This window comes from Chanos chanos, chromosome 3, assembly GCF_902362185.1.
Source record: "Chanos chanos chromosome 3, fChaCha1.1, whole genome shotgun sequence".
In the NCBI taxonomy this organism is placed as follows: domain Eukaryota; kingdom Metazoa; phylum Chordata; class Actinopteri; order Gonorynchiformes; family Chanidae; genus Chanos; species Chanos chanos.
The window spans coordinates 37,717,892-37,995,000 of record NC_044497.1 but is presented as its reverse complement, the minus strand read 5'-3'; the positions used below and the strand labels follow the sequence as shown (position 1 = coordinate 37,995,000).

Below are 277,109 nucleotides of genomic sequence, written 5' to 3'. Positions count from 1 at the left end.
TACCATTTATATCTAGTGAATTTTATACTTAGCTTTTAGGTATGGTTAGCTCTGACATTAGCTCTAATCCAATTTAAATTCACATCGTATGCATTTCTTCTATAAAACATATAGTCATTCACCCAACTTTTCATTCTCTCTTCCTCTTGTTACATCAATCTACTTTAGCAGTTGTTTGTGTGGTCTATTTTGTTCATCCTAATCAATTTCCCAGTCATTACAACAGTTACCTTGTAATTTGTTTGGGTTTGCCCTAACCTAAAAGACATGCATTTAAAATATGTCAGTCATGTGGAAATTGTCTGTTGTATCTCTTTGTTTGACCTCTCAAAGTTTATTTGACCTGTGCTATGCAATAATAATGAAGCAAAATGCCACTAGTGCATTCGGAAAAACAGATTGGAATGACAAAGCAATTATGAGTGTTTGTTACAAATGAGCTGCCAGATAACCACCATTATCCCTGTGCTTGGAAATGACATTGAGTTATAATTTTCCACTTGAGACTACAAGCCTCCCCAACAGCCTCAGTGATTAGTAATCCATACATATTCAGCTTTTGAGAAAATTAACTGTACCAACTGTCTACAAGTGGGATGTGCACAGCATAATCAACAGCCTTTCAGATAATGCCGGAAGTACGCTGTGGCCTTTATTCCACCACGACTTAACAATGAAATCAAATCATCAGGGATTACTCTGTTATCCTTCCCGCAGCGGAAGAACTCCCTCTATTTTCCTGCAAAGAAATCACTCTTAAAATGGTTCTGTTTTGTAAAGTAAAAGGAGTGAATGTGTTATGTCATTTTAACACCACCATACAGAGAAAGTGAAAGCATGTTTTTTGTTTATTTTTATCTTCTGTGTGCCAGGATAAGCCATGAAATTTTCTGACACTTTTGCCAAGCTCGGTACATGGAAGCATAACCAAAACCATGTAATTGTGACTTTAGCGAAGATGATGTCAATATCACGGTAACTGATTGGAATAAACACGTGTTACTATCAAGGCAAGAGGATTACTGTGCAAAGTATCATGTACAAATAGTCACCTTGTTTGCACAGACAATTAGATAAGCAATCGTACGTGTATGTGTGAGTAAATCTGCGCATATGAAATGTGAAGCAAATGAAGAGTAAGCACTTATTGTACTGTAGTGCACCCACAGCAGATCGCAGCGTCCAATGATGACTAGTAACATCTGTCCGTAATGAGAAAATATACGTGCATAGATCTGCAAAGCAGCAAGAACAAGATATTATGTAAGGTGTTAAAGTGGCAACATGAAACTCTGTAATGAGCAACTAAAACAAAAACAACAAATTATTTTAAAAGAATTACAAGTTGTGCTAAGGTGGTGTCATAGAACTGTTACCAAACTGTTACCAATGACACTTAGGTAAAGCCATCTCTGGCTCCTTGGTAGTAATGACAAACAAACAAACAAACAAACAAACAAAAACAGCTTTATATTTAGATTGATGACATCAGTGAAGATATCTTGATATCACATGACATGTGATAGCACATAACTATGGTTATTTGTAATATTTCTTGATACTGCCAGTCGCAGGTTAATACAAAAAGACATTAACAACATTGTTGCAGCAGACCAAACATGAAAATATAGCCACCTGATAAGAAATGATAATTGCCATAATGTATCAGCAATCTGTGTAAAATCCAACTGGAGCTACCTAAAAATCTCCTTACTAAAATTCTAAAGGAATGATTGTTAAAGATAGTGTCTTCTATGCTGGCTTTTATTGTGTGCTAGTATTTTGCTCCTGGCTAGATCTTTGTGTGTAGGTGAGATGTGTACAGAGGTTTTAACTCAAGCTTTAGCAAACATGTTATTAAATATAGCCTACAAATAATTTATCTGTCTGTTTATGAGGGCATTTGTTTTCCTGTCTTTTGTTACTGCCGCTTCCTGATGTTTCCTTTCTCTCAAACAGGTCATGTATGACCTGACCTCAAAACCAAGCACTCTACAGTCTCTCCTTTGCCTTTTACCACTGTGATAATGAGGATTAATGCTCAGGGGTCTGGAGAGCATTTCAAGTCATTCAGTCCCATGTCTTACTGTCTTTGTACTCTTTGCCCAGTACAGTACCAATACTGAAAACATGTCCTCACTGTCTCTTGCCCCTGTGGTAGAACTCAATAGCAACCAACAATGAGCTGTTGTAATATCTTTATTTACACGGATCCCTAACATTGACATTCAACACTCTGCTCAAGAACATTATTGTTATTGAATTCTAAGACTAATTTGTAATCTAATGCACACACAGGGAGGGCAGGTAAGTGGCTGACGTGACAGATATCTACAGTTCAGCTTTTTTTTATATGTCACTTTGCACTGTATGTACACTGTAACAAATTGCTGCAATTTCTACAGTAAAAATGTACAGTAACCTTGTTCTGTAATTTTACATAGTTTAACTGTATATCGCAATGCATCATGGGTCCAAAATAATTCCAATAGCTGACAGCATTTTTACACAGTAACAAATTGTAAAATTACAGGCAAGTTGTAGATGATGTGAATTACAGTTACTGTTGATATCGGACTGCATTGCACAAGGCAGTTTCAAAGAGGAGCTTGACATGAGAGCCTTTAATGATGGAAGCAGGGGAGCAACAGCGGTATCTATCCACCCATCCATAATATGTAAATTGAACGTAAATAGCCTACAAAATTAAAACGTGATTAATCATGTTAGTTAACATAACCTAAATTGACCATGTTTCGGCCTGATTTACACGCCTCCAAATATAGCCAGAGAATTTCCATAGAACATTTTGAATAAACAATCCCAGAAGCAGTTTAATGGCAAATAAGAGTAAAAGTACGGTGGATATAATGTTACAATGCGACTTGACATCGTAACCCATTTCAAATTTCCCTATGGTAACTGAGCGTAGAAGACTAATGTCTACGTATTGTAACGTCAGACATGAAGCAGACGCCAGACCACCTCAGTAAGGGGAGGTAAAAAAGGTGCGGCTCATTGGGTAGCGCTGTCCCCTCACAACAAGAAGCTCCTGGATTCGATTCCTGGCCGCCAAGGAGTTTGTGAAGTTTGTATGTTCTCCCCTTACTGGGAGCTCCGGTTTCCTCCCACAGTCCAAAGACAGATAAACTGGAGATACTAAACCGACCCTTGGTTTGAATGTGTGCGTGAATGTGTTTGTGTGTCTGCCCTGCAATCGACTGGCGATCTGTACAGGAGCACTGATATAGGCTCCAGCACCCTCCCGCGCCCCTATTTGGGATAAGCGGCTTAGAAAATGAATAAATGAATGAACCACGTGTCACACACTGTGCATCCCACAATAAGCGAGACTGACACATTAGGCCTAATGCAGGAACTGCTGCAAACAGCTTCGTCTGTGTGTCTGCCGTACGATGGACTGGCTACCTGTACAGAGTGTTTCCCCGCCTTTCGGCCAATGAGTGTTGGGATAGCCTCCAGTGCCGCCCGCGACCCTAATTAGGATGAGCGGCTTAGGAAATGCGTGAGATGAGCTAATGTAAAAAACAAAAATTAACTGTAAAAACATTCATCAACAACATGTTTTGTGAGGCATTAACAGCTATTTACTGGCAACACGAGTTGCCAGAGAACCTCTGTAATTCGAATAGAATAGAAGATAATGTTGTAGATTACAATTAATTGTTGTTTTTCTGTAAAAGAAAACAACAACAACAACAATAAATTGTTGTGATTTATATACAACAAAAACCTGTAAAAGGTATCCTGTAATATACTGTAATTCTTTTTACAGTAATTAACAGCAATTTTACAATACTTTATTGGCAACTTTTTTTGCCAGGTATTTACTGTACATTCTACAGTCAGTTCTTTACAGTGCAAACAAATTACTTCACACATTACACAGACATGGTAGTCTTTTACCATCTGTGAAAGTCTACCAGGCCTTGGGTTCATATTCAGTTTCCACTAGTGGTTTTCCATATAAATGAAAATCAAGTATTATTATCTATTAGTTTTTACCTCCTTTTGTAGAGGAGGCATTGCTAGACATCACAGATGAAGTTTATGATAGTAAAAAGAAAGCCTGGTTGTGTCAGCTTAAGTTGTTAGAATTTCTTTCTTCTTTCAGAGAAACAGTAAACAGAGACAAAAGTGTTGAAAAGTCTCACACATAAACTGCAAACTTCAAGATTGTTTCTTCTCCAATCTCTATAAACTGATAGCATTGATTTCCTCTTCCAAAAAAAGCACTTTGAAGATGTTAGCTTGGACCAATACATCACAGGGTTTGTGATAGTTGCAATATACTTTATAGAAGTGGGCTGGGGGGCCGGACAGCTGCAGATATAGAACAGATTGAAGGTCTACCACACTTGTAACACAGAATATAGTTTTTTGTCCTGTCAGTAAATGTTCTCAGCCCAAGGTTTGTTTCTTACTGTTCTCCCACAGTATAAATCAAAAAGTATATAATCATGTACTATTGTGTATGACTTACTGTTTTAAAGATCATTTATCACCTTGGCTGAAATGTATGTACTTTTGGGTTGTTTGGTAGCCTGATGTCTTTGGACCCACTTGAAACAGCATGTGAGCTTGTTCAGCATATGGTTTTCTACATTTTCACAGGGAAAGAAAAAAATTACCCTGTGCATTTGCGATTCCATGAAAACTTTGTATATAAGAGACATTTGTATAACTAATGCCGATGGACCATACTCCCAGAGAGCTGCTAGACCATATAGAAATTATTCTGGATTAATGAAGACAGAGGATAAGGCTAGTTCAGCAGATGTGTGAGGGCATTACTTAAGTCTATGACTCTGTTGGCTCCACCACGTTTGCTCTGAAATAGGTCTCAAGTCTCTCTCTCTCTCTCTCTCTCTCTCTCTCTCTCTCTCTCTGTCTCTCTTTCTCTGTGTGTGTATGTGTATGTGTATGGATACGTCCTATAATCTTTGGAACAACGCACAGCACCATACTCTACTGCTGGTTGTGGGGCTAAACATTTATCCTTCTGTTCCAATTAACCTGTGTGTGTGTGTGTGTGTGTGTGTGTGTGTGTGTGTGTGTGTGTGTTTGTGTGCTTGCTGCACGGAGAATATGGCTATGTGTGAAAGTGACATTATGCAGTCTGCACATGGAAAAATCTCCATAGCACTCAGTGGGAAGCAGCAGGCATGTCATAGGCAGACTTGCTCAGGGCAGGCTGGCCTGACCAGATAAGTCAGTACAGTCAACCACTCACAGTTCACTCTGTAACAAACATTGTAATGAGCTTTCCCAAGACCCCAGAGCTCACACAGCATCACAGCTGTACTGTTACACCAAGATATAATGCGGAACCGAGGGGATATACCCATTCAGTCATGTGGTCAGGAGAGCAAAGACCAGTATGGCAGGACCAGCGTATCGTGCATCAGAACCGTATGTTCATCAAAGTGTTGGGTTTCTAATTTCCCCAGGAAGCCCCACCTGTGCTCTGATCAAAGAAACGCCACAGAGGACAGCATGACGGATCGCACACTCTTTGACCCATTTAAAAGTGATCAACACATCCTTGTGATGTGATGACGGCATCCCTTTGGTCAGAAGTGAGGTAATAATAGAAGCAGACAGGGTCGTTTACAGAGTGACCATTCTATTATAACCCAGAGGATGTGTGAATGCAGAGTGAGTCATCCTGTCACAGAACTCCATTCCATAAATGTATCAGTCTCTGTCACGTATGACAAATTCTCCTGCCATGTGACTCTGTCAATCCATTTACCTAGCATCCCTGTAGAATAAGGTTAAGGCACGTTATTCAGATCATATGATGATGATGATGATGATGATGATGAGGACTATTCTTATTCTTATTATTCCTGTTGTTGTTGCTGTCACCACTAATGATTTGGTCATGTTCTGTTGAAGTCTCTGACTCTTGTTAATCCTCAGGATGTCTTTGTTGGTAAAGCAGTAGGGATCCTTCGAACGAAAAATGAATTTTGGCCTTCTTCACTGTGTAATTACAACTTCAAAGTGAATATTAACATGCTTTACTACTGGGATGGTTGTGCACTGCAAACACCCACTCACAGACACCAGTGCAAGGTCATTCAACAGGAATACGTAATACAAATTTAAATTATTCACAGAGAATTGGCAGGGTCAGACAAATCTCAGAGTGCCCTGGAAATGGTAATCATATAGTCTGCATGCTCAACTCAAGATAAACTGCTACCATAACTCAAAAACACCAATATTTGTTACATTCTGTTCATTTCTGACAGCTGACGGCACATCTGGGAAAACACACAGTGGTTTGCGAGATTTTTAAGATGTAGGTGCCAGATATTATATTTCATTTGTGATATTTCATTTCAGATCTTTTCCATATCGATAATACATCCCAGGTTGCTAATCAAACCAGGATTCATTGCATTCAAATTATTTGATGTTGGACCGAACTTCAGATAAGATTGGTATGCATACATTGACCATAGCTCCTTAATTCACCATTAAAGGGTTTTTGCTATACAGTGATATCTTTCTGAGCACTTTTTCACCCTCAGTAATATTGATACACAGTGAGTTGAACTGTGCTGAATCACTTTTGACCTTTTCTATGATATAAAATAGTTCCTACAGCTGTTTAATTAAATTACTTGTTCCTGTTACTATACTGTCAGAAAAAAAACGTGTTGTTTGTCTGCTTTTGCCTTCCCCACAGCAGTATTTTTCCATTTCTAGTTTTTACATCTCTCTGTGTTCCCTCTCCATTGACAAAGCCTCTTACAGTGAACATGTCAGTAAGAGCTGGCACGGCCAACTGTCCTGCTGGATCTCCAGCTCAGCTTAGTCGCTGAATTAGAAATGAATTAGGAGCTGTGTGTGAGTGGCTGCACCACCAGGCTCTGGGGCAGAACCAAGTGGAACAGAGCTGGATCCTCCACCTGCTCACCTGGGGTTCCACACAGCTGGGGTTTACCTGCTGCAGCTGCTTGGGGTGATGGAAGTTCATCTGACAGCTTTCTGACTGTAAGGTACAATACTACTGACAAATATGCAGTCTCTATTTACGTCTGTCTCCATTTCTGCTTGGTCTCCCTCCCTCTCTCTCTCTCTCTCTCTCTGCTCCTCCTCTCTCTGTCAAACACATATACACACACACATAAACACATGTGCACACACACACGCACGCACACACTGTTTCTGTTGCTCTCACTCTTTTGGTCTTCTGTCACTCTTTGTTTCAGAGTATTGACTGAGACCATATGAGGACTACAGTTAATTGGATTCTCATCTGTTTGAAAATTCATGCGGGAGCCCTCACATATGATGTTGCCATGTCAGTTTCATAATATTGTCACAACAACTGTCACTATCCGTAAAACCTGTATGGATAATTGCTGCAAAACACACCATAAGATCTGTATTAAAGCACCAGGTATTGCAGGACTCCTCAGTGCCACATGTAACAAATGTCTTCAGCTGAAGCAGATTTCACAGCCAGCATGCAGACCATAGCAGCTACTGTGGGAATTTGTTCTTGAACTGAAATCATTTGTGTGTCTTTGTCTAAGTATGTCTTGCAGATGGGTTTACTTACTATTTGATCTTTGACAATTTTAGCGTGTATGTATGTCAAAACAGCTTTTGGAAAGGTTTATTTATCAAAAACATTGATGATACGGCATTTAATCTCACAAGTAAGCACTTGCTTTATGTAATTTTGCTCTTCAAAAAGGGTAATACAATGTCAGTCTTACGTGTATCTGAGTTTTGTTTCAAAAGCAAACAAATATATATTTTTTATCCTGCCACTTCAAAAGGATTGGAAAGAGATTTACAGACTCACAGTCGATAATGGTAGAATAATTCTAATTTCCTTGTGATATTTTCCACGTTTCATTGATCTTAGGCTCCACTGAGCTGAGGAGCTGTGAGCTGATGTAGGAGAGAGGATTATGACATTAGCTTGTGACTGTGCCATTACCTTTTCACCAAGCAAGCTTTACACTTGCCAAGCAGCGTGGGACGGCGAAACCACAGTCTTGGACACATCTCATGCTAAAATTTACTTTGATTTACTTCCATCACATATTTTTCAGCAACAGTATTGAAAAGCTTTGATCAGCCTTGCAGTGTCTACTCTGAAAGTGAGTACATTCTATGTAATATCAAAATCAAAAAATAACAGAAAAGGAAAACAACAACAACAGCAAAAAAACTGTTACTCTTGTCACGCCTAATACATTTAATCAAAATCTAACAATGAAGCCATCAAATAATTTATACAAAGCAATGAGAGATAGGATATCTGCAGAAATGTAAATTACATAGAGTCATTTTAGATTAAATATGATGGTAAGGTCATAGAACTGGAATTAGTAGTTGTTGATATTTCACATTAATAGTAAAACATTCTATACTTAACAACATGGTGGCTCTGTGATCATTTGACCTTTGTTCATCGTCTGAGGTTTGATCTGCTTGATTGTAACTATGCAACAGCCAGAGAGCAGCACTTACTGAATTTCAAAAAGTACTGATGGCACACTTTATGCTTTCCTGTGCAACAGAGGCTTCAGGCTAAAGTTGGGCTGGCAGACAAAGCCAGTTTGTAGAAAATGCTGGACTGGGCAAACATTTAGCTGGTAGCAATAAAAAAAATGATACTTTAAATAAACAATTAAAGCAATTTTAAAAGCCAGTAGGTTGTTTGTACAAGAACATTTTACACTATAAATGACTCACTGAATATCATAATTTGTCATATCGTTCAGGGACAATCCTGAGATTCAAACATTCAACATCACAAACAAAATTTAAGTATCAATATAAAAGCAAATGAGTGGCTCTGAAAGGGCCCTGTCTAGATTTGATCATGCACTCTAACTGCATATCCAGTTGGGTTTAAAGGACCATGACGATGTTTTGACCAGAGTCTCCTTCATTCTGTTTTTCCTCAAAGTATGTTGGTTGTTGGTATGTTGGTTGCAACAATGACCATGTCTCAAGCTTGTTTAGAGCCATTAAGCATAAGAGACAACATGGGCCAACAACAGATGTTGTACCCAAAAGGTATTATCCATTACAAGTCATTGTATGTGCAAACGTAACCCCCTCTGGATTTGTGGAATTCATATTATCAGCCTGTTATTGAGGGCTGTATGGAAATAACTGCTTTCAAAGAGTAGAGATGTGTTAAAGCATAAAGAAATTTATTTGAGCAAAACAGACACAGTCATAAAATAAAACACCAAGATCCTCTGCAAAATTTCATCGTAAATAATATATGATGTAGTTACCTGCTAGGTCCACTGTGTGGTGTTGAAACATCAGCAATTTTACCCAAGGAAATTCACGCTCTTACAATATTCTTATCATCATTAAAGACAGAAGTTAAATGAGAAACAGGGTCTCAATCAGATGATTTTAAAAATGTACTTGAACAAATATATTCTCTTCAAGATAACCTTCCTTTCCCATTCCAGCTCTGTAGAACAGTTCACAGACTGCCTTTTCAATATTATAAATACAAGTAAACGTGGTAGTTTTGGTAGAGCCAACAACAAAATCCATTGAAATTGGATTTGTGAATATTGTCAAATAACCTTATGCTCAATAAAATGTTGTCTGCTGGGGTAAACCCTAAGAACTCTGTATTAAGTTTAGTGGGTTTAGGTTGCTAATAACAAAGGGAAAATCTCATGCTTTTGAGAAAAAAATAAGAAAACAAACTGCCTTTACCTTGATCATTAAACATTCTAAATCGACAAATAACATTAGCCTACAAGGACTAGAAGGAATTAGAAGTCATTTAATGTGGTCTGAACATATATAAGTCAAACATATATTATGGACAAATTAGGTTTCCTTTTATATTCACATTTAAAAGAATAACTGTAGTGACATATTGGTTGTCTTCTTCCGGAAGCGTATTGCTCAGGACAGATTCTCTCACTGCTCCTCCACAGAGGCCATGAGGGCTCCATCTCTGCAAATACAGATGGTTTATAGTTGACACAAAATGGCAGTGATTAAAAGTGAACAGGGATTCTGGGTTGTTCTAATCTCTTTAGAGATGATAAGGGGAGTTGTATTGCTGGTCTGGGCCAGAAGTCAGCAGTTCCGTTTTTCATTGTGCCAGAAAGCACTAAGGAGAGACTGGTGTTAATGGTTGTGTAATGAGGGTGATGATATACAGCGTACAGTGGAGGTATGCCCCTCACTGGAGCCCAGTACAACCTGTGTTTATTGACAGCCCACCCAGCCATGTCTAACTGTTGCAGTTAAATCCTTCTTTGCCATTGATAATATGGCAAAGTAGATAGTAAATAAAAGTTAACATGTAACCAAGGGTAAACTGTACAAATCAAAGCCTGTTGACGTTGTTTATTCAGTGCACTTTCCCATATCGTTTAATTCCTCAAAATACCATCAGATTTCAGTTTCTTTAAGACTTTAATTTTTCACGTTCTATATTCACACGCTTGTCTTTTTTTTTGCCATTAGACTCTGAAAGCTGAAATTTATGTCCTAGGTAGGAGACAGCTTCAGTGTATCAGTGTTCCTAGACCTTCATCCCCCTCTGTCCATACAGAGTGACAAACACAACAGGAATCCGTAAGAGCTTCAGCAGCAGATCAGACCATGAACATAAGCATGAACACTAGCACATCGCTACTACATTAATTAAATGGGCATTACCTTGCTGTTTAATTCATTTTTTACATTCCATTGTATTCTCAAATACTCTCTTTGTCATGTTCATACCTTCTGTAATTACCTAGTTGGGAGTTTTTTTTTCTTTTTCTTTTTTTTGCCATTAAGCTCTGAAAGCTGAAATTTACATTAGTCAGCAAACACTTAGTCTGATTGCTTTTCAGTAAAAACCATGCAGAATTTGAAGATAAGTAACACAGAGCTGTAGAATCTAGATTATCCCATTGTGAAGCTATAAGCTTTAATGCAGAGATTACTTTTGGTCTTGTAAGTAACCATGTAGTTGTATAATCATTCTAAATGATTACCAGCATTAAACTGGGGGTGATAAATCTATGTCTAAACATTTGTGACCTAAAGAGCCCCATACACAGCAGAAATACACATTTTCTTGACTACATTTTGTATATCTTGATAATACAATTGCTGTGCATGCCTAGATTTAAAATTTCACTCTCAAAGCATAGTGGTATCTCATTAATCTTAGAGTCTAATCCAACTTGCCAGAATGATATTAGAGCTCTCTCATAAGGTCATCTTTCTCCTTGGTCTCAAACCCCAGTGAGTAGTGATAGAACCTCAGCTCCGAGTAAATTCTACATATTTCTTACTCGTCCTCATAAATCTTCCAGATTCTCAAGACTGCTTCCTTTACAACAGCTTTTTACAATCCTTTCGCATTTCACTGAGCTTCTGATGGGAGCACTGTAATCGCATTCTGTGTCTGTGGGCGATTTCTGATCCATTTCCTCTCATGTCTCCCTGTGCTGCTGATCTTAATGTGCTCATAGCAGGAGAGAGAAGATGGGCAAAAGTCCATTAAGAGATTTTACCTTCAGAAATAAACATTCACAAATAACACAAGGACATACGCAGATAATGTTGAGGGGAACTGACGTCCAATACATAGCAAATTACATAACCCCAAAAGAAAATTTAACCAATAGTTGATGTAATGCATGGTACATTGAGAGCTGACATTTCTATTACCTCAGTAGCATGTACTCAGACTTGAAGTCAGCCACAGTTCTGTTGCCAAAACACACTCAGAAAAGCAGTTTTACTCTGATTACATTCATTTAAATTTTGACTTGATATTCGTTTTTGCTTATTTTTGCAGTTTGTGCCTACCACTTGGCAACAAAATAAGTTTTTGAGTTTGGTTTTAGTCTGAGTTCTTACTCAGTGTGCTGATGCTCTCATCCACGGTAACTTACAGCGTTTACCATGTCAGAAGCTGTATATACTCAGGACATCCAAATTTTATTTTAATTTGACTTCGTTAAGTATACACGTCTTGCGTCAAAGATAATTGTTTAGGATTCGCTTCTGTCAGATGTGTTTGGAGAAAAAAGAAGGAGCCGAGTAAGTGTAAAGCCATTCTGATAAATGACAAAAGGCGTCATGCAAGAACGTTAGAGTATTATTGACTCTCCTGAGCGTGTACATGTTTGTTAAGTCATGATCATCAAACGCCAAGAGTTTCCAAAAACTGTCGTAAAAGACTCGCGTAAACATGATGAATGCCGCCTCTTTGTAAATAAGTGCGCTCACATGAAAATTGTAAATTACCATAGTTTACGCCCCAAAAGGCCATATAAGGCTTGGTGTACCGGCGCATTTGTCCGGGGGTGTCATTGATTAAAAAAAAAGCATCCAAGAGTACAAAGAACTCTATGAGATCGAAGTCCCACTATCAGAGATCAGTAAACGAAAAAAATGATATTTTTAACAGCGTCAGTAGTGGAGTTAAGGGACCTGTTAAAGCCAAAGAATGGGGAAAACGCCAGTTGTGGTATCACTTGAGGTCCATTCTGTTAAAGGAAAAATAGTTTGAATTTTAAAAACTCCAAAATTAAAAAAAAAAAAAAAAATTATACGGCAACGGAATGATATCGCGCTGTCATTTTGTGATGTTGATACTGACACTGCAAGATTATACAATAACTTCAGTAGTCAGTTTAGTGATAATAATATTATAATATTAATATATTTGAAATTATAATTCGAACACGGAATTAAAGGGTCAGATCCCCCTGCCAAGAAGGATAATTCTGCCATAGCCTAATTATACATTACGAACAAGATAAGCAATCGGTTAGTCGCGTTGGACGACAGCATACTGATGGTACATAACTCGTATGACGAGTCTGGACCACTTGTTGATTTCGTTCGTGCCTAAGAGAAGATTCGAAGTCCTTTTAACTCGCTCATCTAAGCCACTTAGGTACGAAGCTGTTTGCAGCAGCAGTTCATGCATGAGGCCTAATGTCTCAGTCTCGCATATTTTGGGATGCACAGTGTGTGACGCGTGGTTCATTCATTCATTCATTTCCTAAGCCGCTTATCCCAATAGAGAATATGCAAACTCCACACGGGGATCAAACCCAGTACGTTTTTGCTGTGAGGTGACAGTGCTATCAAGGCAGGTTAAACCCCACACAGGTTTAAACCATAGATTATTAAGAATTTAAGGACACTTGGAGCACCTACATCTTAATTCCATCTTCAAAACTGGTGACAATACATAAATGTTCAAGTAACTGCATTATCTATTGTATATTTTCATATCTCTAAACATTAATAAATTCTGCTCGTTTGTGGATATCTAAATTCAGCTTCCATGCAAAACATTTGTTTGGTACTCTTGTGTCACCAAGTGTAATAGAATTGCTGTGTTTGTAAGATGAATACTGTATTTACCTGTATGTCAATTTTGTACCCTGATCCTGAGCAACACAAATCTGCAGCATATCAGTGTTTTGAGACCTCCTACCTCCCCCTTCCATACAGAGTTATAAACAATATAGGCATCAACAAGACATTCATCAGCAGACCAGTAAAATACATTCTGATTTATGTCCATGCTAATACATAGGCCTAGATGCTGGGTCCTGGCAGCCAGGTTAATTAAATGGGCATTAACTTGCTTTAATTTGTTTTTTGTTTTTTTTCATTTCATTGTATTCTAGAACAATCTTTCACCAACACATGCATGCACCTCATTTATTGTTCACGTGCAACCATAACTGGGAAAAGGCTTATTTAAAAAAAAAAAAAAAAAAAAAAAAGTAATAGACAGTGAAAATGTTATGGATAAATATTATTATGCTAAAAAAGGATCCATTCTCTAGCTGATCATGACAGGGAAGACTGTGTGAAGTATATGAGTGACAGTATTGTTTCTGAACTGAGCCCTGCTCTCCCTTAAATGCATATTGAGTTACTGCGGTCCTTTCTGTGTGGAGTTTACATGTTCTCCCTGTGTATGTGTGGGTTTCCTCTGGGTGCTCCAGTTTCCTCTCACCACGAAGACATGCATGCTAGGATTAGTACTCCTGTCAGTGACCTTGACCGAGGCACTGGCAAAAAGATCTGGAGTTGGTCCCTCGGCACTCGCAGCAGCGCCTGCCCATTGCTCCTAGCTCGTAGTGTGTGTGTGTTCACTGCTCTACTGTGTGTGTTCTCACTGGTGTTAGAATGGGTTAAATGCAGAGGCTGCATTACACTGCTCACTTCTCAATGTGTGTGTGACAAATAAAGTACTTGTTCCTCCCCTTCTTTTTCTTCTTCTTCTGAAGTACAGGACAAAATACAACACATTTAGAAAAAAAAAAAACTTTTCTAGAAAAAAAAAAATCTTAATGAGATGAAAATCAATGATGTAATGATGAAAATCAATATATTTGCCAAGTCATTACAATGATCTCAGGTCTCAGTGGTACATAGTTGTCTTATGGTGAAGTGAAAACTAAACTTTAGCCTGACAAAAGAGGTCTTTCAGCAAAAATTATGCATGAATACAGTTAAAACTCACTGTGAAAATATCAGTTTAATGAATACCAAATGACTTATTGGTGAAATGATTGTCAGACAGATTATGTAAAAAGTGTGAGTTTGTGTCAAGGTTTCTACTTTCTACATCCTTTGTCAATTATTTTTCTCTGCTTATGTCATCCTGTGCTAGTGAATGATACTTTCAAGGCTGGTAATGTGTAAAGTTGTTTTGTGACTTTGTTTCTATGCTGAAAATTGCTGCACAGATGTTGCCGATCTCGATTAAAACGCTTCACTGGATTTGTGAACTACTCTCTGCAGTTAAGGTGTGGGTCATGCTCTGTGGGAAAAAAGTGTACTAAAGTGCAAATTGGAGATATGCACTTTTTCTTAAAAAATGTACTATTAATACCCACATTTTAATTGCACTTCAGTGTGTACTAATTGTACTATTTTGGAACAACTTATTTAAGCTTAAGTATATTAAAGTTATATTTGATTTCAATTTTAATGCAAAATAAATACACTAAATGCTACTTTAAAATGTTATTTTGGGACACTTAAGTTGCACTAAAAACAATTAAGTATGTATTTCAGGAATATTAAATAAGTGTAGTTTTAGTACTCTTTCAAAATACTTTTTGGAAGTGTAAAAAAAATGAATATATACTGAACTATAACTTAATTGTGCCTATATCACATTTAAAAGTCACTGAAAGACTTCTAACACTGAAGTTATGTATCACTTAAGTAGGACAGAAGTATAATATTGTTCTTATTAAGTATATTTCCAAGAAATGTGTCTTTACACAGCAAATAGTCTTTACACAGCAGATATGTGTGTACTACTATGGTAAACCATATTAACTTTTAAAATTATGCTGCAGGTTTAGTAGCATAACACTGCTTGGTAAAATAGCTGTTGTTTGGCAACAATATCATTCAGGTCATTATGCACTTAACTCCTTGATCAGGCAGGAGGGGAAGTACATCATTCAGGAGGACAGTTACATTCACGATACACAGATAACATTCAACTATCACACAAATTAATCAACATAACACAAAGACTAGATGATGAATGATACACATACACCTCTACTAGACACAAATGGAAACACAAGCTGAACAATAAAGAACTGGGGTTAAGCAACACTCCATCATCCCAAGGTATTCTGGGAAGCTCCGCCCATCTATCCCCAACATGTTACAGTGCTCCCCTTTGAGTACTTTAGTGCACTTAAAGACATTAATAGTATGTTAATATATAGCCATCGTACACTGAAATACTGCTCAAATCCATTGCCTTTTGGTATTAAAATTAGGAACAATATAATGGCAATTAAGTACAATTTTGTGTAAAGACCACCTTTTTCCCCTGCCTTGCTTCAAATAAAATGCAGTACAAATGCATTCAGTTGTAGAGTTTGCGTGTATGTATGACATGAAGTGAGTAAAAAGTGAATGAAAAAATGCATTTAACCAAAACTTTCCATAAAAAACACTTTATGTAAAAGAATGCAAAAATATGACCTAAACCTGTTTGGACACTGGCTTTAAAGTTGCCCAGCCAAACAAATAACCAAAACAGCCGTCAAAAGATTTAGTAAGTGGCCTATATATCCCCAAGCTAAAAATTAAATTGAAAATAGTTTCTTTTAATGTATGTTTTAGCAGTACACTAAATTTGATCATTTATATTTGTTTAAACAAGTTTTAACATATTAGTAAATTATCTCATCAAAGTGCAGTTCAGCAATGTTACCATTATAACAAAGTTCTTTTTTTAAAAAAAAAAAAAAAATCACCTCAGTGTGTCAAAAATACAGTCATTGAAATGCATTCCAGAACACTGTGCTAAAGTAATACTTGAAATGTATTACTTTAAAACATACCTTTTGAAAACACATTAAAGTATACTTAAAGTGCATGTAATTAAAATGCATTACATTAAAAACATACTTTTATTACTCTTTGGATATTTCAAATATACAACTAACATATTTAAGTATACTTCTTTTTCACAAGGGATTCCTCCACAACCTTCTTAATGTTTTGATGAATCACATCTATGCAAGCTTCGACATTTCAGTTCACATACTGAAAAGCAGAGAAAGAACATAAGTGAAAGGTCACTCTTACACGTATTTATTATCGTGGTGCGTGACATCCTTTGCTGCCTTAAAGAGATTTAGCATCAAAGGCTAAATCAAATGGCTTTTTCTGCCACAGAGGTCACACTGAAAATTTATCCTGACTTTTCCACTTAGGCCAGTACTAGCTTTCACATCACCAGTTTATCGCGATCTATAGGAGTTTTGTCTGTAGGAATGAAAGACTGGGACAGCCTCAGAGATCTATGGTACCCTTAGATATAATAGAATGTGTCAGTGGAGCTGAACTTGGTTAGCTACAATCATCGATTTTATTTTTGCTCTCACAGTTCTCTTGGTTGGAACTGAAATACCATGACCTTTAACCACATGTTCATTTGTATGTTGATGAGAGAAAGGCCGTCTGTATCCAAAGAGAATATCTAAGTGGTGGCACAGTAATGAAACCCCTGTAAGAGACAGACTAGGTTTTACATTAGCAGGACTGCATGAACTCCGACAGCCTAGCCTTGACACTCAGGGAGTTCGACTCAAATATCTCACAACGTGGAGTGACAGTGTAGCACTCTCAGGCACAAAGCTCAAATTTGTCAGATGTATTGGACAAATCTCTCTCTCTCTCTCTCTCTCTCTCTCTCTCTCTCTCTCTCTCTTCCTCTCTCCCTCTCTCTCTCTCTTTCACTTTATCCCTCCCTACCCCACACATTCATGCATTCATTATTAAATCTCTCTCCTAATGATACAAGCTGGGGAAAAAAAAGCCTTCAGACAAAGGGCATAGCTCTCCATCACTCTGGATGTTGATGGAAATAGAAAACTTCCACTTTCCTGCTAGGTGAGCAACACTCACTGTTTTTATGAATAATAAAATCAGATACTAGGTTCACTAGTGAGCAACGAATAAAAACTAAAAACAATCCTAAATTCAATGTCAAATGAACAGAGCACATGTGGAGAAATATGGACTTACATTTGGTGGAGTCCCAAACTGTCTCTTAAATAATGTTCCATTACCTGGGTTTGACAGGTGATTCTTATTAATGACTACATACTCTGCTAGTACAGTACATATTACACATTAATTATAAAGATCATTTCACAGCAGAAAGTGAATTACCAGCTGAACACATTTAGTTAAGTTTCATACACTTATGTTTCTTCAATTTATAGTTCGAGGTAAATTAAATGTAATTTAATGTATCCTCTGTCAGATATAGTAGATACTGTATTATGGACAGAAGCCCCTTTGGTCTCACCACTGCTGTGGTTTTGCTCTCAGTGACTTTTTACACATTACCCTTTCACATCCAGTCCACACATCCAACCTCCATTCACACCAACTCTTTATTCACAGAGCTGAATAAAAATGAGACACTCACCAGGCTACCTACTGGTATTTGCTTACACCATTGGTTAAAACACATTCACACACACAGACACAGACACACATACACACACACATGCGCGCACATACTATTAATAAAAACATTTCTCTCATTTCAGTTTGTTATTGTAATAGAGATATAAAATGTGTATTACCTTTGTTTTGTTTTTTTTTGTTGTTGTTTTTTTAAATGTGGCTTTCTGTTTTCCACAGAACTGAACTAGCTGTAGGGATTAGCTGTGAAGAGAGTAAAAGCACATTTGATTCACCACCTGTCCCAAAAGGTTCCCCAGCAGGCCAAATGAAGACAGATTTTCTCATTCAGGAAAACATGTGCCCTACTGCCCAGGAGACTCTGTGCTGTAAAGCTTGTCAGAGCAAGGAGAGAGCGATGTTCTAACACTCACTCTGACGAAACAGCCAATGGCAGCCGGGATGTTATTGCTGCAGAAGTCGGTGTGGCTGGTACGTGAATGTGGGAAGTGTTTCTTGGGAAGACACACATTGTTGTAGTGGTAGTGTCAGTGCACAATAGAACATGGCAGAAACAGAGAACCATCACCAAGGATACAGTGTCTAGAAATGGAACCAGTGTCTTCAGAGTATAGCGATTTGAAATAAACTATGGGATTAGAGCTGATTCAGAGCCACTGTGTCTGGGCTATGCATGCTACTCTTATTTTATTTGTTATTTTGAATTGCATGTATATAGTACTTTTTTTTAAATCACTTTAGTGATGGAGTTTCAGGCAGTGGCTGTTTGAGTGGTCGGTAAATCACAGCATGTGAAGTGACTGTTCAGTTGGAAGTAGCAGGTGAACTGGTTCAAACCGACTTTCTGATGGGAGTTTGAAAGGAACTGGTGGAGGGTCCAGTGAAACTTGGAGTGCAGTCTCATTTTATCTTCATTTAGAGTCTATTCCAAACGTCGCTGGTGATCAATACCAGAGTTTCCTCTCTTGAACAGCTTAATACAATAGTGTTGTTTTAAACTGCCATTCCATGAAGTTATCAAAGCTAAGAAAGCCATCGATCCATTCCAAACGTCTCACCACACAGAATGAAGAGTGTTAACATCTGCGTTGAGAATTAACACTCACAGCTGTGAAGTACTGCTGTACACTTCTGCTCACACTGCAGGTGACATAACATTGTCAAATACTACTGGAAAAAAACCCTGCACACCGAAATCACAAACATTTTGTTTGACTATTTTATTTATAGCATGCTGAATATCTCACTGACAGCTTTGTCAGCCTGTCTGGAGTTGTTGGAGCATCGAGATAAATATCAATTTCATCATATGTATTTAGTTATATTTATTTCACATGATACTCCAATGCCATCTGGCAGCTCTGGACCGTCAATGCTTGTGAAGTAAAGCACATTGTGTCAGATGAAAACAGAACAAAAATTAACATAAAATGTACTGTAACTGTAAGCGTGGAGATGCCACACGGTAATTTAGATTTGTAAGTTGGATGGAATGACAGAGGCATATGGAATATGGAGGGAGAGATCATGAAAAAAAGACTTGAAATTTGTGTTCCAGGTATGATGGTAGTGGGGTTGACTGACTGTGCACTTGCAACACCCTCACTCCCCACTGTTGTGTTTTAGGTTGCAGTTGAACAGTTACAATGCAAATGACCATGCCATTGTTTGTCGTTATCTTACTGCTGTCCTCATCATAAGTAAAAAAGGGTTTTTTGTTTTACTCAATGCTGTTTGTTGTGCACTCTTAGTATGATTAATGTCTGGTTCTTCTTCATGTGTGGTTCTGTTCCTGTACTTTACCTGAAATTTGGGTATAATTAAAGAAAAGAATTGTCACAGGTCAAGGATGTTCTAAACTACCATTCTCCTGTGCACTTCCTCCAACTTCAAATTAGTGAGCATTCATCATGTGAATAAGTATGCTTTGAAATCACTTTGAGCTTTGATGGTATTCGAAAGGAAAAAATGAAGAAATAATTTGTGTTCCAAATCTTGAAAGGACGTTACATATTCAGACAACAGAGTTTGCACTAATTTTCTCCTTGTATTATGACATTTTCACGCATGAACACACTTTATAATGACAACATGTCAACATTTTATCCACATATGAATCAAAAACAGTTTTGGGTGATGTCAACTGCTGAAGCGATGAAATTAGCAATTTCTCATATTCAATCATAGAAGAGATAGAGAGAGTGTTCTCATTTAATTAATATCGTGTAATTTTAAACCATAGACGTTCCAGTCAGTATGGCGTGATTCTGATGGGCCCTATTCACGGAGAGTAGGACAAATTATGTTTAAACTCGTGACATTTTTACTGGTAATAACATGGCTCTTGCAGGTGTTTGTAGTTGAGTTGGGGAAATTCTGTTAGACAGCTGAGTAACGATGACAAATGGAGGCTGCTGTTCTAGTGCCAGATTGATGACAGTGTGATGAATTCTGCTGAAAAAAAAATCTAATTTTATGACCAATATCTGCTCTAAATTTTCCTACCAAAGGAAAATACATTCCAAGCAATTCTCCGTATTTACTAATAGAAAACAACTCCACTAAAGTATTCTCACACATATTGTCAGTTTTTAACCCGGTCCTGACTGGTGGTCTGTATCGCACTGAACAGGTGTCACTGTCACAGGAATCTGTCTTAATTTGCTAGGAGAGTAGGGAGGATGAGTATGGGCACCCAAGCACAGGTTGTTGGGCAAGGAGTAAATTGATCCCGGAATTGAGTTGACCTCATGGATAATTGGGTCATGACCCACTAGGTTCTCTGGGTTCAAAGGTTGTCTCTGACCAAGTACCAGTAGCAATGGGGTTACTGCCATTACCTTCAGCCTCAGTAGAGAGAAATGAAAAATGTATGTGTGTGTGTGCGAGTGTGTGTGTGTATGTGTGTTTAAAACATTCTCTGGTAATGGTTTGCTGATGCAGAGGTAAAACGGCATGATCATAATCCACAGAGAGACAGACTGGGTTAAAACCATTAAAACCATTATGACTGGAGAGGCTATACACTGAGATTTATAATGACTTTTGCAAATATGGCCACACTGGGACAAATTTGTATAGCCATCAACTTAATGCCGGTGGACTTAACCTATAGTGGTAAAAAAATGAAAATGTACTCTTGAGAACTGTGTCTTTTGAATTTCTAGTGGTTTTAATGAAGCTCAATGCCAAAGGGTTATGTTTTTGCTCACTCATCAGAAAACCACCATTACCAACTCCTTGCCATAATGTCATAGTGTCATTACACATAATTATACAAAATATGGCCGGTTCTAAAATAAGAACCAATTTCACCATTTCATCTACATAATCAAGATACCTCAAAAGAAGTATTAAATTCACAGGTGAATGAGAATGAATGACTACGAAAAATAAACCTACTCTTAAAAAATTTATTCATATTTAGTTATTTACTTCCTCTGACAAACTATTTGATCTGTAGCTTGAATATTCACTCCAAGGTTACTGGGTTTGTAGTGAAGCAGAAAACCATTGGCAAGTCACAGCAATACTGAAGTGCTGACCCCTGCAAAACAGTGTTCTGCCTCAGGCAATGGGCATTTAGCCTCACAGCTTAGCCTCACAAGAAAGGATTCTGGCAGTTGGGATCATCACTGGAGGAAAAGAGGGAGGAGGATTTCCATTTCTTTGCTCGTTCCCAAATGTTTAATTTTGGTGTTGAAGCCTTAGTACGACATGTGAGCTTATAGAGCAAAACCCAATGACTGTTCAAGCAGAGGTGTGCAATGAAACATGAATCAAAGTGGGTCATCTAAGTTGTCCCGCCATGTCCATACTCATGCCCAGTTTTGATAGATCTTTGTTTTCTAGACTGTGACAAAACACCATATATTGTGCTAAGAGGAAAACATTCATGTCTTAGATAGATATAGAGGCTATGAAAAAAAATCACCCCCTCATGGACACATTTTATCATGTTACAGCGCAGAATAATGATGTATTTAATGGGTATATATATACCACTGATCAACATAAATGTGAACAACAACAAAAATACAAGCTAAATGCATGTCAATAACATATTGTAACATAATCAAATTTGCAAAAAAGGTTCAAGCTACGGAATATCAGTATATAGCACATTCACTGGTGCTATTGGTGACATTGTATGTACAAGCATATGTGGATATACACTCCCAGTGTTAATTTAACAATGGGAGATAAATGTATTGTGTGTAGACATCGCTGTCGTATTGGAGCTACATTTTCATTATAGGCAGAATGGATTCACTTACCTGACATGGCACTCAGTTTTCTGAACCTTAGAATTTTAGTTCAACATTACTTTCCCATCCAAATAATTCTACACTACATGATTCATAATCAGTAACCCCCCCCCCCCCCCAAAAAAAACAGACAGTGCTTTGATCACTTTCAATCCCAGCTCCCTGGACCTCCTCTTGCTAAGAGCATAATGACAGTCATTAAAGACTGTTGAGGGTTTTTACACTCATTTTCCACCAAGGAATAATACAGATACGCACCACAGCAAAACTGGCTTTTTACCTCAAACACAGCTGCACAATACAATTGTCAATTGTAGCAGCACTGCTAAGAGACTGACTGTCAAATGATCAAACATATCTGTCCCTAGCACTACATCTGCAATACACCAATGCAATCATTATTTACTGGCAGTAGAGAGCAGAAAGCAGTTATCAGGAGTAAATACTGAAAAACCAATGACACACTTAACAGCATGTACACAGGCTGTAAAAAGCATGTAAACAGCATGGAGTCATGTGGTGATGTGGTGTTAGGATCATCTGTCACTTCTGTCTGTAATACATTCACAACATATTGCAACAAACAACACTAGTAAATAAAAAGACCAAGATAAATGATGCAAGGTACCTTCAAATTATGTAGACATCCAGAAACTGATGGTATTTTCAAAGTGTTTGGCTGGCATGTTAAACATTTTTGGCCACTGCAGTAGAACAGAACAAAATTATACCTCACTAACTCAACCGATTTCTTTAGACTGAAGTTGCGATGTGGTTTTTGTGTGGATAATTTGTTATTATGTAAAAGGTCAAGATAAGAGTAACTCAAATGATTAGCTGCTAAATTAACAAATAACTTTAATTATTCAGGTTTGGTCATGTCCAGGCAATTTTACCACGAATGGACCTACAGCATGTGTAGACCCCTGTATCCACAGCAGCAGGGGCAGACAGGTGCAGCTAGATCTCTTGTGAAAAGCAGAAAGCTGGGAGGTCCCTCATTAATATAAATGGGGTTTTTGTTGGAATGTCTGTTTGGATAAATTATTCACAGAGTTCTGGGAAACATATGGGTAGTTCCCTCCGGTAGCACACAGAAGTGAAAGTGTAAATACTTCAGTAAGGTAGAGAGAGAGAAAGAGTGAGAGAGAGAGAGAGAGAGAGCGATGACAAGCTGTATATCACCCAGGTTATGGTGTTCCTCATTTCAGGTGCAGGAAATGAATGACTGTTTGGCATACTGATTCATCATCCTATAGAGTCACAACAACCACCAGTCCAGCTCAGACACACAGTTTCTCAAATACTCCCCTTAAATAACCTCAGACCTACAACAAGCAAGATACAAACAGGTGTAATTACTGTTGGTAGTTATGCTTTCACACATTGACAGCTATTGTCACATTATATGGTAAATTCCATGCTGGAGAGCATTACAGCTTGAAGAAAAAAAAGCCACTATATGCATGTGAACCAGTTTGTTACTTACTCCCTGGACAGCATCATAATGTCACAGAACGGGGGTGGCGCAGTGGGTAACGCTGTGGCCTCACAGCAAGAAGGGTCCAGGTTTGCACCCTTTGTCTGCATGGGTTTCCTTCGGGAGCTCCGGTTTCCTCCCACAGTCCAAAGACATGCAGGTTAGGCAAATTAGAGACACTAAATTGCCCCTAGGTATGAATGTGTGTGTGAGTGTATTTGTCTGTGTGTCTGCCTTGTGATGGACTGGCGACCTGTCCAGGGTGTTTCCCTGCCTTTTGCCCAATGAGTGCTGGGATAGGCTCCAGCACCCCCCACGACCCTAATTAGAATAAGCGGCTTTGAAAGTGAGTGAGTGTCACAGAATGTGTGGAATAGAGAAGAAAACAAAACAAAAGAAGATTAATTATGCCATGCAGAAGACTAAACCACTCATCCACATGGACCTCGAATATCAAGAAGTTCAACTCCTCTTTTGAACAAGTCACTGTGCCTGGTTTTGAAGGGAGGATCAGGAGAACCTATCATCCTGATCTGGGAACAGAAGATTAAAATGATTGAATGGGGGGGACCGCATGAAGAGGACAATGTTTCAGATGAGAGAGAGAGAGGGAGAGGGAGAGAGAGGGAGAGAGAGATGGAAAGAGAGTGAGCGAGAAATGCTGGGACTCTTGGCAGGTTGCTGTGGCGCATATCTGAGTATAAAGAGACTGTGACAGAGGCTTGTGTGATAGATCACTCAAATCATCTATACAGCCTCATTATGGTGCCTTGTGATTGGCTAAAAAAGGCTGCTATGACCCATAACGAATTTTAGTTTTAATGGTTTAAATTGCTCGCTATTCATGTGTGCCGACATGAATTAGAATCACTGAGCATCTATTCATGCATCATACATATATTTGCGTGTGTGTGTGTTTTGGTGAACTGCCTTGAGCACAATAAGACATCATCAAAGTTAAAGAGCAGAGAGAGTATATGCATAGGATCAGACTGATTTTGTACCATCTATATAGTCTGTCTGTTGAAATAAAAATCCTTTTTAGAAGACTGTGCTGGTTCCTTGCAGGGTTTGAGCAGTTGGATAAACAGGTTAATGATTTAAGGGCTAAATGTGTTAATTGCAGTCTGTGCACAACAATTGGTAAGACTGTATTTTAGAAGACACTGGATGTCACACAAAACTGCACAGTCCATCATTTATGTGTGGAGAGCATAAAAATGGAAGTACTTTCATTATCTATGACCTGCTTTTTGTCAATTTAGTCATTCTCTACTGCCATCAAAGTCTGCTTGTCATGTAGCTTCACATCCCTTTCTCTCACATTTCTTATTTGAGTTATTTATAGAGACTCTTTCAAAAGCCCGTCCATCAGCTGTAATACGTGACATGACTCAAGTTGAGTCATGTCCGTTTTATAGTTTCCTACGGAATTTTGTTGTCTATTCTCTGTCAGGAAGCATAAAAAATGTGACATAACGATTTGTCTGTAGACTCATATGCATCTCTTTATTTGAACCATTTTGATACACAACAAGGTAAACTAAGCTGTTTTTCATCACTGGAGCATATTTGCTGGCTCCAGGTGTATGACATTTGGTATCCGTAATTCAGTACCCTTACTGCTCTTTCCAAGTTCTAGCCTCGACTGAACTACTGTTGAGATATCCCTGATAAAAATACTAAGTCCCTTAATATACTAAAGTGTATCTCATTCTCCCTAAAGTTCTACATCATTTGTCCAAGGTTTTTCTGTATTCTTAATCCATATAATCACTAACCGTCATTGACTCAACTCGCATTGAGATGGAAAGAGATTCAGCAAAATGGTGTTCTTCTTTGCCACTGTCACCATGAGCTTGTTAAGTGACTGAATCATACTTAGCTGCTTATGAAATTGTCCATCATAAAATACACTACACACATTAAATTGTATATCCTATGTACATTACATGGCATTATATCAATATTCTCACAGATAATTATACGTATAGTTGTTGTTAAATATGGTTTAATTACATATTAACAATTAACAGTTATATTATTTGTAATTTAATATTATTTTATAATTTAATAATATATTTTATGACACATTTAGTTGTTATACTTATTCTGTTAAAAGAAAATAATCAAAGTAAGGATTCCCTCAATATCTCTATGTCAATATTTCTTTCTTTTTTTTCCTTACTAACTTAAACACCCTCTGAAAACAGTTATCATGCTTTTGATGGTGATTAACAATTTACTGGTAGTATATGCAACCTCTATACATAGTTAAGGAGGAATACCATTTGTTTTTGAGTGAACTGGATTGTTATCTTGGGATTCCTCTCCTGAGATATAACCCGATCCCTGTTGAAATGTGGCAAATCCGTGTTGCTATGGTAACAACAGAGAAAAGCAGATGACCCTGAAGTCTTGAACTTTGTTTGTTATCAGAAGGTAAGTGTGTTCCTTGTTCCAGGTTGTGATATAACAGTAAAAAATTACACTGAAAATTGTATAAACACAATCAATCTCTTGACACCTCGAGCTGGAGGAGAAAGTCCTGATCTAAGGCAAATAGAACCTTAGAACAAAATGAAGGGCATTAACAGTTGGTCCACAGTTTTGTTCACACACACACACACACACACACACACACACACACACACACACACACACACACACACACACACACACACACACACAATATACATTCACAAATACACATACTGGGGTGCAGACAGGAAAAGAATGAGTCTTCTTCTAACATTAGCATCACTATTAATATCAAGACATAAAGCGCAGAGATCCAGACCCAGATTAAATCATTTTCAGGCTTTGACAGGTTTGAAAAAGCTTATCTCATTCAAATGCAGTGTATGTGCTGGCCTTTCATGTGATGATAAGTAAGTACTGCAAAAGTGCAGGCCACTCCTCCTCCAATAGTCATTATGGGACGTTTCAGGCCATATTACACTCATCAGTAACCAGCTAAGCCCTGACTTCCTTTGGCTGAAAATGTCCTGAAAGTGGTAGTCAGAGCTATAGCTGAGCTGTAGTGCTTTCTCTAGTTTAGGTGAGTGAGGCTAACAAACATTTCCTCTGTAAAGCATTTCAAATTAGAATTGCACAGTATGGTTACTCTGCACTCCGCATGCTCTTTAGCATGATCGCCCTGTGCTTAGATATAAAATGTTAATACAGTCATGTAAACAATGTAAACAATGATTAGCAAGTCACATTTTACATGCTCAAATTAATACAACAGCACGATATATACTACTTGAACTGAGAGTTCAGGTATTGCATATTGCATTGCCCCTGACTTAATTTAGTTCAGTTCAACATTAAACTTTCTTTGTTTGTTTGTTCATTACAGTAGATATTGTTACAAAGCAGCACTACAGAATGTAATCTATACTGAGGCTCTCCATGGCCATCATAGGAAGAAAATTTGAGAAAAGTTCGAAAGCAGGAACGATCCTCCTCTGGCTAGCACTGGATTGTTAGATTGTAAGGTTAAAATGCTATAAAATACACAATACACAATACAATACAGTACAATACCAGTCTATTCTACAGAACAAGGGGAATCCTTGCCCACGGTCATTGAGTGAAGCACAATAGTTCACAACAATTGGTCACAGTGAAAATTATGATGTTTACACATATATACCATAATGTATACCATAATGAAAAAGCACACCGCTTGAGACAGGCAGACACAACACAGTTACGGTAATAACATCCAACAGATGTCCAGTTGCTGCTCTGAAGCTACGATCCATTTGTACTGAACAGATCACGGTTTGAAAAAATAGACGTTACATGTGCGCAGAGCCTGTTCCTGCACAGTGCTGGGGAAGTGTAAACACGTACTGATGTTTCCAGGGTTTTAAAAGCTCAGTAAGACTGAGTCCAGGTGAATCCTGCTGAATCTCCCAGGTGTGACACTTGCTGAACTTAAACATGTTCATACATACCTGACAGAGGATTGTGCACCTCCTGAGACCTTGTGGAAGTTCTGACATTTTTTAAGACCCAGTCCTGTCGTAAGGGCTTCATTAGGCTTTCAAAGTTAAGACACCAGGTTTATGTTCACGTCAACTGCCCTGGGTTACAGATCAACCATTAAACAAAGTAGTAAAAAGTGCTCCTCACGAAGGACATAAACAGTAAAATCCATGCTTTTGATTCAGCAGCTAAGCATATTTCTTTTTTTTTACTGTGGAAATCTTCACCTCACAGTCATTATTTCAAGCAAATAAATTAAGGATGACTTTTACTGATGAGCATTTAACATTTAATGAAATTTTATGACTTTTTTTGTAGTGGGTGGAGTGAGTGAATCTGATGGAAATCAGTTAATTAGTTCATCCGCACTGTGGATTCAAAGAAATAGCTTGAAAATTTGTGTGCTTAGATGCGTTATGGATTTGGATAAATTTAAAGCTGAAAATGGCAGCCAATGATTGTGTGTGTGTGTGTGTGTGTGTGTGTGTGGGTCAGAGTATCCTTAGACAGCAGACAGCTCTAATGGCTCACAAGGATAAATATCTGTTTACAAACTCTGTCAACTTTCATTTTACTATCAGCAAGCCAGTGGAACATGCAAGGTCTACTCAGTCATTCCTACAGGACATAGTCTCACACATGAAAGACCCTCTCACCTGGAGTAAATCCACCCATTTAAAAAGAACATACAGTACATCTTACAGCCAGGGAATGGATTGAAACCCAGGCAACATACTTTGATTTCAAGAAACAAATGACTTGGTGGATTTTTATTTTTTTTTATGGGTGGTCAATAGAGGGTTGGGCAAGCTCAGTTCTCGCAACGAAGCAGTTTGTGTCTCACTGCTGAGGTGACTCCGTTACAAGGGCAACAGAGAGCTTAGTTTGCTTCAAATGCAGGGGTCTATTCGTTTCTGCCCCAACTCCCACATTACAGGCCTGCATGCTGGCTGAGCCGCCTGCTTACACACAGAGGCCACATACGCCGCACAGAGGGAGATGTGCTAGTGCAGAGATAAGGAGAAAATGGATGGGAGACACAGAGGAGGGGAGATAAGGGGCTAGCTAACCAAATTAACCCAGCAGTGTGAAAACCGTCCCACGCTCCCAATGCCGAATCTCCCGCCAACAGAGTACTCCACAAACACACAGCAACTCACCAGAAATACTGAGACTCATCTAAATGTGTGGCCATCACCTGGTGAAATCTTTCTGGTGTGCAGTGTAAAATAGCATGGATAAGGCAAAGGACAAGGAGGGACATTAATGAGGGATTGGTTTTAAGATACCAAAGAGAATAATTAGCTTTGACCACAGTGCCGGTGTGGGATATTAATCTGACACAAAACCAAAAACATTCTGCATTTCTGAACAAAGTCTCACTCTATGTCCATGTCTGTCCATGTCTCCCTCTTACAAACACATAAACCTAATAAACAATAATAGACAGCAATCGATACCTTATGAAGTGAAGATTACAGACTGAAATGATCCTAGCACCGATTCACATTACCACTACAGAGTATATTTTGTTTACTGATAGATCAGAAATTACTTTGAGACTTCCCAAAAACTTGTTTGTTCTGACTGTATGTTTGTGAGACTTCCTACATTTTCTCAGGAGTCACAGGGTGAAATCTCATTTCATATATCCTGTAAGACTGTGATATTGATTTCCAACTCTCAGACTGTGAGTGTTATTTTCTGCCCCTGTCTTTCCCTTGTGTATCTCAATCCTCTCTTTCACCCACAGGCTGGGAGGGTTTGTCTGATTTTTCTCTGAAATGCTTCACATTATATGAACATCTCTGTCCGTCTTGTGACCTCCAACAACATCTACTGTCCTGCTGTCCATGAATAATAAGTGCTTTCTGTCCCCCATGACTGTTTTGCAGTTCATGAAGACATGGAGATAAATGATACATGATCAACTGTAGTAGTACTACTATCATAGCACAAAAGAAAAAAAGGTTAAAGGCTGATTTTAAAATGACACTTGAACTAACATCACTGAAACAATGGAATCTTTGAAATTTTAGACACAAAATCGAAACTTTTTTTTTTTTTTTCACTTAGACATATTGTGATTGTTCTGTGCTTGGGGAGGTTTTTTTTGTCAACATGAAGTTTATAATTCAGTTACACTGTAATTCACATTAAAATGTCGCTATCATTCCAGCCGTTAATTTCTCCCCAGGGGATAGCAGAGGGAGAAATGTTGTCTCGAAATGGGAGACACTTTCCCGATTAACAGCGCGGAAAACACATCACAACGTTATCAAGTCTGTTCGTGTGACAGGGATGCAATTAAAAGATGGCTAGTAATCCTATAGGCCGAGTTTTAATTGGTTGTGTGTTCTATGGTTTCCTTCCCCTGTGTTAGAGCTTTGAGTGGATGTTGACCACAGTCGGAGATGTTTGTGTTCCTAGAGGCTGGGAATTGGTACTCCTGGAACTCAGCCACAGAATGTCTTCCATTTCAAGACCTCCATTCTCTGTCAAACAAAGGAGGCTACATATGAAGTGTTCCACCTGACTCCACAAGGTCACTTATCTACACACTACATTCTCTCTGTCTTGCTGTCTTTTCTTGTTTTCCACTTCCACTGTATTTGCTTTCCCAAAAGTGTCTCTAGATATTTGAGAAGGTGTTGTATGTTGTACCTATGCAGTAAGGATAGCCAATTACAGGATCTATTTGTCATCTTTTATGTTATTCTGTGAAGGCTTTGCGAAATCCTTGCAGTTTCCAAACAATAACTAAATATACTCCAAAGATTAATGAGGTGCTATCATCATCAGCAGAACCAAAAGGGCAAAAGCAGAGGATGAACAATGAGCTAAAACCAGAGATGTCAGTGAGAAAAAAAAAAAAAAAAAAAAAAAGAAACCCATGAAAAAAGCTACATTCTGAGGTTTGCTCTGTTTCTGTGTTTATAATGACATATTCTTTTCAAATCCCACAACTATAGTGAAGTCAAAGCTAAAAGTAAAATGGTACAATTCTGTGAGAAAGGTCCTTCATAACTAAAAAAAAAAAATAGAAAAATTCTCCATCGTTCAACAACTGACCCCCTCATCCTCCGTCCATCCCCCTTGTGACAACATAAAATTAGCAACAAAACGCAGAAGGACAATGCTGTGCTAACAGCAGATTTACAGTGGTTACAGTGTTACAGTAGTTTTTACATTCGTTCATGCTGATCTGCTTCTGGCTGGTTTTATTAGAGAATTGAATTTAATGATGTTGCAAGCCTTTGCCTCCTAATCATTTTATATTATTCATAACGATCATTTTCATGAGAGACTAAGGTAAAAAGAATCAGTTAATCAGCCAGCAAACATGTCGTCACTCACTGTATCCACTAATGACTTTTTCAAATGCTAAAACTTTTAGTGAACCATTGCTCTTACCTTAACCTTCACAACAACACCCTTCTAAAAATGTGGGGTCTCTATTTGCCACAGTGATAAAGAATGAACAGAATTACTTGCAAAAGTATTTTATTAGAAATATCTCGTATAAAAATGAACATGCTTTACACATTTTCATATTTATTCTATAGATAATTCATAAATATCCAGGCACTATTATTTATTTCTCTTTTTTCTTTCCTTTTTGATCTTGTAGATACATAAAGCAGACATGTTCAATCCATTTTAATTAACATACATCAACTTATCATTTAGCTCAGTTGCTGCTGACAGACTTTTTTTTTTTCCTTTTTTCTCTCTTTTTTTTTTTTTTTTTTTTTTTTTTGCTACACAGAAAAAGTGTTGGAAACAGATTTCAGAGATAAGAGGGAAGGCTAGAAGCAGAAACTCTTCATGTACACAGTTACAAACAAACCCACAAATACTTCAAAACCAAAATTGGAAAAATAACAACTTTTTGTTGCAACACCAGTGTTCTTTTAGTCATCTCATTGAAACAAACAGCTGAAACTCACAAAGGAAAGAAAGATTTTCACTCCCCTGGCAAACACTTTGTTAGCAGTTATTTACGATTAGTCATTAATTTTCCTTCTAGGGCTTAACAAACCATAGAATCTCAGGTTTCATGCCCAGACAGTTTCATAAAATCCTGCCATACATGTTTACAGCTGTTATTTTTAGAGGTAACTCTCACTGTAGCTAATCACCATTCATGTCAATGATGTTAGACCACAGCATAATTAAACTAGTGCCATTTCACACCAAGTTAAAACACAACACAAGATTAAATTCACCTGCTTTAAAATAACAACACCACCTATGTGTTTTACAGAGGCAGTCAAGACAAACAAAAGAAATGGGTGGTGCTTCCACTTGCTGCTTTAACTCTAGATGTTGAGTGAGTCTGCCAGCATGAGATAGTTTTGGTCATATTTCATATACAGATTAGAGGATGTGCTGCAGATCAGAGCAGAATCGAGTAGATATTCTTATATCAGGGCTGGACCAAACTTGGGCTTGAAGGCAGCTTCTTTTTGAGAGTTGATTCGTTCCCACGGATAGTGAACACATCATAAATATATCTGAGACAATTAGTATGCGAGTTGGGGTGGGATTGGAGTCGACAACTGCATGACTGCAGTGTTTGCTTTGAGGCAACTTAGATTACAAAACCACGTCAGTACGAGGTGACTCAGTATCTCAGACACAGAGCTAACGCAATTTATTCACCATATAATGACAACAAGTCACTGGTGTTTTTGGTGCTGCTCATGTATTGATCATAGTATCTCAATGAGCATGGTTTGGCACTAAACCGTGATGTGGAGTCCCTGGGCATTGTGGGCACTCCAGGGGTGACACCATTTAAACAGTGAACTAAAGTCTTTAAACATTTTGCATTCCAAAGACTTTTACAACAAAGCACACACATGCTTTACATCTGCAGAGAAAGGGACTGTTCAATGCTGCCAGTTTTTTCATCATATCAGTATCACTGGAAAGTGAGAAAAAATCTGATCTGCCATTCTGTGAATGTTCAAAGATCTCTTGGTTCTAAAGCAAAAAAGAAATGTCTTCAAATCAAATAATTCATTTGACTGGTTAGTCAGTAGAGGTTATCAGTGAATGTGATTTAAAGATCGGCTAGTGGTGTTGAAGCAGCTTAAGAAAAACAGAAGTGGTACTCAGACGATGTCATCACAGCCCTTCACATTCACCGTAGAATATTCTGGATTGTGATTAATATTACTGCACAGCACACACACAGATACACACACAGCCACAGACACAGCCACAGACACAGCCACACACACACACACACACACACACACACACACACACATAAAATGTACTCTCTCTCATGCACACACAAATGCAAATTCTCAATTTCAAATACAAACTCACACACATCATATTTTCATCAAATACGATCTGCTAAAAATGTGTTTTGGAGAAGATAACTTCAGAGAGTGATAGCTGTAAGGAGAGAGAAAGAGAGGGATAGAGACAGAGATAGACAAAGACAGAGAAGAGAGAGGTATGATTTGAACTCCAGAGGAAAAACCAGGCTTCACGTCATTCTGTCTGTTGTTATTGTGGAAAAATATGACGTGGAGTAGGTAGAACACCATTGTCCAGTCTGGTACAAAACCCCATGGGATCTTTCCCAGAGGCTCTCAGTGCCTTGTGTGGGCCTTCTAAAACAGCCATACATCCACGTCGCTCTGTGCTTCATCCTTACTGCTTGCAGTGATGGTCTAATGTCCGTTTTCCACATTTGTAGCGTCTGATTTCTGGTTTAGTGTTTTGCGATGAAAGGCCCCGAGGCCAGATGAGAGTACGCCTCCTCTGACCCTTAAATAGCATGGTTACTGTAGCTAATATATGTTTGCTTCGAGGCCAATGCTGTGGAGAGACAGAGACACAGAGTAACATGTGAGAAAAACCACCACACCACAACAGTGGTTCATGTATTAGAATGTTGGCTCTTGTGTCAGAACAACAGGTTTAGCACTAGAGCATGGCTCCTAGCTTTAATTAGTGTAATGTCTGACTGAGTTGAGAAAAGGAGAGTAAACTGAAAATGATAACAAAATAATTAATATGAATAGTGTGAACTGAGAAAAACAATCCATCTCTGTGCTTTACATGATTACATATTACTTTTACTCAACCACATCAAATGCTCTGGACTGCTCTGATATTCTGACCTAGAGACAAATAAACTCATTTAACCAGAACTGCCTTTACTTAAGTGAAAACATGCTTAAATTTGTCTAGAAATCTGCATGTATTCACACTATCATAGATAGTTCAATGAAAAGCCATAATGAAACATTGAGAGTAATGAAACAGTAGGATGCGACCATACTTTGCAAACTCAGAGATTTAGACTTTCAACGTTTCAGTCCTGCTGAAGTTATTTGACGTGTGTGTATTCAAACCCAGGGGGAAAATGTTTGATTCAGTCACCTTAACAGAGAATATCCCCAGTGTTTGATTAAATGCTTTAATAGTTGTGTATGTTGCATATTGTGTTGCTGCACCACCTGCCCATCTGCAAAACTTTGTATATATCTTCATATACAAGCATGCCTCCATCTCACATTCAGTGCACTGAGCAAAGCATGCAGCACTGTCTCCACAGAAACCTTGCAGAAATCATTGCGTGCATTGATTCCACAGTGTGTCTTTCAACATGCTGACAGGTGATTGGATCGTACTGGTTGCCCAAAGATAAAAGGGAATATTGACTGAGAAAATGTTGTGTATTGTGATGGCTAAGTTAGAAGGGCTTTCTCAAACAAGTTTTTCAAGTTTAACTTATTGACTTCTGCCTGTCACATCACATCATATTGTTTTTTTTTTTTTTTTGATGGCATTTGATAATATTCCTGGGGACTGCAAACATGTCTGTATGTCTGTCTATCTTGTCTGCCTGTCCATCTGTCTGCTTATCTGTCTGTATATCACTTTTCAGGCTGAGAGTGGGAATGAAGCACTGTGGGCTGAGGAAGGAGAGGCTGAATGGAAGATACAGTCGGCCCTCCGTATCCGCGCCGGATTGGTTCCAGGACTTCCCGCGGACACCAAAATCCGCAGATGCTCAAGTCCCTTATATAAAATAGCTTAGTATCTGCATATAACCGATGCGCATCCTCCCGTATACTTTAAATCATCTATAGATTACTTATAATACCTAATACAACATAAATGCTATGCAAATAGTTGTTATACTGTATTGTTTTGGGAATAATGACAAAAAAGAAAAAAACAAAAAAGTACAGACGCAGTCATCCTAGGCCTAACTATACAATACATGTCAGCAACCACGTAACCTTTTCTTTCTTTCTACACTTACAGATTGCTTTCATTTAATGACCTGAAAGAGAAATACATAGAAAAAAACACAGAATATTTAAAATACAAGTATATATATAAAATACAGTTATAAATAGAGAAAACATAAATGTTTTAAAACTCAAGTAGCGAACGAACGAGACACGAGGCGAACAATGCTCAGTGCTGGAGCGAGACTGAGGGTCTGTGAAATTGCGGGAGGTTACAGCAGAGTATGTCGACACATCACTTCATTCGTGCGGATTCAGCGTAGTCCTTGCCGCGTGGTAAATTCAAGTTTTGCTTTGTGGAACTTTCGATCCGCGGTTGGGCAAATTCGCGGATGCAGAACCCGCGGATACGGAGGGCTGACTGTAGCGTACTATGATCACACTGAGACAAACTGCAGCAAAACACATCGGTATTTCCCAGAGCACCTCAGAGTACAGACCTACAGAGGGCCAGCAGTTGAAAGGTTTTTTTAGGTGATACAGTTGAAATGGTGTAAAATTCAATGGTACATAGTCACCATATTGTTTATTCCACTTACAGAAATATAATCCTGTTATGTAACTGGTTGTAAAGCTCCGGAAAGAACAGGCTAAATTCACTGAGTTCATTGTATATAACATGAAAAACTTGATCGATCTGAGATAAAGTGAGCTATGGTCTATCTGAGATGTAGAATTAGGGCAATGTTAAGAATTGGAGATCTGGATTAGTTACACAGAATACGCTTATTCTGTGTGTGTGCACGCCTGTTCTGTATGTGTACATCTGTGTGTGTGTGTGTGTCTGTGTGTGTGTGTATAAGTGGGGTTGGGGGGGGGTGTCTATGCCATTGTATATGCATGTTTATGCATGTCGTCTGTAAATAAATGTACAATCTGCCTGACCACCCAGCTAGATGACCACTCCGATCAGCTGCCTAGCATGGAGAACAGTGCTCTTATTGGCTGGCTCTGAGAGCTAACATTGTAGCGGGTGTTTATCTGACAGATCTCTAACACAAGAAGACGAAGGAGCGACAATCCGACCATTTTAATGCCCCCCTCCTACCACCGCCAAACTCTGATAAATGAATCTTATTTAATATTTATGTGCGGGTAGGCTGAGACAAAAAAAAAAAAAATAGATGGTCCTAAGAAAATTGGAGCTGGCAGTTCCATCTGTCCTCTGGCTGCTACTGCTTATTGCTGTTGTTTGTCCCATTACAGCACACTCCACAGTTTGTCAACACAGCAAACAAATTACAGCCCAAACCTGGCTATCACTATCCAATGATGGCCATTCAGAGGGATCAGCAAATAAGTTTCAGACGGAGGAGGATGGGGAGGGAAATCACACTGAGATTAAGGTAGGGTAGATGGACGGGTTTAGGAATAGGATGGGGATTTGAGTGGAATATTCGGAATGGTTTGGGACAAACAGAAAGGGGGGTTTCGGTGGAATAAGTGGAGGGTTTGTGCAGGGTCGTAGCGTGAGTGTGAAGTTTAATTAAAACTTGACCAAATCATTTGTGTATTACAGAAATAATCAGTTTTGCCAACAAGTTGCTCATACTTGAATGGGCACAAACTGTAGGTGTATCCACACATAGCACACATGCTAAGAGTGGCTATTAACCGCATTGTGCATGGTAGAGTAAGCAGGATAGGGGAGCTTCAAGTGCCAGGCTTAAACTAGGGGAGGTTTCAGTGATGGCTTTGCTGGGAAACTGCTGGTGGCCCAGGCAGGCACAGACTGTGCAAAGTAAAGTGGGCAGGCATGGAATCATTACCTGGGTGTCTACAGCCCCTCACAGATGTCCCCTCCCTCGCTACCATCTGGCACACACACACACAGAGCAGGAGTTAGAGCTAGACAAGTGGGGCCCACAAAAGGCCCTCACTATGAACAAAAAACGCAAGGATTGCCAAAGGATGGGGCTCTCCCTCTCCCATCTCACCTCTCTCTCTCTCTCTCTCTCTCTCTAATCAATCTCACCTCGTTCGTAGCTTCATTAAAGATTTAAAGTAAACAAGGTCTTGATCAAAGAGGATACATTGTGTCTGTGTAGATTAATGAATTGCTTTGTTGATTAATTGTTGGATGTTTAATTAATAGCCTACTTTGTTGACCTTCAAGGCTTTCCTTGAGGCAATGAGACTATAGTTAAAATGTCACTCTTGTCTTTTCTTGCAGTTTACCATCATTTTTTTCTCTCTACAAATGTGTGCTACAGTTCCTGGACATTCATGTGCTGCAACGGCTTTACAGACAAAGGATTCAACTGAAAGAGAGTCAGAGAAGAATCTCCACAGTGACATTAGACTTTAGGGAGATTAGACTTCCACTTAGTATGAGTCACAGTTCTTGGATATCAGGCATATGACCACAGATTTAGAGATGTCTTCTTCAATTGGAAATCATCACCAGTTCTAGTGAAAAAGGAGTATCTCAATATTGCTGATTTCCAGATGTGACTGCAGTTGCTACCAGTATTTAGTACAGCAGCAGGAAGACTGTCATCGTCTCAGTTCGAGCCTTTCACTTTGGCTCGAAAACAAAAGTGTAGCCAACCGAACATGAAAGTGATCTTAATTCTCCTGGACCATAGTCCTGCTGGATTATTCTTCGCATGGACTCTTTTTCTCCGTTTTCTTGTTCTGCACTATCTTGTCTAGTCCTGGAGTGATGCTTACTACTACATGACAGAACGGGGGAAAAAATGAATCATGTTCAGAATTGGGTAATTACCAAGGGCTGCTGAGCTGTTAAATGACAGAGATATGTATTACATTTTTACATTAAAAGTAACGTGTGTTTATGCATACACTGTCCTCTTTTCCATAAAAATGAAAGATGACTTTGAGACTCCAAAGAACAGATCAGTAGAGCCCTAATAACTGCCTGCCCTAGGCTGCCATATTTATTTGAATCCCTTTGCTTCTGCCTGTTTCATTTTGATCTTTCTCACTCCTACCTCCTCTGTTCCCTCTCATCAGAGCTCACCTTGTGTCTCCAGACTCTCACATAATTCTGATTTGGCCTCCCCATTTGGTCGCAGGCCACCTTTCGGGGTGAATTTGTTGGACATGGTGGCAGCGGTGACCACTGCCTTCAGGCTTCGGTTACGTTTGGGAACATTTTGCTCTGGATGGAACAGAACCACGTAGACTTTAGGCATGTAGAGCATTCCTAGAGACACAGAGGCACTCAGGCTCACAGAGATGGTCAGTGTCGTTGTCTGGATGTACATCTGCACAGAGGAAGGGAGAGAGAAAGAGAGAGAGAGAGCGAGAGAGAGATGATTAAGTCATTAACTATCATTATATTTGAAGAGCAGGAAGCTATCCAATCAAACACAAAGGTAGACCTAATACCTCACTGAAAATTGCTCTGTTTTTAATCTGTTAAATGTACTGTAAGTATTTATTTTCTGCAGCTGACATCTCTAACGTCTGCCTCTAAGCAATAGATGAAGTTTATTGAACCAAATTGAGTTCATCTTTTATTTTTTTTTCTTTAGCGTTCTGTACTGAGTAAATAAAGTCTCTCTATTTTTTGCCTGTTGCTAACATTGTTTATGTGTTGTGTATTTATGCCTTGTGTAACCCATTCCAGCTTTTCTTAGTATGTGATATTTTTCCCTCTGTAAGAGCTGGGATCTTATTTGCTGTCACTGCACTTCTATTTGTTTATGTTTCTTTTTTGTGTTTATTGGAGACTAGCATGTTGTATGACTATAGCATATGAGGAAAGCCCTCAGGGTTTGAGTTCTATGGGACTTGTGAGGAGTGTAGGAGGAGGGACTCACTCAGCTGAGACACACCTCTGTGAACACCATGTGGACCCAGGCTAAATTACAACATGTAAAAATAAACCCTCAGAAAAATGAAACAGCCAAAAGACATTAAATAATTAGTTACAACAAATCCACACTCAAACCCTACAGTTAAAAAGATATATGAACACCAATACAGTGATGCACACATGCATATGTCATTCCTGGGAAGATATATCTAGACTGAAGTATGTACAACAGGGTATTTTTTGGTAAATGTGTAATTAATAATTTTATCACACCTAAGCCCATTTGACAACTCGAAAGCTTCTTTGAACAGCATGCCTGATACTGCACACAATATTCACGCCCTGTCTAAAACTTCAGAAAACAGGACTGAGTTTATACACCGTGGATCCGATACCATGGAACAATTTACCAGGGAACATTTTCTGCATAGCAGTATCTGTCGTTCAAACGGAGTTTACCTAAATGCCATCTCTAATTATCCATTTTTACAGTGGCTGAGCACATCACAGATTGTCAAGACAAAAACAACAGCAGGGAACATCTACAAGACCAACTAATAAATACAGACAACATCAACCCTCAGAAGAAGTGACAAGCACGGCCCCTCTCATTGTTACTTTACTGGTCTCCCAGAAGGAATTCACTTGTCAGTCATCTGAAGGCCCGCCTCTCTGCATGCTGTCTCAGTTCTGAGTGGCAGGCTCTGGAATCCTGATGTCAGACGTCATCACATTTATGTCATCACATTTAATGAAGCCCCTCTTTCTTAACGATTGCCAAGCTAACACAATTTCACACTTGTCACTCAGAATCACTCAGGTTCTGCCAGTCTAATGACAATGCCACACACCCAAAAAGCCAGATAAAATATTTCATGTAAATACCCACAAACCTGTCACCTTTCACAACAAACACTCATCTGCTAAAATAGTGAGGCACCAATTTGATTAGTTTCTCTTATGTGTGATAATATTCAATGGTTAGGGGATGTTTTCATTTTACTTTTACATAATATATTTCCAAAACAATACCATGAAATACAACTTTAAAATCAAAATTGTGACCAGATAACCACTTAAGTTTTGAGTTACTAATTAAGTCATGTCTAATTTTGACTGTAACCTGTGATGGTGGACTTTATGTTGTTAAGGTTTACAGAGCTCTATATCTCTAGACTTTGAGGCAATTGTTCTTGAGAAAAATCTGTTCAGTGAATTAGATTCTATGTGGAAACAAATTATTTAATTTCCTAAGATAAAGCTCTCACACCAAATTCCCTTTCAGATATGCAAAAGCTTGTATGCAATCACAATACATTCTGCTCCTGAAATTAATTAATATATGATCAAGGTTTCTGTCAGTTTCCCTTGACAAAATTAATCAACTAATTGATAAGTGAGCTTTTATCTTCCATTTTCACTGGCACCTGTTCATTTACCAAGCTCTGCCAAGAAGAGAGATTAAATTGGGAAATTAATGAAAGCAACTGCGGACTGTACTCGTCTTAATTTGAATTTTTCTTTTTTTTAAATTATTGAACATTTGGAATGATAATTTCTGAGAAGTTTAAGCACCACTTCAATGGAAAAAAAAAAAAAAAAGTTTTCAAACCTCCCCCACCCAAACATCTTTGTCGGATGTTTAGTGTTGGTTGAGAAGATAAAGAAAGCAGAATTCCACCCTCTCTGTGTGTTTGTGTCAGATAGGCGTCCGGGTTGAGGCTGGCTCCATGCATGGTTAACTCTCACCCAATGCCACTGCCAATCACCGCACTCGTCTTTTTTATCAACCACACAGACAGCAACGTGTTTCTCTGCACTTGCCATTAGAGGAGCAACAATGACACAATTAACACACCCTTATCACCTCCTGTCAGACTCCTATCATACACCTGCTACCATGTTCACCTCTTTTCTTTTCTCTCTCTCTCTCTCTTTCTCACTCTGTATCTCCCTGTATTCACCCACCACACCTCTGTATTCTTCAGTACAATACAAACTAAACACCCTGAGAGAATCAGATCTGGTGGATTGTTTTTGTAATCATGTTTTTTTTTTCATGACACACATGAATGGTATAAGCTTTGAATTGTTCATTCACTATTTGCATGTCTGCACACATGTGTGTTTGTATAACATATTGCTGCCAAATGAGCTTTTCTTATGACAGAAATACTACAATAAGGCAAACTGAATGTGCATTTGTTTTGCTCCTGACAATAGCTGCAGGCTACACAGTACTTAAGACTGTGTGATGAAAATGTATGGGCCCAGTAATCTGATAGGAAAGGAGATTATAGTTGTTGAAAACCTTCTTATAGTGTCTCCATGCTACAATCACTGCATGCTTTAGTCACTAAATTCTGGAGTCACTAAACAAAATTCTCACACTCAAAATCACTACAACCCACAATCACTATAGAATATACTTACTTTGATTCACAGCCTACAGTAACCATAGACTACAACCACTATGACTCACAGACCCTACAACCTACAGTGGCTGCAGACTATCATCTACAACTGACAGTCAACACACCCTTCACCCATTACACACCCTTCACCCATTACATAGTTCCTACCTCTACCAGACACCACAGACTAGAACGGACAGTGCCTGCTTCATATAGTCATTCCAACTCACAGTCACTATACCCTATAGTGCCTCCAGACTACAACACTGTTACGCAAAGTCTGAACCAATTTTTATCTTATGAAACAAAACCCCACAATGTTTTACATTTTACTGTATATTTATATACTGACATCTTAAATTGCAGGTAAGCCTACGCTGTTTTTAAGTAGCACACACATTTAACACAGACCTCAAAGAGCATTTCAGCCCAGTTGATGAATCAGACATCTGTAATTGTTTCAGATAGGCTACTGCCTCCGTCTGTAAACCACTGACAGGTGACAGTTCAGTTAGCCCTGCAGTCGATAACATAAATAGCGAAAACCAACAATTAAGTACAAAATGGCTCATAAAACTCATACCAGTACTGGTCCACCATGTTTGATTTGGTTTGATTTAGTTTTGGTTCTCAAGGTCACCAATATCAGATGCCACTACAAAATCAAACATCCTAACTTCTATTGAGTTTCCCCGCTGTGTAGGACAGCCAGAAAAGAAAGGAGTGTTGTTTTGTCATATTCATACAAAGCCTCCATAACCATTGTAACAGCTTCAGCAACTTCTCAGGAAAGAGCGCAGCTGCTTCATTTTGAGTGACCTGGGTGGTAGCTAGAAAATGTTATTGATGGACAATAAAGCAGGCAAAAAGAAAAATAATTTACTACTACTGCCCTGCAATTACAACTACTGCTCCTGGACCTAATATTATTCTCCAAAAATGTCCCTTGGGCTCAAGGCTTTGAGTATCCGTGGACTACAAACAGTACCACCCTACAGACTTTACAGACTATGGTTTTTAGTGAAAATTATCAGTATATTTTACCAACAGAAATAGGGAAAGGTTTTGTATATTTCAGTAATTTCTTATAAACGTAGTAATTATATAAATCACCTGTTCAGTTAGACTGTCCTATTTCGTAACATTAATGTAACTCTATTTTTGCATGACATCATCTCTCAATGAAGGAAAAAGTCAATATATGTATCAAGTAGAGTCAAGAAAATGAACCAAACAAACACGATGAGATTTGTTTCATTCATAGAAGCAAACTAACAAATTCCTGCAATCCTTCTATAAGAGCCGAAACAGCCCTTTCACAATGATAGATGGAAGAGGCATACACCAGCACCAATGAATTATGTTAAACAAGAGCTCTTTATGCAGGTCATTTTCATCTCAGTAGGCTGCATTCACTTGGAACAAACTGTCAGTGGGTTGGCAGTGTTTAATTGGGCTGTTTGTTTCTCTTATGCACCAGCATTTGCAAGAATTTGAGTGATGACTAGCATCATTCAAACATGAGGATAATCTACCATATAAAAGTTTTCTGGAATGATTTTTCCAGTCTGGATTTTGTATGTAACCGGTTTGTAAGGTCTCCTGCAGTCCTTTAACTAATTAGCTCATTACATTCATTATCTTCTCATAAATGAAAAGCTTTTGGTAAGAACAAGTTTGTTATTAAGGCATTATCTAACCTTCTCAGTGGACTGGGAGGTGCCAAAGAAGATAGGGATGAAGGCTAGCCAGATAATGCAGGTTGTGTACATGGTGAAGCCAATAGGTTTGGCCTCATTGAAGGTCTCAGGGACTCCACGGGTCTTAATGGCATAAACGGTGCAGGTTACCATGAGCAGCATGCTGTAGCCCAGCAGACAGATCAGAGACAGGTCAGAGATGTCGCATTTTAACACACCGCGCGCTAGCTTTGGATTAGCTGTGCGTTGATCCTCATAATCAATGATAGCTTGTGAAGGATCCATAACAAACCAGACACAAACTCCCAGCAGCTGCACCGAGATCAGGCTGAAAGTGATAACCAGCTGGGAAGCTGGGCTGATGAACCGCGGTGCGCTAACAGATTTTTTGCCCTGTTCAAAGATTCGGTAGATGCGGTTTGTTTTGGTAAGAAGCGCAGCATAGCTTATGCTCATTCCCAGGCCCAGAAAGATCCGGCGGAGAGAGCAGATGCCCACATCAGGTGCTGAGATCATAAGGAAAGTGGTGGCGTAACAAAGGAAGATTCCTGTTAGTAAGACGTAGCTCAGCTCTCTTCCAGAGGCTTTAACGATGGGCGTGTCATTATAACGAACAAAGGTTACAACCACAAACAGCGTGGCCATGATGCCCAGGATGGCAATGAAGACAGGCACCACTGCCCAGGGTGAGCTCCACTCCAGTTTAACGATAGGTATGGGCTGGCACGCTGTGTGGTTCTCGTTGGGCCGCAGATCAAAACGGCACATCTTGCAGGTGTAGGTGTCAGCCTGGTACTGGTATCCATCACAGCGTTCACAGAGCCAGCAGCACGGAATACCCTTCACTGTTTTCTTACGCTCTCCTGGGCGGCACGGCTGGCTGCATATGGAGGTGGGCACCTGGCGAGATCCACCTGGCCACTGAATGTTCTTATCCTGGAAACACAGGTGCACAGGTGAAAAACTATCCTCATTATGCAATTAGGACGATGTTAGCTCTGCACAAATCAGTACACTGAATACAGCTAGGTACTGAGATAAGATTTATTTAAGTTTAAATCACGATTTATCAAATCATGAGTTACCCTTTCAGTCATATCAATGTGACAAGATTCATGTCATAATGCATCAAGTGAAAGTAATTGTATTTCAAAAAGCATTTGAATTTTCATTTTAAAGCTGTCTTTCACTTGACAAAATGGAATTACATTTTGATAGGTTACCCTCTCCAATCAGTTAGTTGCCCTGCACCCATAAGCCACAAAGCCTGAATTTTCAGGATATTTGTTAAACAAATATGGTAACATTTTTGTTGTTCTGAGCTAGGGAGGTTCAGATGAAGAATACTGGTTAGTGTCATAGCCACTGAAAGTCAAATTCATAAATAAATATTGGTATAATCATGGTGCTTTTGGTATGGTTATGTCTTAAAAATATCTCTCAGAAAGGTATCAGTCTGCATGTCCTCCATGAAGTAGCATCTTGTAGCAAACTACCCCCTCATTCTATACAGTTACTGACCCTGAGCTTTCAATGGACAGTTTTCAAGGCCCCACATTACTGTCTTGGCTCTATCTAAATTAAACACTCTAAGTTATAGATGTCAATATCCAGCTGCTTATTCATAGTGGATAAAAAAACACCCTTAAAAAAAAAAAATATATATATATATATATATATATATATATATATATATATATATATTGGCAATATTAGTTCTGGTGCTATCACTGGTAAATTTAATCTGTGTTTGAGCTAAGCTAACTGAAACATCAGCAATATTTTAAAGACCTGGCTTGGTTGATGATTTCCTAAAGAAGGCATGACCTCCTGAATTTGGAGCAAATCCAAGGTTTGTCTACATATTGTCTGCAGAGCACTTGCTTTTGTGAAGAAAACATCAAACATGACCCTCAGTGGGCTATCACTTGTAAGGATGTTTTCTCTGTGCTGTTTTCAGCAAAGTTGGAGTTTGCACAACATGGATGTCTGAGTGACTGAAACACACCGATATTAATCCAGTATATTATTTTATATTACTTTCACTTGATGCATTATGATCTGGGTTTAAGTAAATGCTGTTTTCACCCTCCATAGAATGTACACACACAGCATAATAAAATCAAAGATGAAAAAGCTGTTTTCATCATATGCATATATATATATATATATATGCTCAACCTCAAAAACTTGACATGCGATCTCATGAAACCTGTCCACATACACAAATTAGATTATGACCAAAATTTTACTTTCAAGTTTTTCCCTATTAGGCGTTCAGATACTTAATAATGCCTCTATTTATTAACAGAACCTGTGGAAAGCCTGTATGTATTAAGCATAAATAGACTGACTTTCACAAACACTCTTTTGAAAGTCTGGAGCTGGTTCCAAATTTTAATTATTCGCAGAAATAGTGGATGTGTCTTTAGTGGTGTAACTTCAATAGGCATTGTCTAATTAGAATTAGGATTAAAATGTAATTTGAAAGTTTATCTCCTCTATGTGGTAAATGAGTAAAACAGAAAAACAGGGTCATTTAGACTGTCTGGCAATAATTATTTTGTTTGTGTAGGGGCAATTTGAAAAAAAAAAAAGTTTTGCATGTGAGAGAACAATTCAATTAACTTTTGGTGGATTAACATCATTTCAAAGGACTTTCAAAGTCATGAAATGGGAAACTAAAATGAAAGTGTTTCTGACAGTTTATGCCATTTAAAAAGATCAAAATATATATCTCAACTAAAGCATGTTTCTCTTTGAAAATAGCTATCTTACAATACAGAATAGTATTACAACTTATGTTCTATTTATCATCTTTCTCATATGAAAATTAAAAATTATTCTGATATGACAGATTGAAATAAAGGGAAATATGCTAACTTATTCTTACTCATAGGTCAGAACGTATAAGACCAGAGATAAATGATTCCATTGATTCACAAACTCCTACTCATGCATTATTATAAAAGTTTCCTAAAAGACTTCAATTTATGGTTATAGTATTTATGTGTAAGACTGAATGCAGATTATGTCTACTTAAATTACATGTGTGGAAATATACTGTATGTTAGTGTACACTGTATACTTGTATATTGTATACATATAGATTGCTGAACCACACAGTGTGAAAATTGCAGAACCAAAAGTGAATCCTACATATAGCTGGAGCTGATCGGTCCAGTGGCCAATGATCTTGTACTCAGCTGTGTTGTTATTTATCTGGTACTGGTAGATCTCATATCGGCCAGGAGCGTCCCCGTTCACATTGAAGACCACAGGATTACCAGCAATACCTGGGGAGTGAAAAAAATCACAACAGAATCAGCAAACAACCTCAAAAGAACCTCAGATAACACTAAGTCACTGCCTTGAAACATGTGGATTTATATAAGATCTAAATGATTGTATCTGTCTAAGCTCCATTTTATTTAATTCAGTTCTGTGTTTTACGTATGACTAAAGAGAAGGTAAGGCCTGAAGGGTGAGTTAGAGAGTAGACAGAGACAGATTTTTGCTCCCTCATGACAGTGGAGGAGGAGGAGGAAGAGGAGGAGGAAGGAAGAGGAGGAGGAACTTTTAACTTCTTCCTCGTCTTATCTCTCTGCATTTATGCCTCCCTCCCTCCCTAGGCTTCACTGAAAATCTGCCTTTCCTTTTTAAACATGTCTTTCCCTCTTGCCTGCAGGTTTGTGCTCTCTCTCTCTCTCTCTCTCTTTTTTTTCTCCTTCTTTGTCTCTTGGCAGAATAAAACTAAAAAAAGAAAAAAAAAGAATTAGAACTAACGAAAAAAAAAAAAAAACATAGACTGAATCAGATCTTTATGATGTTTGTGATGATCCTCTTTATTTTCACAAGTACTATAGACTCTCTCTCTCCTCTCTCTCTCTCTCTCTCTCTCTCTCTCTCCTCCTGTACTACTTGACCTATCTAGAGGTTTTAAAAAGCACAATGACCACAGGGTGAATAGAATCACAGATAATTTGAGGTACTTAAAATCTTTGGATGATTTAACTTTTTAAATCTATGACAAACTCAGGTTTATAATGTTACCCATAATCATAAGCTTTATATTTAACAGTTTTTTCCAACCAAAGGAAATATACAGATGAACTTGAAGTGCGAAGATCCCCATCTTCTGCAGTCTGAGATCTCTTTATCTGTTGTAACAGACACTCTTGTGTAGTGGCAGTTAATGGCTATAATAGTAGTGGATTGGAGTGTCAAGAGAGCTAACAGAAGATCAAAGATGAGTCTAAGGCAATCAATACTCTGTGGTTGCAAATGCGTGTTATTATCTGCACTAAGATATGTGGATGCCTTACAGGCCTCTCTGTCAATCCTGCTGTAATATGAAATGGAGCCAACAAAATTTATATAAGAGGCTTTTCGATTCTGGTTCTGATAAAGCCTTGACTGAGTAATTGAAAAGACACAAGTTTGAGTGCAGAAAGTTTTTCACACTGGAACATAAATGGCAACCTTTAGCAATAATTCATTACACAGACACAATCGACAAACAAACGGCATGTCTGCATGCGCTGTCACAGCCTTTGAGCAGGCAGGGTGATGTATCACCCTTTGTAAATCCACCCTCTTCATCATTTTGGTCTCTGGGAATAATATGTTTTTGCATGCATACTACTGCATGTGGATGGAAGATGGAAGCAACCAGAATCTCACAGGTCATTGCTGTGCCATTAGCAAAGACAAAGCTCATTTAACGTGTGGGAAAAAAAGCCTTTTGATGTGCAGTAAAAGTCCTAAGTCTTTGCATCAAGCCAGGGTGGAGTTACTTATACAGGATGAATATAAGTTAGATTCATAATTCAAGCCACCAAGGATTCCCCATTTGCCTTGTTCAACATGCAGTACATTGAAACTGTTCTCAAAAGGACATATTCCACTAGTGAATACTAAATTGAAAATTCACCATATACATCTTAGTCTACATGTTTCCTTTGATGCTATTTTTTTTTGTTATGGAGACATTTGCATGTTCACAAGCCCAGGAAACTTGTAAGCCCATAACCTCAGGTCTCACGGCGCGGACATGATATTTGTTTAGTCACCTGAAAGCTAAATTCATGATGGAAATCATAAAATAGGTCCTGCAAACACATGATTCATTTGCACGTTCACAAGCCCAGGAAACTTGTAAGCCCATAACCTCAAGTCTTGTGTTACAAACTTTTTTTTAAAAAGAAAAAAATTCACTACCTCAAGAAAAAGGAACAAGACTCTTTAACAGCCAAACGATACTGCCTGAATTGCAATATTACAATGAAAATATACCTTTGTACATGGATGGGTTGGAACCAGGTATTAGAACTGGTACCAAGTCTTGTGTCCAAATGAGTGAATCTTAGGTGATGTTACACTGATGTAGGTGATGTTGCACTGATGTAGGTGATGTTACACTGATGTAGGTGATGTTACACTGATGTAGGTGATGTTGCACTGATGTAGGTGATGTTGCCCTGATGCAGGTGATGTTACACTGATGTAGGCGATGTTACACTGATGTAGGTGATGTTACAGTGATGTAGGTGATGTTGCCCTGATGCAGGTGATGTTACACTGATGTAGGCGATGTTACACTGATGTAGGTGATGTTGCACTGATGTAGGTGATGTTACACTGATGTAGGCGATGTTACACTGATGTAGGCGATGTTACACTGATGTAGGCGATGTTACACTGATGTAGGCGATGTTACACTGATGTAGGCGATGTTACACTGATGTAGGCGATGTTACACTGATGTAGGTGATGTTACACTGATGTAGGTGATGTTACACTGATGTTAGACATCAGGGCTTTATACATCTTGGAATTCCGCAATACTGAAGCTGACCTTTGTGTCTGCTTCCTTGTCATGAGAACAGAATTACCAAGACCTGTCTCAAACTCAGTGGGAACAACCATTGTTAACCAGCTTTCTCTATGACATTTGTTTTGGTAGTTAGGTTAGCTACTGATGATCATGCTCATACTGTATGGACTGTTAAGAGATTCTTTTCACTTCACCCTTTCCTTTAATAGCTTTGGAATTTCTAGTACCTTGTATTTTGCTGTACTAAAACAAAACAACGCAAACAAACAACAACAACAACAACAACAACAACAACAAAACAGGTCATACCATTTTAGTGCACCTTCGTTTATTATGTTTGTCTTTGTTATTTACCCATTCACAGTGTCATTTTCTTTCTTTGGTCATTATTATCAAATACCATTACATTTTATCTGTATCTGCAGGTGTTTCTTCACACACTTGAACTCTACTAACTTCAGGGAGTACAGAAATTTCCTCATACTTTAATCATTATTGAAATTTGCTTGTCTAAATGGACTAGTGTCCTGAATTATTTATAGTAATATAGTGATCATTTACATTCTAATAGGTAACAGCACAATTCTTAACAAAGTATTTGCAATGTTTGCAAATGCTTAGAAATTGGCAATCAGCAATTGGCAATTCTACTGATGAATTACTAATGAATAATGACTATTAATGAGTTACAGATGGTTTACAGATGATTCTTCAACAGTTGTGCACCCTGCCACGAGAGAAACATGCCAGATGTCACTGACATTCAATTTTGGCTTTTATATTCTTTCATTATTTTTTATTATCACCTTCCCCCTAGCTTTGCTCACATAAGTTTAAAGATATCTCTGCTCTCTCACTGATGGTTTCTTGAAAAAAAACTTGGAGGCACTTACTGCCTCACTACAGCAAAAGTAAGTTAAAAAGATTTTAATGTTTCTTTTATTATCCATGCAAATTAATGGTTGGTAGATCACTGAAGATGGCATCATATGCTGGCCATTACTGAAGAATTTTTCATTTTAATTCTTTAATTTGGCCCAATGTTTCGCCTTTTAATGGCAGTTTCTGCGTTCTACCTTGAAGATGGCCCTTTACATATTGTGAAGTAATAGTTCAGCAAAGAACAGTACCGGCAATTTTTATGTGTTACATCATAAAAATGTTGTAGCATCTTTATGTTACATCATCTTTTAATGTAATGAGCGTTTACCTCATTAGAAATCAACAATGTAATAATTGGAGCAACAAAGGTGAAATGACTTTTTTTGGGTTGTAGCCATCACTGAACTGTATAGGGACTTAACTGAACTTACTCTGTTCTGCCTTTGTATGGTTTAGTACTACTGGGCTACTGCTATGCTGTCACTAACCATCTGTCTCACAGCTCACAATCAATAGTCAGTTAGATTTATTTTTTAACATATGCTAACAAGCTGATTCTAGTTTCATCCCACAGTCCAAAGACATGCAGGTTAGTCGATTTTGAAACACTACATTGCCCCTAGGTATGAATGTGTGTGTGAGTGTTTGTCTGTGTGTCTGCCCTGCAATGGACTGGTGACTTGTCCAGGGTGTTTCCCCGCCTTTGCCCTATGAGCGCTGAGATAGGGTCCAGCACCCCCCGCGACCCTAATCAGAATCCTGAGATGATAATTTGTGATTCTAGTTATTAAATAATAATTTTGAGATAGAAGATATTTCATGTTTTTTTTCTGCTGATTATGCTTTGTCTTATCAGGGCATGCGAGGGAGCGAATTCGCTGAGAGGTGCTGAGATGCTTCAGCCATTAACTGTTAGTAGTAGCAATAATAATATTAATAATAATAATAATAATAATAATAATAATAATAATAATAATTCAATCATCATCATCAACATCAGTGTAATTGAACTCAGTTGTTACTTAAGCTCTTGCAGCTTCCAGAGGTGAGCTGCTTGACTCTGTGGTGTCATAAAAAAGGTGCTGTGATGAAAGCACATCCCGGATGTAAGCGTGATTTAGGCATGCTGTGATGTAATCATGTTTTGTGATGTAAACATGATGTAGGCATGCTGTGATGAAAGCACGTCCTGTAATGTAAGCGTGATTTAGGCATGCTGTGATGTAATCATGTTTTGTGATGTAAACATGATGTAGGCATGCTGTGATGAAAGCATGTTTTGTGATGTAAGCGTGATGCAGGCATGCTGTGATGAAAACATATTTTGTGATGTAGGCATGCTGTGATGAAAGCATGTTTTGTGATGTAAATGTGATGTAGTTATGCCGTGATGAAAGCATATTTTGTGATGTAAACGTGATGTAATCATGTTTTGTGATGTAAGCGTGATGTAATCATGTTTTGTGATGTACGTGTGATGTAGGCATGCTGTGATGAAAGCATGTTTTGTGATGTAAGCATGATGTAGGCATGCTGTGATGAAAGCATGTTTTGTGATTTAAGCGTGATGTAGGCATGCTGTGATGAAAGCATGTTTTGTGATGTAAATGTGATGTAGTTATGCTGTGATGAAAGCATATTTTGTGATGTAAGCGTGATGTAGGCATGCTGTGATGAAAGCATGTTTTGTGATGTAAGCGTGATGTAATCATGTTTTGTGATGTATGCGTAATGTAATCATGTTTTGTGATGTAAGCGTGATGTAGGCATGCTGTGATGAAAGCATGTTTTGTGATGTAAACATGAAGTAGTTATGCTGTGATGAAAGCATGTTTTGTGATGTAAGCATGATGTAGGCATGCTGTGATATTTCATGTGAGCTCACTGTTATTTCTGCACTGAAATTTAGCTTTGATGGATGTCCAGGTCTAATGAGTAAGGAACCAAAATGCTTGACTATAACACTTTGACACACAGCATGATCACTCACGTTCCCTTAACAACAAACACACACACAGCCTCCAGTTAGTCAGTCAGTCAGTCAGCCAGAGAGTGAATACACACACTTACACACATTTATCATGAAGAGTGAGACACATGCACACCAAATGGCCATTTATCCAGCCAAGGCTGCCAACCATGCACCTCATCAATCAACCTTAGACACACAAAGCCACAACCTCCAACAACATTACACAGCACAGATTACATAAACTGTGCACACATTACTACTCTAATCCCTGTCATCAAAATAAATTCTCTTGTAAATGGATAATGGATGTGAAGTTCCCGCAACTACTAATGAGAAACAGATTTTTTTTTTTGTTGTTTTTTTTTTTTTTTTGAATTTAACATCAGACTCAAGCTCAGTGTCATGCTCTGCACTCACTCACACACACACACACACACACACACACACCAGTGACGTGCTGTGAGGTCAGTGGCTGGGTAGGCAGTGGGCATTCACAAATCTAAACTACATCCTTTTGTACTCTCTAATGTTTTATAGAAATCTGATCCTTCTTAACTCTTCTAGACAGAATTCTAGAATACTGTGCCCCTCTGGCTGAACTACATTTCCAATCAAAACCTAAATAAAAATATTGTCAAAGTGTAAATGAAGTACTTTTTTCTTGTTTTATATGGTTTTTGATGACTGTGAAATGACTAAGGAACACCATTGCCTCCCAAACCACTGTGAATTTCATTACAGTCACTACAAACAGCAGTTATGAGATACTCTTTGTAAATATTGTTGAAACATTAACTAAAAAGAGGAACACAAGGAATTTTTGCTGGTAATCCAGTTTATTAAAACTCTGAAGACGTACGATGGTTGACATTAATGATTTCGCGCTGAAGTGTAGCTAAGCTTCTCACATTCAAATGAGCTAGCTTGCTTTATTGAGAGCACAAATATCTCTGACATTGTAGCAATTTAGCACCTAGATGGTTATGACTGGCTCGCACTCCCACCATAAGCAGTGCTTTTCCTCGTCTGTTGATTTTGCCTTAAGCTACGCAATACGTATGCGCAAATTCCAAAATTCACAACGTTAAAGGCAGTCCTAAAGAAAGCAGACCCTCCCCATTGAACAAGTAGGCGAGTTTGTGCGCTATACGGCATTTCGCTCTTAGAAGTTTAAGGACTTAAAAAGGACAAGGACATAAAAATATCATTAAAAATATGTTATAACAACATGCTTGTAACTAGAGTGAGATTTTGATATGTTGTTATGAATTTGTTGCATGATTAAATTATCACAGGGTAGGCACCGCCTACCCTGACCGCACATGCCTGTCAAACACACACACACACACGCATACACACACGCAGTAACCAAAACCTTTACAAGCATCCTACATCCTACCACTGCTCCTGTCTGAAAATCACACACACCCTAACACATTTACCGATTAAATGTAGTCATGCAATACTCCACATTGCGCTGAAACTCAAACTGGGATTTTGCAATTACAGACTTCAGGACTGACACACTGTAATTTACTATCTGAATAATAAGCCTAAACTGCTTATTACTCATCACATTCATCCAAACATTGGGGCAACGTTAGTTTAATGCTAGTTCAGCATGGGGTTGATTGTTCTGTCCTCCTCTCCTGTGACACAAAGCCGAGAATGAACACTCCATAGTGTGTTCCAGCCCATGCTCTCTATGTTTGTCGCTCCGTGTATAGTTATTTTCTTGGTTGCTAGGCAGAGAGGTGAAAGTGAAGAATCTGTATTCCTGTCACTCTGTAATTAAACTTTCAGTTAAGTAGCTTTACGAATTGCCAAGCCTTGACGCAACCCCATTCAAATCCATCCCTGTGCTGAGGGATTATATTAGGGTTAATGTGTAGTTAGAGACAACACAGATTTACTTGTGTGAACTCCTCTATAGTTGCTCACAATCTGTCGAAGTAATTACATTCACTAGTGTCTGAATTTAGTTTTACCTATAACAACAGCCATAGTTCAACAAAGTTTCTAGAATAATAATATAGAAACTCATTTTACTTGGACAGTTACATGAAAGTGTTCTTTGTTGTTGCTCTTTTACATGAAAGTGTTCTTTGTTGTTGTTCTTTTTATATGAATATTCGGAAAGAAGAAGACAGAAAACCTTTTAAATCACTGATTCCAAAGACGGGGTCCAGCACAGAAAGACACTCAGAACCCTGTATTAATATGACGTTGTTGTAGATTGACTTTCCACATCATCCCATGCAATAATGGCAATAATTTCCTGAGTGGCTGCCCACTATTGGCTGACATTACACTGATATTGTCATGCCCTTTGGCTTGAGTCTGAGAAACCCCTGGCAATAAAGGCTTATCCTGCTCATGCATCCAGTTTTTCTGTCTGTTCCTGACAAATATGATGACTTCATCACATCTGATCTTTTTAGGATAGTGGGACCACCTGGGTAGGGGATTATGTAAAGAAACCTCACAGTCAAAATTTACTATTAATAATGAGACAAAATAAATGTATTGACCCCAGGGTAAAGTTGAATTGATTTTAGATCTGGTCTTTTTAAATGTCTTCTTTTTCATTTTAAATAAATTAATCAAGTTGTTGTTAGACTTTATGTTCAAACCAAGGTGACAATAAATGTATAATGCATGGATATGAACATGCAAAATAAGGGATATGAAAATGCCAAATAAGCCCTTAATTATATTATAATTGAGTTCATTCAGGTATATTATAAATGTATGAAATCCACAGGATCACACACACACAAACGCACACACACACACACACACACACACACATTTTTAAATCATTTTTAAGTTCCCAACACCAGACGTCCCTATGTGGCAAAAAAGTTTAATTGAGACTCTTCACCCTCACCAAGAGTCGTCTTGATAACCTGTAAGTCAGCAGAGTAATATGTGAAGCTGTTGCTGTTGCTCTAAATGTGTTCCAGCCAATCAGCATTCAGAGCCAGATGTATCTGTCTTATATGTGCAAACAGACAGCTGGCAGGCACTGTGTTGTGAAGAGAATGAAGTTTCTGTTTCTAGCTCATTTTTCACCACCTGCACATCACATTCAGAAAGATTGTAAAGGCAGTTTGTTTTCTGTGATCCAACTAATATTGTTTGGCAAAATTTAAAAACAACCAAGTTCAATTTTTGAATAATGTTTTTAATATATAATAAATAATTTTGGAATATCATTGAGCTGTTAGTATACACACTACTACCTATGATAATTACAGCTTAATGCAGTAAGTCATAAATGGGGGCCGTGTGTTTAGCTTATCAAAGTTACACAGTTGTAAGATGCTGAACATATTTAATAAGTCAATCTTAAGCTCTATTACTCTTTCCCTGATATTTGGAGAATCACTACAGAGGATATGTGTTGGGTTGAGTGTTTGGAATGAATGAATGAATGAACAAATGAATGAATGAATGAATGAATGAACAAATGAATGAATGAATGAATGAATGAATGAAGATTTCTCATTTTCAAACTTATGCACTCTGATTCTTTTTTTAGATGCTATCATACCTCCTGCTGCTGCACCTGTGTCAGCAACGCCACGCTCCACCTCACCAGAATTTTAATCACCTGTTCCTGATTATCAATGTTCCTGCTAAGCCGCATAAATAGACTATTACTTTCATGTCTCTTTTGCGAAGCCTAATGGTTAGCTTTAGCAAGTCTTCTATGTATTCTAAAATATTCCCAGTTCCCTGTAATTCTATAGTTCATCATTTGTGTATATGGTTTTTAGTTGATGTTTCTCGTTGTATTGTTCTCTGGGCATGTGATCTGCTATTAAACTCCTTACTTACTTGCAGCCAACATAACCAGATTCTCCAAGTCATTTAAGACATTACATTTTGCCACCATCATGGATGCAACAGAGTGGTTTGATATCCAACAAGTACTCATCCGACAATCTCAACTTCTGACTTGAGAACAAAAGCAAATGCAAAGACAATGAGAGCAGATGCAACAGCAGCAGATACAGGTGGCATTCATTACTTCTCCCCTCAGTGGGCGGGCATGGGAGTGGCCAACAGTAATATGGGAGCAACAAGGACAGGAGATCTGGTCAGTAATATTCTTATACTGTTTTCCATGAACGGGATCTACTATTAAACTCCTCACACACTTGCACCCAACTTCACCAGATTCAAGTTATTAATGACTTATGCTTCATGCTGTTATTTTCTACTGTGTCCAAGAATACTTTGAGGAGTCCTTTAAGGTTCAGCTTTCATTGTGGTTTTCCATATACGTGGTGCATTTTGAAATTATAATTTACACAACTTATTTCTGTATATGCTCTCTTTGAAATTAAATATCATCATATCATTATCCAAGCAATATCTGCCATGCACTTCAGAGCTAAATACAATTTAATTAACATACTGTTCATTTTCTAGAAATAACCTCAGTGATATGCAGCAGAGAGAAAATGCTTATAGCCACTTGACTTGGACATCCCTTACTCACACAGAAACTCAAACATAAACACACCAAAAATGGGAAAGGAAGCTCTGCATTGTCCAAGAGATGCCCCTCTCCAAATGATTCTAGACATTGTGCATTTGTAGGGGCCATATTAATCTGAAAAAAAGGTAGTCAGTATTCTGTTATTAAGTCTGTACATATTCACTCATACACTCAGCCAGAGTACATGGGAAGCTGTCATTAGCACTTAATTAGCCAGAGGAGCACAGAGATATAGTCATAACTCAGACTACAGAGATGATTTCTGCTCAGTCTGGCTGAACTCTCTGACAAAGCGAATATAAAACAAATTTTCAGATGTGGGTCTCACACTGTTCAGTCTTCGTGACTCACAATACTATTTATTTATTTATTTATCCAAACACAATATCAATTTGGAAAAAAAAGTTTCAAAAGTTGAAATTTTTCTGAGTCTATATTAATTTTAAAAGGCAGTGATCAAACAGTGATCAAGTCTGAAATGTATAACATGATCAATCTTTGACTAAAGTAAAACAGGTGAACAAGAAAAGCAGAAACATTGAGAGAAACAAAGTAATAAATATGAATAATGGGCCGAATGGCTAGTTTCTTACATGTCTTACAGTAGGTCAGTCAGCTCAGATCTGGAGTTTATCCGGGCCATCTCGCACTTTTCTTCATTCCCTCACTGTTTATAGAGCCTTCTTTTTCATTACTCAAGACTGAAATGGCAATTCTGTCCAAAGTATCTATATTATGTGTTAATATAATCTTTTGTAATTGGTCTGCATTACTGGAACCAACTAAAAGAGAGGTTTGGAAAACACACCTCATTTGCAAGATGTACATTTTCTCTTAAAACTACATTTAAGATTTTAGTGATTCTCTAAAAAGCAGTGCTTTGTGTCAGTTTCAAAGCTGTCGCTGCTTTCATATTTTTCTTCAGTCGCACTGGTAATGAGCAAAAGCCCATGATATGAGCTCTGGGGACCCTAACCTGCTCTCTGCACTCAACATTTGAAAAGGGCAGAATGGATCGTCATGAGAGATTGGTATAAAGTGGACAGTAAGGTTTGAAATGTGCAGCGTTCCTGTTCGGCAGAGTGGCAGGTGAGATTGACAGGTTAAAAACACCAATGTTTCTAAGTGACAGGATGTGAGAGCAGGAGAATAACACTGACAGTGTAGAAGATGGAAACAGTGATAGGTCTCATGGAGGTTTGTATTTCACCTCAGAAAGAGAGAGAGAGAGAGAGAAACAGTTGACTATAACCCCACAGAGATCAAACACAATGGACATGATGTGTGGGTGCACAGGTGTGTGTGTGTGTGTGTGTGTGTGTGTCTGTGTTTGGGGCTGGAGCAATTAATTATAGGTCAGTGAATAGCAGCAGAACAGCAGTGGTTACACTCCTCTCAGAAATGTGGTCGATTTTAAGGGATGATCGATGTACTTGGGTCACTGTAGTACGCCCTCTCCCGGCCCACACTCATCACATTAACATGAACCCTTTTGTTTTCTTATTTCAGACTGAGTCCCGGACCTGCCATGAACAGAACACTGCAAAAGAAACCAAGTCTATATTTTTTTTGAGCAAAAGGTCTTGATATGGTATGTGTATGATAAGACTTTTAACACAAAACAGGGGGGAAAATAACATGTTTTGGTTCTTTCTTTCTTTCTTTCTTTCTTTCTTTCTTTCTTTCAACAGAAGGTCTTGGTATGGGCATTTATAAAAAGACTTTTAACACAAAAAAGAGGAAAACAACCTCCCTTGGAGATGACTTTGGGTAAAGACTTCAGGTGATTGCTTTGGTTGCAGGCTTGTGCATTACTAAATGAGTCTGGGAATGACTGTATGTATTATTTTAAACCAATCCAGCAGTTATGTCTCCCTCCATCTCAACCCTCAGCAACTGGCCCATATCTAATACTGAATTATCAAAGTGAAAACATATTGATATCTGAGAACAGTTCATCCAAAACATCGAATCACCCTATTGATCAACACATATTAGCACAACAAAAGAAAAAAAAATACTGGCCAAACTTGAAGGCTTTAAAGGGCTTGAATCTCTGTAATCAATGATCTGCTGATTTTTCTGGGAAGACATGGTCCTTGCCATTGTGTGGACTAGACATAGCCAGCTACAGTCACATAGTATTATCAGTGGAATGAATAAAGGTCCTGCTTCAGAGAGCATAAGGCAAGAATGAATGGAAACAGCATCACTTCTACCTAAAAACCTCTACATATGCCACATCACATACATACATGCAAAGCAAGAAGCCTCAGATAGAAATCATAGCCAGAAAACTAATTCATCTTGGTTCCATTGGTCCTAAAGCATATGGTGATTCAAGTAGAATGGCTGCCACCACCAGTCCAGAAAAAGGTGTATTCTATTAAATCAGGTTTACGGAGTGTGTGTGTGTGTGTGTGTGCGTGCACGCACGTCTTATTTCAACTGCAGAGTAGTGTGATTTCAAATGTTCCCTTGGCAACATGAAGCCCTATTCAAATGCAGATGAGTTTCTCTGGCCTTAGAGATGCTGTTCTGGGGCTATGTGTTTGTTTGTGAGCACTGCTGTCTTTTACTTTCATGCTCTTTCAGGGATTTGTGAAGGCTTTTGTCTGGGCCACTCTGTAAAGCCAACAGATTTTTAACTTCACTGCTCAAACCTTCTTGTTTCTCTCATTGTGGCTTGTTTTAACATAATTACACTCTTCAGAGGCAGGGAAATGTGGCATGAAGAGTAAGGCAGATGTTTCAGTGTGTTTCACTGATAAAACAGAAGTCTGGTTAGAAAAGGCATTGTTTTGGCTTACAAGAGCAGGACGACATTGTCATTTCTTTCTTTTTATGTGTGTGTGTGTGCGTGTGTGTGTGTGTGTGTGTGTGTGTGTGTGTTTGTAACAAACTGGATGAAATAATAAGATTTTGTATCTTATATCTGAAATACCTTGGCTAAAATTTTATCTCTATTCTACATTTACACCATCCATCCATCCATCCATTCATCTGTCCATTCATCCACTCATCCATCCCACAGTTAATCTATCTAGCCCTCTTCAGTATAGTAGCATTGGATTACTCACCAGTGAAATTGACGTTGCGGATGTATTTGAGGAGCTGGGTGCCATTGATGGTTTCCATTTTGGAGCAGAGTCCGATCCTACCTGGACACAGGTCTTTATGCATGTTGTGCAGTGCGTGGGCCATGGCATAAACTGCGTCTATCACAAACTGTACCTTCCCCTCCTGTTCATATGATGAGTCCTTCCCAATCCTCTCATGGTCTAAAGCACAAAAAAATAACAACAACAAAAAACCAGTGTGTTATTCTGAACTCAGGTGATACGCTTCAGATAAGAACAGACAGTCCACATGTGCTTTCTCTACTGTTTGGCATGAAGAATAACCTTTATTCAGCTCTGAGAATTTGTACAGGACAGCCACAGACCTCATAACAACTTTTACAACTCTGTGAAAACCTGTTCTTTATATTTTCACTCAGTTTGCTAGAAGAAGTGTGTGTGTGTGTGTGTGTGTGTGTGTATGTGTATGTGTGTGTGTGTGTGTGTGTGCTATTTGCAATGAAGTTATACAGTTATTTGGCTGTACACCCTGATCCCTGTTATAAAGATGAAATGGAAGCCTCAGCCACAGGTCTTTGAGGATGCTGACTGATTGCATGACAGAAAATCAAGCAAATGATAGCCTTGGAGAGCACCCTGATTACTGTATTGTCAGGATTCCTATCCTCCCTGTATTCCATTCATTTCAAGTTTGGCATTGATGAATATTGCCAATAACTGGGTATTTATGATAAGAACCATTCAGGAGAACCATTGTGTAGAACATAAACTGAGATTCAAGAGAGACCCTGTGTTGGTCTCATTAAAACCCCTGCTTAGGCTCTGATTGCTGAAATTGGAAGGGTCATTCAGATGAGCAGGTCTTTATAGAACAAATCTGTTTCTCTTCAAACTTCCTTTTGAGATTTCACTCTCTGTTAGTTTTGGGTAAATTGAAAAAACAGGATGTCTCAAGACCTATTTCTTTTCTATCCATCAAGTCAAAAGTTTTCTTTTTATGGCAAATGCAGGTGTAGATGGATAGAGAGATGTCTTCTCCTCCCTACAGTACTGTGAGATAGATCACAGGAGTATTACTCAGAGGGGGCATGAGTGATGGAGAGGTTGAGGTGAAAGAAAAGACAGAAGTAGACAGCTGTAATCATTCTTCAGTATTAATGTAATTAGTTATGACAGAGCTAGATTCATCACGCCAAAGGTTGGCCCAATGCTTTGAAAATGTGTTAATTAGCAAGCAAGGTTTCAATTAACATCACGCTCCGGCAATTAGCCACAGACCTGTCATCCAGCCTGAGCAGAGTGACAGTCGCTGGTTGCTGTAGCCTTCTGAGAGAAGAGGAGAAGAGGGTCTCTTTTCTTTTTGTGCACTTATGTGTGAACAAGCAACAGAGGTGGGTGTATGGGAATGTTTGAATTGTAATGGTGGAACATTTGTGGTGAGCTATAGGTTGCAGTATCAGGGTGCCAGAGTGGAGGAAAAGGCCACAAGGAACAAAATAAGAAAGATTTAAAATTAGCCCATTCCTCAACCAAAGTAAAGATGCCATTTGAGGCTGGCCGTGTTGACTTAGTAAATGAGGACGGTGCGCTGAAAGCCCTCCCGTCAGCATTAGAAAAGAAGAAATGATATAATTAAAGCAGGATATGACTTGATTTCTACAGAGTGGGATGATGGGATATTTATGAGTTTACAGCTTGTAATGGATATATAGTCTCAATGAGAAAAGGTACATTAGGTAAAAAGGTACATTAGGTTGTAGCACTTTTCTCTGCTGTGCATCCAGCATTGAAAATCTCCACAAATAGTGAGCATGATACCTTAATGAAAAGGCTGCATGATCATCATCATCATCGTCGTCATCATCATGATCATGATCATCATCATCATCGTCATCACACACACACACACACACACACACACACACACACACACACACACGCAGATGCATGCAGACACACACAAACACAAACACATTAGAGAACTAATGAACAGAAAACACTATTAATGTTTTGTAGATTCCACGCTGGCCGCACAAAATCAGTAATCAAAAAGCAGACCAGAGGACACAGAGGACTACAATGAACTGTTTGGCCAAAAAAAGGTGTTGTTTATTTTAGTACAAATTTTGTTATTTTTCTTGTTAGTCAAAATAGTGTGTTTGTCTCTGTATGGATATCCACTCTGAATTACCTACTCAGTAGACCATCGAGAAATGTTTCCCTTTGATCAGAGCTGCTGTCTCCCTAACAGCAGTTCAGTTTAGGCAAAAAATACTTGCAATATTAAACAATATTAATACCTGCTTTATTGTTTTTAAGTTAATATGTGGATCTGAGCTTATAGGATTTGTATTCTGTAAATTAAGTGTATTACAAGCTTAATCTAAACTCATTAAACTTCGATGAGAACACATTCAGTGCAGTGGAAAATGCCCAGTTGTAATAAATAAATAGATAAAAAATGATCAATTCCAATATGTTCTTATCGCTCAGAGGCTACACGTGCCGATAAGCGTTTGTGGAGTAGACAGGCTGTTTGAGAGGAGGGTGGCCTTTCACACACTGTCAGTATATGTTTATTTCTCTACAGGTGATGCCTTCCATTGCAGCTCTGAATGTGTCTGATTTTATTCTGATTGTCTGGCACTACACGAAAGTCAAATCTCTCCACTACCACCCCCCCCACCCACACACACACACACCCCTTCCCTGGAGCACACTCAGCCCAGACCACAACTACAACTACAACTACAACTACGAACTTCTGTCATGTTCTCCATGACTTAATTAACACTTTTTTTTGATGAAAATGTAATAATGAATGGAAGAATGAGTGGAGGAGAGAGTGATAAAGTAAGAGAGAGCAAGAGAGAGAGAGAGGGGAGAATCCTATATGTATCAAATATTCATTGCAAGTATTTGATACTAGTTGAACTATAATGCTTTGGTGACATATTCCAGATTGTTAATCAGTGTTTTGCCTTACATCCATTGGTTGATAATGATCTGTGAGGGTTTGGACAGGTCTCACAGAGCATTTGATTTTTGATCATCAAAAAGACAATGTAAAAACACTATATATATAAAGAGGGAGAGAGAGGGAGAGAGGGAGAGAGAGAGAGAGAGGATACATGCACATATGTCAGTACCTTTCTGCAGAAATGAAATTGGTTTTCAGAGGTGTTACTTTTCAATAAAACACAATGAAAACGTAAAATCATTCATATTCATTATGTGGCAATTTGGATGAGAAAGATTGACACTCCAGGTTGGTGTAACAAGAAGAAAGTTCTTGTCGTACTTTGAAAATACAAAATCCCTCACAAAACCTTTCACCAGGAAAAAAGAAACATGGAGTTTACAGGTGAATATGTAACATTCATTCCTTCCTAAACACACTTATCTTATACCATAACTTATACGTACACATTTATAGTATTAACAACAACATTAACAAAAACTATGATAAATATAACCGGAAAACACAGCTTCTATCATATGAGGGTATAGATGGAAAGAAAAAAACAAATTTGAATGCCTCTTGAAATCATTTGCCTTTCAATGATCATTCTCATCAAGCAGCCAGATAAGATGCAATGGAACCCAGAGTGGCCTGATTTGACATCTCAGATTCACATTAACTGTGACACAGGTGTCTCAGGCCAAGAAACAATTTTTATTTTCTACAAGTATTGGCTCCTGACTCCACAATTAGGTTTCACAGCTCATGGAGAGTATGTGAGAAAGCTATTTCTGCACAATTCCTTAGTGGTCTTTCACACTGCCCTCCCTCTAAATCTCACTCTGAACTTTGTGTGTTTGTGACAGTCTGAAAGAATGTCTTCTCTCACTAAAACTCGTCCAGCTCTCCACCATCAAATGGGGTTTTTTGTTTTTTTTGTTGTCTCACTGACCTTGAACACTTTCTATGTGTGTTTTGTTTCCCTGAAAACCTTTTTATCTTCTTTTTTCTTACCTTAACTTATGAGCTGTGCATCTGAAAAGTTCAATTAAAATAAAGATGATAATTCTCGTCTCAATTCTCTTTGGCTGTTTAGATTTTGATGTCTCATAGACTTCAATAACTGTAGACATGAGGAGTGCAAGGGCTGTGCATATGCGGTGAATGTCAAAGCACCCCCTCAGTGACAGAATTCTGATGTGTCAGTCTTGTATTTTGCAACTTTCTCAGTTAATTATGGGGACAAAAGCTTTGAGAGTTACTAACACCAGTGTGGAACTCAGTTATACCACAGAGAATAACAGTCTGATTAACTTGATCAGCAAATTGATTGGTTCCTGGTAGCCACACTATGCAAGATCCTCTATGGCACAACTGTGTTCAATAAATCTGAGATGACCCATAGTCTAACATCCTGAAAAATACTCCTGAGCTGTTGGTCATTTGATGAGCTCATGACAGACTGAGATATTGTGTCCATAGAGTGTTGATATATAAGCAGTATAAAATATTAAGCCTCCACGTCTTGTGTTTGTGACACAGAGTCTTGCTGAGTGAGCCATCCCACAGGGGAGCAGGGACAAGCTCACTGATAAAGACCAAAGCGTTCAACCCACATCGATCTGAAGGTCAGTGTACAGGCAGACCTTCAGCCTTCCAATCGAAGGATGAATCAGAGGATCTGGATTCCTCAGAGTGGAGGCCATCTCAGTGTGCTGGATAATTGTTCCGACATGTACCATTCTATTCTCCCTCTGTGAGAACTGACTCACACTGATGTCCTTGCAAATAATACAGAGATGAAATCATTATTATTTGTTATTGTGGTATGCTGTAAAATACATTCTATAAGATACATTTCCACTGTGTTTTAGAAAAAAAAACATTTCTCTTTGTCTGTTTTCTTTGTCCTGTGAGTGCACACTAATGTAAGAAAATGTTATGATTTATTCTCAGTGATTTAGGAGTCATTCTCTGGTCTTTGCAGTTAAGCCAGATCAGCTCAATAGTTCAAAACCATTGTGTGTCTAACGCAGTCATCTCTCCATTTCGAATAACCTTGTACTGCAGTCACTCTTCACTGGCATTGATCCCAGCTCTTTCTAAATTGTTTAGGCTTATGAGACCTCTCTTATTGTGGAATACTGTCGAACAACGAGTAAGAACTTGACAGAACTAAAAAGACTGACAGGTCTGTCACAATGGATCTCCTGTAAGCTCCTCTGAACGTAACAGCCTATTCCACCCAAGACCAAATAGTGTGGCAAGAGAGCAAAAACTACACTATTGGATCTACGCTTAACTGCAAACACAACTATACAATTACATAAATGTTACTTCTAAGAGAGAGAGAGAGAGAGAGAGTTGGGTTACCTCCTTTTACAAAACAGTACATTGCACGATTGATATGTGAGTCTGAAATATGAATTTTACTATGTAAAAATACTAAAATGTACCTCTATACTCTAGACAATCACTCCTTAATTAAAAATAAAAGTTGTCATGGATATACTGCTTAATTACACAGAATAAAGACATTGTACAGGAAATGCTACCATTGTTTTATGCAACACCCAGTAGTAACAGCTTTGAGGCTAAATGTGAAAAGGTTCCAGTCAACATGTAAATAATTTCAATAGTCACCAGTAAACCAATATTAACACTGTATACTCTACTGTACACATCAGATTTTAGGTGGCCTTTATAATGGGAGGCAGCAGTGATATGTTTCATGAACAGATATTTCTGCTCCTTGGCACTGGAGTAGAATGAGGTCCCGGCTTTCTGGGCAACAAAGGTAAAAGTAGCGGGTGGGTGAGCCCAAAGAGTGAATTTCAGTTGGAAGCTTTGATCTAGGAGATGTGTGTGTCCTGTCCCAAAGCTAATTATACTTCCCTCTCATCCCACATACAGAAAATACAACCTGACCACCTACCACCTCCCACTCCCCTGCCCCTGAACAAACATATTCTCAGATTGATCAGTATCAGTTAGGCTAACGTTCCTTAACCCCAGCAAAGTAAAGTAGCTTCTGACCCTGCCAAGAAACTCTCACTGCAATCATCAACACTCACACAAGTAAACTACCTTCTGACAGAGAGAGGCCAAAGAAGGGCCATTATCATTCTTCTTGAGAGCTTTGTCTTCAACTTCTGAGTTACTCCTCCACCCTCTCTCTCTCTTTCCTGCCCTCTGCCATCTGTTTCAGTTTCATATTTCCTTCACTGCTTTTTTTATGTTCATTTGCTTCTCTGGGATGTGCTGTCCAGTGACATTAGTGAAGCATTGTACAGCTTATTTCCAAAATATGAGGTGACTACAAGTACTTTAGCCGAGTGGAAATGCACATGGTCTTTGGTCTGTTTAACTCACGTTCTCAGGCTCTCTGGGAATAAACAATCCTCTGAAGAAAAAAAAAAGTGCAATGCTTTATAGTCAGCATAACTAAGGCCTAACTTTGAATCGACTCAAACACATCATTCCAATGTTCTGGAATCCTTCAGTCAGTGAGCTAGTGACAGAGGAGACTATAGCCCCTTTCAGACATGCACTGCAACCCTTAAATAATCTAGACTCTAACCAGAGGAGCTGTATGTGAGAACACAAATGTCCAAATCAGTCGGATCAGACCCTAAACAGACTTTACCAGCTCCCTAGTAGAAAGTCCATTGAATGATCGATTGAGTCCACGTCTAAACAGAGCAGATTACAGACCGGAGAATGCACAGCGGGCAAGTGGGTGTGTTGATGCCGTTTCTAACATGTGACTGGCGCAAAACCAGAAGAATACAAACATCCAAAGGTGAAGAAGAAGGTTCATTTACACGAAGACGTCAACAAAAATGTCTGGAGAGACAATGAGATACGGGAACTTCTGTTGGTAAGGACCGACGCATCATGTCCTGCCTCCTGCATGCCTTACACAGGAGCCACCCCTCACCTAAAGCAAATGGAGTATTTAGAGTAGGTGAGAACGCGTCTGACACAGACAGTTGTGTGCTACATGTGTGAAAGGGCAACTCTGGACAAAATTCGAACCTGATTCCGCAGACATAGTCTGCAGCTCATATGTGAAAATGGCTTATCACTAAATAGTCAACAAGGTCACAAAATCAGCAGCTAAATGAATTTATTAGATTTGTTTTAGCCTGATCTGTTGAAAGGTCAAGACTGACATGTTTCGGCTAATGTTTATCAAAGGGGGTAAAAAGATGCATGAACACAGAGAGATACTACAAAACTCCTGAGAATTTTACCCCAGACCAAATTGAGAAAATGAGAATTTCTCAATTTACAAATGCTGTAAAATGTTTTGAGGTAAAAAAAAAAAAAAAAAGAGGATAAAAAGAAAAAAGCTCAGAATAACAGACAGAGTTTGTGCTGTCTAGTGACAGACTGCCCCCTCTTCATTTTCCTCTATGTAAAGTCAAACAGGATTTTTTCAGATACACAAACCTTGACTTCAGTTCTTTGGAAAATGAACAAACTCGTGAAAAAAACCCCCAAAAAACTCACATCTCTTGACAAAACAGTCCTTCAGTCTGTGACATCTACTACCCACAGCAAAGCTCTGCTCATCATGCGCAATTAATCTGAGTGATGCTTCACACTATACTGCTAACATTTCTGCCCTGGTTTATGGATGTTACTGATGCAGTTTATCCACTTTTGCCCACTGAATGGATCAGTCCAGCTGAGCAGATAGGTTGGTTTGGTAATCTGTGCATGGCTGCTTTATGGTGCACTTTCCTCTGGGCAGTGGATGGAACGGAATAGTATTAACTGGGGGCATCTAACTCAGGAGCTCAGTGTTTATTAGAATGTTTATTAGAATGAAAACGTTGGCTGATTTGTGGAGGTAAGAGAATTTAAAGCAACATAAAGCAAAATGTGAATCCAGTTCTGTTAAGAGACCATTTAAACTTCACTTCACTTATTTAGATTTCCATGAAATATTTGGCTGTTACTTATGGTCTAAAATAACCTCTGTAGAGGGAATGTTTAGTGGAGCTGTGGGCACTCTCTTCCTACATCAAAAGATGGTTTCATTACTGTGTATCAGTGTGATCCTGGTCATTCTTATTCCTTCATCTTCTGGGAATGTTGCATGCCTCTGACGTAGAGTGACGGAAAATAAAAGGGTTCCCGTGAAAGCTCATTTACCGTAAATATCATGTCTGAATGTATTTCCTTGTCTGGATTTGTTTTGCAGCTCATTACATGATTTATGATTTTTTGGTAGAATCAGAGGCATCTGACCAATAAAGTCGGTGCACCATCGCATAAAACTGATGTGGGGAGAGATGAAATTGAATCTTCAGATGACCTCCAGGTCACTGGTCGATCACTGACACTTCTTTTGATTACAATGTAGATCCCTGCTTTCCGTCTATTGAAACATGGGTATTTGATTCTCATCTGCTGAACTGATCTCCAATGGCATTATGTTTTTTATTGATGTTCAGAAGGGTATAAAGAAAGACATTTTGCACAGTTAATTTAAAACCAACTTTCCAACATACTACATGTTTACTTTCCATGTATTGTATCGTTGCCTCAACTCACTATGAATTTAGCCTATGTAGTTGTCAAACATTTAGTAGGCTGTGGTATCCTTGCTCCCTAAATTAACTGTAATGGTAATTTACACTAGATCCCTGCTTCAGCTGGCGCTTGACTGCTCAGAAGAATAGATATCTGGAGAGCTGTAGGACTATGATTCAGTGCAGCTGTGTAGTGGATCAGCAGGTGTCTGGCCTGGGCAAAACTGCTTTCCCACTGGTACTCTGTTAAACCTTACATCATAGCTTACTACAACAGTCAATTTTTATTCATGCTACACATCTGGAATCTTTGCAATGGTAAGTGAAATTTTTACATTTGGAATCAAATAGAATTAACATGGATATTGGTCCGAGTAGGCAAAAGTGGGGACATTCATAAAAACCCTATCAGTGAAGAAGATAACGACTGTAGCACATTTCTGTTTAATCTAATTAATCAGAGGGGACTTGGTGCTGTCTCACAGACTCCTCTCTGGGTGGCTAGTGATGCCTGATGTCCTGAGCAGGGCTGAAATCTAATTGGCTGTGATTTTTTTTTAATCAACTTAAAGCTCTTCAGACACACAGATGGGTATAAATAGTTATATTGTGTACTGTCAGTGTTAACTATGAAGCTAAAATGTGAATTTAAACTAAATGATGGTTTAGCACAAACCTGATCCATGAACACAGAAAACTTTGCATTTTAGCACTCAGAATAATGTCTAATGTAATGATGCCTGCTGATTTAGCAGATATTTAAATAGTTTAATAGCTCTCGAAATACTACGTTTAAAGCTCATCAAAGCAATAGCTCATTTCCTCAGATTAACTGGTCACAGCGCATTGTGTTTAAAAATTATATTTACACAATTATTTCAGGGTGCAGTCATGAGATTCTTCCTTTCCTGTGATTAAAAACAAACGAACAAACAAAAAACACTTTGCAATATCAGAAAATAAGTGTTTGTCAGTATTAACTAGGTCAAGACATTGATTACATCCTCCTCAAGTGGAGATGAATGTTTTCGTCCCATTAACTTTTGTGTACAGAAATTACTTAAAATCACATCCATGAATCTCCCTTAAGAGGGTCTGATTACAGATTTTCTGGCAACTGGAAGAGTAATTTGTCAACGAGGACCATTCTGCTTTTGCCCACACTCATTACATTGTATTGAAACAGGTGTTGTACATGGGTCTTGCATTTCAATTACCTTCCTTTGCAATTTCTTTTGACATCAAACCGAGAGTATACATTTCCTGTTCATCAGTGTTAAATATTTGTACAGCAGCAGTTGGCCAATATCATGGCAGGGGGTTTAATGAAAGAAAAACTCAGCAGCAGAAACCACAGGAGACAACTCAGTTTCTGCTGCTATTTCTGTCAAACTGCTAAATGTGAAAGCTTTCATTTATGGTCTTTATTTAAAGCTTGTTGGCAATAAAACCTATCAATCATTTTTTGCCAAACTTTTCCACTCAAAAAAGTCAGTGACTTATGGTAGGTATGTTTTATCTGCTTGAGAAGATGGAGAAAAGCCACTTTTACTTTCCTATCAAAACTACGATGCTCTAAAGGCCCCTCTGAGAGATGGATAACTAAAGAGACTACAACTACAATTTGACACAATGTTAGGTGATGAATGCAGTATTGTCTTTCTTTCAGAGTGAAGTCTTAATTTACTGCATGGCTATTCAACTCAAGGTCCTCTAGGGCTAGATATCACACATTTTCCACCTTTCATTTTCTACACTATAGAAAATTAATAAAATAGATTCAATTCAATTCAATAAAACAGAATTGAATTTGGATTTGAATGCCTGAGGCGAGTATCCCTTCCTAAATACTTTTTGTTGAATAGATAACTCAGATCTTACATACACACTCGTCAGATACAGTAGCTATTTCTGGACTAAAGTATTACTGAAGTATGTCTTAAAGCATTCTTCACTGAATTTCTGAGTCTTACTACAAACCCTTTATCAACCCTTGGTCTTCTGCCTTTTGTGCAGGGTTGGGTCAGATTACTTTGAAATGTGCTCAGTTACTGAATATAAATTACATGACAATTTTTGTAATTAGTAGCGTAATCCATTGGATTACAAAAGAATGTAATCTAATCTGAATACTTTTGGATTACTTCAATATCAATCACTGAACATATTGTACCTTATACTAAAAAATATTGGATGCAGCCACAAAAGTTCCACAAATATTCCTTTTTCTCTTTAAAGATCTAAAACATTTTCAATGCAAATAAAATGCATTTTGCATATTCAGCATTTACAGTTGGACGAATCAAATTACCCTTACAAAAACATGCTGGCATAAATGTCTACAGGAGTACTGTAAGTTTCATAATTTTAAAATTGCCATATTTTAAAAAGGTAATCAAAAATGTAATCAAGTAGTCCTTGACAATGTAACTATAATCTAATTGCACATTTTTTCAAATGTAATCTGGGCTGATCATAGTTACTTATTTTTTGTAATCTGATAACGTAATCCCGATTACATATAATCCGTTACTACCAGGCCCTGCGTTTGTGTTTTGTGTTGTTTTGGTCTTGAGTGCTGGGTTCATATTTATGTATATGATGAAATATTTGTATTGAAGGAAATAAAATAAAATAAAAAAATTTTGAATCAAGGACTATCCATCCCTTCCAAGGTAGCCTGTGAAAAGCCAGACAGTTCTTCAGATATTTGTTTTGTGTATCCCAGATAGAAACACGAGGCACATCTTGTAAACAGGGAAATGAGGAACTGAACACTCTCTCTTGAATTTATCATTCTTTCATCTTCACAGATCTCAAGAAACTATGTTCAAACTGAAAATACAAATCATTTCAGCAAATTTTACATCACATTTTTCAACATACCAGGGAAGATGAAAGCTCTTCTTCCATTTAACAATATTAAATCAGGAAGGGAGAACTTGAGAATGCATTAAGGACAAGACTTAAAAGCTTTCTGATTTACCCTCAGTCAATGCAGCTGCTGGTCGTAACTGTGAGTTTTTTTCACTGAAGGATATGACTAGATAAAATGGAACAATTTGATGCCAGATATCCACTCACTGTGGGATTATCGTACATAAAGATTACAAATACATCTCTACATCTGTCCTCAGTATGGCTAGCTCTCTTCTCAGTCTTCTGTCCATAACTGAGACCACTGTATTTCACAAGTAGATTTTGAGTTTGTCACTAAATTCTTTGTTAACTATGTGACAACAAATGTGAAAATCTAGTTTTTGTGATCACATTTATTTAGGAGTGTCAGGTCTCTGCTGTGTTTATCCCTCAATCCCTCATCTCAGAGAGTACGGGGTTTACCTCATATCTATCTATCTCTCTCTCTCCCTCTCTCTCTCTCTCTATATTAAAAATTTTATATATATATATATATATAGTCACTCATTTCTTCATCTATCCACAATATTGTCTTTATTATCACAGGACAGCGTTGGCTTTCCAGGATATGTTTAATTTGCTGGTGGTGTTCAGTTTGCATCTTTGTGTTAATCATCTACGTCAATGTTGTGCGCAAGAGAAAAGTGTTCATGATCCCGGTCATGAGAGTTTTGCCTTTGGAGGTTAGGTTCTGTTTAAGATTAGGACCTGTATTAATATCAAAATGCTATTTACATGTGTGGGAAACAGAGCTCTGGGTTATGACAGGTTTGCCTATGGTAGCCTTCAGTCCCTCTGAAAGCTCTTAGTGGTGGTTCAGCTTTTTCTTAGAGTCGCTGACGCCAGCACTGAGTCATTGTACACAGCCTTACTCATCTCCTCCCAATGAAAGAGTGAAAAGTCTTTTAGAGAAACTAATGACATATTTTTTAAATAAATGCTGAGGAGTGGATGAGTGCTTTGTCATTAAACTCTGTTCTACTCCTCTCTCAAGAACACAGAAGACTTAAGACTGTGAGAAAGATTGTTTGTGGATGAGTGTGTGTTTGTGTGTATGTGTATGTGTGTGTGTGTGTGTGTATGTTGTGTGTGAGCACGTGCGCGTGTGTGTGTGTGTGTGTGTGTTGTGAGTGTATGTATAAGAGATATTTGAGTGTGACGGTCTTCTTTTGGACTCAAAACAGGAGCATGCCCTGCCCCCTCTGTTTATAGCCCTATATACAGGGTTTAAGGGCTCTGACAGGACTGAAGAGAGATATGGCTTTTGTTCAGATATCTGGCACCTGTCCCAATCCCTGCTGTTTTCTCTCTCTCTCTCTCTCTCTCCCTCTCTCTCTCTCTGTGTGTGTGTGTGTGTGTGTGTGTGTGTGTGTAATTGCCTTTAGGTCTTGAATTTGAGACGTGTTGATAGGATTCTGCAGCACTAGATCTATTTGCAGGGCTGAAGCGTCACAGCTGGAGATAGACAGCTTCTCTCTTTCATCAGAACACTTTAAATAGTCTGCACAAGCACTTTGATAAGATGTCTTTTCAAAGACTGGAGCTCTGCTTTCTCTGCACTTTTACAGACCCTTGTGTTATAGAACTTTATCCAGCCACAAATAAGACAAATTTACTTGCTAAGACAAGTAATGCCTGCTTTTAAAAATGATCCATCTAGTCAACTTATATCTTAGAGGACAGTCATATATTTTTCCTTGGCATACAAAGCTTGAAGGCTATGCCTTATTTCAGCAACAACATTTAGAATTCAAGTAATCTCAGTATGATATGGAATAATATCCAATGCATAATCAAGGCCAGTGCGTGACCAAGGCCTAATCTCAGACTGCGTTCTTATGCAGTGCTTTTTCAAGGTCAGTAAAAGGTCATGGTTTCATCTGGAGGTCTCCATATCTTCTTTGTGATATTAACTATAGAGAATACAGCTTTTATGGATAAATGCTTAGGGGTGAGACACTGCCTGCTAACACTGTTGAAGATACACAATTGCCCTGATGTTTCTTTTATGACATAATTTCTGAGGATGAATATGAATGTCTTCTCTGTTCGTCCATTTCATATGAGAACTGACTTAGCCACTTGTTCACTTGTTTAGTCCCTTTTGCACATCTGTAATAGACTCTGCTAAACGGCGTCTCCGGAGTGGCTGATTTCTTCCTGTTTACATCACCAGCTTCTCCCTATTGCACAGTATAACTTTTTTTTTGGAAGAATAAATTCCCTCTTTTATCAGGATTGACATTAATGTAAAATATTAGTCATCCGTCTGTGTTTAAATGAAAAAGACAGAGCTTAAGAGTGTCTGCTGATTTTAATGAGTGGGCTTGAGTCTTCTGATTGGATTTCCCGTTGATTACACATCCTACAGGTGGAATCTATCACTGATTACAAGAATACTGAGACAGACAATGCAATAGAGAGAGAAGTAAAATGCATGAATGCACACCCACACACACATTTGCATTCATAAACATGTGCAGATAGACATACACATGCGCATACACCCAGACACACAGAAAGAGATGCATGCACACACACACACACACACACACACACACACACACACACACACACACTATATATATACACACACACACTCACATGCACACACCACCCATGACCCAGCAGAAAAATACAGATCTAGGTTTATAACTAATGCCCTGTTCTCCCAAATCACAATGTTCTCTGAATTTCATTAGGCTTAATGAATATTCAAAGCTTTCATATTGGGTTTTCTTATCTTTATTCAGTTGTCCTGGTTTTATTGATGTATCCTCTCCGCTTTAAGAATTTTCATCTCAGTGGAACAGCCGGGTGAAGTAACGGCCAAACAAGTAAACACAACAAAGTAATGAGAGAAAAGACCGACAGTATGAAATAGATTCTCATGGTACGTACTTGTGCATTTCTTGACTCCTGATCCTTTCCTGAGTGCATGACGACTGAGTTTGCATTGGAAATTGTCCTCCCAGAACTCTGCAAACCAGATATTTCTCCTGTTGTTGTCAAGCGTTCGGCTGATGAAGTAGCGATCGAACCCTGAGGAGATCAATAGCAGGAACGATGTGGGAATGTGCTGCCTGCTACTAGACCTCAGTGATGTTCAATTTCTCAGGCTCTGTTTTCTGCCGTTGTCGTAGCATCCATATTGTAATATATCTACTCTGCTTTCTAACTCAGTTGCTCCTTGGAAAGAATACTCTTCATTTTTTTTTTAAATTAGAGTAAAAGGACACACTGCCATCAAATAAAACTTATATACAGACTACTTAAATGGAGCTCTTTTCTTGACTACACAACTTAAGTAATTAAGACACGGCACAAGGTAAAGTCAAAAGTCTTTTAGAAACAAACTGTTTTGAAATGTGGAAAAACATTTATTGCAACTCAGAGACCTAACTTCACACTATGTTCTTATGCAGTGCTTATTTACAGGTCAGGTTAAGATCATGGGTACTTTCTGAAAATCTCCATTATGCTTTTGACATTAACCACAGAGTATGATGCTCTCGCGAATGAATGTTAAAAAGTCGATATCACCTAGTTCCTGTGCTAAAGGCATTGGTACTGCAGTGTGAATAGTACCTTTAATAGACTGCCGTTTGGGCAGGATAGTGACTGCTCCCTCCGCCATGTCCTCCTGGTTCAGCACTGGAGATATTTTAGATCCCCAGCTGTCTGAGCCCACCCACAGGAAGTGGCCTGTCTGGTTCACCTTTTTAGCAGCTTCCAGGAGTCGCCTAGAAAATAGAGAGATAACCAGAGAGAGAGAAAGAGAGAGAGAGGGGGGGGGGGGAGAGAAATCATTCTGTTGGTACTCATTGTGCCCTCCAAGTTCAGGCCCATTTGTTGTGGAGAAGATGGTCAAGGATAGAACACTGTTTCATAACCCTTAAAAAAAAAAAAAGAAAAAAAAAAAAAAAGGGCCATTCACTGCACAGAAGGTCAAATCAGCTTTGTAGAATTTTGTTCCAGTTCTGAAGGCTGCGCCTAATAAACAAGATTTTTCATTTTTGTGGGCGAAGTCTCTGGTGAGAGAGAAAAGGGTCTTGAGGGGTGCTGTGAAGATTCAGGACAGATTTTGGTAAGTGCTGTCTGATCAGTTCTAATTGTTGGTCTAGACCGCTGGTCACCCAGCCCAACTCCTGAGACCTTCTTAATCTGCAGCACTGACAGTTATGGTTGAAAGCAGGGCAATGACAAAGCTGCGGTCAAGACCACAGAGACTGCCTGTCTCCTTATCTAACTCACAATGAGAGAGAGAGAGAGAACAGCAGTAAACATTTACACATACCTGGCCCCATAAGGACTCTGTCTGGCATTCAGGCATAACACATTTACCAAACACTCAGTGTGGGCCATTATTAAATATCTGTCCTTTATTTCTGTGGAGCACCATTTTTCTATTCAAGATCTATCCTGCTTTCTGCACTGCATCTCTGTTCGTACAATTCTGCGTCCACAGATGTGAAAGAGGCCCTATTTTAGAATATAATAAATTAACACTAATCTCTGGCACCTGCCTGATTAACATGTTGCTGAATGTTACTTTCTCTCTCTAAAGAAAAAAAAAACAGATTTGGTGACAGTCACTTGCAGTTTCTTTCACAGTCATTTACAGAGTCATTTAAACACGGGTTTCCCAAAGTGTGGCGCGCGGACCGCCCCTAGGGGGTGTGCAAGATAAAAAAAAACTGTAATGGCGGAAATTAAAAATAATATTTAAAAAAATGAAACTAAGATAATGGGATAAAAATAAAATAGCAATTTCCTCTTTCCCTTAAAATGACATATCTGTTTCTGTATGGCCCAAGTTTCCTCGCTACCCTCATACATTGTCTTTGTTCCACGGCTCATGCCGTACATTGCTTTGTTGTAATTTGTTGAAACATTGCTGCAGTGCTAAATGTCAGTCAAGCGCATTTTGTTGATTTCTATCTAAATCGTATTTGTTTGCCTTCGAGTGTTCTAATGATTATAAATAACGATAAATTATTTGTATGTATTATTAAACTCGATGCAAATATTTGCTGTCGCGGTAAATTCATCGCTGTGTAGAGCACACCCTCAAAACTCTTTGCTCTGCGGCTCGTGCCGTGCATTATTTTTTTGCTACTTTTAAAAACACTGTTGAGCGTGATGCTACTCAATGCAAATATTTTAATGTCGCTGTAAATATTCACATGTATTTCAGCCTTTTGATAATAATGTCTCAGAGCCTGCTCGTTCCTCCTCATTCACTCTTTGAATGCTCCGACTGGTCCGTAACTTTGTTGCGATCTGTAAGTGCATTTGAATCTTGATCTATTTATACTATATTGTTGATCTCCTCAACATTTTTATGGCCGTTCCAATTATTACCTCAGCTAAGGAGGTTATGTTTTCGGTGCGGTTTGTTGGTTGGTTAGTTGGTTTGTATGTTTGTCATGAGAATTACGGAAAAACTACAAGGTCGCCTTTCATGAAATTTCGTGGAAGGGTGTAGCGTGGGCCAAGGAAGAACTCATTACATTTTGGAGCGGACCCGAGTTATTATTTTCCACTTTCGTTAACATTGCGAGACAGGGCAAAAATGAACTGAATTTGTCGCGCATGCACGAACCGGTCGTAATTGCAGCGAATGGTGTGCCGCAACCTGACACAACAAAACAAAACGTAACAGCCACCTCAGACATCACGGTAGAAACAAATACAGCAGGTATGTAAGAAATAAGCAACGTCTAAATTATCCTTACTGTTTCCAAGTCGATATGACCAAAATAAGCCTGTTTAAAGGTTATTGGGGGCTTGCATAACACGCGCATAATCGTTTTGTGCAATAAATTAGCTTTCACAAAAGATGGTAAAAGATTTTAGCTGACTTTGGGACATGAAGCGTGTCTGACTGAACGACTACCACCTCAGTTAAATTGTTCCATAGTCTATTTGGCGAGCTCCATCGGGGTGAAGTAAGTCTGTGGATACCAGGACTCAAAGGTCAAAAAACTGTTCAATGAGCCCCTAATGAATACAATTTAAATAATGTATAGTGCAAAAAATAGCAAGTACATTTTCCCATTTCAGCCAAAATAAAAACAATCACCGTAGAGCTAATTCTGATACAGATATGGCTATGTGGTGAGGAAATTAGTCTTAATTAATAGCTATAACCATACACAACAGCAAAACTATTTGTGATTTTCATTGGTTTGGCACTATTTACACATTAAAAGAACAATTAAGAGGTTAGCCAAACAAATCTTTTTGTTGGTGTGCAGTTAAAAATATGAAGTCTAGTGTGGGGATATTGTAACTTTTGGTAGATTATTGGACAGTTTAACATCTTCAGCATTTTCCACTGCTCAGGGAACAGACAGAGTTCAGTCATCCATGCTCTGGTGGTCAAAAGGTTTATGCTGAGCATTTTAATATAACTTTTATTTTCTTCTTGGTGCCATATTTTTTTTTTCTTGTCAGCCAAAGTCAGCAAAGAGGAGTTCTATGTAACTTCACTGTTTCCAGTTAAAAACATGAACTGTTGGTGGGTTAGAACACAATAAAAGAAAAGAAAAGAAAAGAAAGATGTATTGACTGCAGCTGGTTGAAAATCTGTGCTAGAAGAAGAAGCTGCCAGTTAGCGTGAGGGAAAGGACAGAGGTCAGGTGACACAAAACTTTCAGTAAAGTAGGTGAGGTCAGGTGACACAAAACTTTCAGTAAAGTAGGTGAGGCCTGGGCTTCAACAGCAAATAAAGGAAGATGCTGTTGATTGCAGTGTTACACTGGCAAGTCTATTGCTACTGTGGGAGCAAAAAATAAACAAAACAAAACTAAATAAAAGCATGTCCTTTCCAAACAATGTTCCCCGGAGAGAGGGAGAAACAAACAGCAGAACAGCTGAATGTGTTGGACCCTCTCACACGGCTTATCCCTGTGAGTTTTATTAGATGATTCTACATACAGGACTGGGGATAAGCAAAGGGAGCTGTTCTCTTTAACTGCATCTAAATCCCATAGCCGTTTTTAGTATATCTGATATTGTATACTGTTAAATCTGACAAGAGGAAATAAAGAGTGGATATCACTGAATATCTACATTTTCCTTCAGTGTTGTGATAGAAAATGTATATATAAATCAAAATGTGTGGTTATTATAGACTAATTATCGCTTAAAACTGCAATATTGTTTGTTGTTTGTTTTTCTGACCAAAGGCTAGAGTGAGATTTGACTTGCCTGATGTCATCCTCGTTGGCGAATAGAATAACAACTCGAGCATTTGGGTTATCCCGCAGTCGGCGAATGATTTTATCGAATTCTCCAGGTTTGGGTTCTCGAGGAATCTTCACAGACTGAGCAATGCACACACTTCCTGAAGAGAAAGAGAGAAAATCATCGAGTTGGCAAAAGTAAAGTTCAGATACCAGTGCTATATATGCCGCAACCATGGCTTTTGTGTTAAAATGTCACATTTAGAGAGGTTTAAATGAATTAAAATGGACCAGATAAACCCACTGTGTCATGCCCACACATAGCTCAGTCACCAGACCTCCGTCTGACTCAGCCTCAGACTGGATGTGTGTGTCTGTGTGGTGGGCGAGTTCTCTTACAGCACTGCTAATCCTATCATTTCTCCACCACTCTTTAATACAGGCATGGGTACTGCATTAAAGTTACAAAGGTGTACAGTTTCAGTGAATGAAGAATGTATATCATTAAAATCCTTTCTGAGACTGCATAGAGCATATTTGAGATGTGTGTACACCCATAAATACTCTTTATAGGACTGTCAATAAGACAGGCAGCGGTAGAGTAATATGAGGTGAACTGTAGAAGCAGCATTTGATGAAAAAAGTTTACTTCTCAACAGGTTTGCTTCTTTCACAACTACATATTCTATAAATTGTTCTGTCTTTGGTTGAAATTCTCAGAATATTTTTGGGATATGTAATTATTAGCTGAGGAAAAATGGGGGTATCAGAATTAACAGAAATGTTCTGGAAAATTTTACAAGTAAGTCAATTCATTTTCTACCTGGTTAGAAGAAGACTGCACCAGTAAGCATGTAACATTGTCATTCAACTACTGAATAACAAAGCCTGTTCTACTTTGGACTTCATCTAAGTCGCTTATACAGTGAAAGAAAGCTCAGAGGCTAGACACAAGTAACTGTTTGATTGCTTGAGGATCAAAAAGGTGTGCAAAGAGGCCCCCAAGGAAAAGGTGAATTTAAGATATCTTATACAAGGCAGTGCTCTTGAGGCATGCTCTTCAGCTGATGTTATTGCAGCAATATGCTACCCTGTAAGGGTCGGAGCAAGCTCTGTGGTCACCGTGAGGTTTTTAACAAATCTTAGAAAGGCTGGGTCAGTCTTCTGAGCCTTTTATGAGACAGCTTTATGAAGTGGAAGCTCACTGGGGCTCTACATTCTTCAGTCCAAGTGGCTGCGCCCTTATCTTCAGAGGTTAGAGGATAGTCCTTTACATCAAGCGCTGTACTTAAATCTTTGACCCATGAGGCACATGACTAAGTGTTACTGGTAAAAAAACAAGTGCCCTCCTGTCTAAATGTTTAAAGGTTTCTGTTTTCTGACACATCAACAAAGCAGGGACAGTGTAAGTATTAAGATATAAAACTTGAGTTAAAGGAAAGATACAGCCACAGAAGAAGGACTCATTTAAAAACGACATGAGTCATTCTGAAAGTATCAGGCTTTCAATGCTGGCTACTCAAAGTATAAAAAATTTTTTTGGAAAGAAGTGTGTCTCCTGTGTCTCCCTTTCACTTTCTCTCTTCCTCTTTATCTTTCACTATGTCTCTATCTCTGACTAATCAGTCCTATAAAAATGTCCTCAAGTTCAATCCAGTGCAAAGTGTCAGCAGAGCCCAGAGAGGAATAGTGTGAGAAATTGGCCAGAAAATAAAGAAACTAAGCATATTGTGAGGCCAGAGATGAGTGTGTGTGTGTGTGGTGTGTGTGTGTGTGTGTGTGTGTACATGTGAAAAGAGAGTGAGAGAAAGAAAGTGTGAACTGTGGCCACCAAAGGCTACAAATAGCCATATATATATATATATATATATATATATATATATATATATATATATATATATATATGTGTGTGTGTGTGTGTGTGTGTGTGTGTGTGTGCATATATATATATATATATATATATATATATATATATATATATATATATATAAAAAAAAAATAGATATATTTTTTCTTCAAATGGACCAATATGAAGCTGTATATTTCTCATGGCCAGGAGAACAACCTTTGTTGTGGTAAATTTCTGAAAACAGCCAACCACCAAGCTATCTACAGGAACACAGCTGAATGCACTTTAACAAAGACAGAGACCCTCCTCCAGACGGTCATTGATCGAACTCTGTCCCACTGAACATTTCTGCTGCTCTCCACTCTTAGGCTTCCATCTCTCATAAAAAAAGTCAATGCTTCTCAGAAAAAATCATTCATGTGCAACGTATGTTTAACAGATGTTATTTGTTGTTCCCTTAGCTCGGAGTGAACGTTTGTAGTAAAGTTTGCATCAGTCCCCTTTTTCTCTCTGAGCAAGGTACACCCTAAGATCATGTGAGAGTGCTGAAGTAGAAGCGAGACATGGGGCCATGTGTAGTGCCACATGTAATCACAGTCAAAGAAAAGATGTGTGAGAGTTCTGAAGAGGCAGCTGCCCTATGCTTTTATCTCCCAGGGGAAAGAGTTCTTTTGTCTCAAAAACATGCATTCGAGCCTCTCTGTCCAGTAATGTACTGTTCCTTTTTTTGGGTTCAGAGATTCACTTTGAGGATATTTCTGTCTCTGTAGGAACTGTCCACAGTCTCTGACAAAATTCACAGAAACTCCCTCTCTGACTGAAGCGCATGCTGAGCGGAGGTGAAGCTGTACACTGGTTCACAATAATTCATTTGAATGGGCTCAGTACTCTTTTAAATACTGTTTTAGTAGTAGTAGTAGTAGTAGTCATAGTAGAAGTAGTAGTAGTAGTAGTATTAGTATTTGAAACAAGAACTTTAAGGTTCTCATTGTGCTTAGAATGCAGCTCCTTAACCCCTCTTGCTCCTTCTTCTTCCCTGTTCACCTACATAATTGACACACTCAAACATCATCATACGCTATGTAGACGTAACCTCTGAAATCTCCTGCTGTAGTTTTGTCTCTTTTTTTGAGCTCAAGTAACTTGCCAATCCTCCATTTCACTCATTATAGGTGTCTGACCACAACTGTGTCCATTACCCCTCCACCATACAGGCAATAGTGCAACCAGTCACTACACAGTCTGGTCTAGTGAGTCAGTTTATTATATCTTCACAGTGTTGTCTGTTCTCAGCTCAGTATATCATTTATGCTAGCTAACGTTCAATTAATATCGTAAAAATTAATCATCCACATAGCATTCTTTGAGTTATTATTGCGCATCGAAAATGGATGTCCAGACATTCAGTGTAATTCCACCTTTTTGTCTTTTTAAATGTTGGCCTTGCCATTCCTAAACTTTTACCATGTCAGAGGAAGGTCTCAGCTTAAACCAAGAAAAGCCTTGATCCTGAGTGCTTGATAGATGTACTCTCACCACCCATGAAAAGACAGAAAGACAGGAACAGACAAGGATAAATGTCTCATCTTTCAAAAAGTGGCATCTCAGAGATGCCTCAATGGGCATGTTGCAGTAAACCACATCCATCTTACAGGGTGTAGTCCCAATTCCTCTGTCCCTCAGCACATGCTCATCTCACACCGTTACTCTTCATATCAGTGCCACTGCTGTTTGCATTTGCTCAGGACACACAGGGCTCGGGGCTAAGGCCTTCATGCCAAGGCTAACCGAGAGAAATTATTACTCTGTCACAAATATAGTGACACAGGCAGACAGACACATACACACACACACACACACACAGACTTTTCTCATTTAACTACAACTGGGGTCTCTAGGCTTGCACATCATACCACACCATATGTCACATCACTATATCTGCATCATAGTTGTGTTTTTCACCCCCACAATTCCTTTCTGTCTCTGGTGATGTGAAGTTACATGTTTTGAGTCATTTGGAAATGGAAATGGGCATGTTTTTTGATTTGGTTTCGCACATTTCAACAAACATCATTTTGCCATCATATGAATCCTCTGAAGTACCATATTGACACATATCCGCCATAAAGACTGCCCTGTGTATTTTCTCTAAAAATATGTTACAAGTTCAGATTTAGTTGCAGTAAAGGTTTTAAACAGGCAGAAATGTTCAATAAGAAATCCTCAGTCCAATCTCCCAGTAGGCCACAAAAGACTAATTTCCTTCATATTTACAGGATAACTAAAAGTCTTTCTGTATGAAAACAGCAAGACAAACACCCCTCACTGCTTCAAGTCATGAGGAAGAAAAGGAGTCTATATTTAAACAAATATTGATTAGTTACAAAGAGAGTGCATCTCTGATTCCTGTGCTGTTTCTACATAAAGATAAATATACTGTTAATTATGGCATGTTCAACTCAGGGTGCAAACGTCCAGCTCTCAGTAGGAGTTTGACAGCTGATCTAAACTTGTCTGAGGTGAGCATTGACAAGCTACCGATAAATTAACTCCTGTAGGTTTTCTTCTTTCAGAAAAGTTCAGGTAAACTACAGTAGACTTCCATATGCTACTCTACATTTCCAAGTAATGTGACACTGACAAAAAGGGTGTCGGGCGGCAACTAGAGGAGGGATTTTTTTTTACTTTGCAATATGTGGGCTAATAAATGTTTCACTGATTCTGAGGTTAAACACTGCACAGAATGATTCTGAGGTTAAACACTGCACAGACTCTCCCCTGTTCTCTCTCTCTCTCTCTTTCTGATCCTCTCCATCTCAGTTCACCCTACCCTGATCTTTTTATCACTTGTCACCATTCCTTGACCCTCTCTATCTCTTTTCACCCTTCCTTGACCTTTTTTATCCCTCTGCAAATTCCAAGGAATGTCTCCTCCCTTCAGACAGAGACACCCCCAAAAGGATAGCAGCACCCCCCATCTGCAAATCAGACAAAACCAGACCTCCTGCTATCCTTCAGTTTAGCTTTCAGCTAAGGTGCAGTTCAGCCTCAGCTCCAGATGAGCTCCGCTTGTCCCAACCGTAATGTAGTCTGTCCGTTCTGACCTGCTCATCTCTGCAAAGAATTAGCCCAGCCTCACCACTCCGGAAGATCCGCAATGCTGAAAGACTCTCCCGGCACCGACATGAAGTCTTGCTCACGGTCTTCTATTGCCAACCTCAGTAACTCTGGTCCCTCCTACCTGAACATGGCTGGGCCTGCTCTTCTTCTTCTTCTTCCCCCTTTTTCTCTCCTTCCCTCACTACCCTTTTGTGTGTAAGTAACTCCACTAGAATGTCACTCATATAGTTCTTTTGGTTAAGTGTGCTTCTTCGTGAGTAAAGCCTCATACTCACAAAGTTGTTCATTCATACATACTTTAAGTAACGAGGATATAGTTATTGACTACCATTAGTTGTCTGTCTTCTTGTGTGTAGTTTAGATGCTGTTGTATTTGTGTGTATAGCAGATTGCCTTAATTTCACCAGAATCAATATTAGATTAATTCTGTACCATGTACGTTCGTATTCCTACTCTCTGAGTACGTGATAAATTATTACCAAGTTAATGAATGTGGTGATCCTGGAACTTAGTTAGCTATAGAAGTATTGAATTCAAAGAGTATTATTGTACTTGCTACTTTAATGCTATTATTTTATGTATGTTAAGGCTGGTGAAGAGTTATTCTGAATAATTTCTAGGTTCCGTGGTTAGAGCGCTGAGCTATTAATAGAGGTTTGCAGAATAACTGTAATTTCACTGGGTTCAGGTTCTGAAATAAGGTTATGGTTACAGCAAAGTGATATTAGAATTAAGTCTAATATTCACAGTAAACCATTAACCAGAATTTCCCTATACCATTAGCACGACAAGGGATATAATAAAAAAAAAAAAAGGGAAAAGGGGAGAGAAGAGAGAAAGTAAGAGCACACACACACACACACACACACACACACACACACACACAAGCAAAACTCTCTCTTTTATCATTATCCTATGCTGTATAGGGAGAAATCTGTATTCATCACATTTACTCTGCAGAGAGGCTGGTGAACATTCGGCATGGTGATTAGGGACTTGCAAGGAAAATTTGAGTACTGTAAAATTAAATAGAACCCACATTACACCAGTTTATTGATATCTTTACAGACATGCAATAATGTTACATACAGTGCAGTACAATAGAGCAGATTGACATCCCCAGTTTAATTTGGTGAAGAACTCGATAATGGTAGATGCTCCCTGCGTTCTCTGCTCTGTTGTAGAGTAGGGGAAATGTGGATATGGTCCTTGAATAAAACATGTAACAAATATCAGAGTTTTAAATTGCAGTCACACTCTGCAGGTGTCTGAAGTGCAGGAGGTATGGAAAGATGGATGGGACAACATGCAATTTATAGAGCATGTCACAGCTTACACTACCTCGTTTATTACCATTGAGTTTCACTGAAAATGAGAAAACTAAACAGCCTGGGTTTGTATGTGTGGTGTGTGCTTGTGTGTCTGAATGAGGCTTGTAAGAGAGAGAGAGAGAGAGAGAGAGAGAGAGAGAGAGAGAGTGTCCAGTGTCTATTCTGGCTACATGTTTATAGCACCATGTCAATGAGCACAAATACACACACACACACACACACACACACACACACACATACACATATACACTGCAGGCATGAGATGTGGTCTGACAGGAGAGTGGCAGTGAGAAGGATTTGTTCCACAGCTTTCCCTCAGAGAGAATACACTCAGGATGCAGACATCTCAGTTATGACATTAGAGAAAGACTACAGTTGTATTTACATTTCAACTACATGCAGTGGCTGGTATTCAGTAATCATCCGTGCAACAGTTTCACAAAATTCAAGACAAAGATTCAAGACGTGGGTAGACTAATCAGATGGATCTAATTTTAAAACTACGTTCTAGATGGGTTAAACCTGGTTTAAAGGTTGATTTAAGTCTGTAAGAACATTTTTTTTTTTCAAAAAAATGAGAATTTTTTGGATTAGGCTGCTTATGAGGAGGATAGTGGAGGGTGAATCTATTTGTAATGTAAAACAATGTAAAATAAAACTGAAGTCCCTGATGCCTATGTTTAAGTGAGTCACTGACAACAACAATTTATGTTGATCATATAAATGTTAAATTTATGTTAAAAAGAAGATATCATGTTATATGAGTTCAAACAGTGCTCTAAACACAAGAGAAAGTCTAGTTAATCATCAGTACAGAAACCATCCTTGCTGCTCTAACGTGTGTGTGTGTGTGTGTGTGTGTGTGTGTGTGTGTGTGTATGGTGACAGATTTTGGGTGTGAACCCCAAAATGTTAATATGAACACATCCTAATTGCCCTTGGTCTCTACCTAGACCTTCTTTAGATGGACCCAGCTTCATGGGTAGCAATGTCTGTATGTTCTATGCTGTCCCACATTCAGTCTAAATGAATATCCTTAAACGAGCAGAGAGAAAGAGAGATGAATTACAGAGCTTCACCAGTCTTGATGCATGAAATATATATACAAAGGAACCATTTCAGTTTCACTGAAATGTTTTTCAAAATGTGACAAAATCTACATTCACTGGAGATTTGGATTATGGAGACTTGAATCTCATTTAAAGGGTTTCACTTCTGATATTTGACATAATTAAAATGAAATTAGACTGATGACAGTCTGGCTATGTACAATGAAAAATGTACTTATAGAGATCCTGAACTAAATGCAAAATGGGAGTTCAAAGAAGTCTCATGCATTTGATAATTTATTATGGGATCCGTGACCAGTTCTGGTTCAACAAGACCATAAATAGAACATGAGTTTTGTTTCAAACACAAAATGAAGTTGAAATGTTGGCGGATGATGTGAGACTCTGGGAATAAACAGTGCTCTATTTGGACCAAAGTCATTCCTTTCATGTCATGTAGTAATTTGGTACCAGAACAAAACAGTGATGTGTCGCCTCTCGCTCTGAACGGCACATTGTTAATCTGTATGAGTCTTGGACTGCTGTTCACAGAGGGATAATCTGTCATAGAGAAATGGCTCCCCTGTCCATTGTTTGGGCTTGTTAACCTGCTCTATGGCTTTTTATTGGATATGAACTATACAGACATCCTGAATGGAGCAACGCAAACAGACCTCACTCATGTCTGATGCCTGGGGAAGTTAAATTATAAATGGGTTAAATGCTGTTTCTGACCCTTTGACCTCTAAAACTTTCCAGACAGAGTTGAAGGTGTAAAGTGTGGTGTCGGAGTGGCAGTGGAGCACACACTGACTGGCACTTGGCTGGACAATTAGAATACAGTCCAACTATACACAGGAGAAACATTGTGAACTTTGTTAATCATGAATACAGGAGATGCAGGAGTGGTGCTGGTACAATGGGCTAAGTGGGCTAATGAGTGAACACTTTATTTCAATTTTTTTCATGTTAAGACCATTTTGTAAGTCTTGCCAGCTAATAGCTCCGCTCTCTCATTTTATTACCTCACAGCAGTTTGCAGATAAGAAAACATAAATGACTGCCAAACATACTGCTGTCCTACGGAGGTAGTCAGACACTGGTTCCTCTAATGCTTTTGGAAATTAATGAGACCGGTTCTCTTTTTAATAACTTCTGGTAACACTTTTCTTCACTATTTCACTATGCTATTTTCAGGTACGATTCAAAACCCCTTAGAAAATTCTAATGACAGATGTTCTATTTCCTTTAAACAGCTTCATGCCAGCAGTGCAGAGGATCACTTAGCAACCACATCACCTCTTCTGCCTGGCCACCAATTCATTGATTTCCTGGCTGTGAATGGTATTCTTCTGAGTCCAGAGAGATGAAAAAGGGAACGAGCTGGTCTCCAATATTCCCTGTTTCAGGCAGCAATTGAACTCCACATATAAAGCCAATAAAGATGGGATCAATGGTTCAAACCCTTTGGCATTTTGGCACTGACGATGCTTGTGTGTCTACTAAACTGAACAGTGTTGTTCTTGCTCTTGTTGTGTTCGCATTTCAGCTTTCAGTCTCTACTCTGAATGCCCTACTGACAACTCTCTCTTCTTATGGCAGGGTCCACTGACACCTGCTTTCCTGCTTTAGAAACAGATTCTTGAACAAGCCTCTGTACCAGGGACCTCCTCCTCCTCCACAAACAATGCCCTGTTTTACTTTAGCATTAGCTCATCTTTCCCAAGTTTTTGGAAGGTCATTCTTTTCTGCCACAGTCACCACAGTTTTGCGGAAACTCAACATACAAGGTCTACAAGTTAAAGATATGAATATGACCTCTGTCCCCTTGCCTTTCCTAAATGTGACTCTTGCGTGAAGCATTGTTTCTATTTTTCTTAAGTGTTCTGCCCCATATGTACAATACAATTTCACCTTAAATGACTTTGTTTCGGATTTTGGGGTTTATAGGGACACGCTATGCTTTGAGTATTCAGAGCGCAGACAAGAATTTGCTTGTTACTTAGCCATGATTTGCAAATTTAGTCTCAGATACTGAAGTACATTTTCCTGTAAAATGTTTGTTAGTGTCATTTATGTGCAGTAAATGTTTAACAGTTTTAATAGATAGTTCCATCTGAGATTATTATGCCTTTAGTGATTCAGATCCCAGCTCTTAAAAAGAAAGTTTCATTACAGGAAACTTTGAGAGGCCATCGCTCAACACCAATTCATATCACATCCTTATCCAAGACGGTCATCCTGTTCTCTAAAACTATATTCGTGGATTATCTCCTCAGCACGTCGTCAAAAGGCTATCAGGTCAGGGTCCTATTCCTATCTTTCATTTCCTGATGCCGTTCATAATTTTCAGCGCACTGGTAATGAGCCCAATAGTCCATCTACCTTCCTCAAGAGAGAGGTGAATAAAAGTGATCTAATCAGCCATTTCAATTTTCCGCCTTCTTTGTTTCACATGAATCCCAAAGGAATAAATCTTAGAAAATATTCAGATGAGAGAAGACCTGTATTTGATCTGTATGCTCCCACTTCTCCTTCCCTTGAAGGTTTTCTCTTTGCGTTACACTACAGTGCATCATGCCATCTGTAGGATCTAACAGGTTTTGGAGACCACTTGACCAAGGCTGATTAATGTTAAATTAATGTCTCTTTACCCATGAACCTGGCCAATATTAGGCATTACACAATAATCTGTGAGGTTTTGACAGACCAAGACCCAATCGCAGACCCACTGGGTAAAATAAGATTTATTCAAAATCAAAAATCAGAAGCCAATCTCAAAAAGTGTCCAGCCCAAGGTCTAATCTAGAAATCCAGAGAGCAAACAAATCCAAATCGTTAGGCAAGAGATTGGCAAAAAAAACAGGGCACTAACAAGATCAAAGCCAGAGATCCACAGGGCAACCAAATCCAAAACAATAAGCAAAAACAGGACCAGGTAAACACGGTCAAACATACAAAATCACAGAGGGCAAACTTTCACAGGCAGGCACAGACAGAAAACAGTCACAATCTGACAAAGAACAGACGCCAGAACAGGACTTAAATACACAGAACAATTGTCTTGAAGGACAGGTGATTGGTGGAAACAAATGAGGCAATAATAGAGATCAGGTGAGGGGCAGGGACAGGCGAACACAGGAACAAACAGAAGCACATGGCAATACTAGACACAAACAAAGGCACATGCCAACACAATACCCAGAATGGCCAGCAGGGTGGCCAAAAGACAAAGTCCTGACAGGAGTACTGACAATAATCCAAGTTCCATTTAACCATGAGTGGCCATTTAGGGTGAAGAGGCAGGTCACTTTTTTCAGTTCACTATTTGAAGCTCTTTTCTGGATACAGCCAAACATTTCCAGATTACATTTTGTGTTACACTAGCTCAGGGATGTTCTGACAATTTACCCTCACCTAACCACAACACATTCACAGCCTCAGATGAAATTTGAAATGTTTAATCTAAAAAAGACAAGTCTCTCCTGGAAAATAAAATTTGAGGTCCCTACCTCTCTCAAATTTTGTTTGCATTACTGTTAATAGTGTTAGATGCAGGCATCTTTGCCAACAAATTGGAGTCCCCTTGAAGTACAGCTGAATTGTTTTGCTTTTCTCCAGTGTAAATAACCATGAGCTGCTTTCACTTCTGGGCCATTTGAATTTCACCGTGTGAATAAACCCCTCCTCCAACCCAGCAATAACATAATTATAAATGAAGGAGGCAGATCTACTCTGTGTTACTGGACTCCTTTTCTACTGCATAATGACTCACTTAAAATGCGTTTTAAGCTTTCTCTGGCTTTTTACATCTGTGCCATTCCCTCTGTACATTTTAGTGGATTTTCTCAGAGTCACAGGTTAACTGACAAATGGCCCAATGATTTGAATGCTTTGTTCATAATTTACCTTCCTCAGACCTCTTTGAGATGTTTTCTATCATGGTAGTCACTGTACTCTATTGATGTCTATGGTTCCACAAATACATATCTGTGTTTTGTGACAAGCAGTGTATCCTTTTAACATGCATGTTGTGTATGAGCATTGTAATGCCATAGCAGACATTCTCTTGTTCATTTTCTCTCTTCCATGCCCATCTTACATGCACTCCTATGACAGAATGATTACTAGTCTGAATTTCTCATTAACTTTTTTTTTTTTAAGATTTTTTTTCTTACACCTGCACCTTAATTGACTTTTTTCTGAACGTGAGACAATACATCCAAGCAAAGGGAGGTTTTCAGTTTTATGCACAGTATTTCAGTCTGGACTTCCCATATGTGTTCACATTTGTATGTTTACTTGTCAAAGATAAGAATGTATCTCTGTGATGTACCACCATCAAGTGCCCTCCCATCACACAAAACATTCTTCACCAACCTTTCTATTCTCCAGTGCGGGTCCTTTTTCCGTTCTCAAGTTTGGATGATATCAGCACTCCTCTGGAAACTATTTTCTCTGCTTTATATGGCTTTCGCACTAAATCAAATTTCCCCACAACTTCTATGCCTTTTATTTCCCCAAAACAAACAATGTCTGTTTGTGTGACATTTCATTCCCTCCTTCCTTTTTGGTTTGACTCTTAAACAATCTAAAACTGACACATTGAGTTCAGACTGTACATTCATGGTTTCACACTTAAATTCTTCTTCCTGTCCCTACATACAACCACGGACTCTTCTGAGGCTTTGTTTTTTCCATTGAAAAACCCACATAGCATGACAATAAACCATTGTTTTTGATTCCTGATGGGAGCCCATTGATAAAAACAGTGGTTTCCTCCCATCACATCATGTCTGGAGACGATGCAGCTTATCTCCCTGGTATTCTGGTCATTCTGTTAACACTGGCACAGCTACAACAACTACTCACAGAGGCCTGTCAGTTTTGATACTCTGGCACCTCAGCAGACAGTCATCATCTGTGTTTGTATCCCATATGAGACCCCATCATCAGCTGGTCATTGATGCTTAAAAAAATCCTGACAAATGCTACCTAAGAACAACACACCCGTAGTTTGTCCTATAGTGTCCTGTCAGGATCTTTATTCTGTCATTTTCGCTATGTCTTTAATGATCAGACGCCTCCTGCTCTCCTTAGGAGCTCCTGGATCCTAATATTTTAGAGATGATTTGATCTCTCTTGCACTAATCTCTATTCCCTGAGTTTGTTTTTACTTTTCTCTGTTGTCTTCTTCTATTTACTGCTTGAGATTCTTCACTGTAACTGGTTGATGATGCTCTAATAATTTTAATCTTCCTCATTGCATTCTCTTTTGGAGTACTCTCTTATGAGGAGAATACAGTCTGATGCACTTCCTCTCTTGTACCTGATTTTCATTGAACTCTTCAATCAACATTTTAGTCCCCCTGCGTATCCTTTCACCAGGAAGAGATATCTGTAAATCTGTCTCAGTGCTGAAGCAGGAAATTTAGTAAATATACCTGAAGAGCCAGTGCAAGTTGTTAAAAAATGATTTGCACAATGACATTTAGTAGAGAAAAACTGGCTTGGGCAAACAGATAGAAAACAAGGATATGGTGAATAATAGAGCTTTCATAAAACAGTGCTGTTGTTATGTTTTAGTCACAAAATGATTATGTGAATCATACTGAGGAGTTTATTTACATATTTCTCACCTGGGAGTTCTCAAACCCAGCACTGAGAGAAGAGTGGGCGGGGACTATTCAGCAAGGACTGAATTTTTCATTTTCTTAACATAATATCACACAGAAAGTAACAGATAATTATAAAATCACAGTACACATCTTAATATTTTAAACTCTATATCTCAATCTCATCTTATTTCTCATTCCAGTGAAATAGATGCATCACTGATGAAATCACTGTCTTGTTTTTTTTTTTTTTTTCAAGTTTTGTTTATCTCACATAGATCATTTTGTTGTTTTTTGAAATGACATAATGAGTCCTGAGAAAGCCATAGCTGAGTTGTTTGTTTGTTTTGTGTTTTGAGGGATCCTCATTGAGAGAATAGGAGCAGCTGTTTCTCAGTATGGATCATGTGAGCGGGAATCTTCCCCTGTGACTGTATTTGAAGTGGAAATGAATTACCTACAGACAGTGGCATTCTGAGGGGGAGGGGGAGGGGAAGGTGTAAAATGGAATAAGTGGAGGGCATGAGAGAAACACTCAAATAAAACTCTAGTGTGAAAGCACACACACACGCACGCGCGCAGTGTCCATTTCTATCTCAAAATCAGTGTGAAAAATGACCCCACAGAGTGGCCAGCCGTCACTTCTTTTGACTTGTACCATTACCTGATCGAATCACCAGGTAGGCTAAGCTAGTCAAAATTGTCATCTAGATAGCGAACATTAGCTATCATTCTGATCAAAATGCTAAAGTCTATAGCCTACTATTAGGCTACATATTATTAGCACATCTATTACCAGCATCTTCCTTGTTCTGTATCAATTTGAATCAAAGACATATCAACTTATCATCTTGTCATCTAAGATCAAAATGCTCAAGTATAGCTGTACTATTACATATTATTAGCACTAATATTACCATTACCCACGTTGTTCTGTATCAATGTGAATCAGTGTCATATGAACTTGCCATATTGTCATGTAAGATCAAATGCTCAAGCCTAGTGTTACATATTACTGGCACTACTATTACCGTTATTGTCATTGTCATGACATGCTATCTGGGTAGTTGGAGCATTACGGTAGCAACATTGAATGTTTGTTAGGGATCTACATACCTATGATGAATACACATAGCAGACAGAGACGTGAATAGTATTGGGATCCCATAAGGTCCCCATGGCTAGGGAGCCCTCCTGTCTTTTAATAGCTTTAAGCCAACTATGACGTCTTTTTGGCTCTGTTTTTCATCTTGGAATTCTGTAAAAGCTTAAATCTGGGTTAGTTATCTTATTTGCTGTGCAACCCACCACACAACAGCTTTTTGGCATGGTTGTGATTCTAGTTTTAAGACAATAAAGAGAACTGTGCAATGCAAATCAATGGAAAGTGCAGCATTTTTTTCCACCGTGGCGTGGGCGTGGCCTAAATGCGCTCTGTCTCTGTGCTGCCTTCAAGCGCTTGTCGTAAGATCCTACTTCCAAGTTGGGAAATCGTATACAATTTGTCATGCATTCAAGTGTGTGGCCAGAAATCTAGCAAAAATAAGGAAGCAACTTAAAAAAAATGGATGACCCGTCAAAAACATTGTTTATGGCTGTTGTTTTCTCAAAAAAAAAAAAAAAAAGAACAAAGAGGTCTTGGGTGACAGAGACAGATTGAAGAGGAGAGGATACAGATAAGGTGTAGCATTTAGGCTTTAGGATAAAATTATGTTAATTTAATTCAAGAAAATAGCTGCGAACAGAGATTCAGAAATCACGCTCACCTCAACCTAGCTTTCTGTTTCTGTAGAGTTGAGTAGAGTACAGAAAATAATGTGTGTGTGGAAGGGGCAGTGTGTGAGAGAGTCATTCACAAGCCTGATTGCCTGTGGATAGAAACTGTTTGTCAATCTTGTTGTCCTGGACTTCACACTTCTGTAGCGTTTGCCTGATGATAGAAGTGTGAAAAGGCTGTGTTGGGGGCGTGTACTGTCCCTGATGGTGTTGTGGGCCCTCCTGATGACTCTGGTGTGGTAAATGTCCTGCAGTAAGGGGAAAGCTGCTCCTGAAATGGACTGTGTAGTTTTAATTACATGCCGGAGAGCCCTCCTGTCCTGAGAAGTGCAGTGTCCATACCAGACTGTGGCCACCAGATCCTCCACCTCCCTCCTGTACGCCGTCTCATCCCCACCAGTGATCAGTCCAATGACTGTTGTTATAATCAGCGAACTTGATGATGCTGGTGTTGTTCTGGGAGTCCACACAGTCGTGTGTGAAGAGTGTGTACAGCAGGGGGTCAGCACACAGCCCTGGGGGGTCCCTCTGCTTACAGTTCTTGTGCTGGATGTGCGGCTGCCCACTCTGACTGACTGGGGTCTGTTTGTTAGAAAGTTCAGCACCCAGTTACAAAGGGTGGGTGTCAATCTGAAGGCGAAGAGCTCTTCAGAAAATTTGTGTGGGACGACCGTGTTGAATGCCGAGCTATAGTCGATATGCAGCATTCTAACATGTGTGTCCTTTCCCTCTAGGTGTGTGAGGGCTGTGTGAATGGCAGTGCTGACTGTGTCATCAGTGTTCAGAATAGTCTCCTGGATGTGAGTCATGACTATCCTTACGAAACTCTTCATCACAACTGGAGTGAGTGCAATGGAACGATAGTCATTTAGGCAGGTCACGGTGCTTTTCTTTGGGAGGGGGACAATGGTAGTGGACTTGAAACAGGAAGGCACAGAAGCTTGTGCAAGGGACAGATTGAATATGTCTGCAAACACATCAGCCAGCTCTGATGAGCAAACCCAGAGTGCATGCCCGGGGATGTTGTCTGGGCCAGCTGCCTTCTGTGAGTTTATTCTCCTCAGAGCCTTATGCACATCTGCCTTTGACACAGTGAGCAATGTGTTCTGTGTGCTCTCCGTGGCCATAAACCCTCTCTCTCAGTCGATGCTGAGAGCCTCAAAGTGAGCATAGAACTCATTTTGCTCATGTGGCAGTGTAGCATGGCTGGTTGTGACCCCCTGCTCCTCTCCAAGTAGTCTGTGATGTGTTGCAGGCCTTGCCACGTGCACCAGGAGTCCGCAATGGTGTAGTATCCCTTCAGCTTCAGTCTGTACTATCTCTTGGCCTCTTTGATAGACCTATGCAGGTCATATCTGGCCCTTTTGTAGTCTTCAGTGTTGCCTGAGACAAATGCAGTGGAGCGAGCATATAGCGTGGACTGAACTTCACAGTTTATCCAGGGTTTTTGGTTGGGATATTTCCTGCAGCTATTTGTGGGAACAGTGATTTCAATGCGGGTGGTAATGTGACCAGTTACCCTAGAAGCACAGTCCTCGAAGTCAACTGTAGAGTCCTGTCTCAAAGCAGCAGTTCTAAACACATCCAAGTTTGTGATCTCAAAGCAGTCCTCAAGCGTCAGATCAGTTCCTTCATTCCACACTTTAACAGTTTTACTTACTGGGGGAGCTTGCTTGAGGAGTTGTCTGTACAATGGGTACAGAACCACAGAGATGTGGTCGGACTGTCCAAAGTGTGGCTGGGGCACAGCCTTATAGGCCAGCGTTTCTCAATCCTGTTCCTGGGGGACCCCTGCTCTGCATACTTCTATCTATCCTTGCTCCAAACACACCTGATTAGTGTGATTAACATGCTCTTGATTAAATCAGGTGTGCTCAGCCAATCAAAAGTGCCACTGATCAGTTCAGCCAGGTAGGTAGAGTAGGGAAAGATGGAAAAAATGTAGAGCAGAGGTCCCCAAGGGGCAGGATTGAGAAACACTGTCATAGGCACCCCTCATGTGGCTGTATACTTGGTCAAGGATGTTTTTCTCTCTTTTTGGAAAGCTCACATGCTGAGGGTACTTGGGGAGGACAGTCCTAAAGTTGCCGTGAAATCGCCAGCTACGATGAACACGGCATCCAGGTGTGCAGTTTCTTATTAGCTGATCATGCTGTGCAGCACCCCCAGTGCCATGGCAGAATTCGCACATGGTGGTACGTAAAAAGCCAGTATGAACGTTGCACTGAACTCCCTCAGCAGATAGAAGGGTCTACACTTCACCATCAGCAGTTCTATATCAGCTGAACAGTGTTTTTCAACATCCTGTATGTCTGAACACCACCTATTTTACACGTAGACACAGATGCCACCGCCTCTGCTCTTTCCTGATGCCGATGTGCGGTCCTCGTGGTGGACGGAGTGTGTTTGTAGCCGTCCGAGAGCCAGTTTTCTGTCAGCATGAGAGCACAGCATTCTCTGATCTCATGCTGGGTTGTATTTCTAGTTGTCAGCTCATCCAGCTTGTTTTCAAGGCAGCAAATATTAGCTAGAAGCAGGCTAGGTAGTGGTGGTCATGTAGTCCTAACTTTTAGCCAAGCATGTAGCCCACCTCTCTTGCCATGCTTCCGCCTTGGCCGCTCTGTCTGTCAGCTGTGTCGCTCACCTGAGGCTGATGTTGCTGGGCCTTACCAGTTGGAGTCAGTGAAGTCCGAACGTAGAAGAAAGTTGAACTCAGAAAGACTAAAGGTAAGTTCATGGTGAACTTTACCAGTATCCAGGAGTGCCTCCCTACTGTATCTTACTGTAGCATAGGTGATCTGTACATTTAAGATAAATACTAAAGATAAAATAAACAATAAACAGTGCTGGTGGCAGGAACAAGACACAAAGACATCTGTCTCAGTGGGCACCATCTTAGAAATAGAAACAGGCTACTACAATACAATAAATGCTATAAATACTTTGCACTGTCGAAATTGAGAAGTGATGGTTTATTTTGTGAAATGAAATGAAAATTTTGGTTACTGTAGAAAAAAATTACCTACAACAATAACGAGTGTAATGAGGTACCGCAAAAAGTACTGTTTTGGTACTGGCACCGAATTCCAGGTACCGGTATTGGCACTGATACCGAAAAATTTTAAACAATACCCAGCCCTACACACACACACACACACACACACACACACACACACACACATATGCACATACACAAGCAGCAGGGGAGCGGTTCACAGGATGGTTTATGTCACAGCACTGAGTAGTGGCAGAATGGCAGAAGCTGCCGGAAATGTGTGTGTGTGTGTGTGTGTGTGTGTGTGTGTGTGTGCATTTGTGCATATGCATATGTCCAATATGAAGTGATAGTGTTGGCAGTTGGTTGAAGATATGGGGACCTGCAATATTCAGCAGAGCTAAAGTGAAATCAGTGTGTTAGAACAGCAAAACTGTAAAATTGTAAGATGACAGAATCTTGCTAAAAGAATTCATGAACACATTGTCCAAAATGGTCCATTACGTAAGTGAAAAAGATGTAATATGACTGTCCAGAGAGCAGTGTATTTAACTTCTGCTGAAGTGCATGCGGGTAAATTCGAATATGTGTGTGATTTGCTAGCATTTCTGCACATTACACACATGGCACAAATACAGGGACAACAATTTCTGTAACATGGCTCTGTCTGTTCTGTCAGACCTATCATAAGGGTTCTATGATCTGGGAAAGGGGTGGGGGTACTATTAAAATGTTGATCTCTGTCTCAAGAATGACCTTCAACTCTGCCACTTTCTCAACTGAGGGGCCATTCCCCAGCCAGCACTGGATCAAAGCACACGCAGATGAAAGACCAGCACAGCTAGCACTGTAATGTCACACATAGGTTACATAACCTCACCTGAGGCACAAGGGTCCAGCTTTTCAAAGAGCCATTTCTTTCATACAAGAATTAAGACCCCTTTAATCACAGTAATTTTAGCGCCTCTCTGTTAGTAATTATGCTTTTCTCTGTCGTTGCTGGTTTGTATATAACAGATAATGTTGTTATAGCTAAAGTTGAGATGAAGTACGATTCTCACAAAATTTCAAATGGCATACAAATTAAAGCGAGTTGTTCCTGTCAAAACTCAACCACTTTTAGAGAGGTCCTGTTGGGGTCCTGAGCAGCTTATATGGGGTTACTGAGTGAATATGCATCTGGAGTTGATGTTTTACATTGCAAAATCTCTTAAAATAATAAACAAAATTAGCTGTTCTCACAGACTGACATAGTCTTCCATGAAAACTGTATTCTCTGTGGGTCCAGTTTGTGCTTGAAATGAACCTCCATCAGACACACACGACTGGCTTTGTTACTTTACCGTTCTGAAACAAATCACTGTTAGTTGTAAACCGAGGACTCATCGGCTCTGAGGTCATTATTGAGTTTTGTATGTGAAGCTGCAGGACTCTGGGAAAACACAAGTGGTATGTACATGGACATGCATTAACAGAATAAGACATGTGGAAAAACAGTACCTAGTAAAACAGTCACGTAATGTTGTGTTCCTCCACCTGCTGGCATTTTCTTGGCCCAGATTACCATAATTACAAGATTACTCAGATATGGACATAGCATTTACTCTCAGAGGGAGGCCACACTTTCACCAGGCAGAAGAGTTTAAATGAGCAATCATACAATTGTTTTGTATTCTCCTGATATATTTCTGAGTGGGGAGACATGTCAGCAACCTACAGTGAAAAATGAACATCACATTATCAAAATGTAGTACCATCAGCACACCCTGGAAAGAGAAATTAGACCGTAGAAGCCCCTTGGATAGAAGCCCCTGAGTCAAATAACTCAGCTCTACTGTGATTATCCTAGTTGCTCCTTCAGATAGCGCATATATTCCATTCAGGATGTGACAGGTTTAATTTAATAGGTTATTACATTAGTTATTGGCATCTAGTTTTTCCCAACCAACTATCTGCACATATTTCACCTTAATGTGAATTGTAATCGCCCATGTGTTGATGCAGTCTTTCCATTATCAATGATTTAAGCAATCACCAAAATGACTTCATTAAATACTGTTATGGTATGATTTAATAAAAGATTATTGGTGTTTTAGTGCATGCAAAATCAGGCCATTAGTGGCTCATTGAGGTGTCTGTAATTGTGCCCACACACTTAAAACAGTGAAAAACTAACAATGCCTAAGATTTCACACGTGTCCTCATTATCTCTGGCTCTGAGCCGATACAGAAAATGTAATAGTGTCTGTGCCTATTTTTTGTGCTAAATATGGGAATGGATTAATCAACTTTAAAGACTGTTGAGGTGCAAGAGGATAGATTGTTCGAGAAGCTGACTGGAAAAAGCTTTGTGTACATCTGGAAATCGACATACAGAATTATAAGCAGGTTGCAAAGCACTAGGTAGCCTGGTTATCATGCTCTTCTGATCATGTAGGTCTAAGCAGTCTATGCAGAACCTCACAAATAATGATTTGAAATGCATAATAAATGAGGCCAGATGAATCATGGAGATCAGCACACAGATGACCTTAAACGAAATGTCTCACCGATTACATAAGTCATCTCCCAGTCTTACAACTGTATAATTTCTTTTTACTGTGAAAATGTGAAGGTAGTTTATATTTGATTGTTGAATCTGATGATACTGTTTTGGGATTTATGGTCAGATCATTGGGAGTATATGTCCACTTGGTCATAAACAAATGAGACTACCTGTGGTTTCCATTAAAAGTGCGACAGTGCTTCAACGAGGAACAACTGTAATAAAGAGCAACTGGTAATAACCACAGTATCGACTCTCTTAGTTCTCTGGGACTCACATGTAACGTTAGACTGAAGTGTGTTTGGTTGTTAAATAAATCAGCCCACACTGTGATGGATCAAACATGTGTGTATGTTGACATGCTGAGTTTTTTTTTTTTTTCCTCACTCCCTGAACCCCTCACTACCCACCACTTTCACTCACGTACCCCCTCCGTCAGCAACCCTTCAGGCAATCTGCGTGTAAGCAGTCCTTAATTCCCTGAGGAAACCACAGCCAGTCTCATTTTTCCTGCCCTGCCCAGAGCAGGCAGCTAAAGAGCAAAGAGTGACAGAGTATGTCATTTGCTAGCATTAATCTCTCCAGTTTCCTTCTAAAAGCTCACATTAGCTCCACAGTGCGGGCATAACCTGTTTCACAACCATGAACACGCCGCAGTACATGAGAATGAGGATCACCTCACGGCGACTAACTGAATGTGGCAACCATGGAGAGGGTGAACACAGTGTGGCATTTAAACTGGTTTCAGGAGGCCATTCACAAACCAAGGGAAATGACAGGAATTTTCCCATCAAGACATTGCTACATATGAAAATGAAATATAAAAATTGAATCTTATCGTGTTTCAGCGGTTGGAAGAGAAAAACAGGACACACAGAATAAGATTGAACACAACAAAAATATGCTCATCTGTTCCCACAAATACTGCTAGAAAAATAAGTCCAAAGACCGTAATTCATTGTAGACATCCATGTAGAACGAACTACACCATTTCTGATTAAATCAATCATGGTGTGTTGTAAATGCTCTCTTTACAGGGCTTATCTTTTACACGTTGTCATTTACAGTAATGTGATACTGAGAGGCGCCTGTTGACATAACTCTTCTGTGCTGAGGGGCCACGCCATTTTATAAGGCAGGAGATTAACAATGTCAGATTGAGAACAATAGAATGTGCCAATACTATGATGACAGAACAGTATAACTACTAATGCTTTGGCTCTTCTGAAGAAATTACTAACTGTGTTACACACTGTCTCTGCTAAAATGGTGACTATGTAAACATTAGCTGCTAAAATTAGGCTACCACTGTGATTACAGTAACATTACACCTATCCTTCATGCTATGATTATGCTGATACTGGGACTTCCCTCACACTCCTTCTCTTGGACCAAACCCCAGCTTCTGTGCCATCTGTTTATTAAATTTATTACAGCATTTGGCAAAAGGCTGAGTATTACAGCACTGCACAGTACATCTTGGCACAAAGTCTCTTAAGATTAAATTCAAAGGGTATGTATAAGTAAACAAAGTTGTTAAATGCCAAATAAGATTTAATATAGCTACTCAGCACTCCCTTTATACCGTATTCAAACCCATCAGATCCTACTAGCTCACTCCACAGTCCTCCTCCAGAGCACATTTCCACAGATCAGAAAGACTGTTGTAAATTGATGAAGGCATGGGGGAGAGAAAGTGATGTTTGTGGTATCCCAACTGCTATTTTTAACCCTTTTTTATCCGTACAATCTTCTTCAGGTCTTTGTTGAGTTTGTCTCCATGCTTAGGAATGTCAGGACTCAACTTCCATAAGTAAGTGACAGTTACATGGCATGTGCAAATGGAACAACCATTTCATTAGCTCAGATAAGACTAGATGCCACTCCTTTCTCTTTTTTAAAAATCATTTCCACTAAATGATTTATCAGCAGGAGAATTACTGGCCTCTCAGAAAAGGAGAATGAATTCCCCTAATACAGAATGATCTTTTATATCTCTGACATCTGTATTCTGGACTTTACTTTGAGTGGGAAAAAAACAAACAAAAGAAAACAAACAAATAAAAAAAACCCCAAAGATGCGGAACAGTGGCTCCGAGTTGCTCATTCTAGCTTAGGCAAATGTTAAATACTGGGCAAAGGGCAATACTTTGATAGACAACTGTATACATGTGGGATAGATGTTTTCGCTCACAACTGATAAAAATGGTTTGAATGAAGTGATGTCAGTGTCCCCACAAATACCTTATAGACACAAGTTGTCATTCTTTGCCCCTCGTTATAGGAGTGCTTGTGACAAATACATTACCTCTGATGACATCATTGTGAGAGAACAGTAATGACTGAGAGGACTCAAAGCCTTCAGCTTCTAAGACTGCAGCCTCTCTTGAATAATTATACCAATTTTGATAAAATGAATATATGTACCCTCCAGATGAAGAGCATACAAGCACAGGGAACAAAGAGCAAGCTACTCTTGAATTTCATATGTTCACTCCTTTGAAAAATTTGAAACATGCAAGAAAAATTTGTTTTCATTGTTTATAAAGGATGAGAAAAAAATGTGGATATATAAATAGAAATATAAAGACGGGCAAAAGGAAATAGTCAATAACATGGTTAAAATTAGAAATTTTGAGTAAAATGTCTAAATATTACCTATTAAAGTGGATCAACTGAGGTTTTTCAGAACCCGTAGAATAAGACTAAAATGAGCAGCTGTAATTATTTACAGTGGAGGAGAGATGTCTACTGCAGTCGGAATCCAGCATTTCTTTTCAAATTGGCTAGTGTGTTCTGTGCTTATGCAGCAGTCTGGAGACTGACTTCAGATTAAAGTCATTTAGAAAAAGATGATAGACAACTGATTGGTTATATTGATTATACTAAAATGGTAAACACCTCGTAGGCTATAGATATAAAACAATAAGCTGATCTGAGGGGCTAGTCTTAAGTACTATTGTCCCAAAGAAGGAGACTATAATGTTGGCTCAGAAAAGCCCTTAAATGAACATGCACTCTGAACTGAGCTGTTGGATTATTCCCTTCAGACGGTTGTTGGACAATTTCTTCTGGGATATCTGACTTATCAAAGGTATATCACAGAACCCCTCAACAGACTCAGTAAATTGGTGGTCTTTCCCACCATGTCATCCTTCCCACATCTGGTTAATGTCTCCAGAAGAGTCCTGCAGAGAGACTTGCCTGTAAAGGCACTCCAGTTCACATCTTTTTTCCTTTAGTTGTCATGTGCTTATTTATTTATTTATTTATTTATTTATTATTATTATTATTTGGTTCAAGTTAGTGCATGACTGCTTCTTTGTAAAAAATGGTAAACTCAGTTTAAAAGCCAAAAAGCCAAAATTATTGTTCTACCATGTTCTACAGTGAGAGTCAACTGTCTGTCATGAAACTAAAGAATATGACAGGTTACATTTTGGCATGTCAACTTTCCTTTCACTACCTCCTCTGTGTTTGACTCATAATGAATCTTGTTGATCCATGAAGGAGTAATTTTTGTGGCATTCTTCTGATTACAAAAGGATGTGTAATGACAAACTCCCACACTCCTATCATTTTTGTGCATTAATCAATAGATGAATACAAAAATCATTGCCTAAGAGGACAAAGTGTGAAATTCTGACTATGAAATGGATAGACGTGGGCCAGTATGTAACAGGCATTGGCGAGAAAGAGTGTAGATTGGGGATTAGCTCCCCCTGGTCCATATCATTGTTTTTTATATTAACCAAATACATTTTATCTTCTGTGGAATGGCTGTTTTGAACAATACTTCGTTCATTTTCTCTTAGCAACAGTATTTGAATTTTTTGGGCGAAGTTACTTTTACCATTCCATAAAACTTTGTAACTTTCCTCTCATTAACACACTAGTGCATTTTACAATCATCCAAATGAAATCTGCTGATCTGTTCCAAAGTTGAAGTTATCTCATTGCTGGTTTCACAGTGTACCTAGCAACTATATCATATTGTGCCAACAGTCACAATAATGCACCTTCTAATGTATTATTGCTTCACATGGGATCCAGTGGATCTCTCCTTTAGATTATTCTTTCATTTACTGATGATTTGATTTTGCAACTATCCAAGGGATCTTTCTTTCATTGCTTCCGACTGGCAGATGATTCACACCTGCTGTAAAGAGCCTGTGACGCACAACAAAACCTTCTCTGACCCTTTGACTCTTTACAAAAAAAAACCAAAAAAAAAACCACAAAGCTCAGAGATCAGACGGTATAGAGGCTGCAGTAGCTGTGTGGCTCCTCAACAGAAAAAAAAAAATCCTTCAGATTCTCTGAATTTAAAAAGATTGTCTTTCTGAAGATGAAACAGTCTCACAGTTTGTAGAGCAGCGCAATATTACTGCATCTGTATGCTTCACTGGGCTTTTAATCTGTGTTTTCAGGAAATGTGCTGTCATAAAGTACAGTTATAGAGCCAGTTTCCTGAAATGATTTCTTAGGAATGGCAGTTTGCACTTGATTGTTTCAAAGAATTAACAGTCTGGGAAACAGTGCAGTTCCTGTGCCATTAGCAAAAGATGCATTTTTAAATAGGAACTCCCTGAGGTTATACTGTGTAACAAGGAGCTAACCAAATATCTCTGTGCCTGTAAAAAATGATAGCATAAATAAGCGCAACCCTCACTCTGTTGAGCAGTCCAGCTCTCAACTAAGACTTTCATCATCAGTCAGGGAAATGAGAGAAAAAAGATGCAACCATTGGACTAATATATACTCAACGTCCTGATCAGGTCTCTGGAAAAATTGAACCTCTAAACGGGTGGTAAAACCGCTACACAACGAATAAGGAGCTGGTTTTGTGACCTTGTATCTGAATACCTAAATGTGCTAAATGTGCATTAACCTTGTATGCAAAATCACAGTTCAAACTGATTCGTAACAAACAGGTGTTACGCAAATTCATAACAAGCAGGTGTTACATGTAGATACACAGAACTTCACATGAAATGCTGCTTTTATGGGGGATTAGTATACAGAGCAGCATGCCAGCAATGGAAAAGTTTAATCCATACAAATTTTAACTTTTTTATGTATTGACAACAATGTCCATGTATACAGCTCTGTCCCTTAACTTTAACGTGTTCCGTATTTTGGAAAGCAAATGAAATCACTGTCTTAAAGCCAGTCAAACCACCATCATAAAGCCAAACAAGGTACTGAACTATTTCCATTCACATCTGCGATCAGATTCACAGCTGCCCTAGGAGAATTCCCCAGAATGCTGTGCTATACCTGCAGCCTAGCAGCAGTTGTGGTCCTGAGTATATTTATCTAAGATTTGTCTTAAGCTCAAAAATACAGTCATCCCTTTCAGGCATCCCATAATCCTCTGTTTGTAAGGCCATTTGTTCCTGAAAACTGGTTGAACCGTGGAAGTAAGCAATACACATCTGGTGTTACCTGTGAACAGTCACTGCATGTTCTAATGTATCTCTGTCTCCTAGTGTTTGTCTACCATTAGCTGGCTATTCCCACTCCCTGCTTCCAGGACACAACACATCCTGCTCTTACAGTAATAGATGTCAGCACATTGGGGTTTAGGGGTAAGATGTATTTAATGAATGAAAAATGTCAACACACTGGAGATCAGTGTCATTTTAATAGTCTCAGTGCGAGGAGTACAAGAGTCCCAGTGGTAAAGCAATATGATAGGTTTTTATAAGGTTTTAGAAACCTGGGAGCTACATCAACCTGCTGGCACAAAAGGCGGCTCCAGGATCGTATCTCCTTCCTGAGGTCCTCAGATGTGTTAATTAACTATACATGCAAATTTCCATTTGGTCGGTAAGTTCTTTGCTCTGGGTGGGTATTTAAGCGAGAGAGTCAAATTTGTATATTGAGCTTTTTCTGTATACAAAACTCCCACACATATCCTTGTGTGTAGTCACTCTTGCCAGGTATGATAAATCTTTAAGTTTTGGTTTTACTTTGTATTATTGTTACTTGCATTACATCTTTATGCTTTTATTTCTAATTTGGTCAAGTATTTTTTTGGTTTGAATATTTCACTGGATTTATACAGTAATTTGCTTATTCTTGGCATTATAATAAATTGTCACTTGGTAATCCGTGGTATTGCCTCTTTTGAAGTTACTAATTTCAGTCGTTACAAGGAGTTTGAGTATCAGGCAACAGGTAAGCAGGATTAATTCTAGATCACAGCAGAGTTGGGTGATAGTCTAAAACACACCAGCTACTGACCATGCTAGACTAATCACATTAGTTATACTGACAAGGTTATTTCCTTAGTCACAAGACTAAACTAAGTGGTCATCCTCCAGTCCCAGAACTAAAGTAATATAGATATACTGAACAGGTTATTCCCTCAGTCCCTAGACTAAACTGAGTGGTCGTCCTTCAGTCCATGAACTAAACTAGTATAGTTATACTGAACAGGTTATTCCCTCAGTCCATGATTTAAACTGATTGGTCATCCTTCAGTCCCTGAACTAAACAGATTGCTGACAGATTGCATAAACGCAGATAAGTCCTTGGCGAGTAAGTAGTAAATTCACAAAGAGGCATAATATTATTAATATGACCTTGATCAGTTTTAGCCTATAAATAATAATAAATGGAGTCAGATTAGTTAAGAGGTTTTCAACCATATAAACATTTTCATCAGGATGCCAGATAAGACAATCATGCATTAAACCTTTGGCTGTTAGATTGGTTACCAACTTCGGGCCAGCAGCAGCTTCCGTATGCTCTTGTATTTCTTTCATTCAACGCGAGATGAGATTTAATCATTAGCCCTGCTATGGGACCCAAAGTTTCAGAAAAGCATGTCACAGACTTATCACTGCTGCTGACTGGGTTGTGAGATCTTTGTACCTCATGCGGGAACATGCTGAAAGCCCCATTGGAGCTCCAGCCTCTTTTAGCATTACTTTTTATAGTCCACCACTGAAGAGTCAAATGTGACATCCATGCAAAGTTACATGAGAAGAGCTTAACCAGTAGGAGAGTGCATGCATGACACTCCATTCTATTGACTTAAATGTGAATGGTTAAATTTAATGTAAATGATTCATTTAAATGTGAATGGCCACATAAATCTGACTGATTTCATCTTATGTTGAAAAGTATTTGAACCCTTATCACTGTGAGTGAGACCTCAAAGCAGACAGCAAAACATACACAGAAATACTCTTTCATTATGTGGATATGTATTTGTCCTGGAGACCTCTTTTAAGGCACAACACATGCAATTACCTATTGCTCTGTGGCCAACTGAATATAAGAAGTAAAGTAATCAAGGAACATAGGGTACTTCTTAAACACCTTATAGATTCAGTTCAACTTCTGCCTCATTAAAAGGACAAATAACAGCAATAATGCAATGAAAATTGTTAGATGTTAAATTGTTGTTGAATTGTGTGGGTATCACAGCAAGCAGATGTGTTTAGTCCTGTGAGAGTTCACGAAAAGGTTCTATTTCTCTCTCTCTCTCAAACTCTCTCTCTAATTCTCTCTCTCTCTTTAAATATATACACATATATCTGTATGTTGGTCATGCCTGCAGGTTAACCTCTCTATTCTCAATATTTACATAATAAATCCTCATCTGCCCGACAGCCAATAAGGAAGCGACTCCAACTGAACTCTGCCACTAAATTAGCTGTGTCCCTGCGGGGAAGGACTACCTCATAATGTGGTATATTAGACAATTACAGTGAGACATTCAGCACCAATGGCCCAAGGTAATCCAAATGAACCCTGAAATATTGATGTGGATCAATCTCAAGAATGAAAGTGTGCGCTTGTAATGCATTTCAGGCCAGGACGAGAGTGTGAGTTTTAATATCCCTGGAAAGAATACTACAGAGCTGACACAGATATAGATACAGAAAAAGGGTGAAATGGGACAGAAGAATTTGGAGTCGGTGTTGAGACATTTGACAATTTATCATTTTCCACAATATGGAAAAACACTAAAGCAGATACAATGATAGGAGTGGAGGTCATATGTAAACATGCTCCCTCTACCACCGATGCAGCCATTCCATCTGATATCATTTAGTCTAAATACCTCACTCACTGTGTATGGATGGTTTGCTTCACTCACATGCAACCATTGCTACACAGAGATATGACGTGAGTACATAAATAGTGCACTTTGGCGAAGGATGGGCAGTTTTGAATGAGGCTGTAAAGAATGAGCCCTCAGTTTATCACAGAATGGTAGCTCTAGTCGGTCCTGTACACCCATTGTTGACTTCACAGTCACTCCCAGTGATTCTCAGATTCAACCCTGATCCTCTACTCTCACTACGCTTGTGTCTGTCTTTACATCAGCCCCATATACTGTACCTCAGTGCCCTGTGTCTCTTTGTATGTCTATAGAACAGTAGAAATTGGTCAAGTGAGCAGAGAATACTGAGTACCCATATGTGGTACATCATGGAATAATAATAGAATGATTGTAAGTGAGTTAATGAGGTAATCAGGGGTCAGCTCCCACAGCAGTGGTAGGCATAGAGAATGGTTATACCAATATACCTATACAGACTGAAAAAGAATTTTCCCATACAGAGCTGACAAGGATGCATTTGGGTAAGTTCACTATGCTTGAGAGACTCAAAATGTTTCACTACATGCTGCACCCACAAACTGAAGAAGATTATTTGTCTGTGTTCCTGTGGAAACAGACCAAATCACTCATCTTAGCTCAAAATATATAGGCATATATAGGTGGTGTTCATCTGTTCTGCTTGCTGACAGCATCCCAGCTTTGGCCATCTGAGGAGGCAGAGATAAGAGAAGCTATAATTCCAGGGGTTTCAGTATGGACTCAAGGTCAAATAGGCAAACACAGTGGAGGACTCTGTCTGGCTTCCCAACTACCCTTAAGCTTACTCAGTGTCTTATTCCAATCAAACGTTCCAGTGATTCCTTGTAGCAGTCATGCAGGTGCAAGCCTTGAAGCTCTGAGGAAATTCTGGATATTGTCAATAATCATTCCGGCCAGTAAGCTGAGTGTCTCAAAGGTAGCAGCCATCACGATGGGTGGCTAATACACCCAGATAAATTTAGAACTTAGTTGCCTAAAAAAGAAATCAGAAACTGTGCCGGGAGTGCCATTTCATCTGTGTGAAAGATGAGGGGAGCAGCAGAGAGGGCAGCTCAAAGTGGCATTTATCATATGAGTAGAATTTAATGTGATTACAGAGGCACTGAATGAGGTCCAGGACTCCAAAACACGAACACACAGACACACTCACGCACACACAAAAACAACACACACAATGTCTAAATCACCCACTTTTGTCACACAGGTGTGCAGGACAACAGAGAGATCTCATCATACCATTGTCCACTTTAACCATGAAATGGACAGAACAGAGAAAGATTATTGATTATCTCTGAATCATTTCATGGTTTGTGTGTACAAAGTAGTAGGTGTGTCTGAGCATAGAGCACAATACTAACCTCCTGCTTGTGAAAATTGTTTTCTAAAAAGATCTGTGGGTGAATGTCTAACTCATAGCTCAAGCTCAGAACTTAGAACCCGAATCCAGAACTCATACCCACTGCTCAAACCTGGAACTCAAAATCCATCCCAGTACCCTACTCCAGACCTCACATCCAAAAGAGCCTCAGACCTGGGGACCCCCTCCTTAAACAAACAGCAAAATCTGTTACATACCTTGGAATCCAAGTTTCTCCAAATTTAAACAAATTATTCCAACTCAACTATACCCCCCGACTACAAGAAATAAAAGACAATCTGGAAAGATGGAATAAATGACCACTATCTTTAATTGGACAAATTTCAAGTATTTAAATGAACATCTTCACAAAAATAAATTACCTCTTTGCCATGACCCCAGTCACCCCACCCTCGGGCTGGTTCTGCTCTCTTAATAGTGCAGTCACTAGATTCTACTGGAAAAAACACAAAACGCAAATTAAACTATCTACCCTCCAAAAGCTCAAACAACACGGAGGACTCGGGGCCCCAAATTTCTTCCACTATTTCCTCTCACACCAATTACTGTACATCCGCCACTGGACAAATAACATCAATCCACCTTGGCTAGAAATCGAAAATAGTTTAGTTCAAGAATTGAGCATCAAAAATTTCCCATTTATAGATAAATCCATAAGAATTCACACCCGTTACAAAAACAACAACACTATCAGCACCATTCTAACCGTTTGGTGGAAGTCAAATGAAATTCTCCATTGCAGCCTCTCATCATCTATCCGTGCTCCATTATGGCATTAACCCATGTTTTTAATCAATAACAAACCCCTTCTTTCTTAACCTGGAATGAAAGAGGAGTAACCAGCCTGGGACAGTTACTCAGTGATGGCTTGCTCATGACCTTCGACCACATCCAAAAGAAATATGACATACCGGACCACTGCTACTTCCAGTATATCCAGTTAAAAGAAGTCATAAAGAAAAAAAAATCGAGACTAGAAATTTTAATAATCACAGCCGCCCCCATTTAAAGTTGCTGTCACTTAAACCTCAAAAAATGTTATCCCAAATATACAAACTCCTTGCATCTGAAGACAGCACAATGTCAATCCCTACAGACAAAAAGACCACAGACATAAATAACCCACCAACAGATATTAATGGGCAAAGCATATGCAATAACACATTTCTATGATACGCAATTCCAAAACCCCCAAAAAAACAGTCCTGCATGGAACCCAGATTAGTACACACAAACTTTACTGCATGGGCTTTAGCCAAACTAATACATGTTCATATTGCTCAACCTCAACAGATGATTACTTCCATGCCCTCTGGCTCTGCCCACACGTCCAAAACTTTTGGTCGGAGGTCATGAGCAGGGTATCTGAGATCCTTAGCCTAAGCATTCCCTTAAGCCCCAACATTGCATTACTTGGCGATGTCTCTACATTACAAACACCCAAACATCTCAAACCATTCTTTCACTAACCATTGCCAAAAAGACCAGATTACTGAACTGGAAAGACAGAACCAAGGTGTCCATAGCCTGTTGGCTCAATCTACTAACAGACCATTCAAATCTAGAAAAACTTACCGCATCCTTGAAAAACAACATTAAATCCCTACAATACCTTCAATGCTGATTCCTCTTTCCACAAATGCCCCCTAACTTAACTGTAATTAAATAATTAAGTATTACTATCCTTTTCAACTTTTATTTTTACTTATTTTTTAAACTTTTTTTTCCCTCTTTTTTGTTTTGTTCTAACAAACCTACAAAAAATAAATAAATAAATAAAAAACACAATGTGTATTTTGTCCCATCAGCCCGGTTTGTCTGGTCTTGTCTGTCTTGTCCTATCATGTCTTGTCTGTCTTGTTTCTCATCCTATATATTTGTAGAATTCGTAAATACATATATACAAAGAATGATGTTTTGTTTTTTTACTGTGATGCGTTGCTGTACTATACTTCATATTGTGTAATTCTGTATTCAAAAAAACAAAACAAAGCGAAGCAAAAAACAAAAAACAAAACAAAACAAAACGAACAAACAAAAACAAAAAGAAAAGCCTTTAGACCATCATATACTTTCTGACTTTCTGAAGTACTGTGTCATGTTTGTCACAGCAGAGCAGTTGCTTGGTCTTCATTTCCTTTAGGCCGCCGCTGAAATGTATTCCAGTGCAAATGCATATGCTCCCAGCGAAGAGCAAAGACATTAATGACAGATGGCTCATATTTGGGTAAACTAGGCCAAAGTGACAATATATTTTACCAAAAATTAAGAAATATGATACAGCTAAATGTACATGTACCACACCATTCTGCATGCTGTAATCAATAAATAACAGTCTTCTTCCTCTCCGTGCGTCTCTGCCTGGTTCTCTGGTGAGGTTTTCAGAGAAGTCATAAACATGGTTCCTGAGTTACCACTGCTTTAGTCACAGAAATGGAAAAATTACTTAATTTGTCAAGAGGAACAGCATTTAACATCATTGCAACATGCAACAAGAAATAGTTGCATCAGGAAAGAGGATCAGTGACTGCAAATAGAACAGGGATATGCAGACACTTCACAAGGCAGTTGCTAAAAACACAGAACAGCCTAAAAATGGCTTGAGTCTACATCTCTGTAACCTAGTTTAACAAAAACTACATAAATAAACCACATACTGAGTACTGTATACTCCCATTCAGCTATACAAAAGGAATTTACCTTGGTTAATGGGCTCCCGGTTCTTAATAAAAAATGAGTCCAAAAACTGGATCTCTGACAAATGAAAGATAGTAATATGGTCTGTGTAAAAGATGAGTCATTCTTGAATCTTTTTTCTCTATCTAGATGGATTTATATTTAGAGAAAGTTGAAGGATACCTCAAGCACATGCGCTGCCTAATAACAGTTAAACGTGGTGATGGGTCTGCTGTGATACAGGGATCTATTTTACGTGAGTCACTGGTTCCAGTGTCATTATTTTGAATGATGAAATTAGGACCAAAGAACCCAGAGCCATTTTATGTAATGAGTTACATTCTATGATCCATATTGTTTGCTATAGATTTTCCCATATTCCTAGAAAATAGCACCCTAAAACACACAACCAAAAGGATTCAAGAATGGCTTTACCAACACAAGGACAAAGTCAAACCACTTCCATGGGTTTGACAGTTACCAAAATACAACTGACCATTTGTCAGAAATTGTGAGCTGTAGATTATGGAGTAGATTTCTACTATCTACATCTGTTAAAGGACTGGGGCATTTAGTACTTGAAGAATGGTCCAGTGTTACACTAGAAATAGACTATCATTTGAAAACCACTATACTAAGAAAGACTGTAACAACTCTGAATGCAATGACTGGCAAAATTAATTATTTGCGGACCAATGTTTATACAGGGTGGCACGTTGGTGCAGTGGGTAGCACTGTTGCCTCACAGCAAAAAGGTCTTGGGTTCGATTCCTGGGCAGCCGCAGTCCTTTCTGTATTTGTGTGGGTTTCTTCCGGGAGCTCTGGTTTCCTCCCACAGCCCAAAGACATGCAGGTTAGGTGAATTGGAGACACTAAATTGCCCCTAGGTGTAAATGTGTATATTTGTCTTTGTGTCTGCCCTGCGATGGACTGGCGACCTGTCCAGGGTGTTTCTCTGCCTTTTGCCCTATGAGCGCTGGGATAGGCTCCAGCACCCGCCGCGACCCTGATTAGGATAAGCAGCTTAGAGAGAGAGAGAGTGAGTGAGTGAGTTCTGAATGCAATGACTGGCAAAATTAATTATTTACAAACCAGTGTTTATACAGGGTGGCACGTTGGTGCAGTGGGTAGCGCTGTCACCTTGCAGCAAGATGCTCTTGGGTTCGATTCCCAGGCGGCCATGGTCCTTTCTGTGTTTGTGTGGGTTTCCTCTGGGAGCTCTGTTTCCTCCCACAGTCCAAAGACATGCAGATTAGACAAATTAGAGAAAATAAATTGCCCCTAGGAGTGAGTGTGTCTGTCCTGCAATGGACTGGCGACCTGTCCAGGGTGTTACCCTGCCTTTTGTCCTATGAGCACTGGGACAGGCTCCAGCACCTCCCGCGACGCTAATTAGGATATGTGGTTCAGATAGTGAGTCATATTTATACACTTTTTGGTGTTTCTATTAATTTGTATACACAGATTTCCATACAGAGACAGAGATAATGGTGCTGTACAGTTTTCTATGTCTACTGAACACATGAAAATATGTAATTATGCACCACCTCTAATCCCAACTCATGACTGAGTCAGAGTATTTGGATATAATCACAATAAAATACTATCATCTGTCCACAATGACATTAATATTATTTTCCGTATTAATGTTTTGTTTACAAATGTGTGAAATCTTTCCTTTATCCTGAATATGGACTGTGCATATGCAAATTCTGTAGCACCATGTGAATAAATGTGATCATGCATTGCTGCAACATGTGCTGATTGAATCATAATTTATTAATCCCATGTACCATGGTGAGATTAATAACATGCTGGATTTGCATGCTCACTGGTTTGGCCAATCACTGCAAGTTTAAGCAGAGAATCAGAAATAATAAGATCATTATTACTGCCCCTGCTCAAATTCAACCTGCATTTTCTTTCAGAGTCTCTATCTGCCCAAAACAGATGAGCAGATGAGTTCACAGCTTGGTAGAGTGAATGAAAACATAAAGAAACACATAAATATTTTTGAGAAATAGCTTATGAGGCAGAAACCTGTGCATACAACAGCTGCTCAGTTTGAAACATAAGCCCTTTTACTGGTTCACCACTGAATCCCTGTCTGGCTTTAAAGCTTTAAATAAATAAATAAATAAACACTCTGGGAAAACTCTCATCCTCACGGTCTGAAGAGCAGAAAACGTTATTAAGGTTGACATGGCTAAATCCAAAACTTCCTGACCATTCCAAACAGCTCAGAGAAAACATGCTCTAGCTGCAGTGGGCCTATCAAATGTACCTTCCATATGTAAAACTCACATAGAGGAATAAGAAAAGAGATGCCAAACAGAAGCTAAATCACATCTTTGACATGTTCATTTAGGGGTGCTCTAAAGGGGTGGCGGTGTAGTCGGGGGGGTGGGGTTGGTTAAACCATGTCTATACCAATTCTACTTTGTTTTTGAGACTACGTGTATATTTCTATCCCTGGAACCTGTTCCCGAACTAGATATATGCTGTAGAGGTGTAGACACAATAGCAATAAACTATGGGAAAATACAAATATCAATACAACAAACGGCAAAGACATCACAGTACACTACCATCATATGATAAATTACTCTCATTCAATTTTCAGCCTCATTCACTCTGTCCAACCTCTCAGTGGAGTCCCACTGTGAGCCAGTCTCCAGTCTGAATTTGCATATCTTCATAAATCTGAAAGTGCGAGCAGTGTGTATTTTTTAATTTGTTTTTTAACAATGGTCTAGTTCATAGAGACCAAGTGGCATTCTTTAAAGTGAGAATGTAACAGTGGACTTGCACAGACATACTCAAACTATGTGGGTTTCTTCAAAATGAGGCAGGTCTTTCAAGTTAGCTAGAAAATAACCTGCTGTAGCTGCCATCCGGCAACCCTCTGTAGACACACACATGCGCACGTGCGTGTGCACACGCACACACACACACACAAACACAAACACGTACACACACACACACACACACACACACACACATACACACACACACACACTCACAGAAAAATATCATCCTGAGCCTCTTGGGAGAGAGTGTAATTGTGAACAGAGATGGAAAAAACAAAGCTGTATGTGATTGTAGTGGAGATGTTGACCATACTACTGTTCTGAGGATAATCACGTCACACACACACACACACACACACCCAAACAAAGAGAGAGAGAGAGAGAGAGAGAGGTGTAATTACAGAAGGTGTTCTGTTCAAAAGAAAAAAAAAACAGAAATATTGAGTCATTTTACTCATTTTCCTTTATGATAAGATACACTGAATTACATTAAAGCAAGTGGCAGTGTTTCGGTTATGAAGCAGATCAAAGCAGAGTGTCACACTCTGAGATCCTGCCGCTGACAAAGACTGTAATTGTGCTGAAATGAGTATACCAAAATTATGAAACAGTCCTCTGTAGTGATTACATAGCTTATAAAGATCAACATACATATAGCCCAGAATCAGCTCATTTTCCCCCATCATGACAAAGGAATGTTTTCGAGCTGAATATCAAATATCAAATTATGCACTATATCCTCTCTATTAGCCTTTGAAGTTTACATTAGGATGGGTGCTGCTGAAACTGGTTTCAAGTTTAGTCAGAAGAACTGTAGGGTTAAGATTGGATAAAATTGTGTGCTATTAGTAGCAGAAAATGGTGCTGTTATAGCACTGCTTGTCTCTGGGATATCACAGAGCTCTTTGTGGCTTTGGGGTGTTACAGCTCCTGTCAGAATTGGTAAGGGAGGGATCACAGACTTTTTGGTTTTCACAGATTATGTGAAGAGCTCCGACCCTGCAAATGTACAGCCTTGAAAACCTGACAAGATGTCGGGTATCAAGTTCACTGCAACATCACACAAAAGAAATACCCAGAATTAAACACAAAAACATGCATTTATTGAGAACAGCTGCAGGGTAATGTGTGTGTTTGGGGTCATCGCTGTTATGGTTAACATCAGCAATATGCTCCAAACCATTACCAACACAGAGAGCTGCCATTAGCCACTCATCACACAGATTGAGAAAACAGTCATCAGTAGCTAGACTGCTTGCCACAACTCTGTTTGCTAATTAAATAAGTCAATACAATCATGATGTAATCTAAAACCAAACAGATAAAAGTCATGTGTGTACTACTGGGAGTAATGAAATTGAATAAAACGCTTGATTCAGAATGTTTAGAGTGTGTGTAACTGTGTCTAATTAAAGTGCTAAACGCTAAGAAGGAAAAGCTCAGATCAGACATGAGACACAACATGGTCTGGCCAAAACAACCCAAGAATGTCCTGAGATCTGTGCTCAGAAATCCTTTGTAAAATGATCTACAATACTGTCTGTATTCTTAAGTCCATCAAAAACAAGGTGGACTGGATGGTATAGTCCCAGTAGTTCACTCATACTGCCCAGAGAACATATGCATGGTTATGCATGGCTAAGAAGACAAGAGAATGAAAATGAACTCTTGACAGTTGTTACACATAAAGGTCCCATGCCATTCAGTTGTTGAAATTTTTGCATCCTCTGTAATTCAAAGGATTTTTAGCTCATGTATACCTCAGACCTTATCCAAAAAGTCCAGGCGTTTTAGGTTGCAAACTACAGAGACGTGGCATGAATTCAAAGTACTATAGAGATGCTAGGGACATCCAATGGAACAAACAAAGTTAAATTAATTATGCATTTGGAATCACCATAACCACAAGGTCATAGTTGACAACCTTTTCAAGACTGGGAGATTTGAAAAATTTTAAATATATCAGTAACTTCTAATGTCAGGTCCAAGGAAATCCACATGTCTACATGGATTTTAGATCTGTGAAGGTAACCAGATATGCATAGTCATGCATAATATTATGCCTTTTTGCATGCAATATTACCTTTACCTTTACCTTTTCTTATCGTTTGTTAGCTGGAAAATACTGGGTACTAGTTCACTTGCAAAAAGTACCAAAATCACCTCCATAAGCTGAAACCTGGTATTTGTCTTCTTCAGAAATACATTTACCAAAAATTGAACATAGGTAATATAAGAAAGTAAAACTTCATAAAAATATACACAATATTCTATACTTCTAAAAACAGGGTATTGCACCCAACAAAAATGTACAACACATAGTAACAACCACAGCTGACCTCAAAAGATACTATTTTATCGTTAATACTACAATTAACAATTACAGTATGTGAGAAATATATACAGCTAAACTAAAGATAGTTCATCTTTCTTTCATACATTTTTTGCATTGTTATTAATATTTCAAATTCAGCTAATATTACAGGTGATGACTTTCATACAGTCATTCACCTTGCACAAAACAGATAAGATACTTCTGTAGCTCAAGAAACTGGCACTCTACCAAGATAATCAAACAGCGTGTGACAGATTGAGGTCTTGGCAATAGCTGGAGATTACAAAACCTTTCTGTAAAAGAATACAGAAATGATACCCCTTTTATAATCATTACCCAAACATATCAAAGGAAATCAATAACAAGAGCACTAACGGGGAGGGGGGGGGGGGGTATAAAAATCTATCAGAAATCACCACTTTGTTAATTACTTAACAAAATGAAATAAATATCTATGTAGGTTATTAGATTTACAACTAATAGCAAAATAATTTGAAAAGTATTGGACAAAATGTCCAATCATAAAGGGTTCTGATGGCGTCTGGTCAGTTCTGTACACAATTTCTATCTATAATTTCCCCATTATATGTAAGAACATCTGCTTAAAAAATCTTATTTATTCTATCACCTATAATGCTGCCCTAATTTCACTTTAACCTTTAAAATATTTCAACCCTTTGCAAGCTGTTTCCTTCTCTTTTTATGTTACTACCACTCAAAATCATTAGCAAAATACTAGTAGTCCAAGCAGAAAACATTACTCCATTTATCATTCATGTAGACCAAACAGATTCAATCAAAAGAGGTTAATAGTCTTGTTACCTGTCCAATCTGCTGAATGTATCAAAACAATATTACCATGATATCTGTATCGAATATTCTCCCCTAATGAGTTTGATGTCAGTATGAACTCCCCTCAAAAAGGAAAAACTAAAAAATTGCAGTCAGTACTCATGTGCAATCATACATGATAATCACAGCTTGTTAGCCTTTAACTAACTTCTTTAACTTTTTAATGGAAAATAACTTTGAATGCAAGCAAACACTTGCATTTATAATCACCTTAACTTGCACTCGGTCCAGCATGATAATTTAACTTATGACAAATGATTGTCAATTACTCCAGACTTTCCATAGCCATAGCATCTGTGTCAGACTCTGTGGAAATGTCAGTTTCAGTCTTCGGACATGTCACTATAGTGGTCAAACAAACTTGTCAAACTGTTGTGTTCATACCACCCACTACCAAAACATATTTTTAAGCTAAAAATTCATAGGAAAAGAAGAGCTCACTTCTGTAACAACAGGTCTTCAATAAATCACCAAAGGAATTAACTAACAATTTAGTGCCACCTAAAAAACAAACAAACAAACAAAAAAAACAAAAAGCATATTGATTTGGAGCCTCCATGTGAGTTCAGAATGCAACAGCAAAAGCCATGACATCCTCTGCTCCATTGTGGGCTTGGATCTTTCCTGCAGGTTACTGCAGCGCAGTTTTAATTCATTATCCCTTAATGCATTATTTCCAAGGGCCCTTACTCCTCCCACGGACCAGGGGAAATTTCTATGCTGTTACATGAACACCTCATCTGTCTTAAATCGGGACTGAGAATCAACTAGAGGTAAAAGCACTTAACATTTTTCTTGAGGAGGATTTTGGTAGAACAGCACTTTACACCATTTTACATCCATGTGTATGAGCTCAACATAAATTATAAATTGAGAAACATAAAAAGCATACAGCGCGCATATTGTGGATGCTGTATGATCTGTAAGAACTCATTTCTTGTAGAAATATAAGTACGTGATATTATGTTATTAATATTTCATAGTCTATGATAGGATCTAACTGTTGTTTTGAGTCAGTGTGGCAGGAGGAATAACAACAGATAATAATATACCAGCGTCAGTTTCTTCTGTGGTGTTTCCCACCACAATGAAAGCCTGTATGGTTTAGATGATTTTAAAGACCAAATGTTACTTGAACGTTGTCAGAGAGAGAGAGAGAGAGAGAGAGAGAGAGAGAGATGAGGTCTGTATTTGTCTCTGTGTGTTGGAGATGTGGTGATCTGAATCTTCACGTGGATGCACATTGAAGAGCTACATGGTGGGAATTAGCCAAACATTTGGTGTGCAGCTTCACTTATTAAGTTATTTCTTCTTTTTTCTACTGCCTTGTTTTCTTAACACACCTGTTATTCAGTGTAGTGCACATTTGCCATCTGTGTGGCTACAGCCCAGATTTTAACACTCTTTCTAGATTTTTTAATTACAGAATAAAATAAATATAATAAAGGCTGTAGTCGGGCAGAGCTGGAGAGTGTTCAGGGAGGTGTGAATGTGTCAGTGCAGAGTAAGAAAAAGAGAGGGAATCAGTGAGACAATGAGAAAGAAAAAAGAATGGAAAATTACATACAAATCTATGAATACAACTCCCTAGGCATGTTGTAAGAAGAAAAACAGTGACAAATTGGTTGCAGTCTCTGTAGGAGACAAATTCATTTTTTCACATTTGCTGCATTCAAATTGTGTAAGAGTGTATGTCACTCTCTCATATATTTAGTAGTATATTTAGTGGAATACATTTTTATTTTATTTCTGGTTTGTTAATGACAAGGAGGAAGTGCATCTTGTTTGTATTGTAGAAGACTTTGTACTGAGGAAGTATGCAGGGATCTTTTAGCAGTCAGAGCAATGGAGGCAGCAATGTCATTTACTTCTGTCTGCTCTGTCATACTTGATATACTTTTCATATACTTCATATACTTTTTTTTGGAAAGAGGGCTGATAAACACCCCTAATTTATATAAACTAAAGAAGCAATAGAAAATGAGGTCACATGTTCACCAAGTGCAAGAAAATTTCAAAAGTAACAAAAAAAAAGAGAGATAATGAACCAACAAATGAGTATTTGTTTAGAGAATAAATAAAAATAAAACAGGTGTTACAGATATGTTTATGTTTCTTAGGCATATTGTAGCAGTCAACAGAAAAAGGTCCAGCAGAGTTATTATTTTTCCCAGTAATAATGAATTTCAGAATTTCACTACCCAAAATACCTGTTGGGTCCATGATTATATTTGTCCCTTAAGAAAGAAATGTTGAATAGCTGAACGTAAATGAATGGCATGTTTAATGGTGTAATTAAAGAAACAAGATGTGAGAGCTGTAAAATATTCTTGAGAAAGTAATAAAAGCAGTTAGCAGTTTATTCCTTGAATACAGATATCCTGTTTGTGAAATTTTAATCTGTTTATTACTCATGACATAGCACAGACACTGTCTTACTGAGAGTAATTAAGAACCTCCTTTTAAATTGAAATGAGAGTGCCTGCTCTGTATTGGTTCTTTCAGATCCTAAAGCTGTTTATAAACTAAACATCTTTGCATTTTGGGTGAGAGAAACTGGTTTGTTATGAGGAGCAATGCTCTTAATTGATTTTGATCCAATCTCAGAGGCACACAATTCTCACACTCAGTTGGTAAGTTTGCTTTTTGCTCTACCCCTATTCTATGCAGTGTCCTTCAGGGGTGTAGTCTGAGCCCAGTTTTGTTTTTCATTTTTATGCCACCTTGTGACCATATCATACACAAATACAATACTTCATTTAGTGTGATGCCATAAGGTTTGACTTGTCAGCTAAACCAAGCGATTGGGTCAGGCTAGTGTCAACCCTCTTTTCAAAACCTTTGGGTCATTCATGATTAAAACCTTATTTGTAAGCCTCATTGTCTCCAGAGATCTTGTGTCCTCACTGTTAGTTAATATCTTTATGTCTTTACACTGAAATTTGTGTAACTCAGTTATATTTGTACAGTTGAGCAGTCTTACCCTGCTTGGCCTGTAGCTAGCTCAAAATATATTTGTAAGAATCTTAACCAGGAGTGGAAAAAACAGATACCCCATCCTTGCATAATCTCACTAGCCTCCAATTTTTGTAATACTGATTTTTAAAATGTAATGATTTATCTTAAAGCTTTGAATGATCTTTCCCCAAAATATGTCTTGGTGTTGCTAGCATCTATGACATTAATCCTGGTGGTTTAGCTGGGCTTCCAATCTTAGTTTTCTCTGTGCCTGTCTCCACATTGTATCTGGCCAACTTACACAGTTCATCATTATGAGCAGTGAGTGTATGCACCGAAACAACAGAACTAGAACTAGTCTGAACCGCTCTCATTATGAGTGATGTGTCTAAATGGCCCAAATGAGAGAGAGCTAACAGCAATGTTTCTCAAGCTTAGCTTTGAGTACTCTTGCAAAAATCCACAACTGCTACTGATGAGAACTCTAAGGCCAAGGGCAAAAACTGAACTGACAGAAATTCTAAGTTTTGACTACATAATGTTGAAATAACTTTTATAGTTATGCATCTGGAGCCGTTGATAAGGAAACAATTCTAGTCCCCTTAGATTCCATCATACAATCCAACTGTGTGGGGAAAATGTGCTCAGCTGTACTGCAGTATGGGATCAGTATGCACCATGGAATCAAATCAAGTTTCTGGTGAACAAATAATAAAACAGTCTCTGAAGTTTTCTTGGTATTAGATGCATGTGGCATGTGGGGCATATGTTTCGTAATTCATTCAATAAATAAGCAAAATTAGTACATAAGCAGCTGAATTTGGTAGTGCTACAGCAAAGAACAATGAGTGTAGGATGCTATTTTTAGAGGTCACAATTAATGGCATGAGAGCTCATATATGATGACAGTAACTTTTTTTCATATACTTAAAAAGATGATTGGAGAAATTGCAGAAGACTAACTGGATTGCTTAGTGATAGATTAGCTATAGCTGAAGTATACCTTGTTTTTACAGAAGTCATTTGCGTACGTCATACTCTAGGATAGACTGTTCTGTTGTTTCTGGGGACATGGTTGTGTCAGTGGGTGATCGTAAGATTGGGGTGAGCCTCATCTGATCATGCCCTGGCAGACCTAATTTGGTTATTCAAGTCAAGTGAAGTTAGAATGAATAGGTGGAAACTAAATACTTCTTGTTTCAGGACCTTGCATTTAATACATTAACTGAAACTGACCCTGAAGAATTTTTTGAGCATTTTCTGATTTACAGGACATTGTACAAATGAATATAGCCCCAGTGCTCCAAAATTATATGACTAGCTTTGCCAAATGGAAAATGTTGAATCTCTCTCTACAAAATTAATAAAATCAAACCAAGTGACAGTAAGATTAACTATATTCCAATGATCGTTCCTTCAGATATTTGTTTTACTATTCAAACTGTATAATCAGCTGGTTAGGAATTGCATGTGAAATGGGAAGAAATCAAGAATGAGTCTTAAATAAAACAAAAAAAGAAAACTGTTTACCACAAGAATGAGAGGAGGGCTAGATGAATTGTACAACATTGCATCTGAAATTGTCAAATTATGCAAACAGTGGTCAGTAGAAAGTGGTGCTCATCTGGTTTGGATGGAGATAAAGAAATCTCTCACCTCTCCTTTTCGATTTATAGATGTTCAATATTTCAGCACTCATGGGAGATTTTGAGAAAAGTGCATCAGATAACTGTCTCAGTATAAACATGTCATTATGAAGAGATCCTTCACTTATAGAATGTGAAAAACAGTATGTTGGAATTCATGGTATATGAAAAACTTTCACCACAACAGGTAGCCTATGTGAAGATGAAGCACTCCATTCATAGCAGGGACTGAACGAATGTTAGCCTATATTTAACAGAATGAAGGCATTTCTGGAAATACCTCCAATTAAGGAGTAGCATACATTCCATTTGGTATAATCCACGATGGGATGAAAGCGAAAGATTTTTTTTGAAGCTTCCAGATATTGAACAATTAGGAGGAAGTCTCCGTTATGGAGAAGGATGGGAGAACCTGTGCTATAACAGACGATGTTGCACGGTCACTTTTAAATGTTGGTTTAATACAATTATTATTCAACTGTATTATGCAATTGTTTCAATAGCCAATTTAATGTCAATAATGGCATTATGTTAGTCAATTTTGAATTACATTTTGAATTCCAGTGTAACAGCCAAATACCACAGTCAAACAAGATCTTCTCAACATGATCATGCATTCTGAAATATATCTATGTATTCAAACTCTAAACTCCATCAAGGTAAAAAAAAATATATATATATATGATCCATTAGTGTAAAACAAAGTGTTGTACCTATGGACAAAGACATATTAATTGCACATGACTCATAGGACAGATCTGAATCACTCATAAATTTCATTCCTGCGTAAGAGAGAATTCTAAACACAAGAAGACTGGTGAATGTGGCAAGTTCTCTGAAATTGCTTGCACAAGCCATTTAAAAATGAATCTGTTCGTGCATAAGGTTTCTGTAAGAGGCCTATTGTCTCTAATGTTGGGTGGCTTGACAATCGTGATGTTAACTTCATCATCTATGTGCACAGCACGAAACAGAGTACTTCAAACATAAGTGAACTTGTCAACACCTGAAAGCTTTTGGTCGTTCACAAAGATGGTGGGGTCAGTGTAGGGTTTCCCAGGAGCAGGTTGGCTTCAGTCTTCTTTGTGCTGATTGTTAGGTCAAAGTTGTTGAAAGCTGAGGAGAAGTGGTCCATACTGACCTGTAGTTCTTCACTTGAGCCAGTGGCCAGAGCACAGTCATCAGCAAACAAAAGTTCTCAAATAGTGACTTCTTCCACTTTGATTTTAGCTTGCATCCTTTGCAGATTGAATAGCCCACCATCATAACGGTAGATGAAGCTAATCCCAGTGTTGTTGTTCTGGAATGAATCTTGCTGAAAATACCATGCTGAAGAGTGCTGGCACTAGGACGCAGCCTTGTTGCACTCTATTTGTGATTGGAGAGTTCTTGCTGGTCTCTGACGCTGGCCATCATGCCATTGTGGAGTTTGCATACTATGCCGACGAACTTGTCTGGACACCTGTACTTGGCCATAATCTTTCATAGGCCATCCCAGCTGATAGTGTCAGATGCTTTTATTAAATCAATGAATGCCATATATTGATCAGCATTTTGTTCTTGGCATTTCTGCTTTAGCTACCAGGCAGTAAATACCATGTCAATGCTTCTGAGGTCTTCCTTGAAACCACACTGACTCTCAGTCAGCAGACCCTGGTCTAGGTGGACAATGAGACGGTTCAAAAGGATTCTTGCCAAGATTTTGCCAGCAGCTGATAATAGGGAGATGCCTCTGTGGTTGTCACAGGCTTACCGATTGCCTTTGCTCTTGTAAAGATTGATTACAGAGGCATCCTTAAACTCCTGGGGAACAGCTTCTAATTTCCACAGAGACTAGAAGAGGTGGGTCAGTTTCTCGACCAAGCAAGGTCCTCCAGCCTTGTAGATTTCTGCTGGGATGGCATCAGACCCTTAGCCTTGCCTGGTGAGAGGAGGCTTATAGCTTTCCTGGTTTCCTCAGTGGAAGGTGGAACAGCAAGGGATTGGTTTATTTCAGCTTGGGGCAGTCTCACCATTGCCTCCTCATTTATGCACGATGGCTGGTTGAGGACTACGCTGAAGTGTTCAGCCCACCTTGAAAGTATTTTGTCCTTCTCTGTGAGGAGTGTTGTTCCATCTGCATTCAGGAGAGGTGAAGTTCCTGAGTGTTTCGGACCATAGACTTGCTTGAGTATATCATAGAAGCACTTGGTGTTATTACTGTCAGCGTAGGACTGAATCTCCTCCGCTTTTGCACACAGCCAGATGTCTTTCATGACTCTAAGTCTCTGCTGGACAACCCTGCAAATGTTGAGGGAGGCAGTTCTTTAAGTTTGAGCTGCTGTCATTCAGGTACACCTTACGCAGGTGATGTTTTTCATCAAGGAGTGCTTGGATTTCTGCATTGTTCTTATCAAATCAATCTTAATGTATACATCTGGGGACACCAAGTGATTCAAGGGCTGTAGAATGCAGCAGGGTCTTGAGGGCAGTCCAGTCTGCCTCAGCATCTGTATGCTCAAAGCTTAGAGGCTTTAAACGATGTTCTAGAGCCGAAACAAAGGCCAGTCTCGTGTGTTCCTGTTGTAGGCGAATGATGTTAAGACGCTTGACACATCTTTTTCCTTGGGGGTGTCTGGGAGACTTGATCTGGAGGTTAAGTTTGGAAATGATGAGACGGTGGTCAGTCCAACATTCAGCACTGCACATAGCCTTGGTCACCTTGACATTGTGCCGGTCCCTTCTCCTCACAATGATGTAGTCGATCAAGTGCCAGTGGAGTGAATGTGGATATCATGTTGGTGATGAGCAGGTCGAACTCGGAGCATGTTTTCAGCGGCAGAAGACCGTTGCTGTTACATTTTCTAATGCCATGTGCACCTATGACTCCATTCCATGACTGATGGTCTTTTCCAACTCTGGCTTTGAAGTCACCAAATATCAGGAGCTTGTCAGATTGCCCATCACCACAGGACTTGCACAAAGAACTTTGAATTACAGTGAGGGAGAGTTGCACAGCGTCAACCTCACTCTCTTGACCAGCCCCATATGTACCCAGCGGCAAGATATAGTCAAGATGACTGGAGATGGGCCTGGTAGCAGTGGATGGTCCAGAGACCCCTAGGGGTTCAACATACCTCGACTCAGACAAGCTGAGTTTTCGCCACCAGGGTTCGGCATTGGCAGCAGCTGACTGTACCGACTCACCAGGGATGTCGAGCCTGGTGTGTGCCTACAGTAGCAGCTAGAGGGTCAGCACAGATGGAACAAGCCAGAAACAAGCCAGAAGCACAGCTAGCTGGTCAGACACAAAGAATGCAACCGCACCAGGTTAAAAGGATGTTGTATAATGAGTTTTACAGCTTTGTATAAACTAATGTTAGCTAAGTTGCAAGAGTCTGTTTCTAAATTTAGTCAAAGTTAGGGTAGTTTTCTAGATAGCCTGGTAGCAAGATAAACATTTGTCATGAGGGTCATTGTGTATTGTATAGGTATTGAGGAGAGTGCTGCAGTCTATCATGTTGTGCTGATTTTACATGTGGTATGCCTCTGTTTTGGCTTATTTTATAGTTTTGCACAATTTTGAAGTTGCGTGTGTTGTACTGTATTTATGACAGTCATTATGTTTGTACTTGTACTTTTCAATAAATAAATAAATAAACTATGAACCCCCCCCCCCAAAAAAAAAAGAGAGAAAGAAAGAAAAAAATAGATGTTATTGTATCAAATAGGATACAGAATATCATTTACACAAAAAGAGACATCAGCAGCTAACAGCATGAATTTACTTTCACTATGTGAAGCAGTGGAAAGTGCTAGCATACTGCTATGAATTCAAGGTTGTTTTTTTTTCAAGTGTGGAGCTGGGCACAGAGGATGTACAGCCTCTGTTTCATGCAGAGGCTCACTGACTCTTAAAAGGCAAAACCCTGTCATAAATGTACGAGCTGAAAAGTGAACTGCCAGCGTTTCGCAAGAAGAAAAAAATGCTGATTTTGCTGAGCATTTTGATGATGCTGTAATAACTGTGTGTACCTCACCTGGTCAATATTTTCAAACATCTGAAAACACTGAATGTCTCTCTGCAACGGGAAGTGCCATAACTGGTTTGAGTAAAAAGACTAAATTAGTTCCCTGAAGAAATAGCTAGTGTGGATAAGGCAGGTGTCTTGTGGCAGGCGAGGTATGTAATCTGAAGTCCATTCATAGGTGAGAAATAGTAACGTATAATAACAACAACAATAATAAAAGTAATAGCAATTGGCAAGCATTCTAGGAAACTGCAAGTGACAAGGCAAAGTAGTGATTTTGAGATTCAGAGCCAAGGTGAAGCAGTGATCTTCATTTTGAGGAAGAAACACAACTGGTTATCATGCATTTGGAACCTTCAGAGGAAATTTTCTGACACCAGTTTCCCCAGCCTTGTTTGAAACAAATACCTTGATCTTGATAATTGTGTCATCATTTCTGTCCTTGAGTGCAACATATCTTTATGAAGACGGCTCTTTATTCCTAACCCAACTGAAGAACAAAAGCAGGAACAAACTGAAACCTTGGCATGACTTTAAGATTGCTCTGAGTTATCTACACTTTGACAAATTTATTAAAAGGAAACAAGTCCATGCTTCTCACAAGACACAGAATATAAGTAGAGCTAATGCTTCAAAAGTGAGAGTGTTTCAGTGCACAGTGTCAGTTCTTCTCTATTAAAATTACCAATAGCATTGGTCACCACTCAGCATACATACACAAAAAAGGGTTCTCACACCAAACAGGTTGAAATTCACTTGCCCTTTTGGAAAGGGTTAGGTTTGGTCATGACGGGGCACCTTTGACCCGGAGAGAGTTTTGCAGAGAGTTCTCCTTATAATCTCTGTAAAATATGGGGATGCAGTGCCGGTTACTGATGTTCTGCAGACTGCAGTTTTTAGATAGCACTTTAATGATAGCTCTCCAACAGGTTAATGGCAGAAACCGTGCAGCCAGACTGGCATTTAAGGCTGCTTACAGGTCCTCCCCGGCATATGCGCCAACTCCAGGAAAACTCTACAGGAAGGTCATCAGTGTTTAAAGCTCTTCTATTCTTCGTGCTCTGCATAGCTGTGTGGCACTCCTGCAATGACGACGCCTTCTCAATCTGCTTGTGAGACATTGCAGACACCTTTGGCAGATGGTAGGAAAAAGCATCAGCCACCTCATCCACCTCTCTATGTCTCCTCCTCTCTGTATTCTCTTCTTTACAGCTCAGAGTACAACTGCACCATGAGCATATGGAGAGCAGACATAGGGAACTAGACATAGGGAGTTGATAAATTCTCAGTGATTAGAAAGAGAGAGAGAGAGAGAGAGAGAGAGAGAGAGAGAGACAGAGAGACAGAGAGAGAGAGACAGAGAGAGAGAGAGAGGTCGAAAGAGCTCTTTCCACCATTTCCAACATTATTGATTCGGTTATGTTGTTTTGGAGAGTTCCAGGATAATCTCTCTCTCTCTCTCTCTCTGTCTCTCTCTCACACACAAACACGCGCGCGCACGCACATGCATAAACAAACAGAAGTACCTGAAAGCTTATTATCTTTGATGTTTCTCAGGGGATTATTACATCATCAATGCATTGGTAAATAAGGATGATTATTTGTGTAGTTTATAGTGGCCTGTCTTTCTGTTTGTCCTTATAACTTATGTTTGTCTTGAAAAATGAGCAAACAGATACAAAGAGGTATCCTTTGGACCACTTTGCAAAAAAAAGTCTTTACTCCTTGGTAAATGCTAAGTAACAGTATGAATAAATTTAAGTCTGTCTTCTGTGCAGATATTCCCAGAATATTAAAAGGTGTACATGGTGTTTATAAATGTGCTTTGCTCTTGTCATGTTAATACAGCAGTACCAGTGAGATTAAAAACCATATGGAACTCAGATTTATGGTTGAACTTTCATTCTTGTTCTTGATGATTACACTTTTGTGTATTGGTGAAGGGTAGTGTTCAGTGCATCCTGTCTGATTCAGTGAGGCTGTTGTTCCAAATGGCCTGCAGCATGTTGGGTTGATAGAGGGGGAGAGAGAGTGGGTGAGAGAAGCGGCTGCCTGCAGTATCATTAAAGTTCTGTGGGAGGTTCAGCTCTATTACTGCACAAGGACCTTTAGAGAAACACTACACAAATGTAAAAGTCAGCAGAGTGGGGTCGTGACACTGGAAGCTAATTGGACATGTCAGGGTTTACTGGGCACTCACGGGGTGTTGGATTGGCTCCAACGCAGTGTTCAACAGAATGCAGGGTTTTAGATGGTGTTATAGGTGGTGTGATGGAGAGATGGAGTTTGTGATAGGAAGTTATGGAGTTTTGTGATAGAGAGAGGGCAAAAGAGGAGGCTTTGGTCTTGTAACAGAGGCAAGGTTGGTGATTGAGGTGGAGGATTTGTGTTAGCGTACAGGCTTTGTTACAGAAGGGTCTTAGTAATGAGAGCAGCTGTAGATAGCTGAACTGCTGTGTGTGGTAATGTTAATGAAAGACATCCTTACCCACCAGACACGCAAAAAAATGAAAACAAAGGTTAATGCTTGCGTGCAATAGCAAACTATCTAGCAATAAGGTCATATTTATGAAAATAGAAGATGTATTATTTATTATTTATTTAATATTTATGAAAAATTAAAGAGGAAAGTATTTCTGGATCATTTCTATAACAGAATTTAATTGAAGTTCAGCTATAAGCTTTCCGTCACACACCGATCAAATCTGTCACGGTGTGAGTCAATCAGTGTCAGCTATATCACTGAGCAGACAGAGCAGTGTCTTCTCTGGTATTAAGTCAGGTGTATAATAACTAAAGGAAAAGGCAGTCTGTTTTTATCAGGGAAGAATGTAAGCCTGCTTCACTGGGACCCAAGGTTTCCCTTGATCTCAGTGAAGCTGAACGCATGATTGGATCCTGAGTAAGGTTCTGCAGGTTACGTCACTGTCCTCTACTTCATTTGGTTCTGCCCAGTAATCTGTACACTCCTCATCTCTGTTTGACCCTGAGCAAACCCAGGACAAGGTAGGCTAACTCCTCTTGGGGTAAAAAGATGTGTGTGTGTGCGCGTGCGCATGTGTGTGCGTGTGTGCAGGTATGCGTGTGTGCATGCGTGTGTGTGTGGGGGGGGGGGGGGCCTGTGAGTGGTTGTGTGTGTGTGATGCTGCAGTGAGCTGTGAGGAGATTCTGGACAGTCTTGTATGAGAGACAGATGGCAGCTGCAGGCACACACACACACACAGGCAAAGGTGGCACGTCACTGATCATTACATTCATCCTCCACAAAGGTGAAAGGTTAGGGCCCAGAGTGTGCATGTTCTCATCGCTGCTGAGTATCCACACACTCATTCAGCCGATGGCACTCATTTTCACTCATGCCATCCTACTATCTCTTAGTCTCTCTTTGCTCACCCCTGCTCTGCATTTTCCTCCTCTCCAATAACTCTCCCTCTCTTTCTCTATATCTTTTTCTCTCCGCTGACTTTTCTCATTTATAGTCTGCTATCATAATTCTAAAATTCTCTTAACCATTTCTGGATCATTTCTAAAACAGAATTTGATTGACAATTTCAGCTTCAAGTTGTATGTATTTACCCTAAATTGGACAACTGTCGAGTACAACTGTCAGAACAGAGGACTGTCTTTCATTTTCTTTTGTTTATGTTATCATTCTGTCAATCTTTCCACTAAATACAGTGCAGACCGGTGACCTATAAATTCAAAGGGTGCTTATTTAACCCACACTCATCCTAGTAAGAGTGATTATAACAGGACTTGTAGGTGATAATGGAATGTAAAAAAAAAATCTAAGATAATTTTCATTATAAAAAAATTTACACAAATTTGTTGTAGTTTTTGTGCTGTCTCCCATTGTCTCCTGCAGACAGAGCTCTTCACTGCCCGTTGTCTGTTTTACTCAGTGGGTCACAGCCTGAGCAGCTGTTTGTCTGGACTCAAAGCTCTGGGGGTTGGGACACAGACGGGCTGGATGTCAGACTACTTACCCATGAGTGGGTAACATTCATGTGGAGATATAAGCACCACTGGAAATGACCTCACTGACTTTAACACACACACAAACACACACACACACTTCCTCACCTGGATTTTCTGTACATCCAATAATTAGTTTCCGACAGGTGTAATATTCCTGAGTCCTGAACACATATGTTGGTACAGAGGCTTTCACAGTATGACTGAGACAGAGTCATAGAGCAGTGAGAAGTTTAAATGTACCTACTACACATGAAAGAGTGGGGTGTGTAACAGAGAGTGTGAGGGTCATGTGAGTAACATCAAAGCTCTCACTATTGTTGCGCATAAACAGTTGATTTTATTACCAAGATGTTGAGAGGTTTAGAGAGGTATTATCTCCACATGATGGCTTTAAGTGGTCAGACAGACAAAAAGACTCCAGCTGTATTACTGGGACTGGACTTTTAACCTTGAGTGACTGCAGTATCAGTACAGACAACAAACAAATGTGCTCTGCATTAGGGGTCGACTGATTATCGGCCTGGCCGATTATCAGATCCGATATTCAGCATTTTTACGATTATCAGAATTGTTCTTTTATTTCTTTTTCTTTCTTTTTTTTTAAATCCGATTGCGAAAAAAATAAATGAATTTAAAAATGGTCTACTTTGGCTCTGATGCAACCATGTCTCTCTGTCTGTACTTCAGCACTCTCGGATTGGTTACATGTCACTTGTAGTAGCCTATCAACACTGAAGGCTACTGTGCCACAGACGGACACAGGGGAACGCATTTGCAGACTGGAGCAGCTCTGGTGAGCGAGAGGAACTGTGTTTTGAAGGTACGGCAGCAGATATTGCCAAAGTTGCAATAAACATCATAATCCTTTATGCTGAAGTTGCAAAAACACAACAATTTTGTGATCTATTTCTATGATGACAAGCATGCTAAGTTTTCCAGTTACACCAAAAATGCCCGAATAATGCACTTTGCTGCAGTGATGTACAGTTAACTGTAATGAGACAATAGAGTTTATTTATGTAGCGATAGCTATATCTTTGAGTAACGTTGGTGCCAGTGCAACTTGAACTTATTTTAGCAACCACATTGCGAATGTAACATTACTCGCTTGTATTAGTTGGTGTTTTTTAAATGTTATAAGTAGCTGATGGTCATAATAACGTAAGCTAATGTTGAGTCTCGTAGAGCTAACTTGAATATAATAGCAAATGTCAGCAAGTTCATTTGCTGATCCATGATTTAGCCAGCTGACTAGCAAAAAATTGATAGGCTATAACTAGAGCCAATCTACGGAGAGCCTGTCCACTTCCTATTAATGCCATTGTACCGAAATTGGCTGCAATTCACCTAGAGGGTGCTTGCGAGATCCTCAATGAATGGGAGAGATTTGAGCTAAACAGCTAAAATGAATATTTACACTTGCTTCTAGTGAAAAGTCCAATTTTTATTTTAGTTTTTGCAAATATAGTAATGATTATATATCAGAATTGAAATGAAAAAAAAAAAAGTACTAATGTCCTAGCATAAAATGCTAGCATTCTGCTAATGCATGCTGTTAAGGTTTTATGACTGATTGCGAAAGGACACCCTCCCTCAATGGCACCCGGAGTCTTTGGAAGTTTTTGAAATGAAGTTGATCAAAAGGAGGACTAGGAGGATCTTCATGTTTGACAGCTAAATGTAGATCTGGCTAATGTAATAGTATTCTAACAAGTCATGGTGGCAAATGTTGTAAAGTGTCAAAATGGCAAATGCTGTAAAGTGGCTTGTGGTGCGTGATGTCACAAATACTTACAGAAAGGTATTTTACTACAACTGAAAGACCATTTTAAAAATTTAAAAAGGGAACTATATCTATTGTCGCGACCCCTTATATCGAAAACATAATGAAAATTGGGAGAAAAAAAAAAAATAGTCCATGAACACTACATTTTTGGGGCTACCTATCCATAGGCCCCCATTCATTCTGGACTATCTCGTGAGCGCCCCCCATGAAACGGGAAGTTCAGAGAGTGGAGGTTCTCTCCTATTTAGAAATTCTCTGCTATAACCAGTGTTGGAAGTAACTGTAATTCCACTACTTTTGGCTGTAATGAGTAATGTAACTAATTACTTTTCAAATTAAACAATGCAGTTACAGTTACTGAGATTTGGGCACGATGCACAATTTAAGGACAAACGCATATTCCCCCAATTTCCTGTTTACGATCTAACGTCACCCGACCTTAGGTGGCACAATGAATGAGTGAATGAATCGATCAGCATTAGCCCACACAATAGCCAACAATTCGGGCAATGTGAGGTCGCTGTCCTGGAAATATGGACATTATTTTTCCCTCCTTGAGATCAAGGACAAAAATATCCTGGTGAGTGTAGTCTATGCGCAGGCATGAGAACTGTATCCACATCAAAGAATAGTAATTCTAATCCTCTGAAGCACCTGGTAAAACAACACACTTCTACAAAGCTAATCACGAAAGACCCCAGTGCTAGCGCTGCTGACTAAGTAGTCACTCCATCCAAACAGCCAAGGTTTGATTTGCTTGGCTATAGTAATAATTAGTAATGAAGTAGCCTAGTTTTGAATGACATGTTCCCTGATATCACATGTTGTGAATATATAACATTTAAATAATTGTAACCAATTAAAGACTTTCCAAAGCTGTTTGGGACTACTAATGAGACTCAAATTTCAGTACAAATTTAAGTTTTACTAGTTTTATTTATTTTTACTTTATTTTCTTTATAAAACTTTGGGGAGCAATTTTGTTTATCTATCTATCTATTTATTTATTTATTAAAATTTTCAGTGAACTTTATAAGAAATGCTGCTGGGAGCTCCCTGCACTTTTTGTTTTAAGATAATGTTGAAAAGTTCTCTTTTAATTAAACATATGCTTAAAGGCATTTTAACGAAGTTTTGTGTTGGAGTTTGTGCTATTCCAAATTTTGACACCAAGATTTTTATTTTCACTACAAATGTATATTGGTTCCAAATATCGGTTATCAGTCTCCTTCATTACGAATAATCGCTATTGGTATCGGCCCTGAAAAAAATATATTGGTCAACCGCTACTCTGCATTCAACAGAATTATTATAAAATAAGTTTTCGCCAAGAAGATATCTCTCTCTCTCTCTCTCTCTCTCCCTCACAAACACACACACACACAAACACTCCTGTTCCAAGTGAAGTCATTAATCCATATGTGGCTGTAATTTATTCACAGCTGACCCATTTCATTCACCCATGTTTTCCCTTTTTAAAGGTTTCACATTAAGCTCCAGTGTTTATTTGTTTTTGATGGTGCATAGCTGAGGCTCTGCAGACAGAGACTAATGCTTCAAGGTCTCAGCCAACAAACACTACGCAAACAAATCAATCATTTCCCACAATGCTTCACTCCATTACAATGCTATGGGAGAACATTTCAGACAACAGTAAGCACAGCCTTTCAGTACTGATACATGACAACCAGTGTCTGATCCCCCTCAAAGACTCTCTCTCTCTCTCTCTCTCTCTCTCTCTCTCTCATGGACTGCGAAGGTTATTGACTTTGATATAGTGCTGTTGTCTAATGAGCTTTATTACGTTCAGATGCCTCCCCATCTTTAGTGGTCATTGTTTGTATATAACATCATTCACTCAAACAACTGTGGCTTTTGACACCTTTACTCTCAAAAGTTCATTTGTATTTGTATAGTGTGAATACTGTGGGTCTCCAGTCAAGCCACCCTTGGATTGGTCCTATTAAGGCTGACACTTTAGCATTACCACATGTAGTGGCCAGGAGTGTTATTGAGTATGAGTGCTTCTTATTCCCCTCAGACCCGCTCTCTACAGGCCTGTAGCCACATATCCCTGTTCCCATGTGCTTACCAAGTGTCATTTACTGAATTAATAAGGATATAATTACACAGATTCAGTATATTGGCAGTGTACCCTAATGTGTGTGTGTGTGTGTGTGTGTGTGTGTGTGTGATTTACTTATTAGATTGGCAGACCATCTGTTGTAATGTTAAAATGAGCACTTCTGAGGAGGAAAGAGCATATTCAACAGCATGTTCACAGGGAAACAAACTCAACAATAAACTCAACACTAACACATTATCAGTAAAACATTTGCTCCCTTTAAAAGAAATACTTGAAAGCACATCTCTTATCTGAGGGTGGGAATATTGAACACCCTCTAAGGTTGAAAAGAATATCCATTGTAGAGCTTCTAATATCCAAAAGGAATGTAGAGCGCACACACTCAGCCTCTTAGTCAGCCTAGCCACTGGAGAATAGCATCAGGGAGGATATTCAGTGTGTGTGCAGACAGTCATGAAATAACAGTACTGCATAAGCACATGGATGAGCAGAGAAATGAGAGAACAACATTTCTGTCATTTATAACATCACAAAAAAGGAGTGTGCTTTTATCAGTGCTGCATCATGTTTCGGGCAGAACAGCTGACTCACCGTCTTCGCGGGATTTCTGGATGAAGGCGTCCACTCCGCTCTCACCGTAGTTTCCCTCAGATGCCACGGTGGACACGTAGTTCCAGTGCATGGCTTTGACAATGTCCAGCATGGCCTGAGCCTGGTAAGTGTCAGGAGGAACCACGCGGGAAAAGAAATCATATCGGGTGTTGTCGCTCAGCTCTGGGGCTGTAGAGGCATAGCTCACCTGAGGTATCTAAGAGACAAAGAAAGAAAGAAAGAAAGAAAAACAAAAGAAGTGAACATATGGAACAGATCATGTATCAGAGTCAGGAATTTAGATAACTGTACAAAAAAGATCTTATCAGTGAAGTATTCAGGAAGCTTATGCAATCTTCTGCATACAGATTTTTGTCATGTTTGGAATGAAACAATTTGCATTAGTTTAATGGAAAGTTTACAGTTCTCCTGAACAGGCTCAATGTGGGCTACAAAATTGAGCAGTTATAGAACATACCCAGAAATAAACACCACTCCAGCATTTATAACCACTGTATTTAGCATTCAAGCCTCATTCTGTACTCTTTGTACTGTGAAGTAGCTGAAAGAAAACTCTTACATGGGTAAAAATCCTTTTAAAGAAGTCAAGAGTAGAGTTCTTCAGGAACATGCATTTTCTATAAACAAACAAGTAGAGGCAGTCGTATGGAACAAACTTAAGGTAAAGTTGTAAAGAAAAGATGTTAAAATAATTGAAACGGAGTACAAAAACTGACCAACCTTAAATCCTACTGTTATATACATTAATTTAAAGTCTCATTTAAATAATGCTCTCACTCTGTTTGCTGAAATACTGCCTTCTCTGTCTTTGATCTCTTAATTACAGTTTTTATTCCAGATTCTCCTGAATCTTACTGTAGAAAATGGTTTTAATTCAACGGTCTCTTAGGAAATGATGGTCTTTGTAACAACAGTAACATAAAAGATGTAATAAATTTCTAAGAATAATAAATGTCTCCAGGGCAGCCTTAAGTGCACAGCTGCATTAGGGAACCTGGCTGCATTCTCTGGTTTTCATCTGCATTTTGGTTATTTGTTTTTGTTTTATGTAACTTCATTCATTCAGTCAGTCAGTCAGTCAGTCAGTCAGTCATTCATTCATTCATTTTTTTTTATTTCTGTATTTGTTCAATACATAAATACAAACCAAGTAATCTCTATTGCATTTGAAGGGGATTTTTTTTTCTTTTCACATTGCAGAAGAATGCATGGGTCTTAATCTCTATGATTGAACTGGCATCTTAAGAATGGATGGACAGAGGGATGGAGGGAGCAGGAAAAGACTAAACTAAGCCTCTATTTTATTACATATTTCTTCAGAGCAAATGAATCAGAAATGGAGTGACCATACATAAAAGTGACCCTGGATTCCAACTGGATTTCCATTCTACAGGCATTACTCTAGAGTCAAAATGTGTTCACAGAGTTATGTGTTTCTTAGAGACGGAGAGACTAACTCACTTACAGCAGTGGGACAGGACCACCATCTGTGTCCCTGACAAAGTGTGTATAATTACAACAGAAAGGGACTGCAAGAACAAAAATGAAACTTTAGCTCTCAGGAAAATAAAAAAACTTCCGTGAAAAAAAAAGATCAAATAAAAGATCTAGATAATTCACACACCCACAATCACATATCCAGTATCATTAACTTTGGCAGAGAAACAGAAGTTTCAGAAGCGTAACAAAAGGTCAAAAATGATGATGTAATTTCTCTTGGATTCGCTGATCTTGAAGCATACCGCAGTATGAGGATAGTGCTTGTTTGAGTTTCTGTGTGTGTGTGTGTGTGTGTGTGTGTGTGCGTGTGTCTTCATAAAAACCATGCACATCCCAGAAGGAAAAGCTATAGGTTCTCTACTTATCCCCAGCAAGAAATCAGAGCATAAATATCTATGTGTAGACTGATTACTCTAGTGAAGTGAAATTCACTTCGCGCTGGAGACTCTCTGCCCTGATAACTCATCGCATTTTCTGCTCGCTCAACTTTTCTGCCAGATTGATGGTGCATGAGTGTTGCCATGAGTTCTCATGTCCTGCACTAAGCATTTAAGTGAGAGGTTTTATGGAGTGCAATAATGTGTTTCATGACATAAAATAAAAAGCAAAGACCCTTTTCTTATGTTGCTCCATATTTTATCAGATTAGTCAGACAAACAGACAGAAAGAGAGACGGGCAGCTAGTTAACAGACAGTCAGTCAGATAGTCAGACAGTCACTCAGATAGACAGACACATAGATAGATAGATAGATAGATAGATAGATAGATAGATAGATAGATAGATAGATATGGCTGATTGTTCCATTGTGACATTACTGCCATCTCCATCAACTGGTTCTGCTAACTGTGTCCTTTAGATGTGAAATGGATCAAGGATGAATGTAATCATTCGGAGGGTGTTTCATGAATATCTCCCTAGTTTCTCAGACAGGCTGTTGTACCTTATGGGCATGTGTAACGTTTTTGGTTCATACTATTTCTATTGCCAGATAATATCCCCTTCACAAGCTTGTGTAATCTTGAAGGAAACTGAAGATTGACATGTAGCATAGAGAGTGGTGTTCCTTCAGAATTGGTAGATGGCGTTTCATGCTGCGAAAATAACCCTGATGTGACTTAGTACATGTTAGGCAATGGTTAAGTAATAGCACAATGCAGATTTTTAACACGATCGGGAAAGCATAACCATAAACCCACTGCACTATACTAAACTACCCTGTCCAATAAATACATCCAGTCTTATAGTTCAAGTACTTCAGACCCCTTTGTAGTACCATATTTCTTCATCAAATCAAATCATACTGTACCACCGAGTCAAATGTTTATGCATTTGGAAATTATCTCCCACATCACTCTCATCTGACCAGGATTTTTATTATGGAATTCCCACTAAATTATATTATCTTGCCTTCTCAAGTGAGCATAGTTGCTTGATCTGATGAGTGTTAATTAGCTTACTGGAATTATAGAAGCATGGCAAAGCGAGACAGAGAGAGAGAGAGACCGACAGACAGGCAGAGAGAGGGAGAGAGAAGCTTTGGACTTCATCCAGCAGACTTTGGCAAGACCTCACAATGGGAAATATTGCTATTTTTAGACGCTGCACCTGCATATACGTTTGGGACTATCAACTCAAGGAAGTTACAGATTCTCCATCAGAGATGTTTACTAGAGGAAGTATTCAGGGTCATTCACACAGTATTTGGGGACTGACAAAAAGTTCTAGTGTGAGTGTCAACCACTGCCCCCCTGCCTAAGAATGTGATAATTGAATCATCTCCAATGAATAACCTCAGTTTCTCAAAGTTCCACTGAAACTTTCATGCGAAAATGTGATGAAGGAGAGGACAGCAATATCACAGAGGAAGCAACAGAATATTGTATTGTATACAGGTTCTCTGAAATTAACTCCAGCTCTGGTTCCCAGTGAAGCAGTCCCCTCCATGAGAAAGCATTCTCCATCCTCTGAGATGCTCCTGGTCTCTATATATTTCCTTATGCTCTCTATCAGTCCTTAGGTGTTGTCCTGCAGGTTTAATGGTATATACGTCGAAATGCAGAAAAAGTAAACTGGACAGGCAGTTGTCACAGAGATTATCTTTCTCTCATATCTGCACTTTCAAATTCTTTTTCTTTTCTTTTCTTTTTTCTATGAGAAATAGCTTACTAAAAGCATGTTTAACTGAATGAGTGAATTTGATAGAAATGATGGATTGAAATTGGGGCATCATTATAATGACCATCTTTATGTATTTTAACAAACAAATAGTTTTTTATTATTGAATTCATCCTTCCATTACTTATTTAATTGCACATGTGTTGCATTGTCATTACAACTCTGTTTGAGAGAACAATGCACTACTATGGCTTCTCTAGGAGTTTAATGAGAATTGTTGTTTCACTTGAATGGAAATTGGATGGCAGATTTAATTGGAATCAGTTGCCCAGCAGTATAATGAAGATTCTAATAAATCAAGTGAAAATTAAATTAAAAGACCTTTTCAGTTTAAGTGTGATCAAAACTGAGGGCTAGGGGAATGAAGGACTGTGTAAAATAGAGAAGTTAATGTTTTCCATGTAAACATTTAAACAAAATGGCAATGCTAAATATTTAAGGAAGATGAAAGTTCAATAAAAATATATGTTACAGGAGCAGTATCGGAGAATTTTCTGCCCTAAAGTCTACAGTGCAGGTATATATTTAATTTACTCTCAAATGGGTAGCTTTTGTGGTGAAGCGTAACCAAATTACAAGCAGTAACCCTTACCCCTAATCCTTGTAGTTGCTGTTGTTTTCATATGAGCCTATTTTGTAGCCTTCTTGGAAATACGACTTCCATGTTATTGTGTTGAAAAGGAAAATGAAAACGATGTCAAAGTTGACGCTGTTTCTTAAAAATATTATTATTAAATAATGAATAATATTATTAGTCTTACTGGTTTCCCACATAAGTATAACAAATTCGTTTGTGCAAACAGTCAGTCTTTATCAAGGCTTTGGCTTCCTCCCAGACTCTATTGAGGTTAACCCAGCTCTGCAGATATCAAGTTTTGAGATTTCTGACAAAATTTCACTATATTAGCCAAGAAGGCTAACATGTCTCTCCTACTCTCCTCTTTACCACTCTCAGATGTCTTCAACAATCCCCCAGAATCTGCAGCACAATCCAAAAATCTCTCTCCTTTGAATATCTTCCTCCCTGCAGCACAAACCACCTGCAAATCCCCCCCACCCAATTTACTGCCCTTCTTTATACTCCTCTGTGTTGGCATAATTATGCACATCTCCCGCAGAAGGACCTCTAATTTTACACAGCAGCCTCCATGTGAAGGTCTCAGTTAGTAAACTGATGCAGCTTGGTCAAAGAGAAGGTCATAAAATTCCTTAGTGATTCTCCAGGAGCAACACACAAACAAATTACTCTTTTAGGATCACAAGAATTCAACCTCCAAAAACAGGCATATAGTACTGCTCTGCATTGGTCATAGAGTACATGAACATGACCATCATACTAAGGTGTGTTTTCGAAAATGACTATTCCAATTGTTTTGTCATTGCAAATCATACATTTCTAATTTTAGAGTAGATTATTAGACTAGTAAAATGAGGTTTGAAACCAGATATAAGACCAGAACTTGTCAAGACTCTCTAGGGACCCCCCACCATCAGGACCGAGATCTGATCTAACACGTTAGGGTTTGACATTCACATTCTCCTCAGCACGTTCATTAGCTGCTCCAGGTGAGTTCATGGCACAGAATCTTGCAAAATTGGTGTCTCTGGGGAAAGGGTTGCACAACCAGTCTGTCAGTTTTAGATGATATACATGAGCCCTTTTCAATTCATATATACATTTTCACTGATAATTTAACCTTGGCAAATTTACAGTATCTTCAGCTAGTAAGTTCAGTTAGGAATTTTAAACAGAGTTCATCAGGTTAAATTTGAAATACAACAAAGAGAATGTTAGGGAAATACAAGATGTGCTTGGAGAGGGTAAAAACACCAATCAGAAGTAATGAGGAAAAGATCAATCAGCCATTGTGTAATGTGTGACAAAAACTTGCCTTACAATTTTAAAGCAAGAAATCCAGACAGGTTTTTGGGTGACAGGTTGTTGCACAACCCTAAAAACAGCAGACTCTTCCAAGGAATCACTGCAACGTGCACAAGGGCAAAGAGACTAGTGAAAGAATCACTAGTCTTATCACTAAAACAGCTGTATCTGACTCTGACCGATGGAGATTCCAGAGCTTCTTCATACAGGACCAATTTTCTGTTCCCCTTTAATCTGAGTCTGAGTGCTACACTTTAAGAAAAACTGGAGGTGTGTTGCTGCCTCTCATGTTCTCTGCTTTGATGTTATGTGACCTCAACCTCCTCACTGCTGATAATTAAAAGGGTGTTTTATGTCATCAAAGATCACTTTGTTCACAGTGTCTCATTTAAGATTTTCCCGAATGGAATTTATGTATTTGCCTTTTTCGGTTCAGAAAACCTGACATCCACTCGTTCATCTTTGATATTCACACGTGAGTCTCACAGATGACAGAATATTCAATCAATTTTTGCTCCGGTTAAATTCATATTTAGGTTTTTTTTTTTAATCTGTTCTCTAGTATGCTTTAATAGATGCAAACAGTGACATTTCATTTAGATATGTATTTAAAATGTTAAAATGCACTGATTTATGACAAGAACTGGTCTCGGCCCTCACATTTTAGAAAGGTGATTTCTATCTCTGACACAGACACTTGCTCTCTTTAGTCAATTAATTCTAAGCCTGTACTGAGGTTAGTGGCTAGAGGACACTAAACCCAGCTTTTGAGGTGTTCAATGTGGTGTTATGTTTGTTATTGCTAAAATCACAGGTATGCATTTATTTGAATAAAAATCTATCTGTCTATCTATCTATCTATCTATCTATCTATCTATCTACCTGCATATTAATACTGAAACACAATTGCACAGCTGTCATAATTCGTGTGCTCTGTGCGTTAGTGTGTGTGTGTGTGTGTGTGTGTGTGTGTGTGTGTGTGTGTGCGCGCGTGTACGCGTGTGTGTGTAGTGTATGATCAGTCAGACTCCTTTTCCCGAGGGAGGCTTGTCTAAACATAGCTATCACATCTCTCTGACTCCCCGCTGACATCACGCCTGGTTGTACCTGCTCACTGGAGCTCCAGAGCTGCTCTTCCGAGCACTGAAAGATGTTTGATTCTGAAAATGACTGCACTCCTCTACTGAGAACGATGGGAACCACCCCCCCCCCCCCCCCCCCCCCCCCCCCCCGCCGAAACCCCACATCGTGTGAACGAGTGGAGAGGGGGATCTGCAGGAGGAAAACATGGGGTAATACAGCCCGACTTGATCAAACACACTGCATGGCAGGTTTGAGTATTGCCTCGGGGATATGGAAATGTAAATTAGTTCAGCCCCGTGCCATGAGCATTAATGTTGGATGACACTGTAAGATAGGGAAGAGACAGTCTGGGTACGGATTACACAAGCAGAACTGAAAATTTATTTCATTTCCGCAATACTCGTGAGAAAAAAATTGAGATATACGGAGCGTGGAATCTATTCATGTGGTAACTGTTACAAAGGTAAGATAAGCTTTAATCTAATGTCTTCTCACCACGTAATACTGTCAGTGCACTGACTATAAGCCCTACTGATCTCTCTGGGATAGGCTGCAGTTCCATGAGAAAAAAAGTTAAAGAAAAAAAAAAAAGAAAGAAAAATGACAGTTTGAAGGCCCCAATGACACAAAAACATGTTTCTCTCCCTTTCTCTCTCTCTCTCTCTCTCTCTCCCTCTCAGTCTCACTCTCAGAAACTCTTTTTCTTTCTTTTTCTTGTCTGTCATTTTACCTTCATATTTGCCGCCTGTGGAGCGGCAGGGCAGGCGGCCCTATCTAATATTTCTGCTTGTATGATATCTCCTCACAGGACATATGATAGTGCTGAATAGTAATAGAACACACAGCCTCTCTGATACAGTCCTGAAGAAAGTATCATAGACCTGCAGTGAAGTCTCTAGTGCAGACAAGAGAAAGGCTAAGTCCATTGTTCAGTAGTGTGTCTGGCAAATGTAACAGTGTAAAAATGGAGGTGACAGATATAGACTCTTGTACCAAACAGTGCACAAATACTGTATATATAACATGGCCTCTGCACTAGCCAACAGCAACAGATCTGGAAAAACTTTCTGCTCTTTCAAAATAAAATATCAGCTGGTAAAGAATTAGTATAACATCAGTCGTTAAACAATAGATAGGACCAACACCTTACACCTGAGACTATCACATAATGTGACACCGCAGAACAAAACTCAAAACAGTAAAGTTACAGTATGGTACTCTGTGATGTAAAATATTGCCCAATGGTATTAAACTATATCAGGGGTTCATCTGTGGTATTGCATTATGTGAATTGTCCTCTTTGAGATGTATATGAGAAGAAGCCACATGAGCCGACGATGAAGCCTCATCCTCCCCAACCCCAGAGGTTTTTCCCCGACCACTTGCCCCTCCCCTCCAAAGAGGCTGATATCAAATGGATTTGAGAGATATGCTTAATTACTGCTATGGAGTGTGGACTGCTTCTGATGCAGTTTTAATGTTCAAATCACCAGCTTTAAATAACTGTAGCTTTTTGAAAATTCAACAAGTTCAATTGGCACAACATCAATGCAGAATTAACGACGCTCATTAAAAGCGCACAGAAATACAATACGTCTCATGGCGTGTCACAGCTGGTGTAGAAAGCACGTTTTGGGTTACTAAATATTTCAGCCCGTTTTCTCATTCTATATCTTGGCAGGAATGAGAAGAGAGGATTATTTATCTGACACAAACCCCAGGTTTTCTGTTTGGAATGAAAAAGGGGATCTGTGAACATCAATACTATAGCCTGACAGTCCCTCTGATAGAGTTGGCTGCTTTGCTTCTTTTCGAGCACTCTTAAAGGCTTGGATCATAAGCCCACTCCATGAGGGCTTAAAATCATAACTTTTGCTGTGGGCACTTGGACATTGGAAGCTGCTTGAAAACAGGAAGGCATGTGTTGGCATGACCGTGGTTTCAACTCTTCTCCCGGTCTGTCTGACACACTGCAGGGCCTCTTGCTGCCTTAGCAACAGCAGTGTATCCATTTTACACAATGATATGATCTGTGAGATTGAACTTGTGACCGTCGCTGTCGCGGCGATTGCTCTGCTGCAGTCACTGGGGAGGTCTGAAGGCTGGGATTCAGAAGGATGGTGACCCCAGTACTTCTGCAGTATGTACCCCAGAGAAAATCTGGGAACTTCAGGGCATTTCGGTATAAAGAGAACAACTTGAGAAAAAAAAAAAAAAAAAAAACCTTTCACATATATTGGGTTTAGTTCAGTCTGAAATAGAGAGCAACAAGAGCCTGTCTCAGATCTTCCTGTCTTATACTTTATCTGGTATGGGCATTATAGGGGGCTTGACTTACATGCGCCATATGCAGGGCAGTACACATAGAGGGAGAGTTTTGTTTTTGTTTTTTTGGTTTTTTGTACACAAGAGTCAGACATTTCTTTTCTTCCATCTGGAGTAAAAGGGGAATTCTGTGGCAGGATGACCCGCTCTGTCCCCTCTATTTGTTCTAGTCTGAAGAATGGTCACATTGTAAATGACCCTATGTACATGTCTGTGATGCCATTTTCTCTCAAAGCAGAATGATGAGTTCATGAAGCTTATTATTTGGTATTGTTTATTCATGCTTTTCTCTCATCCTGCTGTAAACATTTTTTGTTGTTTCTTTCAGTTTGGTTATTGATGTCCTGATGAGGTACTTTGAAGCTTGAGTATAAAAAAAATGGAAATGAATTTGAGGAGTGTTACTGGGTACACTTCCTCTGGTCATTGTCTGATATAACCCACATTATTCCCCTCATGGTCTCTCTGTTAATGTAGCCTATATTTTGTAATGTACTTTGTATCTGACTTGATCTTTAATAAATCTCTTTTGATTAGTTAATATATGTCTTTCTCTTTGTTTAGTCGTTATAATTCAGCAACTTGACAGACTTTCATTTATTTTACATACACCCTGGATGAGTAAGTGCAGTGTCCAACCTAAATATCTGTTTAGAAAAAAACATGTGAGGTATGTGGGGTTTGCAGTAGTTCTTAAATAGCTACTGCATGTATAATGTAATTTCAATTTCAAAGGTAGGGGTAGTTTAGTGCGAACGGTCAAATGTTACATTTTATAATCATTTATTCATTGCTCAGAAAGCTTTTTATATAAACTGGAGTCAGTGTCAACCACTTTGTTTCAGAATCTAGGGTTTGCAATACCTCTGCAACTCCTCTGTTTAGTCTCTTTGTTCAAAGTGTGGGTGCGAGACCACTTTGCAAAATTAAAAATCCTAGTTTTTGTCTATGTTCAGCTGATTCCAACCATAAAACCAGAATGAAGTGAAAATTCAGGTGATTGAGTAAATGAATCTTATAAGATTTACATGGAAACCTGCAGTCATAAAACACAGTTAAGAGCAACAAATACACAAGTTGATGTTTATGAAGCTCATCACTGTTCATGAATTGTTGGCTGTTTTAATGAAGTAATCGCTGGTCATTCCATTAGCTAAGTATGAGACCTTTTAGACTCGTAAACACAGCCTGAATCTGCCACTGATGGCTCAAAACACTTCTCGCTCTAAAATCATTCAGCGATTCACAATAGAATGCTTTTTATTTGTGTGTGTGAGAAACTAAAGCCATTAAAGCATTAAAACAGGCTTTATTATTTATGCAAGCAGTGGCAAAGTGGCAGTCAGATTTGTAAATGAAGTTGAACTCTGACTTGTTTGTTTGACACTCTAATGAGGCATGAAGGGCAGGAGGCTGGACTTAGCTACCAGCAGAAGTGTCGATCTAATGTTAATTCAGGATCTGTGTGTGCGTGTGTGTGTGTGTGTGTGCGTGTGTGTGTGTGTGTGTGTGTGTGTGTGTGCGCGCGTGTGTGTGTGTGTGTGGGCACCTATCTGTGTGCGCGCGCGTGTGTGTGTGTGTGTGTGTGTGTGTGAGACAGGGAATGTGTGCGTATGGGGTGTGGAAGTGTGGGGGGAGAAGAGATGGAAGGAGATTTGTTCCCATGAATTTGAAACAGCAATAGGTATCATAGGTTCACCGCACAACCATTTTTATATGAGTCAAATGGGCATACTTGCTCACCCCATATTAAATGTAGTAATTTTGCTGAACTATGCTGAAGCAGAATGAAGAAGCTGATATTTCATCTGCTGCAGTGTTGAAGCAGATTCAGTTGAGAACAATAGGGCTACACAGCCAAAAGGGCTGAAGCCTGAGCCAGAGCAGTCTCTCCACTTCTCATTTAAAAGACATTATTAATGAGGTTGCTACCTGCACAGCCATGGAAAACTCTTCAAACTGACTACATTACCACTGAACTCACAGCTAGAGGTATAAATACTGTTAAAACCGTTTCCCTGCGTTAGCATTTTGTTAATAGTCAGTAATGGAATTTGAGTTTTCTACACTGTGTTTAAACATTGTGCAATGTTATAAGTACCAGCTGAGGTGTTACCATTAAAACAATATCAAACTCTTTATCTCTCTCTCTCTCTCTCTCTCTCTCTCTCTCTCTGTCTTTCTTACTGGTATCACACACTGAAACATAAACATAACTGAAACATAAAACATAACTGAAACATGTTCCTAATACTGAATAAGCCTCACTTGAGTAAAGTAAAACACTTATTCAATTGACTATGTTGTATCTCCACTGGTGTCTAAGGCAGATTTTAATGAGAATGTGTTTCTGTGAGCTGATGTATTTGTAGACTTGTGTATTTGAAGCTGAAAAGTGTTTGATGTGTGTGAATGATGCCCCTGCGCTATGATTGGGCAAAAATAAATCCCAACAGTACTTCAGTTATAGATGAGAGCACTTGAGCAATGTGAATACGTCTCTGAACAAGCCAACGGATGAATAAAGCAAACTGACAGACTGCGTTTGGCTCGTAAAAGTGTGTGTTGTATTGCACATTTGGAGCAGAATGTATGTGTCGGTCCGTGGCAGAGCTAAATGAAGGTGGACTGAGAGCCAAGCTGTATAATTACTCTGACATGGGTAAGAGCCAAAAATACTACACCGTGTCACGCCTCCCGTGTCACAGTGCTGTTCTTGACACCTCTTCTTGCACCCAGCCCACACACACACACACACACTCACACACACACACACAGACACACAAACACAGATGCTGTAGCATATGTTACAAAGACTGTCTAATCAAGACCTCAGTTCTGTGGCATGGATTCCCAGAGTATGAGAGTAGATAGTCCTTGAATAATTGAGTGTGCTTTTTTGTGTAAACTTTTAGATATTTTTAATAGATACATTTTAATTGAATTGACCCCTAAATTTTAGCTCAAATAATGTGATTGTTGTATGCGTTAAACAAACAGCGCAGTCAGATTAAGTTTGCAAAAATCTTAATATTCTCCCTTAAATGGACTAGTGTGGATTAGGGTGAACGTCTTTGGTTAACATTCATGATCTTTGTCATTATAAATGATACACTGTTAAACTGCAAGTTTCTTATCAAAGAAAGTATAGTGTTTCTACTGAATGTCTGCAGCAGAAAGAGGTTTTTACGACTGTTAAGCTTAAGAGTGAGAACTGATGCTGTGATTCACAGTTGGTTTTCATTCAGTAGTAATTTTTAGAGTTTGGCACTTTCCATTTGTTGGCAAAGCACTGGAATGTGATGGTTATGATGAATCTATGATATGAGACAGCACTGATACCAGCCTATCTGTATTCATTATGTTTTTTCCCCTCAGTGAAACAGCTCCTCCTCGCTGATCAGACATGAATGCTCTTCATTGGTTAAAGAATGGTAATCATTAATTTGGCTACCATCAACCATGATTAATTATCTCATTACAGATTGAATAATTACATTCGATACACATGCAAATTATCACTCAATAAAGCCTGGGATGTTCCCAGATTTCAGACGTGTCATTCATGATTAATGGGTCACTTGTAAAACAATAATAAACTTGTTTACAGCGGAAATAAATAAATAAATAAATATATGGAAATCATGTAAAAGTTGAGTGAGTGCCGAGAGAAGATCTCGTGGCTGGTGCCTCAGAGCCATGCTAAATTAGACTAAATGAGACTTTAATTAAATTATGATTACAACCTTTAACTTCAGATAATGCCTCTACACAATAGTCCTGCTGTTTAGATTACATTCCCGTTCTAATTAAGAGAGCCGGGAATCTGATTAAGGAAAGAGCAGTTGAATATCGTCCATGTCTTTGGTCTGTAATCTTGACCTGAGAGTCCTCCATGTACAAAAATGATTTTACATTGTGTGCCTCCCACTTATGGGAGGGCTGGAAGCTGATTTTGAACAGTGAAATTAAAATGGGAGCTCTTTTGTGCAGTCTTTGACTTGGCTGTGGCATGATGAATACGGAGCTCTCTTGGACGTTGCCTTTCCTGTTTGTCTCTCCCTGCTCTGATGCTGCTGTGAACCAGCACAGTAGCTATTTTCCACAGCAGTAGTTCAAAAAATTGCTGTTGAGGGAATAAGCACTATTCACAGGCGTGCATTGAAAGGTTAATGAACCTCACCACTCTAAGAGAGAACAAAAGCTTTCTTTCAGCCCTCATATTTCTTTCTTTCTTTCTTTCTTTCTTTCTTTCTTTCTTTCTTTCTTTCTTTCTTTCTTTTTTCTTTCTTTCTTTCTTTCTTTCTTTCTTTCTTTCTTTCTTTCTGTCTGTCTGTCTGCCTTTCTTTCTTTCTTTCTTTCGTTCTTTCTCCATGTCTCTTCCTCTCTCATCCTCCTGTCTTATTGGTATCTCAGTGATTTAAACACAGTGGTTTAAACACAGAAGTACAGGACTACCAGTCAAATGAATTGGCATAAATACACTAACATTAGCCCAATAATACACAGTTCACTCTTTCTCTCCACTGTCACTTCAAAACTACTAATGCCTCAAGTACACAGGGTGCCGACGCTGGACCTTGTCAGGGACCCTCACACCCCTTTGTGCATTTCAATTAGATAGGCAGTTCACTGAGAGATCACAAAGTGCTTTTTCTCCGCCCTGGGGCAGCCTTTCACTGATCACTCTGAGAATACTGATCACATTGAATATTTGAAGTTATCCTCATTAAACTGTTTGTCCATACACTGCCTATTTCAAAGTATAATGTATGTGAGACAGAATCTGTGATCTGTATGATTCAACAAGGGGTTTTGTCAATGAAAAACATAATAGGACATATTACCAGGTACTTTCTATGCGGTACTATTTTTGAGCATATTCAGTACATTCCGGGGGGGGGCCTAATATGTAATATGTCCTATATTACTATTTTAACGTAACATATGCAATGCTGTAATTTAAACTGAATTATACTCCATAATTTGCTGAAATGATTTAAAATGGGAAAAACGGTACCTCACATTGAAGAAATGACAAAGAGGCCCTGAAAAGGCCTGACACTCAGAGCTAAGTTAACTATGTGTTTGTTTGTGTTGTGTGGATTTACTGTCATACAACATTAATCTTCCTACATGTTTTACTCACACTGTAAGTGCACCAAAGAACAAATCTCAGTACCAAAGATCTTTCTTTCTTTCTTTCTTTCTTTCTTTCTTTCTTTCTTTCTTTTTCTTTATGAAGACCACCAAATGATTTTACCCCTAAATTAAACCTGATCACATGATTTAAGCCGTGTCAGCACAGAGAAGCCCCTCAGTGTTAATGTGTCTGATTAACAAAAGTAACAAAAATCTTCATGCAAAGTTAAAAAGAAAGAAGTCAAAAGAGTTAGACAGGAAATCATCCATAGTAAAATAACATTTAGGGTAGCGTTGCCCGAAGGCTCAACTGTGGTCTGTCACACATCTGCAATACCGTCATTTTCAACATATATAATTACCCATGTTCCTTCACACATCTCCTCCTCAGAGAGCAGGCACCTCTGCTCGGGTGGGTGAGATAAGCAGCTGGGTGTTAACAACATAGGTAACAATATTTTGAATCACCATAAGGTCAAAGAAAATGCCATTAACTTGAAAATGCTGAAGCAAACAGTACTTAGGTGTCATAATAGAATGATTAGTTATGGCACTAACATTTATGAGGCATAAAGTGAAATATTTTGAGAAATATCTGAATGATCGCTGACCACGGCCATGTGATCTAATAATGTGTTTTCAGGCTGAAAATCTACCAGTCACTGCTCTTCCTTGTGTGTGGGTGTTATGTGTACATAATTCATAGCGTAATATTCGCATGTTTCAAATGGAAAACCAAATTATTTTTACAGAGTCTGATCTAATGATGAGAGCATTCAGTAATGCATCTATAGACAGTGCTGGGGAAACACAAAGGATGAACTGATAAATAGGCAAGAAGAACCAGCATGGCAGGTCCTTCAGTCACAATCACGTCATTATTATAACGACCTTTATGCCCAAATCACCATTTCATTTAGCCTATACCTACTGCAGTTCGAGGGTGTGTAAGCGTGTGTGTGTGTGTGTGTGTGTGTCGGTGTGGGTGTATGGGTGGGTGGATGGGTGAGATTGGTGTGAGAAGAGACCCGTCACTGCTGAATTGTCAATTCATCTCTCCTGATTACTGTCAGCTGCCATCAGCAATCATCCCAGGATATTCACCTTCCCAAAATAATCTCAGTGTGTTGTACATGGTCCCAGTCTACAAAAGCAACTGAAACTAGCGGATGAATGCTGTTGGTATGACAAAATTCGTCCAATTTCACATCGGTGGGGAATCCTGTCCTGATTGTGTTAAAATATATCAGAGGGAGACTTGGGTGGAGTGATATAGGGTAGAGTGGAATCAGAGGAATGTTAGGGTTGGATGATACTGGAGAAACGGTTGAAAGTGCGCTCATATGCCTGCACTATAGCAATGCGTGATGACATTGTGAATGTACATTGTGTGAAAAACAGTTGGCCAAAGTTAGAGATGACATTAAGGAATAGGGGAGTATTCAGATTATGATCATCTCTGCTGATTAATTATTCCTGAAGTCCACAGTTTATCGCCACTGAACAAATCATAAATCTAAATAATATAAATTAATCATTTAAATAGAAATTAGACTATGATTGTTCTGTCGCCTCTGTTTAAACTCAAAGGTATCACTTAAAAGCTGTTGAAACTTCTTTAACTGTGAAAAATACATTACCACGTCGAAGCATTTTTAAATTTAATCAATGTATTTGTAATAGCGACAATGTTTCACTCTTGGTGGTGTCTTTTTGGTTGGCTCTTTAATTGTAGTGTGTCAAACTCTTTTTGAAAGGAATAAAAAGTATGTAATCAGTGGTATTCATTCAAAGAGAAAGTACTTAAAGACCAAAATTACACTGAATGTACATTGTGGCTACACTGTAAATCAGCAGCCGAAAAGTTAAATTTCCATGTATCCATTGAGTGCAATTGCAAACGTTTCTGCCACGTTTCTCTGGCATATTGTTTAAGTTAAGGCTTCAACTTTTAACAAATGTAATCGGTTATGTGTGCTGATCTTTATGCTGTTATTCAATCACTTCACAGCTTTCAACGTACTTTCATTCTGCTATCCAAAGTCCCCCACTCCCATGCCTGGCTAACATTTTTTCATTGTTCTGCTCAGTGTTTATGAATACAAGCATTCAGTGGAGCCCAACTTACAGTGCATAGACTGAAAATCTGTTGCTAGGGCTGCTTTGAATTAGGCCATAACAAAATATCTGTCGTAACCTATCACATCATTAAAATACATTAAACATCAAACAACACAACTCAAAACGAGCTTATATTCAGATTTCATATTTAGAGATTACACTCAGGTGCAGTGGTATTGATACAGGGTTTATATGTGCATAAACACACACACAGGACTCTGTACTGAACTGTGAACTGAAATATCAGTGAGCTCTCCTTCACATCCACTGATTCCCTTATCCCAGTCAAAATACCACAGCTTAGGAAGAGAACACGGCAGAGAGGATGAGAGAATATTAAAATGAGGGGAGGGGAAGAGGTCGCCTCATTACCCGCTGTCTGCCATGACCTTCATCCACCTCACCCACCCAAATCGAAAATATAATTTCACCAGGGTCAAAGAGCAACGCAGTGGGGTCCTCTGATAAACTCTGAAACAAGTGAACTGGAATAATACAACACAGTATACATCACCAATGACAGCTACCTCAGAAAACAAGAGAGTTTGTGTTTGTAGTATACGGTCAGCTCCACTGCAGTACAGTATAGTAGATTCCCCTTACTGCAGTCAGAATGCATAGGGCAGTTGAGGAAAAATCTAAAAAACACTATCAAACACTGGACCTCCACCTCTGAGAATGATTTTTATTGGGCACGTCTCTGACCACCAAACAAATTGAGCCCCCTTGCGAGAGAGAGAAAAGCACCCAAGGACAAAAGAAAGACTGTGAATGAAATTTCAATGTGTCTTATGATTCTTTCACACTGTTCTGATGAACATCTCTGAATCTTCTCCAACATGCTGTGGAGCTTCAGAATCCGTTCTAACACTCACGATGACATTCCTCTCATAAAACATTGCTTTGACTTTTTTTGTGGTTTTGAAAGGCAGTTGCCATTTCAGCATGTAGGTTCTTTAAGGATATTTTCATTTCTCATTTTATTTTTTTTCTCTTTTACACACCATATAAAATTTTACACACAGACAGACCATTTTTGGTTAAATAAATTAATTCCCCTTCAAAAAAAAATTTTATTTGTACATTAAAAATGTGTTTACGGAATGTGTATGTATTTTTTATTTCTGCTTGCCAGAACTATCAAGCTAACATCTCCTTTTGTGAGAGAGGTGACCGGAATCAGTCTGTATCCACAGCTGGGGCTTCTCCACAAACACAGCTAATGTCAAAATGAACTGGATGTTGACGCATGGCCCTAAATGTCTTGCACAATCTATTTTCAGTGCCTGGTGTTAATGCCTTATAATATTGCTCAAATGACAGCTTTATCTATTAGCATGAGTAGGGCCATTCATTTTAGCAGAGACTAGCACATTTAGTTCCCATCAGCCATCTGGCTATGGGCGGAAATTAATGATCTTCTCTAGAGAAGGACAAACTCCAGGTAGCCGTCAGACACCAGCAGCCATTTTCTCCCTTGCAAAAAAATCGAGGTAGTTCTGTGAAGCAGCCTGAATCTGAATGCTGTCAAATTCTGCTCCTGAGTCTCATCTCAATAAAACCCACTCAACACGCTCTCCTGGGGAAGAAACTGACTGATCAATAAATGACTGGTGGTGGGGGGCGGGGCAGGGGGGGGGTTGAAGATGCAGTGTTCTTTCTAAAGGAGAAAGAAAAAAATTTTTTGTCAAAAAAATGACTAATGGGAGCCTGAGAAGAGATATTTTTTCATTTTTTTCCATTCTCTTTCAAGCGCACATCTACATAAACATTTCTCTTGTTTTTGACTCGAACTCTGTAAGTGAAAATTTGAATAATATCCACACTGAATATTAGAACAGTCACTTATGGAGGTTGAGACAAATTTGGAGTTTTAGAGTATTTGTGTCACAACATAACCATTAGAGTTTATCAATATATCACACAAATGATAATATATACTAATTGTCCTTTTACTTATCTATTTCTGTGGTTCCTGTGTCTATATGAGTATTGAAATACATGCTTGTGTACAGTTAGTTTTGCAGTGCCTCATAACACATAACACATATGAGTTACATTTCATTGAAAAAAAGCTATTTGTACTGCAAGTTCAAATACACTCAATGAACAGATTTGATTCATGTCATCAGTACATGGCAGCCATGGCCACAGAGTGAGTGCAGTGGATTGGCTTAACAACCTCCATGGTGAGCTAGAAAACGAGATGTTAATGCCTCTTTTGTGAGTTTGTCACAACCTGCATCTGCACAAGCCCAAAATAATCGTCTCTTCCAGAAGACTTGTTAATATCATGAAAAGCTTTGACTATAACGATGTAATCTTTTGGCTCTGGTTTTGTCTTCTGGAGATGATGATCAGAAAAAGACAGTAATCTTACTCCCAATCCTCATCCTAAACAAAGCTGTTTTTTCTATACTCAACATACTCAACTTTCCAGCCAGCCATTTCTCTCACTCCTGACCACACAAGAGACTAAACCACATCCACGGTCCATTTAATGTATCACAGTCAAACGGCCTGTGGAAACTCATACAAACCAATGGCACCCTTGTCCTGACATTCCTCATCTTATTTTCACAACACACCAGCCGTAGTCGTCTAACAGGGTGCGAGAGAGACCCTGTTTTTGCATTAGTTATCATTTGCTTTCTTTCAGGCTATTTAAAGTTCTAATGAGATATTTGAAGGGATTATATGCTTGATTATTGCAAGGCTTTAGTTGGCCCTCTGTAATTGCGTTGAGAGTGAGCGATCTATTGTGTGTAAAGGTTGTGATTTTTTCTTTTTTTTTTCCTTTGCTGCAGAAGAGGAAAAAGAGTGAGACCTTTAATGAGAGCTGTTTCTGATGTTGAGCCCTAGTGCAGCAGTTGGTTATGGCTCATGATGACACTGTCATTACTTCCTTTCTCACCTCCTCAGTCCCTCCTATTTGTTCTGCTGCCTGTCATGAAAGAGCAGTATTACAGGTACATAATGGTATTTTCTTTTTATCCTAATAGTAGACACAGAGGCGTGAGGAAGTCACACATGACTCATTTACAGTATTCACTCTGGAGTCATAGGGACCCAAACCTTACACCATGCATTTGATCCCCGCATTGATTTCTGTCCGTCCCAGAAGTAAAGGAGGTTTTGAGCATTAGAAGACATAACTGTCATCACTCCCATATCACACATGAAAAATTTTCATCTTGCTCTAGAACCGTCCCTGATTCCTAGTGAGCGTGGTAGCCACAGAGTACTTGTAAGTGATTAAAGCTGACCTTTGCTTAAAATGAAGATCAATCTGCTCAAAGTCACTGCTCGGCTCCGTCGAAAGGGCAGCGGACCAGATGACCCCTCAATAAGGGGCTTCGGCGAGGTTTTCTGTATGTGAGCTTCTAAACAATGAGACACAATTGATGTGAGCAAATCAGACCTGAACAGATTGAGAGAGAGTGATGTTTAGACAAAGGAGTGATGAAGTAGGAATCTAACTGAGTCCCTTTTAGTGTCTTAGAAATGCTGTAAAAAGGATTCCCTCGGGAACCAGGCATGTGTCAATGACAATGCACAATCCAGCTGCTTTCTTCCCCAGCAGGGAAGCAAGAATTGTCTCATCAGACAAATCTGAGCCAAGTAATCTGTTTGAAGTATCTAAGGGGATTTTTAAACATACATTGCAAAGCACTAAACTCCACGGATTCTCCATTTGCACGTGTTTTATTCTTTTTTATTCCTTTACACATTATAACTTTACAGGTTTTCCTATGGATGCATCTAACAGTTATGATACACATTTGGGAAGTTTCAGTCAAAGCCAATTTTGTAAATTCAACTTAAGTTTTGACACACAGGGTTTGCTGCTTAGTCTCTAATGTGTTTAATTTTTCAGGTCCTCTCTGCCTTGTTGTGCTGTAAAAGATGACTCGTAGATGGTTTTGATGCTTCATGGCTGTGTGACAATCTGGCTGCCTGTGTGAGTGGTCGTGCATAGCCAGCCAAGCTGTCTTTGCCATTTAGATATCCATCAGGGCCTTGATCAGCTCAGTTAGGTGTGTATGTAACTGGAGCAAAAACCAGCGTAAGCTGTGCTGAGGATGGCTTCAATTAACTGGATGGCTTTAATTAACTGCATGGCTTCAATTAACTGGATCCCTGTTTGAGCACAAGAGGGCAGCACTTCCGTCCTTCTCATCTGTTATAGTCATTCAACCAGTCATTAAAGGGAGAAGGAGAGAGGCTGGCATTTAGTCCTCTTGAACCTATGTAAGCATATGATGTTTAACGTAATAGAAACCATCTTATGGTCGTGTTTATGGTGCCGAGGGCTCCGCTAGTGACACTGAGCTGTTAGACCTAACAAGAAACAGCAGATTGTAGAACTAAACACCTACTAGAGACAAAAGCAGTGTGAACGTGACTGTAGTGGGCTATTCAGCTCCTCTGCATGTTCCACTGGCTTCCTGTGACTGTATGCATCTGGTTCAACAACCCTGGTCTTTCAATACAATGCAGCACCACTGGCCAATCTAAAGAATATGATCTGTCCCTATTGCCTTGGTAAGAACACTCTGCTTAGCTTCATTTGGATACCTGATGTTCCATCATTACATGTTCCCACATCTTGTTCCTCTAGGACCTGATGAGTTATCCTTTCTTGCACCAATTATCCAGTGGATGTGAGAACTGCTGAGTCCATCCCTAATTTTTCACTAGTGACTGAAGACTCATCTTTTCTGATTGTTCCTCACTGATAGTACTCTATATAAAGACATAGCTAATAATATGGTGCATTTGTAATGTGGTGACTTTAAGAAATAGCTGAGGGTAGACGAATGTGTGTGTTACGAGATGTTGTCAGTGAGTGGCCTGTCCATGTGAAGCTGTTTTCAAGAAGAACAAAGCTTTGCACTGCCTCTCAGAAAATCACTGTTTCAGAATTATGAGGGAACCCAGTAAGGGCTTTTCTCTCTACCACAGAAATCATAAACAAATTAGGTCTTTTTTGTTTGTTTGTTTGTTTGTTTGTTTGTTTGTTTTTTGAAGGCTGGGGAGGTGGGGGCAGCCTGGAAGTCTGAATGGAGGCTTACACACAAAAGGATAAGGTAAAATGTGTGTGTGTGTGTATGTGTGTGTGTGTGTGTGTGTGTGTGTGTGTGTGTTTCAGCTCTCAATGAATGCAGGCTTTCTCTTGAAACTTGCTCAGAACCTACATGCGTGGGCTGAGCAAATGACTGGCAAAGTCTGACTGAGAGAAAGAACCAAATGTAAACAAAGAGATATTATCTTTGGATCTTAGAACAGCTAAGTCAGACAATGACTACTGAATCTGGGTTAATCATGTCGAGATGGAAGGTGAGACAGATAAAAGATGCACAGCATGACTGAGTCTCAGACTTTGAAGAAGTTACAAAGATACAGGCTTGAATAACCCTCTCCATGGCATGCTCTGCCAACGAGGCTCCATTAAATGGTACGTGTGTGTGGTTGTGTGTGGTTGTGTGTGTGTGTGTGTGTATCTGTTAATTTGTTAATTGCGTCAAAAGTGCATATATATCGATGATGAGCCATAATCCATTCTTTCACAGCACTCTCTTCATGTCTCCTGTTAGTTTTGTCTCTTACTTTCCTTTTTTTGTGTGTGTGTGTAGAAATTTTAACACAATAAAGAAAGTTAAGGCAAGATCTGACAAAAATCATTCAAATCTACTTTAGTTCCTCTTTTTTTTTTTTCTCCAGAATTCACGTTTCCTTTACATTAATTACGCACTGGAGAGCTTATCCAAAAGGATAGGGAAATTGTCCATCACGTTTTGTAAAACACTATCAGTTTTGAGATATTTGTAAATAGGTAACTTAAGAGACTCTGGACATGAGTGAACATCTGTGCATATGAACATTTAGATTCTGAGTGAATGCGGACAATTACAGAGTGTGTGAATATGTTTAGGCTTTGTGAACATAAACATTTAAAGATTCTCTGAATACAAATAATTAGAGAGTCTATAAGTATAAATGTCTGGAGTCTCTGACAAACATTTAGACACTTTCAGTGAGAACATATAGAGACTGCACCTGAAATACACTGGTTTTCATTCTTTCATTCTCACCTTTTCGTAATTGTGACACAGTGGGGTATAAAACATTAACATCACTGTGTTACAGGGTTTTTTTGTGTCGATTTGACAGACTATCAGACAGATTCAAGACTAGACTGAATTAAGGTTGTGAAAGTGCCATAAAGATATCAGCAGGGCAGCATTCTGACATTTTATTACCTAACAGCTCAGGAGATGATTTAAAACCATACTTAAAAGGTGATTCTCACAAACGGTCAACGCAGACTCTTATTATATCTAAAATGCAGCCGAGCAGAACTGGGTTTTTTTTTGTTTTGCAAACGCACAGGTCAGACCCAGTGCCTGCCCTCCGATTGGTGGAGAAATGATTATTTATGAGAGTTAGACTGATCCTCAGCTCTCATACTACTTTAAACAACTTTGTCAAGTTTTATAAAAAAGAGAGAGAGAGAGAGAGAGAGAGAAAGAAAAGAGAAATTCAGTCTGTGACAATCAGCTGGTCTTTCTTTGGCTCTTGTCCCACCCTGTTGTGTCCACACATGAGTCCTGTCCCTCTGATCATTAACACACCCCAGCCCAGAGGCCCTCTCTGCTGCCAATCAAGACACACATGAACCGTTTGATTCCCCCACCGTGCCTCAGCTGCAGAGTGCCAGGGAGACTGAGGTACACAAAGACCAATCTGCCTCACACACACACCTCCTACCTCTGCCTTATCACACCCAACACACACCCCCCCACTTCTGCCCTATCACACCCCAGTGGACGGTCAGAACTAGGGCCAGTATCACTGATTGGACCAGGCAGGAAGAGGGGGATGAGTAGGGCTACAGGGGCACGGACATAATTGGGTGACTGAGTGAAAAGTGTAAATCTAGGATCTTTTAACAAGCACAGACAGAAAGAGAGGCCGGAGTTTCCAGTCATTCAGTCCACATCTCTTCAGCATGTTCATATAGCACTGAGAGAGGCGACTCAAAACCTGATGTTTTCAGGCGAAATGTGATTACGTGTGTGCGATTAAGGATCACACACAGACAATCATTACATTGTTGAACAGGATATAGATGATGACCCTGGGTAACATTTCACTGAACATATTGATCGCTGTTTAGCCCCCTTTGCTGACTTGCGATTTTGCTTTGTTTTCTTTGTGCAGGCGGAATCAATATAGCATATAAATGACTCAAGTGGTTATGTGTGTCAATCTCTACACAAACATCATTTTCATTAATTTAATAAATAAAAACTTGTCAAAGCTGTCAGATACATACCCTACAACACAGTCATTAAAAAAAATGTATTTTTTGCAATTTCAATTAATCTGTGAATTTGTACTGTATGAGTTGTGTGTAACATAAAAAAGTGATGTTCTACCAGGGCCATACATTATTCAAATGGAGTCCCACAGGTTCACAAGCTACTGACACTGGCTGTTTCCCATTCTGAAAAGGTTTTCTAATGGTGAGATCAGTCGGATTTAGCATATTGCTTTTTCATGTACTCTGCTCTAAGCCTCAATTAAGACCTATTAACAGGACAGAGGCAACTGAAATGGAGGTGCACAAGAGTGAAATTGAACCAGGACAACTCACAGTTCAATCATTCTCATGAATTAATGAAGCCCTTTGCCATTTGACTGAGCTGCTCTCTGCTGGGTTGAATGAATGAGCCCGTCTGTTGATTTGTCCAGCAATGTAGAGAATGAGCTTTCCAGTCTCTCTCTCTCTCTCTCTCTCTCTCTCTCTCTCTCTCTCTCTCTGTCTGTCTTTCATATCACACAAAATACATTAATGTCTCTTCTGCTACAGTCTGGTTTCCAGTACATTCCTTCTTTATGAATCTATATATCTGATTCAGCATGCTGACAACAGACAAATCTGCCCTAAAACGCTGATGCTGTCTAAAAGGCAATTCTCAGGTAACTTCATATGTAACACTGTCAGGGATGATAATATTTCAGCAGACATGTTTGTGCATGGTTGTGTCATCAGTATGCTATTCAAGATGTCAGTGTATTTTATGTGCTGTAAGAGCTTGATGAAAAAAAAAAAAAAAAAGAATAAATAAATAAATAAAAATTTGCTTCTCTAGTCAGTTTGATCATGTTGTTCAGTGAGATGGAGAGAGGTATTCTTCTCCTCCCTCTCTTTCCTGAGAGGAGTTAAGTCTGGTTGACCCTCAGTGTATCTGATAGCTTCAGCATGAATAAAGAGTAGTACATAGTTTAGAGGGCCACAGCGTGATTTTAGTCTCCTCTCCTCTCTCTGACCCTGACTGCACATTTTTAACGTTCTCTGAGTTGGCTTATTGCAGACAGGGGTTCAAACAAACAACAGAGGAGGAAGAAGGTCTTGCTTTTTTCTTCACATTTTCTTCAGATCTGCTCCATGGACCACATATCTCAGCAAGCAGAGAGACCAGCGATGTGTTTGATTACATTTCTGTCTGATAGAGTTTAGTGCTCCCAACAGATACGCCGAAGCAAATGAGATTTTCCCTCCCCAAATTCATCCAAGCCCAGAGGCCATCCATCAGATCTCCAATATGCAGTTCAGACCTCCACCTCAAAGAGATTTTCCCCTGTCCTTTTTTTTTTCTCCTTCTTTTTCTTCTTTCGTATTCATATTCACTGACAGCTGCAATCCACCCATCATTCTAAACTCTTTCTAATTGTACAGACAGAAATATTCTTTGGACGGTTTCTTCAACCAGCACACCTGGCTGCAAAGACACATTTGTGACTGCCCCCCCCATTCAGATGTTATTGTTGAAAAGCCACACAGAAAATCTATACCAAAACCAGTAGGGTATGTTGAGTATTTCACAATAAGATGTCGATTTCCCAGTGTTCCTTTGGAGAGCCTGAAAGCTGGCCTATGGCACATTAGTTTTGTTATTTAGTGCATTGGCAGGTTTTGACAATGCGCCTCAGTTGAAATATACAGACGTCCACATAACAAATGGCAGCAAATGCCGCTTGCCACTCATTTGCCGGTCAGCTGCCGCGGTACACAGTGATGAAAATGAAAATTGAGAAAAAAATAGAGAAAAATGCTCAAATTTCCATCATTGTGTATATGTGGTTATGTGAACAGAACATGACTGGGGTGCTGTTTTATAGACACAAATACTCTTTGCCTTTGATTGCATCAGCATGTTTGGCATGTGTAATCTAAATCTGTCAATCTCTCCCCCTCACTCCTCCTCGGTAAAAAAAAAAAAATCCCTATCTCTGTCCCCCGTAGCCCCAGATCTGGGTTTATGGGGCCCAGAAAAGATGAGGCACGCCTAATTCTAAATCAGTGTGACAATAAATGACCCAGCCCAGTGGGCTGTCAGAGACACTGTGATATCTACTCAAAGGCACATTCATAACTCTCTCTCTCTCTCTCTCTCTCTCTCTCTCTCTCTCTCTATCATCCTGCAAACGTTCCTTCTCGTTTCCTGCACTCATTCCACAAAGCAGGGAACTCAAAGCTAGACTGACATTTCACACACACAAGGTCATCACACACACACACACACACACATATATATAAGTGTGTGTGTGCGTGTATATATACATATACACACACATATAGTTATTATTATTATTACCAGTAGTAGTATATATTGTATATACAAATTATACAAGCTGCCTATCATTGCAGTAGGAACACGCATTAATGTTCATGTCAAATAGCAAATAAGCTTACTGCCTGTTCCTGTCCTGACACCATAAGACTAGACATGGTGCTCTATAAGAATGTTATTGACAGAAAAAAAACAGTTAATACACCACTACACACTAGACACACAAGAGCATTTGCTTTAAGAACCCTTCTTGATCTTAGCAGCTGTGAAAACATCAACTGACACAGCAATCCCACTGAAAATACAATTGCCTGTCCATGCTCAATAAATAAATAAATAGATTAATAAACAACTGTATGACAACACAAATAAAGGAAGGAAGGAATGAATGATGAAAGAACAAACTGATGATTACGTGCATATTTTTTATACTGTAGGGATCTGATGCATAAGGAAAGAATTAATTAAAACAGAAATAAAACATGTTCTACCCACCCACTCAGTGTTCAAAACCAGCCTGATTTTGTCTATGGTAATAATGAAAGCGTCAATGTTTAAGTCTTATTTGGTTGCACAAAAAAAGTAGCCTCTTTTCCCCTTGTGAATCAGTCTGCTGCTATTACATGGGGGAGTTCAGCAATTGTACTGCAGATAAAAAAAATCCATCAGTGTTGAGGTACAGGTGAGTCCTGACTTTGCCTGAGGCTTTAGGTGACACTTTAGCACCTTTGATCATGTCTCAGCAGAACCCCTCAGACTCTGAGCTTCAGGATGTTCAGTTCTGGCAACCCGTCAGGAAAAACCACTGGATTAAATCTGCTCTCCACTTGACAAGTTCCAAACCCAGCTACAAGGAACCGCAGTTACATCAAACACTGGAGACATGAACTGTCATTAAGTAGTTAACCATCTCTTTCTGAGAGTTAACCCTCATCTGTGCACAAATCTTCACTGTTAGAGGACAAAACATTGTCTTTGTAGACTGTCTTCAACATCTGCAACCAAATCAGCATGTTAATGTCAAGGATAGTTCTCAGGAATTTGGCTGATCAGGGATTTGGTATCAAGGCCTGAAGAATGTTTACCATAACTTGTCACTTTGACCATCTCTGTTTCAGACAGTAGAGAAAAGCTTGTTTTAAATTGTCAAAAACTTAGCCTTTGGGATCTTCTGCAATGAGAAAGAGTTAGATTTAGTGTCTTCGAGGTTTAGATGTTGCTTGCTCTGATTTTGGAATGATTTAGGTATAGAGTGTTTTTACCATCACCTCTCCCCTGCTTAATGCCATATTTATCCCTGAAACAACAGAAATGACTGAGTTGTTTCCTCCTGTAATTTTTTTTGGTGACTAATGTCCTGTCTGCCTACCGCATGTGTGTCAGGAACATAATGTAGAGCCCAGACTAACAAATGATATATGAAACAGACATTAATCTCTACACACTGACCTGCTCAGATCAAATGACAGTCATTATTCAAGCTATGATTACAGAAACCTTTTATATGACAGTATTCAGACTATCAGATGGTATCAGCACATACATTCATTACACTGTATCACTGTAATTGGAAAGACTAAAGCCTTTGTGGAAACAAATCCTGGCTTGAGGGATCACTGGAGAAGGACTCTACACGAAACTTACACCTACATTTTGAGTCATGATTTTTACAAGCTGATCATTAATGGAAGATATTAAAAGGGGCCATATTTTCATGGTAGGATTCAGAGTGTATAATAACAACATCACAGTATTAGAAAGCATTGTAGACACTGTAAAATAATTTCAGTAAATTCATTTGGGATACATATATTTATTTGTTCGTTTGTTTGTTTTTTTGTTTAAAGGCTAGCTGAGAGTGTAATGAGGACTAATGACTGGTGTTGCAAACTGTAGTTTATCTCAGTTCAGATGAATAAAGAGTGTGAGGATGCATTTTCATATCAAGTTAGATATCGATCGCTCACAGATACCAGCACATCTGTATTGGCTTTTGCACTTCATCTTGGCCTGGGCAAGAATGTATCAAGATAAGTCAGACTCAGCGGTATACCCACTGCATGAATGCATCTCTGACATTGTGTAGCAGCAGAGGAGTAACAGTGGCTGAAGAACTGTAGAGATTAATACTTTAGTCTCCTTCTCTCCCCAGTACAGAAACCGGTACAACCATGACAAAAAATATAACTAGTCCATCACAGAGAACTCACGATAGGAGATCAAACCGAAGGACGGCTAATGAATTGGTGAATTTGCACAAAGAACAGCTATGCATACACAAACCGTGGATGCTGAGTAGAGGGGAGAAAGAAAGTCAATTATATGCTGTAAAACATCTTTAAATTGCTCACAAATGTTACATATTTCTACTCTCTTAAGTTAATAAATTCATCTTAGGCATCTATTCAAAACCAGTAAATGTTGTATTCCTGAAATGTGTACAATGTCAGCATAGGAGCAGAAATTATTTATGAAGGATGCTTCGGTTTCTGTTGTTTCATCAAACCCTCCTTAAGCATATGGGTTCTGTCAGATAAATGAGTTTCAAAATATACAATATCATTATCCTTAGGAATTATGGGTACGCAGAGTTTGGCTGACTTTGTGAAAATTTAAACCAAATCCATCAGTCCAGTAGCATCTGATATAATTGAATCAGACTAAACTAAATGACACCCATGAAATTGTTAGAGGAGTTACTCACAGGCCTCATTCACTCACTCATTCACTCTCTCACTCATTCACTCACTCACTCATTCACTCTCTCTCTCACTCACTCACTCACTCACTCAATCACTCTCTTACTCACGTTGCTTTCTGGCATCATGTGCCTCCTTATTGCAAAACCTTACACTTAATTATCACTTCACACCAGTCAGCTCATATCTGAGATCAGAGACTCTAATAAAACCAAAGGAGTGACTGAGAAATCTCACAGCAAATTTCTGAGACGTTACTTTTTCTGAGCACCTACATTCACCTTCTCAATTCTGACTGGTTTAACTGTCTCTGTCGTCAAAGACTGGACCAATAATGCACACATTACATATATACTAAAATCAGCTTTTTAAGTGGAATGCACTTAAACAGGGTCATAGAGTTTTTCTCCGCCCATTCTACCGCCACGTTTTCTCTCCGTACCACGTTTTCTCTCAGGAAGCAGTACAGATTTGTGGGACTTATCAGGGTATACGCCTGCCATGTTTGACAAGAATCTGAAATCTAACAAACCTGATGCAGAGGACTATTGGTGTTGAATAATAGAATAAATGTACAAGATATATGTATGCATAATCCGCAAACTGAGAGGGTAAATCAAGATAATTTCTTAAGAAATGCCTTCCGTTTAACCATTCACCCCTGAGAGAGAGAGAAAGTGAGAGAGAGACAGACAGACAGACAGAGGGTGCTCTGGAAAGCTGCAGGGCAGTAGAACAGCAGTCTGCCCTAACAGCAGTCATGGATGAGAGAAGTGAGTCCCACAGTGCTAGCCAGCTTCCCAAGGTGGGACTTTGTATCAGATAGTGGGGCCACTGGGAGGGAGAGAATCCACAGCGGAACAGACAGGGCTAATGGGACCTCACACACATGCATGCACTCTCTTTCTCACACACACACATGCACACACACACACACACACACGCACACACACACACATGCACTCATGCATGCATAAGGATGCATTCACGCATTTGGCTGTTGGGCTGTAAGAAGCTGGTTTTTCTGTTGCGATTTAAATTCTGTCTGTGCACTGGCTGGAGGGACAGCTCAGTGGAAGTCTCTGTTATCTGAAACACCATAATCCCCACTGACTCGAGCATATCGTCTCATTTTCCCCTCTAAATATCACAAATGTGCATTTCAGCACTGAAATACCCCTGTCAGAGTAAGAAACAGAGATAAGACTGTGTTTTCCCTCTGATACTATATCAATATCCCCATCAGAACACAACAGCAATGTACAGCAAATCAAAAAGCCTTTATACACAGGCAGTGGAGCATGGGAAGAATTAATGTGTTATGACTACCACTATATTAGCTAGTCCTTTAGTCCTTCTAGATACTGACTGAGGGCAAAAAACATTGGAGAAGACTTAAAGATTACTGTTCTGATCGTTCAGAAACAATCATATCCTGACAATTCATTATTTCCATTTCCATATGGTTGTTAAATTGTCATATTTCCTGTAATAACCTCTGAAGTCATAACTTCTGACACTCTCTATAGCAAATAGACCTGTATACTCCACATTAGTCTGCATTAGCACACAAGTGGCAATTGGCCATCCAACACACTGTTTACGCATTACACCAGAAAAACAAGTATGAGTCATACCAGCCCACACATAAGATACCAGATCCCATTAAAAGACGTTTTTATGACACCTATCCATGACATATTGTTACCACTAACCACGAACTAAACGTACAAATGATAATAAAGTGTCTTTCAAAAAAATACATCATCTGTAATGAGATCTGAGTACGTGGGTACTCTTTGACCCAATGCAATTTTAATAGTAAGATGTTTTGATTTGATTGAGGTTGATTTCTGCATTATATGAAAACAAGGTACACGGCCTCCAGCACAGTTACCAAAAGACATGTCACAGTCTCAAGAAACTCCAAGTGAACTTCACGAAAAGGGCACCTCAAGAAAAGAGCACTTATTCTGCTATGTAAAAAGAGGTTAATGAACAGAATTTAGTAAAGTACAGTGTAGGCCAATATTTCTCCCTTTCTCTCCACCCCCCCTCTCTCTGTCTCTCTCTCTCTCTCTGTATTTATTTCATGTCATTTATTTTATTCTATTATTCTCAAGGGCATACAGAGTAAATATGAAGAAATGCATGGGTTTTTTGTTCACTAAGCTTTTAGCTTCCAGAGGTTTCTCCTTATCAGTATAAAGAGCAATATATTGGCTAATAACTTCTATTCGTGTGCTTGTTAAAGTTCCTCCTGGGCAGAAGTATTGTTTAGCTGATGTGGGTTCACTTTAGCCTCAGGTGTGTACATGTTTCTGACTACTCCCTTACACTAACCACATGTCATCTCTTTCTACCTCAGGAGTGCCTATGTATTTTCCCATCAACAAAAACCACAGCTGATGTATTCATCATTGAGAGATTGCTCTCACCTCCTACAGAATTTTAGGGGAAAAGTGCGGGAAAAATTCGCTGAGGTGATATTTGCGGTATATAGCGCAGCTGTAATCTAGCACAGCTCTCGCGGTTGCATTAACAGATGTAAAGGGAAACAACAGCCAGAGGAAATATGCTGATGATCAGTGATGCTGAATGTTATTAATGTACTGTACCTTTAGAGACTTTAGCTGTAGAATAACTCAGTTCACCTGACAGCACAGGCATTCACACTCCTATATAAATTCATAATCTATACCCCCTCCATACTCATATGAACTCAGTTTGTAAAAGTAAAATTCATAGCTCCAGTCTACTTGCTGAACTCTTTCAAAATATCTTATACTTTTCTTATACTCACAGTAAAGGTGTAGGTAAATGTGATGACTCAATCAAGGCCATGGTAAAGATACTACACTGGCATCTTTTCATATCCAATGTCTGTAATGTATGGGTGTTTACATTATTCCAGTTTGATGAAATGGAATATAAATTGTGTATGAGCACATAATTCATTCATCTCCATTCATGCAGCACTCCAACCTTATGATCCATACAGACATTATGAGATGTTTCAGGGCCATTCCATACAGTGTTCGCATTTCTATATAAAGCACACATCCCAGATTCACTATTTTATTTTGGTTTCTATTTGTTCTCTAAGAATGGGCAAAAGATGGCGAAGAAGATCCGAGAGACAGAGTGACTCATTCTCCAAAACATGTCCATCAGTGCTGCCAGCCCAATTAAAGGTCCTTTTGGTCCATATGGCCGGTGGACACCTCAGCACCTGTCTGTAAAATACTCCCAGCTGAAAAGAACATTATCATCTGTCTATTACCACGTAAGAGCCTCTCCTGTCTGCTACACTTCCTTCCTGTCAGCTGCAATTAGCTGTAATCACCTTCAAGAGGAGTAGAGATGGTAATGCATGCAGGATTACGGCAGGCAGACAGGCTGATCTCATCTATACATCCCATATAGACTACTACTGCCTATAGTCTCTCTCTCTCACCTAAGACAGTCAGCAGCTCGCTTATTCTAGAGCAGAGTGCACCCCCCCCCCCTCCTCCCCTTGCCCAAGACCTCTGGACCTCCATCAGTCCTGGCTAAGTCAGGAGAGAGATGAGAGAGGAGAGGAAAGGAGTGCAGAGGAGAGAAGTAGAATGAGGGTAAATAGTAGATGCTTGCTATGTACAAACACTCTGACAGACAGAGCACAGACAGAGCACCTGCTTTTTCTTGCAGTCCCAGTACAATCCATCAGCTCATCAAATATATTTCTATAACGCTGCTGTTGTTTTGAATGGTTCTTACTGATGAATCTTAGCTCCTACTGTCTGAATGTAAAACACCATCACAGACGACTGGTCAAAGCAGTTTACAACGAACAGTCGAACACCCACGTCTGTTGGTAAAATGACTGTTATACCAAAATATACCAATCGCCATAGAATATCGCCCAGAGGTTGTGAATGGTGATATCAGGACCTCTGTGTGAACTGAGACCATTTCAGGCACAACAATGAAATAAAAAGTTTCTCTGAAGAGAAAAGGAGAAAGAGAGATTCTCAGTTGTTTTGTTTGTTTTTTCCTTCTCTCCTGCTGTCTTGGTCTGGCTCTACCCCAAATTACAGAGTGAAAGCATTGTGATTTGGCCCTAGAGAGCAGATACTGGAGCAGTTCTCTGTACTTTCTTCACCCTGTGTCCTCAATTCAGATAGTATTTTGTGAAGGCAGCAAAACATGAGGTTGGAAATATTTTGCTTCCCCTGTGTATATAGTGGGATTTTGCACTTCAAAAGCCGCATTTCTGTACAGTAAGCAGCACTAAGCTTTGAATGCATTAACATCAGCTGTTGACAAAGCCCTCTAGAAAACTCTCTACTGTTCAGGTAGTTTAGAGTATGCTTCATTTTGATTGTCTGAAGTCTTCATTGACAGTGTGCAGACCAGAATGGGGCCTTTTCCTTTCTAATTTCACCCTGCCTTTTGCTATTGACAATCATCAAGGACTGTGCGATAAAATGAATCGATGCCAATGTGGTGGAGGAGCACAGTTTTACGGTCTGTATCATTTATTTGTATTTTTGTGTGTGTGATGTGGCCAGCCTGTGCGTAATCTGCGTTAACTCTGTAAGGAACATGTTGATAATAACTGGGTGAAAACCTGTTATTTGCACTTCCACATGCAACTTGAGCATTAATCATATTCTCCGTTGGACACCTGTATTTAAAAGATAAACATTCAGGTAAACAATATTAGATTTGAACTGGAGTGGAAATGATCCATTGGAGAGAAATGAGTATACCAGTTTAAGACAAATCCCGTGGAATACTACTCCATATGACTCAAACAGAAAATAGATGCAGGGGGACCATGGATAATAATAGAGAGCAGTGTACAACTGTCATTTCTGACGCAATTTTTAAGAGTCTGTCAGGAATGCTTGGTGAGACTGGATACATGTGCTGAGCAAGGTTCAGGCTCTAAGTGTCTTTAAAAGAACCTCTAGCCAACCATGCCACTGACTGGAGCAGAACGGCCATCAGAGCAGAGAGTGATTTGCATTTCACTTCAGGTATGATTTGCATGTTTCACATTTATTTGTGATTGGGATGTGATTTGTTTGCAATCTGAATGCAGTTTTTTTGATTTACCTCTACAGAGTAAGACAGAGAGCTCTGTGGAGCCCCTTCTCACTGTGGGAAGCATAAAACTGAATACAGATCAGTTTTTACTAGGAACAGAGCTCCTTGATGCCCCTGTATTTTTCTGGCTTCAGTCCAAAATTCCTCCTTATAATCAGTGCTACACATTTTACTTTCACCCCTGCTTGCCCTGTCAGGGTGATTCCTCTGGGAACTCTACTCAAATTGCAGATTAAAAAAAAATTAATTACACAAGCCTTGGACATCTCTCCCTGATAATTCCAGTCAGTATCCATTAACATTTATACACTTATTGATCAGAAACCCTCCAGTGGTATGCAGCAGTAAATCAAATGCATGGACAGTTTTCCACATGTATGAGACAAGTCATGTCTCCTCTGTAAGAGCACAGGGGAAACTCCAGGATGTACATAAGCATTCCATTGTTTAAATGGACCCATTGGGGAGCTTTGTTTATGTCACGACAGCCGAGTCAAGCTCTCACATTCTACTCATGCATTAGTAATGCAGGCCAGACTTTTTAAAGATTGTTTTTAAACATGATAGAGAATGCTGTCTATTATTTCAGATGATATGTCAATTTTTCAGACCTCATATTTACATATATCTGAGCTGAAAGTGTTAATTGACCATATGTTTTGAAATAGATGTTTGGAGTGCCAGGTAAGATCAAGACATTTTTCAGTAATGCATCTATACAGGGCTCTGCATTACTGATGCTCGGAGCGGTCTGAGTTTCACAGCAGTGCCATGTCTGATCAAGATGTAGGGCATTTAACTTCTCTACGTGTGATGAGACTGATTCATCCTGCAAGGAAGCATTATAACTTCACTTGACACTCATGCACACTGTGGGAAAGAGCATTTCAAAGAAAGAGAGGGAGAACACAACTGACCCATTCTCTCTCTCTCTCTCTCTCTCTCTCACTCTCTCTCTCTCTCTCTCACTTTCCTGACCACCTCACGCTCTCTCCTCCCCCTTCCTCCGCAAAGAGTTTTCCCATTTAGACTTATGAATATTCATGAGGAGGGGGATTTCTCCTTTGTATCTCTCAGCAAGCCTCCCAACACGCAATTCAGCAGAGACTCTGGCAGGGAGCTCTCCACCCCAGCTCACATGTTTAAACTCACTGAACTGCACCCATCTTCTTCTTCTGACTTAACGCTGGCCAGAAGTGTTATTGACCATGATTGCCTTAAGATCACTGCTATGTTGTACTAAAATACCACCCACACTTAACTTTATTCACAGATCATGCACACTCCACTACCTCCAAACCACCACTCAGATGTTCAAACCCTCATGATCACTCTGACTTGCTGTCTCAGAGCACATATGTCCATATGTGCAATAAATAAATGCATACAATGTATTCCCCTATGTGTATACCATAAACTTCCTTCTCAGCGCTTATTACAATATGATCATTCAGCGGCTCCAAAATAGCTTTTTGCACTATTTGTATTTGTAGCACTGAATTGTCATTGTTTGTAATTTTTTCATGCATTAAACTCAGGTTTCAATCCCAGTTTCACTTAAATTTAGATTAGATTTGATTAGATTAGATTAGATTAGATTAGATTAGATTAGATTAGATTAGATTAGATGAGATGAGATTAGATTAGCATCCAACATAAATGCAGAAACAACAACACATATCTGACATATTACACATAGATCACGTAATAGACACAAATACTTCAAGTGCATGATTGGCAGATATGGGGAAAACTAATGTTCAAAGTCCTTACAGCAATGGGATAAGAACTCATTTTAAATTGTGTTGTTTTGAAGGAAAATGATCTCCTCTGAGGGTGAGAGATGGAGGAAGTGAAGAGCAGGGTGAGACAGGTCAGAAATGAGTTTCTTTGCTCATTATACAGTTTTCTGGTTTGCTGAATGTAGACAGAATTACAGTATCTGATGGGAGGAGTGTGCCAGCAATCTTGGATGCCCTGTGAAAAACTGAAGCTTTTGATGTGTCCATCCGCCTGAGATGCCATACCAGACAGAGTGCTCTCAATGATGGCAGTGTAGAACCAAATACATGCCGCTGCTTGAGGGATTGTTCCTTGATCCAGGTAACACTGAGGTGTATAAATTTAGATCTCTTTGTCCAAACCTTCAGTGTCAGCAGGTAAGAAAGGAAGCAAATGGTGACGCCACAGCAGAGCAGTGTTGTTACACACCTAAATATACAAACCCTGGAGTCCCCCTGCGCACTGCTTCATCTCCAGATATGATGGATTGAATGTAATGACCATCCTCTCTGAGTCAGAGATCTGCCCCACAGCTAACCTGCTACACAGGAGCACAACTGAGGACTGAGACTATCCATCACACAGAGGACAGGATCAAAAATACAGCCATATCAAATACAGTTACATCAATACCAAACAGACAACCGTATCAAACACAAAGCCTTATGAAAACATAATCTACCTGCACATTGCACACTTAGCATTTTTTTTATTTGCGTTCCAGCAAGTGGAATTAAATAAAGCACCTAAATGTAGAGCTCATATGTTCCCCTGAATGTAAAGCTCAAACATTTAAGCATTTCATGGTTCGAGATAAGACAAACGTTATTCCGATGAACAGCTAGCAGAGGCTCCCAATCAATCGTTTACCCATTAACAGTTACTGGCGCATGTGTGTGTGTGAGTGTGTGAGTGTGTGAGTGTGTGTGTGCGTGTGTGCGCATTACTCACTCTATCAATCACTGACAATTACCTATCCTCAGTCACCCAGCCTCTTTTCCCAACGGAGGTCTCTGATTGGGTGCTTTTAGCACCTGATCCTTTTCAACACACTAAACTCATTGGATATGTGAAAAATAGAACACCAGGACTGGTCAGTAGTTACTATGGCACCCTACAGTTACATTAGCCTCAGCTCATAACTGAGACATTCACAATTTAAAAAAATCACAAATTATGTTTTGATTAGTTCTGCTATACTAGTGATCACAGACAGAGGAAAAATAATAAGCTCCCTCCAGCTCAGTCCACTGTATCTCTCACACTGGATAGGTGGATGGATGAATAGAGAGATAGATGAATGGATGGATGGATGGATGGATGGACGGATGGGTGAGTGAGTGAGTGAGTGACTGATCTTTTCCTGTTTTTCAATTCATCTACACTGATGAATTAAAAACAGCCCTGTACCTGACCTTTTCATCTGTTTGGCATTTTAAGCAAACGAAAATGAAAGAAAATCTAGAAAAGCGAGTCTAACGAATAACAAAAAAACGGATGCCGCTGAAAATTGACTACAAATGGAAAACATCTTTTCTATTTGTAGTGAATATTGTAAATTTCAAGCCCCCCCTAAAAACTCTTGAAATGCCGCGGAGAGCCTATTCACAGCAATAAAGCCCAGCGACCTCACTACCTCTGCACTTACTAGAGGTCAGAAGCAGTATAAGGCACGCAGGACGTCCATCAGAGGCCGTGGTGACCCAGGACGGCCTCAGGGACAGAGATAAGAGCATGGGTGAAATCCCACAGCTCCCCCTGCTCTGATTCAGCAGCTTCAGTGTGTACAGAGCTCAGCACTCGACAGGACCTGCAACCAGCTGATAAACCCACAGAGAGAGAAAAGGCCAGCACTCAACGAACGCTCCCGCTTTAACTCTGCCTCGCCTTTATTCTTTCCAGCTTACACGGACATGAGTGCTCAAACGCCCTGCTTTAATCAGTGAGAGGGTCCTTGCTAGCTTTAGATTCAGTGTGATGAGGACCACAGGGGCTCAACAGATGGCCTTTTTAAACTTTGCCACGGAATAGCGGGGAGCTAATTCCTGCGCGATCCCACGTAAAGCTCTTCCTTGCCATACAGGGTAGCTCTTCACACAGTCCACTTACTGTCCCTAATGCTCACTCACTACTTGTAGAGTTATACTGTTAAAAAAGTAATCTATCTCAACATATTAATTAAAGTCAGTATGCTGCAATAGCATTTTTAGGCTCAGTTCATACATATAGTTTAGTTTAGTTTAAATAGATACTTACAGACAGCTGACTTCAAATTTTGTTTAGCTGAATGAATTACGATGCAAGCCTGTCCCATTTTTAACTCAAACTCTTAGGCACCGCCTGTCAGGTTTCTTATTTGAGCTAAGGTTTTCCATTTGTTACTGAACAAAGATGATGAGTATGTCACATTGGAGACAGAAAATGAAGAATAGGGGCAAGAATTTCTGCCTTAAAAAAGGTGAGCTAAATGAAGGTGGGAGAAAGTGTGTCGTGTGAGTGGTTGTGACAGGCACAGACGGTAAAAACAAATTAAATTCCATATCCTTTGCACCCTGGTTAGGACATTTTCAGTGACTATTCCAGCATTTACGTCCTTTAAGCAGATGAGAGCAGATGCCAGTGATCATGCTGACACCAGGAGATGTGATATAATGTTATCTTGCACACAGCTCCATTTGTAATATGGCAACATTCCTCTGCGATCCATGAATGTGTGAAGGCTGCCTTTATCTATCCCTGAGGGACACATACACACACGCACACACTCACACACACACACCAATAGGAGTGTGAGGTCACTGACCAAAGAGATAGAGAAAAACAAAATAGGAAAGAAAAGGTGTGTGAAACTTTGTGTTAGTTTCTTGATGTTTTATAACAACTCTTCACAGATTAATAAAGAGATTGTTTTTCCTACCAAAAATATTAAAGTTCTAAGCTGCGAGTATTTCAGTGAGTAAAAAGTGTTGTCAAGAACTGAAATTATTCAAGATACAGTATGAATGAGAGACCTGAGAGGCCTGAGTTATTCTCAGGCCAAGGATCATCACTGCACTAGTTACATAGTCTGATCTAACTGAACAGACCGTGTGCGTGTGCTTGTGCGTGTGCGTGTGCATGTGCGTGTGCGTGCGTGTGTACATGTGCGTATGTGTGCGTGCGTGCGTGTGTGTGTGTGTGTGTGTGCTCTTCTCCTAGCTGCTCATGATGCACTCTGGGCAGTTTGACCAGTGTAAAGGAGACTGACAAACACACAACTACATTAAATTATTTACCACACACTCCTGGCTGTTCAGCAGGCTAGCTTTAAAAGCCTCTGACAGCTATATTGATCGGTATGCTTTAAGCAGACCCAGACAGGATGTGCCTAGAATCCTTTGGAAAAGTTGACCATTTCTGAATAGAGGAGTCAGTGTGCCATCATTGTTTTGGTAATTCTAGTCCCTGCAACATGTCTCTGAGGCTTTATTCTTCACAGCTTGGCTGGTGCTTTGGGTCCGCTCCAAATGTTAAATCATAATGGCTGATGTTAGGATGAAACTGAAAACATTTGCCTAGATCTGCCTATACTTTCACTTTGAGAAATAAACAGTCTTTCTCCTGAGAGAAGACAATATCTAATGTGTGTGAGTTTATCCTCAGTAATGTTAAACAGCTGTAAAGAAGTCTTAATAGTCACATCATATGGAAGTCACTGTTGGCCCAGTCATATAAATCTAATAGTTCCACATACTTAATCTTTTATACTCCCTTGTTTCATTTCTTATCTTATTAATTTTTGAATGCTTTTTTATGACTCACAATTTGATGAAGAGGTATTATCTCTCTTACTTTAGTGCCTCTCAAAAACCAATTAAGACCATTTTTCTCCCTGGAACCACTCTCTACCTGACAGCTCTTATACCTGGTACATCCAAATGAGAATTTAAGAAGTTGAGAATAATGTCAAACTGATATCGACCTCAGAAATCATCGGCAGTGAATTACCCATAGTAGAACACATCCAGCAGTTAAGAACAAAACAAAGGTAAGAATAAAAAATAAGTCAGATAACATCAGTATTCCATTTAATGCATTTGAAAGTCTGCCTCCCTGGTTGTATTACAGAATATACAGTATCAGCTAAACTCAACACTTTCATCTACCTTAATCACTCTTCCCTAGTGTTTACAGACATGGCCCAAACACGCCAAGAATGAACATCTCTCTCAAGTCCTCTGTCCCTAAAAGAATTCACATCTGTCAACAAAGCATTCAAAATTACATCACCACTTAAAAAGCATACTTAAATTAATAGAATCAAAATATTTATACTGTCAAGAGAATTACAATGATCAAAGCTGTGATCTGGTCAGTGTCTATGTTGTGGGCCATTTCGTTTTGTGATGTAACTTTTACCGAGTGGAGACAGGAATATTGCTCTGTCACTTATGGGTTTTGCTCCCTCCAGTTCTAGAAAAAATGTGAAAGTGAATAAATATATGACAACAGAGTCAAATCAGTAAAGTTAGAGGAGATGATCTCCAGTTGTGCTTGGGCAACAAATAATGATGAAGGAACTCCAGTTAAATGCATTTGGAATGTGGTTCCTAACTGGCAAAGCAAAAGGATAATGAGCTGTGACGTTGTCATGGAGATCTGAAATCTCTGCCTGTTGAACAAAAATGTCAACACATCAGATAACGAGATCAGCACACAAGCCATGTCAAATATTTACAGTGATAATGATCATTCATCTCCCTCACAGGGCCCATCAGCCCTGTGGAGAAACAAAGTCTGTGGTCACACAGATCATCTGCTAATTACTTATCACCCAAGCTGACAGAGCTGAAATTAGAAAAGGACAGATTTTCTGTTTATCTGCATTCAGTTCAGTCCCCTTTTCCACACTGTTAATTTTTGTTTCCGATTGGACAGGTTCCTAAAATGACTAACTCAAAACTCAAATGATGAGATCATTACTTTGCCTCACATTCTCAAAGAGATGTGCCCATCTTACAGGCAATTCCATTTTATGCCCACTATCAGAACACCTATGAAAATCCATTTCAGGTGATCATCAGATCTGGAGGTTTTTCCTCCATCAGAAACCACTGACTCATATTGCACATAAAGCCAACAGACACATTCAGCTCATCTCAGTCAACTAAGGTCCTTGGACATTAGTGACCATTAGAACTGTCTGAAAACTGATCGTTAACTCTCTTAACAGACCACATTCACAAAGCTGCCGATAATAAGCAAGATAAATGTCCCCATACATATGACAGACTCAGATATGTGCATTCTCATCCACACACAGGCAGACAACTTCCAAGGAAACCAGCATGTCTCCTTAAATTCCCCAGCAACCAGTTTAAATATTTCAGTATCCCTTTCAGCTTAACTTGCAGAAAAGTCAAATCTGAAGCTGGGGGAGTGGGGTTGTGTGTGTGTGTGTGTCTGTGGGTGGGGGGTAAATCTGAGACCATTATACTGGGATGCAGTCTAAGACCATTCTGTTTCACAGAGATGCAGATAATTGGGTTATATTCTCTTCCACACATCTCTCCTCCTTTCCTCTTCTCCTCTCCTCCTCTCCTCTCCACCCCTCTGTCTGAGTGATCCCAGAAAACTCTCTTATCACACTATCCCTTTTCATCTGCCCTCATCTCTCAGCTCTTTTTAATAGATTGCTTCAAACATGAGTCGGAATTTCACGGTCACCGGATTTCCCCTCATGTTGATCTCCTGTCAAAATTCTCCAAAATAGTCCTCATCATCACTGACATAATCCTGGCTAAATGTGCTGTTTTTTAGTCTTTTAACATTGAGTGAAACAGAGCCCCGGTTTGACTAATACAGTCATCAGAATGCTGGCTTGCAGGAACACGTGTTCAACCTTAAGGGCAGAAACAGTCAGAGAAAAAGTTGTGTCAGAGAAAATCTAACACCCAGAGTCTGGGGTTAAAAAAAAAAAAAGAAGAAGAAAGGGAAAAAATTATATAGAAATGTTTCAAGGCACTGAACGGATAATTAGACTCTGAAAATGAATATACTGAGTAAGCGCACTGCTGGAGAGACTTATTTAAATATTTTATTGGAAATGAAAGATAGAGCGAGCTCCCTCTCCACACGTGCACATGCCATAAAATGCCATCTCTACTACTACGCCAAGACAGGAAGTGACAAATGTCATACACCATGTCTATTGTGACCAAAGATGGAACAGGAAGTTGATTCATGTTGACAGACCACCATTTCTACATCCTTTTGAATAAACGTCTCTGGATGCTGGACTTTGGGTGGAATGTTCCATGCACTGTGAAGAGTTTTCAGGTCTAGATGTCTTGATGATATTTCCTCTCTTGGCCAGCTTATTGTGGTGGCTGGGTATCTGTTTCCTGGTAAGGAATGTGTACTGATGGCTTTGATCTTGTTCTTCCCAGTTAGCTGACTCCTCAGGACCTATGTTTCTCTGTGGACACGTTGCTGTCTTTCTAGGTTCCACCACATTGTAACTGGAGGATCCTCAGGTATTTGTAGCGTCTCTGTACGTTTGTTATGTGGTCACGTGGCAGTTTAACCCCCTCTGTCCAGATCACTTTGATTGTCTGACCACAATTCTCCAGAACGACTTCCCGATGTCCTTGCTGTAGATCGTGGTCAGGTCAATCAGTCATCTAATGTCTCTTCCAGTCTTAGCATATCACTTGATGTAATCCATGCTTGGAAAGGTGGCTAATGGTACCTCCACTCTTGAACCTGTCTCTGTAGCCACTCTTTGTGATGATCTTACTAAGGGGGTTCAGGCCTACAGATAACAGAAGCATCCTTTTAGTATATACCACACTTGATAGCCACCTCACTTAGTTCTTGATGATGGTTCTTAGTTTTAATGATCTTGTATAGTGCTTAGTATATAAGTATCCATTTTGTAGCACTGAGTCGCATGCTTTCTCCAAAGTGATCCAGACAATGCTCAAATTGCTCTGTCTGGTCTTGGAGTCTTGGTGGATGGCTCTGTCAAATAGTAGTTGCTGCTTGAAGCCTCTGGTGTTGTTTCCACTCCCCTTCTGGGCAGTGTGTATTCAACATGGTGGCTATGATGCCTGACAGGAGCTTTCACATTGTGTATAGGCAAGCTGTTGGTGGGAAGTTGGATGGCGCTGGTCCCATGTTGAGGTCTTTGATGACCAGTTGTGTCCTACCTTGGGTTAGCCAGCTGGTTTATTTGGGCTGCTAGGCAGGGATGAAGAACTTAAGCCAACTGGCGTGGATCTCAGGCCCTGGCACTGCCCAGTCTTTAACGTTTGTTAGCCATTGTTGGGAGTCTGTTGTTGTGATGATGACTGGTTCCTGTGCTGGGAGAATACTACATTTTCAAGTCTCTTAGCCACTGAGCACTGGTTTTATGTCATTTCTTTCTCCATTCTGCTCTTCCAGTACTGTTTAGTTTTGGCTCTTGGTGGACCTACGGTTAGTGCTTTATTGCCTTGCAGCTTGGAGTGTACTTTGGATGTAGTTCTTTGGAGAAGAGGGCATTTATTCTTTCGTGTATGTCTGCAGCCTGGCTGCCAGTGTGGTTAGCCTTTGTTTAGCGGACTCCAGGGCCTCAGTTATGGATGTGTGTAACCCCTATGTAGTGTTACCATAGGTACAAACTGGGCCATGGAAAAGACTCTAGGTATCAAGAAAGGCAGTACACAGAGAAGCGCACATCTCTAAGATTATTTATTTATAGAAAAACAAGGTAAATTGAAATCTTAACAAATTAGTTACCAGAATCTGAAACAATAAAAGACATCACCTCTTTGGATATTGAAGAAAATAAAAATCAGACTTTACTTTGGTTAGATGTGGCTTTCACTAAGTTCGTTTGACCTATCAGTTCTAATTTTATTCACTAATTAAAACTTCAATTAGGTTATCTCTAACCTTTTATTGATCCCTATTTAGTTGTTATTTCAAAATGTTATTTTGGAATCTTTTGTCTAATTTTGTTTAATTATATTGTTTAATACTTATGTTTCTTCCCTCTACTTTTAGGTATTTTAGTTCACCGCAGTTTTGATTCCCGGTAAGTAAAACCAATTTTAGAACCAAAAGACACAGTTGAAACTTACAATTTCGTCAACACATCACAATTTCAACACATCACATTCATAACAAACTGCAAGTCAATCAACTGATTTTGAAAGTTTGTGCACAACGTTCAATCCTTCAGTTTTTTTCAGAGTCGAGTCCTTCAAATAAGAAGAAAAATCATACATCCGACCGTGTTAAATCCTCCATGTTGCAAAGCTGTCCGCTCTCGCATTCGTCCTTTCTCTTGGGTAGGCTCGCCATCTTACTTTGTTGTCACTTCGGTGCTATGATGGTTCCTCCGTAGAAAGTCGATTCGAATGATGCATACAAAAAAAAAAACCTGACCAAATCCCTTTGTGTAAATCACAAAACTAATTTACGTTGATTCAAGTATCTTCGACAAAACTTGTAATCCGTTGTTTCTTTTTCTTCTCTTCTAGGAGTCTAACCTGGTTGACCACGGTAAGTATAAACACAAAAAAAATTTACTTTTAGCGTATTGGGTTTCTTGGATTTCTTTATTTCTTTCCGTTCGTGTCGAATGTCTTCTCTTCAACTAGATCTCTCTCTAGCAAGTTCTTCTGTTAATTTATCTAGTTCCGTTCTCATACCTCCGGTAGGCGGAGCTAAACCGTTAATTGGTCATTTCTTGAATCTGACATTTGCAGTGCTATTTATTATTACCTAATTGGTTATAACTTGTCTGCATCACTTTTATTGTTTATTCCTATATTATTTAAATATATGTCATTCTTATTAATTTTTTAACTTCTCCTTTCTTGTAGGCTACTACATTTTAAGCCCTGGTTACATATGCCACTGTACTTTTTCAGTGAACAGATCCTGTTCTTGATCATTATACCCTTCTGTAGCTTAATCAGCTTTCTGACTTCCTTCCATGTTGTCCTTACCTTGATTTACGGTCTTAGTTTCCAAGGAGGATACAGATACGTTTTATGGTTTGCATCTTGGGTTTCGTTGCCTAGCACCTCTAGAATCACAGTTGCCGAGGCATCTATCATCTATTGTGCATACTGCTGAAATCATATCTGTAAGTATACTGTCTGGGGTAGCATGACACCAAGTCTAGGAAGCCTAGAGAAGTGGTTGCCAGTAGTTAGCTTAGCCATGATCTTCTTTCCTGTGTCAGCAGCTGGACAATGTATGGTGTTAGGCATATGCTCTGGCACACAGTCCCTCATGGGTTCTTGTGCTTTCATGAGTATCTTTTGTGGCTGTGTGGGATTTGAGCCTTGTCATCTGCATTGCATCTTGTAAATTTTAAGTTGTGCCCGAAGGCTTCTTTTTTCCGATGATGTTTGAGTGCTGGGTGACTAGCTGTTTCTCTGGAAGTGTGGATGATGGTTTTTTCCTTATCTATAGTTACAGTACAGTTGTGGTGCTCCCCTGCTGTCAATCACACACTAAACATCCCACTTTTTTTTAATATTGCTGAAGGATACTGAGCTGTGGTCCAGTCCATCTGTCAGTTGGCGAAGCCTTTGGTCCAGATAGTCTGGTCAATTAAAGATAACCTGAGCTTGGTCTGTCTACTCAGTTAAATGTGACCTTGGCCCAGTTCTGCTGAATGTTCATATTCTGTGGTTGTGGAGCCCTGGAATTGGAAGGTGAAATTTGTTTGCTGTGTGTATGTGAAATATAAATCGATAACAGCGCTAATGTGAGAGTGTTGTGTGTGTGTGTGTGTGTGTGTGTGAGAGACAGAGAGAGAGAGAGAGAGAGAAAGACAGAGAGTCTGTACGTTTTGCCTCAGGCTGTTAACTATATTCACACTATCTGTGTGAGGATCTCATGCTCCTGTTTAGGGTCAGTCATTGATTAAGGGTGAGAACAGTACAAGAGTGTGTAATGTATTCAACCAGTCAATAGAGAGGTCCCTGTTCACCAGCCAACACTGATTGTAATTGTTTTTAAAGGCAAGTCAGACTGCAGTATCCCTGATAGGAGCAGTGATGCTGTTCACTTCTGTCCAATTTAGTGATGTGCCGAGCTTTGTAGAGCTGGACACAATTTGAATGGGCATAAGGAAAGCACTGTTCACTAGAAACGTCCTGGAAGCCATCAACATTAAATAGTTGTTGTAATTTCGAGTTTGATCACTGTGGCTTTGCTACATTGTGTTTGAACATATGTCAGAGTATGGTTTTGTGTTGTGAAAACTGAGCTCAGAAACACTGCAGGCAGTCCAACCATAGAAAATCATTATCCCAGAACAGGACAGACAGAAATTGGATCTGTCTGTCGTAGTATAACTGAATGAGCTGGGATCAGAAATGAAGCTTTGGTTTGAGTTTGTTTTCACAACACAGTTTCATGAATATCACAGTGTATGTGGCATCCGTGTGTGGGTGTGTGGGCGTGTGTGAGCTGGAGTGATATCTCATCCTGCTCGCCCTGAAATCAATTGATTTCATACCGGTTCTCTCCCCAGGCCACAATATGGCTGTATTACTCTCAGCGCTCATACCACACAGAGACAGAGAAAGTCAGCTCAAACTAGGACCAACCAACACTCTCTATGCTCTATACACACTCCACTGCTAGAGAGCAAAGGGTTGGACACAGACGTAGAGAAACAAAATGAAAAGAAAGCGTGTTCTGAATCACTGCATTAACGATTCAGGATTTATGTGATGAATATTCATCCTTAATGGGGACACAGTATTTGGTGTGAGTGATTTTTTAATAGTCTGACCTCAATAACAGTACCAACAACACCGAACAGCAGCTTACCAAATCCTCACACATTTACAAATATGTTTCATGCATAATTCAGTTTGCTTCTTGAAAAATCTTTCCAAGTTTTATTAGATCTTGTTTTATCTTGTTTTTTCCTTACTTGCCTAACATACAGTTACTGAGAATTCCAGACAGATTATAGCCTTATGTCACCCTTCTCCCTGCAATGTGATGTTTCAAAAACTCGATTGGAAAAGTGATCAAAAGTGGTTCATTTGATTGATGTTCCCTATTGTGAGAGCCATTCAATCTGATTTTCATTGTTAACCTGTGAGCTACAAGATGAATACAGATCCCCTGGATTGCCTCTTGACCTGAACTAGGATGCTGTACAGGTAAATGCCAAAATAAAGGAAACACTGACATGAAATGTTTTAATGGGGTTTTGGACCATTGCAAATCAAGAGAAAAGCCTCAGTGACCACTGGCATAATTTTAAGCTGTGTCTACAGCTCTGCTGGTATGGTACATCAATATTGCTCCACTAGAAATGTAATTATTTGGTGCTTTGTGATAGTGATGGAAAACACTCTAAGGTACCACTCCACAATATCCTCATGAGCGTTCTATCGGTTTGAGATCTGGTGAGTACTACTGCCATTGTGCATTGTCTACATGATTTCCAAGCATATAAGACAGTGACTGTCATTCAGTGACTATTTGTGCTCTATGGTTGGGGTCACTGGCATCATGGAAGAGACCACTCCCATCAGGATAGAACTGAGGATAGATGCTCAAAATGGCTTTGTACTTTTTGACATTTATTTTGCTCTCTAAGTGGCTGAGTGACCAAAACCATGCCAGGAAAATGTTCCGCCCAACATAACAGAGCCACAAGTACCATTCACTGTGAAAACAACAATCAGGCCTAAAGGTTTCCTTTTCTTTCTTGATGGCACAAGCATATTCCAGGACGACAATGCCAAGATTCATTGAGCTCAAATTGTGAAAGAGTTGTTCAGGGAGCATGAGGCATCATTTTCACACATGAATTGGCCACCATAGAGTCCTGACCTTAAGCCCATTGAAAGCCTACTGGGATGTACTGGAGAAGACTTTATGGAGTGGTTTGACACTCCAGTCATCAACAAGATATCGGACGGAAATAAATGTTGTGACATCGCATAAGGTTGTCGAAACAATGCCACTACAAATGCATGCCATACTCAAAGCTAGAGGCAGTCCAACAAAATACTGGAGAGCGTGACTCCTTTTTTTTTTTTTTTTTTTTTGCCAGACAGTGTATGTATACCATGTGTGGCATGCACTGCAACCTCACCATACAGTGTCTCTTTGTGAAGATGTCAACGTATTGTTCTTGACACAAGTAATATTTGTAGTCAGCTGACTTAGATGTTCATCTGTTTTGTTCTGTAACTCAAACCAATGCAAGAACATTGTGGACGAACACAGGTGTCCCTAGATGATGAAAGTCTTCTTTAATCATTTAATCATCTCCATAATCATTTCATCTTCTGTTGCTCATGAAACATCAACAAATTGAACAAACTGTCTTTATTGACACCTCTGCTAAATGTGATAAATTGTGCCTGAACAATCATCCCACTTTTAATGTTGCTGAGACCTCCCTCTATAGTTATAATGACAAAAACAGTGAGCAACTGGGTCTACTCAGCATTTTTATACATGACACTAAACATGATGGAATGGTAATTGCTTAGTTACTTCGGGAACCACACCTGTGTTGAAGCCCCTGCCCATTATCTTTTGTATCCCTCATTTACTTGAGTGTTTCTTTTATTTCGGCAGTTAACTACATGCCCCTGTCTCTCTGTATTGTCAGCAGTTTCAGGGCACCAGCTCTCACTCTCCCACAGAGCCACAGAATGCAGGCAGCACATCCAGTACTCTGACAGCTCTCATTAAATAAACATGTCTCACACACACACACAGACACCAGACACACACACACAAACACACATATACACAAGACACACATACACATATACACACAGACACACATACACACACACACACACACACACACACACACACACGCATGCACAAACACACACACACACACACACACACACAAACATGCACACACAAACTCCAGCTGTTCTCATACAGCAGAGATCATCTCAAAATCTTTGTTTGACAAATTTTAGGTGATTCTTTGATTATTTCATCACAGCACCCCTTATTCCTCTTCTCTGGAGTTTGAGGAAGGATTTATTGTACTGTATACTAATGAATCAAAAAATACAGAATTAATCTATCAAAGAAACTTTGGACACTGCAGTAAGAATTTGAAGTGACATTTCTATAGCTCAACACAAAATACATCGTGCAAATTAAATAAAAAGGAAAAGTCATCCATCTACTGATGATTATTCCATATCTATACTATTCCAATCATATCTTCATGTTTTTGTTGAGCGCTAATCAGTGCTGTGTGTGTGTGTGTGGGTGTGTGTGGGTGTGTATGTGTAAGGCTGTAAAGGTTGAGTGAGACTGATTATTCTAATCTTCCCCTCAAAGAGTCAGATAATGAATGATATGATCAGGATTGGAGGATTTTCTGTCCTTCACAGAGCTGCTCTAAGAACTTGTCTCATTTGAGTGACTGCGGCAGAACTAATGCTTTTTCTTAGCAGTACGCCTGAAAAAAAAAAAAAAAAGATATTTGTGCCAAATGGTAGCAGACATGAGAAGTTTGGTTAAAATAGCTATCCTATACAAAAAGTTGAAAATTTATGTATAGAATATATTTCCAGTCTAGTGTGAGCTACAGATTTTTGTACAGAGATACCCACACAGATATAGGCCGTGTTTCAGAAACAGTGAATTTAGGTATGCTCACTCTTTATTCTGCCAAAATACAAGAGAGAGAGAGAGAGAGAGAGAGAGAAAGTAGGTGAGAAAGAGACAGACAGACAGACAGGTAGACCGATTTAGTTTGATGGAGAGAGGCTTGTCAACACCACACCTATAACTGCACCACCCCTGAGCTCCACTGTGTGGATAACCCTAAAGACACACGACTAACTCTTTCATCCACTTACCTAAACTGCACACGCATTTTCCTAATAATAGCATAAAGAACAAGAGGAACCAGGGATTTTTGATTAAAAAAGAAAAAGAGCAAGAAAGTTACAAAGTAAGCAAAATCAATTGCCTTAGAGGTAGAGGGTCTAAAGTTTGTTCACTCTTCAGGGAAAAAGATTATGAACTGCTCTTTGGTTATGGCATGATGGACTTGCAGTTAACGGCTGAGTGGAGCTGTTCTCTACCACAGTGCACTCTGCCACAGACCAGCCTGGGAGTGACGAATATTATGATTGGCTAGTCACCTTCACTTCCGCAGGGTAAGTCCGAATGCTGTCCACAAGATCACTTATGTGTGTGAGACTGATAAAACACTAGAGGCATACACACACACACACACACACACACATACACACATACACACACACACACACACATACACACACACAGAGTCAGAAAAACATCTGTGGGGCATACTTCACTTTGATTTTGAATGGTTGCAGAAGACGATCTTCCCATATGAGAAAGTAACAGATGACCTGCCAATGACCTGGAATATGGACACTGCCAATCGTTTTGCCTATATTCACTCGACTGGGAGTTACAAGAGAACAGTAGTGACATTAAAGACTCTGTGTCTAAAGAATGAGTTCCCTTTCATGTTTGAACTAAACCATTTCAGTGTCTTTTAAAGGTCCACATTCATCCTTATTCAATCCTCATCCACACACTGGATCACTTTGTAAAACGGTTCCCCTGTTTGCTCTTTGCACCACCGAATTTCCGGCAAAGGTTTTCAAATCAGTCATACAGGTCTTTTCTTGATTTGACTTGTCATACTTCTCTACCGATGAAGAAAAAAAAAATCAATACCATCATGGACCACAATTCTCTCTCTCACTCTCTTTCTCAAACACCATCTTTTGCCCTTTAACCACAGAAAAGAAAAAAAACAGATTCTGTCACTGGCTGTACTCTCTCTGTGCATCTACAGATGTCTGAGCATGTAACTAAGCAGGAATCTTGTCAGAAGCATTTTGACTGATAACACATACTGATAGTTTAATAACTGCAGGGGAACAGAATGACCTAAAGATGCACTTCTGAATCTTGACATGCTGGACATTTCTGTAATAATTACTTTTGAGATCTTTTTCTGATTAAAATAAAAGAATGTAGTTAGTCCTTTGTAATGCACTGGTCTTGTTGTCCTCGTGTTCTGTGGAAGTTTGTGTGTGTGTGTGTGTGTATTCACTGTCAGTGTATTGAGTTAGTGTGAGTGTTCATTGGTAAGTATGTGTTTTCATCTCAGAAATGCATAGCTGAATTTTTAAATAGTAAATGAGCTCATAAGCTACTTAGCTGCTAACATGGTGTCAAAATCCTAATTAGACCACATGCACTGACAGCAAGTAACAGTCAATTTTCTATTCTATCATTGATGAATACATACAAATTCTAAGAAATTCCAACTGTAAAGTGTGAGGAAGATTTAATGCATTATTTAGTGTTTGAGCTAGAGTATATGAACACTACCATATTCTGATATTGATCACTGTATATATTCTTTTACCACTGCAAAAACAAACATCCACCCTGCTCTCTGACTTCATCCGACAAGACCACATTCAGTAAAGTACAAACCCTATTATTACACGCAGTATACTCCAGCCATGACTACACCACACGTCTCTACACAGCACCTATACTTCTAATCTAACAGAACATGCCACGCCAACCCCTTCATTCATACATATATGTCATCCACACTCATTCTGTATGTACTACTAACATATACCTCACCACAGATTCCTCACCTGTACACTTACACCTCTGATTAAACACCATCCATCTACATCACACATAAATCTCTAATGAAACACCAGACTTTCACACCTCAATTCTGACTCTACATCGATACTTCTTCTTAAACACCACACACCCAACCCCATCATCTACACGTCACATATACCCAACCTGCATCTCTAATCCAACACTATTTCTGTATCGAACCTTTAATTCAACACCACACATCTACCTGCTCTACCTAAACCACAGTCAGTCCTGGGGGAAGTCATCCCCTGGTGAGGCTTTTAGTCAGGAGTGTGAGTGAGTCCCCACAGGGGCCTATGACAGGGTCGGTGTGAGTGTTCCATGTCGCACGACGACAAAAAAAAGAAAAAAAAAAGTAAAAAAAAAAAAAAAAAAACTGCTCACACGCAGAGCGGGAAGTTAGTGCTGAACTCCTGCTTGGATCTGAGGACAAATCCTGAGCTAAAAGGCAAACAGAGCTTTGTCAGTAACCATATCATGACAAAGCAAGGATTAACGAGCGTCTGTGAGGCAGGTTTTTCTCAGTCAGTCAGAAAATAATAAACCTAATCATAAATTATAAACCTTTAAAGAAGGCCATTGTGGTTCGGAAGAAATGTGTGTGTCTTCTAATTTACGACCAAGGAATAACATTCAGGTTTTATACAATCGGGCTTTTCAGTAGACATTTTATTGATATTAGCACATCAGTACATCAACACAAAGTGATGTATTGTGTTGTACTGACTGCATGTATCTCTTTCATATGGTGCAATTGCTTAATTTATGACTAAGTACTTGCTTAGAAATGACAAAATGTGGGATAATCAAATTATGAACAGATGTGAATGACATGTCACAATGAATTTTAACCTTCACCCATTTTAACCCTACAGAGCACGCAGTTCTTCCTCCATTTTGGAAAAAGGGGAGATTCAGAGTTTACTTTGCATCAGTTAGAGAGAGATTTGAAAATTCACATATGTCCTTATACAATAACATTATTAAGCAATGATAATACGACTTTCAGAGAGACAGACTGTCAGTCTGATAGGAACAAAGAGTCAGGCAGAGAATTTCAGAATCAATGCAGTTCATTCAATCATCTGCCTATCTATCCATTCATAAATCCACTTTATCTAACTATCTGACCACAGGGGAACGACTCTGTAAAGTACTTACTGCAATTTTATGACTCCATCCTCTGTTCCAAAAACTAGTCAAACCCCTCCCTGAACATAACTGTTTCTCCACCAGGCTCATAATAATCTCCCTCAGAAATACTCCGTCACACCACATAACCATCTTCATCAGAGACACCCTGTTTCATCACATTATCATCTTCCTCACAAACCTCCATTCTCATTTTGTTACTGATGTGTTACCACAACCATCTACCTCAGAAACATCCTTTCTCATTCTGTTGCTGATGTATTACCACAGCCATCTTTCTCGGAATCTCTGTGCCCTAACTGATTAATAATGTGTTACCACAATCATCTTGCTAAAATACCTCCTGTCCCACCCTGTTACTGATGTGTTACCACAATTATTTCCACACCTCTACTCTGGTGGGCTGGTAATGGATATGAGCCCAGAAGGGTTCTGGGTCTCATACCTTAGCATGAAGTGTGTTTCAGAAGTGTGCAACTTCTGAAAGATTAAAAAATTCTAAGTGGCTCTGGATAAGGCCATCATCTTTATGAATGAACATAAATATGTAAATAAACACAGCAAAAAAAAAAAAAAAAAATTATGTATGTGTATCTGACAAGCAATTCTGCTCCTGGGCCTTAAGCGTATGTGGTATATGAGGTGTAATTTAACATCTCTGATGCAGAGTATTGAGAGATTGCCTGGCTGCTATTAAAATGCCAAGCTCTCCTACCACCCTCAGATTACATTAAGGATGACAGCAAGGACAAGAACAGAGGAAACTTGTGAGAAAGAGGATTTACATGGGCTTTAGAGATCACTGGAGACAAGTGGATCATTGAAGACTGTCTCTAGTTCTGTCATTCATCAAAGTTAATGAAGAGTTCAGTGTTTCTAATGATACGTGCAATTAGACATTCTAACAGTAACATGTTCTGTAATCTCATATTAACAATCCCATGATTTCACACCGGCATATCACGCACAGAGAGCCACTTCATCCAGAGATCATCACTTCAGGCACTGTAGACGCCTATTTGTAGTTTCATTCCACCGTTGAGGTAACTTCAAAGTACTCGACTTGTTTCAGTTTGAAATTCCAATGGTATTTTGTGTGGAGTTTTGAAATGGGCTGTTATCTCCGCTCACTGGTCTCAGAGCTGCTGTTCTGTTTCTCCACGCTGGGGCACTGAGCTTTCATGGTGGCCCTCTTCCAGCTGAATAACACCATAAACAAAGACTCTTTGTGCTGTGGAAGATTACAGTGCCACCACAGAGGTTGCTCACAATGTAAAGACTAAAAGATCACATCCGATTTCAAGCCAACAGCCAGAATTTATACAACAGACATACACCATCTTAACGTACCGGGAGAGACCAACCAATCGCTCCTGTCAAAAGTATTACTGAAACAGTGGGGAATAGCAAGGATGAATGTTAAATTAGCTAAATTAAATATGATTACACATTTCAGCAATTATTTAAAATGATGTTAGCAGACTTTGGAGGCTTAAGCATAGTAATTAAATGCAAAAATTATAGTTAAAGTCCTTCAAAATGTTTTCAGTTCGTATGTAAAAGTTGTAAACTGTAATTATGGAGTAAGTGAAATAACTTTCTTTCATAACTAACACACACCCATAGCACATTTACCGTCATTCCAGCGGGGTTACACACATGAGCAACTGTATTTAATTACCTGTGGCTGGGCTAAGGGCTTCTTCCTAATGAATTTCATTAGTGTTGCTATGTTCACCTCCAGGAACAAGGAAAATACAATAGAAAATATCTCCTCATTTCAGACCAGAATTAATCTAGAACATGTTTGTGAATCCATCTACAGGGGCGTAGTTTCCAAAGATTCATTATACATTCACACTTATTCATTTTGTTGATGCTCTGATCTGGAGCTACACTCCATGTCAACATCAGAGGTGTCATGGCTGTGAATCAGACTTGAGGTTCTAGTGTAAACTGGAAGACAGTCATCATGTTCAAGTATCATACACATATACACACAACCCTTTGTTTTTGTGGCTGGTTTCCCTTTATCACTACAGTACTAATACCACTAAAGCAAGACATTTCAGAACATGATTCCACCAGTATAAAGGTGGAATCTTCCATACTGCAAAATGGATGTCAGCATTACACCACATCCACAGTACTGACAAACCATGTAATTTTAGTCCACACTGGCAAAGCTCACTTTGTAATGCACTGATTTAATAGACACATCCACTGACTGGCAGCTCTCAGGCTCCTCCAAACTCTGCCTCCCAAGGAAGACACTGCAAACACATCCTGACTAATCTCTGTATGACTCAATGAGTGACTCATCTGTCTACAAGATCTGACATGTTTTCACATACGCACACACACACACACACACACACACAAACGCGCATGCACACACATGCTCTCTCTCTCTCTTTCTCTCTCTCTCACTCTCTCTCTCTCCTTCTCTCTCTCTCTCTCCTGTCTCCTTTGTCATCCAGTCTTACATCTGAAAGGGAAAAATGCTAAATATGACTTTGGAGACAGACTTCAGTTTTCAATGCAGTTCCAACACTAACCATCAGCTCTCTACATCATAGCCCTGACAGACAAAGGAAGTATACTCAGTATACAATCAGTATATCCCTTATCAAGCAGCTATTGTGATAACTGATAAAAGGGACAGAGACCTAAACAAGCTCAGTACAGCAGATCATAGAGGAAAAACACAGTTTTAACATCTTGCGATTCTCTCACCATTATTTTCAAATAACATCCTTATTCACCAAAAATCACTGACAAAAGTCACTAATTGTCAATCTCAAATTAAACGAAAACTCAATACCACACTTTTTATCTCATCTTTATCTCATTTATCAGTGTAGATCTCATATACACTGACATCTGACATCATATGCTAGAATTCCAGCTAAGTTCAGAGGTGTGTATGAAAAGCAGAGGTAGAGATCCGTCATACCTTAAAGAGTCGCAGGATATTGGCCACCATAATGGAGACGGAGGAGGCTGACGCTCCAATAACGCCCACAACCCGCTCTGGTTTAGTGATGATGGGTGGCCCCCCGCTGAGGCATTTCACGTCCGAACTGTCCTTCTCAATCAAAGCTTGCACAAACGTCAGCGACTGCTCTAACGCATGTGTATCCCGCGAGCAGGTGTCCAGGATCCGTGCGCCGAGCGTGATGTTGGGCAAAAGTTCATTGTCATTGTTGATTCTATCCAGAGCAAAGAGCATGGCCTCCAAACGATGGATACCCTTCTCTTTTTTCAACTCTCCACAGGCTTTGCCGTCATTCCCACGTGCATGCACTGGGAACAGTCCACCCAGAGTGATGTCTCCATCAATACGGATGGAGTTCAGGTGTGTGTGTCCAGGTGCCCGAGGTTTGGCTGAATAGGCCACCAACACACACCCAGTGAAAATCAGAAACCAACACGAGCCGTGACAAACAGCCCAGTCCCGCAAATTACCTCCAGTCCGTGTCATGCTTGGACGCTACAAACCCCTATTCAAATAACAATCTGAAGAACAAGGGATGAGAAGGCTTAAATGTCCAGAGGGTTCACAGCAATATTCCCTCAGAACAGAAAAATAATCTTCAGAAGCCCCCTCTTATAGACTGCAGTTCTGATTGCATCACAGAAGTGCTAATCAATTTCCTCCCTCTCCTCCCCCCTCCTCTTCCTCTCCTGGGGTTATACTTATTGGTATGTTCTGTGCTTGCTGTGTTAGAGTGATGGAAGCGGTGGGAAAGAACTAAACAGGACAAGCTATGAGGTTTGACAGTCTGTGGATGGTTTTATCAGGAGACAGAAAAAAAAACCCCAACAAAGGCTTCTCTCCTCTGCTCTCCTCACTTCTCCTGTCCTCTCCACAATTCTCGTCTTCTCTGTTCTCCTGTAGGATCACAGTTCTGTCTTCCACTGACTCCACTGTCCCCAAGGCCCAAGATGTACTGGCATGGCTTCTCTAGACACCTGAAATCCTGTGCCTGAAAGAGAATGAAAAGCATGAGTCAGAGAAAGAGATTTTAGGAAAACCAAACTATGTTTTGCTGTAAATTTGAAAGACTTTTATCTCCTCCAGCTTCATGGACAGTTCTGCCAGTTTCAGAGATTAAATGTGCAGTTCTTTGTTTCACATACCCACAAACATCAGCTTCTCTGAAAATACAATCAAAGAGCAAATACGAAACAAGCAATTTTTGACACAGAAATTGTCAAAAACTGTTCTGGTTTACTTTGAGAAAGAAGATGATGATGTTTTTTCCATGTAACTTTGAGTGGACATTTATCCAGCATGCTCTTCTACCTACTCACAATATCTGCTCCATACAATTGTAATCAACACTATTCTATAAACACACACACGCACACATATACTGACTCATGACATCCACTCCACCCTACCTTATAAACACACAAATACACTCAACACTATCCACAACACAGACACACACATTTATGCATATTGACATATCTGACTGACCAATCCATTTAGGATCTAAAATTCTATCCCACACAGAGAATCATCACAGTGTCACAGTGTTGGGGTGTAGGCCCAGCCCTCACTGATCAACCCCAACACTTGCATATACATCCCAATACTCTCTATCAAAAAACCCCCCACACATATCTAACCTTAACACTGCTACATCTACTCCGATGTTCTATACCTCCACCAGTATTCACATATTCAACTCAACAAATAATAGTGACTGAGCTGTCTTATGCAAGAGGTCAAGAGTCTACAGGCAAAATAAGTCTAAAGGTAACCTTAATCTGACATTTCATCATCTAATGGACTAATAAACAACACAGCTTACCTCTCACACATTTTTTAAATTATGTACAACGTGCAACATTTTCTTTCGCCCTTCAGCCTGAGTCCAACTGACAAATAATTGAGCATCTGAACTCAAAATAGTCGAATTCTTCAGACATCCGATCATTAGAGGAAAGCTGACCTTAGCCTTGAAATTCTGACTCTTTCAGTGAACTCATTAATTTTCCTGGAACCAAAATGCATCGATAGATAACTGATGAAAAGCTGGGCTGCTTTGACATGTCAAGAGTATGAGAGAACCAACATCTAAAAAGAAATGTGACGCTTGTAGGGAGGGTGTAGATTTTCTTCTTCTCTCACGACCCAGGAGGGGAACTCTGCTTCCTGAATTATAGACAGCACTGCCAGCAGATGTGCATTCTGCTTTCTCTTCTTTTGGTTTGGTCATCAAATGAAATAATAAATAAGCGTGCGCTAAACTTGTGAGGTTTACCTGGTTCTTTAACACTTGATTGGACCTAAAACCTAGCAGAAAAAAAATGCATCTCATACTTATGATATCTACCAGAATCCTCAACATTCATTAAAAACACGAAAATCGTCATTAACTTTTGATGGATGCTTCTGTAAGCTGACTGAGGGAAGTTTGTGTGGGTTCCCTCAGCTATGCTGGGACACACAGGATAAAAAAAGATATTTATATCAGCCTGCTCAAATCATGGCCCGAAAAAAGAGCATCAATAATGGATGGAGTCTCTGAGCGGAAACACAGCACACACGCACGTTAGGTGGAGGTCTGGGTCTCTCTCTGAGTGGATGGAGGCTCACAGGGTGGCCGGAGGAGTGGGTCAACTAGGGGAAGAGGAAGGCGTAACAGGGAGGACCTTATTGACTTGATATTGGACTCTGCAGTGGAAGTAGAAGCAGCACAGCACAGCAGCACAAATCTTCATTGTTTGGCTCACTTGACAACCTCATGGACCTTAAGCCTGTACTTGAAGTACAGAGAGGTATTATTAGAAGGAGAAAACATTGTGAGATTCATATGAAAGAATCACGAAAATTCTACTGCGCCTCATGTATGATTCAGTAGTGTCTTTGTCTTTTTTTTCTGAAAGGGAGCCAAAGCGTGATCTACTAATAACATTTTCACTTTGAATATCTTCTTTTTTTATCTCTGCTGGAAACTCCACACTGTATACGGAGCTTTCTCTGTGACTTTTAACTGTCTTCTCTATCGTTTTATAACCCACCCTTTTGAGCATCCACAATAGAGGAACCCCATAAACATGTGCAAGCCCTTTCGCTTCCTCATCGCCTTTCCCAGTGTATTTCCCCAGTGAATTTCCTGTCTGCTTTTTCCCTTGAATTTCCTCACTGCATTTCCACAGTGCATTTCTCATTGAGTTACCTCATATTGTTTCCTTAGTCCATTTTTCACTGCTTTTTATCAGTGCGTTTTTCAACGAGTTACCTCACTTCGTTTCCTCAGCACATTTTTCACTGCATTTCCTTAGTGGTTACGAGAACACTCCAGTTGATCTTAATATAGAATATTAATATTAGGAGGCCAGACTATGTCAGTCAGATTACTGGCTCCCCGGATTTGGCTTTATGAGATTATTATCTGTGAGCTGTGATATCTGGAGGATGGCAGTAATATCTACATGACATAGAAAATGTATCTCCCTCAGAGTTTGTACTAACACAAAGCTAATAAAGCAGCAACACTGGCAATTACTGTTTGCTGTCTACCAGGCAAATACCTAGATCCTGAATTGGACAATTCTCAGGCGAAATGATAAATATCGTTATAACACTTACAGACAGAGACATGAAAACACCCTAAATTTCCTGTATCATTACTGAGCTGTGAGAATGCATGGTTCTTGTTTAAATCTGTACACACACGCGCACGCGCGCGCATTCACTCTACAGACCCCTCGGCTAGTGTCAGTAAGTTTGCACTTCAGCAAAATTTGCAGCGGCAGGACACAGCAATGCCACACGCAACACATCACATCGCAACAAATGCAGCCAGAAGAGGAGAAGAAGACTCTGGCTTACACCGAGCTGTAGCTGACTCGACAGTTTTTACTTTTAGCATCGCTGGAATCACAGGTAAAAACATCTTAACAAACTCAAAAGAATTCTCTTGTAAAATGTCACTCCCTAACTCCTTGGCCTCATATAATTGTAGGTGCACTGAGGAAGACTCTTTCTATTATTCAGTCCCAGACAATACAGTTGTGTTCTCAGACACATTCACAGTCTTAACCACAGCAAATTGGCTGATAGTGTTTCTCCATTACAGCACTCTTTACACAGAGCTAGAGAGGGAGGTAAGGCAACAAACAAAGATAAATAGCCCAGAAGCAGCAGCAGTGAACAACCATTCTAGACACAAATTCTATAGACAATCTTGGAATATTACGCTGAAAAAAAAAAATGAAATTCACTTAGACAGTAAATAAGGTGAAAGTGATATCATATAATGGGATTTCTAGCACTTTACATAGCAGCTAACATACAGTTCAGTCTCTCTAGGGTTTATATGTGTGAAGTTTCATCAGTGGAAGCTCTGATTTTCAGTGCAGTAGATCTCTCCTTTAAGCTCAAAGAATGTCCCCACTCAGTCAAAATGCTCCTAGAATGGTACACTTGGATGTTAAAGTGGGATTCCCAAACACCTATAGCACTCGACAGAAATTACAGAAACCTATTGCAAATCAGTCCAATCAGCTGGGTGTACAGTGCATGCTCTGTCATCCTCCTAAAATACCACATTTTTTCCCTCTAAATCCAAAATAACCTTTCTTTTACATATTTAGTGCATAACTTAAACGCTCAAGAGACAGTCTTGCTCTGCTTAATCAGTTGCTAACGCACCTCCATGCAGCTGTTGATGACATGGTGGACATTCAGACTAATCACAAGGTAGCACCTGTTGCGATGATTTTGCGATATGAGTTTTCAGATATCAGCACAACAAGCTAAGTCAAACCTCTAGTTGGGTTTCCCACTAAAAAAAACATGTTCTGGCTCTACCATTACTCGTGTCCTTTTACATATTCACTGGGCATCTGTATTATGACCCTCATACACTTTTTGATTCATACACTCACCCAGAATATGCTGAACGTTGCCCTGCTTGCTGTACAACACAAACTCTGTCTGGGTCTCCTGAATGATGTATATGCACTGCCTTGACTCAAAGACCCCAGTGCTGGCTAAGCTATGCTAGTACCACTGAAATACATCTACATCTACTGCTAGAAATGCATCTACATTACCAGATATGTGTGAATGAACATTACAGCCAGTATAAATGAATTTGTGATTATGTAATATAAAATAAGAAATATTAGTCTGTGTTTACATGTTTATATTACCATGAGTTACAGGTTAGATTTTAGAGAAGCAGAATATTCAACTGGCTTCAAAGATCCATCATATGTGTTCTGGCATTACACTCTTATACATTATATTATACATTATACTTGCTTCAGTTTTGTAGAAAACAAAATGTTCTCTGTTTTTTAGCAGGAGCACCAACTCTAAAGTGGCTGTAATGCTGTTCACCTCAGAGTTTGTCTGACAGTGGTACTCCAATTTTAACAGTACGTCACCGAGACCTCAGTCACTCTCGAAAAAAAAGTTCATTTCCTCAAACAGCAATGAGGGACAGGGAGTCTAAACTCTAATGATGGATCATTTTTGAAACATATTGTACGTTCTGAGAAATTCCCTTTTACTGCCTAACCTTTATCACTGTCTTTTATTCACTTTTATGTAGTACAAAACAGAGTAGCCCAATTAATGATTGACAACATGGCTTGTCCAGTGATAGCATTCATTCACCTCTCATACTACTATTCCAATCAGCAATAATGATCAGCCCAGTCACCATGGAAACATGGAGGTGTGGAGAGGAGCAGTACAGCATGCGAGTCACAGATGTTACTGTACCTGTTCCCTATTGGCACTGATTTGGTTTAGTGACAGAATGTTTCAGACTTAACTCTCAACTAGTTTCCCATGCAATCTGATTCCCGCAGTGTTGTCAGTGGTGCGGATAAGATGAAAACTGTCTGTAAAAGTGGGGTACAAATTTTCATTCCATTAGGTATTTATTTGGAGAGGTCTGTTTAATGAGTATCACCAGATTCAGCTGCCTCTTCTCATTTCACTATGTTCTGACACAACCAGTCAGTGCAACATTAAAACCATATCCATTATAAATGAAGTAGCAGGAGCTGCAAGCATAAAAAAAAAAAAAAATTACTCTCACTATGTTTTTACAAACATAAACAGGAACAAATGAAGGAAACATTTACAGGCATATGGAGAGAGTGAGAGAGAAAGGGAAAGACAAAGACAGAGAGAGTTAGGAGAGGGGGAGGAAGAGACAAAAAGAGGGGGAGATTTTTTATCTGTAAGGTAAGTCATAGGCCTGGAAGGCTTAGTGTCAAAATGACTGCCCTTTATTACTTGGAGCGCCTCATTCAATTTAAGTCTCATCTTTTCAGCACACCCATTCAAAAGAAGTTCTGTCCTCCTACACACACGCACACACACACACACACACACAGCAACAGCCGCAGCAGCAGAAGCAGGATACACAAACAGACCTGTTCAAAGATGACTGTTTCACATACACAACCAACATGTATTACCATGTATCCTGATTCTGTGTCCAGGTCATATATTTATTTGAAAAGACAAATTGGCTCTCTTCCTGGGCTCACCGGCACAATGGGTTAAAGATACATCTAAAATGTGTGTGTGTGTGTGTGTGTGTGTGTGATATTTTGAGGTGAGATGCACAAGTGAGAAATGTCAAGTGTTCAGGTGAGAAAGAGAGGGAGTGTGAGATATGGTGTGGCGTATGGTGCTGGACCTCCTTACACAGGGAAGGGATCCTAGGTCTTGGAATATGAATGTGTGAGAGAGGAAGGGGAATATTGTTATAGGTAATACCGTGGAGAGACACTGCTGTGACTTAAAGACGGACAGAAGGCTCAGCTGAGCTCAGCACACCCTCTACATGATACCTAGGAGACCCAATCCCCAGCAGTGTTTTCATACCCTCTGTACAAGTCAGGAGGAGCCAGTACACTCTCTGTACCAATCAAGCAACCGCGTGAAGCACCGTAACTGTGTTTTCTTTGGTGTTTCTCTCCACCAGACAGACAGATGCAACAACCAGATACACAACTACAAGGCGAGTTGAGGCAACCTGTAATAATGGTGTGTGTGTGTGTGTGTGTGTGTGTGTGTGTGTGTGCGTGTGCGGTGGAGGGGTGTCATGGGACCTGGAGGAACTTATGAAGCTCACAGCAGATCTCTCTGAGCTTAGCAGCATTTTATTTATAGGGCTGAAAACAGAGGCCATGAATATTACATCCCTCCGCTTCTCTCTTTCGCTGCTGGAGCAAGAGAAAAAAAGAGAGAGGAGGAGAGAGAGAATGAAGAAAAAGAGAGGACAGAGAAAAGAGAGAGGGAAAAGGATACAGAGGGAGGAGACTCTGAGATGAACGCTGACGGGCTGCAGGCTCAGTTCTCTCTGTAGAGGCTATTTTATTGGGTCGGCTGCTGTTGAATTGCTGTGAAGACGCCATGAGTCAAAAAGATAATTCTCCTGTTTCAGACAACGGTCACAGTGTTAAGGGGTGTGCACAGTCCAAAACTGTGAGTTTCATCACGTTCAGTTTGTGTGTACTGTTATGTATCTGTGTGTGTGTGTGTGTGTGTGTGTGTGAGAGAGAGAGAGAGAGAGAGAGAGAGACAGTGTGTCTGAGTCTGGGTCTGTGTTTGCATGTGTGAGTGCGTGCAAGTGTGGATGGATATACAGTCATTATAAAGACTACTCATGGATGTCAACACTACACTCTCCACACATATCACCCCTACACATATCACTGAATAACAGCCCTTCAGTTTCTCTGTGGACTGTGTTGTTGTGAATGGTTGCGACTGAATTTATTACAGTTTGCCATAAGGGGTACAATGTCTGACCTCATGCTGTTTCATCTGCTCTTCATGCTAATCTGACTCCCTGACAACTCTCTCCATCTTTCAGCAAGAGAGATGAGAGAATGATTGTTCCTACAACATAAACTGAGGGCTAAACACCCTGAGCTCAATCACTCCATAAATCTCTCTCTCTCTCTCTCTCTCTCTCTCTCTGTATTTAGCACTGTGTTCATAATTGGTTTGACATAATACAACATAATTTTTCACATAATTTTGATCTCTTTATATGCCTCCTGTTTACATCTTTCTCTCAGTTTCACCCCTCTTTACCCTTTGTTTTCTGCCTCCCTCTCTCTCTGGCTCTACATAGTCTATCAGGTTGAAGTGGAACAGAGGAGTGGCTAATTGAGGTTCTTTAATATGTCTGGTTTGAATCTGGGAACAGACAAAGTGTGAAAGGATCACAGTCACAAACACACACACACACACACACATACACTCAGAAAGAGATGTGTTGGCACTTGCCAAATATGGGCGACTGGGCTTGAGTCAATATTGCTGTTTAAATAATCTGCTACTCAGGGAATATGAGCATATGCTAGTAGAGCATCTTCTTTTGTACAGAGAAGAACAAGAAGAACAAGAGAGCGAGAGAGAGAGAGAGCGAGAGAATAAACCTCCACTATCATTTTGAGTGATAGTATATTAAGGTAAGAAAATCATTGTGTAATTGGAGGACTGTGGTCACTCAATGACAACAGGGAAAAGGTCGGGTTTTCTAAAGCACAAACATCTTTCTGCTTTTATATGCTTTCATACATCAGAAAATTCAATCATGCATTGATAACAACACACACACACACGGCATGAAAGGGACAGACACAAGTGTCTATAGCGCCTCTAATCTTCCTACTCCCATTTGAAGTGTTTATGTGATAACAATGATCTACTGAGACTCATCTACTGATAAGTCTCTAAAAACCCACACTCAATAACAGTGATGGTGAGCTCTTATACATATACACACACAATTGTGTAGTTGTCTTTTCTAGACCCATGTATTCAGAAACCTCACCATGCAACTCTCATAGCCTGTTCTTGAACCTGTCCTAAAAATGTGTGTGTGTGTGTGTGTGTGTGTGTGTGTGTGTGTGTGTGTGTGTGTGTGTGTGTGTGTGTGTGTGTGTGAGTATGCAAGCACACAAGTGTATTTGCATATGTGGCTCTAACCTTCAACCTTCTCTTATCCTATGTGAATAACGCTCAATATTCAACGCCAAAGGGAGAGACAAAGAGAAGAGGGGATGTGAGAGAGTAGAGAAGACCGGAGAACAGAAAGAAAGACAGACAGATGGGAAGGGGAGGGGAGAGAGGATGAAGAGAGGAGAGTGGGGAGAGTTGAGTGGTCACTGCATAATGAACCAGGAGATTTTCACCCTGAGAGTCATATTCCACCTAAGGGGTGACGTCGCAACTTACACAGACACCCTGTTTGTGGTGCTGATGGTAAGACTGTGTGTGTGTGTGTGTGTGTGTGTGTGTGTGTGTGTGTGTGTGTGTGTGTGCGCGCCGTGTGTGTGTTCAGGGGTCATAAATGTCAGCCCCATGGAGCCCAGTGAGTCTCTGCTGGTGGTGGGTGTCTACACTGGGAGCTTAAAAGGGCTGCTGCATTGATCTCTGCTCAGGGGGCAAAGAGACAGAGAAAGTGAGGGCAAGAGATGGAGAGACAGCGAGAGACAGAAAAGGAGGGGGTTAGGCAGGAAGAAGAGAGGGAGTAAACAGATAGAGAAGGAAACTAAAAGAGCAAATGATTCCTGACAGTGCAGAGTTTACAAAGATAGGATTCATTAACATGTTCACACACAAATCTGGTTTTACACACATTACATGGCACACTACATATAAACACGCACACACACACACACACACACACACACACAGGGGTGCTGCACGTTTCACTTTCCTATTACAATCTATACTGGAAAAACGAATTAAGATCACTTGTTATTTTCATTCAAAACCTTATTCATTTTTTATATCCAATTTCCTCTAAGGACACACAGTGAGCAGATGTACAATAGAACAATACATTTCGTTGATTTAAATCAGATACAGACTCAGTATAATCACACTGTCAGTGATCATTACTGTATTCAGCACATCAAAATGTCAAAAAAAAAAAAAAGTAGAAAAGAAAACTCATTAAATGATTCCACAGAAATGTCACCATGTAATCCAATTTAAACTCATCTACCCAAAACCCCTTACCATTTTGCATGAAGGTAAATGAGATTTTTTTAGACCAAATTTCAAGAGTTGAGAAAAATAACATGGATTTTCTCACTGCACTGAACATCATCTAAAAACCTTCTGCACAGTTGGTCAAAATGATTCTCTCATTCACCTTCCCTGTTCTTCCCTCCCTTTTTTCTGTCAATTTATTTGGTTCCTTTTTGTGGAGGACTGCAGCGAATGAGGCTGTGGACCCATGGGCTAGGCTTATGTGGTGCTGAGCCTGTGGCCTGAACCTCTGGTGCTTAATGGTGTTGTAAACAGATGAAGAGTTTGGCAGAGTGAGTGTGCCTCATATACACACACAGGCAGGTCAGACATAATGAAGCAAAGCTGCCCACTTCTCTGCTGAGCAACTCTGAGCTCTAAGTCTCAGGGGTAGAACAAAGTTTTCTGTCTGGAATTTGACCAAGGCTGTTTGCAGATAACCACAGCTTTTGTTCTGTTTTGGTTTTTCAGGTAATGACCATAGTGTGTGTGTGTGTGTGTGTGTGTGTGGGGGGGGGGGGGGGTCTGTAAACAGAATGATGTTTTTAACATGTTCGCTCATGGTTCTTGATTCCTGTGCTATGATGCTTTTGGGAAAGCCCAGACCTTATGAGGAAAAGCCTCGAAAGTTGGTTGAGAGAGTCAACCAGATGGCTGTTCTTGTCCCATTAAAATACCAGTTTAATTGGGTCTCCTGACGAGTCATTCCTCTGCAATCTCACCTCCCTATGGACTGCCCATACTCAGGAGGCACTTTGGCAGCTCTGATAAAACATGTGTTTAAACAGTATGGACCTGTGTAAATTTCTATTTTTGTATGAGTGTATTTAACTGTGTTCACATACATCTGCGTAACAGTGTGGAGGGAGAAAAAATTGGACATTTATATTCAGTCCAATTCGGGGTGACTCAACACAACAACATAGCAGCCTGGTTGACGTCTAGCGACTCACTGTCTGTGCAGAGACTGCAGTAGAGATGTTTACAGGAATCACAGTGATTGACCAATTAAGCAACACATTGATCTCAGCTGGGAGCAGAATATCTCACTACCTGTGTGGATAGGATTGTGGCTTTACTCTTTGTCAAACATCAGTCCTGTCAAGGCAAGGATCTATCACTGAGTCAATGTCTGCTGCTTCAGATACTGAGGTATTTCTGTATGTGTCTCCTTGTCTTTCTTTTCAACACTGAAATGAACTAAAGCCATATTCAGTGGCAGCTTCACATTTGTGCTGAGGCATGAGAACCTAATATACAGAGGGAAACTAAACCAAAAACTAATTCAGAATTGATGAGAATTGAATTTATACATCAGAAATATTGCTCTGTTTATGTACTATAATTTTATGCAACATGATTGATGAGATATTTTTAGTAACAGTCATTATAGAGGTATAATCTATAATTTCGTGTTCTGTCATGCCCTCCCTGCTTTTACACCCAGTTTAAAAATAGCTTAGTTAATTCTTTCAGAACCCTAATTTGTTTCAGAAAACTGCTTATAGTTCAAGAAGTTGCACATTTCCTAGACACTCATATGAAACATTCCTGTGATATCTAAAGCAAGCCAAGGGTTCTGTATACCCATATGAAGCGACTGCAAGCAAATCAATAAAAGTTGGACTTTCCAAAAGCACATGACTCAGAGAGTCTCTGGGTGATAAAGTATGAAACAATAGTTTATTTAACCAACAGCAATTATCTTTTCAAACTTCCCTTAACTCAACAATGCCAATTTCCACCTAATCAACTGAGTGAGCAGTAGTTTTAATGGAGTGAACTAGAGCTACTCTTCGTCTCACATCAGATCTGATTCTGAGAATTCATGTATAATTTCCAAGGACAAAACCACAGTAAAACAGCTACATTTGTAACTTACCATTCATTCTAGTTACAGTGTGAGTTATGCTCAAATTCCCATGAGTTATGCTCACTGACTTTATCACCAATTTGTCTTTGTGTCCTGAGCTACATTTCTCAATGACTGAAGATTCTTAATTCATTAAAATCCAATTCATTTTTGCCTAATGAGCATGAGATTAAACAGATATCAAAGTCAAGGTTCTCCAAGGCCTAGAATGTTCTCCCTTGATTTGAATGCTCTGTGCACATTTTTACAAACGCTAATTAAATATTTTTTATTACATTTGATTGTATTTGAGGTTGCAGTTTTTGACAGTTTGGCTGCAGTATTTCTTTCTGGAGAGAAGGATCGATGACCATTTCAGTGCGTATGTAGAGAGGGCTTTTGGCTAAATGAGCTTGTCTGAGGGAGGGCAGTGAGTGACAGATACAAGTCCTCTGTCCTCTAATCTATGGATTTCCTCATCACTTCCTCCCTTCTTTCATCAGAGGTCCCGTTCTTTCCATCCATCCATCACTAATTAAAAATATACCCACAGACTCCAACACGTCCATCACCTCAGGGAATCCTTAGTTTAAAGTTGATTAAATCCATTTTAATTGGCTGATGAAACACATCCACGTTATTAATGTTCAGCCCTGGCTTCACCAGCTGTCCTTGCCAAATTAAGGACAGAACAATAGAAGAAAATCAAGACAGAAATATAAAGCTGTAATATAAACGATGAAAGAGGCACTTGAAGGTGTGTTGAAAGGATGTGAATTTCAGAGCAATTTTATAAGTGGTAATTCCAGGGTGACAGGTTAGACAATGTGAATAATTACAGTGATGACCCTTCAGTAGATCTCCTGTCTCTCACTGTGGACTCACTGGCTAAGACCTGTGAAAAACTAGAAAATGAGAGTTATGTAATGAGAAAAACAATGAAAGACATATTATATGTGTTACATTTGATCTGCTCAGCTCATTGCTTAGTCTTCTCCAAAGTAATTACTGTGCTCGAAGGGAACCGCTCTTTCAAAGATTTTGCACTATTGCTAAGCTGACACCAGTTTAGTGCGTTAAACTAAATTGTAAGACCATCACTAATATAAAACCAGACCCAAGTGGAGACCACTGGCCTGTACTACAAAGGAAGTTCAACATACCCAGGTTATGTTTTCGTTAGCTGGCTTGACAAAGCCTAACAACCGCAGTCTCAGATAAGCGATGTCATGACAGCGGTTATGAAGCCGTTAAGTCAACCCAGGTTTTATCAATCTAGCTTTCAGCATGTTCACATAAAAGGGGTGGTGTTGGAACCAAATGACCAGTCGCAAACATGGAGATTTCTAGAGCCACGTATTTCGCTCAAGATACAACAGTACACGTCATATGGTCTAGATTATTTATAGATTTATATTCATTATTTATTAGATTTATAGATTTTTTATAGTTTAACACAAGGGGGGAATAAGAATCTATATAAGTAAGGGATAATGTATAGTCCGCTAGTCATTATCGAAAAATAAATCCCGTTAGGACAAACAGGACTCCGACATGCAGTGGAAGGGTTTTGTTTCGTGCTGAAGGGATTTATTTTTCGATAATGACCAGCGGACTATACATTATCCCTTACATATTGGACTTCTGAACGTTTGGATGGCCCATTCAATTCAATGGAACTTACTGCAGCATTCTGAGGAACCGTGTAATATATTTTTTTAATGTAGTACAAGCTGTTAACCGTTTTAGTTGCTTTTTGTTTTGGAGAGTGTTTAATTGAATAAATGTATTATTTGAACTTGCGAAATGCAGTAAAGCATGGTTTCTTAGCTGTAAATTTACATTAATGGATATGAAATTTGGCCATTGTAATGATAAAGATTAATCATGTAATCCGCGCACCAAGGTCCACGGGTTCTTCCAGGAATGGTGATGCCATTTTCGAAGAGAATTGATTGGTCAGTATGCGGTGCTTTTATATGTTTTGATCTCTTATCTCGAACATAACCTGCTCCAAAGCAGGTTAGGTGTGCAGCATAAGTTACCATAGCAATGTACCCCAATAAAAAGTGATCCACCTTCATGACACTGAAAACCCTGGGTTAAACCTGAAGTTACCTCGCTAACCCACAAATCCTGCTTCGTAGTACAGGCCCCAGGTCCATCAGAAACATTATCTGGTTTTTAAAAGCACACAAGCTGACAGTCAGATCCTTTGCAAATACAAGAGCAAAAAAGGCTTAAAATATGAAAGGCAGAGACTTGAAAAGCTTCAAATGCAAAGCTCTCTTCAACCATTTCATTTGCAGACTCAAATTTCTCCTTAAAATGTGATCCACAAAAATGATCACCTTTTTTTGCAACCTTTTTTTCTGTATACCAGAAATTCTCTCTCACGCTGTTCAGCAAATATTTATATCTCTCATTATCTCTCAAAACCTTCAACTAATGCTCAGCTCAGTCTACCTTGTCAATAAACCACCAATCAAATGGATATTCAAATTAACTCATAACATCATCACATACTTCCTTCCCAATATTTGACTTGAGCATGGTGACATCATCATGTTCCTTTACTGGCACATCAGAAACTGATGATGTCACTTGGAATATCCAACTGATCCTCTGGCATTATCACAACATTCCCTAAGTGTGGATTCAAAGCTTAATGCAAAATATCTTCTTGAAGGTCTACGGACATGTTTTGAGTCCAGTAACGAGGATTGGTGCTACATGCTTCTATAGTAGATAGTTCAACAAAACTTTACTTGGATAGTTGCATTAGACATTTAACCAATTAACCACTAATAGCTACATAGAAACAAGCCCTGGCTGATAAATACAGTGTTTCAATACTGTGTTGCATAGAAGCTCTCATTTGACAGCGAGTGGGATGTCTAGTTGAAATACTGTCAGGAGTTCAATATGTTCAATCATCATAATTTGTTAATACATTTAAGCATGAATTTTGCATGTCCTTCATGTTTCTGTACGTGCGTCATGCTTTCCGCTGTCATGCACGTATGTACCATGTGCTCACTGAGTTATGCTCATTCATGTGCTCTCTAGGCCAGTTTTAGAACATAGAACATGCTTCATACCAACAAGATATAGAGTATTTGATGACGTTAATGTTTCATAGACCGCACTGGTGCTGGGCAGCTACACATAGCTCAAACATGAGATACACACCACTGCACTGAATATTAGACATATACTCCCTGACAAGCCTACGCACACAATATGAGAAGCACAGTACTGCACGAAACCAACACATGCATGCAAATGTATACACATGAACTCACATGGAATACAGCACAGCACTGAATCCATCTTACAGAGGCACAAGGCCATGAGCAGTGGTCAGATCTTTGATGTGGTAGCAGGGAGCAGTGAGGGGAAGGGGACCCACTGATTGTGTGTTAATTATGGACAAAACCCACAGGGTGCCAGCCTTCTAAGACCCTATTATGTTCTATATCAGTCATTCATGTGTAAACTAGAACTTCATGTAGGTTGTTAAGAACTGCAAACTCTCTCTCATCAATGTGCGAACACAGGGCATGTTCCAGCAAGCATTTAGTCTCCTCAACTGACTTGTGTGGGCAGTATTTTGGAGTTGTTTTCAGAGGCACCTCAGTACCTCTGGGTATCACAATGTGCAACTTCAATATCAAAACTCAGATGTGTGTTTTCTGAAAACTAAGCTGAAAACCAATCCCTTTAGACTTTATAAGGCAGATAAAGTGGCAGGCATGGGGAGAAGATGGGTTGGCTTTTATCTCTAATATATCTCCAGACGCTCATAATCATGGTCATACCTTAAATCTAGGTTAATATCTTCTCAAGAGGTATTACTACATATTTTATTTGCTTTGATATCACGTCTCTGATCACTTCTGCATCCCCCTTAACACCACAGTAAACACTCCTAGATATATAGAAAATCAAACTGTTAAGATTTGCTACTCTCAAAACATGTTACCGAGTTGTGTGCTCTTAAAACTGCCGTGATAAAGCTGCTGTTAAAAATAAATCTAACATGGGCAGTGCTCCACTTAGTAATTCTAGACCTATATGTAACCTGCTTATCTTGTGCGCAATCTTAGAAATAGTTGTTAAACAAATGAAGTCCCCCTGAAATTAATGTAAAATTTCCTTCAGACTTCCCAACAAGTCATGATGAATGTTCTTAGCCATCTATACTTGATTACATATGTAACAGGAAGACAAGCTTCACATATTGTCAAAATTAATCACGTTATAGCTCTTGGACCTCTTTTATCTTCTCTTTATGTGCTTCCTTTTGGCAATATCATTCACATCACAATTTAAATTTCCATTGTAATACAGATGACACACAACTGTACTTATCAGGTGTGAGAAAGGATGCAAACATACTTGGAGTGCTATATGTCTGTATGACATCAATATTTGGATGCACAAAAAAATTGACACTAAATGATCAAAAATGGGTGCTTTTCTCTGTGTGACTCAGAACTTCAACACAGAGCAAGTAAAGAGAGCTCATTTCTCCTATCCCTGGAGCTTTTTAATGGTTCCTTTTTTATTTCAGACTCAGTTTTAGTCTTGCTATGTGTGTATGAAGGTTTAAAGTGTTAAGTATCCTTGTACATTTAGGATTATCTATCATTTTATGAACCAATTCAAGTCTTTACCTGTGGCTAAACAAAAGTGATAAGGGTGCATCAAAATTCCTGAATACTCCCCCACAGAGCATTAGAAGCGAACATTCATTTGAGCTCAACACTCTGCATTTTTAACAAGCAGTTGAAAACATTTTTTTAAATTGGTTTTAATTGTTTTTTTAAATTGTTTTATTCTTTAAAAACAGTCAAAACAAGCTACTGGAGCTATGTCAATAAAGCTGTCAGTATTAGTATTAGTATTAGTATTAGTGAGGTACACTTTGATACTGGAACATTTGATGGGCTGAATGGTGTAGTCATGGGTGAGCAATGGTGTTACAGTGGCGTAACTGTGCTGTGAGAGGAGGCTTGGAGAGAGAAAGCATGTTTAAACTGCTGACTTTGTTATTTAGTGTGATGGTATAAGATCTGGGCTGATTATTTAGATTATGATGATGATGATCTCAGATTAGAGAGGTGTTTCACAGAAGATTTCACAGAGTTTCACAGAGTTCTGAATATGGAAACATTTGGGTCGGTCCATTTCTGTGAACAAGGTCCTAAGTCAGACTCATGTGGATTGTCCACGGAGTGGCTGTTTTCTATTACAGAGACATCTGATTGGTGGGGGTCTGAAAATTCTTCTGCTGAACCTTCATTATAGATAATTTCATCTTGTGCTGAAAATGGGAGTCATTAAAAGCAAAAAAAGAGAGGGCACACTTATTTAATCTGTTTTCCCTATACACTGATAAAAGAAATACCACACAAAGGTTTGAGTACTCTATGTACTTTCATGGACTGGATTATGAAATTGGATCCTCTTTTGAAATGTGTAATCTGTCCTTGGAGGAAAACATATATTTGATATTTGGTTTATGACACACCAGGTCATATAAATTCCTCAGGGAAAGAAGGAAATGGTTTTTGTTTGGTTAGTTGGGGGGGGTTTTACAAGCCGATGAAGGTGTTGATTATTCAACGGGAATTTTTTGATGATTAAATACACTTTACCAGCTGATTATTTCGTGCTGATCTTTTAACCCAATATCATTAAAAACAGCAACAACATCAAGGGACATACCCTCTACACAGACTGTGGAAAATAGCAGACGAGGTCTCTGAACCCTTTTAACCCGCAAACAGTCATCTCAGAATAACTTGACGATTCACCTGCATTTTGTTAGTGAACTGTTGTGGCCTTCCTTACACAATGCCTGAGGCAAATGACGAGACTGCTAACATCAACCGAGTGGAGCCATGCAATGTGCTTCATAAGTGTCCAGAGGAAATCAAAGAAATGTTCTGCTTATTTGAAGTGGCAGCTACTTGGTGACTGTAGGCTATGATTACTCTTAAAAAACTATGGCCTACTTATAGCTTTGTGAGAAACCGTAGTCCCGGCTCTCCTCCATTAATATTGCACATTTCTACAGATGATCAAATTTTATTTTGACTATATCAATAAGACAATATAAAATTGCACATAACCTTTGTATTTCAGTCACAGCTGTGTCTCTTACGTATAGGACATGATGGGTTTGACCAAACACAGATGCACAGATATCTAATGGACCTTTATTTTTATGGCTCAAACCAACATTGTAATGATGTTGCATGGGCAATACAAAGAAATATCTGTCTGAGAGAAATGCTTTGTGATGTGCGCCTAAAGGGTCATTTCTGAATCTTTGAGTCTTAACAACTGTGAACTTAACATCTGTTTGTTCCAGAGCCAAACAGATTGTGGGTTCTCTAAGAAGTGAAGTTCCTTTTGAATTTAATGCGAGAACCAAATGCTCAGCAGACGCTTTCAGGAAAAACATGTACTGACCACAAGCTTTCAAACGCGCGAACCCAGGATTTTACATAACATATGATTCATTTAGTGATATACAAATTTGTCTGAACTTTTCATTTGTTTGAACACAGACCTGTCGCAGACAAACTCACATGACAGTACTGGTGCAGAGAGACACAAGCACTTCACTGCCTGGAGTCCATGTGGAAATCGCCCCAGTAGAGAAACTCTTCTGGCCTTTTTTTTTCTGATTCTCTCGGGGTTACCTGGCTATCCTACACATTCTCATTCAGAATGATTTATGTACAGCTTTTTCTGTGAGGCTCTAAGGATCGCCGCACAATTCAACTGAGGAACCCCTTTAAATTTAAATGTATTGTGCATGTAACTTTTGTATTGTACAAAAGCTGTGAGAGTCAAATGTCACTGATCCTAAATGTCTGTATCAGTGTTTCTACAGATTATGCATGCTTTAATCATTGTTACAGAATATATGTGTATTTGCATGTATAACTCGTAATTTTCAACCAGAGGCAATATGGTTATGAGGCTGTTGTGTTCATAACTAATGGCAATGCTGATCCTGCTGATGAACCAACTGCATGTGCCGCACATTATCATATGTGCTGACTGACCTGTAGGGGGATGAAACCTTAGGGACATTGTACATCTAAGGAAGGGTGAGATCTCCTAGCTCTGCCCTGAGGGTATGGCGTCTATTTAACACAGAGGTACTTGGGTTTTAGGTTGAATGGCAAGACTGTCCTATGATTAGTACTGTATCTTTAAGTTGACCTTTGGGCTGTTAAACCTCAAAGCTCAAGCTGTTCTGCTGCAGACATGTCATGCATTCATTTTCCCTGCAACACGACATAGATACACACGCACACACACACACACACACACAAATTCCACTATCAAACACACTCATGACTCAATCTTGTGTTACATTCACACAGCTTGGTCTATTGTTCAGCAAAACAGCATAATCTATGGAATCTACCATGCAACAGAAAGAACCACATCCACAGATGAAGCACTCCACATCCCTTAATAATGTTTTACACATGTTTTGATTGCTTTTACTATAATGCACTGCTTCTGAAAAACATCTGTGTTTCCTTTTTGTAACTGAAGTCAGTCACAGAAAAAATGAATCCGCTGTTGTTGTCCGACTTTCACTCAAAGCTGAGTGATCCAGTGCCTGTGGCATCTCAGAGAGGAGTAGTGTAGTCCCTTTAGTGAACAGGATGGAACTATAGTAAACTGTAAGAGATTTCTGAAGCTTTGAAAGCAGCATACACTCACTTTTCTCTGGCACAGGGAGGAGAGCACTTGCCAGGAGAGATCCCACCTGAATCACAGCCAGTGTTTAAGGACATGAGACATATGACTCAACACATAAAACCAGCATGCTAAACATAGATAAAGCATTGTAGTATTTAACACATCTGCCGTGTGGTTCTGAACAGGGTCAGTGTGAATTCAAGCCCATCCATTTATGTCCACTGAGAGAGGAGGGTAATGGCTCACTGGACACTCTTAATGGACTGCTATTTGGTGCAAGAGATAACTACAGGGCTCCTAAGACATGATAGCACATATTACTAGAAAACCTCTGAAAAGCTTTAATTTGTCTTTGATAAACATCCAGACACTCTGAGGATCAATCTAAATACACATTTAACAGGGTCGATGTAAGACTTCAAGCATTCAGGGTGAGATTGTGCCAAGTCTGTCTTGATTTCAGTGGTGATGTCAGTCTCCCATTTTAATCAGTCTGTAACATGACCTATCAAATTTCCCAGGGCAATTTATGGCACTGATAACAGCGTAAGAATTTACACCTGTGGAAAACTGTCAAATCTTTCAGTTTTAGAAATTGACTGTAATGAACATGTAGCTTGTTATTTATGTATCCTGACATGCTCAAGGATGGCAATTTGGCCATGAGGATATAATAGATAATATTATTTTAAATCTCTAAAGGCTGCAATAACACTTAGGAGTTCTGTAACACTGAAAGTATAGTCATAACATCCAAACGTGAGTCTGCTGATATAAGGCGACAGTTATCTATAGTGTGTCCCATTAACAGTTTTCAGTGGCACATAATAAGCCAGTGTACACACCCATTCATGTCCAACCAACTGGGTGAGCCTGAACTAATATTGAGCTTGGAAATGTCCAGATAAGCCTGTCAATAGTTAACATCAGATCTACATCATGGGAAGCCACTTACGACTCAGCTATGCAAGTAGTGTGCGTGTGATCTCAGGATCAAACTCCACATCGATTGAACCCTCCATCGACTAAATGAACGCCTGCATCATCTCTGGGATTCTCAGACCATCAATACACACTGACTCTAACCCCAACCGACACTAACTGACTCTGTCCCTGACTGATTACAATCCCAATCTATTCTAACCAGGATCAACTTCAACCCCCACTAACTCCAACCCTACAGGACTCCAATGCCAACCAACCTCCTGTCTCAGCTGACTCCAATCACAGCTGATTCCACGCCCAGTCAACTTTAGTCTGACTCCAAACCCAACCAAAGCCACAAAAACTCAAATTAACAGCCAGAATGAAAATACTCAAGTGTATTTTGTTCAGGCATTTACCCTGAATCGCTCTGCAGGCACAGCCGAAACAGGTTTGCCACAACCTCTAGCCCTACTGCTAATAACCCAAAGCAAGGTGTGGGTCAACAAAACAAGTCTTTCTCAGCGTGCTGCCACAGACTGTGAAAGCTGTGCTGTTCACAGACATAGTCATACGCACATAGGCTACGACCCAAGGACCGATGAGAGATTATCTTGGTTAAGCTTATGTCTCAGTCATGGCCCCATTTCACCTCTGTCATTGATCAGATGTGATTATGTTCCTGTTTCCCTACATGTAGTGAGCAGTGTGATTACTATCGCCATGGTCCTTTTGTTGCTGCACCTCCAGTGAGGAGATTTGGCAGAGATTTATTCTTTAATTCTGTGGAGGTTGATAATCTGCCAGGCTGGCAGTGGCAGTAGGTCTTACTGATCCCTAAACCTTCCAAACAAGCTGTGAGTGCCGTAATGTGCCTCTTGCCCCTGTCAGATCAAGAGAGACTTGGCCACTCATTTGTTAATTACCTTTGCCGCTAGAGAACTATAGGCTAATTAATCATGTTAATTATCAGCCCGTGGTCTATGGGGCACTGCGGAAGCCAGAGGCAGTGGAGATTGGAGGGGCATAATTATGCCAGCAGGTGACCCTGGCATTAATACCACAGAGCAACAGCTGGTCACTCTGTTTGTCTTCAACCAATACGCTAGCCCTCCCTTACTGCATCCGCAATCCATTACTCCCATCTGCAGTGTCTGAAACTTGACAAACAGGACTTATCTGACTCTGATGGCATGATTCTTTCCCCTTCGGATGAGAGAAAACACAGATGGTAATGTCACTGGAGAGGACTAGCTGGAGTCTGTTCCCACAGACTAGCACAGTAACTCTTCAAAGCTAATTTGTGTGGGGGCTGGAGGTAACAGAAAATAACTGATGGAAATGGGGTTAGTGAAAATAAATGTTAATTAAAAATAGAATCAATAAAAATGCATGTGAATTGTATATTTGAATAATAAATTCAGATTGCAGACTTGATATATGAGCCACTGTTTAAAATTCCTCACCATTTTTTCCTATTCATCTTTTTTTTTTATTTCATACCACACAACTATCAGTATCACATCTAAAGTGGTCTCATATAGCAGCCAATATTCCTTGATAAAAAAAGAGGGATGATGGAAATACATGTGAATTGAGAACTAACATTGCATATCATAAATGATGTAATGTCTTACAAGGGAATCTGGGAAAAAATCATTTAATTAAGTAATTTTTGTTACTTCTGCCCCATTTATTGTTTAACAAGAGCAATTTTTGTTCTTTCTGCCTCATTTAACATTTACCGTGAGTCATTTTTGTTCATTCTGCCTCTCAAGGCTAAATGTCAATCAGAAAGTTTTGTCTACAGATGCTCAAAGAATTGTTAGACTTATGCTGCCACTGTCTAGTGTGTATGTACCCAACATGACTTTGTTACCACCACTTAAAAATACTATTAACCAAGCAGATATTTTCCACAATAATACAAATGTGTGGGATGGATTTTCTGAGCCTGCTGTGGTGTGAATTTATACAAGTAAATGACTATTTATCATTCGAATTTTCAATTTACATGCATTTTTATCAACTTTAATTTTAATTCATGTGTATCTATAACATCTCTGTTTTCATCAGTTAGTTTTGGGTACTTCCATCCCTCATAAATTCAATTGTCAACTGTCATTACAGGTCAAGATACTCTGTTCCTGTCTCAGAAGGAGGTAAGAATTTCAGCAGTTGCATTCTTTGGAGTCACATGTAAGAAACTGCATTGATCACAATACCAAAGTATTTTAAGAGATCTTAAAGAGTGATATCAGATTATGGGGGGGGGGGGAGCAATTATAAAATTAATCATCCCTTTATTATGTATAGGTTTCTAATATCAGGTTCCTCCTGCTTCATGTTCACTGGGGCATGGACTCAAGATTTGTGTGTTTGTTTGGTTTTGTTTTTAAATGCACTGTATCAACATCAAGGTCTCCAATACTGGAGATCCGCCTTACTCTTTCATTCCAATATTATCTAATAACTAATTCATTTTCATCATCTACAGTGGCTCTCTCCATCAAACCAATCAGATAGAATGAGTGTCAGGAGCTGATACGAAATAAAAACAACGTGAGACAGCAGTGCGCTCTGGAAAGTGATGGTAATGATGACACCTAGAAGTTATGTCAGTGTGACAAGGATAGCCTAAACCAAGCTGACACGCAGAGAGATCATGACACCCTAATACCAGCTTTTCCTCCTCTGATTGATGTTTTTCATACTCTGTTGGGCTCCAGTCAGGGGGTGAAGCTGCCACTCTGTCTCATGTCATGCATAATTTCCCATGAGCCATTATTCATCCTGATAGGAGAAAACCTTTTCAGATCAGCTATTAATGAAGACTGGCCTCACGCAACCTCTTCATCTCATTTGCGCTCCCACTTTGTCACACAGCTTTAGATGGATTACAAGTCTTCCACAACCACACAAGAACAAAAGGAAAGGAAAAGAGGAAAGGGGGAAATAAAACAATTAATGGTGAGGGGTCTTCTCCCCTAGGAACTCAGAGTCTGAGCTTTTGTTTGAACTGTTGAGAGTTCACCTAAACAAGTGTCTGTGAAATGAGATGTAATTGTCTCAACGTTATTTGAGCATAATCTGATGGCTTCCGAGACATGTGTATTGAGTTGTCAGAGCTCAGCTGTCTTAAGAGTCAATATCGGCGGGACACATCGATTCCAAGTACGCGACGTGTAGGATGAAGAAACGAAAACTCTTCAGGAAAAGATACATGCTCGAGGTGTTTACTCGAGATAAAGTTAGCCAAGTTCCCCAGTCACAGAGAGGAATTATGCCACATTTGTCAGATTGTGAAAATATTGTGGTCATAGCACAAATATAACAAGAACCAACCTGCACTTCTTTGGCTAAAGGTCATGTATTGTTAGACAATCTTAACGCAGATTTTCAATTGTGTCAAATATACCGCATTTTTCATAACCCAAAACTGCATACAAACATTCATAAACAAAAAACCTTATCAAAGTCTAAAAGTACTATGAGGCGTTAACAGTGCGTCGTTTTCATTTACCAAGGTCCCAAAATCAAAAGGCTTTTTGATGTTTTCTAGATGATTCTTAAAGACGGCATGCTCCAGCCACAGTAGGATTGCATTATTCTGAAAGGGGTACAGCTCTGCCACTGTAGTCAGTCAGACAGTAAACAGTCCCCAGCATGCTGGTGGTAAGTTATCCAGTTTCCTGGCCCATCCTGTTGCCCATCTCCTTCTTGTAATTGATAATTGACACAACAGTTCCCACAACTGCCCATCCTGTTAGAGACATATCACACAGAGGCCTCTCTGAGCAGAGGAGAATAATTCATAAATAAATGACAGCACGGTTCAGAAATTATTGTAAATGTTTGCACAACGGACTTTGTGATGTTTCTCCATTTGTAAATTTTTAATCTTTATTGATCCAAAGGCTGCTTTATTTTCCTCCTTCAGAAGAAGTTGGTTATGTTTCCTCTCAGATGCACTGCAGTTAAAATGTCTCTTTAAATATTGACTCTGCCTAGGACACTCCGTTAGGTTATTAGTGTGCCAGCCTGAATGGGTTACCAGGGGACATCTGCCTACTTCTAAATGCCACACACCGGGGGTTCCTCTCACATGCTTATTTGAAGAGAGAATCTTCTCCTAGAGCACAGCTCATACTGAGACAAAAGCAAGCTCTCAGAACTCACTGAGATGATCCAAATTAGCAAAATTAAATTACATTCAATGAATTCCCAAATCTTAGAAACCCAGCAGACAGCAGAAAATCTCTGAGCACTGGAGCAAAACTCAATGACATAGTGTTTGTGTGTACAACATAGTAATACAGGCAGTATGAGTTTAATGAGGGCTACACAAGTTATACCCTCAGTCAGACATGAGCACATTAAATGTAAATGAATTTGCCAACCCCAACACCCCTTAAAAAAAAGAGAGTAGTTATATTTAAGCAGATAAAGAACAGGCACTTCTCTCACTTTCTCTTCTGAGTTTATTCATCAGAGACCTTCCAACGTGATGTCAGTGACGCAGATCATATTCAGAAATTCACACTGTTTTAATTAGCTACTGCTTTATTTAGCCTTTATGTGTGAGCTAGCTCCCATCTCTCACACCAAACATGCCTAAGCCCACTCCTGGGCATAACTGTTCTCAGTCTGTCTCTCAATCATGGCCTGAATTCAAACAGCTCGTGAAAAGGCCTCCCAATTTTCTATTATGTTATAGATGTTATCAATATTCAGGCACAATTTTCTGAAAATAAGTCATGCAAAGAGTTTTCATCATTTACCACTGGCACAGAAAGATAGGGCAGATTTCTCCCTCCAAAGACTGGCAGACAAACACAACAGACCAGGATTTAATAATGTAAATGTTTTGTTACGTAAGGGGAAGGTTCTGTCTGCTGTCTTTGCCGGTGATAGGTAATGTGCAAATCATTCATCTTTCACAAAATACCTGACACTTCCAAAAACTGATTTTATTTCAAAAATGCCTAACTATACTCTCTACTTTTTGGGCTAGTAATCATAGTGGAAGTATTTTGTTTGCCTGTTTGCTTCTTTCTCTCTTTCTTTGTATTTCGCTGTCTTAATGTTCAGATTTTTGCCACAGTATGGCAGCTGAATTAGAATAACAGTGGTGGTTTTCATACCAGAACACCGGGGACAAATAATAAGCTGGGAAAGAGGAAATGCAGAAAAACCTTACAGTTGATGAAACAGAGAGAGATGGAAGGAGGGAGAGAGAGAGTGTGTATCATTTCACTAATGAGAACCAAAGATTTTGTTCATGATTCTCTTTGGCCCAAATATGGTTGACAGAGTGATACAATGAAGTCAAACCCAAAGCTTAGTCAGTACACCCTGACAAATAAATAAACAAACAGACAATAACTTGAAAGGGAAATATCCAGCAATACATACGCACATACGCACATTTACTTAATCCCATCACTTTACAGAACTATTTGTGAGCTTGTTGTGTATATGTGAGTGTGGATGCATGAATTATAAAACCGTTATTAAAGAAAGGGCAACATTTTCCTTCTGCATGCACCTGTCATGGCGGAAAACATTACCAAAATATTACAGAAAAGGTAACATAATCCTCATAAGAACAACACAGTTGTCTGGATTATGACGAGCCAGACTAAATACAGCAACTGGATTAGGAAAAGAAAGCCAAACCAAATGATGAACATAGTTCTCATATGCATTTGAACACATCTTGGAACAAAAACAGCAACTGATTTTACAGTGAGTTCAAAGAGTGTAGAACTTAGAAAATTTAAGTCCAAATTATCCTCTCTCTCTCTCTCTCTCTCTCTCTCTCTCTCCGTGTGTGCGTGTGTGTGCGCGTGCACATAGTATAAGCATTCCTGCAGCTGAATCCTTTTTGCGTGTGTAAAAGATTCCTCATGTTTATGCATTATTACTGGGGATTTATAAGCGGTGTAAATAATTATGTGTGTGTGTCAAAGGGGTGGCTTGAGTAGGAGAAGGCCAAGCCCTGTTTACTAATAAGCTTTTATCCACTCTATTCCAGCCATTAGGGAAACACACACACACACACAGCAGCCACTCACATATGCAACAGACAACAGCTTCTCAACGTCACCCACAGAAAGGATTGATCACTGTCCTCATCTAGCATTAATTACACAGGCACATGTATACAAGGACATGTATCCACTCTACTGCTAGGTGATTCAAGGCCAGATATCAGCTGCAGAAACACTTTAGTGTAATATTTGGTATGCCAATTATGGCTGGACTTGGAAAAAAAAAAAAAAAACGTGAACGTGCTTATCCATGTTTACTAGAGTTTGCTAAGGCACCTAATTACCACAGGCCCCATATAATGAGTAAACGAGCACTGATGTGAGAGACTGTGTGATTTCACCATAACAAACAAGTGTCAATATTCTGTCGATGATTCAAACCCCCTCTCAACCTGTTCACACAGCTATTCCACAGCTACTACAGCCCCTCTTCAACGCCTCTCCATGCCACCTCCCAACACACACTCAAAGACATTTAAACAGCAAAGTCAAATGCTTCCATTCACATTACTGAAATGTATCCAACATGTTTATGGTCACCTTTTATGCCATGACATTTCTACAAACACAGCAGCTGCTGTTTATAATGTTATTGCTACAAACATGTCACATTAAAGGTGTCATTCAGCTCTGTAATTGAGTCATCCATTTAAAAGTCCTCCTCACGAAGTTGAAAAGCTATTAAGTGTGTCGTGATCAGACATTAAGTACACCCAAAGCAGCTTAGGAGAAACACTGGTACAGGTATAATTGCACAGATCCCAGTTTCCTGTAGCATTGTTCAGCATGGTTATCATTGCAGAGACAAGAGGATGCTATAAATCATTAACCCAAAAGCATGACAGCAGACTACAGTATAGTCCTGGTTTCTGCTTTCATCTTTGAAAAAGACACAGGTACATACTGAGATGACGGAGCGTGAACAGTGGATCTATAACCATTTAAGGTGACTGTGCCTGCAGGCAAGGCTTTTTGTGTGGTTATGTTTCTTTTTTTTTCTCCTCCTACATCCACATTACAATCACATAAATCCTGTGGCTGGCATTTGTTCACTCTAAATTAGCCTTGAAGACCATCGTGAGCCTTCTGTAACGACGCTGTTAAACTGATATTCTTTTGAAATGTTACAACTGTACAGAGAAATTATGCTCTAATACCCCCAAAGCCAGATGAAATAGCATAAGTGTGCGGGTGATGTTTTTCTTTTTTTTCTGAAAAGACTCATTGATTGCTCCAGCAGCCTTGCCGCATCAGAGATTGTGTTTATTAATTACTGTAAATATTGCCTCGCTGCACAGTTGGACTGAATTGTTGTTGAACAAATATGATTACTCTGTGAGCTGAGTATTTCTGAGAAGAAGGTAAAGTGATATTACTAAGGGGAAAAAAAAGCCATAGGTTGTTTCGCTCATTTCTTTTGAATCACCTATGTCCAGCTTTAACTTTATAAAATCAAATCAGACCGATGTGAGCATGGCAGATATCAGATAATGACTATGTGTATGGTTCTATACAGTTTTACGCTGTATAGAGTGGGAAATCACAGGTTGGTGGAGTTATCTTTGTCAAAACTGTCTGTCTGTGACTCCTGGGATTTGACTGTCCAATCAATAATGCCCCTCCTGACCTAGGACTGCAAGCTACACTAGAGGGCCCAAAAGAGCAGAACTCCCAGAATTCACAGCAAAGTACTGAAGAATGTAATGCTCACTGAGAGAGAGAGGCAGTGAGAAAAAAAGAGAGAAGGGATTACTTCATTGGGATGACTGTTTGGGGCTTGTGTTTGTAGGGTAAATCTGGGAAATTGAATGAGGATTTCACTGAAAGTCAGCAGCCATTAAACAAAGCTCTTCAAACTGAGAGTTATTTTATATGACCATGCTCCCATGGAATTAATTGACTGAAACTTTAAACACACACACACACATGCGCGCACACACACACACACACACACAGAGAGAGAGAGAGAGAGAGAGAGAGAAAAAAAAAACAAAGCCAACCTTTTGAATTTAGCTGCACACTTCAGCACTGTAGTCATGAACAATGGCTCTTTGTGTGCTCTGGTCGTTTCTTCAATAGAACCCCAAGGTGCATCATCAGTAATGAGCAATTAGTACAGTACGTGCATACACTCATAACAACTTTCTGCATGTACACAAACGTCTCAAGCACACATAGATACACACACACACACACACACACGCAGGCGCTGGATTCAAAGGAGTAAAAAGAGGGGACAATGGTTGATTTTCCTGTCTACAGGGATTCATGCATTTTGCTTTGCTTTTTGTCATTTGTTCATTTATCTTTGTTTTTTTCTTTGTTTGTTTTTGGTTTGTTTTTCTGGGGGGGTGAAAGATGTGTAGGGTTATTTATCTGCGACTTGGATCTGTTTATCTCTTCATCTCCAAGAGAGGTCACCAAATTGTGCCATGCCGCCAAGACGCTACTTGAACCCTTTGCTGAGCAGATGGTTGTAGCCAAGAGGAGGATCATAAGAGGTGATCTGAACCATAATACGAATCACGTCTTGACCCGAACATCTCCACAGTGACACTGGAGGGCTTGATCTCAGCCAATCACCATCCAGGACAGTTGAACATTCTCTCAGACTGAGGCTTATCTCAGTTAAACTGCACTCATGGACTGAGAGTGAGAACAGAGTGGGAAGTATTTCTCTCTGATTCACAATAACTTCATGCTCATCTCTCTGAACCAAGGGGCTTCTTCAGCTGATGTGAGGGGACAGAAAGGCAATGCTCATGACAGACAAAACTTAAGTAGAACACAATTTGACACAAAACCCAATTTCGATCAATCACTGCTGGAGCCAAACACAGTCTTAGATATGTGTTGATTAAAACAGTTTAAGTTGAGGTAAAGTTTGAGTCAAATACTATTTGAATGAGGTGCTGTTTGGGTCAAGCATAACTTTTCTAAAATGGGCTGTGCAGCATTGACTGGGTGTGTATGACAATTCATACTCATACACAAATGTTGCAAATTCAAAAACTGTGAGACCCACACAGGCCAGAAACAGTCAGACAACTCTCTAAACGCTCTAAGACTCACACAGGCCAGGAACACAGAGACAACATGTTCACTGCGCTGAGACTCACACAGGCCAGGAACACAGAGACAACATGTTCACAGCGCTAAGACTCACACAGGCCAAGAACACAGAGACAACATGTTCATTGCACTGAGACTCACACAGGCCAGGAACACTTAGATACCTCTCTGACTATCCTGAGACTCACACAGGTCAGGAACACAGAGACAACATGTTCACAGCGCTAAGACTCACACAGGCCAGGAACACAGAGACAACATGTTCACTGCGCTGAGACTCACACAGGCCAGCAATACTCAGAAATGCTTCACCAGGGAAGAAACCCAAAAATAAAACAGCCTCTGGGAATCCAATGGGCTTTTCTGTGAAGGAGTTACATTAGACGTTGTGTTCAAAGTTGAGTGCAGTTTAAAAAAAAAAAAGAGTTACAGACTTACAGATGAAAGTGGGTTTTAAGACTGTGAGACAAAAATGAACATTTAGTTATATGTCCCATTTAGGTTTGTTTATCTACAGGTTACATCTATCAAATCACACAGCATCCATGGTTCATGTCAAACTAAAAGTACCAAAATCTGACATGGATCCTTTTAAAAATTCACTATTTTATTTAGGGAAACACCCATTTACAATTTGTGCCTCTTTGATAAGCATTCAAAGAATGAAAGGACAGAATTATCATATAGCAGTGCTTCTGAAAAAGTGTATTTTGTGTTTTGTTTGTATTCTACATCTAAATCAAGAGCTCCACGATACTGGCTTGTAACAAGCCAGTGCACATGTGGGTACACAACAGCCACCATTGGATCTGAGCCAACAAGCCCCCAGTTCACAGGCTTCAGCTCTAACATATAAATTCTCACCCCAGGTAGTTCAGGATATTGCTGACAGTTTGAAATGCTGACACTGGGACATGATCTGAGAATGCAGCTCTAAGTATAACTTCGCAAGATGCAGTTTGATTTAATTAACATACAAAAAACACAGCTAATGAAGACGTGAAACGTCACAGTTAGCTACTGCAGAATACTATACAATAGTCTTAGTCTCTGCAGAGATGCTCAGGGTTCTCTAAGAATCTCACTTATTCAGCCCTCATCATAAAAAACAATGATAAATGATATTATAAATAAGTGCATTTTTTTACTTAAGTGCACACAATTTGTTCATTTACATCTGTTTTCAAGACAGCACATTCATTTGAGAACAAACCCCATCTGACTTAGTTAGAGTGGTAAGTGTGATGTTTCCTCTACAGCTAGCATCGCAGAACTAGCTTCGCATAGATCAAGAGAGGACCGTGTTTACAAATGGTCATTTGCTCGACTGCGTGAGCACTGGAAACTCCGCTATATAGATATACTAAACACCACATTTCTCTTTCACCACGGGGAATGGTAGAATTCTGTCCCTGTAGATCACCTGGTACTTTCTTCTAGTAAGAATTATGTAATTATATTAATAATGTATTCTTCCTTTCCCGCGTCAGAGCAATGATTTCCAACCTTTCCAATTTTCTTCAACCAGCTAAAAAGATATTTCTTACAGACACACTTTGTATGGAATTACATTAAGAATGAGCAAATATTGTCAATAAACAAGCTGTTTCGATAGGATCTTTTTTTGTACCTATGATTAAATATGTTTTCTTCATCCTGTCAGGGAGGGAACATTGGGTGCGGAATCATAAGAAGAGGCAATTGTTAATCTTGATCCTAGAGCTCTTGTCTACGCAGACAGGATCTGTAAGCAGTGACTTTTTGAGCGTTTCTTTGCACTCAGTGATAAAATATTTCGTCGAGTATTAGCCAGGATATTAGTGCACTACCCAGCTCCAGCGGAAACCTTAACCTGCCCTGTCGGTTACAGTAAGGTGGACGAGTCGACAGGCTTATTCAGCATGTGATAACATGCCCCTATATGTTAAAAAATCCATAGGATTCTTAACAAATTGTGGATAATATAAATTTGCATTAAATACTTCATTAGAACAAGAAGTGACCTAAGGAGTCAGAAAATGCTCAAAGTCTGAAAGTGTAAAATTACAAAAAAAAAAAAAAAAGAGCGAGCGAGAGAGAGAGAGAGAGAGAGAGAGAGAGAGGATAATAGGTATTCTGTTTCCTGTTGCGTTTGCGTTTCATCAGTGTATTTATTCTCTGTTCTACCCTGACAGTGGTAAATGCAAGAATGGGCTTGCACAATATATGTCTCAAAACATTTTTTCTGCTATAATCTGGTTTCTGCTATAATCTGAAGATATAGTTTTTAAAAAAATAATTTGTTAATTCAGAATTCTGCATTTAGAACAACTGAGCCTACTCGACGTAACGTTACACGACAATTTTGTCATATAAAGGCTATATATTTTTTAAAAAAATGTTTGATATAAATGGACCTAAATGGGATTGAACATAATCTTATCACTTCTTGAAGTGCCAGGTAGTTGTATTTACATTCTACAACAGTTGGTCGATAATTCAGCATGGAGGAGAAAACTGAACTTGAAACCCCTTTTCCCTCTAAAACGAATATAAGAGAAATCGAGTATAAGAGTGGCTGGAAGCGAAGTACCAGCCAAGGTATGAACACAGAATTGCTCAACGACAGTAAGAGCTGTTCGCATACCTTTGAATGAAGCCCGGGAAGTGATTTATCGAACGGCGCTCCTCACTGTAGACAAGGAGAAGTGCCCACACTGGGTCCCCGTCTCCCCTGTAGCCAGTCTGTCCCTCTGTAGGTACAGGTCCTATAATAGGTTATGTACAGACCAACCGATCCTCCACTGTTTAAAACGAATTAGTGGTGCTCAGATCCGGGCTGGCAGTGAGCAAACGCAGATAATGACTATGGAGATTCACCACAGCTTGAATGAAACAGCTGCTTCTTCTGTTTTACAGATCTTTCTCAAATGTTCATCTTGACAGCTCGTGTGTTGATTTGATTCAAACACAGCTTTGATTGTGTCTCTTGTGTGTGCGCGTGTATGTGTGCATGCGGCTGTAAATACGAAGCCAAGAGTGCTGTCCAGCCGCACGCAGTGTTGAAAAGGCTCCTCAGGTTCAGTTAATCCTCCGCTTTCTGCAACCGATGAAAGCGTGTCCCCCTCCCACAGCGCAGGAAATCAGTCCTTTAGGTTTTCTGAGTGGAGTCGTGTCGGATGCTATTGAAAAACAGGGGCAGCGGTGAGACTGAGAGAGATATCAGCATACCGCACTCACCTCACTGAAAGACTGCGTTGTTACAGCGGTGCGCAGAAAAATCGATGAAATCAACAATAGAGAGTTCATTCTTGAGTGCTTGAAAATGCAAGAAAACTGTTTGTAATAAGAGAGGATGATATTGAGTAAGTATGCACAAAAAATTTAGATGCAAAACTGTCCCCGATTGCTTGTGGTCCGATTTTAGAAAAGTAGATTTTCCGAAGCAAGAGCAGATGTATTTGGTGAAGAAAATGAAAGGAGCATGTGTTTTTTTACTGAGGCAACTTCCGACAACATTAAAGGCAACAATATCATCCTTAAAGCGTTGAAAATTAAGAAATGAGCATATTTGTATTAAACAGCAGATCCAGCAGATGTGAGTTAAAACCAGTAGTAAGTGGTGTTTTTGAGAACTGAATTCCGTAGAAAAAAAGATACAGTAGTGAAGATGCCAGTGCAGTCATCGCGCTGAAAACACCCACAAAATAGCCTAGCTGAGCTCTACAGAGCAAATAAATATTTTGGTGTCTTGCCAGTGCGGTCACGTTCGTCTTTACTTGGCTTCTATAATTCTTTCCATCTCACAGCGGACGTCAAAGAAGAGTGTGGGTGCCATAAGCAGGCGCAGGGAGCGACGATTAATCCATCCGCAGATGTGCTTCCTGGGGAAGGACTGATGATGTTGCAACAGCAAAAGAAATAGAAGATCGTTCTTTAAAAGAGTCCAAAACTCACTCGTCATTCAATCACTTCTGGTGGGGTTTCACCTCGCCACATTATTCTAAACGTGAGCAGCTCGCCTACGTTTAACCATTTGCAGGTAATTTTGATTCGGAAACGTGTGACACAAACCTTCTAAACAATGATACATTCTTTTACTTAACAATATGAAAAAATCCTTTATACTTCTTTTCTCCTGTCAGAATCATTCGGATAAGTACCGTGGTTTCAACGGAACATAGAGGTCATCTGTTTTGTAGGCAGTTAAGAGAATATGTTTAATTACTCTATTATAAAAAGAAACTGACATTGTCAGAGTTGTATGTTACACAAGCATGGTATCTGAGCCGTTATTGGTCCCGTGCAATTTTAAAACATTTTATACAGATGTCGATCTCTACGACGCGTGTTTCGATAAGCTGTGTTTTTATTCATGGATAAAAAGTGTTTATTTTTCATTTTAAAAAATGAAAAAGGGAGATTTTCATCAGATCGTTTAAAACGGCTCTCTGCTGCATGGCACTTAACAAGAAAACTTATTTTATACTTATCCATCATATCAATCAACAATTCCATTATTATTTCACATTGTATATATATAATCGACATTTATTCCTGTTCATATATTTAAATTATTTCTTTCTGGGACGTCAGTTAGAGCACGACTTTCCCTCCGAGTCGGACGAAGGCGAGTGAGCGTGTGTCTCCCCTTCCACCTCCACACAGCAGCTCTCTCTTGTAAAGGTTTGCGGCGCCGACTAGTGCCATGATTTGTTTCAAACATTTTGAAGCTCCTTTCCTACTGTCACCTTCAGTCTGCATCAGCTTTGCAACTGTGATTTCTCCTGTCCGTTGAATGCGCTGAGGCACTGATACAGTCACGAAGGCCTTACAGGTATCACAACACTTGGCAAACGAGCCGAAGTCGGTGGCCGTTTCCCAGCTTTGTCGAAGCTTGAGGTTAGGCTTGACAACATTATCTGTTTAACTCAGAGGTCATCAGTCAGTCTGAAGGCACTTGCGGCGAGTTCTTAGTTTAGGAGTCAAATTAAATGCAAATATCTCAAAAGTGCCTTCAGCTGTTAGCCTGTAGTGTTCACACAAGATTGGGTACACCCCGTCTCTCTCTCTCTCTTTCTCTCTCTCTCTCTCCCCCTCTGTGTGTGTGTGTGTGTGCATATGTGTGTGTGAGAGAGACTTATTGTCTCTCATACTAAATCACTCTCAAAGAAAGGTTATAGAAAATCAGTCACAGCATTAAAAATTTGTTAAAATTTGTATACATACGTAATGACACGGCAGTCAGTAGTCTATCAACCACACCTGAATGCTCAGAGGTATTTCTTTTTTCCTACATTTAGACCGTATGTCTGTATGTCTTTGAATAGCAGTCAAAGTTTAGGGTAGGAGGTTTGAGGTGTTTATTATGAAGCAGACCTTCCCTCTTGTTCTATGATGGTACTGCTCACCCTCATGATTAGGGTTCTGACTGAAAGTATTGATCTCATCAGGTCTGTTGGATCATCAGTTCAACTCATCCGTAACAATGGCAGCTTAAGGAGTCCATTCTAATGAGACAGTAACCATTAGTGCATGTGTGAAATGACTTCTCACAGACCAAGTGCAAGATTTATGAAGACAGGACATTAAACAACAGATTGACATTGACTCATTTTTTCACTGAAAAGCTGCACAGGCTGAATGAATCCATTCTTTTTGACCACATAGGCCCATTTAGACAGATTTATTTTTCTGTGAACACTGTGAATGAGGTTGTTTTATTTGATGCATGTAAGCTCTTTTGTAAAATCCTTATTGTGTCATAGTTCCATTTAGAGCAAATCAACAGCTCTACTTAAAACCTAAAATTGTCTCATATCTATTCTTTGACTCATTTGATGGAACAAAAAGAGAAACAACTCTTGACTCACTCTTTGTTCTCTGGCCTCTTTCAATCGGTTAAAACACTGGACAGAAGACAAGGAATGGAGGCTATTTCAGAGTTTTGCAGTGAGGTAGTTAGTAGTGTGTTTGCCTCGAAAATGCATTAAATCATGTATTAGGTATATGTAACTCCAAATGTAGGGGCTCAGTAAGTAAACAAATAAGTAAGCAGTCTGTTTACAGATACTGGTGTGGAATCAAAATAGTATTAACTGCCTGGTCTTGTATTGTCATATGTGTTCACTACATGAGATAAAGTCAAAACAAAATTTGGAGGATTGGGGCTTTAAGAATGATATGCTCTGTAATGTGGAACATTGAGCCGTCACTAACAGAGTGGATGCTTAATTGTCTTGGAGGAAAGGGATGGTTTGAATCAATATGCGTGCCCAATGCCCTGAGAGATGGAGCGCGGGATGACAGATGACTGATGGTGTTTATCCTGTGCCCCGGACTGAATAATAAGACTGTAGTCAATGGCCTCCCACATCAACCCTCTGACTGCAAAATCACCAGCTGGGGGCCCCACTGGAGCCCTGCCTTCCTTTGGTTATTTATCATTGAAGAGTTTCACAGCAAAACATTTAATTAGCAACCACCACAACCACTCTGCCTGCTTCTATAGTTCCTCTGAAATCCAATGACAGAATTTGAACTGAGAGTGATGCACCAGATGCTGGTGAATCCTTGTGACAAAAGGCATCTGTTGTGCAGAGAGTGGACAATCATTGTCAGTGCAGACAGTCTAGTGAGAGCAGTCAGAGGTGGTAACAGTGGTTATGTGCTGTGACAATATACAGATGTTCTGAGAGCGGTCAAGGTGATATGTAGAGAGTAGACAGGTGTTGTGACTTTGGACTAATGTTTTAAAAGTAGATGGGCTTTGAGAGACTAGACAGGTTCTTTGGATAGGTGCTGTGATAGTAGACAGGTGGTGTCACTGTGCACAGGTGCCGTGACAGTGCACAGATGTTGCGACAGGTGTTGTGTTTAAATTTGTTTTTCCAGGATGGAAGGAGAAAACAAACCTGAAACAGCAAAGTCATGAACAGTGGAGAGACTGAAGTTTAATCGCTGCAGGCAGTATTGCAGCAGGAGTGACTAATATTACTATATTCCTCATGACTGACTGAAAAACAAGTCTGTAGAATTTCTTGCGTATACAATTTTTTTCTATTAAGGAGGCAGTAATAGTTGAAGTATTTGGTTGAGAAAGTAATTTGGAGCCATTGGAGTCAATATTCTTAGATAGGGGCGTGTTTATTAAGGGTGATATGCAGTTCTGATAAACCAGCCAATAAAATGGATGTGTCTGTTGTAAAGCCACTGAAAGGTAAATGGTAACTGACTGCACCTTGAGTCTGGATGTTTCCTCTGGTGTAACCAGCACATTTGTTGAAGAGCTATGTGTTACTGCCCAGTCTGCTCTCTCCTTTGATTCACATATGAGGATTTATTTTAGTGTTGTCCTGGTTCATCCGAGGACCAATGGCATTGTTCTCTAATGACGCTAAAAAACTAGTGCTTGCCTTCTAGTTAAAAACCTCAAATGCATTGCTCTCTGCTTTGCTGTTTGTCCAGAATGCAGTAGCGAGAGTGCAACAGTTAGGGTCGTTATAACTATATTTATAGTGCAATTGGTTGAGTGAAATTAATCAGTATCTTTAATGGGTAAACAGTTGGGTGAAATATGTTGCTGTCTTTATAGCATAAACAGTTCAAATACATCAACTTCATAATATAAACAATTGGGTAAAATAAGTTAGTATCTTTAGAGTATAAACAGTTAGGTAAAATAAGTCTGTTTCTTCATGGTATAAATGGCTGGGTAAAATAAGTCAGTGTCATTATTGTATGAGCATTTAAGATCCAACAGTAAAACACACTTGTGAGCATCACAAGTAATTGTAGCCTTGAAGGCTGTGATTTTAGTTTTAGTCAGATCTCATCCCTGCACACTGGGAAGAAAGCATTCATGCTGCTGCTAGCCTAAATCACAGCAGAGATCCTGCACTATTGTAGTGATTGTGAAAATTGATTTGAGTGTGGGCCAGACTACAGACTACAGCTCTGGATGCAGGCTCCTCCATTCCCCAGCTGTAATGCCAGGATTTCTCTGACAAACCACCCTTTAATTATTGAGCTGATCACAGGATTGTCTAAATGAATAATTTACAGACAATGTAAGTAATTCCCCTCAGTGGACAGACATGATCTACAGGACTATCTCTGAAGTCATTAGGCGCAATCTGAACAGAATGGGGTCATTACAAGAATGTGCTATTTATCATCACGCACTAAACACACATGAAATGACGTGCAAAATCAAATGATATGTGAGATCATGAGAAAGTATAGATTTTTTTTTTCACAGAGGTGATGATGAACAATGAAAAGAAACCCTTTTGATCATAACACACTTCAGATTTTTTGGATTTGAGCTCCCTCGGATTCTGCATAACAGTGAAAAAAAAAAGAAAAAAAAAAGGTGAACTACTCTCTAAGTCAAAGAAAGGTTAGCCGGTGCCACGGGCGGGTGAGGGGAACGTCACAAGCCGTATGGGTGGCTGAGCCGATAATTGCATGTCTAGCAGAGGAGCTCCTGTGGGCTGAAAATTCTCCGCTGGGATGGCATTCATTACTGTTGACATTATAGGTCTCAGATCAGTTACATTTACCCCACCCATAATAAATTCCTTCTCAGATTCTCTGCATGCTGACAAGCTTGGCTATACACTTTGCTTATAGGAACTAGACTAGACCATCAAATCACTTCCATTTTAGAGTCATTGGAGTGGTCATATGATAAAGTCAAGATAATAGCATAGAAAGTAATCAGTTACTGTCAAGCATAGTGTAATATCCAATGTTACACTATAATTATTGTAATTATTGTAAAGGAAATACATATCTATTTGTTAGTTAACATTAATTCATTAATAACAAGCAATAATCATTTTTGTCTTCATGATGGGTATTGATTGATGATTTTTTTCTTTAAGTAAAGATTAATAAGTGGTATATATGTCGGCTAATCCTTGAGATGTTACACAAAGGCATTGAGTGATCTAAAAATTTCAGGCTTCATCTTCTTGCTTAATTCCAGTGTCACAAAGAGTTGTAAATAACAATGGCTTTCATACTGATCTTCCAGTATATCGGTGAATGCCAGAGAAAGGAACTAGAGTGTATGCAGCAGATAACTGATAACAGAGAGATTGTGGATATTTCACAGCACTCTGCAGTTTTATATATATACAGGGGTGGATAGTAACGAAGTACATTTACTTGAGTACTGTACTTAAGTACATTCGAGTATCTGTACTTTACTTGAGTGTTATTTTTTTTGGAAACATATGAATTTTGCTCCACTACATTTGAAATAGAAATATTGTACTTTTCACTCCGCTACATTTCTATGAAGGTCCTTGTTACTCGTTACTTTAACGCATAGCTTTGAAGTCAGCGGACCAACTTTCTAAAATGCGATAGACCATATTGTGTTCATCACAGGGGAAAAACCAATCACAGTAAACTGCTCCAATGCTGTCAGACAAGTGCGTGCTGCATTTTTTTAACAACTGAACATGGCGGTTTTACTGATGGCGACTACAATGGAAGATAAAGATGATAAAGACAAAGGTTCCTCACCAGAGTAGCCATGGCCATATCTTAAGTCCATGTCTGAGATTTTTGAAATCAACCGGTTTCCAAACTAATTGCTTCCCGTGTGCGTTCGCGCCCTGTGTTCGCCTAACACTTACAGTCATTTGCCACAGTAGATATGAGATGTGACTTGAAAATTGCGATTTATATGTTTGTGAATGTGTGACGAAGCTGGTGACAGAGGCAGACCACAATTTCTACTGTTAACACAGTGTGTGAAACCACTCACTCTCTCACTCACTCATTATCTAAGCCGCTTATCCTGATTAGGGTCGCGAGGGGTGCTGGAGCCTATCCCAGCGCTAACAGGGCGAAAGGCAGGGAAACACCCTGGACAGGTCGCCAGTCCATCGCAGACGTACGGAAACCAGTTGGCTTGAAAACCATTTGGGGCATAACACCGGGTCCTGTGTGAATCCACTGCTGACGCATACTAATAGTTAGATAGGGAAAATGCCGAGTTAATGTTACTGACAAAAATCCTTTCAGAAACATGTTTTAATCTTGTCAGGTAAACACAGTAATATTTGTAAGGTCAGCAGATTCATGTAGGACCCGGTCCCAATAAGACGAGGGGGCGGGAATCAAGCGGTGGCGATGGTCATCCCTCTGTTTCACATTTCAGACAATGCTATGTAGTAGAAGTAAAATTAACCTAGCCTACAACATTATGACGTGTTTATCCTTTTAAGGCCAATCTGAGTTAACCTAGTGCCTGTTTAACTGAAGCTATACACTGTCTTTTATAGAGGAAGCATTTGGTTCAACTGTGTTTCTATAGGCTTTGTAGCATATTCCACAAGCTTTTTATTCTACAGGATCTACAAGCAAGTCAGTGCATTCAGTAGGTTGTTTCAGAGTCATTAGACTCGGTGAATGAATCGTTGCAACAATACAACAATGCGATGACATTAAAAAGAAAATGTACTTTTGAATACTTAAGTATTTTTAAAAGCAAGTACTCCAGTACTTTAACTCAAGTAAAAATGGAACTGAACAACTTTTACTTGTAGTGGAGTAATATTTGACCAGGAGTATCCATTCTTTTACTCAAGTAATGTAGCTGTTTACTTTGTCCACCTCTGTATGTATATATATATATATATATATATATATATATAAACATTTAGGGGTTTTTTCTTCCACAAAAGGGTAACTCAAATCACAAGGCTGTTTCTCATACCATAAGACTTGACAGCTTATACATGTGCCTTTCATCAGTCGATCCTTTCATCACTTCATTTAGATACCACTGAATATGAAGAAATCAAAACAGTAAGGAAACAGAGTCAAGGATTACTGAGGTCAAAGTGATGTCACAGTGCAATTATAGCTTTGAAAAATCTGATTCTTCTCTTTCAGGTCGCCTCAGCACTTTCACATTTCATGTTTTAATCATCAGTAATATGAGGAGTGTCCTCTATTATTTATATTTAAGACAAAACATTCAAGCCAGGTCTCAGGAAACCACACAGATTTCAGAGAAAATCAGTCTATATATGCACTACAACAACCAAAAAAGAATGTTTCCACCTCCTCAGCCTAATTATTCAGTTAATGAAAATGACACACAGGATATCAACTCAGAAGTGCTCTCTCTCTCTCTCTCTCTCTTTCTCTGTGTGTGTGTGTGTGTGTGTACAACTTGCTGTTGTCTCTTAAATCCCTCTTTCTTAGGAAACGTGATTAGAAATTAGTCACAGCATTAAAATTACAAAAAATATATAACTGTAAACAGCATATGCAATAAGTTGCTTAATACACTCTCATAACTGGGGAGATGTGTTAGAAGGTATTAAGTCTGCACTGTTGTCCATTATCAGGTACATATTCATGCAATAATCAATACTGTTGGTTATATTGCCCCAGTCTAACTTGCCTGCATAAGCGTATCATCATTGCTGAAGACATTGTGCATGTTCCAGAACAGTTCAGTGACTGCACTGTTGTCCATTATCAGAATAAAACAGTTCAACTGGGAAGCCCAGTCTGTGGTGCCTTTAATTACACAACACAAGACAAACCTGTTACATGTGTGTGTGTGTGTTTGTGTGTGTGTGTGTGCACGCACACTTACACATGTGTTATTTCTCTGGCTTATATCCTGTCATGTTTGCTGACACACAAAAGATGTGTGGACACCAAAATATGAGATTATCCTTTCAGAAATCCCATAGCCTGTTCTATCAATCATTTATGATAAGCCATGGCTCATACTGATACAGTATTAGTTATGATGCTGTGTGGGTCATTTTTCCATGGTGTTTCAGTCTCTCTGAGTTGCCTGTTCTTACTGGCGATCTAATTCTTTTGCTCTAGTCTGCAGGGCATCCACAGCACAGAGTAATACTGAGCAAGGACGACCCAGTGAAAGGCATTTGACCCTGAAAACACTGGATATGTTGGAGCGCTTCATAATGAAGGCTTTAGGTGGAGACTACTCATGCATGCTCTTCAATATATCTTAGCTGTTGGTATACTGGCAGAAATTGGGAGTCAAGTATTGCCATTCAACTGAACCAAATAGAAATACTGAGTTTGCGCTGTTTCTACCGACCCATCAGTTCTCAAAGCAAGACACACACAGCCAATGGCAAGTAATTCGGAGGCATTGTCAATAAATGTTGGTTCATCCTTCAAAAAACCATTTTGGACTAGTGTTCGGACAGAGATACACTGGACCACGTCAGCCCAACGCTGGATGTCTTCTTTCCACAGGGAACACAAAGTGCCCGTTTTGACAGTGAATGTGACCTTTCAGCGGCATGGTGGAATGCTTCCCCTGATAGCACACCATCCTTTCACCAGTAGAGTCCTGAACCTGAGACTCCATTCTGTCTGTCTCTGTCTGTGCTGAAACAGAATAGATTATGCCTCTCTTGTTTACAGCCCTGAAATACATTAAGAAAGAGATTCATACTGTTGAAATGCTGCACAGCTAATTAAAATCAAAGAAAGCAAATTTCCCATATGTGGTATTGATGCTAAGCTAGACGTTAACCCTCAGTTTTCTCGCGCCAGGTGAGATTCCCCTTAAAGTTTCTTAACAAAGAAAAGCTTGAGCAGACTGCTCGGTTTGGGTTTGTTAGATAGATGGCGAGCCAGTTAACTCAACAAACAAAGCAAAAGTGCTTTGTCTCCATTGTAGCTCTGTCTGGAAAAAGAAAGAGAAAATTCACCCAGAAGTTCACAAGCATTACTCTTTTTCATTTCTTTCTTAACCATTAGACCTTATGTTCTTTCTCAGATGGGTCGTGAGGTGGTTCTCTGACTAACGCATTTGATGAGAGGTGTTTCGCTATAAATAAGTCAACATTTTAGCCAAATACGTCATTTAGGGCTCCATTTTGCGGATGAACTGTTCACTCTCTTTTGCTCTGATGTTTCTGAGCTGTGCCCATCAGTGAAAGGGAAAAAGAGACGTGCGGCCTCTTCAGTAATTGTGCTGGAGGAGGGGACTTGATTGGTTTTTAGCAGACTGCATAGTTCACAGTTACAACTATATCCATATTGGCAGGTAGATGGCAGAGGGTTACTATTGCAATTTTCAGCCTGTAACACAAGCAGTACATGGTGTTTTGATGACATAGGACACTGGGACAATTCAGAATTCCTGACAGAGTTGGAATAGGACTACTGTCCTGTCTGAGACTGTAAACAAAGCCTGTAAAACAAAATATGTTTCTGCCACACAGCACTAACTAGTTATCTTGAAGACTTAAATGCAAAGTCAATGTATTCCTTCGATCAAGTAAAAATTACTTCAACTTGAATTTAAGCAAACTTAATGAGAGTTAAACTGATAACATATAGCTTACGCGGTTCAATGAGTAAAATCAAACAAAACTCTGATTAAATTTTACAATGTAGAGCTAATGCCAATCCTGCAAGTCTGTAGGGAGAACTCGTCTGCTTTGCTCCTCCTCCTCTCTCTATCCCTTACAGTGGATGAATGTTCAGGGTGTAATGGAAAAGCACATGGACCTGAGTGGAATGTTAGAGAGATCTCCCAGTTTGAATGTATAATTACAATTCCTAAAGAAATGAGGACATAGATTTAGCTCATTCCTTTTCTATTTTTTATTTATTTATTTATTTATTTATTTATTTTTTACATAAACAAACAGTCATTAAAGGGCACAGAAATGGATAAGAGGGCTGGCAGGTAAAAAGTTTAGAAATATTTCCTGAAAAGTTGGTGAATTTCCTGAAAATATTATTGAATCAAGATTTAATCAGTTCCTTGTATAAACCCCTGTGACCTCAGTCAGCTTTCATTAACATATCCGGTTGGCATGACATGTTTTCTAATTTGTCATTACTGGGGAGGCTAATACTCATTTGATTTCTCTATTAACAGAGTTTCAGCTGAGGTCAGAATTCAGAATATGAAATAATTAGATAGCAAATCTGTGTTGATGGCAGTGATGTCCACAAGGCTTTTGTGGAGAGAGCTTTTTTGTGTTTCTATCTGTGTGTGTGTGTGTGTGTGTGTGTGTGTGTGTGTGCGCACGCGCATTTGTTTGTGTGGCCCAGGGCTCTTTTTTCCAAGTTTGTGACTGATGTTATTTGTAATGGAAAAGATTGCTGGTCACTGTACTAGGTTAATATTTTCATGGCTGAACAAGACCCATTCTAACATTATAGTGAGCACAAACAATGAAACTCAACATTTAACCTTCAGACATAATGAACACAATAACTCATGTGTTTATTTCTTCATTATTAAACATGGATAATATTTCTGATATTTTGGGAGGAAAAATTTAAAATTATTTGTATCTGGCACGACAGGATTTTCTCAAGATTAGAGGCTTTGGCCCCACAAGTGCTCCCTCTGCTGGTTAATGTAAGCACTGTCCAGGGGTTGAGTTGGTTCTGCTGTGTCAGTGTCTTTTTATACACGGCCTTTCAAATGATCACAAACATATAATTAAACCATAATAAACTCTAATTACACTACCTTTTCTGCTAATTACACTACTAATTTTGTATTTGTATGTTATGGTACACTGTACTGGGTTAACTGTATGTGTTATATGCAACAAATCGTGTAATATACAAGAAGTTATTTATTTATTTATTTATTTATTTATTTATTTATCAATGTATTGTTCCTTTTATTTTATTTTTGTTTACAACAGATGATTCCTCCAATGTAGCGTATTACTAAGAGGAGGTTGCTGTTAATGGCTTGGATCTTGTTCCATCCAGTGAACTTGGACTTAAGAGTGTTCCTCAGTCTCTGTTTGTAGGTGCTTGTGACTGTCTTCCAGACCCCTTCTGACAGCTTCTCCTGATGTTCCCATAATCTGAAATACTTGTAGCTGTTCTTGACATCTTCATCTGCCACCAGTTTCACTCCTTTTTACCAATTTCACCAGCACTTGTGATCTTCCCATGCTTGATGATGAGCCTAGCTCATTTGTCTGACCCAAACTTCATCTATCTTGATATCATCTGAGAAGGTCTTCACAATCTAGATCAGGGAGTCCGTTTCATCTGCTGATCTTCCATACAGCTTGATGTCATCCGTGTACATTAGGTATTGTGTCCTCCTTCCAGACTTTAGTTTGTATCCTAGACCTGATGTCTGGAGTTGCTGGCTCAGGGGACGGTAGTGCCACACAGAGCAGTACTGGTGAGAATGTGTCACATTGATTTATATTGGTCTTGACTGACTCTGAACCCAGTTCCCTGCCATTGTGAGTCAATGGGCCCTCCAAGATTTCATGGATCTCTCAGTTAACCATGTTATATTTTTATTCTTATTCTCATTACTCACAATTATTATTTTCCATGATGTCACACATATGAATCAAGCCTATTCAGAGACACGAACAGCACACTGTGGTATTCAGGCGACCTCCCTTAAAACAACACTGTTGCCATGTGTTTATCTCCACCTCCCTGTCTCCTGGCCAGTCAGAGCTCAGTGTTGCCTGATTGTCTGGTCACTTTATTACTTAATTATTGTTTGCACCTGTCCTCAGTTTCCCCATTGTGTTCTTGTGTATATATACCCCTCTGTTTTCCTGTGTTGATGGCAAAGTCTCTCACACGCTGATTAAACTGAGCAGTGCTTTTCCTTGTTTAGCCTTGTTTCCTGTTAGGCTTGTTCCCTGTTAGTCCCCCTGTTTCCTGCTACCCTCTGTAATCCTTTGTATTGACCCTAGACTTTTACTTACACTTTTGATTTTGCCTCGCCTCAAGTAGCCAGTGTGTTGTGTATCAGATCCTGCCTGTTTCTGGCTTCATATTTGAATTATGATTTGGATTGAAGGTTTGCCTGCATTTACATCCAGTCTCTCTCTCTCAATCTGTGACAACTATAAAGACAGGCTTTTAAAGAACTACTGTAATATTAAAGAAATCTTTAAAACTTGTGTACACTGAGGACAATCCATGCATTCATAATCATTCCCTCTTTAAACATCAGAACAAATATTTCAAAATGCTGAAGACAAACTGATTTCTCATTGGACTCGGATATGGATTTCCAGATGACAAACAGAGACTGGTGAAAGCTGATTCATTTCCCTGTTGGTGTTATAAAGAGGATACTGGAAAACTACACTCTCCTTCAAGCAACTGAAACACTATTAGTGTCAGTGCTTAAAATTTTACTCAGTTATTCAAAATCCAAGAGCATGAAGTATACATACTCTCTACACGCTGCAGTCACCTCATATTTGTACCAAGTGCTTTATAATTGAATCTTATTCTTATGTATGTGACTTTAAGGGTTTTTTTTTTTTTTGCTACATATTTGTCTCTTTTATGAACAGCAGGAAAATAGATTTCATGAGTCCTATCTTTTAATCATGCTTTGCCTTATGTGAAAAGTGAAAACTGACAAAATGAAATCTTTGTTTTAATCATTTATTCCCTGGCATGAGCTGAAAGGGAAGGCATGCAGCGTCTTTGTTTTGTTTTGTTTTTTAATTATTTATTTGGAGATCATACACAAACGATATAAAGAAGTACTAAATTAAAGAAACAGGGAGTAATGGAAAAAAGAAAAGGAACAGACAGCCATTTGGGTGTGATAACAATTCAGTGAAGAGTACCCAGCCTTTTAATGTCATGAGAGGGTCAGTTATGAATAGAAATTGAAGAACAAGGCCACAGATTAAATAATAGGGAGGAAATCAGTTGGATAACTTCTCACTTCGAAAATATATGAAACTGAAATGACCGACAGCCATTTTGTTCTTATTTTCACAGTAAGTATGAAATTCCTTATTCAGATTTCTATGGTTCAGATTTCCGCTCGTGGGACCGACACACTGCATGGGATGCTAATTAGCATTTATCTCACAAACAGGCTTAACTACAAACACTGACATGGCAAAAACAATTCCCTACAATCCTATAACCAAATTTGCCTCTTTTCCCCCTTTCCCCTCTGCCTGCAAAAATTCATCTTCTGCATACTGTGTGTGGGCTCTTTTAGCTGAGAGAGTCTTTGACGGAGACTTGGGGGTCACTATAACCTACTTGCACTGCCAGGTCTGAACACTCACACACAACAAAGGGTCCTGGCAGCACACACTGAGGCTGGCTTAATTATCACTGTGTGTAATTGGCCTCTCTGCCCCTGTCAGGGCCATGACGTGATCTGAAGGATGACACTGGTCGTCCAGTCGAGCTGTCGCTGTTTGACCTTTATGAGAGGCCTATTAACCTTTCTCTCACACTCTCTCTCTCTCTCTCTCTCTCTCTCTCTCTCTCTCTTTCTCTCTCTCTCTCTCTCTCTCTCTCTCTCTCTCTCTCTTGCTCCCTCATTTCCTCTAACTCTTCTGTTCTTTCCCTTTATCCAAATGAATAAAATAAAGGTGAAAGATTTGGACTCTTCTTGGGGTCTCTGGGTAAGGCTTTGTGTGAATGCCAGTATTTTGGTCAATAAATAAAATAACACACTTTACACTAAATCATTTATTCATTATGGAGAGAAAAAGTAAGGAACATGACAATGAGAAGGAACAGGAATAAGTTTATGTGTGTTAGACTCAGTATGGCAGTAGTATGATAGTGTGTGTGTGTGTGTGTGTGTGTGTGTGTGTGTGTGTGTGTGTGTGTGGTATGAAAAGTTCCACTGATGACTAACTGAACACAAAAAGGGGTGATGCATTCAGCAGAGAGCTGTAATGCATATAATATGAATGTAACTCTGTCCTTGTCTTAGAGGAAAGGTCAAACTGTTTCTCACACACACCAGAGGATGAGCAAGTGAGTTAGAGATTGTTAAGTTTGTGTACTTATGTGTGTTATGTAGTAGTAAGAGTATGAGAAGTTGATTGATCCATTGAAGTTATGGCTGAAGTTATCCCACAAAAAGAGAAAAGTTAAGCAATGTTCATCACTCAGTACAAGTACAGAATAATGAAGGTAGCAAACCAGACAGCCATTTTGTGGTTAGCATCATTTCCGCCAACATATTTATATACTAGGACAAAGTGTTATATTGTATTCTGAACACATGGCAAATTTCCAACACTTTTCTCCATTACTCCACAACTATTATGAGGCAGTATATCTGTTTGATTCTGAAGGTTCCCAATTACACAGATATAAAACTTTTAAATGATCCTCTGTCAAACATGTCATTTTTAGGATATGTACCTACAGAACCTCTTAACACATGACAAATACTTTGATAGTCTGGGCTTTTGAAAAACTAAAATCAAGTTCACGTGAACTCAATTTAGAAAATCTAACTCAATTTGGATTCACATTATGAAGGTCAATGTGTTGTTTTATAATGAATGAAATCATTTTCATTTTAAAGTCCAAGTAAATGAAAGTGAAACTGATTGGAGTTATTGAATAAATACTGAAGCAGTGAGACCCTCAAACAGGCAGCAGATGGTTGAGTGTCAGTTTCTGTTAGTGCTACCTGCAGACTCCTGTTTCATTCAGATAATCACACACTAATACCTCGTGTAACAGGACAGTCTAAGACTACTGCAGAAACTGCAGTATCAACAACCTGCCACTTCACACACACACACACACACACACACACACACACACACACACACACACTCACACACATACACTCATACACACATACACACACAGAAACACAAAAAAGCTCTCCTCACTGAAGCCTCCTCACATCACTACCATCAATATACGCACTGAATATTTATCACTTTTCTTGTGATAAAATAAATATTTCTGTTTTTTCATATTTCTAGCTGTTGTTTAACTGTCCTCTTTTTTTACATTCATATCCTGATGCTTCCTCTTATACTGCAGCGAGATGCTGTCAGATACACAAACAAAGCCAGTACCACTTTTACTACAACTAATAATAATCATCATCATCAACATCATCAACATCATCATCATCATTGTCATCCTCCACATTACATTAAGTATTTGCTCATTTTTTTGATGTTGTTATAATGGATATCAGGAACAGCTATCCAGATGCTCCGATACTGCATATAAAGCAGCAGGACAGAGCTTGAAGTATGAGCAGCATCATAGCAAATAGGAAAGCTACACAGTTCCCCCCATTTAGAAGAGAGAAACAGAGAAAGGGTGAGGATGAAATTATATAATGAGTGTATGACAAAACATATAGCCCACTTACACATGTTTATAAGTAATGAAGCTTTCATATGGGCTTCAGGCAGAGAGATAAAAGATGCCTCAAAATAGGCAAATGAATGAGATAACAGAGTCTGACAGACACTGATCACTCAGGGAACAGCACAGCACCATCATTCTGTTTCACATCCCCTTCAGAAATAGAGTAATGGAGTGATTAGCGCTCTCTCTCTGAGTCTGAGTGATGTGTTGTCTACTTTTAAAGCCAACACAAAATGAATACTGATTCATTCTGATCTGTCAGCCATTAAGAGACAACACACTCAAAAGGCATCACATCTTCAGCTGTCATTTACACTTGAAAGCAAACTTGGAAAAAAACACTTCATAGTTTCCAGGTATAGTACAGTAAAGAGTTTGCAGCGAGTACTAGTTTTTTCTAAATGTTAAGCAGTGGTCAGCTCTGTCTGGATTATATTTCACAATTATTCTACAGTAGGATCAGATTCTGAGGGTGCTCAGGTGCTGTGGTCAAATATTGCATGCTTGAAAGATCCTCAAAATGTCTCTTTAAAAACATTTGGATTTACAGCTGTCTCCCTTTTTATACTTAATGGATATAGTTAGCCTACTTGTCTGTCTCAAAATAAATAAAAAATATTTGTTAACCCAAGTAGAGGCAACAGGTACAAGGAATACATGAGCAACACTCTGATAAACTTATTGCTCTGGAACTGCATCTCTCTCCCTTTGGCTTTCTCTTGCTCTCTCTCTCTCTGAATCAATCAGAGCACACACCGACAGGGGACAATCTAGAGAGCTCCATGTTGCCTAGGTGATGTGTATCGATTCCACTGATGTCATGGAGCCAAGGTCACTGTCACCTGCTCAAATTTCAGGAAATCATTTTGTTTTTGAGATTATCTATATCTTAGAAAAAAGTTGTCCTCTGCATCATGTTCCATAAGGCTACAGAAGATGAATTCACATTTTAATTAAAATAAAGCATTTCTGAATACTCAAAAGTTTAAAGCACTAGTGTTGTTACCATATAAATTATGAAGAAAGTGAAGAAACACTGCAAAGTAAGTAGAAATACTAACAACAATAACTGCTCTCATTGGCTGATGTTCATAATCTTGGTCTTGTGGATCCACTAAAAGGCATGTTTTAGCTTTGATTCAGGACTTACTCTCACATGCCTTAGTGAGCTGAGGGAGGGTTTGATGAATGTGACAGAAATGTGTTATTCAGTGGGTGTTGAGAAAAAGCGCAGGGTTTCAGTTATGTATCTGAACATGTCAATTAGAGATTCACAACATATTTCAGCACATCTGCTTGCATAATGTCAGGTTCAGTTGAAATTAATGAAAACTATGCAGTTTTTGTGTTTCCACAGTGCCCTCTTTTGGACAGTTTTAAAATGACATTCTGTTACCTTCCAAGGCCAAGGTTGCTGATAAAAAAATCTCACCAAGTGAATGCGTTACCGTGGAAACAGTGAAAAGCGGCCTCACACTCAAACTGACACACACTCGCACACACACGCACGCACACGCACACACACACGCACACACACACACACACACACACACACACACACACACACACACGCACACACAGACCTAATGGAGTGTACAGCAGACCTCATTATCTGGGATTAATTTACAGCATATCTTTCCTCTCCTTAAGGCCTTTTAAAGCTGACAAGACATTCTGAGATTTTTACCACCATTTCCAGGTGCTGCATAGTACCAAATAAATATGAACAGTCATGACTCAATTCAATCATCATCAATTACATCATTAAATGTTTGAGAGTATTTCCCCCAGGTAGGCTAAAGAATTTGAGGTGGATGTGAACATGCATAGTTGCACTGGGCTGCTTGTTTCTCTGCTGCCTGTTCAGAGCTGTAGCAGGCAGCCTTCTGAAGTCCTACAGCGCCTCATTGTCTTCCTTGTATGGAGGAATCTGTGAATCCTCTGAGCCTTTGTGAGCTCTCTCTCTCTCTCTCTCTCTCTCTCTCTCTCTCTCTCTCTTTCATGCCTAAGCCCCCTGGTGAAGAAAGCTTTGGTCTAAATGGTACAATACAACAGTAAGCGCTCCTTCTTGTGAATCATTCAAACACACCTGACTCTAACATTCCAAGGTTCCTCTAGACACTAAATGACAGAAGCATGTTTTATTTAAAACACTCAGTGACAGAATATTAGATAGTAGTGTAGTAAGCATGATGCTAATCTCATAGGTGGCCCTGACAACCACTTATTACTTTATGAAAAAACAAACAAACAAAAAAAAACACTGCATCTCCCACATGAAAGTTTGATGTGAATTTTTATATGGAGGATGGGGTCACACAAAGGCTATTCAGACACATTTTGATAATGCAGCATTGGCTCATATGAGTTGCAAAAGCCAGGTGCAGAGTCTGGCTAACACAACTGTACTGTCATTACACTACAGGAAAAGCATTGTTCCAAAGATGTTCCATTTGTGGATGAGACAGTAAGTTAATGTGTTAGCAGGGAGCCTAAATCCAGATTAAATAAAGTCGCTGCTACATTTTCATCATGTTTCTTATATCTGTCGCCACTCAACTCACTGGTCTTTTGCACCAGCAGCTCTAAGCAGAGCTCTGTGCCAGTGTTTGGTGAATAAAACAAATCTCATCCCACCCAAAAGTAACAATAAAACACTTGTGTGAAAGTACTACTATGAAAGCACAAACTACTAGGGTGGAATTCAAACAGCACATTATACCAAACCAAATATTTCTCTGATATGAAGAAATGCTTTTTTTAAGTTGGAGAAGTGGAGATTAAAAATGTCTATGCACTTCACCAGTCTATATGATGGTACAAGAATGTGAATTGTATGTATTAGTAAAAACAGTGATATAATATAATATAATATAATATAATATAATATAATATAATATAATATAATATATTGCAAAACAACTTATAAACACCTTTTGAACATAAAGTTACAAAATGCTTTATAAGAATTCAAATAGATGATGACATAATAAATCAGAGCATAACAATATAACCAAGCCTATCTGATTTACGATATTTTCATTGCATCCTCATACTCTACTCTCTGCAGCGCATTGTTCACTCACTTCCATTGTTTTCCCTTGGGTTTATTTTACACTGTAATGAGAAGACACAACAATAACCTCTCATCCACTAGATGGCGCCAATAACAGGCCTAACAAACATCCTGCAATTGTAAAACTGCAATGCAGCAACAGTGTTCACAGAATTTGCTGTGAATTACTCAGAAAAAAAAGTAGAAGTAATGAGCTTTGAATGTGTTTCATGGTTGTGTAAACCACAGCAAGACTGGACCATCCTATGGAGCCACACACATGGGTAAGAATATCTTAATCATAAAAAAAAAACACTTTCTATGTTTCATCAACAAGAAGTATTTCCTCTTTTGAGGAAATTACAAGCAGAGAATGTTGTAGGTATGTTTCATTTGGTAGAGATAACAGGAGTGTAGGGACTTGATGCATTAACTCCCAACCTTTAGAAAACCCTCAGATCTGTGTTATCACCTGAGATGAGAATCTTCATCCTCCATGTTTGGTCACAGTCACAGGGTTAGCGGACGGTTTATATAAGGACAGACACGGACACTGTCCTCTGGGAAATGTAAATAAATTTCATTTTGAAGCGGGTGAAATGAAGGTACTTTCCAGCTCTTTTAATGTGTGATTCCACTGAGTGTGAGTCAGAGCTGAGATCCCTCACTACTATCCCAGTCACGCCTCACTGGGAGCTGAACTTTGCAACTGTGGGACAGATTAACCCTATCTTTTGTGCCAGAGCGAAACCTACACGCCATACCTGAGGGATCCTTGCTGCCCCTCTTTCTGCTCTCACTCTTTCTTTCACTTCTCTTTCATTTTAAAATTTCATTTCTAACGTGCAATGAAAGTAAAGTACAAGGGAAGCAATCCAGAAGCACATGATGTAAAGATATTTAAAATTTGAAATGAAAAGAAAATGCATTTTCTCCCTTGTCATGTGTGCTTTTCATTGAAAAAAAAAAATGGAAAAAGCTTTAAGCAGTATAACAACTATAACAGTTTCTGTATAACTGAGGAGACGAGTAGTAAGTTGAGTCATTGTTTCAGAGCTCAAAGTGGACAGATGCTGTGATCCAAAAACCCCTTCAATGAACAGGATGTTTTGGTGATATATCTCATAGAAATGCAGGGCTGTTTGTTTCTCTAAAGCATATACTTTGGTTTCACACACACACACGTACACACACGCACACAAAAACAAGTGACTGTTTTGGTGGATGAGAGGTATGCTCAGTTTCCTGTGTGTGTGTGTGAGTCAGGAACGACTCATTCTTGTGAATCACACTCAAAAAATGGCGGGTTTTTTCCCTTCAGCTCCGCCCCCTCACCTCCTCACAACCCCCTCTGCCCAAAAAAGAGACAATGGCCCTCCCCCTCACTCCTCCTTCTGGATCTGCTCCCTCTCACTCGCTCTGTCGCTTATACTGCTTGGCTGCTCCTCTACAACTCCGTGTGTGTGTGTGTGTGTGTGTGAGTCACTTCCAGATACACCAGGAGCCAGATGACAAAGGGGGAAATGCAGGCGGGCTGCTTCAGTAGGATGTTTTTAACCAGCATCTGTTCATTGGTTTGGCTCAGAAACACTGTGGTTTACATAGGGCCTAAAAATGGACAGACAGAGAAAAGACTGGAGAGGTAGAAAGAGAGAAATAAAGAGGGGGGGGCAGAGAGAAGTGGAGAAAGATGGGGGTGGGGGTCCACATGCCAGAGAGGAGTAAGACCACCCCAAAGTTCAATGAGATTTCCACACAGCCATCCACCCCCTTTACACAGAAGGAGGAGCGGGGACAGAGTGTCTGTTTACTGACCAGCTCTCAGCATTGTTTTTCATTTTTTAATCTTGTCATTTTGGTGTGTGTTTTCCTAAAATTCCTCGTTTATACCCAATATTTTTAGCAGCCATCTGCAAAGGACAGTTAGTGGCTGTAGCATTGTCTCTCAGTTTTTCACTAAAGGGTTTTTGGTTTGTGATACAAGGCTGTATATGCCACGGTAATAAGGGGGTTGAGCTTATTTGAATTTGGTCGGAGCATCTGTCTTTCTAATTGTGTTAATGGTTTTACCAATTCACAACATCAAGAGTCTATTTCCACTTAAATCCTTTTTGATTCTGTTAATTTCTATTGTAATTCAGAAGAGGTTTGTCATGGTTCCTCAGAAATACATTCTTGTCATTTAATTTTTACAATCAGAATATTAGCCTTAACTGCAGCTCATTCCCAGTGAAACTCATTCCCAGTGAAAGTATTTTATTCCTCTGAAGGATGAAAATATCACTGTCTGCCATTGACGGCAGGAGACATTCCTCTATCACTTCTCTGAATCCCCCACTGCACAGGGACAGGGATGGGGGAGGCATGAATGAGGAGGCATAGTCCCTTTTTTTTTTTCAATGAGCTCAGTGTTCTACACAGCATGGGCTCTTCTGGCAGGCAAGTTACTCTCACTCTCTCTCTCTCTCTCTCTCTCTCTCATTACTCATTGAAAGAGCTGGGGATCTCCACCCATTCTACAGTTTCTTCGAGTTCTCAAACACACCCAGAAATACACAAACACAGCAAAGAGATGTCTTCTCTGAGAAGCCTGTCAGTGTGTGTGTGTGTGTGTGTGTGTGTGTGTTTGGCAAAACGAGGAATTATGTATTTGTGAATATGACATTAGTTATTTGAGTTATTCATTTCTATTGGTTGATCACAAAAACAGTGCTACATCTTAATGAATGCATATATTATGTACATATTGGTATCATGAATAAATAAAAAACATCTACAACATATGCCTGTAAATATTATTATTAACACTATTTATCTAAATAATACCCTTTTTGTCCAAAACTCCCTATTACATCCACATATACAACTCACATTTGATAACACCTGTTTATAAATACTGAATTATTGCTTAAAAGTTCATTCTTGTGTTTTGTGATTTGTTTTCTATGCATGAATCAGAAAGCCCTGTGGACACAGGAAGCTTTTTTCATATGTGTGTTTTTATGAGATTCAGAATGACAAACTCATGAGGAATGGAAAACTGGCACAGTTACCTGCCCATGGCCTGTCTGCCCTAAGATTAGCTCCACAAGAGACAAGACATTTCATATAGGATCACACTCATGTGCCAATTAAGGGGATTTTTTTTGTTTGTTTGTTTGTTTTTAAGATTGAGTGTCAATTTAGTGATTTTTCAAGTAGTAGCTTCATTCTGCCTCCCTTAAAATGAACACATCTTCACTGGTTTCTAAATTAACTTCTGAACTGATTTAAAATAGATCAATAATGCATGTTGTAGGATGAGATGAATGGCTATTTCATGAGGAAACTTCACTGAGGTTTTGGTGAAATTCCATTAAAAAGAAAATTTCCAATTTCCATTTTTTTATATAATTATAATTTGCAGTCCTTGTTTACATTGCCATAAAACTGAATAGAATTCCAGCAGAAACCAAAGTGAATTCTCTTCAGTGCCAAACAGTAATATACCCTCATGCTCTAAAACATGAGTAATACTACTAATAGACATAAGTTCAGAAGGTGAAAGCTGATTTCGAAGAAAGAAAGAAAGAAAGAAAGAAAGAAAGAAAGAAAGAAAGAAAGAAAGAAAGAAAGAAAGAAAGAAAGAAAAGTACGTACATACAAAAAAAATGCCGGTGATAAAGAAGTATAAGTACACATTTTATTTTCGAAGTAAGCAAATCTGATCAACTAATTCTCATCTTTGTTGCTGGTTGGGGTGGAGCGTGTTTAATGTGCTTCCACGGATATGACCTAATCGCTGCAGGTAAGGTGAGACATTCCTCCATATGCCTTAAAGAACCGCGGCGGGAAGGTCCGAGATGTTGATACTCGCCTTAATTAGCAGAACAATCCCGTGCTGTTTCCTCTCACAGAGTTACCGCTGATAGACGCGGTGTATCAACATTTCTGTCGGTTTCTCACTGGATGCGTTTAATATGAACAGGCCATTTACACAGACGGCCAGAAGATGTCCTTTACAGTACTGTAGGCTATTTTGTATCATGTGTCACAACCACGGTGTCAAATGCCGTGTTCATTTATAGTGAATCACACACACACACACACACACACACAGAGCAAAATATTTAAAACTGCACCCAGGTTTTTGGCTTCGCATGAGATGCAAACTGTAATACATTTATTACCCTAAACACATCTTAAGTAGCCTAGCCTAATTAATAAGTTTACAAATATATCACGGCAGAAACACCAGTGTTCCTATTTTAAAGGGAGTTTTCATCCACTTATTCGTTCGTTTGTTCATCCATTCATTCATTTTTTTTTTCATTTTTTAAGATAGCGGATAAATATACTTCTTTAAAAAAATGGCGGGGAAATCAGTGGAGAGTCTAGAGGATGGGGACCGGTATATTTAACATATGCCCGCCCCCAACGCTTTATTTCCCGAGTGGAAGCCCCTTAAAATGCTCTGAAACCGCCGCAGGCAGCCGCCTTTTTTCTTTCATTCGGTGGACACTGTGCGCTATTTTTAGCTAGCCTTGGATTGGCTCCAGGACGCGCAACACTTTCAAAATTGGGTAATGTATTTGTTTATTAATTTTGTGTGGAGCACTGTTGCTTGTTTTTCCCTCCTCTGCTAAAGGATTTAAAGGGCCGGGAGAGTCACTGCTTTTTTATTCTCTCTCACAGACGCAAGCTTTCGACACGGATTTGAATTCGGTAAGGAGAGCAGGCGGGCACAAGCCCTGGTGCGTTACTCATACTGGCTTATACAGAGGACACTGTTTCTAATATATGGTAGAAGCTTTGTAGTACAAATGTTCTGTAGTTGCGTGGTAAGTTATCTACCACGTGTGATTGTGTTTAATGGTGCTTTGCAAAAATTCAACTCTAATGAAATCGTTAGCGTATATACTTACCTAGTATTCTAATGTTGTTTGTGTCCTTATTTGTTTTAAAATTGAGTAGTAAATCTTTTGAGTACAGAAGCTTGATATGCGCTGATTTTTAAACTTGTTGCAATGGATAGGAAATGCTGTTTGTAAATGTAGTTCCCCGCTCTTATTTAAAGGGACGCCAGTGCTCGCAGTGTGTGTGCGCGCGTTGCAGTGTGTGTGTTTTCGGCTGCGTGTTCCGGTTCACTCTGGAACTGCGGGGCATCCGTAGCAACTAGTTTTTAAGCATTGCCACACATAGCAAACTAGCAGGCGATTTCTGTCTCGAAAAGGTTTGCGCTTAAAATATTTGCATTTTGCCTCTTACTGATAATTTGAAGTGTTTCTGTCGTTCTTTCTTGTAAAACGTCACACATACGGCGTATAATTGTGAAGCAGCGTGTTGTATTCGGGGCTCAGACCGCGCGTCTCTCGGCCTTTGCATGCTGTAAACAAACGGAAAGCCGGTAACTGCGCTAACGTTAACGCACAGGCACACCTAGCATTCTCATAACCTACTGAAACCACCGCAAGATGCGCCTTTTCTAGGCTGGTTAGGCTTATGTTTTCGTACCTCGAGTCCATAGATTTAATGTGCATGAGTGTTGGTCTGTCGCACCGCACTACACGGCTCAGTGTTTTCTGTTTGTTGTTAAGTTCTCCAGAAAGACAGTATGAGTGACCCTGCGAAGGAAACGGTGTCTCAAAAAGAGAAAGACGGCGCGGAGAAGAGGGGCCGCGGAAGACCTAGGAAGAACCCACAGGTACATAGTCCCTACCTCTACAGTCACTGCCATATAATAAAGTATCTCATAATTAAGTGTGAGCTGTGGCACATGCATTAAGTTACCTTGCTGGCAAATCCTTTTCCGTTGTTACTGCATTGTAAAAACACAAATCCATAAATTTAGGAGAGTAAATATTAGTAAAAAATCTTTCTGAAAATGATGGTGTAATTGATTAGTTCACCAAAGCCGAACTGGCTCTGAAATTTTCTGCATCTTTTAAAGATCCTCAGCAAGGTTTCTCAAGTTCCTCTTTATCTGCCCAACCTGAATTGATATCTGTTCGTTCTAGTAGTCTGAATGTGTTTGTCTTGTGCAACGTGAAGAAAGTTTCGGGTTGTCTGCTGTACGTTGAGTTTTGGGTGATGCTGAAAAGGTTTGGGATGAACAACACAAATAAGACGAGTTGGTTTTGCATCTTGTGCATTTTTGCAGCATAATCTGCTGCTTACGTTTTTTAATGCTAACCTTTCCATGTCAGCTTTCTTTTTGTTTCGTAATAATTTATGATGTATGTATTACATTGTGTTTTAATTCATTTACATCTCACTCCTACTGAGAATGTCTTGAATTTTTTTGCGCTTTTCAGAGGTCACACACCTCTCAGCAACATCAGTAGAGAACCGACATGCTCTAGAATCAGACCTGTACCCCTGCTGATACCCGGCTGTTTAAATTTACAGCCTAAGCCTTTTCCGCTGTACTGTTATCTGTTATCACCTCCACAGAGCCCATAAGATCCCATTTCAGTGTAGATGTTGTGTGTGAATTTGTAGCGTGTGCAGAGAGAGGGGTTTTAAATGTACAGCACAGGTAGTGGAAATGTGAGTCTGGCAGACAACATGACCTCACTGTTGGCTCTAAGCTGTCCCTGCTTGTGTGTGTATGTGTGTGCTCAGTGTGCCTGCATGTATTCTGTGTGTGTGTTCGGTGGGCTGACTGGGTGAGGCTTTTCTTTCTTCCCTCTCTAAGTTTTCCCGCACTCTCTTTGCCCATTGGTAATGTTCATCTGGCCTGACAGCTTGACTGTGGCCTGTAACTTGAACCCATTAAACCAGCTCTGACTCGCATAACCCCGCTTAGCCATTCAATGATTGGGTGATGAGCATTCCAACTGCTGTCATTGGTCCATTTGCCTGTCAATAAGTGAGACTAACGTTGGCTTTGAATTTTAGGGTTACTAATACTCGGCTGTGTAATCAGAGCAGGAAGGTAATAAAAACCTTCTCCACAGTAATATCCAGCTGGATACATTAATCATCTTTACTACTGCTTACCCCACCTCCATGCCATAAAGCCTCTTCTCTTCCACCAAACTACATGTTTGTATTGTTATGAGTTGCTGTCAGCAGCAGTTTGGATTTTGATTTACGTTGACCTCATCACAAACTGCACTTATTGTAAATGGCGGCAGATATGTGTAAGGTGAAAAACATCAAATTTAGTGAAATCTGTTGAACATATCTGGCACTGCCTCATTATCATACAGTAGCAGCAGTAGTAGTAATAACAGTAGTAGTAATAGTTATAGATGAATTCAAGAGCACTGGGTAATGCATTTTACCTGAGTTAAAGTGTCCTACATTGTCTAGTGAGCTGGTTTATTCAGGTTAAGACAGACCCCTCCCCCCCTTCTCCATACAGAGGAACCCATCCCTTCCCATCATGCACCTCGTATGTGTAGAGCCTCTTATGTGCGGAAGCGTACGGACAGTGTGGCTTACAGTCTGTCTCCGCAGGTCAAATCCAAAGTAAAGCCCTGTACATTCAGAGCTATATAAAATTCTGCAGTCAGAGGACAAAAAATATATATATATATATATATATATATATATATATATATATATATATATATATATATATATATATATATATATCCTCTCACACACACAAAACACTAAACATGTAGACTCCAAGGTTGTAACTGTGTTTCAAAGTCTGCATTCCCACAAGTGGGTTGCACTCCCCAAATGGCCTTGTTACTTTTCTGAGCTGATTAATGTTGATTAATAACCAGCCAGCGCCTGGGGATCAATAACACTTCATATTATAATTTATGATTGTGGCCTGCTTTAGCTCCTTGTATGTGGACAGGAAATGATGTCTGCTTTTGAAACAATACATTTGTGATGGCTGCAGGAACACCATTTAGGTAGCATTAAGAGTATCATTGTAGCCTATATGATTTTTTTTTTTTTTACTTTGTTTGACTGGTCTCATGTCATTAAATACATTTGTTGTGTTGGTAATTAAGCACACGCCCTGCCCCCATCCTAAATGCTCTCGGTGGAATTTGGCAGCGAGTGTGTACGTGCCACCTGTCGGTCTTAAAGTAGCAGCCCGTGTCAGTTACACTGACCTTGAACAAACTTTTCTTTGTGTTTCAAAGCACAAGCCCATCCAAAAAAAAAAAAAAGGCAAATCATGTGACCTGCAGTTTACTCCCTATTGCTTTGTTAGATATTGACTGCTCCTAAAATGAGAAAATATTTATTTATCCATTTATCCAGTGTTGTGTTGGTCACATTTAATTGGCTATTTTGTAAGCTCTGAAAGATGTGCAGTTTGCATGTTGCAGTATAACACATAAGATTGTTGGTACTGACATGGGCTTCACGCTTTGGTCAAAATGCATATGTGCATATGTTATTGTACGTGTACACAACCTAGTCACGTCTACTCTAGTTTTTAAGAGCCCCTGTCGGTGGAAGTGGACATACTTGAATCAGCAAATTAATGTCCAGAGGAGCATTTGATAAATAGCTGAAGATTATCTAGGTGCTATAGTAGATTAGTATTGTAGTTCACACATCTGCATTACTCTTACAGGAGCCCAGTGGGTCTCCCACACCAAAGAGACCCAGAGGACGACCAAAGGGCAGCAAAAACAAGGCTAGCAGCACAGCCACTAAGGGCAAGGTAAGCAGATGGATAAATCGATCGCCTGATTACCGATGTAAAGTACAATTGACAGAATGCGGATGTCAACTGTGTATCCAACAAGCCCTTACTGCCCTTCAGTCTGCTATGGAGTGAGTTTTAGTAATTAGCATGAGACGGTCATGAGCACTGTCCATGGCCATGTGCATTATCAGTATTTTGTATCTTAGAAACATCCATAGGATGTTATCTGCATTCACGCAAAAACTGTTATGCTTTCAGTAAAGCTGGATTAAAGGATTTGTTTTATTGTCTACCTTGAGTTGTAGTATTGTTCAGTGTTGACAGTGCCACACAGCTGTGTGTGTGTGTGTGTGTGTGTGTGTGTGTGTGTGTGTGTGTGTGTGTGTTAGTTAATGTAAGGTATGATTTATTGGTGTAACCACATTCATTTCTGCAGAAGGGTGTTTCAGTGCTAAAAGATGAACTGAAGATTCTGTTTAAATCTGCCTGATTTCCTGTCCTGGAGTTTCCTGTGTGTGTGTCGTATGGTGCATGATACAGGTGCACGAGCTACAGGACTGTTTCCAAGCCGATAATGCTCCTACACACACACACACACATCCCTGGTGTTATTGTGTGTGCACGTGTGTGTGTGTTTCTGTGTGTCTGGCGGTTATTACCCAGTTTGACCAGCTGTCTGGGAGCTGTGGTCCAGGTGGCTGCTGAACTGAAGTGGCCTGCATGCTGCTCACGTCCGTTTCTCAGATAATCGCCAATGAACCCATCGCCCCCCAGCCATCTGCCCAGCACACACACAGCAGCGCCCTCTACTGACTGTGACATACACACAGCAGCGCCCTCTACTGACTGTGACATACACACATGCTCAGGCAACAACAACTCCCTCTAATGTTCATAGACTGCATTGTCTGTGGACACTGTCGCTCGGACCTCTCCTCTCACTCTCACTCACATTTCTCCTCCTCTGTCATACATAGAAAACAACAACAACAACAACAGCAGCAGCTTCTGCAGGAGCCAAACGCAGAGGAAGACCCAAAAAAACGGTAAGAGTGTTTTGGGGTTTTTTTTTTAAATTGTTGCTTTATTGTGGCAGGAAATGTGAGGAGTGTGTGGCTTAGTTATTGCTCAGCTGTTTCAAATGTGAAGGTGTGTTTGCGTGAGGAGGGCTGTTGCCAGGGGCAACAACCAAAAACATTTGCATTTGGCTGCTTATCAGAAGGGGATTTCATGAGCTTTTGTTTGCTCTCTCTCTCTCACTAACATGCATCTTTCTGCTGTTCTTTTAAAACTCATGTCTATATCTCAAGTACATGCAACAATTTTGCATGGTTTTCACACTCGGTTATTTTGAAGACTTGTGTGTATTACTATCTACTCTAACTGGAATAAAATGGGTGATTTGTTTGGATTGAAGCAGTGTGCATTAAATAAAACATTGCAACAGTCAGAGTCTCCAACTACCTTACAGACAGCACAGTTCATTCTCCAGTCAGTATGGCAAACAGCAGGCCCCCTCAGCCACCCACCCACCCACCTACCCCCACGTGCACACACACACACACACCCTGTTCCTTCCTCGACAGCTCAGCCTTAAGTCATCAGCATGCTCCCTCTCTCTGCATTCCTCTGGCCTGACGCTACATCTTGGCTCTGGATGTGTTTGGCTTTCCTCCTCAGGAAAACTCATTTGAACATCTGACTGCGCCTCAGAAACCCAGTGCCTGACTCAAACTCTCACACACACACACACACACACACAGCTCTGACTCATACACTCACATACGGCTCTGACTCACACTGGAGTAGCAGCACAGCAACTGTCATCTTCTCCAGCCTAACCAAACTTCAGCAACACAACAGCCTTTTGCGTGCTACTCACTAGTCATGTATTTTATCCAACAAAGGATATTTCTTTTACTTCTGCTGATTTATCACACTGATAAACAGTGTGTTTAGAGTCTCTGTGTTTATTCACTTGGCGAGTTTTATTAGTGGCTCACTGGGGCAGCTGAAACTCAGCTATGAAGAATGAACCCCAGTTGAACTATGGGCAGTGGTTTTTATGAATGAACAGATCAGGGCCAGGGAAGGAAGAGGGGGAGAGAGAGAGAGAGAGAGAGAGACCAAGAAGGAGAGGGATGATGGGAGGGGAAGTGTGAGACACAAAGAGGAGGAGAAGGGAGGAAAGGGGGCAAAAAAGGGAGGAGGGAATGTCCTCCCCTTGTTAATGAATTGCCAGGTATCCTGTTTTCTGCTTTACCTTTTTTTGTTTGTTTGGTTTTTTTTTTCTTTGAAATTTGGGGTTTAAATACAAACAGCGTTGAGACCAAAATTTGACACTGCAAGTTTTGTTTCCCAACCCCCCCCCCCCCCCCCCCCCCCTTCGTGTTTGTGTCAGTAGCAGTGTCTGAGTTGTTTAATTTTTAGCAAATTGTATGCCAAGTACAAGTTACAGATTCACAATCACCCCTGCCCCCCCACTCCCACTCACTCTCTCTGTCTCTCTCCCTCTCTCTCTCTCAGGAAAAGGAGGAACAGCCATCAAAGGAATCCTCTGAGGAGGAGGAGGAGGAACAGTAAATAGCAGTCTGCTACCTCATAACTCAACATTTCTGACTTCCTGTCTACCAGAGCTGGACTGACTCTCCCATCAGCACTGCCACCCTGCCTTCTGTTTCTCCTTAGCACCCCCTAGCAACAGGGAGGCCTCTTCTCTCTGCAAAGCCACTGGAAAACTAACCATCTTTCAGATACTGTATGTATATCCATGCATATATGCATGCCTGAGTGTATGTATGTGTGTGTATATATAGAGTCCCATTCATGGGTATTTGGTTATTGCAAGTCATTGTCTTTTATACTGGACAAAGCTGTGCTCTGATGATGGTCTTTTTGACGATAGCTAGTATGAAATACTGAAGAAAACAAGTACCGCATTTTATTTTCTTTTTTTCCTAAAGAAACAGCGTTCAGGACTTGTCTTATTGCTTTGTTTAACTCATTCTACAGGATGTTAAATCTAACCTGTTAGGGTGAGTGGATTTCATGTTGCTTTTATACTGGACAAAGGTGAACTTGCCTACTATTTGGTTTCATCTGGTGTGTGTGTGTGTGTGTGTGTGTGTGTGGATCTGTGTGCATAGTGTCTCAAGATGCATCTGTCTTCTATAGCGACGTGGTGGCTTTAGAGCTAATTTGCTCTAAGCTTCGCAACTTAAGAGCTCAATTTGACTGTTTAACACAGCGCAGCATGTTTTACCCTCTTCTAATAATGCAAAATATCTGTGAATGTTTCACCTGGTTGTGATGCAACTTCTAAATCCGCCCAGCCCTGTCTGCACCATATTTGCAACCCAGTATCCCAGCTAGCTCCAGGGATTTTCTTGTCCGAGGCAACCAAACGTGTAGCCTCAGCATGCTAATACCTCAGTTAGGCTTACTAGCTTAGTGTTTATGAACAAAACATTTGACTGTTTTACAGATATGACCCAGTAATACTTGTAATAACTCACTTTTTTACAAGTTTTGGCAGACTGTACGTCAGCATAGCGTTTGGGACAGTTTTCTCAAAAACCTGCTAAATGACGACAGTCTTGGTTCCAGGTTTTAGTGCTGAGCGGGGCTAGTCAACACATTCATCTTACAGATTTTAACATTTCTGATTAGATCATTCCTATCCATTCTTCTCTTCACACACCTCTCCATTACTCTGCCTTTTCTTCCATGACGGGGGGGCAGCATTAGTGTGAGTGTTCAGACTGCTTTCTGAAACCTGTTCCTTTTTCTAGTGTTTTTTGTAAAGGTTGTTTTTACTCAGTGTCAGGGAAAGCTGATCGGTCCAGTTACTGGGTCTCTTCTCAGAACTTAATGCTGCTACGAACACGGTTATTAAAACCCGGAATACTGCAAACAGGACTTGGTTCTGTCAGGCCAAGCCTGCACATTCATACCTCACTCAGTGACAGCTTACTTATACTGAAATACATTCACACGGGCAGTTTTTCACACAGCAAGACTCACACACAGCTTCATAACTTTTAATCATCATCCTGACCAAAGCCTGGATTGTCCATCAGGAGAATTGTGACTTTAGTCTGGCTAACTAAAGTTTTGCTGTGTGAAATCCCCTCCCCTGGTCGTCTCTGTGCAGCCTTTGGAGTTTGTGTGTGTGCGTGTATATTTGTGTATGCGTGATGTCTGTCTGCGTTGGAGTGCGTCTTTTTAGTTTGGTTCTTGTTTTGTGTTAATTCCACCTAACTCTGTCCCCCTCCCCCTCCCCCTCCCCCTCCCCTTGCAGATTTACTGCTTTACTTTTATCAGTGTGTACATTCATCAGCTTCAGTTCAAATCACAGACGAGCCACAGGAGCGATGGTACCACATCGCTCCAGTACTGTCATTCTATTCATTGTTCACCAACTGTGGTAGATTTTAGTGGTTTGTTCGTGTTTTTTTTTGTTTTTTTTCTCCTAAGTTTGATTTTTTTTTTTTCTTTTGTATACATACTTGTTTGGTGCACTGAATTGTATTCTTGGATTTGGAGTATGATGGTCAATGGTTTAGTGTTACATCTTCAGGCAGCCTGTATCCCATTGGATTAAACGAGGGCTGTGTTTGAGCTCCCGGTACCATAGCCTATCAAAACATCACTTTTCTCATGTCCCTCTAAACTGACAGGCAAGAAAAACTGTTTTCAGTCTTTATAGTGTACACACTCTGTATTTTTTTAACGTGGCCTGCAAGAATTTGTATTCAGAATGGTAATAAAGTAAAGAATTCGTACACGTTTGACTCTTTTTTATCAATAGAGTAACCAATCCATTTGTCATATTGTGTGAAAGTAATTACTTGTATCATATGGTGTTTGTTTTGAAAACCTGATACTCTGAAGTTTAGTTTGAATACTCAAATGTAACAGTCTTTTTCTTCCACCACCCCTGTTAGTACAGGAATAAACTATGCAGTTTGACTCAAGAAAACTAAAATGCTTTTAACAGTTTTCATTAACATTAAAATGACCTTTAATGAGCTGCAGTAAAATAATAAGGTAGCAAGGACATTTATTTATACCTTGGTTTGACTCATACCTCTTTGGCCAACACTGTCAATTAAAAAAAAAAAAAAATCAAGGCTCAATCATGATTAAGGCATGAAACCTCTAATCTCTCAGTGCATGAACTCAAACAGTAATATCCTGCAATTCATTGTAATTTTCAAAAAACCACAGTGTATCCAACTTCAACATGTGTGACGTACCAGTAGAATGTTTCAACATGCTCAAGTAAGCAAACTTGATTCTCATTTTCGGTTTGGCACCAATCCTTCCAGCAGGAGGTGCTGCAGGGGTTACTTCCAGTGTGTGAAGCGTCAGATGTGTTGAAAAACAGCCCACTGAAGAAAAAGTCATGTTCAAACAAATTCCCTCTGTTCTCTGATCTGGACCGGATAAAAATCCATGTCTGACTTGTCTTACTCATTCTCCTGGCTTTGCTCCTCAGTAGGCCAGCATGACAGGGTGCATGCTTTGAACAAGGTGAGTCACTTTTTTTTGTGGAGGAGCCGTTTCCTGCATAACACCCCGGCATGTCTTTCAATGGTTACCAGCTTCCCAAGGGCAACCCACACTCCCAAACCACAAAGCAGAACATTTTTAACACAACAACTCACCTCCTCTTATGCTGTAGGGAAATTTTCAGATGTTCCCTAACAAGCCCCTCCCTACTCTCCCAGCCCATTCTCTCCAATCCAACATCTAGTTACACTGAGGCTCAGTGAGGCCTCCTGGATTAATTTTGAATCTGACAAATAATTTAAACATCAACAGATATTCAACTCAGGGCGTGGAAAGAAAGTCACTACAGGAATACAGAGTAATAGTAGAAATGGGCTCTGGTTCAGGAGAGAGATGGGCATCTTTAGTGGGACGGGATGTCGTCTTACAGTTATACAGTGATACGCTGCTTATATAGCCATTAAATGTCACATTTGTTTTGTTGAGATTCAGAGCTACAGAGCTGTTTTTTCTTTCAGGGAAACCCCTGATCCAGTGGCATTCCACACAACAAATTAACCTGAAATGCACAATAATAAATAAGAATTGTAACAGAAGAGCCTATATGCAACATTGCATTCATTGCAACATTGAGACCCAGACTAGGAGCAGTATAGCTTAAAGACAGGAGGACTCTGGGATCCAAATCAGCTTCCTCCACAGTAGATTCTCAGCGTGGATTCTCAGCTCCTTCCTTTTTTTTCTGCTTCACTTCAGTCGTTACCATGGTGATCAGTTTAGAATAATGGGACTTGATGTCTTTCAGATAAGCACAGGTAAAACCAGATATACATTGATATGCCCAGTGGAGCAGGCACCCCTTCTGAACTCTCATGCATTTACATCTTTAGCCAGGAGGGGGCGATGTTGCTGATACGTCCTCATCCAGCCTTGCACAACCTGAACAGAGATAGAGAACATGGAATCGAGCTTAGGGTTAGTTTGACTGAATATTATTTCTGTAGTGAGTTTTTTTTTATGATGGAATCTGTCACAAAGTAGGCTGAGCAACCTTCAGGCTGCAGCGGAAAAGGATAAACTCCTTCAGACTACGAATGAGGAAGAAAAGTTCAGTCTAAAGAAGGACAGCCCAACCATATTTACTGACAGAATAAGGGGCTATTTAAGGATAATTCCAATTTGCCTCTGATTAAAGACTCATTGGGAAACAGGTGTGAGCTCTCTTTAGTTTAGACTAGTGTTTCGGTTGATTTAATAGGGACCATGCACACAACAGTTCTTGGACCAGAGTTAGGTCTACATCTGCACACCATGCACTGGAACACCAAAATAAAATGGTATAATCCATATTAGAATATGTAGTACGATTTAGTTATACCATTACATGACAGAAAACATGTTATGTACACTGCAAAGGAAAAGCCATACCAAAGGTAACATCAGTAATGGCATGCTTTTTTAATAGATGCCAAAGTTTAGGCACTGAATAAAAACAGTGACGCTTCTGGAACTCTTGCTAACAGACAATGAGCTTTGTGTTCCTGCTAAGACAGAAGATGCCACTCATGCTGTATAAACTCTTCTAGTTGTAGCTCATTTATATTTACACACATACACACACACAGTCTTCAATGAGCAACTGAGGAACTTTTTTTTTAAAAGAAGTTTCTAATGTGAAGTTAAGAGAGTAACTGACTTCTATTCTGGTATGTTGGCCTTCACAGGGTGGAACTGAAAACATGGTAAAGCCAGGATAATATTGTCATGCTCTGTTTGCAAAATAGACTAACTGTAGACTCATGGCCTAAAGGACTGATATTCTCTTGTCAAAAGGATTTTTGTTTGTTTGTTTGTTTGTTTTTCCTGTGAAAATTCCAGCTAGGAACAGTACATCACTCTAATGTTTGGGCTAAATGATCTTGCCAGACATTCAATTAAGAGTGAAGATTCTATTCTGGTCCTAACAGGGCCATTGTTTTCACTGTAAATGCCCAGGAGCAGTTGAACTCTACAACTGGACAAATTAAACCAAGAAAATCATACAGTGGATATGAAGCACTCTCATAATTATGAACTTTACTGAACATAGTACATAGTGTGTGTGTGTGTGAGAGAAAGAGAGAGAGTGAAAGCAATGCGAAAAGCTGTTTCTTTGAGCGGGCTTTTCTGTACACAATCTTACCACCCTTTATCCAAAACCCCTTACAGATAAGAGGGTTTTTGCACACTCTGATTTCAAACACATTTTTGACTGATTCCAGTGAGGAATTCCTCAGCAGCTGGGTATTATCAGGCTTCAGAGGCAGCCCCAGCACCACACTTCTCATCAGAGTCTATTGTGTCCTGTGTGATAAGCTCTCTATACACTTCTATAATACAGTAAAAGAATAAAATGCTCTTTACCTAAAGCACTAGACTTTTACAGACATGATTCACCAACTTCCACATAAACCGGCCCAGACATTTATGCAGAGTATAACTGCATTTCTTAGACATATTTTGTGTAAATGGCAAACCATGTTCAAACAATACACTATAAAACATCCAGGATAACTCAAAGCCAAATGCAATGACAGTATTTACCTAAAATACCTCTTCCCCAGGCAAAATGAAAGCACAATTACATGTGTTTGGAAAGAGACATATTAAAAATCATGGTTATAAAATTCCAGGACTTTTGTAGTAATACTGCTGTGGAAGAGGCTGGGAAGATAATTCAGGAGTGATTTAAAAGGTCTACAAATGCAAGGATTTGGATGTTCATTCTAATTAGTTAAGGGGATACCTTAGTATCTTCCTCCCTCCAGAGCATTTCCTGTTCTGCTTCATTCACTTCCTCTGACGGGTCATATGAGTAAACAGGAAGTAACTGGTGCCGCAGCCTGTCAATTCTGACACAAACACAGGAAATGAAAAAAGATTCAGCAGGATTAAAAAGAATATAAATGCATACTCTCTACTTACCATGTGTGGCTTTGTCATTTATACAATTTAATCCTTTAAGTAAAGCTCCAACAGAACCCCATATAAAAACGAGAGCGGCACTAGGAGAATTTAGTATGAACTTCAGCAAATGGGGAGGAGGAGGAGGATGATGATGATGACGACGATGATGATAATTTTATACTTTTTCACTGTCAAGGCTCCACTGACCACCTTTGTAGTGAACTGCACACACTGACAGAATCCAGTTTCTGCCTTAATCTAACAAAATCCATAACAACCTTGACCCAATGATTCTTAACATGACAAACAATGAATGAATGTTTGGATGAGTGGCGTGCAAAGTTTAAGTTTTATTTTCTCTGTTTGGAACACACCGCAGCTCAATGCGATCTTTATGGGGTCGTCATGACATCAGAACTCAGAGTTTCAGTTTAAATAAAGAAAGTACTTTCCAAAGAGTGGAACATAATTTTCAAACATGGGCCACAGAAACCAAGAACTCACTTTAGTGTTGACCTCATTACTAAGACACAGTCTTACTGCTATCTCTATTATTGACTCTATTTTTTGAAACCCACTCTATTCCTGATTCCATTCCTGAGGCCCATCCTATTACAAAAATCTAATATAATAATTACTGTATCAGCAACATTTACTGCACCACTGATTTCTTACAGAAATCTACACTATAAATGACTATATCACAGATAACACTGGCTCTTTTACGGAGACCCATCGTATTACTGACTCTGTTGCAGGGGTCCACTTTATCCACTGGCTGTACAACTGATTTTACTGAAGAGATCCACTCTACTACTCACTCTGTTGAAGAAACCCATACTACGGTTTATGGTCCCTCTACTACTGACAGTATCATTATTATATGGCTTGCAGTGAGTAGAGGGATAGAGCATCTGGAGAAGAAATAAACTCACCTTTTCTTCTTTCGAATGTACATCACCTAAAACAGAAGACATAAACACATCCATCTGACTCTATTCATCTCATCACCAACAACAAAACACAGACAGACACACATATACATAATTTATCCCAGAACAACCTCACATCTGATTTTAGTCATCTGAATACCAACAGCAGACATATACAAAGTACACCTCACATGAAATGTGTTTACATATATTGGCTAGTACTTTGTATATTTTTGTGAGTAAATCTATGTGTGAGTTTTACAAACACACTTCCCCCTCTGAGGCTTACACTCTACATGGTCCTCAGGGAGAAAGGCCTAAGGAACACGAACACACACACACACACACACACACAATAAAGCTACTCTCTCTAATATACATGAGGCTGCACGACAATCTTGCTACATCTATAGTTGAATAAAAGATTCTTTATTTCCCTCCAATTTGTTTCTCATCAGTGTACCACCCCCATGTGACTGCATTCCTCAGTTTAACTTCTCAATTATGTACACCCTTCACTAACACACTCGTACAAATACACACATACACACAAAGGCCAATCCACACCCCTTCTCTCCCCATTCCTGTAAATTTGTGAATATGCCATGCATAAACATGTTACATTTTGAGCCATAAACCTAAAGGCTCAGTTCATATCAGACAGCCATAGACCCTCCTAACTAGATTAGTTCTAAACTGAAAATGTGGTAAATGCTCAAGCTTAACTCTTCCCCTTTCATCTTTTTACCCCCATTACATAATGATTTTACCACATACAAAATGGGAATAAGTATGCTGTGTAACATGTCTCCTATTTTGTATTTGCACATCCAGTTCACATTTTGAGTAACGCTGATAAAGGGGACGGTGTTTTAGTGAAATGACGTCCCTCTTTAGTGTCAAAGGGCATTCAGTTAGCTGGTTCGCTACATACCACAGCCGCTACGATGCCGACGAAGGTGATGAAGAAAAAGGGCACCAGTACGTAGCCAACCACCACGTCTCCATTTACCGTGCCAGGAGGTTGCGTAGTCGAGTTCATGACGGCAAGGCGGAATCAGGGTCAGGGGATAACCCCTCACCCCAGCTCTTTCGGAGCGTTTGGTCGGCCGTAAGTTGCTCAGGTTCCTGCCCTGATGTTTACGCCTCATCCTCAGCATTCATGTGACATGCACATGCTCTTAGCTCGCTCCCTAATGAGCGAGAGTTCAGCCTAAAGAGGGAGGGACGGGGGGAACATAGTTGTGTTAGCCCATACATAGACTCGAATTCCCTTAATTTGCACAGTACTTGCATGTGATAGTATATACTGATTAAGAATATGGCAAAAATTAAACTGGGGTCTAAAACCGACTACACAATTGGTCACCTCGAGTACTGGTACTAAAACCTTTAGTGTAACTCTAATGACTAACTAAAAAGCCCATTCTGGAGGAATATAAGGGAACATCGTGCTTTGCTGTATCGTTGTTTATAACATGTGGTGACGGGCCGCTGAATCAGTTTATAGTTATTAAATCTTTTTGGAAGTTGGTGTAGATTATGAGACCTTATAAGCCTACTTAACAGCGCTGAAAAGTTGTTGTAATAGACAGTTAAATGCAAAGTTACCAGTGGATATCAAATTGAATCTTAAATATTTCACCTTTAAGCATAAAAAAGACTTGAGTGAGTTTGGTACTGTGCAGGCCATACTGACAATTCACAGCGCGAGACTACACGACAACTTCATCAAAGGTTTTTTTTTTATGTCGTTTCAGATTAATTCATGTCTTAGAAAGTTTCTCTGAAATCTAATCTTTTTTCCCAAAATCACGTTTCTAAAAACTTGTGCAGAGGTGAGTAACGTTACGCTCTCTGACAACCAACAAACTAGTATCATTCTGCTGATTCACATGAAGTGTTATGTCCGACTGCGGTTCAGCTACCTAGGAGCGATAACATCATGTTTGATATCGGGTGACTATTAAGACTGACCCAACTCACCATTTCCAGGAACAGTAAAATAACAGACGACCGAAATCAACGTTGGCAATGCCTGCTGTCACACGGTTTTTCACTGCCTAAGAACCTGGGAAGGAAAACATCAGCGTAGGTGATTGACAGCGGACCTATAGAGCCTTAAAAAGAGAATTAGGACGGGACTAGCTCCTTCACAGCCAATGAAAAGATCAAGCGGCACTGCCGGGTTGAGCTATGGGTACTTAGTTTACGTCATTTATTGTCCGCTAGATGTCGGCATTGGGTTTGTCTAAACCATGTGCGTTTGCAGTCCTACGTTGTTTGATATGCTCGGAGAAGGCACCTAAACGTTCAGTGTCTATTGAATCTGGCGGCCAAGGCGCTCGACAGTTCATCTCACAAGATTGTTAGACTTCTGTGTCACAGCATCTTAGTGTTACCACCCCAGAATCCCAGTCCCATTGTGTCTCAGCAACACTTTAGTGTGTCAATGCCTCAGAGTCTCAGTCCTCCAGTGTCTAAGTGATTCAGTGTCAAAGTGCTTCAGTGTTTCAGTGTCACTACATCAGTCCCTCTCCTCAGCCAAGTGCTACTTCCTCCTTTTCAGGAAAACAAATGTATAGAATTACAGTTCCATGTGTGGCTAACTCCAGTCCCTTCCCACCACACCACTCGTTGCCATCTCAGAGTCCCTTGCCCCCACTACTACCAGACATTGTAACAACAGTGTGTGTTTGTATGTGTGTGTGTCTATATATATATATATATATATATATATATATATATATATATATATGTGCGCCTCTGTGTGGAATTGCGGAATTCCAATCCCAGCCACAGAGAACACAGAAAGGTCCCACTACCATCTGCAACCAGTTCAGGGAAAGAGAAGTTGTAATGAGAGATCATGTAAGACTGGCTAAATGTTAATGAAAACTGCTGGCAACAGTATAAAGCAGAGACATGGACCATGGAGTAATCAGTTCATATAGAACACAAACGTCATCATGAAACCTAACACAAAGGGGACAAAACACATACATTAAATGAGGTGTTTTTGTTTTTTTTGTAAATTCAATTCAATTTGCTGATGCAACAGAAATATACATTTTACGTGGACAGAAGTATTATTGCTTCATTTATTTATGATTAAAAAAAAGTCCTGCTGGTGAGAGACCTACCTTGTTCCTGCACTCAGTTATGCATGACGTCACCTCAAATATTAGAATCCATAGACCTCTCGGAAAAAGACCTTTCAACAATTAAATGAGGCCGCATTTAATAATGTTAAGTATGCTGTAAAGATGTTTTCATTGTTGATTTTGTCTATGCAGAAAATATTCCAATGTTCTTTCAGATTAAGTTCATTTAAACGTGGAAACACTGGTTGTGTGGGAGAATTTTATTCCCAATATCTTTTGACAAACATTTTCATGCATATAGTGTTGCATCTGATGACTGGATTTGTATAATGCCTGGACAAGAGTCAAGTTTTGAGGCACTTGATATATATACAGTTGATGGACGATTGTTTGTTGCAACATGACGTGTAGTTGCTATGATATTAACAGGAAATGAAATTTGTATTGTGTGTGTGTGTGTGTGTTGTACAATAAACAAACCCTGTTTAAAAAAAAAAAAGTATTTTTATGTCCAACGAAAGAACACATGGGTACTTTTAAAGGTACAAATCTTCTTGTCTCTGAGGCAGTACCCTAATGGTACAGGTTTGAACCATCAGTGAGGGTACAATATTTGTACTGTCCTGTAAAAGTACAAAATTGTCCCAAAAGGTACAGATAAGGCCATTGAAGGTACAAAACATGAGGGAGACAAATGTGTCCCCCCTTTGAAAGGTATAGCACTGTATTCAATAGGGTTACTGCCACAGAGACAAGGGTTCGTACTTTTTAAGGTACTGAGCTGTACCATTTACTGATAGTGTAGTTAAATTACTTCCAGATGCATTCCTCCAAGTGATTATATGTGTATTGCACAGCAGTAGAATAAATTTCTGATGTGTGAGATAAAATATATGGAAATTGCAAATTTTGCTTTGTGAAACAGTGAACTGAGCTTGCTGCTTGTATTCTGTAATAAAACTAAAGTACATCCTATTTTAATCATGTATAATTTAATTGGTTGTTTTTAAGTGTACTATTATTCCTGTTGAGTTACTGGGCCGGTACTGCTTTAAAATAGTGAAAACGGTCTCGTTGATGATAATAATAATAATAATAATAATAATAATAAAACTTAATTTAGCTGACAAGTACTAAGAGTAACCTGGGCATTGAGCGTCTGGCTTAAGGTATATCAGCAGAGATTCACACAGCTCAGGACTCAAACCCATAACTCTCTTGGTTACGATGCAATTCCCCTATGCCTGTAGACAACTATCATAATATACCTCTCAGTGCTTCTTTTACTGGGTCTCGTACAATTCACTTATGTCTGTATTTATCATTGTGTGAATAAACATAAAATCCATTTTTTTAACCTTTAAACACCTGGTGTACTAGAGTTCTTTCTCCATTTATACTGTGCAGAAAACAGTATAACACAACATGGGGCTAAGCCACACTGGTAACAATTAATGCACATTTTTGACAAACTCTTGTTAATGGCATTAGAGAAAAACACAGCTGTTCCAACCTGAGAATCAGTCTGTGATCTACAAGAGTGTGTCCTCACAACAGAGGTCAAGCTTTTCTTAAGGAGGTTTGTAGTGAATCAAATTACATTGATTAGTTGGAGGTGCTTGTTATTGCCTACAGGAAAATGTGATTTTCCGTAACAAGTCTAGGGGCTGAGTGTGGACAGACAAGGCAGAAAACCTAGTCATAATTTACTCATTTCATGCTCACTTGCATTCTCACTTCAGCATTTACTCATTGACTTACATACTCAAATACTCACTCCATGCTAACAGGTGACTTGTATGAAAGCCATTTAAAATCAGTGCTTTCATATGATCAGCATGAGTAATATATGGATTTCAATTATCTCCAATTGGTTTTAAATTTTAGAGTTTAGTATTATTTTACACACACACACACACACACACACACACACCTTATTTCCAAGACATAAAATCACGCTATAGTTATCGAGTGCATCAATGTAAAGTCCATAAGGCATGATGTTACAGACAAATATTAGCAGGATAAAAAACAACAGCCAGACTGGTATTTCATTTTGTCAGAAATGGTTATTTGTTTAAAAGCCAGCTGTAGGTTGAACTGAACCAAAACAGTGTGGCAACAAAGTTCCTTCACAGAACTGTAACTGTCTCCTAATCTGGCTAAGTATGTACTGTATGTAAGACTGTTACATCTACGTTACATTTATTCACTAAATACATGTATATATTGATAGCAGATACTTCTTTCTGAAAGCAGCTCATGTACTGAATACAACACATGCGTTGCTACCCTGACAAGACATAGTAATATACAGGCAAAGTGCCCATACATAAAGAGAAATACATCATGAAATGTTATCATATTGTGTCATGAGGTATAATAGAAAAAACTCTCAGATTTAGATAACTTCTCTGTCACTTTCTTTCTTTCTCTCTCTCTCTCTCTCTCTCTGTTTGTGTCGTGAGAGCTGAAGGCCGGAGAGTGGTAATCAGGTGGTAGGGTGCAGGGAGCACCACGAATTCTCATTCTTAGAAAAAGTTGTGTGTTTTCAGGAGCTCAACAAAGAGAGACAGTCACACACACACACACACACACACACACACACACCCCTAAACAAAACACACCCAAACATGAATGCTTCAAGTATATCATAGATCAAATTTCTTTTTGAGAACTAACTGAAGATACGGCGTTGTTGTCCTCATTGTACACATAAGTTGAGAAGATTTGTCATATTACAGTTTTGTGTATGTAAAGATGTTTGAAAATCTGGCTCATTGTTCAGACTGTTTATGGATAATCATAGCACAAGAGCTACACCGACACACACTCCACCTGGAAAGAGAGAGAAACCTTTCTCAAATATACGTGTGTGTCTGTAGACTGTGTACACACATATATGTGAAAAAACATAACCATAATGGATAACTTTCTGTCCCTTTTTTGCTGACTGGAACTATTCAGTCCATAAGAGAGCATTTAGCCCTTAAGCCTACTAAAATGAGGTACCTATAGTAGTTGCTATAGCGGTCATTTTAATTGAGCAAATGGAATACAACACTTATTTTAGCTAACTCCCTAATTAAAAGCGCAATATGTGCCAGAGAGATATCCCAAAATGCTGAACCTAACATCTCTTAGCACTGACACGTATGCTTTCCACTGATGGATAATCTCCAGACACGATAGGGTTAAAGAGCCAACGCACTCAATTAGTGTTCCTGGAAAAACACCCCTCCTCCCCCCACCCATCACACACACATTGCATTTCTCGTTCTCTTTTTCCTAGAAAGTGCTGTGGGCTGAGGGTGATTGCATGCAGTAGAAAAGACCCTTTCAAGAAAATGTAAGTGCCTGGATTGTGTGTAAATGCTTGTTTTACCCTTGAGATAAAGAACAGTTCTCAGAGACAGCACACCAGTGACAGACAGACATACAGACAGACTGGGCTAGAGGGTACGTGTGTGACCACACCAGCACATTGCATTAGGCACTCACCACAGTCTTCATTAATGTGTGTGTGTGTGTGTGTGTGTGTGTGATGGCACCATCCCAATACATTACTCACATACCTGAACATTTATTTAGAGATATGTTTTCTGCATGAATACACAAATTAAATAGTAAAAGGAACAGTTTTTTCCATGGTAAAAAAAAATCAACATATGTACAGTGACAAATAACTTTACAAAAGGGGAAAAAAACTGGTTTTGTACATGTGCAATCCTCTGGGAGCTATTTTTAAATGTAGTAGTGGTACAAGCTTGCTGTTTCCAAGTAACCTTAACAAATCCAACTATCCTTACATTTCATAGCAGATTTCTTAAAAAGGAAAAAAAATTACTGGGCTTATTCGTACAGAAAGCATTATAAAAACGTATTCAGCTGCAGTGCTTTCAGCGTCCTAGAGACTGATTTAATTGGTAAACATTACTTCAGAGAAACAGACAATGATTCTTTGGTGACAGTGTAACTGTACATTCATTTAGCTAGTTAGTGAGCAGCATATCAATTTAACCTCAAAGCCTTTTCATTTACCAAAAAAACCCCATACTTTTATTCAGTAAAAAATACTTAACAAACAAGGAATATGTACCACCTAAGTACAGATAATACGTTTTATTGTAAACGTGTCCTTAGTAATAAATCACTCTCATTCGATGTTTATCTACATCCACCTGAGTGAGGCATTATCAGATTACTGGTGGTGAATCTACAGTTACTCATTACCCAACTGTTCTGTACAAGAAAAAAAGCCCAAGGCAAACCCAAGGCAACCCCTAGCCAAAGCCATTTTCAAATGTATTCTACAATGCCCAATGTGCTCAATGTTGTGAACACAATCCTTAGCAATCCATTGGCCTCTCAACATAAAACCCAATCTAAGTGTCATTTATGTCATGTCCATCCATGTCAATGTAATTCAGAAAATTCTGTCTGATCTTAGAAGTCAGTTCCATACCCCACATAACTTCAAAAGCACAAAGTAAGATGTTAAAAAAAAAAAAAAAACTATCCACACTTTTCTGAAAACATTCCCCCTTCACAAATGTTTCCAATATATTTAAGATAACTCTGTTAGTGTTATCCCTTATCTAAATGTGACAGTTCATCAAGCCTACAAGTAAACAAGAAATCAGATGAGTTTCTCAACCAGCATCATTAGAGGATACAGATATCTGAAAGGTAGCAGTTCTCTTTCACATATAGGAAAGCTCATTAGAGAGGATGTTTCACATGTGAGTTTATGGTACAGTGGTCAGCGCGTATCAGAACACAAGTGCACATGGCCCTCTGTTAATTTAACAAATTGTGTTAAAGCAAAATGAGGTTAATTTCTTTCGGTGTTCATTAAAAACTCAATCTGCATTCTCAGTATAACGAAGGGCCTAATGGGAGGTTTCCTAATGATGTGTAGATTTAACACCAAAATAACTGCATGTGTTAATGTGTTCTCTAAATTGGACAATTCAATGGGAAGTTTCTTAACGATGTGTAGATTTACTACAATAATAACTATGTATTAATATGCCCTCTAAATTGGACAGTTCAATAATGCCTATCATTTGCAGAAAGGTAGTGGTTCATCTCATTTATTATGATAAAGCAAGGATTTGTTTCTGTTTGCAATGGCCAGTCTGTTCATGAGGTGACTCCAAAAAGGAATAAAATTCAGCAAGCCACTATACACTGTAGGTATTTCTTGAATTTTAAACAACTAATATTGTGTTATATGAACTCTGTCACAAGGGAATGTTGTATTATTAAATTTATCTGTACGTTCTGCCTTTGAAATTAAAATATGAAATGAAATCTGTTTTTACAGGTGTAGGTGACAGAATGTCCTAATTTTAAAGGAACAGTCTCAGATTGTGGTAGCTCCACATACTCATCACTTTGTTTCTCACATTTATCCAAAAAAAAAAAAAAGAGTTTCACTCATTTTGTAGACAGCTATAGTGCTTATGAAGACAGAGAGTTCCTCACATCTTGCAACCAATGCTTCCATACAAATTATGACCCCCCCCCCACACACACACACGCACGCACGCACGCACGCACACATACACCGCACGCCAGGGACACAATGACGGAAAGCACTAACCTTCCACTTTTAAGCACATCAATGTCAACCTCTCCTTCAGGGCATATACAAAACCCGAAGTCCATGAAAGGTCTTACAGCACAAAGGGGTAATCTAACAGGAAGTCTTTCAGTCGGTCAGGTAGTGGTAAATCCTGAAAATTACTGGTGTTTTGGTTAATCACAATACGACACATGTGCTGCAGACTGGGAGCCATTTTGTGCAGCGGTCGGGAAAGTTTGAGTTGCAGGGTGGTCTCAGAGGCTCCTGGGAGATCTCCGTCCAGGGTCTGCTCTTTAACAGAGTCCACCTCCTCCTTCTGGCTGACTAACCGCTGATAGGCCAAAGCATAGTGCTGTACCAGCTCCACAGCACCTTTAAACTGGCGCAGTCGTGGACGAGCCATGACCACTGAATCAAAGCCAAACTGGCCAGCAGTGTACTCGATGCGCAGGTGAGTAGGACCCAGGCTGGTCTTCACTGACAGAGTGAGAAGATAGCCTGGGTTTGAGCTGTCTCTCAGGAGAAACGTTCCCTCCCCAGAATCAGTCAAAACTTCTCTGGCCTCGGCAGCAGTCACTGGGCCCCAGTACCAACCTGCCACAGGAAGAAAAAGTCATATCAGTTTCAACACCAGGAACCCAGTCAAGCTTTCACACTACACCAGCTTCACCCACAACGAGCTGTTAATCCAGTGGAAGCTGTTCTGACAGCACACTAACCAGACCTTATACATGTTCAAACAAACCCTATGTTTTTACTGCCTAAACTCTTTCATTTACTATGTGTGTCTTCTTTCATGCTTTTCCTGCTTCTTTTTTTTTCTTTCGCACAAGGTTGCCCGCATTGTACTGATACTTTTGTCCCTTTTCTAGGCTATGTAAAGCACACTGGGATGCAGCCCATAGGACAAAAGGTATTAGATTATTATTATTGCTGTTGTAGTTGTTGTTGTTGTCGCTGTTGTTGTTATTAATACTAATAATAATTGAAGAGTAGTAGTGGTAATGGTAGTATTGTTGCTTTCACAATTTACCTTGCCTCATCTCTGAGAGGTAAATCTGTTTCTCTCGGTCATCAATTTAAACATTTCATAGTTAGAACTGCATTCAGAGGTAACTCTCTAGTAATACTGCAATAGTTCACACTACCAGACTAAGCCTAATGTTGTATATGCTGACTGTACTCTGCATTGGAACCTCTCCTCAGATTATGCTGTTCATGCTGTGACCCGCTCTATTGGGATGCAGATTTTCAGAAGTATAGGCCCACATATCATCACACTGACAGTTCAACAACACACTTTATAACTTTTTCAGAAATACGACGAGTGGATGGACCATCCCTCTGAAAACTCGCCATGATTATCTTCATGGCAACATTTCAAATGATTCCATTACTGACAATCTATTAAGATCTGGCACTCACCGGACGCTCTCAGATGGTTCATTGTCCTCTGCAATAATTCCGCGTCTTCGGTTGATTCCTCTCGATGCGACTCCACCACACGGTCCTTAACCCTTACCGCTATAAGGGATTTTTCGGGCTCGCCGCTTGGAAGAATCATATGTGCGACTGGGGCTGCGGTCAGCTTGAGTTCGTCCAGTCTAAAGGCACCCGCGTGTCTCCAGAGACCCGTCCGAGGTGAATGAGGTTCGGTCTCTGTTGATTTAGAGACGCACTGTGTGTGCCCCATGCAAAGTCTAAAAGTGTAGTTTAGTCGAGATTATTGAAAGTAATGTCATGGAGTGTCGTAAGTCTAAACATCTTGATGAAAAAGACATTTGAATGTGCTGTTGGACATGGTGTGCATTTTCAAACGCATGAGCACAAACGCCTGAGATTTCAGGTACAAGTTTTCTTTGAAAACCCCTCCTTTTCCTGAAAGCTTTTGTCATGTCCTCGAGTTCGAGCAATAGCCTAATTGGTATTCAGATAGGCCGATTATCACCACTATCATTTCATCAAACCGAGATTTCCAAACACTCAGAAAACTCTGTAAGTGGGCTGCAAAAGTGTTGTCCTCAATATCTATTTTTACAGTTTCTTACATGGTCAGACACACTGTTCTTGCCGTGGGTACTGTACAGTGTACATGATTTGGCAAAGCCTATCCCAGACCTATCCCTCTGCCTCAGTTCAACATAAAGCCTGTTTAGTTTTCCATATTCCTTGTCTTGTGGGAAATTTGTCTTTAGAGATTTAGACAGATTAGAAATCTAAAATGGATTTCATCAGACTTATGGTGGCCTAAAAGGCAAGGTGAAAAATATTAGAAACAAAGTCCACCCATTTATTTCTGGCTTTTATCTGCATTCTGTTGACCTTTGAAACGTTTCGCAGAGGGTTGCATCAACGGACTGATACTACAGTAGGCTCTCACCTTAGCAAATTCGTTTGATCCTCGAAGTCCCCAAAATGTCTACCGCCCTAACTGTCAGTCTCCAGCTCCTTCGCTCTCTCAATCTATGATAACAAGCTCCTCTACATCTCCAGGTTTGTAATGCTTTTCAATCTAAATCACACACAGTCTGCTGAAGAGTTTATCACCTATGAAACTACCAAAACAAAATATAAGTATCTTGACTATTTTCCTCTTTCTTTTTCCAGATGAAGTGAGCTGGATATTTCAGCTATCCCTATTATAATATCGATAAAATCGTGCAGAGAGAGAGAGAGAGAGAGAGAGGGAGAGAGAGAGAGAAAACAAACACAAAAACAAACAAACGCTTACCAATGCAGTACGGTTGTGGGTGGAGTGCACTTCCTGGCTTCACAGCGCAGGTTGGGAACCACAAACTCGGTTGTCTTCGACCTTTCAAGACAAGGGGCTCTACTTTTTCTTAATTACCAGACACAATGGTTTTCCTCGAGGCACTCGCATTGTTTCGTAGCTTAACTGCTCTTAAAAGCTGATCACGAGCGTGATATCAAAACTTACAGCTTAAATTTCCTCTGTATGCATAAGTCCTTTGCCGGATTAATGAGTCGACAGGACTGCGCTTTACTCTTTTTTTGTCCCGAGAACCGGTGGTCACTGTTAACTCGATTCCTCGGTCTGAGTCAACACTTACGTTTTTTTCTTGGACAATGTTTCCCAGTGCTCGCACAGTGCACAGCTTTCCAGGAACATTCTCAGAAAGGCAGATCACGTGTGTGCGATTTGAGCTGGCTCCGCTCCACCAATCCGCAGCCCAGACGGTGAAGTCACTTAATATTTTTCCAAGTAAAGAATGGAGGCACGCTGCTTCCGTTTTATTTCTCTGTGATAGCCTATAATGTAGAAACTTATACAGCCTATGGGATTAAAATATTCTGCCCGGTATCTAATCTTTGTATAGTCCGATCGTTTTTGTCTGATGGAGACTTTCCAAGAAAACAGTGAGCACAAATACCTTAACCGAAACAGTCTATTGTTTAAAATGAACATGGGAATGAGGAAAGGTGACCACAGTCTAAGGTGAATTAAACACGTTACGAAAAATATTAAGATAACAAAACTCTTTAATAAAGGCGAGGTAACAAAATAACACACTATTGGAAGGAAATTTCTTGCCATGTTAGCCTAATATAGTTGATATCATGCAAACATGGGCCTGGAGGGACCAGAGGCCTAATGCTATTTCACATGCTTTTATGTCTGATTCCAAGAATTGCACACCTGCTGTTTATTTCATCCCGTCAGATAAGCTGATTACAAAAGGTTACCTTTTGTTGGACGTTCGTAAAAATAAATGTAATAAAAAATAAAAAGCACATTACCGCAATTCTTTTAGAAGTTTTTTTTAATGTTGTTTTTGATGATTTAGGGCACATGCGAGGTAGGGTAATTTTGGCAAAGTAAATGGGGCGCAGATTAACAATGTGAGGGTTCCTACATTTTCAGACATGAGTGTTTCTACAAATTGATTTGTGTTAATGTTCAAATTAGGTATGCTGAGTAAATAATAAATGTAAATTATGTTAAACATGGGTCTAAAATAAAGCTCTTATCAGCCAATTACCGTCATGCTTCATATTATGAAACCATTTTAGAAAGAAATCAATTAAAATGTGAAATGCAGATCAATGTCTTAAATCCTTACAGCATAAAGATAATGTAGGCTAGACGTATTGCAAGAATACAGTGTACACTAAAAATTCACCGTTGCCAATGAGCTCTTCAAGACGGGTTCTGCACTCACAAATGCAACACAAATCACGATACTTAACTAAAGCCACGTAGACATTATATGAATGTGATACCATGTTTGTCAAAGTCCAGGATGATTTGATTGTCGTGAATAGTTTGCACATGGCTATATATTATTTGATCGCATAGTATTAATCCACTCATTGTCCACTTAATTAAACAAATTAAAGAAGCTGATTAACTATCTATCAGGCGTAACATGTCTAGACATTCCTCGAAGTTTCCTGGCTTCAGTAAATCACAGATTCTCAATGAGGCGTAGCATAATCGATGTCAGATGGCGGTTAGCAATGAAATCAATTTAGCAACTCGGGCTCGCTGCGCGTACGTATAAAACTGGTTTGACAGTGAATGAACGAAAATTCGGGCAGTTCCGCAACGCATAGCAATAAATTATTATGGAGGGTTCTGAGGAATGCAGCATTGTTACCATTGCTGAAAGAGGTCCAGTGGACTTTATCAGCTCCCAGGAAACTTAGTGAATGAAAATCTGAATGTGTAAATTCCAACGAAGAAATTAACAAGTACTTTTTGAAACAGACTACTCCCTCTATCTATTAAATCTATGCTGATCGCATATCAGCCTTACTCCTCGCGTATCATTCAATTATATAAACAGTTGTTATTTTAAATTATGAATTTGACAGGAGTTTCCTTTTCGGGCTTCTGACTTCTGGTTTTCACTGTTTTTTTTTTTAGTCTGTTTGTAACAGCCCCGAAGATGTTAAGTGGTTTTTGCAGCAGATATCAACCCCAGTAAGCCACTACGCATTAGGAAGTAGTAAAAACGTATGGAACATATTAAGATGACCTTCGGAAAACAGGAAGCATTCCTTAAAACACAAAAAGTAATCAAATGGGGGAGACTGGAGAACCCTCAAACCCCTGTTTATTCCTTGCATGGAGCAACAAGTAGGGTCTTATGGAACGTATCCTTGATAACACATCTTCTGATCATGACAACTCATCATAAGGATTAAAGTCCGCTGTGTATTATTTTGTCTTACAGAAATTCTTAGAAGAAGCCCGCAGATTTTGCTGACTACAACTTAAAATGCGTCTTTCACATTTTCTTTATTTAAAATGAAAAACGATGTATCATAATGTAAAAGACAGATTAACAGTTTACAGTTTACAGTACTCGACAAACACACATCAGTAAACATGTGTACCTATGTCATTTTAAATAAAGATAGACTAGGCTTTGAATTCCCTTTGTTGTGTCATTTTTAATATCATCATCGTGCTCATAATTTTTTAAAGAGTGCAAATTTGTATTCTTCCTTTGGCCTTTAGGTATGCTATAATTCTCATAAACACTAAATATGTTGTCAACGTTTGCTTGCGAACACATAGCTTTTATTTGCAAGTGCAAGGAAGGTTTTTTGGCATTCTGATTGGTCAAGACAGTGTGCAGAGAGTTTTGACCGGTTGTGGACCTAGGTTTGAGTAGGCTTCCTTCGGAGCAGTTTAGATGCAGGCTACAGTGCGAATTGGCATAGAGGCCTACCCGGTTAAAAAGTAAGCTGTCAAAATGACCACTGTTAATTCATTGACCGCTTCGAAGTACAGCTACAGCACTTAGTTCTGTTGAATCAGATTGGTTCATATCTTAGATGTGGGTTTGGTTTGTTACAAAAAATTGGGTTATTACAGGCGGAAGATTATTCTGCCTTGTCTGTGAGTTTGTTAAAGCTGGTGTTGAAGTTGGCGCTCTGAGTGCAAGTCTAGATCCGTTTCAAAAGTAGATCAAGCCAACATTTGATCAAGGATTTACACAGTCCAAACAGTAATAAATAATGTTTTTTTTCTTTTTAAAGAATATATAGGGTTATTATTGACATAGTTAAGGTGTCGAGAAGTTCATAAATTCATTAATAAATAGAACATACAAGCAAACAAACAAACAAAAATCTGAATTATGGGGCGATCCTAGTTAACTTCTTTCATTCTGAAATTTTGATAATGCACAAGGGTACTTCGTAAATAACGTAAACATCGATCAGCAATGTATTCACAAAGAGATTAGTTTTTGTTTTGATGTTTCACAACATATGTTGTTACGCAATTTGCGCAGTGCCTACTGTAATGGCTGCTCTGCTGGAGGAACTCTCTGGGGTGGCAAAATGAAGCGGAGAAGGGCTTGATTGTATAACCGTAAAGCCTTCCACCACGTTTTGTTGGTAGGACTTTTAAAACAAGCGAATCAACATTCCCAAGACAACTGGAATACGCTAGTTTCCTCTCTGAAGCTAAGAGATGATGAAGCTGAAGTCCAACCAAACGCGGACATATGACGGGGACGGTTATAAACAACGAGCAGCTTGCCTGTGCTTCCGCTCGGAGTCTGAAGAGGAGGTGAGTCCGAGGACGTGAAGAGAAGAAGGCCAAGAACATGTAGTGAGATGAAACAGAGCACAGTTATTTTAATTAGAGGTTCACGAAGTGATAACGACTTTATGGTATGGCAAGGACCGTAAAGTATCAGAAGTATCATTGACTGAATGTAAAGAAATGAAAGAAATCCAGATCAGTAGTGAACAGATTAATAGGATGAGAATGAGAAAAGCTACGATGTAGATCATAAATCCACGGTGCTTAATTTCGTTTCGATCCTGTTTTGGCCATTTTACCCCAAAGCGTGAAAAATCATTTGAACCACTGTGCTGAGAAATTGTCACTTGTGCGTACATAGTGTTATCGGTCACACCGTTGGACCAACGGTCGTATAGATACCCTTGGAAAAGAAAAATGATGTGTGCTGTGTTAATTCCTGGCCGATGACTACAAGGCGGCGATATCTTTGAGTCCTTTGTGATAATGGGGTTATTTTTTGGGAATGTAGATGAACTGGAAACTTTTTACTATCTTGGTTTACATTATCAAGCTTAAAAGATTATTTAGAAACATCAAATCAAAGCAGTCTGTTATCTATATGCAATTAATCGGACATGAGACGTATTTTACATTTAGCTGTCTTTAGTTTATGTGAGCAGTATTTCCAAGCTTTCAAGTTTCAAAATTACTGTCGCAATCTCAGAGTCATTGGAGAGAAGTAGACTTTGAGCAGTCAGAGGTAATTACTGACCCTGAACACCCAAGTCACTCACTCACTAAATAAATGAATAAAACTGCACACTAACAACTGTTGTGCTCGAGTCCTAATCAGAACTGTAGTGTTTATGTGGGATGCATACAGATGTGTGAGGCTGGGATGACTGTGTAGTTTGTCTGTGGAGGTCTGAAGTTTCTAGAACCTGTCTGTGTTTTTTGTAAGCAGTAGGGCTACATTGTTAGAAGTTGAGGAGCATGTGTGAGGAGCTGATAATTATTTGTCCGTGTGACCCTGCAGGTGCTGTTAGTGAGCAGTAGCAGATACCCAGATAAGTGGATCGTCCCCGGTGGGGGAATGGAGCCAGAGGAGGAACCGAATGTGGCGGCTGTGCGGGAGGTGTGCGAGGAGGTAAAACAACTCTTTCCTTTTCATTACAAAGCCAAGTCAGCCCTGTATGTATAACATTAAAGCATGCATAACAGTTGCATTGTAATGCGTCGTGACAAATATTTGTGTTTTGCATGCCTAACTAGTTTGCAAGTCAGAAACTGAAGTAGAAAGAAGTTACAGAGTGCTTTCACACTGATACTCCGCTGTCATCACGATCTGTGCAATAAGGAGCATGCTCTCTTCCATCAAAACATTTGCTCTTGATGCACAATGTCCTATAGACTTGTGTCTCCTTTCTCTTGACATATATTTTTGAATTAAATTGTGTAACAGTACCATCACGAATGTTAATAAAGAACCGTGAACTGCTTGTTCATTTTACGTAAACGCTAAATTTGGTATGTAGCTAGTGCTCCTCAGGGATGATGCGATCCATAAGCATTCTGCAATCTGACCATGCACAATAACGACACAAAACAAGCATGTGTATGTCTAGGCAGCAGAATCTGGGTTTGCGGTGTTCTTTTATGCATTAATCGTTCATTTTTGTACGAGGGGACTTAAGCATCTTTCATTTGGTTCACGCTTTTAGACACATTTGTGCCGAACAAGCGACTCAGTTCTGATGGTTTGATTCCAGAGCACAACAAAAAGACAGTTTTTACAGGTTTGTTTCCCCTCCCCCCTCATAATCTATTTAGGCAACTGGACATACAGTGAATAGGCTATGTGAGATGATTCCTGCTCAGCTGGACATTGTTTGCTGTTAATGTGTATGGAGAAAGGTTAGATCATACCAGTTTTAAGGAGTATAAAACATGACTTGATTAGTCTGTCATTTTAGAGAATCTGACTGGTGACAGTTTGACAAACTTCTGAAGTGAACTGTTTCAGTAGCCTCTTATGGATTGTTCCCATCATTATGCGGAACTGCTGGTGTATAATGTAGACATGGACATATAGGACTGAGATTGTGCACTCAACTCATAGTATGGTACATATCATGGTGTTAAGTCCAGAGTATGGTATTTTCAGTTGATCCAGTGTAAGATGGAACAGTGGCACTATAATCCCAAACCACAGTTCAGACTAGTTTTTCACTGTGCTGCAGTGAGCAGGGGTGTAAATTAAGGTAGTAAAATGTCTCAGTGCCCCAGTCTCTTGGGGCATGCTCCTTGGACCCTCTGCCCTCCTGTTATCTGTTAATCTCCTGGCTTTGGGATCCTTTGGTAGATAAAGCAGGATATTACTATGCTAGTAATATCACTTTTCCTCCTTCATTCTTTTTCACATATACAGATGCCAACAGCTAAAAAAAAAAAAAACCCTTTTAACTGTAACTGCGATGTCAGAGACTGTCAAGGTTCAGATGCTGAGTGCATTTGTTCACATGTCCACAGCATACAGTAACACTCACTGCTTTTTTACTTTTCACATCTGCTGAAACTCTGAGAGAAAACAGGAAGTCCAATGGTACATTTCAAACAAGTGACTAATTGTAGTTGGAAGTACTTTGACTAGCAACAGACATGGCTAACTGGATCAGTAATTCCCGCTGCAGCAGTGGATGAGTCTCTGATTTTTAATCATCATGTCTTTTAATCAATGATTTTTATTTATGTGCAGCCAGAAAGAGAGTTACAGACACTCATTTGCTCACAAACATACACAGTCATAACTTAGTATGGATTCTCAGACTTTCCCCCGTGATATTTAAGCAGTGAGAGCAGACAAATGTATGGTTTGTTTGTTTCCAAACTCGTGTGTTGTTAAATCAGTTTGTTACTCTGTACGCAGGTCTTTCTGAGAATCTGTGCACAAAGTCTCTCAGATTCTTCTGTTTTTCCTGTAATTTAGCATGGTTAAGTCTGTTTGTGTTTTCCCTAGGATTTTTGACAATCATACATTTGAATTCACTCTCGCAACCAATTTTCCATGAAGCACAATTAAAAGAATCACTTGAAAGTAGGAGAAGCGGTGTCATCTGAGAGCAGTGTGTTCATTTTACTGGAAAACTTGCCCTCAGAGTGAACACTCTTCTCATTGAGTCTGTGGCATTATTGTTAGGAACAGACACACCGGGTGTTTTGATCCTAGGATAACGCTTAACCAGGCCTATTAACTAATCATGACTATCAAATCAGCTTTTCTTCTACAAGCTTTAAAGGAAGCTCCTCTCAGCTCCGATTTTTAATCAACATAATCTTTTATTCATTCACTCCCAGATTGATCACATTTTCTCAGTGTTCTTTTGTTTGATGGGTTCAGCTGGGTTCATGTCAGTCTCATGGTAGTGTTTAGTGAGA

The 277,109-nt window shown here is 39.4% G+C and overlaps 4 protein-coding genes across 4 annotated transcripts in view; 1 reads left to right on the top strand and 3 right to left on the bottom strand.

Annotated features, from left to right (window-relative positions):
* Positions 1–33,526: 33,526 nt before the first annotated feature.
* On the bottom strand, positions 33,527–189,093 carry LOC115806968 (metabotropic glutamate receptor 4-like). The gene is made up of 10 exons (XM_030767827.1): positions 188,566–189,093; positions 133,322–133,538; positions 77,839–77,974; positions 74,212–74,366; positions 73,525–73,665; positions 59,200–59,400; positions 46,079–46,215; positions 42,920–43,855; positions 38,005–38,251; positions 33,527–33,576 (listed from the first exon to the last, which is right to left on the bottom strand). The coding sequence occupies exons 1-10, from the start codon at positions 189,091–189,093 to the stop codon at positions 33,527–33,529; spliced, it is 2,748 nt and encodes a 915-aa protein (XP_030623687.1).
* Positions 189,094–254,088: 64,995 nt separating this feature from the next.
* On the bottom strand, positions 254,089–260,563 carry smim29 (small integral membrane protein 29). Its single transcript, XM_030769905.1, has 5 exons — positions 260,462–260,563; positions 259,410–259,688; positions 258,479–258,504; positions 257,383–257,488; positions 254,089–255,536 (listed from the first exon to the last, which is right to left on the bottom strand). Exons 2-5 carry the CDS (start codon positions 259,515–259,517, stop codon positions 255,468–255,470), a joined length of 309 nt encoding a protein of 102 aa, XP_030625765.1. The 5' UTR covers positions 259,518–259,688; positions 260,462–260,563; the 3' UTR covers positions 254,089–255,467.
* Positions 260,564–267,152: 6,589 nt separating this feature from the next.
* Positions 267,153–269,637, bottom strand: LOC115808166 (suppressor of cytokine signaling 2-like). The gene is made up of 3 exons (XM_030769450.1): positions 269,550–269,637; positions 268,595–268,869; positions 267,153–267,763 (listed from the first exon to the last, which is right to left on the bottom strand). The coding sequence occupies exons 2-3, from the start codon at positions 268,860–268,862 to the stop codon at positions 267,261–267,263; spliced, it is 771 nt and encodes a 256-aa protein (XP_030625310.1). The 5' UTR covers positions 268,863–268,869; positions 269,550–269,637; the 3' UTR covers positions 267,153–267,260.
* Positions 269,638–273,444: 3,807 nt separating this feature from the next.
* The window catches only part of nudt3a (nudix (nucleoside diphosphate linked moiety X)-type motif 3a), a 6,985-nt gene continuing 3,320 nt past the window's right edge, over positions 273,445–277,109 (top strand). Inside the window, exons 1-2 of the mRNA XM_030768519.1 lie at positions 273,445–273,716; positions 274,711–274,821. Of these exons, the coding sequence (XP_030624379.1) occupies positions 273,618–273,716; positions 274,711–274,821 (210 nt within the window). The 5' untranslated portion in view covers positions 273,445–273,617. The remainder of the gene's footprint in view (positions 273,717–274,710; positions 274,822–277,109) is intronic.

Coding starts and splice junctions, on each gene's coding strand:
- smim29 (XM_030769905.1), bottom strand. CDS start 259,517: ATGAACTCGACTACGCAACCTCCTGGCACGGTAAATGGAGACGTGGTG. Junction 258,505..259,409: donor TCGGCATCGTAGCGGCTGTG/GTATGTAGCGAA, acceptor CTTCTGTTTTAG/GTGATGTACATTCGAAAGAA. Junction 257,489..258,478: donor TACATTCGAAAGAAGAAAAG/GTGAGTTTATTT, acceptor TGTTTGTGTCAG/AATTGACAGGCTGCGGCACC.
- LOC115806968 (XM_030767827.1), bottom strand. CDS start 189,093: ATGACACGGACTGGAGGTAATTTGCGGGACTGGGCTGTTTGTCACGGC. Junction 77,975..133,321: donor CCAGAAATCCCGCGAAGACG/GTGAGTCAGCTG, acceptor CTTTCTCTTCAG/GAAGTGTGTGCATTGCTCAG. Junction 46,216..59,199: donor CCGCAACGTCAATTTCACTG/GTGAGTAATCCA, acceptor TTCACTCCCCAG/GTATTGCTGGTAATCCTGTG.
- LOC115808166 (XM_030769450.1), bottom strand. CDS start 268,862: ATGGGGCACACACAGTGCGTCTCTAAATCAACAGAGACCGAACCTCAT. Junction 267,764..268,594: donor GAACCATCTGAGAGCGTCCG/GTGAGTGCCAGA, acceptor TTCCTGTGGCAG/GTTGGTACTGGGGCCCAGTG.